We start from the raw sequence: 288,358 nt of genomic DNA, 5'->3' as shown, positions 1-288,358 counted from the left end.
CTAGGGTGAGCCGAAAGACAGAAAAGGGAAGCAGTATGCTCCCTCCCATATTTGGGCATACCAGGGGTTGTGACACAATACATACATACATACATACATACATACATACATACATACATACATACATGCTGGTCTTGTTGTATTCGGGTCTTTTCCCGTGTAAGATTGAGATTGTCTTGGCAACGTTTCAGCGAGGTCTCACTCGCCATCTTCAGGCTGGGTTTTGGGCTTAAAGTGTGATCGGAGCTGCCGTCTTTCTATAAATCTTGGTGTGTGTGTGTGGAGTGCTGGGTTTGTTTCAGTAAGTGGAATGATTGGTTGTGTGATTGTATCATGATTGGTAGATTGGTGCTGATTGGTGCTGGCTGTGTGTCTATATATATCTTCCTCCTCCATCCCCAATTTTAGGCATTTTAATTTTTGTTAAATTTGCTTTAGCACTTGTTTATCTCTTCCTTCACAACAGATACTTGTTAAGGTCTCCATTCCTGTGGATTCAATTCAGGTTTAGGCTTCTCACATACCCCACTCCCATTTCACTTTCTGCATCTTGACTTTTAGTTGTAGGAAAGACCCCATTTAAAAGGCCACGAAAAGTCTCAATCTTCTACTATAAACCAACCAAACCTAAGATCTAACATAAAAAAAGAGAACTGTTCTCCTTTTTCTTTAATGCACAAAAAGAAAATTGATTGTGATTTCACATCCCTATTTATTTAGCTGGTGTGGCTGCAAAACTCCAAGGGTAGTTTCTGTCATTTGAGTCAGATAATTCTTTATTTACTTGTTAGACTTCCTGAAATTCAAGGATATTCTCAGGAGTTTCGGATGCATCTATAAAAAATAATGCAGTAAAACTTCCATAGTATAACGGGGGGAAAAAAACAAAACCCAACTATTTCCCAATTACAGCAATTTTGTTGTTGTTGTTGTTGTTGTTGTTAGTTGCAAAGTCATGTCCAACCCATCACAACACAATGGACAACGTTCCTCCAGGCCTTCCTGTCCTCTATCATCCTCCGGAGTCCATTTAAGCTCACACCTACTGCTTCAGTGACTCCATCCAGCCACCTCATTCTCTCCCGTCCCTTTCTTTTGCTTAAATCTTTCCCAGCATTAGGCTCTTCTCCAGTGAGTCCTTCCTTCTTATTAGGTGGCCAAAGTATTTGAGTTTCATCTTCAGGATTGGCCTTCTAAAGAGCAATCAGGGTTGATCTTCTCTAGGACCACTAATTGATGTATCAGTCCAGTGTTTTAAACAAGCAGGAATTCTTTGTTGAAGTTAGTTAAGATCAGTATAGATACCACAATCTACTGAACACTGAGTTTCAGTTCATCCTTACAAAATTGCCAAATTTGACAAACTTGAGGCATAAGTAAAGATGTGTGATCAGATCAGGGGTGAAATCCAGCAGGTTCTGACAGCTTCTGGAGAACCGGTAGCGGAAATTTTGAGTAGTTTGGAGAACTGGCAAATAGTGGGGTGGGAATGGAGATTTTACAATATCCTTCCCCTGCCACACCCACCAAGCCACGCTCACCATGCCCACCAAGCCAACCTACAAAGCCATGCCCACAAGCCACACTACGCCCACTAAGTCACGCCCACAGAACCGGTAGTAAAAAAAATGAATTTCACCACTGGATCAGATGTGTTATAGAAACAAAAGGTATCCTGAGGTCTTTGCTTTATTTAAAAAACATTGCAACATTTGAGCTCTGTTACAGCAAAAGTACACATTGCAACCATTGCACGCGCACACCCAGCATCTCACTCTGAATCTTTCGCTGTCATCTACTCACCCAATTTTCAGTGTGTTCACATTTATTCCAGCCTGGATTTCTCAACCGTAGCAAAACATCACACAGGTTGCAATTAAAATGATACACAGTGCTGCTCAATGATCAGGCAAATATATCAGAATTCTGGAACAGATAATTAACTCAATCATAGTGGAATAAGCAATAAACGGAGGGTGCAGTAATATCTGATCCATCACAACTTGTCATCTCGTCAATCTCTCCACGTGTAATTTTCATGTGGTTTCCAGGAGCACAGGAAAGTTCTCCAACATTGAAAAAAGCTCAAAGGCAAAAGAATAGGATGCAATTAAAAAAAAAGAAAAGAATTGAAACGCTCCATGCAACTTTGCCCAGCTTTTTTTTTTTATAAAAAAGAAGTTGTAGTGAAATGTAGAACCTAAAAAAAAAATGCAATAGGAAGAGTAAAAGCCACTTTCATGACCAAGGACACAATTCAGCGGTCATTAAGAAGGAAGTTCAAGAGACCACAGGATTATTGTGGATCCTTTTTCCATTAGGTAAATTTCCCTTTGGAGAAAAAGGTTTTTTTTAAATAAAAAGGGTAGGGAAATGCTGTTGTTCGGTCTCCTGTATCAAAATGAAAAGTTACAATGAAAAACAAAAAAACAAAACACAGATTGAATGGTGTGGATTTAAAATTCTTCCATTTCCCTGACATGCTCCTCAAATTTACTGAACTATATGTAATACAGATGACACTACTAATGTTATGTGGTTTGCAGAGCCCACTGGAAATATGGATTTATAACTCCCCATTCATGTAAGAGGTTACCCTTTTGGAAACCAGTATAAAAACTACACAAGGAATATAGAAGTATCATTAGGGAGTAGTAAATATGCTGTTTTGGATGAAACAGATCTGTTTTGGGCAGGGGTGAAATCAGCTTACCTTTGCTACCAATTTGGTAGCAATGTGAGCATACCTCCACGCATGTGCAGGACCTTCCGTGTATGCGCAGAGCGCGCCTGCAAAGGTAAGCAAACAGCGATGGGTGAGGAAATCCACTGTGCCACACAATTTCGATTATGTAAATCATGCATCACAACTGATCACTGGAAAAACTGGTTCGCTCGAACCGGTAGCATCTTTTTTACTACTGGTTCAGGAGAATGGGTAGCATTTTTACTACTGGTTTGGGTGAACCAGTCCAAACCGGTAGCATTTCACCCCTGATTTGGGGGCTGGACCATATCTATGTTCCACATATTATTTCAATTCAGACTTTTAACTTCTGGAATGACCACTAAATTCCCCACATTTTGAAATGGTAAGATGTCCAGGGGAGAAATAGGCCTCTTCCCAAAATAATAAGTTGTGAAATTATCTAACCACCAGTGTACAAATATGTATGCCTCCAACTTATATCCAAGGTTTATGAGATACTGGATGGAGACACATAACCAAAGAATTCAACCAAGATTTTCTGAAACATCCACTCAATGAAGTTCAAACTTGATTAAAGTGGCCACATTTGTTTCCAGAAATAGTATACTCTAGATAGACCCACCAAGAAAATAACAGATTGCTACTGTACTTAATGTTACGTATGCTTGCTGCTAAATGCATCAAGAATGCACTATTGTGTTAGATAATGATCACTTTTTTTGCAGTTAGCCATCTAATTTTAAATAGTTACTTATCAGAAACAACAGACCAAATCACAGGGATATGACAAGGAACGGCAAATCTAAGCATCAATTCTACAACCTTATATATGCTGTCAACATTTTTACAGGATTCAATAACATCACCCACAAATCAAAGGAGTATTCCTTATCTCAGATTGCACTTTCTATCAGTAACATCCAACCACAATTTTAGATTGGAGAAACTTGCCAACCATTGTACAGAACAATTAACAGACTTCAAAAATGACAATATGCAGAAGCCACTGTAAGAATATTTCAGTTCTCCAAACTATTCTTCCTTGGATATCAAAGTGGCCATCCTTGAGCAAAGAATTACAAAACCCAATTTCATCACAAAACAACCGAGCTGGAATTCATTATAAGATAACTAATATCTTTAAAAAGATATTAGATGTGCATTGATGAGTTTGCTGCAGGAACATCTGTATTCTTTCCAAAACATGCTTTGGTGTGGTTATTGTGGGTCTAGTTCACAATCTCTCAAAAAATTGTGGGAATATGTATAAAGTTTGCAGCTCAGGACTATATATCACACATCTGATTAAATAAAGGGTGAGTCAACTCAGGGGTGCATTCTGGGCGGCTTTATTGCCGGTTCACTTGTGTGCGTGCTTTGCATGTATATGCGCCCTGGATGCACGCTGTGTGCGCATGCGCAGTTCAATTAAAATTGTTCTGCTCATGTGCAGAACTTAAAAACAAGATGGTGGCACCAATGGCACCGCCTGGGGGAACTGGTTCGGGGGCGTGGCGACCTAGGCCGCCATACCACTGCCAGTTCGGCCGAACCAGGCCAAACTGGTAGCAACCCACCTCTGGTTTAGCTACAGCTAATTAATAAATATTTTTGAGGTTCCCCAAGACTATTGCCTGTTTTTGCTGCATCCTCTCTGAAATTCCCCAGTAAAAGGATGTTTCAATAATTTTAGCCCCAAACCTTCCTCCCCACAATTTGGTTTTGTACTTGGCTCACAGGACTGAAAAAGGGAAGTAATCTTCGCTTAAAGCAATGAAGCTGATACATAGCATTTCTCTCTGGCTGTGGGCCTTATCCTAGAGCAGTTTCAGCCAATATTTCACTTTTAGCTTTTCCATGGGGTGGAGGTTGCCAACTCATACCATGACAAGTCATTTGTTCCTCTGACAGTTGCACAATAGACAAAACTAAGAAGTGAAGTGTGGCCAAAACTGGACAGCTTCCTCACACATCTCAACAGCCTACACAAAATACAATTCACTATGGAAATAGAAGCAAACAACCAACTTCCCTTTCTGGAGGTCCTAATCTACAAAACACCCAATGGTTCCCTAGGACACACCATCTACCAGAAAAATACACACACCAACCGATACTTAAACGCACAATCCCATCACCACCCTGCACAGATCAACTCTGTAGCCAAGACCCTCATCTCCAGAACCAAACGCCTAGCTGACAAAGACCACCTACCAGACATCTGGAAACCAGCCCTAGTCAACAAATGAGCCCCACCCACTACCCAGGCCGTTACAACATGAAACAATAATAGACACACAGCCAGCACCAATCAGCACCAATCTACCATCATGATACAGCCACACAACCAATTGTTCCATTTACTGAAACAAAGCCAGCACTCCACTCACTCCCAACAAGGTTTATAGAAAGACGGCAGCTCCGATCACGCTTTAAGCCCAAAACCCAGCCTGAAGATGGCGAGTGAGACCTCGCTGAAACGTTGCCAAGACAATCTCAATTTTACACAGGAAAAGACCCGAATACAACAAGACCAGCATACACACACACACACACACACACACACCCTGAATTGTCCCTGCTAAAGGTCAATAACTTTGTTATGGGAGGAGAGAGAGAAAGAGAGAAGGGGGTAGGATGGGATGGGGGAGAAATAATAAATTGGACAACATTTTGGGAGGGAGATATATTTTTTGGAGAAACTAAAGTCTCTTGTTGCATGGAGAAGACCCCTGGGCAGAAATATAAAAAAAGATATAAACTATATATATAAACTATATATATATATATATATATATATATATATATATATATATATATATATATATATATATATATATATATATATATATATATATATATATATATATATATATATATATATATATATATAAACTATATATATAAACTATATATATATATATATATATATATATATATATATATATATATATATATATATATATATATATATATATATATATATATATATATATATATATATATATGTTTGTGTTACAACCCCTGGTATGACCTAATAGTGGAAGGAGGAGAAGCCTGTGGCATAGTGGCTAAAACTCTTGCCTAGTGTATAATACAGCCCAGGTTCGAATCCCTGTAAGGGCATGGCTAGCTGATGAGAGCTAAATAGCTCGAAATGGATCTATACTAGTCTCCCTTTATTTTATCAGCACAAATACAACACACACACACACACACACACACATATATATATATATATATATATATATATATATATATATATATATATATATATATATATATATATATATATATATATAAAATATAAAAAATATGTTGAGACTCTAGAAAGAGTGCAGAGAAGAGCAACCAAGATGATTAGGAAACTGGAGGCTGAAACATATGATGAAGAGTTACAGGAACTGGGCATGGCTAGTATAGTGAAGAGAAAGACCAGGGAAGACATGATAGCAGCATTCCAATATTTGAGGGGCTGTCACAGAGAGGACTGGATCAAGCTATTTTCCAAAGCATCTGAAGGCCAGACCAGGAATAATGGATGGAAACTGAACAAGGAGAGATTCAACCTTGAAATAAGGAGAAATTTTCTGACTGTGAGAACAATCAACTAACGGAAGAGATTGCCCTCAGAAGTTGTGGGAGCTTCATCACTGGAGGCTTTCAAGGAATGACTGGACTTCCATCTGTCAGAAATGGTGTAGGGTCTCTTGCTTGGGTGGGGCGTTGTACTAGATGACCTACAAGGTCCCTTCCAACTCTGTTATTCTGTCAAAGAATCTGCTAAAGAAATAAAGAATTGTAGAAAACTTGGTTGCCCTTGTTTCTTCACTGCAGACATTCTGGTAATAATAGAGCAGATAGGGTTGTTTGTTTTCCATGGACTTGGACCAGTGTTGGACTTGTGGGGGTCTCCCATTCTTCTGACATAAATAAGCAGGGAATAAGTCCTGGGTCTGGCATTCTCCGAAAAGAAGGAAAGAACCTTTTGGAAATAATACATGGATGGGAACGGGAAGTGAGACATGTCTGCCGTGACTTTCCTTCTCTTTCTCAGAAGATTGCTCTGTTAGCTTTTAGAAAAGACATTTGCTTATCTCCCTTCTACAGAAAGAAGTCAATTTTTCAAGGTGATGCCTCCAGAAACATGTGTACGTGCCTGCTGAAAGCAGAGACACCCAGTGGGTTGTGCTTTGCGATTATGGAAATGCTTGCAAGTTAAGTTTACCAGGTTTACATGCAGGAGATTTTGGCTTCCATGAGGGCAACTGTGTCAGGGCTACATCAGAGCCCAGTTCAGAGCAGGAAGAGGAGTTGGAACCGGAATTATCTGAATGGGGATGGCTATCCCCCCATCCCCGAATGTTTGGAGAGTCCAGGGGCTGAGGATGAGGCCCTGAGGCTTTGGGGGAAGTAGTTGAATGGATGGAGAGCTGCCTGTCCTCACAGATTCAGGGGAGGATCGGCTGCTAATAGGCAGCAGATCCCCTCTATGAGGAACAGCCCCACTCAATCCAAGGGCACTGAGAGCATAGTGGAGGCAAACTCAAAGGAGGGTTGCGTGGCTGCTTGGAAGAAGGTCACCCACCCATCCTCACAAGGAACACCTGATGTGGGCTGCCTTAAGGAGAAGCCCGAGGGAGGTTATCTTTGCCAGGAATGTTTGTTTTGGCTTACACTCCCTCGGCTTTGACTCATGCTCTTGCCTGTGCCTTGAGGACTTGCCTTTGACATTTGTACCTGGACTCTGGACCCTGTGAGATTGCGTCCTCTTTTTGAACTTTCTTTGTTGTTTACTGGGTTTTGGGGACTGAGAGTGGCTGCCTTCACAGTAGTGTGGGGTTGAGCCTTTCCAGCAGTTGTAGGGCCTTTTGTTGTGGCCTTTAATCAGAGCAATAAAGCATTCTATTGATGCCTGCCTCTGCCTAGGTGGAGTCATAACAAATTGGCTGGAGGGATGGAGGAGAGCAGAAGCCTCCAGTCCCATTAAGCTCTGGACTTGTTAAAAGAAAAGTTCTCCAGTTTTGTTTCTGCTATGTCATACTGGTAGCAGCATTGGGAATCCATAACTCAACATTTTATTTAGTAGGAGGAAACCTTTGTATGACCATATTTTAAGAATCCGCCCTGACAACTGTTGCTTGGAGCAGTTGAAGGCCTGCTCTGAAGAGGTCTTCAGAGTGACCTATTGTGAAATGGTTGTGATAGTGTTGTGATACCTCTTCACAACAAATTCCTTATCTGAGGCAAGTGGTGCCTCTGCTTCCAACGGGGAAGCATTTGTGCAAGCTAAAGATAAAGCTTTTCCCCTGTCCATTTGTGTCTGATTTTAGGAGATGGTGCTCATCTCCATTTCCTAGCCGAGAGATTCAGCATTGTCTGAAGACCCTCTCTGTGATCATGTGGCCAGTATGACTATATGCCAAGGTGCACGGAACATTGTTACATTCGCACCAAGGTGGTATCTATTTATCTACTCACATTTGCATCAGTGGTGGGTTTCCATTTTTTTTACTAACAGTTCGCTTCCGTGCATGCGCAGAAGCGTCCAGGCAGGTGGGCGGAGCCTCCCGCCACTGCCAATCCAGGACGAACCAGCAGAAAACCACCTCTGATTTGCATACTTTGAACAGCTGGGTAAGCAGGAATGGGGCAAGTAACAAAAGCTCACCCCGTCGTGCGTTGCTCAGGTCTCAAACCCCGTCTGTCAGCTTTCCAGTTGACAAGCTCAACGTTTTTAACTGCTGAGCCATTGTGCCCTGTGAAAGGAAGCAACAAACAGCATGGGGCAGCAGTTCTTCCTTTCCCCTCAGCTGGTGGGTCTTCTGGAGCTGTCCTTGCTAGGCCAGTTTAAAGAAATAACAGGTAGTCCTCAAGTTATGACTGCAATGGAGCCTGCCCCTTACAATCATGTCACAATGGTAATAAATTGTTGATTTTCAATGTTTTTTTTGTGGTGGTCATTAAGCAAACATGAGGGTTATAAGTGCAAACATTGTGGTTTTTAAGCAAATCCACTGTTTTTTTATGGTATGTCATGTGACCGCAGGATGCTAGAGACACCCATAAAATGCAGAGGGTCCAAAAGTCAGAATTTCAGTTCCAGGTTTTTCAGATAGTCCATAACTTTTAATGGTTGCTAAGTGGCTAGTCATAAATTTGAGGGCTATCTGTAGTTCCCAAACATTTTCTTGAATCGGATAAGAGTCCTCCCATTTTGACTGGGTTTGGGTCAGTGGTGGATTCAAATTTTTTTACAACTGGTTCTGTATGCATGGCTTGGCTTGGTGGGCGTGGCTTGGTGGGTGTGGCTTCGCTTGGTGGGCATGGCTTGGTGGGCATGTCAGGGGAAAGGTTACTGCAAAATCTCCATTCCCTCCTGATCAGCCGAGACTTGGGAGGCAGAGAATAGATGGGGGCGGGGCCAGTCAGAGGTGGTATTTACTGGTTCTCCGAACTACTCAAAATTCTTGCTACCGGGTGTCCAGAACTGGTCAGAACCTGCAGAATACGAAATCTGGTTTGGGTCTTCAAAACAGATTCCATATTTAAGAGAAGGAAGCATGTTTTGATAGCCCTTTCATCAAATAGCTGAAATTCAAGTTGAAATCCATTTTTTGCAGCTCCTATTTGCAAACCTGGGAGGAAGAGAGTGGCCAGATGGTTCTCCAAAAGCCCATTTTGTCTTCTCAAATGGTGACAATTCTGGTTTCCGATTCTCTATAAGAACGAGGCTTCTCAAAAGGACGCTGGTTCTGCCTGGGCCCAGCTACTTAGCAGCCTCATCTGCTGCTTTAGTACACACAGTTATGCAATCAGCAAAACAAAAATATTATCCGAACAAAAGAACGAGCACATTAGCAAACTGATTACACACGCAGCAGCAGGCTTTGTCACAACGGGACATAAATGACTTTTTACATTAAGGTTCATTGCCAAAAACATTTCGGGGGAAAGAATGGCGTCATTTCCTGAAACTGCCCGTGTGGGCAGTCTGAGAGGGAGAGGGTGATGGAAAGGTATACAAACTTTCTGTAAATGTACATCACAGGAGACGAGCAGCAAGGGGTTTAAAGGAGCTCTTTAAAGGAGCTCTTTAAACCCAGGATGGAGAATAAAAAGAATAAGGGGGAAAAAACCTTGTTTTTCTAACAACCAAGTAACAGCATGTTACCTGCAGGGGGTACTGTTGTGCCATGGATGTTCTTATCCATTCCTTTCCCATCTAAACTCAATTTATCATAAGGTTTCTATGAGAGGGTGTGTTTTTTTTGCTATTGAAAAAAACCTTACCCCATACATTTTTAAGCTTATGGGGCAATCCTAATCAAATCCACTACAAGTCTACTTTTACTGTCTTCCCAAGGTCTCCGAGACTTAAAAAGGATGCTCTTACATGCTAAGTGCTTAAGAAGGAAAGAATAGTGTTGTATTAGCCCAGTGCATAGAGTGAAAGACATGGAAAATAAGCATCTACTGATTATTCCCAGTCTTGCATTTGCAATATTTTCAAATGTAGTTGTTGGATTGGGTAATGGATTAGTAATTAGACATGTCTGAGAAAATTAGTTTGGGTTGCATTCTGTCAAAACCTCATTCATCATCCTCTGCCTAAGACAACATATAATTTCCAAAAGAATCTAGTCTATGTTATATCGGAGATTTTTCTTTTCTTTTAAAAAGCACACCAATATATTTAGCTATTATGGAGTAATCAGATAAGATTTCTTGGAGGTGTTGGAAGAAATATCCATCTGGTTCAAGCTGGGAGAAAGACACTGGAAACATGGAGACTGATTGGAAAGATGGTTTAATGGTGAAGCAAAAGCACATGGGCTCTGGGCAGATGACCACATGGAGTTGAGAGTGAGGGCTATTTTTACCTCCTCTTGGGCTTTGAACTTGAGCTTCCTGTTCCTGTGCAAGAACATGTATTCTATTGGCTGTTGTCAGACTCACAGTGTGCCATGTACAAATCCGAGGAGTTTGTCTGAGCCAAGCTTGGTTGAAGTTTGGCTGATGCAATGCAATCTCCTTAGGAGATTGTGCAATGTAGTGAGCTCTGCTGCTAGTGGGTTAATCCGATTGTGTCCTGGAGAGTCATATCTTAATCCCTTTACCCTGGAGCTGAAGATCGTTTGTTTTGTAGATAGGCTTGCCCAATCTTTCTGAATGGGCACAAAAATCTGCTGGGAGACGGGGAGGGAAATTATCTACTTTCTGTCTTTTAAGAAAAACATGTTTCTCCATTCCTCCTTTAGGGAAATATAATATTTAGCCTTTTTAATATTTCTCAAAATATTTTGTTCTTCTAGGAGAGACGTAGGTGCTGACTTTCTACAGAGGGATGGAGGGAGTTGTGAAGCTCAAATAAATCTTGGTAAGACCTAGATGGCAGCAAAGAGTTAGAGAAAAAAAATGTTTCGCTCTTTGCTGCCATCTTGAGGCCTTTCAGATTTTCGCAGTCCAAATCTGGTAGCGCTAATTGATAGTCATAAGCAACAATCTATTTTCAAAAATCCCTCAGCAGGTGGGTATTTATAAAGGCTGCTGTGAATCACACACAGGAACTAGGTGATGTTCAAATTTCAGGCCAACTTGTTCACGTTCCAGTTCTATGAAACCATCAGCTCTATTTCAGCCAAATGAGATAAATAATCTAGGTTGCTATCCTTGGCTGTAGATTCATGAAGCTGTTTTTTGCTCCCCAGAGAGATAAAATACTGTGCGATGCTGCCCGTGTTTTTAAAATATCAGGGGAGTTATTGAAAATAACAGGTCCTAAAAACAAACTTGTTTGCTAATAAATAAAGATAATGCCTCTGAGAAACATTCCTAGACTAAAGTTTATGATTTATGTATAATTTGTAAAAAGCTATTTCACTAGATACGAGCAGGGATATCAGAAAACTAAAGCACCATTAAACAATTTAATAATGAAGAAATTTCTGTAAACATTCCCACTTAGAAACAAACAAACAACCCCTCCCTTTAAAAATATAAACTTTTACATCACCCAGACAACCAATTTGAACACACAGTTGCCAGGGGTGGGATTCAAAAAATTTAGCAACTAGTTCTATGCCCAGTTGCTGGATGGGTGTGGCCATGGTGGGTGTGGCCTACTTGGCCTTCTGCACCACGGTGTGGGGGGGGGGCGTTTTCACCTTCCCCAGGCTCTGGAGGTTTTCGTAGAGCCTCCGGGAAGGCGAAAACGCTCTCCCCCAGGCTCCGGAGGTCCTCTGGAGATCGGAAACAGGCCCATTTCTGGAATTTTGGAAGGCCCATTTTTCGCACTCCCAGAACCTCCGTGCGGGCTTTCACTTAACTTGCATCCAAAATGGACCACGTGGAGACTCCAGGGAGGAGCGGGTGGGGCCAGCCTGTCCTTATAACTACCTGTTCGGCAAACCATATGTAAAATTAGCATCCGCTTCGCCTGAACAAAATCCAAACCGCCTGAATCCCACCCCTGATTGTTGCACCTTGTCATTATAGAGTCTCTTTTAAACACAGAATCTTAAAAAAATGTAAAGAACTCTCATTCTTTTAAAAAGCACACCAAATATATTAGCTATTATGGAGTAATCAGCTCAGAATATTTTCTCTTAGGTGTTGGAAGAAATCTCCAGTTCCAAGCCAGAAGTAAGACACTGGAGACAAAATGGAGTCTTGAGGCTGATTGGAAAGAGGATCCATTTATTGATGAAGCAGAACCACCAAGCACGTGTGATTCTGGGTAGCTGACCACATGGAGTTGAGAGTTGGGGTGGTGGTGTTATACCTTCCCTTTGGCTTTGAATTTGAGCTTCCTGTTCCTGTGCAAGAACATGTATTCTATTGGCTGTTGTCAGACTCCCATGTACAAATCCTAGGAGTTTGTCTGAGCTACGTTTGGTTGAAGTTTGGGCTGATGCAATGAAGGGGCTTGCTGGGCAATTCCTATTGTGGCTGAGGGCTAATCCTACCTTTGTTCAGACCTTGCTGCAGGGAATTTGCTTATGATAGATATCTCTTTATCTCTTAAGTGCTGACATTTGCTGGGGGGTATGAAGAAAGGTGGGGGCTATTAAGAGTGGTTTCTGGCTCTTAAAAAGCCATGTTTCTCCATTTTTCATCCAGGGAAATATAATATTCTGCCCTTTTAATATTTCTTAACATATTTCATTCTTCTAGCAGAGGGGTGGGTGCTAACTTTTACACCTCCATCCACAAATGCTTTCCTTCCAGCAAGGAATAATTCATCAGTCTGGATGGTTAGGCCAAAAAACAACAACTAAAATATTTTTTTAAAAAAGACGTTATTTTTTTACCAGCTGCTTTCCTTTTACCATTTCTCCTTCTGTTTCTCTTTGTCATTCCTTTTCCTATCTCCAGTGAGTTGCTGTTAGATGTACTCTTGGCAGTGATTTGAACTGATGTCTTAAAGAAGAATTTGAAACTAGGTTTAGGACTGCATTGGGCACTACAGCCAGAGTTTGTCAGTCCCTATCTAGATGGTGATGTAGGGTTTTGTGAATGATGGATAGCTTCAAGAGTGCATGTTATTTTATTAAAAAAAACACCCTGATTTTTCTTTGGAAGAAACAAACATCTCTGGCTTTGGCTTCCTGATTCGGCCACTTGGGGCATGAAATGGGTTTTATAAATCACATTCCTGCTTCTCATTTACAAGGCCCAGTCCAATATTTCCCCTGCAGTAAAGCAAAATGTTCTGCTCTGTTTTGCCTTCAGCCCTTTTCCTGCATCCCAAGGGCTCTCCTAAGCTAAAAAATTATCCATCACTTTGGAAGCTATGCCAGACTTCCCACCTATAAGCATCAAATAATAAGACAGAACTGAATTCTTTCTTGGCAAGGGAGCTGAATCAGAAGTATGAAAAATATGCGGATGTTAGGGCTGATTAATGCCCACCCAAAGAGATTTCCTAGGCTTTTAGCCTTGGTGGTGTATGGCATTTGTTTTTGTTAAAGGGTTGGCCATGGTTTTATTAGAAATTGTGAAGATAAGTAAACAACACTGCATTTCTCTGACTTACAGCAAGGACTGAAGTGAGAAATGGGTGGTAAATTGCTCTTCAGGTTCCTTCCTCAGGGCTACATTTCAAAGGGCATGGCTGCAGGCTTGCATTCTTGGTATTTTGAGATGGTAGGTTAAATTGGTAGGTTGGTATTTTGAGATGGTAGGTTAAATGGCAAGAGAGAGAGAGAGAAAGAAAGAGAAAAATATCCCGGTTTAAATGAGAAAACGATGCACTCAAAAGAAACTGAGCAGCATTAATTAAATTGGGAGACAAGATGGCTTTAGGCCATCACTTATGCCCTTGTGGGATGGACCTCTTCCACTTTAGATGGTTGACACGATCTTTGAGTTCACCTCAAGGTGACGTTCACTGACTCTGATCTTATAATAGGGAGCGATGATCGGCCACTTTGATTAGTTTCAGTGCAGTGATGCCAGGGTGATGCCACCAGCCTTGTGGAAATGATGTTGTTCCAGAATGAAAATCAGGCTCTCTTAAAAGAAGTAGAAATGAGAAGAATCTGAGAATAAACCCTGAGAAAATGGTTCTGTGCATAAAAGTAAAAGTAAAGGTTCCCCTCGCACATATGTGCTAGTTGTTTCGGACTCTAGGGGGCAGTGCTCATCTCTGTTTCAAAGCCGAAGAGCCAGCACTGTTCGAAGACGTTTCATGTGGTCATGTGGCCGGCATGACTAAATGCCAAAGGCGCATGGAACGGTGTTACCTTGCCACCAAAGGCGCCCCCTATTTTTCTACTCGCATCTTTTACATGCTTTCAAACTGCTAGGTTGACAGAAGCTGGGACAAGTAACAGGAGCTCACTCCGTTATGTGATTCTGTGCATAGTAACAAACAAGATGAAGCCAGGCAAAACCAAAAGACAGCCTCAAAGGAATGAAGATGTGGAACAACCACCAAGAACTTAAAGAAAAAGTCACCCTCGAACCAGGAAACATGATAGAAATGATAGCAGAGGTGGTGAGTGATGGAGGGCTGCTGGTATAAGATAAAATATGTGGCTGCACAGACACTTCTAAGTGTTGGGTCTTTTCCCAACATTTCTAACATTCCCTGTTGTGTATTAATGGAATACCAGAATAACAGAGTTGGGACCTTGGAGGTCTTCTAGTCCAACCCTCTGCTCAAGCAGGAAACCCTACACCACTTCAGACAAATAGTTATACAATATCTTCTTAAAAACTTCCAGTGTTGGAACATTCACAACTTCTGGAGGCAAGTTGTTCCACTGATTAATTGTTCTAACTGTCAAGAAATTTCTCCTTAGCTCTAAATTGCTTCTCTCCTTGATTAGTTTCCACCCATTTCTTCTTGTCCTGTCCTCAGGTGCTAGAATAGCTTGACCTTTTTCTTTGTGGCAACCCCTGAGATATTGGAACACTGCTATCATGTCACTCCTAGTCCTTCTTTTCATTAAACTAGACATATGCGATTCCTGCAACTGTTCTTTAAATACTTTAGCCTTCAGTCCCCTAAATATTTTTGTTGCTTTTCTCTGTACTCTTTCTAAAGTCTCAACATCTTTTTTTATATTGTGGCGACCAAAACTGGAAGCAATCTTCCAATGTGGTTTTATCAAGGCATTATAAAATGGCAATAACACTTCATGTGATCTTAATTCTATCACTCTGTCAATGCAGCCTAGAACTGTATTGGCTTTTTTTTGGCAGCTGCAGCATAGTACTGGCTCATATTTAAGTGATTGTCCACTAGGACTCCAAGATCTTTCTTGCAGTTACTGCTGTTGAACCAGGTATCCCCTGTTCTATATCTGTGCATTTGGTTTTTCTTGCCTAAATGGAGTTTGCTCATTATGGATATTAGTGGATTTTCATTTTTAAAAAAAGCTAAGAGGTAAACGGAGTCTTTCTGCATGTTGTGGGTTTTTTTTTTTTTTGAGTTCTCCTCTATTGAAGAAGATCCCAAAGTCCAAATCTATAATAGGAATAATTTTGCAGGATCCAAATCAAATTGGTCACCAGGACCAGAGGTTTTGTCTTCTGAGCTTTTGGGTTCGTGCTGGAGCCCATTTTCAGGGAACTTCTCTCCAGCAGAGTGTTTGCTGTATGATTTGTATATGGTACCTGTTGTATGTGGCTTTTAAAGTGATGATTGGGGTGTGTTGATGACTGGCTTTTAAGTGATTAGCTGTTGTTTACTTGTGCTGCCCAGCTCTCACCTTCTAAACACTGTATTTTTCGGAAGACGCACCTTTTTCCCTCAAAAAAAGAGGGTGAAAATCTGAGTGCGTCTTATACGCTGAATACAGCATTTTTGGCCTACCGAAACCTGCCCCCTTTGCAAAAAAATGGACGTGCAGAGGCTTTGGGAGGCTTGCAAAGTGCTTCTGGGGGCTGGGGAAGGGCAAAAAGAGCAAAAATTGGGCTGTTTTTGCTCGTTTTTTGTCCCCACCCCAGCCTCCAAGAGCACTCTACAAGCTTCCCAAAGCCTCTACATGCCCCCTTTTTTCCTGCAAAAATGACCTGTTTTTCCACAAAAAAAAGGGCAGTTATTTGCTCATTTTTGTCCCCCCCCCAGCCTCCAAGAGCACTCTAAGAGACTCCCAAAGCTCTGCACCCCCCCCCCTTTTTTTTTTTTTGCAAAAATGAGGTGTACAGAGGGTTTGGGAGGCCTGCAGAGTGCAAAAACTTTTTTAAAAAAAATTAGCCTTTCAAAATCATGGTGCATCTTATAGTCCAAAAATATGGTACTTGATAGGCTGGTGGTAAATTAGCACTCCTGTTGACTGACGAATGTACTGCTTCAATCACTTTCCTGGCTGTTTTTGTGCTTGCTCATCCAACAATCTTAGTAGCTGCAAAGTGGAATGTATTTCTTTGTTCATTGCAGTGTCAGGCTACCAATGAATTTGGGTCTCCTTGAATTCATTTGTGAGAATGGATTTTGTGTCCTTCTGCAGGGAGTTGCTTTTCACAAGTTTCCGTTTCTAGCTTTTGTAAGCAGAGATTAGCTTTCAGAACAGAGAGCTGCTTTGCTCTGCTATTAGAAATGAAGGTGGGAGAGATTTTGCAGAGACTGGGAATGAGGATGGAAAGCTGTACATTTTAAAAATGCAAAACAACTGTATTTCCCTCCTGATCAGGCAATCGATTCCCCACTTCACCAACAAGTGGTCAGAAAAAAAAATCAAGGAATCCCTGCTCTGGATAACTTTAGAGGTAAACGGGATGAATGGATTTAGTAGCCCAGTTTCTGCAAACTATCTACCTCACTTTTCCCCTTCCAATACACCTGGCTAAAAAACCAAAAACAACCCACAGTAACAATATAACTTTCTTGGCAGTTGGTCCTATTGTTTTGTGAAGCCGCTTTGGAAATTTAGGCATAATGCAATGCGCTTTTGATCGAACAGTTCCTCTGCTCAGTTTACCCATCTCCTTCCATGCTTCCCAACCTGGAGCAACCTAAGCTGATGAACCGCAAATCCAGGGGTGGGTTCTGGCAAGCACTACTGCCGTTTTGCTCGTGGGCGTGCAGCGTACATGCACTTGTTGTGCACTGCGCGTGCATGTGCAGTGCAATAAAAATTGTTCTGCACATGCGCAGAAGTGAAAAGCAAGATGGCGGTGACTATGGCGGCGCCCGGAGAATTGGTTTGTGGGTGTGGCAGGCCTGGGTCACTGCCGGTTCCAGCGATCCAGGCCGCCAAATCACTACCAGTTCAGCCGAACTGCTCCGAACCAGTTGGAACCCACCACTGCACCAATCTTGAAAGCTTGCAAAGAAGTCTCCTTTCCAGCTTTCAAGGATGGTTCTTCAGCGGCTTGGGTTGTAGGAGAAGGCCTATGGTTACTCTACCTTCTCCAATACTGAAATCCTTTTTTTTGACTGTGATGAAAATAGGGAATCGGGACAAACCTAGGTCTCTTGAGATATTGTTCTCAGGGTTTTAGGACTCTAAACACCTTATTCCTATGTTTTAAGAAAATGAGCCTAATTGGGGCATCCTATTTTAGAGGCGGCTACTAGATTAGGAGAAGAACTCACTTCCACCCCTATTACTCGTTACTCCTGCTTTGTCATTAATTTCAACATTTTAATTTTCAGTGGCCAATTTTTTAAAGTATTTTTAATCTGTTAATTGTTTTATTTTGTTTTTTATGACATTGTAAGCCTCCCAGAGCCCCCTGATAGTGAGATGGGTGGCATATAAATTTGTAAATAATGTAAATAAATAATAATAAAATAAATTAATTGGGTAGCCCGTATTTACATTTATTAGGACTTTACAAATGCCAGAGGTAAGCTGTTCTGCATACATCCAAACTAGACTATATGTTTCTCTGGGTCATATAATATATGTCGCTATATGCACAATTTTTTATTTATTTATATTTATTTATTTATTTATTTATTTATTATTTATTTATTTATTCTGTTATGGTTATGTAGTGTATATTATAGGAGGTGACCCTTTGAGAGCTGTATGCAATGAAATTTCATTTTAATGTATGCCGATTAGTGTACATTCAAAGTGACAATCAATTCAATTCTGTTCTGTTCTGTTCCCTTCCATTCCATTCCGTTCCATTCCATTCTAATTTCTATTCTATTCCATTCCATTCCACTCTAGAAAATTCTAAAGAAGAGACATTTGTTCCTAAAAGTCACCTACCTGTAATTTTAAGTGCTGTACCCCAACTGTCTTGCAGGTATCTGAAAATGCAGATGATATTCCTGAGTGGGGATAAACAAGGAATGGCATGGCAGAAACCATGAAAGGAAATGAGATCTTCTCCTCCCCTTTGTAGTCTTCAGGAACATCTCTTTGTCTCAAGCCAGTCCTGTTTGCCTCAGTGCCATTTTGGGAGAGACAGGATTTACTTATTATAGTGCAGCAACAGAAGAAGAGAGAAGAGACGTTGAAACGAGCCTGCTCATTGTTCTGTGTGCAGGTTTCTTCCATCATTTAAGACCAAGGGAGACCATGGGAAAGCATCATTAGGACAAAAGGAAATTGCACACTATTTGGAGCAATTAAGCAGAAGGGATTGGTCCTGCAAAGGCGGAAAAGATAAAGCAATGGGCAGCTGAGCAGAGCAAGAATAAACTGAAAATCCCAAGGACAAAATATCTCTCAGTTTGAGGAGGTATAAAGACCCAATGAATGGCGCGGTGAAGATGGCTGGAATTCAGTTTAGCCATGGCACCAAAGAGGGCTGGAAGATGGTTGCAAAAAATTGCTAAGGACTGTTCATGTTTCTTAATTAGTTGCATTGCTGAATTAAGAAGATCAATGATAATCATTTTTAATATCTCACAACTCTCTATTTGCTTTTTTTTCCAAATTGAGACGCTAGATTAAGGAAGGGCTCCCTCCCCCCATATAATCCACTCATAGGAAGAGAATTTAGCTTTAGTTTAAAGTGTAGAGTTGTGGGTGTGGGTGGGTGTGCCTAATGCTGAGTACTTACTTAACTATGTAATCTTTATAGATGTTCGTAATATGAACTCCAGAAATAGGCATACGAACATGTAGACTTATCATGCTCTTCCCTCTCAGGTTAAGCAAAATTCTTCAAATTGCATAAAAAGGATGAAGAAATAGTAAACAAAATAATGAGAGAGAGAGAGAGAGAGAGAGAGAGAGAGAGAGAGGGAGAGGGAGGGAGAGAGAATGTAACTACAGGCTATGTCCACTGGCTATCTCTTCTCTTTCCTCTAAACCCTTTCCTTTTCCTTCATACATCTGTTTTATGATTCAGTATCATTCAGTAAGGTATTTTCTATATAACATGGCATTTGATTCATCAGGAGTTCTGCAATGTGCATTCATGGGATTCCCATTATTAGCCTATAGCAGCAGGCTTTGAATTGGGAGCATTGGGATTCAGATATCACATTTCTATGGTCATATTCCCACCATGTTTCCCCGAAAATAAGACAGGGCTTTATTTTCTTTTGACCCCTGAAATAAGCACTTGGCCTTATTTTCGGGGAGGACTTATTATTTTTGAGGTGCAGGAGGTGGCGAGTGTGGCCACCTCATGGCTGCTGCTATGTTGCAATATTTTTGGGGAGGGCTTATTTTAGCATATGCGCTCAAAAGCCTGATTGGGCTTATTATCCAGAGAGGTCTTATTTTCAGAGAAACAGGGTATGTCATATAAGTTAAGAACAGTACTAATTACTTTTGGCACATTTTTACCATAATGCTACAAGAGGCAACCACAGTCCAATTTTATTCTAAGCATGGTCACATTCCCCTCTGCAAGCTAAATTCTCCAGTCTAGGTCTATTGTGCAAGCCCAACACATTTTTGCCTACATTCAGCCAACTGGGGGGGGGGGGTACTTGCAGACACAGGTATTCACATTATGTATGCATTGCTATTCCAGATAGCAGGGGCCATTTGCAACTCACAGAAAATTTGTATCAGTTAATGAACCAAAAAGCACGGATGATACTTTCTCCCACCCCTGTTGGAATGGTGACCCCCTTGAAGTTCATTTCTGATTGGAGAAAGGAAATGTTCTCACTGAGGTTACTATAATCAACCTCTTTTAAGCTTAGCTTCCTTGGTGATTTGAAAGAAAATCAAAGGGAATTGTAAATGATCGTTAATATTAAACTTTCAGGCTATTGTCTGGAGAAGAGCCAGTGTGATGTGGGGACTTGGGAAACCCAGGTTAACATCCACTCTCCGCTGTGAGGCTTGCTGGGTGATACAGCTTTTATGGCTACCTTTCAGTATTGCTCACTGAGAAGCTGTTACAATTCCTGCGCCTATGCTGATTGCAGTCTCCCTGACTCTGGTGAGAACTTCAGAAATGTCACATACATGAATTAACTTCGTGGCTCTAATTAAAAGTTTTTAAAAGCACGCACACATGCGCACGCGCGCGCACACACACACACACACAGAAGAAGGAAAAATTACACAAAACTGACAATTCTCTAAAGACGAAAGCCTGCCTGAACATCCAAAAATCTCCCTATTTTGGAAGTCATCCTTTTAAAGTCACGACAAGCGATTCAAATGAAGTCTAAGGGAATTATACCAGGTACCATTGGGCCTTGCCACAAACCTGACTAATTATGCCCAATGTGGACCACTCTCATCAAACTGTCAGAACATAGCCGGGCCCCTTGCCTTACTCTTACTGAACTTTGAAGGACGCTGCACTGATTACCGTATTTTTCAGATTATTAGATGCATCTGACTATAAAATACACCTAAATTTAGAAGAGGAAAAAAAGGTTTATGGCCTCAGCGCGCCGCATTTTCAGCACTTTTGGGGAGCCTTTTTTCTACCCATTTTTGAGGCTTTTTTCGGCCTGTTTTTTGAGGCTTTTTTGGCCCATTTTTGAGGCTTTTTTCTGGCTGTTTTTGAGGCTTTCTTGAGGCTGTTTTTGAGGCTTTTTTCAGACCATTTTTTCCCAAAAAAAGGGCCAGAAAAAATACAGGCCAAAAAAAGCCTCAAAAACAGGCCACCCCCCCCCCCCCCCAAAATGGGGCATTCAGAGGCCAAAAAATGCCCAGCAGTTGGGTGCGGCTTTGGCAATATTCGGTCTATAACACGCACAGACATTTTCACCTCCTTTTGGGAGACAAAAAAGTGTGTCTTATAGTCCAAAAAATACAGTACATGTCATTTTTTCTTTGTCTCGTCTTTTCTCCTTGTTTATGCCTAGAAACATAGCATGAACTTTGTTTAAAACTCAGAGCAGACAAGACTTTTCCTCACAGATTCCTTAAGGTGCTTTCCTCAGGCCTTGAACTAGCATAATTTGTGGTACCCTGGCAGATACGCTCTAATCTATTGAAAGCTGCCAGCGGTCCTGCCCGCAAAGCAGAATAATTTGAGAGCAGTAATTGGTGGCTTCCATTAGAAAAGACTGTTAAAAGTGTGTGTAATGGTCATCCCGAAAAATACAGGTAGAATCCCACTTACGACCACAGTTGAGCCCAACATTTCTATTATGAAGTGAGAAATTTGTTAAGTGCAATGCTCCGTTGTACAACCTTTCTTGCCACAATTGTTAAATGAATCACTGCATTTGCTAAACGTCTGTGGAGATTCTCAGTCATCCAGGCCAAAGGTGCTTTTTTTCCAGGAGGCAACTGGACTTCCTTGTGTTTTTCTTTGAAGACATTTTCTTCAGCTCTGACAGGGTGGTGGGGAATGGAAGGATGTATATTCCTTGCTGACAGCTGGTCATTTGCATCCTTTATTTGTGTCCTTAGGGTCACCTGAGTAGTTCTCCTGATTCCTGTAGTCTGCAACTTTTTTGTCTGGAAATCCATTCCTACTCCCACACCATTCAAAGGGTGTTCATCCCAAATTGTATAGTTAAGTAAATGTCTTCAAAAGAAAAAAACAAGGAAGTCCAGTTGCCTCCTGAAAAATCACCTTTGGATCGCTGCATTTGTTAAATTAGTAACCGTTGTTAAGTGAATCTAGCTATCCTATTGACTTTGCTTATTGGAAAGTTGCAAAAGGTGATAGCATAACAATGCAACCGGTTCCAAGTGCCCAGATTTTGATCATGTGACTGTGGGGATAGTTGCAATAGTTGTAAGTATGAAAAAGGGTCATACATTCGTGCCACAGTAACTTTGAACAGTCACTGAACTAACTGTTGTAAGTTGAGGACTAACTGTATTAGAAGGCAATACAGAAGGAGCCACCAGAGGCTGATGCCTCTGCAAAAGCCAAGCGTCCAGTCTCTCCTGCAGCCGAAGCCACAATAGCTGTAGAGAACATTGCCCAATGACCAGGGGGAACAAGAGTTAGCCATTGCCTTACCAGATTCCCCCCCCCAACTTCCTGTTTAACCTACCACGTGGCCTCCCATTGGAACGATAAAGAGATCCAATTTTTAAAAGCTTTTCAAGATCAGTTAAAGGCAATTGGTGCTGATACATTATGCTATTATAATTGATTGGTTAGATTTATATCCCACTTTTCAGCTGCAATGATGAAATGCACATACAAGCTGGGCAAAGCTTCAGTTGCACCATTGTGGATGTCATCTTGACCTCTGTGGACAATCTTATAACCTTCCTTCTGGAAGTAGAGGTGATAGGGCATTCTTGCGGTTAATGAGGGTTAATGTCTCCTTAGGGTGGTAAAATGTACAATAATACTGAGGCTCACACAAAATACAAATCTAATTAACTGCTTAGCATGCATGTTGCCTAGCAACCAGGTTGCATCAAGGAAGTTTGATATTTGGCTTGTGGTTTTGTGTCATGTCAGATGTTCCTGAAATCTATCATGGATAGTTTGCTTCTGGATAATAAAATGGGATGTTTTTTGCTCAGCATTCCACCTATTTTGACACAATATTTATTTCAAAAATATTTCCATTGTTATACTTAAAGATCAAATAAAGCCTATCAACTTCTCAATTCATTGGAATCACTCGGCTTATTCAGACATTCTCATAACCGAGAATGTACTTAAAACTCCTGTTGAGATCAATGGGAGTTAAAATATTTAGTTATGGCTGGATTGTCCCTTTACTGTTTTAAGCCTTTTGAGCCGAGAATATTATTTTCGCTTTACTTTTAAATTTACTGCACTGTGATCCTATATAATTGATTTCATTGATAATCCAGCTGGATTTATCACCTGAGAACTGCAACTAGTAATCCATATTAAAATGGAGGATTTTGAGACTCGCTTGTGACACAGTGTAAATTACTTTGTGGAGTTCATTGGTGAGCATTAAATTCCTATAGTATCTCCAGAGTGTCAAGGGTTAAATAACAAGAGGTATTTGCTGGAGATTTATGGAGTAAGAAGTGGAATTTTATACCTCAGTGAATCTGAGGTTGCATTTTGACATCTCCCCAGGTGACAAGCCCATTATAGCCTATGCAGAGATTTACAGATAAAGGTATTAAACAATGCCACAATTTTTAAGCAGAGAAATAGAGCTGTACTTTGTGAAATACATTTAAAGAAGAGTTCAGGAAAAGGCAAAACTCCTTGAACAAAGAGAAATGGGGTTACGGAGGCTTATGTCAGTCAGAAAAGTAAATGTAGCTCAGGGAGTCTTTTAAAATCAAGACTGACAGTGAAATGTCACAGGACAAGCCATTCCGCACACTGTTTTCTTCTTGTCCTTTTCCCCCCACAACAGAAATTGCGCTTTTGTGATTGCCAAGGTCTTTCTGATAAGATTTGAAAAAGCGGAAAGGATCTCACTGATCTGCCGGGCACTTCCACTCAGGGGTGGGCTTCAAAAGTTTCAGCAACGGGTTTTCTATCCGGTTGCTGGGTGGGCGTGGGCATAATGGGTGTGGCCATGTCAGCCTACTGTACCATGCCGGAGAGGGGGAGGGGGGCTTTTAGCCTTCCCCAGGCTCCGGAGGCTTTCCTCAAGCCTCTGGGAGGGCAAAAGCTGGCTCCCTCCCGCGTGGGCCCTGCACTTATCTTGCATCCAAAATGGGCTGTGTGGAGACTCCTGGGAGGGACAGGGTGGGGTGGGAGGGGCCAGCCAGGGGTGGGATTTGGAGGTTCTCCGAACCGGCCATAATGTTAGTTACAGGTTCTCCCAAACCCAGGCGAACCCATAGCAGCCCATCCCTGCTTCCACTCAACACCTGACTGGAGTTGAAATTTGGAGGTGGCCAAATGGTAGGTAAGATTGATTTATTACAATGATTTATTTTTGTCCCAGTTAAAAGACAGTCCGAGTGACTTATTGTTCCCAAGTAGCTTCTTTCCGCTTGCTGATCGTTGATGCGCCTTGATCAGGGATGCGTTCCAGCTTCTGCTACTGCTAGTTTGCTCAGGGATGCTCCCTGTGTGTGTGTGTGCTTGATGTGTGCTATGCGGCATGTGCAGTACTGAAAAAAATGTGTTATTTTCCAGCAGTCCTAGTACATATGACCCACCCCCTTTTAGGAGAAGGTGGGCAGGAAGAGCTGCCTCAGGCCAGGGTGATGGATCTGAACAATATTTTGTTGATTGAGTTGCTGAGGTCACCTGGCTCTGCACAGGCAGGGTAGAAAGGTGATAGCTAGTTCGATGATTTGGGATTCATTTCACCTATGGACTGCAATGAAGTGGAATGGGTACTCTCTGCCACCTGGCTATTGGATCCATGCCACATTCCTCCAGGAACCTCATGGAGTGAACAGCAGCTACTTTAGTTCAGGCCTCCTTGAGGGAAGGAGACATCTGCATGGTTGTATTGCCCCTTCTTCAGAAGATTTGCCTGATCTACCATGTTTCCCCGAAAATACGACCTGTCCTGAAACTAAAGCCTTGCCACATTTTTCGTGTGGGCAAAAATATAAGCCCACCCCCCAAAATAAATCCCATGGTCAAAAATCCCCCTGGCCAGGTAGAGCACCGCTCACCGACATAGCGGTATCCTGAAGGCGCCAAGCCGCAGGAGCCAGGGGGGAGAAAGGCACTCACATTGCTTGGCGCCTTCGGGATACCACTAGGTTGGGGAGTGGCGTTCTGCCTGGCTGGAGCGGGAAGTTGCCAGGTGGCTGCTTCCTTGTGAACTGGCTCATGAAGAGGGGGTTGCGCAAGAGCCTGTTTTGCCCCCCACAGGCATGCCTCCTAGTCACAACATGTCTGGGTCCAGCTCTCCCTGCAGCAGCAGCCGCCGCGCTCTGAACATAATGTCTTCTCTGGTTCCAAACTCCAAAACTCGGCTGCTGAGTCTTCCAGCAGCAGCCGCTCTAGGAGTGCGCTCTATGGTTGTGGGCTGGCTTCTGGAAGACTCTCTGTCCAGAAGACTCTCTTACAGAGAGTTCCAGCAGCCAGCCCACAACCATAGAGTGCACTCCTAGAGTGGCCGCTGCTGGAAGACTTGGCAACCGAGTTTTGGAGTTTGGAACTGGAGAAGATGTTATGCTCAGAATCCGGCAGCTGCCCGGATATGTTGAGGTTAGAAGGCATGCCTGCTGGGGGTGGAACAGGCGCTTGCGCAACCCCCTTCTCCAGCTGAGCAGAGCTTCATGCACTGACCTAGGGGTTATCCCTAATGTGCCAATCCATGGGAGCTGGGGAGCGGGCAGAGTGCCACGTGGCTTGGTGCCTTAGGGATACCCCCTAGGTCAGTGAATGGCACTTTGCCCGGCTTGAGAGGGGGTTTGCCAGGTGGTTGCTTGTGAGCTTGGTCACCACATGGTTGCTTCGCCCTGAGGCTGTGCCTGGCTCTTCGGGAGCCAGTTCGCAAGGGAGCAGCTACCCGGCAACCCCTAACAATAAGCCCTCCCCTATAATAAGCCCAAGGCCATATTTTGTAAGTAAAAAGAATATTTTTATGTAAGTAAAATGTCATATTTTCAGGGAAACACGGTAGTTCTTTTGGGACAACTGTTGTGATGCTTTCAACCTCCTTTTTGAGGATGGTTATTGGGGTGGGAATTCAGTCACAGAGTATCCTGGAGAAAACAGACTATCTGAATCTTTTTCAATCAGGTTGCAGATATGGAGTTGGGGTGAAAATGACATGGTTTGCTTTGTGGGGAAACTTTAGTAGGTCTCCATCGGGGAAGTGTGCTGCTAGTATGAGCCATGGTGGCACAGTGGTTAGAGTGCAGTATTGCAGGCTACTTCTGCTGACTGCCAGCTGCCTGCAATTTGGCAGTTCAAATCTCACAAGGCTGGGGGCGGGACCATTCAGAGGTGGTATTTACTCATTCTCTGAACTACTCAAAATTTCTGCTACTGGTTCTCCAGAAGTGGTCAGAACCTGCTGAATACCAGCTCTGAAGTTATGGGGTGGCAGTGACAGCAATGCTGGTGGCTAACAGCAAAAGGAACAGAACTCCCCCAGATGTTTGTCTTGCGCCAATCTTGGCATCCTTTAAAAAAAATTCTTGAGGAACAATTCTTCCCCAAAATATTTGGATCCTAATGCTTATGACAGGTTACACAATGAAATGTTGGTATTTCTATGGCATTCTAATCTAGGAGGCCACACTATTTTTGTTGTGGTTTAATATTTATAGTTAGTATTGGTAGCATTTAGCATTGGATTGATTTTATATGAGTGGAAACTACTATGTGAGAGTTGGTGGAAAGTGGCCAGATCCTACATAAACCAATAAATAAACGGCTTCCCAAATGTATTGTCTATGTTTTTATTCTTACAATATTTTGGTCCACCTTAGGCTCAGTTTATTGGACATAATAAATCATTTTGTATCTGAAGAAACTGGAATTAACTTGGTCAAAAAGAACTCTGGACAGCATTTTTAAAAATACATACTCGAAGTCTTTATCTTATTTATATCCTGCCTTTATTATTTATAAATAATTAAAGGCAGTGAATATTCCTAATACTCCTTTCTCTTCCTATTTTCCCCACAACAAAAATCCAGTGAGGTGAATCAGGCTGAGAGAGAGTGACCAGCTCAAAGTCACCCAGTCGACTAGAACTCACAGTCTCCCAGTTTCCAGCCTCATACCTTATCCCAAACTGACTCTCAAGTGAGCCATGAACATGAATTAGTGTTCTGAAAATTTATATGGAGTTAGCAGAGATGGCTAAATTGACTGCTTTGATCAAAGAAAAAAAATACAAATTTCTACTTGGAAACCACTTCTGCACTTTGTGCTTGTGGGTGGAAAAAAAGCGAAACTTTCATTTTGGGTTTTACCGATTAGAATAGATTTGTTGTTATAGAAATGGCTAGTTTCTATTATTATGAAAAGGTAAAAATTTGGGGGTAGATCTTTATGCCTTATTTTACTGCACCAAAGGAGTTGGAAGTCAATGCCTTTTTTCTTTCTTTTTTCTTTTTCCCTTACTTTCCCCCATTATCCGCTTCCTTTTTCCTTTCCTAATTTCCCTAATATTTGCTTCTGTATCCCTTTGGTATGTCATATTATAAATTAATAAAACTATGTATTACAATTAGTGATCTGAACATTTATATTGATGAAGGAATTAAAAGACCCGGAAAACAAAAAAATTAATAGCGTTTGGTGAAATGTAACATTGTTGTCCTTTACCAAGATCCATGGAAAAATTATGGGAAATTTTGTCATTGAGTCATGTTGTATAATTTACACAAATGCATCTGAGCCTTCACAACTTCACTTCCCAGTCTGAAGCTGTGTTATTTATGGTGTGGAAAATGTGTCCAAGTTATTGGTAGTGACAACCTCTTTTGATCTTCAGTGATTCAGACATGGATTTAAGGTCAAAGGAGACCTTTGTCATTTCATATAGGTATTTGTTCACATATTCTACTATCCTTTTAGAGGGCAATGCACCACACATTGTGAGTAACTCTCAAGATCTAATTATTTCTGAAAAATATTTTACCTATAAAATCATTCCTTTTGGCAGCCTAAACATACAAATAAAAGTATTAGGTAGACTGTTCCTCTAACCAGGGGTGTCAAACTCAAGGCCTGCGGGCCAGATCGGGCCTGTGAGGTGCTTAAATCTGGCCTGCAGGGCCAGCCTGGAAATAGCAAAGGATTGGCCCATGGTGCCTCTGGCAGCCAAAATGGGGCACCCCCCCACATGGCCTTCCCATGTCCCGTTTTCGACTTGGACGGCCTCCTGCAGCACCCTGCTGGCCAAGATGGGTATGATGGGCATGCGGGCAGCCCCTCCACACCCCATTTTGGCTGGCAGGGTACTGCAGGAGGCATCTGTTCAGTCTCCTCCCCACCCACTCCTGGCCGACCCATGGAGGACAGCTACAATTGTTCTGTAGGGAAAATGAGGCGGACAGGAACTGAGGCAAGGCAGGTTGAAGCTAACACAAGCTTTATTAACAGTATAACATGGCAAAATGTAAGGCAAACCTCGACCTGGCAAACAGCAGCATTTGACAGCTGACAGCCCTTTTTATACCAGAGCTATCAGATGCTGAACCAATAGAATGGCTGCATTCTCCCGCTAGCTGGCTGCTCGCGTCTCAACCAATCAGGGGCCGGTAATGATAGTCAATGGCGTCGTAGCCTCGAGGACTTAACAATACTGCTGATCTGGCCCTCAAAGAAATCCAGTTTGACACCTCTGCTGACAACATCTAACCCATGTTGTAGAAGGAGAAAGGAAATGCCACAGATATCCAGGAACTATATTTTTATGAGTTGGGGGAAAACAAAATCTTTTTTTCCAGCTGTGGATAAATCTCCCAAATGAATCAGTGTTTTCAGACGAAACAGCAGCAGGTCCAGGAGGAATAGAAGAGGAACGATTATTAAGGGTTTAAGCCATTGCACAGAACAGAGATGATTTATTAAATAATTTGATATTTTGAACAGCATCCCCATAACAAATGTAATTGCATACTGAGTAGGAAATAATGTGCATTTATATTAACCCAATTTAGTCATTTGGGAAAACCCATGAATAATTTCCCCAGCTTTTGCAAATAAAGGTCCCACAAAATGTCAACTCATCCCATCTCATTCTCCCCTCCCTCTATCTCAATCTTTATTTGTTTTAATACTCTGGAGCCTTCAGGAACCTTCAGGAGGCTTCCTTGAAGGCTCTGGAGGGCGAAAAACGACCCTACGAACAAACCACAAGTCACTTCTGGTTTGTCCGTAGGGCCGTTTCTGGTTCTCTGGAGCCTTCAAGGGCCTTCCGGGGGCTTCCCTGAAGGCTCCGGAGGACAAAAAATGCCCCTGTGGACAAACCAGAAGTGACTTCCGGTTTGCTCGTAGGGTCATTTTTTGCCCTCCAGAGCCTTCAGGGAAGCCTCCAGAAGGCCCCTGAAGGCTCCGGAGGGCTAAAACCAGTCCTATGAGCAAACCGGAAGTCTGTTCCCTAACTTCTGGTTTGTCTGCAGGGCCAGTTTTTTGTGCTCCGGAGGCTTTAGGGAAGCTCCTGAAGTCTCCAGAGAGCTTCTGGGGGGGGGGGAGGCTGTTTTCGCCCTCCCCAGGCTCCTATAAAGCCTCTGGAGCCTGGGGAGGGTGAAAAAATGGCCTCAAAAAAAGGCTGAAGTTAGCTGGCCAGAGCACGCATGCGCACTGGCCAGCTGACAGGGCAAAGCCTCGTGTGCCCCGACAAATGACTCTGCATGCCATTTTTGGCATGTGTGCCATAGGTTCACTATCCCGGACCTAGAGTAAGATAATTTTTAGATAAATAAAACTGTTGGAAGAAATGTCCTTCTGGGATCAGTTCCAAGTGGGGAAAAAGACACAGGAAACATGGAGGCTGCTTGGAAAGAAGTTTAATGATGAACAGGATCACATGGCTTGAGCTCCTGAGCAGAAAAGTGGGATCACATGCTTCAAGATATTGAGTGAAGAAGAAAAAGGGCAGAGATGTTGAAAGCCACTGGTTTTATGCCCTCTCTGGGCTTAGAACTTGATCTTGTATAGTAATTGGCTGTCAGACTCCCTTGGGGCCATGCAGGGGCAACTTGAAGGCTGTGTTTTGAGTCCAAGTTTGGTTGAGTAGTGCTTCTTCCCAGGTGCAATGTGGTGAGATTGGTAGAGTGTTAGTCCTACCTTTATTATGTAGAGTAGACTGGATCAGGCCTTAATGGCTCATTCACAAGGGTGGGAGCGGCTGAGCTTTTGCCTCTCTTGAGTTTCTACTTCTCTTTTTAGGGGAAATATCCTGCCTTTTTAAATATTTCCCAAAATATTTCATTTCTCTAGGAGAGGAGGTGGGTTTTAACTTCCAACAAAACATAATTTTAAACCCCAAATTTTTAAATTATATTACTGTGCAAGCTGTTTTTCATGAGCAGTCAAATGGAAAATCTCCCTAAACAGCAGAAAGAATATTAAAAGTTCAGATATTTATAGTATAAGGATACAAAATAAAAGAAATGCTTAAAAGATATATTATAAGACAGTTTGGTGAGAATATGGAATTCCACAAAAATAATAATAAGTCCAGCAATTTCATCTTTAGCTTCACCCTCACATGCTTTTTTTTATTTTGGAGACAATGACTGTAAGAAAAGTGTAATTACATATGCAGATATGATGCATCCGGTCTTCAGAAATAGATCAAAATCACAGCAAGAATTCTTTGACAAAGGCTGAAATTTTCCCTACATTGTTGTAAATAAAAATACAAAGAAAGAAAGAAAAAAAGTGACAAATGACAAAATGTGAAACATTTATACAGAATCAATTAAGCCATATAAGACACACAGACCTCCCTCCCTCCCTATTTCTCTCTCTCTCTCTCTCTCTCTCTCTCCATTCCTCTGTTTGGGGATTAGTGTGGGTTAGACAGCATCACCAGATGGATTGGTAACTGGCTGACCAATCGCACTCAACGTGTAGTCCTCAATGGAACTGCATCTACATGGAGGTATGTATGTAGTGGAGTACTCCAAGGCTCTGATTTAGGCCCAGTACTCTTCAACATCTTCATCAATGATTTGGATGAGGGGATAAATGGGGAACTCATCAAATTTGCAGATGACATCAAGCTGGCAGGAATAGCCAACACTCCAGAAGACAGGCTAAAGATACAGAAGGATCTTGACAAACTTGAACATTGGGCACTATCTAAAATGAAATTCAATGGTGAAAAAAGTTAGGTTCCACATTTAGGCAAGAAAAATGAAATGCACAGGTATAGTTTAGGTGGTACCTTCCTCAATAGTAGTAACTGTGAGATGGATCTTGGAATCCTAGTTTTATTTATTTATTTATTTATTTAAACTTATTAGTCGCCCCCTCTCCCCACAGTCAATTCAATTTCAATTTCAATTCAATTCAATTTATTTGTGCTTCTAGACCGCCCCCTCTCCCAGAAGGGACTCGGGGCGGTGTACAGTCCATAGAGAATATCACAAAAATACAATAAAAAATTAAATATGTACAGTTTGGAGGAGGTTAAAATGCAATTAAAAGAACTGTACAAAGCTAAATAAATATAATTTTTTTAAAATCCCTAAAACAGACACAACAGATTAAAAAACCCTAAGATAACCAGATAATAATACATTTGCCAGGAGGGACAGTTGTAATTATGCCAGGCCTGCTAATCGGAACAGGTGAGTCTTCAATTTTTGCCGGAAGGAGCGGAGGTCAGAAGTGGTTCTAATGTCGGGGGGGAGGTCATTCCAGAGGGTTGGGCCCATCACAGAGAAGGCCCTACTCCTTGGTGTCGCCCGTTGGCATTGCCTAGTGGACGGCACCAGGAGAAGTCCCTCCCTGTGTGAGCGAATTGGCCGCAGGGATGTATGTGGGAGGATGCGATCCCGCAAGTAACTAGGTCCCGTGCCATGGAGCGCTTTAAAGATGGTAATCAGCACCTTGAAACGCACCCGAAAAACCACAGGTAGCCAGTGCAGCTCGCGCAGGAGAGGTGTTACATGGGAGTACCTCGTACTCCCCATCACAGCCCGCGCGGCTGCGTTCTGAACCAACTGCAGTCTCCGGGCGCATCCCAAGGGAAGCCCCATGTAGAGAGCGTTGCAGTAATCCAGGCGGGACGTCACCAGAGCATGAGTGACCGTGCGTAGGGCATCCCGGTCCAGTAGGGGGCGCAATTGGCGCACCAGGCGAACCTGGTGGAACGCCCCCCTCGCCACGGCTGCCACATGGTCATCCATTGACAGCCGGGCATCAAGGAGGACGCCCAAATTGCGCGCCCGTTCCACAGGGGGCAATTGTTCGCCCCCTATGGCCAGCGATGGAATCAGCTGGCTGAACCGAGGTGCCGGTAGCCACAGCCACTCGGTCTTGGAGGGGTTGAGTTTAAGTCTGTTGTCCCCCATCCAGACCCCGACGGCTTCCAAGCACCGGGACATCACTTCAACAGCCTCGTTGGGGTGGTTTGGGGTTGAAATATACAGCTGAGTATCATCAGCGTAGAGGTGATACTCAACCCCAAAACCACGGATGATCTCACCCAGCGGCTTCACATATGTGTTGAACAGGAGAGGCGAGAGGACCGACCCCTGTGGCACTCCACAAGTGAGTGGCCTCGGGGTCGACCTCTGTCCCCCTGTCAACACACATTGCCTCCGGTCGGAGAGGTAGGAGCCGAACCACCGCAAAACGGTACCTCCGACTCCTATCCCCTCCAACCGGCGCAATAGGATACCATGGTCGATGGTATCAAAAGCCGCCGAGAGGTCTAATAGGACCAGGATAGAGGAACAACCTCTATCTCTGGCCCTCCAGAGATCATCGACCAACGCGACCAAGGCTGTCTCTGTGCTGTGCCCGGGTCGGAAGCCGGACTGGCTTGAGTCTAGATACTCAGATTCGTCAAGGTGTTGTGGAAACTGCTGCGCCACCACATTCTCGACAACCTTCGCTAAAAACGGAAGGTTGGAGACTGGACGATAGTTAGCTAGCTCCATTGGGTCGAGTGCAGGCCTCTTAAGTAAGGGTCTCACCACCGCCTCCTTCAAGGCGGCTGGTAAGGATCCCTCACCCAATGAGGCATTCACCAGGCCCAGAAGCCAGCCTCGGGTCACCTCCCAAGATGCCAGTACCAACCAGGAGGGACACGGGTCCATTAAACATGTGGTGGGTCGCAGCCGTCCACGCAACCTATCCAAATCCTCGGGGGCAACAGAATCAAACTCCTCCCAGGATGGTCTCACAAGACTCGCTGTTGGCGGCCCGTCCGGTCCACTGAGGGGGGCCCATCCGCTCCGGATCTGAGCGACTTTATCCTGCAGATATTCCCCAAACTCCTCTGCTCTGCCCTGCAAGGGTGCCCCTTGCGTCCTCTGTGACAAGAGGGAGCGGGTCACCCTAAACAGGGCGGCAGGGCGGTTATCCGCGGACGCAATAAGAGCAGCGCAATATCTACGTTTGGCCGCCCTTAATGCCACAAGGTAGGTCCGTAAATAGGCTCTTACCTGTGTTCGATCAGATTCGGAGCGTGAGGACCTCCACCTGCTCTCTAGACGTCTCCTATGGCGCTTCATCACCCTCAGCTCCTCGGTATACCAAGGAGCCCGGGTGGGTCGCTGCCGCAGGAGAGGTCGCAAAGGCGCAACCCGGTCCAAGGCCCCAGCCGCCGCCCTATTCCAGGCGGCCGCTAGGTCCTCCGACCGAGCGCGGGTCAGGGCTACAGGTAATGGCCCAAGCTCCATCTGGAACCTATCCGGCTCCATCAGGTGCTTGGGGCGGTACCAGCTTGGACCATCTGGTCCTGCCTCCTCGCGGTGGGGGGTAGCGCCAGGGAAGTCCAGCCGGACACATGAGTGATCCGACCATGACAGGGGTGTAACAACAAAGTCCCCTATACCCAGATCACTCGTCCACTGCTCAGATACAAAAACAAGGTCCAATGTGTGGCCACCTTCGTGTGTGGGGCCCTGAATTAACTGGGTCAGGCCCATGGCTGTCATGGAAGCCATGAACTCCCGAGCCACCTCAGACGCTGCTCCCGTCGATGGCAGGTTGAAATCCCCCATAACCACAAGCCTGGGGATCTCAACCGCCGTCTCCGAGATCAGCTCGAGGAGCTCGGGCAGGGCCGCTGATGTATAGCGAGGAGCCAAGTATACAATCAGCAAACCCAACTGCCTCCCTGGGCCCCATTTCACACCAAGGGACTCACACCCGGATATCTGAGGAACAGTGAACTCCCTCGGCTCTAGACCTTCCCGTATAACTACCGCCACCCCACCACCCTTACCCAGGGCCCGAGGCTGATGGAATGCACGGAAACCTGGTGGGCACATTTCCACGAGGGGTAAACCACCCTCGTGGCCCAACCAGGTCTCCGTTATCCCTGCAAGGTCCAGCTCCCCCTCAGAGATCAGCTCATTAATGAGGGGGGGCTTGTTGGTTACGGACCTTGCATTGCAAAGCATCAGCCGTAGGCCCGGGCTCTGTAGTTCCTGGCCACCTAGGTTGCGGGGGTTGGTACAAACGACCGGGCGTAGCCAACAGCCACGGTCTCCCAACCGACCTTGTAATCTTCTTTTGTCCTCGCATCCCCCCCTCCCCGCGACCGTTGTAATCAAACAACCCTCTATTGGAATAACTTGTTCCCTCTCCCCCCCCACTCCGCTCACTTCCCTCCTGGACTCACCTGTTCATCTGGCACTGGCTTCCCTCCTGGCCTGGTTATCCCCCCCTCCCTTCCCAGAACCCCCTAAAAACAATATAAAACATTTAGCTAAAAAGCCCCTCAGCTTCCTCTTCTTCCACCTCTCGGGGTTCACAAACCCGTCATCAAGGCTGGCCCCTGAGAGAGCCAAGGGCCATACCTGCGAAAGAGGGGCCTCCCGCAGGTGGAGCAGATCAGACCTCGAATAAATTAAAACGTTGTAATAGTCCCAGTAGGGTAGGGGTGCAGATGATGCAAAGTTAGTAATTAATAGAGTCTCGGTGGAATGGAGGGTAGAAAGTTAATAAACAGAAGAGTCTCAATGGAGGGTAGGGGATATTCCAGTGTCCAGGTGGTACTTGGTACTTGGAGGCAGGGGGGGGGAGGGCAAGAAATGATTAAATATCCCAGGTGGTAGGGGGAAGGCAAAGGTAGCAAAAATAGTGGAGGGTAGATGAAAGTTCAGCTTAGTTGTTTCCAGGTGGATACAGCCCCCCCCCCGATGGATGGGGGGGCCTGGAGGGGTATGGGAGCAGCCAGGAATGATAAAATAACCCAGGAGTCCCTGGCTGCGGCTCCCTCTCTTCGTCTGCCGCCGCAGGCATCTCCCTTTGATCCTCCGACTGCCTCTGCCTCTGGCTGCTTCCCAGCCCTTCTCACCTATCAGCTGATTATTCCAATGTCCTGTTGCATCCCGTTGCTCCCCCTTAAGCCCTTTGATGTCTCTGGGTCTCTGGGGGCCTCCGGAGCCTCTCACCCCCTCTTCCTTACTCCTCTTCTGGCATTTCTGGCTTTTCGGCTTCTCCTTTCGGCGTTTTCGGCGCCAGCGCCGTCTGCGCAATCGCACCACGCCATCGCCATTGCTCTCTCCTTGCTGTTTACAGCCCTCCGAGCCTCTTTCCTCTCCGCTCTTCACCGACCACCCTGTCGGGCTAATATCAGCCTGAAACATGCCTGGGTGGTCGGGCTGTCCAACTCTCGACCCCCTTCGATGGTATGGGGGCCGGCAGCAGTCCCTACCCGGTCGGGAGCTCCATGGTGTTCCTGGAGCTCAGAGGACGACCGCCATTCGTAGGAAGCTCCTCCTCCTCCTAGGACTCGGGGCGACGTACACAAGCAACAGTTAGCACAGTGTCATACAGAGGAGGTAAAAAATAAATAAATAATTACAATAAATAACATTAATAGTTTAAAAACTAAAATTGACAATTAAAAATGACCTAGGGGTGGAAAAGTTGTCGAATTATGCCAGGCCGGCTAGCCGAAACAGGTGGGTCTTCAGTTTACTGCGGAAGGAGCGGAGATCGGTTGTTGTTCTAATGTCTGGGGGGAGGTCGTTCCAGAGGGTGGGGCCCGCCACAGAGAAGGACCTACTCCTGGGCACCGCCCTCTGACAATCTCTAGAGGATGGCACCCGGAGGAGACCCTCTCTGTGTGAGCGAATGGGTCGCAGGGATGTATGTGGCAGGACACGATCCCGCAGGTAACTAGGCTAGTGGACAACCATTTAAATATGAGCCAGCAGTGTGCAGCAGCTGCCAAAAAAGCCAACACAGTTCTAGGCTGCATAAACAGAGGGATAGAATCAAGATCACGTGAAGTGTTGATACCAATTTATAATGCCTTGGTAAGGCCACACTTGGAATACTGCATTCAATATTGGTCGCCACAATGTAAAAAAGATGTGGAGACTCTAGAAAGAGTGCAGAGAAGATCAACAAAGATGATTAGGGGACTGGACATATGAAGAACGGTTGCAGGAACTAGGTATGTCTAGTTTAATGAAAAGAAGAACTTGGGGTGACATGATAGCAGTGTTCCAATATCTCAGGGGTTGCCACAAAGAAGACGGAGTCCAAGTATTCTCCAAAGCACTTGAGGGCAGAAAAAGAATCAATGGGTGGAAACTAATCAAGGAGAGAAGCAATTTAGAACTGAGGAGAAATTTCCTGACAGTTAGAACAATTAATCAGTGGAACACCTTGCCTCCAGAAGTTGTGAATGCTCCAACACTGGAAGTCTTTAAGATGATGTTGGATAATCATTTGTCTGAAACGATATAGGGTTTCCTGCCTAGGCAGGGGTTTGGACTAGAAGACCTCCAATGTCCCCTTCCAACTCTGCTATTTTATTGTATTGTATAGTTTCTCTTCATCTTTCTCTCTATCTTATCCTACATTTGAGCATGTGTGATGGTTATGTAAAAAAAAACAGATGTACTGGAAAGAAATGCACAAAACATTTTAAAAACAAAATTTAAACTGCATTGAATAAAAACTCCATTTTTTTCTACTAGGAATCTTTCCAGAAAAAAGAAATAGAAATTATTACAATGTATTCACATGGCTCCTAAGAACATGGAGCAACACTAACCTAAATACTTGTAAATAATGAGTTCTAAAAAGGTAAAGCAGTTTGAATGTTGATAAATAATTTGATCTAATTACCAGTGTAATACAATGAAAAGTAATTTAAAACATAATATCACTTTTACTGATTAATATGACTTTTACTGATTGTATTTTATTTCCTTTTATAACATCATGGGCATTTATTTTAGATAACGATAAACACATTAGTTAGAGTTTAGAGTTTGTAGTAATTTATAATCATTTTTCATGAAGATATAATGATTTTAGTTTTATACATTCACTTAATTATTTAGTTAATGAAATAATTAATTCTAAATTCTATGAAAGGTTCAAAAAAATACTCCCACAAGAATTACGGAACCTTCACATGTTTTTCCTTTAATGCCATCATCTGCCAGCAATGCTCCTCTAGACTATTTTAAAGGACATACAGGAGTGAATTTTTACAACAGGATTAATGGAACCACGTTTGACATCAGGACTCAACACAAAGGAATAATAATAAATAATAACATCAAACTTTCCAACCTTTCCACTATTGTGGACCTCAAAATACTGTCTTGGAGAAAAGAAACTTTGCCAGCAGAACTGAGCAATCCATCAAAAAGTTTCCTGCTATCTCTGAACATAATGACTTTTTAACACATTACAATTGTTAATTGATGAGGAGCTTGTAATCTGTCACATGTAACCTGTATCAATCGAACCCCTCCTCCTGCTCTCCACCATTGCCCCATTCCAGTTTAAATGCTACATCAGTCTAGCTCAATGTTTTTTAACCTTGGCATCAGGGGTGGGTTCCGGCAGGCACTACTGCCGGTTCACTCGTGTATAAGATGCACATGTTTACTTTGCAATGCAATTAAAATTGTTCTGCACATGGGCAGAACTGAAAAACAAGATGGGGGCACCAATGGCGCTGCTCAGAGAACCGGTTTGGGGGCGTGGCAGGCCTGGGTCTCTGCCAGTTCCAATGACCCAGGCCGCCAAACCACTACTGGTTCGGCTGAACCGGTCCAAACTGGTAGGAACCCACCATTGCTTGGCATCCAAAAATATGTGGACTTCAACTCCCAGAAAGATGGCTGAGGAATCTGGGAAGTTGCAACCCACACATCGTCAAGCTGCTAAGGTTGAGAATCACTTGCTTAGTTGCTCCAGTGCATCTGGTGAAGTGACTTGTAACTCTTTTTTAAAAGGTTGTTGTTTTGAAAAGATGCTATCAGATTCCTTCTGATTTCAGGCTTAGTAAGACTGCGTGATTTTATTGACATTTCAGGTAGTTTTCTTAGCAATAGTAACAGCACTTATGTGCTGCTTTGCAGTGCTTTACAGCCCTCTCTAAGTGGCTTACAGAGTCAGCATATTGCCACCCAACAATCTGGGCCCTCATTTTACCCACCTCAGAAGGACGGAAGGCTGAGTCAACCTTGAACTGGTGAGAATTGAACGGCTGAATTGCTGGCAGTCAGCAATCAGCCGAATTAGCCTGAAATGCTGCATTCTAACCTCTGCACCACCACTTGAGCCTGGTGAGATTTGAACTGCCAAATTGCAGGCAGGCAGCAGGCAGCAGAAGTAGCCTGCAGTACTGCACTCTAACCATTGCGCTACCGTGGCTCATTAAGAAACATATTCTTTCGTCCATCCATCCATCCATCCATCCATCCATCCATCCAATTTATACAGCCATCCACCTTACATTGTGACTTTGAGATACTCCTTAATTAAAAAACTAAGAAGAAATAGTAAACAGCATACAATTAAAGCAGGAAAATCCATAAGGCAATTAAAATGCTGCTTTAAAAAAAATGCTTTTACTTAAAGCATAAAAAAATAGCCAGTCACTGTCCTCCTTTGGGATGTACTATTGTAGTCCATTTATAGCTGGCAAACATCATCCAAGTCCTAACTAGAGTAAGACCTTGCTTAGCTTTTTAAAAGCTGAGATGGGCTTGTTCTCTCTACGATGCAATGTGTATTTTACATGTCTATCCAGATGAACGTAACATCTAGATTTCATCTTTTTTTGAACACAGTTCAAGGTCAGATCACGTTCACGGACATCACTCATTGTCTCCGTTTAAACAGAAACGCTTTAGGAAGTTTTTCTCCTATAACAAGCTTGTGTGAGTCACTGAAAAGCAATCACAGTTAATTAGTGTCAATCCTAAATAAATCTAACGCAGATATCAACATGCACATGATGCAATTGGGCGGAGTTCATGTCACAATGATGTAATTGCGCTAGTTGTGTGTTGATGCACATTCCCTTATTTTAATATCATAGTGTCTTCTAATAGTCGTAAATAACCTATTTGAAGGACACATCTCATTGGGGGAAGTTGTGGCAGCCTTCTCTGCAGCCATTCAGCAAGCTCTCTGTGATGTCTTTTGTTCACGGCCCCTGTGTTCTAACCCAGCTCCCCAAACATGACAAGCTCACTGAAGTGAACTCAAAAGATTCCTTTATTAGGAGTGCCGGCAGCCACGGCAAACAGTTTCTCCCTCAATGCAGGCTAACATATCCGGCCGGTTGGAAGATAAATAGTTGTCTGCCACATCTATTCATCTCTGCCCCTGCCTTTTATCCCCAGAGCTAGGGCGGGGCTTCACTAGCAGCGGTGGCTCTTCCTTCCCCAGGATCAGCCCACAGATTTCCACTGCTCTCCTCTCCTCTGCTTTCTGTGCAGCTGCACATCAGGCATTGGACCCAGAAGTTCCTCCTCTTCCTCATTAGCCACCTCCAGACCTGGAGGCCATTGACTCTCCATCTGACAGCTGATGGATGGCCCAGGCTTCACCTCTGTCTCTCTCTCTGCCAGCTCTATTCCCTCTTCCTCCTCGGAGCTCTCAGGTTGCCTTGATGCTGATCCTGAACTCCCAAACCTCCTCCTCCTCTGATTCCGCTGCTGGAGGGGCTGGTGGCCGACAGACCTGTGTGAAGTGTTGTAGAAGCAGCGTTGTTTTGCAGTTGTTCAGAATCTGGCTATGAATCGCACAAGTCTCTCGCCCCAAATCCTGGAGGTACCATTTACAAAGAGTCCTAGGTATCTAATGGATGCAGTATTATAACTTAACACTTAAAGCAGCAAGAAACTTAAGCGGGGGAAATAATAAATTCAGCCCATCATTGTGTCCAAGGACAGGAGGAGATTGCTATGCTATCCACCTGCCCATGTATCTTTATATGCTTCCTGACAATATTCATTGAGTTAACGACAGCTGATGAATGATGGAATTTGATGCTGATGATTTCCTGTATCCAGCCTGCTATATATTACAAAGCTGAGCCAAGTTGCCTTCATGGAATGGGAAAGTAATTCTCCAGAGCAAGACACCGTAGCTGCTTCCTTGATATAAATTAATGGACAGTGTGGATTATTAACTTGATGTTGAGGATCTTTGGTGGCTTATAGTCGATAATAATGTGGGTAATGAAAATCATTAGCAATATTATTTCCTTGTTCGGTTTCTTCCAGTATCTCACCTAGTTTGTCAGCAAATTTGGGCACATCCGACTCTGTTATTTCAATTAAGTTATTAATAGTAACTTCAACCGTGAAGTGTATTTAGACTGGCTGAAGTTGCTCCACTCATCCATTGGATTGGGGGCAAAATAAAATATTAGCCAGCTGCCACTGAAGGTAGGAGATATAATTGCTGTCTTCATTGAAGAACAAGTTGGTTCCAGACTAAAAAATAGTCTTATGTTTTGGCATAGAGATATGCAATCAGAGTACTCAGGACCATAAATATTTTTTCCAAAAAACTTAAGACAAGGTTCTTAGCACTTCTCTGTTCTGAATTGCAACTTGTAATGACAAAGGGGGAAGGAAGGATGAATAAATACATGGGGAGGAGAGCATAGCTGGCTGGGGACTTCTGGGAGTTGAAGTTCACACATCTTCAAGTTGCCAAGGTTGAGAAACACTGCTGTGGACTATAGAAAGGATCCAGGCAGTTAGCATCAAATGTCTTCTTCCTTCTCACAGAACTGATGACTTCCACCTGCTTAATTGGCCATTGCCCTTCCTGGCTAATTTAATCAGCTGGTACAAGACTGACCTCATGCTGGACAGTTGCATTGATCCCAACTTGCTTAGCATTTACAATACTGTGTTTAGAAAATCTGTAAATGCATCTCTCTCTCTCCATTTAGCTTTTGACGGCATGATTTCATTAGGGCAGTTCTAGAACCAAATAATTCAATTTACATACTAATTGTGATTCAGTTAGATGATTATCCTTCCTGTATTACAATTTGGTGGCCATGTTGGGCAGTGGCTGGAGTCCTCAAGTCCTATGTACCTCTTGTAAGGATTCAGGCAGGAGCTAGCCTCCAAAGAGAAATTGAAATAAATCTAGTAGCAATATCAATAGCACTTACTTATGTATCATTTCACAGTGCTTTACAGCCCTCTCTAAGCGGTTTACAGAGACAGCATATTGCCCCCAACACTCTGGGTCCTCATTTTACACACCTCAGAAGGATGTAAAGCTGAGTCATCCTTGAACTGGTGAGAATTGAACCGCTGAATTGCTGGCAGTCGGCAATCAGCCGAATTAGCCTGAAATGCTGCATTCTAACCACTGCACCACCACGGCTCTTTGTACTTTGGATTGTGTCAGAGGTGGGATGCTCCTGGTTCAGCAGCAGCAGGAGGCTCCATCCATCAACCCGGATACGCTTCTGCGCAGAAATGTTGTGCACATGCGTGTGAGCATGAGCAAACCAGTAATAAGCCGGCTAGCAACCCACCACTGGATTGTGCCAGTCCAAATGGATGCCCCAGACATTCCCAACAGTGAATAACAAATATATAACTCACGAATATACATGTCCCAAGATAATGTTGCAGGATCCAATCTGGGTCAGTCACTAGGACCAGAGGTTTAGTCTCCCAAGCTTTCAGACCCATTCTTAGGGAACTTCTCTCTACTGGAATGTGTGCTTTGGGCTATTCTATGTGTAGGATTTTATGTGGTGCCTGGTTGTGTGTGGCTTTTAAACTGTTGATTGGGGTGTTGATGGCTGGCATTTAAATTGTTGGCTGTTGTTTCCTTGGGCTGCCAAGCCCTTGACTTCCTATTTCCAGAACTGTGAAAAGTCTTCCAGATAAGAGAGCATCTCAATATGGGCCTTCTTCTCCAGTTTTCAAAAGGGTGCATTATGCGTTGCTCGTGGTCTTCTCTAGTACAATGTCCCAATTATCTGGGAAGAAAGAATCAAAGAGTTGGAAGAGGTCATTGAGGTGAACCACCTGCTTAGAACAAAACCCCACAATGTAGCATCTCTAACGAAATGCCTTCTGAAATCTGAATAGAACTACCAAGAAAACAATGTGCATTTCCACCCTCCCTTCTCTTCCCTAGCTAGAAGGTAAGCTTGTCTTTTAATGCTCTTGCTCTGTCCCCTTTGATTTAATCCCAATAATTTGTGATGCTTCTTTCTGTGTCACATACCCCTCCAGACAATTAACGAGACCAGCAATTTGCCAGACCTGCAAATGAACAAGCCGGCCAGTCTGTTGTAAGAGGTCAGCATCTCTTCACTTAACTCTAGGGCAAGAAAGAAGTCAGTTAATTGGACCTGGTGTCCTTCCGTAGATTGTTCCAGCCAGAGGTCACGGATGTCTCAGGGTGAGACCAGGAGCTTGAGGCTTTTCGTTGACCCCTCCTCAACTCTGCAAATCACACTTTTTAGTTTGAACTACAATGTGTGTGCTATATTTTTCTTCTTCTTCTGCTGCTGCTAATATATCCAGCAAAGTAACTGCCCAACCTGAAGAATGCAGAAAGTTTCAGTATAAATCGGTGAGAATGAAGATGCTACCATGTTTCCCTGAAAATAAGACCTCCCCAGATAATAAGCCCAATCAGGCTTTTGAGTGAATGTGATAAAATAAGCCCTCCCTGAAAATATTGCAATACAGCAGCAGCCCTGAGGTGACCACACTGGTCACCTCCTGCACCTCAAAAATAATAAGATCTCTCTGAAAATAAGGAAAAGCGCTTATTTTGGGGTGGTGGTGGTCAAAAGAGAATAAGACCCTGTCTTATATTTGGGGAAACATGGAACTCAGGTATGGCTTTTTTTTTTTGCTTGCAGCACAATTAGAGCCCTGGTTATCTGAGGCTTGCATATGACCTTGCGGACAAATAAGTACAGGTAGTCCTCGATTTACCACAGTTCATTTAGTGACACAGCGGGCTGGTTCTTTGCTGTGTCCATGGCGACCCTGTGGGCCAGTTCTAAGCACCCCATGGGTCGGATCTGGCCCGTGAGCCTTGAGTTTGACCCTCCGTGTTATAAGATAAAGAGGCCTTCTCCCTTGTGTCTTGGCCACCCACCCTAGCTGACTCCCCCCCCAACCTTGTTAGCTGCCCAATATCTGATGTCGGAGGTGCATTGGGGCAGGAACTTCTGTTTCATCAAAGCTTCCAGAATTGTTTTTTTAAAAGTCCTTTGGGATATCTGAGTTAAAGCAAGATCTGATTTCCTTAGTGCTCTGATTCTTGTAGATAGCAGCTTTTTTAAAATTTATTTTGAGCTCTCTTGATAGGGATGTCTATGGAAGAGTGTGAAAGTAATCTCAAGGTCCCCTAATAAGTACACGAGGAAAGCGCAGCCTGAACTTCATCTGTGAAGGACCATAAAAGTCAACACAAATTTTGGAGTGAGCCTGGAAATGAACGCATGTCAGTGAAAGCTTAGTATCATCTGATCCTGGAATTTCCTCAACAGTCTGGGCTATCTATGACTTCTGAAGCATTTCCAAATCATGTTGTGTACCGAATATTGCCGTTTCCACTGATTTTCATTGCTTGCTTAATGAATGTCTTCTTGTTGCCTGAAGATCTTGGCTATGCAGTGAAGCACCTACAGTACATGCAGATGATAACAGATTCAATAATCTCTTCACTGATTTTGTGGTCTTGGTGACTCTGCTTCCTCCAGAGCCGTTTACTTCCATCTTCTCAAGTTGCTTTCCTGGGAATTACCTTGCCTTCATTTCTCAAACACAAAATCAAATCTAAGCGACATGGTTTGACTGCTTTTAGATCTATGTTCAAAAGAGTGTCACGGCTAAGCCTCAACCACCTTCATTTTCTTTTCCTTTGTTAAGCAGTCTATATTCATTTAAAGAATAAGCATATTTAATGTCTTGCAGGGCCTTAATGAATCTTTAATTTGGGGAGTGAAGACTTATCTTAACCTCAGATGCTTTTGAACTACAGATCCATCCACTTTTTACTGTCAGTCCTGGTGGCTCCGACTGGTGAAACCTGTCATTCAGTAACACCGGAGATGTCAGCCTGCCCCCACCTGCGTACTAAAGGGCCAAACGTCATTGACGCAGATGGAATAGGAAGATGACATTTTCAGTCCAATTAATTTCGGATGAAACCTGAATAATCTCCAAGGGCTACAATTGATTCATCCATTGTGCGGTATAGTTAGTGAAAATCCTTAGTGTGCCATGGAAGCCGACAGAAGGGGATTTGGGGTTTCTATTCCTGAAACATGTAGGGTTCTGCTCTAATAACACCTGGCGTTCTAATTAAGCTGAAAGTATTAGCAGCACCATTTTCACCCTGCTAAAATTAATGGCCCATTGCTAAAAGTTTTAATAGTACATTTCAACAATTTCATTATTTGCTTCCCATTCCGGTGCTTTGTTCCTGTATCCCCCAAAGCATTATTTTTTGGGGGCACATGGGTATTTGTACATGTAGGGATGTGCATACGCATATATATGTGCATGCAGATCTATGGATGAAATCTCAGCTGGAGGAGAGAAGAAACCCGGGCGTCTGTGACACATGCCAGAGGGGAATGTTTTTCAGGAAATATAAAAGAAAATCTGTGCCTTCAGTTAAGTATGGAAATATTGCTCTGTGTGAGGCAATTGTGCTTGACCCTAGGCAAATGGTAATGCAGTACAGTCATTGGGCTGTTTACTTCCCAAAATGCTTGGGGAAATGGCTGATGCTAAAGATTGCAAGTAGAAAATAGCAATTGCAATAGCACTTAGACTGATATAGTTTCAGTTTATTAAATTTATAAACCGCCCCCTCTCCCCGAGGGGACTCGGGGCGGTGTACAGACAGAAATAAAATAAACAATAAACAACAGAAATACAAAACCCCAGACAAACAAATTGAACAAAAAGTCTGTACAATAGTCATAAATTAACTAATAATTAAAACCAATTAAAATACCCCAGAATTTAAAAATTTAAAATACCGGCCAGGAAGGTCAGTATACTGCTTCATAATGCTTTACAGCCCTCCCTAAGCAGTCTACGGAGTCAGCATGTTGCCCCCAACAATTTGGATCCTCATTTTACCCACCTCAGAAGGATGGAAGGCAGAGTCAACCTTGAGCCTGGTGGGATTCGAACTGCCAAATTGCAGGCAGCCGGCAGTCAGCAGAAGTAGCAGTACTCTAACCACTGCGCCACTCTGACGCGAACCCATAAACTCCCACCAGTCCCTTTTAGCAAAGTCAATGAAAATCAGTAATGGGGTTTATCTAGAATAGGAATACCTAATATTGTTGTGAGACCCAGTTTGGTGTAGTGGTTAAGGCGTCAGGCTACAAAACGGGAGACTGTGAGTTCTAGTGTCACCTTAGGCGCAAAGCTAGCTGGGTGACCTTGGACCAGTGGCTGTAAGTGGCTGTAAATGTAAACATGTTGCCCAGCACCCAAAATTCAGTCATATGACTGCGGAGGGCCCCTGACCATCAGAACTTCAAATCTGGTTCATAAATAGCCCAAAGACACATCTCTTGTAGGAGGCGCAATGACTCATGGTTAAAGATGCTAAGTTTGTCAGCTGGCAAGTAGATAGCCAAGGTTCGAGACTTAAGTGCTGCACAACAAGGTGAGCTCCTGTTACTTGCCCTAGCTTCTGCCCACCTAGCAGTTCAAAAGCATGAAGATGCAAATAGATAAATAGATACCACATCTGGGGGAAGATTACAGCATTCCATACACTTCGGTGTATAGTCATGATGGGCACATGACCACAGAAATGTCTTTGGATAACACTGGCTCCTTAGGCTAGGAAACAGAGATGAGTACGCCAGGGGTAGGTTCCAGCTTCTTTTATTGCCAGTTCACTCAGGGATGTGCTTCATGGATCTGCGCGCTTGATGCTCGCTATGCGTGCATGCACAGTAGTGAAAAATTGCTTCTGTGCATGTGCAGAAGCAAGAAACAAGATGGCGGTGCCTACAGCACCACTAATAGAACCGGTTCGGGCATGTGGCCAGCCGAGTTATTACCTACTCGGCCAAACTGGTTCGAACTGGTAGGAACCCACCTCTGAAGTACCACCCCCCCCCCCCGAGTCATACACGACTGCACAGGAAAAACGTTTCCTTTTCCTTTTAGGTCTATTGCAACTTTGAATGGTTGCTAAGTATTGAACTTTGCAATATTGTGGTGCAACTTTGAATGGTTGCTAAGTGACCGATCATAAGTCGAAGTCTACCTGTACTTATCTCCCATAATATCCATCCAGTGTTATACCATAGAATGGAACGATGGGAACTGAAGTTCCATCCTCTAGAAAGCATCAGGAAAGGCTTTCTTAACAAACCTGCAGATCCTAAGATGTGCTTTCTCTTCGCATCTGCATCTTTCTGTTCAGAATGTTGGGTGGACCGAGAATCCCTTCTCATGTTGCAGATTCCAAGCTTCCCAAGTCATTGTATTGATTTCAGGTGGCAAGTTCCTAACCCACATAGGTTAAACCAGTGATGGCTAACCTTTTTCTAAAGGTGTGCCAAAACTGTATGTGCGTGTGCCATTGTGCGTGTGCCCCCTACCTGCGCATGTGCCCACAACCCCCCCACCACACATGTGCAAGTGACCCCCCACGTGTGTGTGGGGGAATTTTCACCCTCCCCAGGCTCCGGGGGCTTTTCTGAAGGGCCGGTGGGGGAGGGGAGGCCATTTTCACCCTCCCTAGGCTTCAGGAAAGCCTCCAGAGCCTGGAGAGGGTGGAAAACAGGCCCAACGGGAAGTTCATTCCCAAACTTCTAGCTGGGCCGTTAGGTCTGTTTTTTGCCCTTTCTAGCCTCCGGAGACTTTCCTGAAGCCTGGGGAGGGTAAAAACGACCTCCTCAGGCCCTCTGGAAGGCCGAAAACAGCTGGCCGGCATATGCATGCGTGCCGGAGATGAAAGCTGCCCAGGACTGCTGTGCCGGCAAATATGGCTCTGCGTGCCACCTGTGGCACTCGTGCCATAGGTTCGCCGTCACAGGGTTAAACTCCCTGTTACCTTATTTATTTCTCCATTTGCTTATTTATTTATTTGGAGAATAACTATATCTTCATCACCTTTTCTTGATGCGAGATTTTCATAGCATGAGGAAAAAAATCAGGCTGGGAAGAAAAGGTATATATTTTTCTTCTTGATGCATTGTATCGCGGTATATCAATCCTCTCTATTCATAACAGAAAGTTCAAAAAGTGTTCTTTTATGATAAGCTAACTTTATAATGCAGCTGAGAAAAAGCCCCGTTCCTCCTCCTCCTTTCCCAATGCAAAAGTAACAGGTTTATGAAATGTTTATAGGAAGCATTTGCAGCAGATGGCTTAGTGCCTGAGGAAGACAAACGGGGGCAAAACATTTATCTAAAACGATGATGGTTAATAAAGCATGAATTAAGAGGGATTTACACACTCGCTTGTGAAAGTGTTTTAAAGTGCTCTTCACATTCCCTGAGAGTCTCCAGCATTCCCTTTTGAATGAGGCTCTTAAAATGCTGCTACGGGTTGTTGCACCAAAGAGAGGGAACATCTGAGCTATTTAGAGTACTAAAGGTCCTCAGCTTTCCACATGCATTACTTTAGTTTAGACAGCGCATAAAAATAATGATCAGGATGACCAGAAGAAAAAAAAGCAAATCAGAACGGGTGAAGGTTTACTTGCATTTAAATCTACATTTAAAAAAAATGGTAAAGGATGTTATTATTGGCTAGACAGTGAAAGAAAAGGAAAGTTATTAAAGGAGAAGAAAACAGCAATGACGGGGAATAAGTGGGTTTTATTGTTAAAGATATAAAATTTCCCCAGCAGTTATGAGGTTTTTCTTTCCAATATTTAAACCCATAGAACTGGAGGTAGATATGAATGATTTTTGTATTTTCGTAGCATTGCAAAGTTCAATACTTAGCAACTTAATCTCCAGAACTGGAGATAAGTCTGTGTTTCCTCATTCCAGTAGTTTCTAAGAGACATTTCCAACCTGTGTTGCATCTAGCAGATAATAATGGCATGTTTGCTGAAAAGTGAACTCCATTGAGTTTAATGAGTTTGTGGCCATACGAAATGCCTTATAAAACTCGTTTCAAATGGCTGCTATAATTTGATGTAATATTGAATCTTAACATTATGACCATAAAGCATGCATTTTTAAAAAGGCAATGTTGTTGCTGGAAGAAAACAATTGATCCTAAGAACATAAGTAAATACAATGCACAAATGTGCTCCAAATTCCAAAATGTAAATCGAATTCTGTGAACCAACAGCTTTCGCCTCTAATCCCCCATTTTATGTATACATTTTGGAGACAAAGTTACCAGTTTACCATGCCAGCCCCAAAAGACAAGCAGATAAATAGAGCAAGGCTTATGTCTGCCAAATTTTTGTTGCTGTTAAATTAACCTGGTTCTTTGGCTGTTGTTTCATTCATCAGAACAGACGAACAGGAGTCAACCTTATGGGCACGTTTGCAATATTATGATATACGCAGAAAGGGACAGATTGCAATGCTGCATTCATCATTCCCCTCACTCTAACAGGCATTGAAAGGACAATAGGACTTCAGTTTACAGACACACCCCTAGGGCAGGATTTTCCACACTTGTCAACTTTAAGAAGTATATTGGCTAGGGAATTCTGGGAGTGGAGGTTACAGGTGGTATTCAGCCGGTTCGCTCCGGTTCGGGCGAACTGGTAGCAGCCGCTACGGGAGGCTCTGCCCACCCGCCCCGGTATAATGTGAGAGCACTGCGCATGCTGAGAAGGCAGTGTGCATGCTGAGAAGGCTGTGTGCATGCTCAGAAGGCAGTGTGCATGCACGCACCCACATTTGTGAACTGGTAGGGAAGGTAAGTGAATCCCACCCCTGGTTGAGGCCCATATGTCTTAAAGTTGCCAAGGTTGGGAAACCTTAGCACCGTGATGGTGAATCTATGGCATACATGCCACAGGTGGCATGCAGAGCCATATTTGCTGGCACGCCAGCCATCAGCTGATTTTTGACCTTCTGGAGGGCCAGAGGAGGCCATTTTCGCCTTCCCCAGGCTTCAGGAAAGCCTCCGAAGGCTGGGGTGGGTGAAAAACAGGCCCAACGGGCCAACTGGAAGTTCAGAAATGATCCATTTCTGGCTTCCGGAGAGCCTCCGGGAGGCTGGGGGAGGCCGTTTTGAATACAATATTCAAATATTGTATTAAATATTGGAAATATTGGACAATATTTGCATTTAGGCATTGCTTCAAACTAGCAGACAAGATCTATTTTAAGTGCTTTAGACAAATCATGTAGCCTCATTTGTTTATGCCTAAATTTATGCCATTGCTCTAATAATATTATTTCAGATTTAATGGACATTTGGGGAAAAAATGACACCCTCTTCAAGTCTGGCCCACAGGGTGCTTAGATTTGGCCTTTGGGGCTGCCCTGGAAACAGTGATGGACCAGTCTTTGTGCCTTTGCCAGTAAAAAATGGCGCTCAGGAGGACCACATGCAGACATCCCAGGCTCCATTTTTGGTCATGATGGCCTCCTGCAGCCTTCTGCTGGCAAAAAGGAAGCTCAGGGGGAGGATAGTGTGCAGCCCCCCTAGCTCCATTTTCATGGGCAGAGGGTTGCAGGAGGCCGTCGTAGCTGAAAATGGCACCCGAGAGCCCGTTTTCACTGGCAGAGTGCTTGGGCCACCACAGGCACCCCCTAACACGAGAGATGCCATGCTGGCCATGCCCTCTGACCATGCCCCCCCAAAGGTCAAACACAACCCTAATGCAGCCCTCAATGAAATTGAGTTTGACACCTCTCATCTGGAGTCTCAACATCTTTTTTATAGTATAGTGTAGTATAGACTCAATTAATAACTCCCTTGCTTAGCAACAAAAATTCTGATCCCACTTAAGTAGAGGATCACCTGTATTCAAAACTTAGAACTCTTCTTGATTGCCAAGGCTTCTGGGACATGTATAGGTTTCTACAACAACAACAACAACAACAAGACAAAACAAGGTGGTAATAAATACCTAAAATCAGAACAACCTCAAAACCAAAAGCAAGCATAGAGATCAGAGTTAAAACCCACAGAGAGCTGAGCAGTAAGCAGGTATTGGAAGTACATTGATACCAATTTGTCTTTTTTTTGGACTTGTTGCAAGGTGGGGGGCTGTGAGCATTTTGGGGGAGGAGGAAGTACTCTCTGGGTCAGAGGCTATTATTTTATAGGAGATTATTTCCATAGTTTTTGAAACAATCTCTATGGCCTTTCTCTTTACCTCTACTACTTATCGGGTTTGAATACCCTTGTAAGGGGAGGAGGTGGGGGAAAGAATTGTATTGTTTGAATATATAGAGAGATCAGGTGTTGATCAGTAAAAGTTGGCTGCTTGCCAGGAGCAGCAGGCTCTGGAAATGGTTCAGTGTCCTTTGGAGAGGGAAAAAAATAAATAAAGGTTTCATATTGCATCCTTGAAGAATTAGCTGTCACATAGGAGGAAAATGCATGACAAAATTACCACCAGTTGTCAAGAAAGGAGACATGTTTTCTCTCCAATTACATGAGAAATAATATGGTTTGTCAGCCTGGTTTTGTAAGGGTTATCTGCTCTAATAGCGTAGTACTATCATATTTACCTGAAATAAGACAATCCTAAATTTAAAATTATCTCCACACTCTGCCAAAGAAAAACAACAATTGCACACCTAAGCCACAATCTCATGCCGTCCCCAGACTTTTCATCTTGCCAGGTGAGGTTTGATACCTTCTGTTAAAACCAGTCTTGGAGAACACCTACTTTCCATTTATGTGTGCAAGTGACACACAGATATGGCTAGCTCTGTGTGCCTACATTGTGTATACATATACAGAGAAGTTGAAATTCAAAGAAGGCTAAGGCCAGGGTAAATTTACAGATCTGTAGAAAGAGATGCTTTGTAAAATAAAAAGAAACTTGGAAGACAACTAATTCATTTTGCAATGATACCTTCTTGCACATTAACAGAAAATATGTTAGATGAGAAAGATCCCTACATTTTGTAGTTGTTAGATTTTATTTATTTATTTATTTGGTTTGTCATCCATGTACAAGATAACAAGTATAAGTATACACATGGACATGAACAAAAGAAATGAGTACAAATAAACGGGGAAAATAGGACAGGGACGGTAGGCATGCTGCTGCACTTATGCACGCCCCCTTTACGGACCTCTTAGGAATGGGGTGAGGTCCATGGTAGATAGTTTAAGGTTGAAGCAGTAGGGGTTTGAAGATGTAACAACGGAGTCAGGTTGAGCATTCCAGGCATTGACCACTCTGTTGCTGAAGTCGTATTTTCTGCAATCGAGTTTGGAGCTGTTTACCTTGAGTTTGTATCTATTGTGTGCCCATATATTATTGTGGTTGAAGCTGAAGTAGTCGTTGACAGGTAGAACATTGTAGCAGACAATTTTGTGTACTATGCTTAGGTTGGACTGTAGGCAGCATAGTTCGAGGTTGTCCAAGCCCAAAATCTCGAGCAAAGGTTTTGTATGCCTTAGTTTGCAATACAATGTTACTGGAGAAGAAACTTGACAAAATTAGGTTAACAACTCTTAATGACTTTTTGGCAATGCTGTTATAGTGAGCTCTGGGGTTTAGATCGTTTGATTATTTTATTATTATTATTTGATTATTATTATGAAATCAAGTTTTACACCACAATCAAAACTTGGGAAAATATTTGGCATGGAGACTTCTGGGAGTGAAGACATAACCTTTATGTCTCTCTTGAGCCTCTAATCCCTCTGCCAATACAACTTCACTTGTTTTTTCCTCCTTTTTAAGAAATCTGAGCTGATTAAAGTTGTGATGGAAAAGGCAGGAAAAGATCAGCCAATTTTAGTGATTTGTGAAAGTAAACAATTCCTCCCCTATTTGAAGCTGTCTTAACACGTCAGAAAATGAAATGCCCAAAACTCAATGTCTCCAATTCTGGGAATGTCTTACACAATGGAAGAAAATGAAGATATCACAGTATATAACATGACAAAACAGAAACATCACAAAAACGTGTGCATGTGGGTATTGTGTGTGTGTGTGGCTACATACATGTAAGGAGGACAGTGAAGGTCTTTGAAGGTGTCTGGTGCAATATGGAAAGTGCTAAGAAGTCTCTCACTCCTGACATCTACAGAATATGTAGAAAGGTGCCTAAGATTTGATTGATGACCTTCCCTCAAGATCTGCTGACTCTCCCAGCTCTCCTCCAAGCTTATTGTAATTCCGCTGTTCCACAGGGCAAATACCACACATTAATGAGGCCTGATCAAAATGGATGGCATTTCAAAATGCCAGCGTGATTATGAAGTGACTTCCTAAAAAAGCTAGGCCTTGTCTTTTGATAGGTTCATTAGACCAAAGAGGGCACTAATTGTGCTTAATCTTTATGCAGCACATTATATCCTAGGGACCTCGTCAGCAACTAGAGTTCCTTCAGGATGGAATCAATGCTGAGGAAGGGCTCTATCGGCCTATATCTTGCTGCTGGATTTGAGATGATGGGTCAAAGATCACCCATAAATTGGGGTTGGTTCCATTTATGGAGTTTGATTTATGGCCTCCTTTTGAGTGTCGTCAAATTGCAGTGCTTGGGATTGAAGGCAGGTGCTATTTCATGCTTTGTTCTCAATAGAAGTTGAGGTTTAGACTTGACTGGCCCTTGTAGCTTATTTTTCTAACTGTTACATAGCCCATGCTTTATCACATTAGGCAATTGGATGAAGTATACAATATTTAACACAAAAAACAACTAGTGTTTGCCGAAAATAAAACAGGGTCTTATTTTCTTTTGACCACCATAATAAGGGCTTGGCCTTATTATCCGGGATGGGGGGTTAAGTCACTTCTGGTTTGCTCGGAGGGTGGTTTTAAGCGTTCCGAAGGCTTCAGGGAAGCCTCCGGACGGTCCCTGAAGCCTCCGGAGGGCCTCTAGGGGGGCGGGGGAGGCTCTTTTTGCCCTCCCCAGGCTCCTATAAAGCCTCTGGAGCCTGGGGAGGGCGAAAAAAGCATGTAAAAATGGGGGGGGGTCACGCGTTGTGCGCGCATGCGCACTGGGGAAGTTGCACATTGCATTATGGGTGCGGCACGCCCGCACATGACCCCCCTGCGCTCCCCCACTTGTGGCACGCGAGCCAAAAAAGGTTCGCCATCACTGCCCTATACCATTTCAGACAAATGGCTGCCTAAAACCATTTGGAGCAGCCAAACTTACAATAGTTCCTTCAACCACTTCTCACTGGATATACCTCATTTGAAGTTGCTCCAATTGGCTACCATCTTTTCCGAACTGTAGTGTCCAGAACTCTGAATGGGATGTTGTCAAGGGAGTACAGAGCAGGTCCTTCCCCTGATCTGCCTGCTAAGCCCTGGTTATGTATCTCTAGATAACATTTGCAACTTCATCTTACCGTTAGCCTTACTTTCTTCAAGAGTTGACTCAGAGCTTGCTCCTTTTGAAAGATACAAAGGTCGTTCCTAGAATCTTTCTTTCAGTTTCATTTTGGTGCTTTGATATTGTCCGTGTAGCTTTTCTCAGAGCTGGAGATCCAAAGTGGACTTTGTCTTTGGATAAGACTTCTATTGATGAAGAGACAATTGCTATTTTTGACCTGAACACTACCAGTTCGCCTGATCTGGGGCAAATTGACAGAAACCCACCTCTGATTCCCACCCCACTCTGTGGGAAGGATACTGTAAAATCTCCATTCCCTCCCGATCAACTGGGACTCGGGAGGCGGAGAATGGATGGGGGGCGGGGCCAGTCAGAGGTGGTATTTATCGGTTCTCTGAACTACTCAAAATTTCCGCTGTTGGTTCTCCAGAACGGGTCAGAACCTGCTGAATTCCACCTCTGGTACTGAGTCATGTTTACCTCAACCCCTTCCACCCTCCCTTTTCATTTTCTGTATGGTGTCCTTTTACATTTTAACTGTGGAGCCAGTACAACTTTTGTCTACGGAGATTCTCAGTTATCCAGGTCATAGTTGTCTCAAATGTGCACCACCTCCCCTCCCAAAAAAGCAACTGGACTGTTTTTTGGGGAAGAAGAAGAAGTTTCCCTTCTCATCCAAGAAGCTTCATCAGTTGTGATTAAGTACAACTTTTGTAGCCCCATGGTAGATCCACCAAAAACATAACTGCATAAAATGACTGACAGTCATTGGTGGTATCTCGTGCTTCGTTCTCTGCTCTGTAGCAGCCTATTGGTAGCAGCAATGAAGCAGAAAGCCCAATTCAAGCCGCCCAGGGGAATTTCATTTGATATGTTGTAGCAAAAAGGAAGAAGCTCCCTTTTCTCTTTAAAAAAAGTTCTGATGGAGATGAACTGGTCTTGGATCTGCTAAAACCATGCTCAGATCATGGCTATGCAGGACATCTTTGAAAAAAAAAATTGCATGATTTGCAAGATTTGTGACATACGACCATAAGGAAAGAGATGATACAGACCAGTTGCTGGGCACTCAAGCTAGCAATATTTATGGTGCTTAAGAGGAAATTTGACTCTAAATGAACGTGGCTCTTTCTTACATTATGTTCACGTGGACATAACACAAAGCCTCTCAAGTGCCCTTTTAGTGATGGTGTGGCTAGTAGATCGTGGCATTTTACTCCTGGCCTGATTTCAGAGGCATGGACTGTTTTCCCATTTGGAGTAACTCTGTGGACTCCTTGCTGCTTTGAGACTGCCATCTAAATGAATGTGTTACATTTGGGAAAGCGTTGGGAAAACTACCATTCAAAAGGAAACCCGAACAACCCAGTCTGAATAACTAATCAAAAAGCGCAGCTGTTTAAGGAAAAAAGCAATTACAAAATGGACAGTAACGTAAAGTTATCCCATCTGCCGTTTATTCCCATTTGCAGGAAACAAGAGTTCATGGTCTTTAGAGCCATTGTTTGATTTCAAAACAGACCTAAAAAAAAAATAGAACAGTGAGATCTCTTAGTATCATGTTGGTATTTATTTTAAAAAATTGAAAAAAAGGGCCACCTGGAAAATCCAGCTTTTAACCACAATCCCATTTCTTCAAGCCATCTCCCTAGGGATTTTATTAAACTTCTGCTCTTCCTTCTCCTTCCAAAACATTTAATTCAGTCCTTCAAATATTCATTTTTATCTATTGGAAGAAATGTCCATCTGGGTTCAGTTCCAAGTGGGGAGAAAGACACTGGAAATATGGTGACTGCTTGGAAAGATAGTTTTTAATGGTTGACAGGACCACATGGTTTGAGGTCCTGGGGGGGAAAGGGAAGAGATGCTGACAGTGCCCTGGTTTTATGCCCTCTCTGGGCTTTTGAATTTGAGCTTGTATTCTGATTGGTTGTCAGACTTCCATGGGGCTATGCAGGGGCAACTCTCTAGGCTGTCCTGAGTGCCAGACTTGGTTGAGCCTTGCTGGGTGATGATGTAATGAAAGGGCTTTGGGATCCCTATTATGGCTCAAAGGAGGAACTGTATTTTTCGGAGTATAAGACGCATCTTTTTCCCTCAAAAATAGGGTGAAAATCTGGGTGCGTTTTATACACTGAATACAGCATTTTTTTGCCTCCTGAAACTTCGCCCACTTCACCAAAATGGCGGTGCATAGCCTTTAGGAGGCTACCAGACTGCTCCTGGGGGCTGGGGAAGGCAGAAATGAATGAAAAATGGGCCATTTTTTGCTCATTTTTAGGGCCCCCGTGGCCCCCAGGAGCACTCTACAAGCCTGCCCTTTGACAAAAAATGGGCCCATTTTCTGCAGAGTGCAAAACCTTAAAAAAAAAAAAGCCTCTTCAAAATCTTGGTCCGTCTTATACTCCGGTGCATCTTATACCCTGAAAAATACGGCAGATCTTCGCTATGTTAAATAGACTGGATCAGGACTTAATGGCCCATTCACAAAGGTGGAGGCGGCTGAGTTTCTGCCTCCCTTTTAGGGAAAATATTCTGCCCTTTTAATATTTCCTAAAATATTTCATTTTTCTAGCAGAGGAGGGGGTGCAAGCTTCCTACAGTTATCTTTTTAAAAGATTAGTACGTTACTTTTTTTTCCCTCTTCCTCTTTCTGTTAGCCATAACCCTTTTACTGTATTTCTCAGAGAATAAAAGCTCTTCCATGGTACATTTGCATTTCATTTCACTGCATTTCAAAAAGGTTCCAAGAGAAGCAGAGAAATCGCCAGAGCGACTTCTCGTGCTTATTGTTACAAGCCACCAGTTCCAGAAGGTTTGCAGACACAAACAACAACATCAAACTCCCTCCCTTGTCATTTTTCAGATGCCATATATGCCAAGTGAGCCATGGAGCCCAGGATCCAGTCGCAGCTGGTGTGACATCCTGTAAGGGGAACTGTCACAAAGTTGGAGAGTTTGTCAAATGAGATCATGTGTTCGGCAGCGATGCTGCACTTGCCTTGTTGAGAAATCGGCTCCAGGTAAGGCCAGGTATCTGGTGACTGAAGCCCTCTGTTGAAGTCCTTGAGACCAAATGGAGTTCAGGGAGCATTAAAAATCAAGTGTGGGAAAATAAGGCAAGTTAAATGTTGGGAAGATTTGATCAGCTCACATGCGCTCAAAATTCAGCAGGGGTGGAATTTTTACTTTAATTTTTCTATTACCGTTTGGAAATAATATTTTTGATGACATGAGTTTTTTGAAGCCAAGTTGAGTTCTTCTAGAATTGGATGGGATTCAGGAGAGAATTAAAACACGGTTAATTTAACTTGCGTTTACTTTTGATAAAAATCACAATCATATCCCAGGGGTTGCCACAAAGAAGAGGGAGTCAAGCTATTCTCCAAGGCACCTGAGGGTAGAACAAGAAGCAATGGGTGGAAACTAATCAAGGAGAGAAGCAACTTAAAACTGAGGAGAAACTTCCTGACAGTTAGAACAATTAATCAGTGGAACAGCTTGCCTCCAGAAGTTGTGAATGCCCCAACACTGGAAGTCATTAAGAAGATGTTGGATAGCCACCTGTCTGAAACAGTATAGGGTTTCCTGCCTAGGCAGGGGGTTGGACTAGAAGACCTCCAAGGTCCCTTCCAACTCTGCTATTGTATTTGTATATACTGAGATTATTCTGCACTTACGTATTCCATAATGTTCTATAACATAAAAAATGACCATTTTTTGGAGATCTCTGGAGTCACATCTGAGGACATCAAGGGCTGCTTGGGACCTCAAGATTATGCTCTTGTGTTGTGAAGGTAATCAGGGAAAGGATTTGCTCATTCTTCCACTTTTAGTACCGTTTTCTACCTTTCATCTCAACATTGGTGTCACATCCGTGAATCTGCCATTCTTCAGGGGAAAGACATCCCAAAGGTGCTTTTTCAGGAGGCAACTGGACTTTTCTTGTTTTTTCTTTGAAGACATTTAGCTTCTCGTCCAAGAAGCTTCTTTGGCGCCGACTGGATGGTAGGGAATGGAAGGATTTATATTCCTTGCAGACAACTGGACATTTGCATCCTTTTAGAGATTGCGGTGCTTGGAGGTTTTTCTGTGTCCTGGGTCATCTTAGTGCAAACGTTCCTGTAGTCTGCATTTTTTTTCCTCTGGAAATCCGTTCATACTCCCACAACATTTGAAGGGCGTTCCTCCCAAAGTGCATGGCTAAAAGTCTACAGAGATTCTCAGTCATCCAGGTCATAGCTGTCCCAAAGGTCCTCTTTCAAGAGGCATCTGGACTTTTCTTATTTTTTCTTTGAAGACGTTTTGCTTCTCATTCAAGAAGCTTCCGCCCCCCACCATCCCAGTCAGAGCTGAAGAAGCTCCTTGGATGAGAAGTGAAAAGTCTTCAAAGAAAAAACAAGAAAAGTCCAGTTGCCTCCTGAAAAAGCACTTTTGGGACAACCATGACCTGGATGACTGAGAATCTCCATAGACTTTAAGTCTAAAAGATCTGGTCTCTCTTCTATGTGACAGCTATTCAGATTCTTGAAGGCAGCCATAATGTCCTCCCCCCTCAATGTTTTTTGTTTCCCTTCCCAGGCTAAACATGTCCATACTCCAATCATTCTTCGTTAGGCTTTTTGTCCCCAAGGCCTTTATCTCTTTTGAACATGCTCCTAGTCGTCACTACCTTTCCTAAAGTGCTGCACCCAGACCTGAATATAGTATTCTGGGTGTGAGTTAGCCAAAACACAATAGAAAGGAATGAGGATCACTTCTCTTGATCCTGACACTATACTTCTTTTGAAGCAGCCTAATATTACATTTGTTTTTTCTTTGCAGTTGCATCCCACTGCTGGCTCATTTCAACTTGGCCTCCACTAAAACACCCAAATCACCTAATATGTTCACTTAAATCTTATGTACAGGTTGTTTGCCACTTATGACCACATTTGAGACTGGAATTCCGGTTGTAAGTTGTGCCGGTGGGTCATTATAACCGATTTTTCGATCTTTTTATGGCAGCTGTTAAATGAATCACACTTGTGGTTAACTCACTCAATTATCTGCACGTGTGCATTTTTTTTGCCAGAAAATGGAAAATGAAGGATAAACCGGTTTCTGGAAATAAATGTCATAATTGTGGTCATGTGACTGCAAACCCCTGTAAATGTGGGTTTCAAATGCAATCATGTGACCACGGAGTTGGGGAAGGCTTGGCTGTTGAAATTTTGAATCTGGGTTGTAAGTAGCTCCATTGTAGCTTTGAATGGTTGCTAAGCGACTGGCCTTAAATCAAGGGATTACTAGAACTCACAGCTTTGACTTTTTCTACTCAAATGCAGCATTTGTTTTAGTTGAAATTCATTGTCCTGTATTCTTCCTATTGTTTCATTTTGTCAAAATCCTCTTGAATCTTGACATTATCCTCTAAGGCAGGGGTGTCAAACTCACATTGTCATGGTGTCGTCACGTGATGTATTGGGCTTCCCCCCCCCTTTGCTAAGCCGCGTGGGGACAGGGCCAGTGTGTGATGCATCCAGCACGCGGGCCGCGAGTTTGACACCCCTGCTTTAAGGTGTTTGTTATTATTTTTCATTTTTTTAAAAAGGAATGTTGTTTTAACAAATAGCAGGAATAAAAAAGAAAAGACAATTGAGGCAGGTACTTTTTTTTTGAACATTGTATTTTTAAAGTACAAAGATGCAATATATTTCTTTAAATGACTGGGGATAAAAAAAATGACTAGGTGGGGAAAAAAAGCATTCACAGATTAAATCCAGGACCTATCTTTGATTTGTTGTAATTCAGTTCAGATATAGGAATCTTTCATATTGCAAATAATAGGAACAAACTAAACGTGTACGGAAGTCAGAAAAGCTTTCTATGCACTCTGATAAAAATAGCAGAAATGGAAAAAAGAGACAAAATATTACACGGTCGTTTCAAGTGTTTCTCTGTTTGCCTTTGGGGCAGGGAGAATAGCATTTGCCAAGGCTCTCAAGTGCCACAGAGTTTGTGTTCTTTGTGGCCCTCTGTATCTCTTTGCATATCTATGCCAACTCGTAATATTTTCCAGTCTCAGGATCAAAGTAGCAGTTTAGGCATGGGTCATACAAGAGAGTCAGAACTTCATCATCTTCGTTCCCTTCACCTTCACCTAAAGGAAAAGCCAAAACAACAGATGATGTACGCAAGCTTTGCTTTATCTGCAACAAGAAAGAAAGAAAAAGAAAGAAAGAGAAAGAAAGAGAGGAAGGAAAGGAAGGAAGGAAAAAAAGGAGGAACCCAACTGTTTTTAAGTGAGACAACATGCTGTAGGAAATGATTCACAGCTGTACAAGTTGTCCTTGACTTATGACTGGCTGCTTAACAAACATTCAAAGTTACAACGGACCTCCCCACAGGTACTTACAACTTGGGTCTGAAGCTCCAATGGCCACCCTCTCCACAGTCATGTGTCTGCATTTTGGGCGCTTGGGAACTGCTCTGCATTTATGGCTATTTGCAGTGTCCAATAGTCATGTGACTGCATTTTATGACTGTTTTGCTTGAAAACTGGCATTTACTTCTGCTTTTCAGCAAAACCAGCCCAGAGCGAACCACATGCTTGCTTAATGAGCATGGCATTGGCTTGATGACAGGCTCCATTATGATTTTAAGTCAAGGACAACATGCACTCTGTACCAAAGGTCTATTGAATATAGCAGGTTTTCTCTTAGATGGGTCAGAGCAAATGCTCTGGGAAACTTACAAGCAAGTAGGAAATTGAAATATTAGAAGAGATTTCCTGACTAAAAGAAATGTCAGCCAGTGGAATTATTCTTCACGAAGTAGTATGTTTCGCTTCATTGGAAGAGTTTAAACAAAGATTAGATAGCCATCTGAGCTGAACTGGGCTGAGAGAGAGTGACTGGCTCAAAGTCACCCAGCTGGCTTCTGTGCCTAAGGCAGGACGAGAACTCATGGTCTCCTTATTTCTCTCTGGGGCTTTAGCCCACTAGGCCAATCTGTTATCAAACGTGGTGCCATTTGGTAAAAAGATCACTGGCTTTTTGTCATGCCATTGCTCACAGTTATACTTTCTTTACTTAAAAGACAAAAATAAATCCCTTAAAAAACTAAGATAAACCAATGCTGTCAGGTATTTTTCATATCAGAGAGTTCCAACTGTGCACTAGTTCCTGCTTTAATTTATTTGGATTGCATTTTAAACCCCAATTAATCTTGAAAGCTTGAGATGGTTTCCAGAGCTGAAAAGTCCAGTCAAGTAATGAAAACTTGTAAGCATAAACAGGTGGTAAAGGCTAATGTAAGCATCTTTCTGATACCTCATAAATTGGAAAGTCATGCCTCCTCCAAATATACAACAAAGAACAGCAACATTTTAAGTGGAATTGTCCATAAACCCACTACCCAATTTCTATTGGCTGATCAGGCTTTGGAGCCACTGTTGTCCTCCATCTACTCTTCTTGATCATCATCAACAATCAAAGGGAAGCAACTGACAGGTGGGCTGGGGATTAAAATTGGGAGCATAAAATTGGATACAACATGTGTAGAACTCCAGCACAGAGGTTGCTTTGCTATGTAAACTGTGTATGCATATTGGAGCCCCATCATATTTGTATATATTGACTATGTGCAATTAAGCAGTGGTGGGATTCTAATAATTTAACAAGTGGAAGGTTGGTCCCATCCCTGTCCTTTAGCTCTGCCCCACATGCAGGATGAGCCTTCTGCGATGGCCAACCTGACCCTGGGCAAACTGGTTGTTAAATTACTCCCCCCCCCCCCCCCTATCAAAGTGGATTCTGGGTGTTGCACTGCAATGGAGAAATGGGAAATGGAGGGAAGGAGGAGGAACAGGGGGAAGAAAGAGGGAAAACGGCTTTCTCCTTCCCTCGCTCCGGCCACTCTGTTTCCCGTTTCTCCATTGCAGCGCAGTGACCAGAATCCACTTTGATAGCGGATGGTGGTGATAATTTAACAACTGGTTTGACCGAACTGGCCATTAAGTCATTTTCAATTCTCAGTGACCACATAGTTGTCTTCCATGATGATCTATCCCTAGACTGTTCTTTGCCACTGGAACCAAGTCTGTCCATTTTGCTGCTGATCGTCCTCTTCTTTTCTTTCCTTCCATATTTCTCTCATGACTGACTTGCCCACGTAACCCTGCTTGCAACCAAACAACAGAAACAGGGATGGAGGAGGTTACGTATTGGAATGCAAGGAAGGCTTGGGAGGGAGAGAGCTGATACAGCCTGGGACAAAACCCCAGGGTCAAACACTGGGAACACCCTGAGCTGCTCAGAATATTCCCAAAACAAAATGAATACAATTGATTGTTGGAGAATGAATTGTGGGGAAGTCCAGGGGAGAAATGGGATTTTACCTATGCTCGTTTTTGCGCAAGAACTTTAGAACTGGCTTTGCTACTTCTGGGCCTATGTGGAATTATCAGTTAAGTTACACTTTTGGTAAAATAATGTCCCAGGGGTTTCTTTTGTTGCATTTACCAATGGGATGGTTGACACTTCCCCAGAATTAGAGCCTTTTCCAAAGAGCTGAATCTTTATATAATGTGTCCAAAATAGGATACTTAGAGCCTGGCCAATTGTGCCTTAGATGAGAACTCTGGATTGAGTTGTTCAATCATCCATTGGTTTGTCTTCTTAAATATAAATAAATATTTATTTCTTAGCCGCACCCTCTCCCGAAGGACTCGGGGCGGCGTACAATGAAACATATGAAATAAATATGTGGACAAAACAAACATATAACAGAGACATATACCGAGACACACACAAGGAGGAGGTCGGCTGATAAATAAAACAATTAAAATACAGTATTTAAAAACCCCTAGATAATTAAATATAATTAAAATACCCAATTAAAAAAAACCCGTTAGGAGCGATATGGTTAGATCAAAGTTGAGCCAGGCCAGCTGCTTGGAATAGGTGAGTCTTAAGCTTAATACGAAAGGAGCGGAGGTCAGAGGTATTCCTAATATCCGGAGGGAGGTCATTCCACAGGGCTGGGCCCGCCACAGAGAAGGCTCTACTCCTAGGCGCCGCCCCCCGACACTGTCTAGTGGACGGCACCTGGAGGAGGCCCTCTCTGTGCGAGCGAATTGGTCGCAGGGATGTATGGGGCAGAATACGATCCCGCAAGTAACTAGGTCCTGAGCCATGGAGCGCTTTAAAGATTGTTATCAAAACCTTGAAATGCACCCGATAGACCACAGGAAGCCAGTGCAGCTCGCGCAGGAACGGTGTCACATGGGAGTACCTAGTACTCCCCATAATTACCTGCGCGGCTGCGTTCTGGACCAACTGTAGACTCCGGGTGCATTTCAAGGGAAGCCCCATGTAGAGAGCGTTACAGTAGTCCAAGCGAGACGTCACCAGCGCATGAGTGACTGTGCGTAAGGCGTCCCGGTCCAGTAGGGGGCGCAATTGGCGCACCAGGCGAACCTGGTGGAACGCCCCCCTTGCCACGGCTGTCACATGGTCATCCATGGACAGCCAGGCATCCAGGAGGACGCCCAAATTGCGCGCCCGCTCCACGGGGGCAAGTTGAATGCCCCCAATGGCCAATAATGGAATTAATTGGCTGAACCGGGGAGCTGGTACCCACAGCCACTCCGTCTTGGAGGGGTTGAGCTTGAGTCGGTTGTCATCCATCCAGATCCGTACGGCTTCCACACACAGGGACATCACTTCGATGGCCTCGTTGGGGTGCTTCGGGGTGGAAAAGTACAGCTGAGTATCATCAGCGTACAGATGGTATCCCACCCCGAAACCACGGATGATCTCACCCAGCGGCTTCATATATGTGTTGAACAGGAGTGGCGAGAGGACCGACCCCTGTGGCACCCCACAAGTAAGGGGGCGTAGGGTCGACCTCTCTTCTCCTGCCAACACACGCTGCGTCCGGTCAGAAAGGTAGGAGCCGAACCACCGCAAAACGGTGCCCCGGATCCCCAACCCCTCCAGCCGGCGCAGCAGGATACCATGGTCGATGGTATCAAAAGCCGCCGAGAGGTCTAATAGGACCAGGATAGAGGAACAACCTCTATCTCTGGCCCTCCAGAGATCATCCACCAACGCGACCAGGCCGTCTCCGTGCTGTGACCGGGGCGGAAGCCGGACTGGCGCGGGTCTAGATAATCATTTTCCTCCAGATGTCGTGGAAACTGGTAGGCCACCACACTCTCTACAACCTTCGCCAAAAAGGGAAGGTTGGAGACAGGACGATAATTGGCCAGCTCCAAAGGGTCCAGGGAAGGCTTCTTGAGCAAGGGTCTCACCACCGCCTCTTTCAAGGCGGCCGGGAGAGACCCCTCGCTCAGTGAAACATTCACTAGGCCCAGGAGCCAGTCTCGTGTAACCTCCCAGGATGCCAGTACAAGCCAGGAGGGGCAATAAACATGTGGTGGGTCGCAGTCGTCCACGCAATCTGTCCAAATCCTCGATGGCAACCAAGTCAAACTCCTCCCAGATCGATTCCTCAAGACTCGCCATGGACGTCTCCATTGGATCACTGACAGGAACCCAATCTCTCCGGATTTGAGCGATTTTATCCTGCAGATATTTACCAAATTCCTCTGCCCTGCCCTGTAGGGGGGCCTCCCGCGGCCTCTGAAACAAGAGGGAGCGGGACACCTGAAACAGGCCGGCAGGGCGGTTCTCCGCGGATGCAATGAGAGTGGCACAATATTGGCGTTTGGCCACTCTCAATGCCACAAGGTACGTCCTTAAATGGGCTCGTGCCTGTGTTCGATGGGCTCGTGCCTGTGTTCTTGGCTGTCCATGGCACTTTCAGGAGTCTTCTCCAATGACAAAGTTCAAGGGAATCAGTAATGTCCCTAATCAGCTTCTTTAAAAATCCAACTTTCATTTCCATAGAGGGAGACGGGGGCATTTTACAGTCCTTGGGACACATTCAGTTTATGGGCAGTCCCAGTTCCGTCTGCTGCGCTGGCAACAGTGTGGGGAGGAAGGGTATTGGCAGTGTCAGGGGTGGGGCAGCTGTCGTGGGAGGCCAGTGCAGTGTCGACAGAGGGGGCAAGGGGTGTTGGGTGGAGGGTGTGCAACAGCAGCGTTGGGGGCAGGGCAGCAGAAGTGGCACTCCACAAGAGTCCCAATTTTTCATCTAGCCATAAAGTATCACAGGAAGAGCATGGCTCGCATGATTCTGATCTCATAGGTAGAGGTATAACATTTCATTTGAATATCTTTTCCAAGGTCTTCCTGGCTGATTACTGAGTGCTAGTCTGTGGTATCTATATCTATATATATCTATATATCTATATCTATATCTATATCTATCTAACATCCATCTATCTATCTATCTATCTATCTATCTATCTATCTATCTATCATCTATCTATCTATCTATCTATCTATCTATCTATCTATCTATCTATCTATCTATCATCTATCTATCTATAAAACTTTTCCTTTACTATTGATAGTTGATCCTAAAAGGCAGAAGTATTCAATTCTTCAATATCTTCATTGTCAATTCTAAGATTGTTTGTTCTACTTTTTGTCACGAGTTTGGTCTTCTTTATATTTAATTTTAGTCCCATTTCTTCACTGTTCTCTTCTTTATAATATTTGTATATATACTGTGTCCCAAAACATGCATGTGCAGCAGTGGTGGGTTTCAAAATTTTTTAGAACCTCTTCTGTAGGTGTGACCTGCTTTGTGGGAGTGGCTTGCCAGCCATGTGACCGGGTGGGAGTGACTTGCCAGCCATGTGACTGGGTGGGAGTGGCTTGGCAGTCATGTGACTGGGTGGGCGTGGCCAACTTGTAAAATGTGGTGAAACTCACTTAACAATGCTCTTGCTTAGCAACCAAAATGTTGGCTCAGGAACTGTGGCATTGAAGTGTGCAAGTCTTAAAGCTGTCAAGTTACAAGACTCTTGCACCCCTAACCCTTTAGAAAAAAAAAACCCAGGGGTGTTCAAACTTGACAGCTTTAAGACTTGTGGACTTCAACTCCCAGAATTCCTCCTCTCGCTCTTCATCTTGATGGTGTGCAGACGGGGGTGGGGTGGGGTGGAAAGAGAGCTGGAACCGGTTCTAAACGGCACTGTAGATTTGTGGAACCTCTTCTCTAGAAGAGGTTAAAACTGGCAGGAACCCATCCCTGATGTGCAGTTATAAAAATATTAAAATGAGAGCAGCAACGTGGCAATGTTAGCCACTGGATGAAGAGAAAGTGGATTAAAAAAAGGGAAGAAAAAGAGCCTTAGTAGAGAAGATAAAGAGCTTTCGTCCTTGGACCACATCTATCCGTTCCATTATTCAGTTCCCATCTGCAGCCAACCAGATGTTTCCAAAAATTCACAAGGTGGCAACCCTCTTGCATTCTTTTATCCCCATTAGTGGGGTGTTCATTAGTATATTGATGTTGCAGGTGGTGATTTCATTAAGCTATCATGGTTAAAGGCTCTTGATAGACCTATCTATACTTTTCAAGGACATTAGCTTTTTAAAAAGTGCTGTTGCTTTGTTATTAAATTACTCAATATCCTTTCTGCACTCTGCATTCAACAGCATATGGTCTAGTAAGGGCTCCCTGCTGAATTCTAATCTCCAAAACTTATCCAGGAATCAAGAGAAAATAAATGTGAGGAATGTATGTGTGTGTGTGTGTATGTATGTGTGTGTATATATACCACACACACACAGTATATGCTGGGTGATAATGTTCTCATCACTCTGCTCTAACATCTATTCTGCGCTGCATCATCAAGGCACTTAGAGAAACTTGACAAATTCTTCACTCACTTTGTGTCTAGCGGTTCTCAGCATTTTCTAATGGAACAAGTTTGTTAAAGCGATGGCAAAGAGCTATGGGCTTACTTGACAAGAGTCTTTTTATAGGATCTAAAAAATAATGTGAGTGATACCAAGCCACGATTCACAGTTGCGTGTGAACAGGTTTCTACATTTTCATCCTTTCCTTTTGGCGAATGCAGAGTAACCATATTGTATGCTTAGCTTCTTCAAAGTAATGGTTATGCTAACAGCAATGGGTTTACAATGTTTGAAAAGAATTATTAGTTGGGAACCTAAAAGCTATGGGGGCTGATAGATGAAGAATGCAAATGGTGCATAGATAGCCCTACACTATATATTCCATTGTTCCTTCCCTCTGGTCCTTTAAGGGGCTATGCTTTGTTTCATAACATATCTTTCATACCATCTCCATTTTTAAAAGAGGAGATTGAACCAATTTCAGTGGCTGAACTGCTAAAAGACACTACACTATATATGCGCTTGGGACATAAAGACTCTAAGACGGCATTGCAAAGTGGCAGGTGACCAGTAACTTTTCTGCTCACCTAGCTTTTTTGCAAGCCATACAACCAGACTAATATGGATTTTAGCTCTTGCATTTTCTGTTAAGTGTCTCTGTAAACCAAGCTCTACCGGTGAAAAGGAGGATTGATGTCGTTCTTAAATCATTGCTATTTTTGTAACAAAGATCAGCCACTTCCTTGGGAAAATTAAATGCAAAAATCCACTCAAAGAAGAATTATAAGATATTTGGAGGCTATAGTATAGGTGGTCCATATAGGAGTCTCTAAGTTTGTAAGAAGAGATCAGATGGCCATTTGTCTGAAATAGTATAGGGTCTCCTGCTTGAGCAGGAGAGTTTGACTAGAAGACCTCCAAGGTCCCTTCCAACTCTGTTACTCTATTGTAACGAGGCAGCTCAAGCTTGATTGGCTCCAAAACAGCATTCTTATTTGGGGTATGTCTATTCTAACTACCAATTTATTTATCTGTGAGATAGAAAGTGCTGATCACGATGGAGCTACTTAAAGCCTACAGTTTGGGTCTATATGCCTTTTGGAGAGTGCTAGAACAGTTTCTTCTCTATGATTAACTCATTGACACAGCTTTGTTTCTTAAAGAGAAATGTCTTATTTTGGGAGTGTTGTTAGGGAACATTGCACATTAAAATGCTATATAAGAAAGGCAAGTGATCTGATATTCTCCAGATGCTGTGAACATCAGTTCTCATCTGCCCCTGTCATACGGCCAATGGCAAGAGATTATTAGAACTATAATTCCAGCCATCTGGAGATACTCAATTGCCAGCCGTGATACATTAAGAGGGGGTGTTTATTTTATTCATTGATCAGAGAGAAATGGAGCATTTGTCAAAATTATGTATCAATCTGAACTGCCTTTTGAAAGCCCAAACTGATGTGATTGTTCTGGGTTTGCATGCAAATTCTAATTCCTAAATAAATATTTTACTTATTTTTAAATTGGATGTCTGAAGGCTAAACTCTTTGTAACACAAATTATATGTAATTATATTGCTTTGATAATTGGATGATATTATTGGCCAAATTCAGAGGTGGTATTCAGCAGGTTCTGATCAGTTCTGGAGAACCGGTAGTGGAAATTTTGAGTAGTTCAGAGAACCAATAAATACCACCTCTGGCTGGCCTTGCCCCTTCCTTGTAAGTAGACGACAACACATAAAACTGACTTTTCAGGGGTAGGAAAACTTCTCCTCTCACATTCCTCTAATGCACAATACTGAATTACCATATTTTTCAGAGTATAAGACGCACCCTTTTCCCTCAAAAAAGAGGGTGAAAATCTGGATGTGTCTTATACACTGATTAACGCATTCTTGGCCTACTGAAACCACGCCCCTTTGCAAAAATGGACATGCAGAGGGTTTGGGAGGCTTTCAAAGTGCTCTTGGGGGCTGGGGAGGGTAAAAATGAGCAAAACCCGGCCCTTTTTTATTGTTTTTGCCCCTCCAGCCCCCAGGAGCACTCTACAAGCCTCCCAAACCCTCTGCATGTCCCCCTTTATTTGCAAAAAACAAGTAATGCAGAGAGTTTGGGAGGCATGCAGAATGCAAAACCTTTTTAAAAAAATCTACCTGTTCAAAATCTTGGTGCGTCTTATACTCCGGTGCTTCTTATAGTCTAAAAAATACAGTAAGTATGGAGTTAATCCAAGGCTACTTTCCACCACATGTTTATTAATGTCTGAGAAATCTGTCACCGAGCATGAATCCACTAAGCCACCATTGTGTTACACTGTGTAATAAGGGCAACTGACAGACTTCCATTACTTTTGCTTGGGGGCTAATTGAATGGGTGCAAAGGATTTGCAGAATCAAGTCATCGTCACTGGGTGCTAAGAAGCACTAAATCCAAAAATGGTACCAACCATCTAACGATGCCGTTTGATACAGAGAGTTCTAATTCAACATATATTCAGGAAAGGATTGAGGGAACTGTAGCAGCCAAAGGAATAAACAGAATTATCTTACAAAGCCAGGCTGCATTTGGCTACTGCATTATAGGAGCAAATGGCAGGATAAGGAAATCGCTACTTACTCCATTGATGCAAGCTCAGGAGTATTAAAGTGGCCTTTGCTTCAGGAATATACCTGACTACATGGATTTGGGATTCTGTTTGAGAAAGACAGCTCCTTGGTATGAAATAAAACTAAAGAAACATGGCACACATTTGAAAAGGGGATTGGTTTTTAAAAAGAATGTTATTCATTCCTTCTCCCATGACTGCATTCATTTAAGGCCTAAAAAAAACCTATTTCGGAAGAAACAAATACTTCACAGTGAAAAAACTATAAAAGGGAGAAACCCCACCCCCCAGGTCTTTTGTATATTCACCATGAATTATGTTTCAAATAAAAGATACCAGAGAATTCTTTTACTAGCAATAAATGAAACTGGTTGTTTTAGGATTTCATTAGAGTAGCATATAAAAATCGACAGGGATATTCTGTCCAGTAGTAAATAATCATGGGTTTTTATGGCTGATTTTGTTATTTTCAAAGTTGTCTTTCTGTGATTCAGGAAGTACTACCCTTTCAGGTAACAACTGTTGTTCGAAGCACTGATTCTCCTAAGACTATAATCTATTTGTCTGTCTGTCTGTGTGCCCTTGGGGTGTGTGTTCTGTTACGACACAGCCTGTTGTGCCTTCAAATGGCGTCTACTGTATTGCTGTAAAATGGCTTCTACTGTACAGCACAGTGGAGTTCCCATGATAACGGCTTCAAGGTACTCCACAAGGCGGCTCCCTCTGGTAAGGGGGAAAATCCAACATTAGAAATTATGTTTGGTCAGGACATTTCCCCCCTATAGATAAATACCCAGACAACGCTGGGTTATCAGCTGGTCCCCAATAATTCTTGGAATTATTATTGCTCCAGGTAAAAATACGACCTTGTTGTTAGAAGACACAGGATTGCTTTGGACTAAAAGATCATAAGGTTTCATATAAAAATCTGCTCTTTGCTCCTCATCCCTCATATACAAGTAGTCCTCGAGTTACAACCATTTGTTTAGTGACCGCTCTAAGATACAATGGCACTTTTCAAGCTTATGACTGGTTTTCACACTTATGAACACCGTAGCATCTCCACAGTCACATGATCAAAATTTGGGTGCTTGACAACTGGCATGTATTTATGTATCATGTGATCACTATTTGTAACCTTCCCAGCTGGCTTCTGGCACGCAAAGTCAAGGGAGGGGGGGGGGATCCAGATCTGCTTAACCACCACATATTTCACTTAACAACTGCAGTGATTTGCTTAACGACGAATGGTAAACATGTCATAAAATGAAGCCTAATTCACTTAACAACTGTCTTGCTTAGCACCAGAAATTTTGGGCTCAGTTGCAGTAGTAAGTTGCTGTTTTTCTGCTGCATTATTCAGGGTGGAAGAAAGTCAATCAACTGTCAGAAATTCTCGCTGATTTATTTCTTGCATGCCTTTATTTTTTCATTTGTTGCTATTGTTTTTCTCGGGTTTTACGATGCTAACTCGCAGTGCTTGCATCAAAAAAAGAAAGAAAGAAAAAAAGAACCGCTTTACAATATGGAAGCCACCAAGAGTCTTTGAGACTATGGCAGGGCAGAACTCTAATCAATTAATAAATTCAGGAAATGCCTCTGGATGGAATTGCAGATTACTTTTTAATATGAAATAGTTGAATAGGATCTTCCATGCAATTTTCTTGGCTTTTAAGATTTCTGAGAATTGCAGCAGAGCTTCAGAAGAAATGGAATTTCCCTTAGATTGATATTAAAGGTTTTCTCAGTTCCTCATCTGAAATAATTATTTACTATATGTTTGAATAAAAAAATTACAGTGATAATTAAAGTGGCATGTTTAGCATCTTTAACATTATGTAGTCAGACCTCTGAAAGTAATGCCTGATCTTGACAGTTATTCTGCTGTCATAACATATTGTAAATTTACATCTTTCTGAAAAAACTCCCAGGTTTACATAGCATGATCTGTCTTAAGGAATCTGTGACTAAATTGTCTTCACTCCTACAATAATTAAAGTACAGTGAAATCTTGATTTTATGGAGTCATCTTCAGCAAACATCTGATTTAATGGAAAAAAAACGACTTTAGACTTTGGCTCCCCAGATATGGAACAGTCTGTTTTATGGCAAAGTGAAGCGTTCCGTGATTCTCTGGCGTTTAGTCATGCCAGACGCATGATCACGGAGACATCTTCAGACAGCGCTGGCTCTTCGGCTTTGAAACGGAGATGAGCACTGCCCCCTAGAGTTGGGAATGACTAGTACATACGGTATGTGCGAGAGGAACCTTTACCTTTGATGTGGACAACTGACATAAATAGCAAAACATACGTTTTTCATAAATATATTAATTGCATGTAAATTACATTAATTTTGTCAATTAAATAAATTGGGTTTAATGGACAATTAGATTTAATGGACAGCTCTTCCTCCACATACTTGCTGCTTGCAAGTACACGCTAAGTTCTCATAGGGAACCGTGAAAAAGATGGTGGGTTATAGGGTGGAAAAGGTGAGGAAGGAGAACATAAGTGGAATTTTTAGGCAAATGCCAACAATTTCAGATTTCATTCATGGCAGAATCGCTTCATGAACCTCTTTTCTAAGAAACAGACAGCACAGCTCTCTTTCTCATTAGATATAATATACAAGAACAGAACAATGTGGTGTTGATGGGCTTCTGTGTAGGAATGCTAAAAGAAGGTATTTGGGAAGGCACAACATATACTAATAGAAGACAAGATATGTAACTCGGGGATGAACTGTGGAGTCCTTCATGCTCTCTAGTTTTTTCCCCCCTGCAGGTGTTTCATTACCCAACTAGATAACATCATCAATGCTATAAGGAATGGGATTTCCTTAATTTCATAATACATGGACAGGTTTAACCATAATTTCAACTGGGAAACCTGAGCATCCTAGATCAAGCTAAATCCAAAAATGCTGGAATTCCTGGGAGCCTGGTACTCAGACAAATCATCCAACAATAGGCACATAGAGATAAAGAACATTTATGTAACATTCAAAAGAGACAATAGAAAAGTTAGAAAGGAAAAAGGCTAGAACCTCTCCGGCCAGCAATCAACACTCAGACAAACAGAGATTTACACCTGGATTAACACCAGACAATCAAGCAATAAATAACAGTCCTATTAAGGAACTATCAAAGGTAAAACATCACACCCACCAACACTGATAGGATAAGCTCCTATATATAAATAGAGAGCAAAGTTGTCTCCCTTTTAGCACTGAAGATGTTACCTAGCTGCATAATGAAATGTCTGCAAAGAAATAGCCAAGCTCAGAGAGCACTAAAGACTCCACAATTTGCATACTACCTGGCAAGTAGAGGAGTTAATGGCATGTTGTTGCAGTTTCTAGTATCCTTTTTATCTCACTTCAATACAATGGCAATTTTCTCACGCATTCTTACCTTGGGCACTTATGTTTGCTGAAGCTTTGATATATTCTGCCACCTGTTGGCTAGGAGGAATGATAGGAGGGCTGAAGACTTGTAGCCAATCCCTGAAAAACACAATTTAAGTCATCATATTTTTGAGGAAAACACAGATAAGCTTATGAATTATTCAATGCAGGTTGGCCCAACATAACAGGTCCTTCTCTCCTTCTTCTCCCCTATGACTTCTGCTTCTTCATATAGCTAGTTCCAACTTCGTAGGCCTATAAACATGATGTATATGTATATGTATTTGGCAGTACATCGTGTGTGTGTGTGTGTGTGTGTATTGCTTTTAGAGGTCACATTCCTAGAACATGGCCCAAATTATCCACTTTTTATAGCTTTCTCATCATGGGCAGGCAAGGGTGGCCTGCTGTAAATCTGATTTATATTTGGCAGACTAGCAATTGATAATCCTGTATTGTGAAATACTTCATAATCAATAAATTATATTAGACACACTGCATTACCTGTTGCAATATATGGAAGGATAGGTAGTGTCTTTAGGGTGAGATGCATCAATACACATTTGTGAGACTTATGAGTACTCCGTAAAAATGTCCTTAGCAGGGCAAATTTAAAATATCTGTAAACAAGTAAGACCTTTATGCATAGGTGTACACATGAATTCAAATTAACGCCAAGTGTGATATATAAAAAGTCAAAAGTCTACACAACAGCTCAGCTCATAAAATACAACACATATGAAAGGAATTACAATACGATGCCAAAGCATACGGCACTATAAAGTGTTTTTCTACCATTTGTTTCTAACTCATTAGGAAAAGGATGAAAGACAAATGATAGAAACTAAGGTACTATGATAGACATGGAGTAAAAATCTGACAGTAAGAGTTCAGGTCTTGTTCTGACCTAGGCTTCCTGATACAATAAAAAGCACACAATTAGATCCAAAAACCCTCTTTTTATTTCAAAGGCTGTGAATTATATTCATTCACAGTCGGTAATGAGTCCCAAATAGTATAGAGTTCTACAGGAGGCTGCCAAAGTCCTTTGGAATAAGGCTGATAAGCACCCACCTTTATCTTTGAAAACGCTGCCAAAGACTTAACTGGCAATTAGCTTGGCAGGGACACACGGAGCAGAGTCCAAACATATTTTCAGAAGGGAAACTGACCAGCATGAACCAAGTTGCTTCCTGCAAAGGCTCATGTGCCTTTGCTCCTCCTTTATGTCCTATGGGAGGGGTCAATCACCTCCAAACTTTACTCCTGAGTCGTCCCTTCTGTTTTAACTGTTCTTGCGTTCTGGCAGTTCTGCACATGTGCGCACTGGGAAGAAGGGGAGCCTGCTCCTCTGCCTCGCTGCTGTCCGACTGAAGGCTCCAAAGGCAGCAGATAACTCCCAGATGGCCCTGTCCCCCTCTCTGACTCCAACGCATAGCCCTTGTCCGAGCCTTCTCCAGACTCCAGGACTGGCCCATGTTCCTCCCCAACCTCCTCACTGTCCGACTCTGCTGTGAGCTCTGCAGACTACAACAAGTCTCAAAGGAGGAAACCCAACTGAGATGACTCAATCCTTGATACTTCTGGAAGAAGACTGTCCGAAGTTGTGATTAAAAAATCATTTGTCAAGAAAACCATCAAGCTGGAGCAGATTCAAATGATTGTTTTATTACTCCAAAGCTAGCAATGTCATTGGTCTCTTGGACCCGGAAGTGCCAAGAACAAGAATGAAGGTCACATAAATATTATGTAGCAAGACTGAACATTTGTACACCCCAGGAGAAGACTGTAAATAAAGAATGAATTGTTTTACAACCAATAAAGAAAAACATAACAACAAGTATGAGGTATCTCTATCTTGTAGGCATTTACTTCTAGATATTAGAAGAGGAGAGCTGTGCTAGCTGATGTCTTTTAATAAAATTCATTTGTTGGAAAGGTACAACTAGGCTCTTCTGACACCACTGGGGATTCAGCGTAGCAGCTTTGATGTGTAAGTGTAAACTCTAATGGTTATTCTAAAAACCTGACCCAGCATTTACAGTAGAAAGAGATAAGAAGCTATGGGAGTCCTGCCTCCTCTAAAGGTGTCTGATGATTGATTGGGACACACACAAACACAAAAACCTGTAAAAGCACAGGGAGAAGTGGCTTGATAACACTATCACACTCAACCTCTTAAGAAACCACCTAAGCAACCTTGAGAGCTTGCAAGCGTTTTTTTCAAATGAAACCTAAGTCATTCTCCTCTCCCTGTAAAACAGGAAAAACAATTGCCAGTTCATTACATGATGGTGGCATTGGAAGGAATTAGGAGTTCCCACTAATGGATCAATCCATCAATAAAAGAGCATTACAACATCTTCTCAGCACTTCGGGGCAGTGTTTGACCTGATCCATCTAGAAAGACAACTTGAAGAAAGTGGATATTTGAAAAAACAGTCACCTTTCCTGTAGAAATATATATATATAATTACTGACATTGGATTTGTAGAGCATACAGTATTGTTTAGAGCTGATTTGCCAAATAATGAGGCCGTGCTTTCAGAACTGAATCTTGGCTCATTAATTAAGAATCAGATTCTTAATCATAAAAATATATACAGACCTCTTTTGCCAACCTTGCAAAGAGGAAGCGTCAAGTGATGTATCAAGAAAGCATCAAGTTTCCCGTCTGCAACTATTTTTATTTTATGAAATATTTTACGTTATGAAACACCTTTCATTTCAAAATGTGGGAAAGGTAAAATGGGGTGAGGTAACAAAGGAAGAAGGCAGAATTTTCCCCAGATGGGTAAGGGGATTTATTTATTTATTAGATAGCTGCCCAACCTTTATAATTGCAGTTCCAGGTGATGTACATCAAATACAGCCTGTACTTCACACCACAAATAAAAAAATAACCATCCATAAAATCAGTGGCGGGACTTGAATAACTTAACAATTGATTCTCTGGCTGGGTAGGCGTGGCCAGTTGGTCTTGTGACTGGGTGGGTGATGTCACTCATCACACCCAGCCCCGCCTCCCAGTCACTTGCTTCAAAGGCAGAGGTAAGATTCAGCCGGTTGGGGCTAATCTCACCACTGGCTGGCACTGCCCCCGCCCATTTTTTGGCCTGTTTTCAGGGTGTTTTTTGGGGACTGTTTTCCAGCCCGTTTTCAGGCTGTTTTCCAGGACATTTTCGGGTCAAAAAATGGCCTGGAAAACAGGCTGAAAAATGAGCGGGACAGGGGCCAGCTAGTGGTGGGATTTGCTGGTTCACCGAACTGCGCAGGATCTTAACTACCAGTTCTCCTGAACTGGTGCGAACCAGCAGTAGCCCATCTCAGCATACAACTTTCATAATAAAAACAAAGGGAATAAATTAATGCACCATACTATTAGGCAAAAGTTTATCATTTTGGATTGTTGAAAGCTTTACATTCTCTAGAAAAATGATGTGTTTACCTCTGCAAGGGTGAAATCCTCCTGGTTCGGCCAAACCGATAGGGACAATTGTCCCTGGTTCCGTAGTAAAAAAAAGCTTCCGAGGATTGCACGCCCCAGCTGTGTGCTGCGCAATCGTTGGAAGCTTCCCCCCCCACTTTTTAAAGTATTTTTTTCCTGCGTATTAGCCCGAACCGGCAGGAAAAAAAAATGCTTTAAAAAGTGAAAAAAAGTTGGCCATGCCCACCCAGTCAAATGACTCCCCTCCACCAAGCCACACCCACAGAACCAGTGGGCAAAAAAAAAAAAGATTTCATCACTGGTTGTGTCGTTCAGTGTATCTATGGAGTCCTTGGAGCTCTTGAAGTTTAGTTGTTTTTCTTGCAGATTTCATTATCAAACGAGGTAGGATAATCAGTGTATATGTTCCCACCTGAATCTTACACCCTGCCACTATATTTGGACTGTCTCTGAGGTCTCTTTGCATAGCCTGCACCTTAGATTTTGTCTAGTGTGGTAGACACCTGTTTCTATGGATCTGGTGCCTATTCTTTGATGCTATGATCACTGCCTCAGTGCTATCTTTTAGTCCAGTCCTTTCCACCCAACAAATTAGTCCCAACAGAAAGTCCTCCCACATATAAATACTTCTGGAAGTCAAGCACAGTGGTAAAGCAACTAATCACTGAATAACTTGCTGTCATATATCCAATTCCTTATGAATCATTTTTTACAATAGAAGTGTATTTATGCTCCATCTCTCCCATTACAAAAAGGGGTGATTTATGTTCTAAATGCTTGCTAATGGTGGTTTTCTTCTTTATGTCAAAGTATCTGGATAAATGACACCATCTTGTTCTCATTTTCTAGTCTAGAGCCATTAAAGATAACTATTGCTCTAAACGTTACATTTACTTCTAAAATGAAATGTGAAATTTCCTTTAAAGCAGTGGTGAGGCAGAGGAAGAATACTGCAAAATCTCCATTCCCTCCCAACTCCTGGGGGAAGGATATTGAAAAATCTCCATTCCCAGCCCACTCTGGGGCCAGTGGGACATGGTATTTGACGGTTCTCCGAACTACTCAAAATGTCTGCTATTGGTTCTCCAGAACCTGTCAGAACCTGCTGAATTTCACCCCTGCTTTAAAGAGGATTAACACCTTCCATAATGGTAGCACTCAGAAGCTAGATGCTATCTGTGAGAATGGCATGGTGAGAGCAGCAGCTCCTGGCCAATAAGCTTAAAAAGAGAGAGGTAAATAATAAAAGTAAAATAATCTACTTCAAGAGTGAGGGCAGGGGAAGCTCTGCAAGAATAAAGGGAGCCAAGCTATCTGGTAGAAGAAAATCCAAAGAAGAAGACAAACTTCTTTGTACTCTTCCTGAGGTAGCTATATTGGTTTGATTGAAGCATTTAGATAAACTTGGATACCAGATGTGGTCTGCAATGGATCTGATATGGAATAAAGGTCATGTAGTTACATGAAGAAATGGTATGTCAAAGTTACTCAAAATGGACCCAACTAAATATATATTTGGATATAACCATTATATATCAAAATTAACAGGTATCCCCATGAGTATGTTACACAGAAGTAATAATAGAAAACACAGCAAATTTTATGGAAACTGAAATTATTACTAAATACATAGTCAAGAAAAGACATAATGCTAATAATAGGGGAATGTATAAATTAAAGCAGAGTTTCCCAATCTTGGCAAATTGAAGGCGAGTGGACTTCAAATCTCAAAATTCTCAGCAATGACTACGCAGGCTTTGGAATTCTGGGAGTTGAAGTCCATATACCTACAAATTGACCAGATTGGGAAATCCTGAATTAGCGAAACAGACAATAGTACTGGAGATAGGTCAACATAATTTTCTGAAAGGGCATTTTTTGTTCAGTGGCAACATCTGTCTTGAGCAACAAAGCAGATAATATAGGAGAAGAGCTATGCTAGCCCATGGTAGCCCAAAAGTTATGCCTTTTAATAAAAATTGATCATTGGAAAAGGTGTTACCAGACTCATTCTGTTTTTTAATAACATAAACAGAACTACGTATGAATATTGGAAGGGCAGCATCAGAATCAAACTTACACACGAAACAGAAGAAGGAAAAGTCCAATTTAATAACTCATAATTATTTGCTGCAAATTGTGGAACAGAACATGAATTATTTGTTATATATGTTAAACTTGGAAGTATAATAATTTTTTTAAAAAAAATATAGGTGGGCCAAGAAGATTTGAACTGGACAACATGCAGCCCCAATATAAAAGGGTCTAGGAGTAGATTTAGTATTCTTAGCATATATTTCACTATAGGAAGAGATATGAGACATTTCAAAAACCAAAGCGGAAAAAAATTCCCAAAATATTAAAATTCTATCATCATGGCCAAATCTGGTTGTAGATAGAAGATGAAAGACCTGAGCAATAAAAATGCATAATGATAGAATGCCACCTTACAGCCCCAAGCAAAGAAATGCAAGTTAAGTCAATTGTGAGTGTCAACAAATATAAGAAAATGTCAAGAAAAAAAATGATAGATTTCTTTTATAACATCAGAAAATTTACAAAACTATTTATAACAAAGTAGAAATTCTTAGGAGTAAATATGGGTGAGATAGAGGCAGATTAAGATGAAGATGAAAGGGCTATGGGCTTACAGAAATGCTTGCAAAACTTGTTTGCCTGTTTATCTATACATATCTATACACTAGCTCAGTGGTGGGCAACCTTTTTTTTCAACTGAGCCAAATCTCGCCAAAACCACGATTGAAATTTATTTTGAGAGCCACATTTTTAAAACCGAAAATACATAGGATGGTACACTGTTTTTAGTTTCAATAAACTCTGGCATTTGAAGCACGCAAGTCTTAAAGCTGTCAAGTTACAAGATCCTTGCATCCCTAACCCTTTAGGAAAAAAACCCCAAGGGGTCTTCAAACCTGACAGCTTGAAGACTTGTGGACTTCAACTCCCAGAATTCTGAGAATTGAAGTCCACCAAGGGCATCAATCATATTAGCCCAGGGATCTGCAAAATTGGCTCTTAAGACTGGTGGACTTCAACTCCCAGAATTCTGAGAATTGAAGTCCACCAGTCTTAAAACAGCCAACTTTGCAGACCTCTGTGTTAGCCCAAAGCCTGGCGCTGGGCGGGCCTTGCTCCCCCATTGGTGGAGCCCCAAGAAGCGAGGAGGGAGAAAAAGAAATGGAGGCTAAGGAGCTTCCCCCCGCCCCCTCCCAGCAAAAATCTAACTGGGGAGCCGGGCGGGCAGTAGCAAATTAGCCGATCACGGCACGTGGGCAGTAGCAAATTAACCGATCACGCGGCGTGATCGGCCAATTTGCTACTGCCCTCCCGGCTCCCCAGTTAGATTTTTGCTGGGAGGGGGCAGGGGGGGGAAGCTCCTTAGCCTCCGTTTCTTTTTCTGCCTCCTCGCTTCTCGTCCCCACCCGACTTCAGGATCCTCCCTAATCATTGTGGGTCGAAAAGAAAAAAGGGAAAGGGGCGCTTGTTTTGAAGTGCCCGAGAGGAGGGAGGGGAGCGGGCGCCCGGCACGCAGAAGAGCCGCATTAAAGTGTGTAAAGAGCCGCGTGTGGCTCGCGAGCCGCGGCTTGCCGACCACTGCACTAGCTGGATAGCTGTGCTCCGCTAGAAAATTTATCAGGCTTGATAAATCTACAGTTACAGTTTGAAAATTAATGAGTAGAAGAAAGGATCTGACGTCGTGATGATGTGCGATCTCAGAGCCCTGAGATCGCAGTAGATACTTTTGCCGCTGGATGGTCCATCTGGACCTAAACCATCCTGAAGAGATGGTGACAGGGAAGAGTACGTCTTGCTGATCTCAGGGACATCGCACCTAGTTAGTGAGCACCTAGAAGTCAAGAGGAACATAAGTGCCAAATTTCAAGTTTGTAGGCTTTACGGTTCTGGAGATTTCATGATGATGTGTGAGTGGTATTTTGCTTATATATAAAGGCAACATTAAAAATATGTTTTTCTGCCTGGATGGTCTCCTGGAGTGAGCCGAAGGACAGAAAGGGGAAGCAGTATGTTCCCTCCCATATTTGGGCATATCAGGGGTTGTGACACAATGCATACCTATTTCCCTGGCTTAGCTGATAAAGGAGGAGAGCCTGTGGCTTAGTGGCTAATACATCTGCCTAATATGTAATACAGCCCAGGTTCAAATCCCAGTAAGGGTATGGCTAGCTGATGAGAGCTAAATAGCTTGAAATATATCTATACTAGTCTCCCTTTATTTATTTATCAGCACAAATACAACACACACACACACACACACACACATTAGTGGTGGGTTTCAAAATTTTTAGAACCTCTTCTGTAGGTGTGGCCTGCTTTGTGGGAGTGGCTTGTTGGCCATGTGACTGGGTGGGAGTGGCTTGCCAGCCATGTGACCGAGGGGGTGGTGGCTTGGCATTCATGTGCTGAACGACTTGATCTTTGATTTGTGTACACAAACATAAAGTACAATCGGTGCAACTGTTAACTCTTTATACTGTATATAATCTCTGAAAATGTAAAAGAGAGAAAACATAGGACTCCTCAGTCTGTCCCAACCGCGTTTCAGCTTCTGCAGCTTCCCTCCACCCTCAAAATCCAGGGCCAATAAGTTATATTCCAATCCTACACAACAGAAACATCCCCCCTCCAAACACACACACACACACACACACACACACACACACTGTTTCCATTTCTTTGAAGGATTTTTCACCACCTGTCCCTGCATAAAGAGGCTCAAGGAAAGATAATCAATTTCTTATTGGATTTGGAAGTACTTAGAAGTAGCAAAAGTTCCCACTGCTTTCCACCTGCTTGGGTGCAGCTGGACCCATCACCAGGGAGACAGCCAGTGCAGGTGAGCCGCACGGTTGCTCTGATCACATGGGCACTCCACCAGCTCAGGTGCAGCCGCAACCGAGAAGTTTCTCTCACCAACCAACAATGCACACACAGCCAGCACCAATCAGCACCAATCTACCAATCATGATACAACCACACAACCAATCATTCCACTTACTGAAACAAAGCCAGCACCCCATCCCCTCCCACCAAGATTTACAGAAAGACGGCAGCTCTGTTCGCATTTTAAGCCAAAGACAACAGCCTGAAGATGGCGAGTGAGATCTAGCTGAAACATTGCTAAGACAATCTCAATCTTACACGGGAAAAGACCCGAATACAACAAAACCAGCATACATACACACATATATATATATTTGTGTTACAACCCCTGGTATGCCCAAATATGGGAGGGAGCTCACTACTCCCCCTTTCTGTCCTTCGGCTCATTACAGAAGACCATCCAGGCAGAAAACCATATTTTTATTTTTAATGTTGCCTTTGCTATGTTTGTGTTGTATTTGTGCTGATAAATAAATAAAGGGAGACTAGTATAGATCTATTTCAAGCTATTTATCATCAGCTAGCCATACCCTTACTGGGATTTGAACCTGGGCTGTATTACATATTAGGCAGGAGTCTTAGCCACTAAGCCACAGGCTAAATAGCTTGAAATAGATCTATACTAGTCTCCCTTTATTTATTTATCAGCATAAATACAACACAAACATAGCAAAGGCAACATTAAAAATAAAAATATGGTTTTCTGCCTGGATGGTCTTCTGTAATGAGCCGAAGGACAGAAAGGGTGAGTAGTGAGCTCCCTCCCATATTTGGGCATACAGGGGTTGTAACACAAATACATACATACATACATACATACATACATACATACATACATACATACATGCATGCACGCATGCACACACACACACACATATATAGTTGATTATAGATAGATAGATAGATAGATAGATAGATAATATAGAATCTACACAATTAGAAAACGAGGAAGGACCAGAATAGAACAGCAAATGTGTGGTGTAGACTCACCCTTTCTCACATCACTGTCATTCTGGTTTCTTACATGCCTATTGCAAAGTGCTCTGAAGAGTATTCCTTCAGTTTCTTCAATCCCGGGGTTCAAAACTTCTAGTTGCAGAACTTTCTGAGATGCCTCCCAGCCTCCCTATTCCATCTCACTTATACGGTATTATAAACGTTGCTTTAATTTTTTGGATTAAAATGGGCCTCTGAGCTTGCTTAGAAAACAACAACAACAACAACAACAACCGGGATCTCAACCAAGTGCTTTGTGAAACTGCTCAAAAAAATAACAAACATAAACAAAGGCAATAACAAGCACCAAGTATGAGGGAGCACTAGAACAGCAATATTGTGATAAATTAATGCCTTAGTTCAGTTTTTTATTCCTCCCATGGTAGCTATTTTGTGAATAGGCAATTCGCCATTCGTATTTATATTGGTGTCCACTATTGGAGGCATATCTGAAACTCTCAAGCTTCCAGATGTGCCTCTGAGCACACAAAGGCAAGGAAGGGTCTGCTCTACCATGTGATTGAGATATTGCCAGAGGTGGAATTCTGCTGGTTCGTCCCGGATCGGGTGAACCAGTAGTGGCGGCGGTGGGAAGTTTTGCCTACCTGCCCAGGCATCATCACAGACGCTCTGTCCATGCGCAGAAGTTTCTGCACATGCGCAGAAGCACTCAGCGCGAGCGTTCCCAGTTCCAAACCGGTCTCAAAAATAAGAGCATTTCATGCCTGGATAATGGTCCACCACCATAACTCACTGCCAGACTATGAATGGGATTAAAAATATGAGTGCTTGCCATTAGCAGTGAGGGAAAAGCAACGATTGGGTATAAATCTGAAGGAAGGTTCAGGTTGTCAGGAAGGGGAAGTCCTCTGGTGCTGAGTTCTCGTTTCCTCAAGGCTGAGGATAATGACAATTGATCAATACTATTAAGTTACACTGAATGGAAGGAGCTCAGCTGGGACAGTGTTTGTTAAGAATTATTTTAATGGATGATGTGGGGTGGAGGAAGTTCTTGCCAATTCTCTTTGCCAGAATTTGTTTATGTATATTTATTTGTTAAATTTATATGCCACCCATCCAGTGACGTGCGGTGAGGTTTATGGCTGGTGAGGCTGGTGACGTCATCAGGAAGGCAGGGAATGGGACCACGTGTGCTGGAGGCTGAGGCTGCCTCAGCCTCCAGCACACATGATCCCATTCCCTGCCTTCCTGCTCGCGCTCCGTGGTCCCCAACAGCAGCTGCTTTTCAGTGCTTTTCTGTGCATCTGGCGTTTAGGACATCCGGCTATCTACCTAAACGCCAGACGCACAGAAAAGCACTGAAAAGCACTTTGCGTCCAAGCCACTTCATCTTGATGATGTTGCTGCAGCTGCTGGGTGCGGCTGGATGGAGGTAGCCAAAGCGAAGTCTAGATGGTCCAGGCGGATGAAAGAGCGAGCGAGTGAGCGATGGAGGATTGGGCAGCCTGATCCTCGGTCGCTCGCCCGCCGGACTGCCTCGGCGCCACTCTGGCTACCTCCGTCCGTCCGTGCCTGGCAGCTGTGGCGACGTCATCAAGACGAAGTCCAGCGGAGGCAGAAATGTTGTCGGCGCTCCCGGACTTCGTCTTGATGACGAAGCCACGAAAGCAACTGGGGAATGATGAGAACCTTCCTGCCTCTGCTGGACTTCATGCACTCCTCATGACTGCAATATACATCCAGAAGCGGCTTTTGTGGCTAATGGGGCTTGGGCTTCCAGCCCAACAGCCCATGCCACTTCTGGACGTCTATTGCAGTCGTGAGGAGCGCGCAAAGTACAGCGGAAGCAGGAATGTTATTGGCGCTTCCAAGAACCCTCCTGCCTCCGCCGGTTGCCCAGCTGGCACCACCCCGCGCGTGCACCTCCTCCTCCTCCTCCTCCCTCCTCTTCCTCTTCACTCCCCAAAGGCTCGTCTCCTTACCGGAACTTAGCCGGAATCGTGTAAAAGGGATGGGAGGAAATATATATTATTATTATATATTATATATTATTTCATGATGAGAGGTGAGGCTCTGCCTCCCCTGCCTCCCCTGACCGCACGTCCCTGCACCCATCTCACCCTCCAAAGTGACTTCCACTCATGGCTAATACAGCGGCTGCAAACTGTTTTGAAATAGACATTGAAACTGGGATGTCGGAAACCAAATCAAGAGGCATTTCCCCCTAAAAGCAAACCACATATTTATCACATAATTTCTCATATTCCCTTCTTTAAAACAAAATCCAAAAAATAGCTTCTGAAGATGCATTCTTTGGTGTGTGTCCAACGTGAGCACCTTAATCTGTGTTCTCCATCATTTCCCATATTCAGATTGGGTTCCTTTAAGCTTTTACGGTCCCACGAGTGGAATAAGAAGAGTAAAGCATTTGAGACAAGCAATATAAAAGATGAAAACAAAACATATGGAAGGTTTAATGAATCCTCATCCAATCCTTCCCCCGCACACTTAAGTATTCAAAGGAAGATGATAACTTGGATGTTAGGTTAATCCCCACCCCCACCCCCCCACCCCAATTCTCCAATACTGTTAGCAGAATTTGGCTTAAACTTCTTGTCACCACTGCAGGAATAAAGCAATCTAGCATCATTTTCATGACTGCACAGAGAAAATTACAGAACACCATGGATAATGGCTCCTCTAGGAAATAGAGGAAGCGTTTTGCTCCACTAAATAACGCAATTTGTTGGGGGAATCCTATAATTAAGAAGGGAATTTGGGTTGGCTAATCCATGATTCTTCATGCTGCCTACTTATTACCTTATTCAACCCGATCTACTTTTTGAAACCTGTATGCAAAAGGTTTTGAATAAATGTTTGGAAAAAATATTAAAACCACATTCACGCGGCACTTCAGAGATTGACAAAGTTATGTTGTTAAAAGTCAGCACTGAATTGATGGTACACAATGGGCCAGTCAATGTATTGTGGAATAAGGGAATTTAGCTTCAATGAGACACAAGTAGAAATATATTTATTTTGAAATGTTTGTTGACAGAGTAGAGCATGTAACATTTCTAGGAAGAATAAGAACCTAAAGGAAAATGGCAGTTGCTACTACTCTAATGTTAATATTCCTTAGCTGATGGCATATATGAACTTAGCTGATCTCAAAAACTAAAAGGAGTTAGATCTAGTTAGTTAGTTAGCTTGGCTAGAAAGCCACCAGAGTATTGTAGGACCTTAGATAAGATCAAGTAGTTGAAAAATGCTTTGGAAGAAGGCAGCAGCAAATTTTCAAGTGGTCACCAAAAAAACAAGGACATATTTATGTAATCACCCAACAGCCCTTTGAGGTAGACCACACTAGGAAACAAAGTCATGTAGGCTAATACAACTTCTGGCACCTTTAGTGCTCTCAGAGGTTGTTTCTTTGCCTGTGAATGTTTCATTAACCTACTCAGAAACATTTTCATGCAAGTAGTATGATATTTCCTGCCTGCTTATCTATTACTACTTTTATTATAATGCTGTTGTAACAGCATTTTGCAAGTCCAAATATGCTTCCCTCTGCCTCCCTTTCTTTTTGAGAGGGTAAGAAAGTGTCTTGACACTATCTCAGCCTCATTTATCTGACTGTTTGTCTTAATAGCAGCTTTTCCTACTGTTCCTCGTGGTCATTCCTTCTACTCATTACATCACGGCTGTCAAACTCCCAGCTCGCAGGCTGTATGCGTCATGCGCTGGCCACGCCCACACCCAGTTTAGCAAAGGGGAAAAAAGTCCCGATATGTCAAATGATGTCGCCGTGACGACGTGAATTTGATACCCCTGCATCAGAGTCAAACGCATCTCAAAGAAACTTGACCCCCCCCCCACACCCTTTCTAGGTTATTCTCAACAACCTGTGCTTTCCACTGCTGTGTCAAATTCCTGAGTTGTCGGAAATCTGTAAGAGCATGACATTTGCTGCCCTGTCTCTGTGGATCTCTATTCTGCCTAGCAAAGAATGCTCTCCTGATTGCACACATGCAATGACTGATTGGCCAAGTGATTTGCAGAGATCTCTGCTGCATTCTCTTTTTCAGCTGATCGCCAGGTGGTGGAAGAAAGAAAAGTCAGCTCTTGACTTATGGACACAACTGGGACCAGAATTTCAGTCACTAAGTGATGCTGTCATTAAGTGAGTCATCACATGACCGGCTTCTGATTTTTACTAACATTTTGACCGTGGTTAAGTGAATCACATGGTTGTTACATGAATCGTGCAGTTGCTAAGCAATACTGCATTCTAACCACTGTGCCGCCTTGGCTCCTCAAATAAAATTAGAAAAACAAAAACACACGGCAAATCAGAGGTACAAAGGGAGGTGAGTCACAAGCAACACTTCTACTTAGGATTCCCAGAGAAAGGCACAGATGGAGCACTAAGGGCACGAGGGAAGCCAATCTACTTAGGAGAAAGAAGTCCAAAAACCAAACCCAGAAAAAAGCTAGGTAACATTGACAGAAGAGAGTCTTTGTAGTTCAGGGTTGAACTCTGGGGTCCTTGCTGCTCTCTGAGCTTGGTTGTTTTCTCGCAGATATTTATTACCTTACTAGGTAACATCTACTTCTAGCCAGAAATACCCGCAAGAAAACAATCAAGGACTCCAAAGCTATGTAAGCTACTTCTACACGATTGCCAAGAAAATGTGAGCACATCCATACCATCATACAATACAATACAATAAATAGCAGAGTTGGAAGGGGACCTTGGAGGTCTTATAATCCAACCCCCTGCCTAGGCAGGAAACCCTATACGGTTTCAGACAAATGGCTATCCAACATCTTCTTAAAGACTTCCAGTGTTGGGGCATTCACAACTTCTGGAGGCAAGCTGTTCCACTGATTAATTGCCCTCACTGTCAGGAAGTTTCTCCTCAGTTCTAAGTTGCTTCTCTCCTTGATTAGTTTCCACCCATTGCTTCTTGTTCTACCCTCAGGTGCCTTGGAGAATAGTTTGACTCCCTCTTCTTTGTGGTATCATACAGACTCAAGCGCAACTTGAAAGAATGATTACACTTTTGCCATATGATTACCATTCCCGTTGTCCCATCTGCTATCTGTTGGTTGTGACAGAAGTCAGCACCCAAAAGACAGCAGCTCCCATAGGCACTTGCCATGGGACAAAGATTTACAGAAGTTGTACTTGAGAAAAGCTCATGGAGATCAATAAGACTTACAGATAAGACCTCTGCTTAAAGCCCAGCCATGCAGAGTTACATCTAGGGTTGACTGACAGTGGGATCCTAGATGGTCCACTGGGTAGTATCAAAATAAAGCGCATAAGTTGTTTGTCCTTTGAAAAATAGGATACTTGGGCTGCTTTTAGAAAAGCCGTGCTGATTCAAGATAAGATTTGCTCTCCAGAAACAATCTTGGCATGCCCTGAGAAATATTGAGGCAGATAAAACTTTCTCTGGCTTGTTTTTTGTCCGTTGGTGCTTCTTCTGCTGATGGAGGGGATGTTCAAACTTCCACACAGACAATCTGGGGTGAATCAAGGGACAAACACCTGCTCTTTGTCAGCCAAGATAGAGGAAGGGGAAAACAACTTTAATTTTCTGCTTCACTACATAATGCCGCTGATGTGGAAATGCCTGTGTGGAGTTCATTGTGGAATTTGGGGGGGAAAAAATGTTTATGAAAAATCCAATAAGTTCTGTAAGAGCAAAAATAAATGCAAACCGCATCCTTTCCCTTTCCCCTATTACTGACAATCAGCGATCAGAATTAAGAATGCATGCGCGCAAAGATGTTGAATAAAACATTTCCATCAAATATTCCCTGCAGTGATGGGTTTCAAAATGCCAGTCAGCCTCCAGGTCAGCGTTTCTCAACCTTCTCAAGCTTTAAGGTGGGTGGATACTGGCTGGGGAATCCTAAGAATTGAAGTCCATCCACCTTAAAGTCACCAAGGTTGAGAAATATACTGACCTAAAGGTTCAACTGAGGGATCGATAATGAAAGGGGTACCGCAGGGAAGATCAGTGCCACATAACAGGCCATTATATAAATACAATGACATCCCAGTGAAGCTTTACTATGTAAAGCCCAGGTTACACGCTCCACAACCCAAATGATGGAAGAGACTGAGTTAGAGAAAGTACCATCAAGTCCCTTCTTGGGATGAGCCCAACCAGATGATTTAGTGAACCCTACAATCAAGGCAGGAAGTTCACCCCTCTTTTTGTTTTTTGCTTCCCCCCAGCAGGTTTCAATGAGATGCCATCTCATCATCCCCCACTGATTTTATCTAACTTCTTTTAAAGACACGTAATCAGCAGCAATAACACTTAGATTTATATGCCACTTCACAGTGCTTTACAGCCCCTCTCTAAGCAGAGTCAGCCTATTGCCCCCAACAACCTGGGTCCTCATTTTACCTACCTTGGAAGGATGGAAGGCTGAGTCAACCTTGAGCCTGGTGAGATTTGAACTACTAAATTGCAGGAAGCCGGCAGTCAGCAGAAATAGCCTGCAATACTGCATTCTAACCACTACGCCACTGCAGCTCTGTTAAGCATGTGCCGTCACTCCTGTACTGCAGGGATAGGCAATCCAAGGCCCATAGGTTGCATGCTGCTCCCAGTTTTATTCTGTGAGTCTCTGGAGCATCTGCACATTACAGGCAGTCCTTGAGTTACGACCATAGTAGAGGCTGCCCATTATGGCTGTAAAATCGGTTGGCCATTTGACAAACCTGGTTTTGTGACTTTTTTGCAATAGTTGTTAAGCAAATCACCGTGGTCGTTAAATGAATCCATGACTGTTAAACAAATGCCGTGGCATTAAGTGAACCAATGATTCACGATGGACACGTTTTTGCCAAAAAAACAGAAGTAGTTGCTAGGTTTTGGTAAAACCATCATAAAATGCGGTCATGTGACCAGAGGATGCTGCAAACGGCCGTATATGTGGCCATGTTGTTAAGCACCTGAAACAACTCGCCATAAGTCAAGGACTACCTGTACTCTGCAAGAATAACACCGATTTTTCAGCAGCATAATTTTACTATTTTGCCACACACGGGTAGCTTCAGATCATTTTCCCCAATGAAGAAATGAACAAGTGTAATGTCCACATGTTTGGTTTTAGGACTTATGCAGAGAAGAGATGACATATATGTCACATTGAAAATTCAAAAAGGCTCACAGGTTTTTAAGCACCACTGCATACCCCGCAGGGTATCCAAATGACAAGTGGTTTCCTGAAACCGGTGCCTTTTGTGCTTTCATGCTCTACTAAACCACTGGCATTAACTATAATCGTACATTGTTTCTCTCGCAGAGAAAACTAAGCGATCCACTTAAAGCATGGATGAGCAATCTGAAGCCTTAAGGTGCAAGGAGCCATTGGCCTAATTCCATGCTGTGTTCTGCAAACCACCAAGCCAAGCTTCTCTCAAGGGGAAACTGTCCAAACCTGCCATGAAAACGAAGGAAAAGGAGACTGGGTGGTTGATGATTTTTGACATTTATTTATTTTTTCTTCTGACATGTTCACTACCATGGTGAAGACTACACAGCGAACAGTGAACAGAACCACAGTGAAGGAAAAAAAAAAGAAATGTCAAAAAGGCAGAGGAAGGATGATCGCATAAAACTTTAGCTCCATTAATTTGAACCAAAACAAGACACATCCCAGAGAATATAAGCCCTACCATAACACCCCTCTCCCTGGTAATCCTACTTGATAATACTGGTAGTCCTCCATTTACAACAGTTTATTTAGTGAACATTTGACGTTACAATGGCACTGAAAAAATTGTTGTGGCCCGCCGCCGGGAGGCGGAGCTGGCAGCAGAATCAGACAGTGAGGAGGTTGGGGAGGAACAGGGGCCAGTCCTGAGGGCTGAGGAAAGCTCAGATAAGGGCTCTGCACTGGGGGCAGAGAAGGAGTTAGCCAGCAGTGAGGCAGAGGAACAGCTGGAGCCTGTTCCCAGTGTGCGCATGCACAGAGCTGCCAGAAGACAAGAACAATTAAGAAAGAGAGTTGACTTAGGAGTAAAGCCACACCTTGGAGGGGATTGGCCCCTCCCATAGGAAACAAAAGAGGAGCGAATGGGGAGGGGGCTTTTGCAGGAAACAATTCGTTCATATGGTTGTTTCAAGAGTGGAAAGTTCTGTCTGTGACTATAAGAGACTCTATGCCAAGTTTTGCCTTGCCCTGCATTTGGAACTAGTTATTTGGCAGCTCGCCAAACGAGATAAGGTTCGTATTTGATAAAGAACCCTCTGAAAGACTGGAGCCTTGTGGACTGTGAATGAAAGGAATTCACACTTGTGTAAATAAAAGGGGTTTTGCAGGGACCAAGACTCCGCTTCTGGCTTGTTAAGGAAGCCTGGCTCAGAACAAAAATGACATGATTGTTTTTCAAACTTACAGCCATTGCATCATCCCCATGGTCACATGATCAAAATTCAGAAGTGTGGCAAATCTCTTATATATTTTATGACAGTTGCACTGTCCTGGGGTGAAGTGGTCACCATTTACGACCTTCTGACAAGCAAAGTCAATATGGTAGCCAGATTCATTTAACAACCGTGCTACTAACTTGGCAACTGCAGTGATTCACTTAACAACTATGTCAAGAAAGGTCGTAAAATGGGGCAAACTTCACTTAAGAAATGTCTCATTTAGCAATATAAATTCTGGGCTCAATTATAGTGCTAAGTCGAGGACTACCTGTACTGATCTGAAGGCGCACATACCCTTTTAAGCAACCTTAACCAGAGAAACAGGAATTTTTCCTGTTGCGAGGAAAAGTTATGTATTTATTTATTACATTTATACGCCACCCGTCTCAATAGCGAAGTGACTCTGGGTGGCTTCTTGCGGGAGGAAAACATCTTCAGGAGCCTGTTTTGGAAGTGGATGCTTTGCTAATAAAGTCAAAGACTCCTTCAGAAATATTTTAACCAAGGTGAGCATAGTTTTACTGCATGACTGGTGAATAATCTTCATACTGTGTGTAGCTTAAAATTAAACACCAAAACACCCAAAGGTAGTTTTTTGCTATTAGTTTCAACCCTCTGTGTTAGTTATGGCAATGTTTGGTCTGGGAACAGTCATGGCATCCCTGCCCCCAAAGGAAATGGGTTTGGGTTTTTTTTTCCCTTGAATAACCGATAGATTATAAATTCTCTTTCAATTTATTAACCTTTCTTTTTCTCTAAAATTGTTACCTTGATGAGAATGAAAGCAGCTCCAGAGAATAAGGTAGATCTGCCTTATTCTATGAGGACTATGAATGAAGGATGCTATATTAATAATGAAAGTAGTCATTATTCACTAAAGTACTGATAACATGAGGTTAATATTCATAATCAAAACAGTAATGTCATATTCTACATTTAAATACAATGGTTCAGTTGTATTTAAAGGTCCATGATATGTATTTATAGTCCATGATAAAGGACTATAAAGCAGACCACTTGCTTGTATATTCTAAATATTGTATACTAACATCGATTAACTAGACACCCTGTATTACTTGAAAGAGGAGACCTAGCTGGTAAAAACAAGGTATTTTAAAGCAAATTTAACTATAGTACTTGATATTTGCTTTCTTCTTTTAAAAAAATCAGTTTTCTTATGTATCTGCTAACAGCCTCTGTAATGTTTGCAGAGCTATCTTGCCATCTTACTTTCTGTAAATACAAGGATTAAAGCTGCAATCCATTTCTTGGAAAAATCAATAGAAATGATATCAATATAGCTCAGTTACAGTTTTATTTCTAAGTCCAGCAAATTGCCAGAGGTATTAATTCTCCAGGATCTATAAAGAGATGTGCTGCTTGCAAGTGTCTTTGCATGACCAGTATTGCCCTTGCCATTGAGAAATCATACTGATCATGAAAACAAAATAAAATAAATATTAGTAAAATTAAATTCTATAGACACACTGGAGCTCCGCCACATCTCTGGAGAAGGATATTGATGTTTAAACTTTGCATATATTAACAATCTATATATCTGAAATCTAATATTAGAAATGAATGGTGGCGAAAGATTCAGGGATATTAATGTTAGGGCAAATTAAGATAAGCATAGAATTATAATTAACACATTATTGGGGAATACTATATTTTTTTCTATAAAAAATCATGGGAAAAGTGCAGATGGATGACCGTGATATGATTTCCTCAAAATCTGACTGAATAAAGTGTAATAATTCTCCAGTAAAAGTTCCACCTTGATGTAGCATCTGGGACCTATCGGAGCCTGGGTCCCAGAGGATTAGATTACATTAACAGAGTTAATGTAAAGGATCTTGTAGGGTCATCTAGTCCAACCTCCTGCCCAAGCATGAGACCCTACACCAGCGATGGCGAACCTTTTTTGGCTCGCGTGCCACAAGTGGGGGGAGCGTGGGGGGGGGGTCATGTGCGGGCGTGCCGCACCCATAATGCAACGCGCCCCCAGTGTGCATGCGTGCACAACGCGCCCATTTTTGCATGATTTTTTCGCTCTCCCCAGGCTCCAGAGGCTTTATAGGAGCCTGGGGAGGGCGAAAAGAGCCTCCCCCCCCGGAGGCTTCAGGGAACGTCCGGAGGCTTCCCTGAAGCCTTCGAAACACTTAAAACCACCCTCCGAGCAACCCGGAAGTGACTTCCGGGTTGCTCGGATGGTCGTTTTAAGCGCTCTGAAGGCTTCAGGGAAGCCTCAGGACGGTCCCTGAACAGGCACGAGACGTGCGTCTCCATCGCCCGGGCCCAGATCGCCTCTGCCGCGCGGCGCCTCAGGCTCGGCGTCCTTGCGCCCAGCCTTCACGTCGCTGCCGCCGCCGCCGCCGCCGCCACCGCTGCTAGGACAGGCTCGGCCGAAGGGAAGTCCGTCAGGCCTCGGCCGCGCCGCCCTCGCCTCCTCCTCCTCCTCCTCCTCCTCTAGCCGCGCCATCGCAAGGATTAAGGCGAAAGGGGGGGGCGGAGAAAGCGAAGGGGGCTTTGTTGTCCTCCTTCTCCTTCTCCTCCTTTCCCCCTCCGGCTCGAACGCGGTGCCGGGGCCCGGCAGGCAGCGAACGAGTCGGAGCCTGCCGACTGGAGGAAGAGGGTGAGAGGCGGGTCCTGTGAACAGCGGCAGCAGCGGCGGCAATAGTCGCAACTCGGCGGCGGGCCGCCCCGGCTGGGAGACAAAGGAGGGGAAAGGCGGCAGGCAGCCGAGTTGCGACCGCCGTTCACAGGACCCGCCTCTCACCCTCTTCCTCCAGTCGGCAGGCTCCGACTCGTTCAGGGCACTTGTGGCACGCGTGCCATAGGTTCGCCATCACGGCCCTACACCATTTCTTACAAATGGCACACAAGATGGAGCGAGGAACGACTGGAGGAGCAAGATGAGGCAGTCCCGGGTCCCTCAGGCCTGGGAAGGGTGGCCAGCGAAGGAGAGAGGGATGTAGAATGACCAAGTGAGGGGGGGAGAGGGCAGGCAGCAGAGCAGAGGAGTGATGGAGTTCTGGTGATGAGCAATTATCTCCCCCCCTCAATCCCTGAGCACGGAGAATGGAGAGGAGGTGGGATTATAGCAGGGTGACCCGACAACTTGGGAGGAGGGCACCCCGCCCCTCTTCACAAGGCTCACCTGGGGAATGAGATTTAAAGAGTCACCATTGGGAGGGGCGCTTATCAGGAACAAGCATTGCCTTTTTCCAGTCTCATGTGCTGTTACCGACGTCTGGATACTTTGCTGTGCTTTGCCCTGTTTGCCTTGCTTGCCTGGCCTGGCTCTGTGCAAGTTCTCAGCGATACAGTTATGCTCCAGGTTGTTCTGCAGTCTCAGTGAACTCTTCCTGTGCCAAGGACTCCCTGGAACCAAATTCCCTGGTCTGTGGCTGCTCTCACAATTGTGCTGCTCCTCTGAACTAAGAACTATTGGAGGTGCGTGTTTAGAGATTGGCTCCTGGAGTTGCATGAACAGTGGGACTTTGGGGGGAAAGTTGGAGCAATAAAGGGGAGTTAAGCCTTCGTTCCAGCTGTGCTGCTTCCATGCCCAGCTCCGGGTCATCATAAGTGTCAGGCCTGTAATTCTGTTCCTTTTAGGATCTTTGGCCTGCCACATAATTAAAACATATATATTATGCTGTTTCATTGGTATAGTAGTTGGGAGGGGGGAATAGAAAGGAGTAGGATTGTGGAATGTATTGTTATGGATTTCTTAGAAGCTCAAGGTCGTCTTTTGTCTCCACACCTCGACACCTGGCCGGAAGAAGAGGGGTGTACATGCCAGCGTGGAAGATGAAGATTGGACCATGTGATGAATTATGGGGTGTGGGGATAGATGATGAACTTTTAACTTGGGGAATTCACCGGATGTACCTTAGAGTTGAAATTTCAACAGCATAATGCCAACATGCCTGTCTTATTAAATTGGAGTTTTAAGGACTACTTTGCCTTGGACAATGATTTAATTCTGCATGATATTTGGAACGCTGACAATAAGTATGTATTATTTTGATCAAAAAGCCATGCATTCTAGAATTCACTACAGTTTTCTATACGAATATAGCATCATTCAGAAAGCTTATGACACTTCCAAAGTGAAAAATTATGGCGATATAATCTTCTGTGGATCACTTCATTAAATTTTAGATTGCTGATAGCAACCGATACTTTTAACAACTGCAGACATGATTTCATATGTTAAAGGTGAAAAGTTAAAATCTTCACCAGGTTGAGTTTTAGTGCTTCTGACCATACGGCTAAGTCCATGTACAGTGGAACCTCGGGTCACAAACGCTTCTGACCACGACCAAATCGGGTGCTGACCCAAAAAATCGCTAAATGTTTCACTCTGTTCACGAACACATCCTCAGGTGGCGATCAATCACAGCTGCAGTGATTTTCCATGCCGCAGCGATTTCCCCTTCCACGCCTTTTTGTGTGTGTGCACATACACAATCAGTCTTCCTTCCAGTCACCACCAAATTGGGTGCTGACTGAAGTCCTGGAACGGATTACGGTCATGACCGGAGATTCTACTGCAGTTTTCTTGGTAACATTCCACTAGGGGCTTTCTATTGACTGTTGTTCTAATTAATGACTACAATAAAGTTAAGTAACAGTACTACTACCTGTGTCTAGCTTTATTCCTTTATTTAACCTTCCCAGTCTAAGTCTTCAACCTTGGGATTAACCAGGTTGCTTAGCTTTTTAAATTTCAGTCAAGGTGAACTAAGTCTTCCCACTTGTGACGATCAAGCTTTGAAGGGAGATTGAAAATGAGCTCATATTGCGCAAAAACCATCTCTTAAATATTATTTCTGTAGCCCTAAGAGAAAGAAATGTATATATTGGAAATAAAGAAAGAAGACTAATTATTATAAACTAAGCTGCAAGCCTTGTATGTGACCAAAACATCCAGAACTAGATGTACACAATGAAAAATTCTCTTATGTTTAAACTGGTATGAAGTGGAATCAGAGACTGTTTGATCATAACTTTCTAATCCAGATAATTATGTAGTTCCATCCAATTCCTGATCAAAACTAATGGGATCAAGTTACGGAATAGATGATTAATGCACAACCGGAAAGTTGAAAATTAGAAAAAAAAAGATGTAGCTATTTGCATCAAGAGTAGTAAATTTGCATAAACAAATTAAGAAGGTATTACTACCAACTATGATTTCTTTTCTTTACAATTTTAAAATGCAGCAGACGTGTGTGATGTTTTGGAAGAGAGCAACAAATACTGTTTAAAATTATTTTAAGATAAAACCAGAGACCTTTGAGGATTTAAAAATGCAATGCAAGTATGACAATACATTACTCTTTACTCTTCTGTAGTGCTATTGTAGTGTTAAAATATCTTTAAATCAGCACAAACCAACACTTATCATTTCCTGCACATTTTTCACAGTAAGCTGCATTCTGACTATGAGTAATCTGTTAATCTGTTCCTTGCCTTACACTCCATCAAAGTGACAGATTCTTTCCATTCCTAATACATAATATCCTCATTTACTGTATTTGCCTCTTTCTTTTCTTTCTTTCCTCTTTCTTATTTCATTCTTTCTGTTTCTTTCATTTCTCTTTCTTCTCTCCCTCCATTCCTTCCTTCCCTTTCTTTTCCTCTCTTTCTCCCTTCCCTCCCCTCCCCTCCCCTGGAAATACAACATCACAATCCTTACTCTTGCAACTTCCCACAGCCGTTCAAATATCTAGACAACTGAATTCAAAGTGCAGTTACCTAGCGGAGATTTGCTGATGTGGCACTTTTTTAATCACTTACAACACAATCCCCAAACCACTTGTTCTAAAATCCTTCAGAATTCACAATGGGGCTGATTTGCACTTTGAAGGGCTTTGATAAGTGCAGCCTGAATAACTGGAGGCAGCATAACAATACTCAGTGGGACCACTCTAAATGCACACTGCCAGACTTTCCCAATTTGAAGAGATCACCTGCATGTATAACCACAGTGATCTGAGATGAACAGAGCTTGCTTATCATCTGAAATCAGCTCCGACACAATAAAAAACAGCTTTTAAAATTATTGTATATAAATACACCCATTAGCCAATAAGTGATGAATCCATAGGGGCTAATTAAACTGATAGGAGAATGACAATTAATATTTTTTTTCTTTTTCAAGACTTCTGAGTACCAGCATTTAGAGTGGGGCAGCCTTCACCGGGCAGCTTAGCTTAGCCCCCAACTTGCTGCCCACCGGCTGCCTGCAGTTTAGCAGTTGAAATCTCACCAGGCTCAAGGTTGACTCAGCCTTCCATCCAGTGGTAGGTTCCTACCGGTCCGGCCGCAATTCCGGCCTGCCACGTACCCAAACTAGTTGTCTGGGCGGCACCATAGGCGCTGCCATCTTGTTTTTTGCTTCTGTGCATACGCGCGGCCACGAGCGAACCGGCAGTAGTGACTGTCGGAACCCGCCCCTGCTTCCAAGGTGGGTAAAATGAGGACCCAAATTGTTGGGGACAATATGCTGACTCTAAACCGCTTACAGAGGACTGTAAAGCACTGTAAAGAGGTATACATGCCTAAGTGCTATTGCGATGCAATTTGGTTTCCAAAAGCAAATGGCTATTTCATCCTTTTGTAAATTCCATTTACTGTCAAGAATTTATTCCAGAATACCTCTAGGTCTCCGTTATAGATTTTGTAGGTAGAGTACATATTATGAGAAACAAGAGGGAAAACAATTATTGCGCAGGCTTAAGCCAGCTCATAAAATATTGATTTTGAATGAGGAATTCATTGCTATGTGTAAATACTAAAGTAAAATTAGGGTAGCAACTTATTATTTAAATCATACATTTAAATTTCACCTTTCTTTCTTCATGCATGGAACTCAAGCTCCATGTAATCCCTCCTCAGACGCTGATCAGACCTGGTCAGACTTTTTTCCTACAAATTAGAGAATCACAGGCCAAAAGTGAAACTCCATCTAGCAGGGCTCTCCCTTATGACTTTGTCCAACACTGTATTTTAATATCCAGTAAGCAGCAGAAATACCCGAGATTGCTATGATAAACTTCAATTGCTAACCTACGTCGCAGGCCCTTAGATCTACTTATGAGACCTGCCCATGATTTAGTGCTGACAGGAGGGAGCAGATGAGACTTTGCAATTTTATTACCCGAATACTTTTCTGTCTTTCTCTTCTGCGAGTGCTAACAACAGAAAAATGTTATTTATAAAATCCTTGAAAACAAATATATTTTAGGTCATAAAGGCACAATTCATAGCACAGTGTTGGAGGGGAGGAGGATCCGTATACCTGTCTGCTTGTGCAAGTAGCAATCCTTTTTTAAAAATGGTCACATACAATTCTCAGTGCCTTGTACTTATTTTTTACTGCAACACCTACACTGCAGATTGACAAACAGTAACTCGGTGAGGTTAGGGATTGCCAACAGCGATTCCTTAGATAATGAAATCAGAGGTTTTTTTTTATCACACTGAAATTTCCCCGAATCGTTGCAACCTGCATCCGAATAGCTCACCTATCTCACCCTTCGTACCCCCGTCACATTTCCTCTTATATCTCACCCCAACTTAAATCCTGTATCAGTCTAGCCACTCTGTGCATCTGATGAAGTGAGCTGCTTACAAAAGTGCATGCCTATTAATAAGAGGGCTTGACGGCTCTGGAAAGCTGAGGTTTGAGACCCTAGCGCTGTGCGAGATGAAGTGAGCTCCCATTACGTGCTCCAGCTCCTGCTCATCTAACAGTTCGAAAGCATGCAAATGCGGGTAGATAAATCAGTACCACTTTGGTGGTAAGGTTAGGGTGTTCTTGTGCCTTGGGGCATACTCATGCTGGAGACATGATTGCAGAAGCATCTACGGATAATGTGGCTCCCTTGGCTAAGAAACAGAGATGAGAACTGCCCACTAGAGTTGGACATGACTGGACAGGGAAAACCTTTACCTTTATGCCTATTAATAACATTTATTGATCAGAAAAGGTGCTCTGATGTTCCTGATCTTTTGTCATCCAAGATTAATATAGCTTTTCTCCTATGAGAATTACTTAGCTGTCACTTAACTTTCAACGATCGTCTGTGAATCCACATGTAGGGATATCAAAGTAAACACTGCTTCTTTCCTTTGTTTCTGTGATTCACACTTGAGTAAGTAGCAAGTTTCTATCTAGAGGAAGGTCTGGTTGTCACAAAATGACGAAGGGGAGGAGAAGTTTCCAGAGCTTGTACTGAGAGTGGTAGTCCAATTCATCCGGCTGAATGAAAGTGGGAGGGATGAGACTACAGTTGGCTCCCAGGCACAACTCTGCCAGACAATTATGGCAGAGGAGAGCTGCCAATCCTGCTGTTGTTCTCATGGTGTGAGAGCAAATTGGATGGGGCATTGCTTGATTGATGCTTGCCGTTATCTATTTGGAGAAACTCCCTTAAATGAGCATGGAAGGCCAGGAATAAATGCTACTCAGGAGAGCAACTGCTGTGCGTTGAATAATCTGTGAGGGCTGAAAAGGAAGATATCTTATAAATGATATGAAGGCTCCTTCTGTAGGAGCAGCAGGACTGGCACAGGAATGTGCAACCTGAAGCCAGTTCTCTAAATAACGAAATGAAATGATATTTCGGAGGCTTAGGAATTCAGCCAATCTTACCATGTTATTTAGAAAAACTCTTGCGGCTGTGCACGCAAACTTGGAAAATTGATCTATCTACTATAAAACATAGGAAGGATAACTAATACATGTACAATACATGAAATTATATGCCCCATACATCTAGGTGCAGTGTTCTTTTCTGCAAGGATGGAAGCAATTGACATCCAGAATTAAAGCATCTCAAAAATACTTGAGACAGCAGAGGTTCCTTATAAATCTACGCTTGGTATCCTCCTTAGTAACAATAAAAGAAATCAAGATGGACTCTACTATCCTAGAGAAACACCCTATCAATCCTTTTTGCAGGAGAGCGGAGCATTTCCTGGAATAATGCTGGACATGTGTTAGAAACAATGTGATAGTTTAGCTTAGAACAGGGGTGTCAAACTCAAGGCCCACTTGGGCAGATCTGGCCTGTGGGGCTGCCTTGGAAACAGTGAAGGACTGGCCCTGTGGTGCTTTTGCAGGCAAAAATGGAGCTTGGGAGGGCCACACACGGTTGCCCCAAGCTCTGTTTTTGCTGGCAGAGGGCTGCAGGAGGTCATCACAGCCGAAAACGAAGCTGGGGTGGGCTACGTACAAGAGTGCTAGCAAAACAAATTTCTAGTGAAAGTGGATTACAAACCCCCCCCCCCAAAGCCCTGACTGAGTCACCACAGGTGTCCCTAACACAAGTGATGTCAAGCTAGCCATGCCTCCTGGCCCCTTCAAGGTCAAACACAACCCCGATGCAGCCCTCAATGAAATTGAGTTTGACATCCCTGGCTTAGAACATGCTATGGTACATCCGTAAAACAACCAACAAGATACTAAGGTTGTAATGGAAGCCCACAAATCTTCAATGTGAGCCATATGGTCTCCAAAAAACCTGGCATTAAAACCAAAGACTTGGAATTTGGAGATTGATTCCGTTAGTATAGATCTATTTTGAGCTAATTAGCTCTCATCAGCTAGCCATACCCTTACTGGGATTTGAACCTGGGCTGTATTATATCTTAGGCAGGAGTCTTAGCCACTAAGCCATAGGCTCGCCTTCTTATCAGTTGAGCCAGGGAAATAGGTGTGTATTTGTGTTACAACCCCTGGTATGCCTAAATATGGGAGGAAGGTCACTACTCCCTCTTTCTGTCCTTTGGCTCATCACAGAAGACCATGCAGGCAGAAAATCATACAAATATATATATTTGAAAGACTGGTGACCTTTTTGTTGAGAAGTGAGGGTACTGTAACAAGAAAGGTGAAATAGGGTTGCAACAGCTCCCATTTTTATACAGTCATGTGAAGCTTTTGAATCCTATCTGGATGTCATCAATCTCAGTGCAGAATAATCCACCCTTATCAAAGGGAAGGCTCTCAATTCAATGGAGCAAAGACAGGCACGACAATGGAGGGCAACCAAAGATACCCTGCCTGATAAGCTACTGTATTTAATTCCTCTTCCACAGTAACTGCTGCTTCTATTTGGAAAAAAATATGGTGTAGTTGTTTCTTGTCCTTTGCCAAAAGAGATAGGAATGGGCATATCTTTTTCCACAAGAAACTAGGGCATTTTGTCATACGTGTTAATACTTGGCTATGCAGACAGAGACTTCCACAGAGTATAACTTGTATCTGAGCCCTGTGAAGGCAGCATGCAATTAATGGTGGAAACGTATTTGTGATACCTGCACTACAACAAAGTTTACTAGGTGATGGTTGCTGGAATAAGAAAGAGCATCCCTCTTCTTTTTTCTTGATGCAACAAAAACTTGACAGCATTGAAGCTGGTTGGGCCCAAGACTCTTCCTGCCATCCTCAGGAAGAATGGAAGCACTGGAATTAGGACTGATATTGTTAGCATCTTGGATGGCCACCAACATGGAGATATGTGGTGGAAGGGCTGAAGAAGGCCATTCAGGAGAGGAATTGGAGCCATAATCAGGGAAGCAACAGAGCCTTTAGTTACCTGAGGCTTTTTTAAACTATAAAACTGGATGGATTAGAAAGCTCTGATATTTCTTCTGGGCTGATAATGGTGCAGCAAAGTCCTGAGATCCTGTGTGGACAATGGAATCTGCCGCTTTTTAAATTTTTTATTTATTTTTTATTGTATAAAATACCAAAAAGGGAAAGAAAATAGGAAATGAAGGGAAGGAAAAGGAACGGGGAAAGGGGGTGTGAAATACAAGGGGGAAGAGAAAAAGAAAGAAAAGGGGGCATTGACTTCCAACTCTTCCTAGCACAGCACAAGAGAAAAACTCCAACTGCAACTTTTTGCTTTCACATATTAATATATAACTAGCCATTTCTACAACACCAAATCTGGGGTTATAGGAATCTGACACTTTTAAAGTTTATTCCCAGAAAGCAGTCTTACACAGATCCAACCTCTGTAATTGACATAAAGCAGGGGTGTCCAAACTTGGGAACTTTAAGACTTGTGGACTTCAACTCCCAGAATTCCCCAGCCACCCATGCTGGCTGGGGAATTCTGGGAGTTGAAGTCCACAAGTCTTAAAATTCCCAAGTTTGGACACCCCTGACATAAAGAATAACCCCGAGGAAGAACAAAAGTGAAAGAGCTGCAACCAAGCCAAGGGTCAGAAAAAAGGTACCCGACTCCAAGATCAGAAATGTAATTCGAGAAAGCGATTCAGACGTGATCGCCCCTAATTTTCATAAAGATAAAAGGGAGAGAATGGGAAGCATATTCAGACTTGCAACATTCTGCTACTTTAATCTTATGGTAAAAGTAGTATTAGCATTCATAACTTTGGTTTCCTAGTCTCATTCAACTTGAAGGACTAACATCTTCAGGCCCTTGTAGCAAATGCACCAAAATCAGTATTGCTATCCTGTCTGGGCAGATGAGGCGCTAGAGTGTGGTTGGCAGGGTTCCTATCCAGAGCATGTATACTTCTACATGAATGACAGAGGCACCTAAGAGCTGCATCACGATCAGAGTTTGATCCTGCTCTACCTTGACAGCTTGGCAGTTGGGTTCAGATTTTCTTGCAGAGAGCATAGGTGGATTCAAAGTGAGGGTAGGACAGGGGTGAAAATGGCTGTTTTGAAATTAAGAAACAAAATGGGGGGAAAAAAAACCAATTACGATACTGTTTCTGCTTTTGCCTTTCAGCTCCAATCCAGATGAGCCTTCGCAGGCAGTCGCTTCCGCCACAAACTATTTTTGTGTTGAATTATTTCTTTGTCAGTAAACATAAATTCAGCACAAAAATAAGTTTGGGAATGTATTAAGTATGCAGAAGCACAGAACTGGGATGTGTCGCTGACAAATTTACCTCCGGGGCAGGTGGCGAAGGAGCGTCACAGGGATGAAAGGGACACCACAAGCACATTTAAGAAGGGTGGGAGCTTTGAGTTATTACGGATGGTTACAGTGGAGTGAGACTTAAGCACAACTGCTCTGCTACTGTTGTGGCCTGCGGAGCTGGCAGCAGATTCGGACAGTGAGGAGGTTGGGGAGGAACATGGGCCAGCCCTGGAGTCTGGGGAAGGCTCTGATGAGGGCTCTGCGTCGGAGGCAGAGAGGGGGCCAGAGGCGTATGACAGTTATCAGCTGTTGTCAGAGTCAGACAGCAGTGAGGCAGATAAACAGTGGGAGCCTGTTCCCAGTGTGCACTTGTGCAGAGTTTCCAGATGGAGGGAACGACTAAAGAGCAGGGGTTGACTTGGGAGTAAGGCCAGATGATGAATGGCTCCTCCCAGAGGAAATAAAAGAGGAGCAAAAGGGGACTGGAGTTTGCAGGAGACAATTAGTTCGCTAATTGCTTAATGACTCTCCAAGACTCCTTGCCAAGTTCTGCAGATACTGGCCTGTCAGCTCTCCAAACCAGAAAAGGTGTGTGACTGTAAATCCTCCTTCCAAAGACTTTGCTAGTTGTGAATGAGCAGAATTCACTGTAAATTAATAAAAGGGTTTTTTGCCGGGACAAGAAGTTTGTTTCATGTTCTTGGGAAGCCTCGGTCAAAACAGCTACTAGCTATGCAAGACGAAGATGCCTTGCAGACTCCCAGATGTCTCCGTATAGTCTCTCTCACGTTTGTTACGGAAGATCTGGAAGGTTTTAAAATAATAATTCTACAACTGTCTTACATCTTTTACAATAACCACATTGTGGCATTGGCTGGATGACGATATAAAAGGTGTCAGTGGAGGAAAAGTAAGATATTGTTTTATTACCAATAGCGGCAGCCAAAAAAACCCTGCGCTGCCCTTTTTGCTAACTTTGATTCATGTGTTTATCAGCCTATTAGCTACATACAAATTGCAATAAGAGACCCGCATAGGGGAAAGCAGACACTCGGCAAGATCCCAGCATATTCTCATTTCATCTCAGTCCAACAGGCAATAATGAAGCCTATCAGTTACGAGCTGTCAGGACTTGGATGTGCTTCTCTGCAGTTTCATATTCCCATGCATTTAACCAAGTGTCAATTAGCTGTTTTCTTCTTATTTTTTTAAAAAACACACATGAAAAGCTGAGCACAAGGAAACCATTCATTATAGGAATTATGTTTTAATGCTTCAGCAATTCATAAAACACCTGAAGCTGACTCCCAATAACTGGCATTTTATAACGCTTGCCTTCTCTCTCGCAGACGGCTGCTGAAAGCTTTCTCTTATTGCGTGCTACAGATTGCCATCCATTTATTCTTAATGGATGACTAGTGAACAAGGGCTTTAAAGAACACAAACAGACTAAATCAATGGATAAGAGTCAATATAACAATATCTTAGAGTGGCATAATCAGATCTGTGGAAAGTACTGTCCAGTAATACAATGAAAAAAGCCCTATATTTTGCAGAATTATGGGCATTCATGCTCACATTTGTTTAGGGCCTCAATTGCTGGAGCTGGTTCTACTTTTATGGCGTCCCTATCAGGGAGTTTGAAGCTGTGTTCGGATTTCATTTAGGGAGATCAGGAAGGAGATTAGACAACCCAGATAAATCTTCAGTACGCTTACGGTTAAAGAAATCTAAGTGGGATGGAATGCAACTTAGGATGTTTTCACATGGTTACTCTACTTTCAGAGTGAGTTTTTGGAGAGGTGGAGAACTGAGCTTAGTACTTTTTTGGGTGGCTAAGGACCATTCATGGTGAGGTATTGATGGAAACGTACAGGGGTGTTTTCTCCACCTCCACAAAATTGGGTTTTTTTTGCAATTTGGAAATGTTCTGATGATGTTAGTATAATGATGCTGGTTTGAGGTCTTAATATACCATACTTACCACATGGCCGCTCATGCTGGCTCTAGATTTTCAAATGATATGAAGCTGCTTTGAGGGCTCATTTCAGCTGTTTTTGATCGCAAAATGAGGGAAACCCATGCTGCTGGTTTGAAACAACTGAGATTGGAATTGGCTCTAGGAGCTGCCAAAATAGAGTCCAAAATTTTCCTGGTGCCTTGAGGTGGTGGTTGTGGTGGATTGTCCAATTGTGTGCTATGTTATCTTCATTGTAATGATATAGTAAAATCAGCGATTGTGGGGAAGACAAGCAAGTGTTGCATATGACATTCTGGGAATAAAAGATGATGTTCTCACTATTGCACCCATGGGCAAATAAGTGTGCTGAACTGCACCTATCTGTAGTATTAGTGATGGGATAGCTTCTTTGTTTCACAGGTAAGGATAAGAGATAAAGCATCATCTTCCTATAGAGAGCCACTCAAAAGTGTGTATTGCTGTATGCTCTTCCTTCACCTCCTCATTTCCAATTTTATTTATATATTAATTTTGAAGAGAAAAATAATAATCGTAATGCTTATAACATACTACCCTAAATTGCAACTAGTAGTGATGGAATATCTACTTTTTCCTCCTTTTTCTCTGTATGCATTCCTCCCAAAGTACGGTATCTAAATAACAGAACATTAATTTAATAATATTATATAACTATCACTATACTGCAATAATGTATTGTATCAAGATTTATACTAACACAACAAAAAGAAAAAAAAGGGTATTGCTCACTTTTACAAGCACAGTGGGATGGGAGGGTGCTGGCAAAGAATTATTGCGAAATATTTTGGAGTCACAAACTATTGACTGCATTTCACCCAGAAATCTCTCAGGAAATTCTAGTGTACTTTTTGTTACGCTCGCCTTATAACGAAGACTTTTGAACGTCTGCACTCTGCAACTGAAAGCTAACACAGAAGGATTGAGGCATGGCCCATTTCTAGTTGTGTCAGATAAGTTTTCAAATTCTATTTGAAACACAACTGTTGAAGAGCCTACTTCCCAGGGAAATGTTAATAAGGATTGGGGGGTAGTTTTAGATTTAAAACTAGCTGTTAACCCTGCATTGCCAGGGTATTTGTTTTTCCCAATCCTGTATTAGACATTCACTAATGTCCAGACCAAATGTAATTTCTAACATTGGAAATTACCGAGGGAGCCCCTCCTGTGGAGCACTGTGAAGCCATTTCCATGGCAACTCCACTGTGTTGTACAGTAGAAGCCATTTTAAGGCACAATAGTATCTTAACAGAACACCACCACCCCCGGAGTATTAGGGGTGTCTTATCCCCTCTCTTTTTCCAGAGAGTAAGTCATCTGTGTACCAAGTTTGGCTGAAATTGCTCGCAGTGTTCGAGAGTTATGCTGGAACATACATACATATATACACACACACAGAGCCATTTTTATATCTATTGGTTGGCTTAAAAACTTATTTTGAAGCTATACTTCTTTCGCCCGCATCATGTTTATACTCCTGACAGCAAACTGATAAGGAAGTAGCGTACAAAACCTGTTTTGAAGACTTTTATTCAGAAAGTCTAATCCATAGAGAAGAAATGGGGAAAGTCACTTGGACCTTGCTCTGGGGACACTAGAACTGATTTTTGCTCAACATCCTTTGGGGGAATGAGGAACCCTTGTTTACACTAAACATTGTGTTTTTCATCTCCCTTGCTAAGATGGGGAAAATGGAGAATCTGAATTCTCTAACAGGGCTACAGGAATATGTTGCTGAATTCCATTAAATTGTATATATATCAACATGGAAATCATGTCGTTCTTATTTTTTTATAAGATCATGAGGAGAGAATTCAGAGTCAACACACACCTGTAGGACAGCAAACAGCTCCCTGGGGTATCCCAGATTTTTTGCACCATTGGATTTTAATTTTTTGTTCAAAATGTTCTTTTTAATTTAAAAAGCAACAAGGAAAGAGACGTGTATCTGCTGCAAAGCAAAGCACCTGCCTCCATCATCAACTTTACACTCCTAGGTGAATAACTGCTGTCCAGTACTCTGTTTGGAAATTTATTTATTATTACTTATTCAACGGGTAAGCTGCCTGAAGGACCCAAGTAACTTTACATCAATGTACAATGTATTAAAAGAATAGAAAACACACACACACAAACACAAACACACACACACAACTTATATTGTGGAAAAGAAACATAAAAATCAAGGGATACAATCCCAGTATCAGTGTGGGATCACAAATTATCCTGGCCCAGGTCCTGCTAAAAGAACCATGTTTTAAGGGTTTTCCTATATGCAGACTTTGGAGCAGATGTGACATCTCCCCCCCCCCCCAAAAGTAAGCTTCTGAGGTCTGACAAGCTGACGTAATTTTCACAATGGATGAAATTTAAATGGTGAGTGATGTTGTTCACTGTACTAGAGCTCGAGGATGGGCACCTATAACTAGAGTAAGTCAGTTCCATAAATAACCAGGCCCTGAACGATGAAGGATTTTATAGACAATGATCAGCATCGTGAATTCTACTCAGAAGCTAAAATGCGCCACTGTAGGTGGGGAGGGGAAGGGAGGAGGAAATGTAAGCTTGGGTGATAGGGATAATAGGAAGCTCTCCAAATAACCTTATCTTAGCCATTTTATAATTGCACCAACAACAGACCCTCCAAATTCCAAAGAGGCCAGTAGAATGTGCCCACCAGTGTCAAGAGGCTGCCTACTATTGTATTAGGCTATCTTGAGTGTGAATCACAAAAAACAAAATACAGTGCAATGCTGTAACACTTTTCGTCCAGCAATATGGTTAATACAACGGATATTGATTTTGCAACTCAAAATGAATAAATAAGCAAAACGTATAGTAACAAGCAGCTGCATTCCCCCCCCCCCCTTTATGGACAAAGATAGACTGTCTTGCTTGCAAAGGACATGCGTGATTGGATGTGACAGGTGAAAAATAATGGAAATATCAGTGTTTAATAATATAGATGTTACTTGGGGGGGGGAATCAAGAAAATTACTGAGGCTGTCAACATATATGTTAAAGACACTCAAGAACGAAGTGAAGCTAAATGTTCCATTGCACAAATGTTCACTTTAGGGTGAAGTGATTGACCTTCTCTCTGGTCTCTTTCTAGTCATAAATGGGAATGATTGAGTTTACTGGGATTTACTCACAGGTACAGAGAGTCATGTTGCTGCAAACCAATGGAAATGATGGACTTGTATTATTTCAAGAAAATTATTGTAATTTTTTTTTGCTGTCAGATTCATGCGCACAGCATGTTTCAGTTGTGGGCAGTGGTGGGATCCTGCCAGTTTAACAACTGGTTTGGTGATCGCGTGTTTCGCTGTGCGCGCGGGCCCAGTTTAACCAAAACTTACCTTCCACGTTACTTCTTGGGGAGTAACACAGCTGAGGTGCGGCAGGTGTGGCAATCAGCTGTGCCGTGCTAATCAGCTGAGAGGATATAGGTAAGTAAAGCGCAAGGGCAGGTGGGCTGATTGTCAGAACTACCGATTTGCCTGAACCGGTCCGAACCGTCTGAATCCCACCCTTAATTGTGGGATATTTTTAACCTTTAAAGGCCTATATGACACAGAGTCAAGTCATTTGTGGGACCGCCTTTTTCTATGGACATGTATCTATCCCATCAGGACAGAAAAGGTGGCCATACTCCTTCTCCCTTCCCTTAAATATTGCCATCAGACGGGAGCCAGGAAGCATGCCTCTCTAATGGCAGCCCCCGCCCTATGGAATCCTCTGCCCACTGAAGTTCAGCAGGCGTTTCATAAACCTTCAATGACCTAAAAATCACCATCCTGCCAGCTGATGAAGGAAGATGCACAGTCATCCTGAACACAGATGACTACAAGGCTAAGGTGAACAGTCTTCTGAAGGACACTGCCATGTATGAAACACTGAAGAGAGATCCCACCAGCAGTTACAAGAAAAAGGTCATTGATTTCTTGCAACAATCAGAGCTGAAGAAGCTTGGATGATAAGCAAAACGTCTTCAAAGAAGTACAAGAATGACCAGCTGCCTCTTGAAAAAAACATCTTTGGCAGAACCATGACCTGGATCAGTGGTGGGTTCCTATTGGTTCGGACCGGTTCAATCGAACCGGTAGTGGTTTGGTGGCCTGGGTCGCTGGAAGCAGCAGTGACCGAGGCTTGCCACGCCCTCGAGCCGGGTCCCCGTGGGGCGCCATAGGCGCCACCATCTTGTTTTTGAGTTCTGCGCATGCGCAGAACAATTTTAATTGCACAAATTTAATTTTCCCCCATTTTTTTAACATTTTGCGCATGCACAGACCTATTTATGGTCAACTGCACACACACACAAAGTGCGTGCGGGCAGAATTGCGCACACGTGTGGAGCGTGCATCAGGCATGTGCACACAAAATTGCGTGCACACCGAACGGGCAACAACCCACCCCTGACCTGGATGACTGAGAATCTCCATAGGCACTTTGAACACTCAGTTTTTCCCCCCAAGTGCTGGGATAAAATTAGATAACTACACATTAAAAGTTTGTCTTGGTGCCAGATTTTTGTTGCTTTTAATGTTTTAAAGTATTTAGCTTAATAATTTGATATGGTTTTCTTTGTTGTTTTAACTTTTAATTGGGAGTTGGTTATAAAATGGATGGCTATAAAAATCTTTTACACAACCAACAAATACATAAATTCTGCTTTTTCTGATCTGTAGTAGCTTATCTGATCTAAATGGTATAGTGAAGGAGAAGGTTTATTCCTTTCTAGTTTCTAGAAAGAAATTTCTGCTAACCTTAAAAAAAAACCCCACCTTCTCCACATTTTTATTCTAAATTAATTACATTTAGAAGCACTGCAATTCCTAAAGTTGGGAGGAGGGCTCTCTCAATCATTACAATAATTTAAGATTGCAGAAACCTTCTACTTCAAAGTTATCGAGAGAGTGACTTCTCCTAATTATTAGAGACAATTCTCATTTACTATCCCCTTTATCCTTTTATTTCCTTTTGATGCAAGAGCGAGGCTGATGAATAATGAATAATGTGTAACAGAACTAATTTTGACTAAGTAGGAAGTAAGTCCCTTGGAAATTTACTGAATTCTGTGAAGTAGTCAATAAATCCAGATAAAATCAAAGTACCGCCATGAATGTTGCTCACTTAGTTTCGCACTGGAAAAATAGTTCTACACTTCTTAACGTTGTGCTGTCAACTGGGTATGATCAGTGAAGTTGTGTGATCTTGTTCCTCTAATTAATCCTAAAATAAGCCTTTCTTGAACATGCTTTGAACATGCTTTATTCATTTCTTTAAAAAGTATTTATTTGAGCTATTTTGGAGTTAACTTCTCTCCCTCACACCCTTAGGTTGATGAACATGTGCCTTTGAAGCAAGCCAGGTCCAGAACAGATAACAGAGCCTCTCCTGGAACTCTACTATAATCTTCTATATACTATATAAAAATGGCTCTGTGTGTGTATGTTCCAGCATAACTCTGGAACGCCTAGAGCAATTTCAACCAAACTTGGTACACAGAGGACTTACTCTCTGGAGACAAATACTTGGGTGGGGTGGATTAAGGCACCCCTAACGCCCCTCAGGGTGTATGTTCTGTTAAAATGCAACCTGTTGTGCCTTTAAATGGATTCTACTGTACTGCCACAAAAAGGCTTCTATTGTACAGCTCAGTGGAGTTGCCATGGTAACAGCTTCACATTACTCCACAAGGGGGTTCCCTCTGGTAAGGGGGAATACCCGGGCAATCGGCTAGTAAACTATAAGAACAGAACCTTGAAAGTCTGCCATAATTTCTCCTCTGCCCTAACCCTCTTATACCGCCCAAACTTTCTTATGCCTTCTTTTTCTGAGATGTCTTGCATTCCTTCATTAAGGTCCTCTGTCTACTTCTCTACAATACGCGATGGCATGTATTTGCAATGTAGAGCCACCCTCCGAAATATGGGGTACCTCTACTGCATATACAGTATATGCACATTCCAAAATGTGGCATTGACTTGGCATAACCCAAGGTAGTCCTTGGGTTATGCCAAGTCAATGAAGAAATTGGCAGGGAAAGTTGCAAGTTGCTCTTGCTGCTTGTCCTCGTACAGATCATTGCTATGAAATAAGAGATCTCTCTACCTGCCTGTCTCCATGACTGAGACTCCCACCCTTTCCTGCTTAATGACCAGAGTAGTCCTGGTGTTATGATGACAGCTGGGACTATTGGGATAGCCATTGCAAAGTGATGTGGTCTCATGACATTACACTTTATGACCACATCATTAGTAATGATAATTTTGACAGTCCTGATTGCTATCATAATCCCAGGAGAACCTGCTGCTGGATATTACTTTTATGTACTCCTTCATGGTATGGACCCAAATTACCTAAAGAAGGAGCTAGTCTCTTTACAATATGCAGAGAACATTTAAGAATCTATTAGTGAATATTATTATTTAGGTTGCAGAACAGTTTTTTCCTTGCAGCATAAACTCAAGTTCTATTCCTATCAGCCCTTAAGTCCAGGCAAGAAGCATAAACATAATCTATGAGTACTAACACTATTGTAAGATTATAGCAACAAGGCTTAACAGTTTGAAACTTAGTTGTTTAATTTTACTTTCTAGCAAATTAGGGAGGATCCTTTCTGAGATGCTTCCTTTTTCAAATACGGTCTGGGAGAAGGACAGAATAATAGAGTTGGAATGGACATTGGAGGCCTTCTATTTTAACCTGCTGCTCAAGTGGGATATCCTATGCCATTTCAGACAAATGGTTGTCCATTCTCTCCTTGAAAACTTCCAGTGTTGGAGCATTCACAACTTCTGGAGGCAAGCTGTTCCAATGATTAATTGTTCTGACTGTTGGGAGATTTCTCTTAAATTCTAGGTTGGTTCTCTCCTTGATTAGTTTCCACCCATTACTTCTTGTCCTGCCTTTAGGTGCCCGGCGAATAGGTTGATCTCTTCTTTGTCACAGCCCTTAGATATTGAAACCCTGCTTTTTGTCACCCTTAGTACTTCTTTTCACTAGACTAGACATACCCAATTCCTGCATACTTCTTATGTTTTAGCCTCCAGTCCCCTAATCACCTCTGTTACCTTACGCATGACAGTTGACTAATCTGTGGCTCTTCCTCCTGTCTTCCACTGTCATTCCTGTATACCATTATAATTTGCAAGTGGTCTACATGGTTTCCTCTATCTTGAAAACTGATGATCTACTCAGCATGTGGAATACTGGCTGTTGACTTTAATAAAGGACTGATTGACTGACTCCTTAGTATGTTTTAGTCTTAGAGGTTCTGAAGACTATGAGGATGGAGAATAATAATAATAGCTTCTGCCTTAAAACATGTGGCTCCTATTTCAAAAAAAATAAATGCTATTATCATTTAAGACTCTGAATAAATAGTTTTGTGTTGCTCTAGATCAGTGGTGTCAAGCTCAAGGCCTGAGAGCCCTCAGGGTACTTAGATCTGGCCCGTGGGGCCGGCCTGGAAATAGCAAAGGATTGCCCCGCAGTGGTTCTGCCAGTGAAAACGGAGCTCCATTTTCACTGGCAGAGGGTTGCAGGAGGCTTAGGAGCCCATTTCGCTGGCAGAGCACTCGGGCCACCACAGGTACCCCCGACACGAGTGATGTTGAGTTGCCCATGCCCACCCTGATCAGTCCCCCCCCTCCTGAGGTCAAACACAACCCTAATGCAGCCCTCAATGAAATTGAGTTGACACTCCTCGTGTAGGGTTTTGCAACTGCAAAAGCAGGATGAACTCAAATTCTCAAGAATACTAATCTCGCTTCTGATGTTGTCAAGAGATGACTCCATCAAACAACTGATCCAAAAATAAATTTTCCTCAGCCCATGTTCAACAGTTCATTTAATAATATAGGAATGAGATGGATATGTTCTAATGCAGTACCATAAGTAAACTGAGCAGTAAAGATCTGAAGAGTTTAAGTTAAGTTTAAGTTTATTAGATTTATAGACCGCCCCCTCTCCCCAAAGGGACTTTAAGAAGTCTGTGCGGTAGCAAGCCTTCTTGTGCTGCTTTTTAATGTGGTGCAGCTATAAAAAAGCAACTGCAAACAACTTGCCTGACAAATCCAAGGGACATCTGGATATCCCTATTAACAGTAATAGGGTCAACTACTCATGGCTATGTTTACTTGCCTCTAACCATCAGCTTTTGCCCCACACCTATGTAGGCGATACATTCAGCTGCAAGGAAAACAGTGAAAATGTTCAGTTATGTAATGTTTGCTGTTGAGGTCTCTTGTAAACTTCTAGTCTAATTCAATATTGAATTACACTAGCAGAAATGGAAGTTGGCATGATATATAAATCCTTTTCGGTCCCCTCCCTCCTAATTAAAATGATTCTAGCAAACAGATTTTGACCTCATTTTGAGGCTATTAATGTATTTATAATGGGAAGTGTTGCTATAACACTATACACTATAACAGGTTATCATATTGAAACACAAATGGCACAGACTTTTTGTCATAAATATAAAATGGATGCTTGTCAATGATTAATAAATGCATATCAGGCAGCTTTTGTTCCTGTTTCATATTTTAATGACAGGTTTTTGCCTTTGTTTGCCTTGTATCCAGCTGAAATTCAGGGTGTATTAGTCTTATTTAAACAGATTGTGCACTTTCCCATAATACCTGGGTTAGGTAACATTTGCTAACTTCCTAAATCAAAAGAATGCAACAATTTGAACTGTTGAACAAAAGCAGGGTATACATTTAACAAATATATTTTAAAACTTATTGTAAACTGCCCAGAGTCACGTAGCTGAGATGGACAGTGTAAAATTGTGATGAGTGAATGAATAAATAAATAAAACTTTATTTTGTCTTATTCCTGTAAATAAAATATTATTTACACAACAGGAGATTTCTAAAATAGAATAGTGTTTCCTTTGACAGAGTGACAAAATCTTCCTGATTACATCTACTTATCTACCAATCCCATCAGATCTGGCAAAAGGGACATACAACAGGTGTGGTTTGAAAGGCAGTTCCATTTGATGGGACCTTGGAGAGGAGTCTTTTTGGCTGGGACATCTGCCCTCTGGAACACCAGCCTATCCGAAAGAAGGTTAGCTCCAGCCCTTGTGACTTTCAAGAGAGCTCTTCAAACTTGGTTACCTGGGGATCCTCCTAATAAGAACATCCTCTGTTTGCCTTCCCTCTTGTGATGTTTAACTGGACTTATAGAATTATACACACATACACGCACATAATTTTGTTTTTAAAAATAAAATGTGTGTTTGTGTCTGTGTAAAATATTTTTAAAAAGAAAATTTAAGAAGCTAACACAAATTAATGTAGGAAAAAAGGAAAGAAAAAGATTTTTTTAAGTCTTAATAGGGCAAGAAAGAAAAAAGTAAAAGAAAAACAATTCCAAGTAAACAAAAAGTACAATTTTAAGTTTACCTCTTACTCTATGGTTACAACACATCTTATTCTATAATCCAATCATCAAAATCATAAATTATAAATTTGATGAATTCATTGCATACATACGTACGTACGTACATACATACATACATACATACATACATACATACATACATACTGTACATACATACAGGCTTGGACTGTATACCGGAGGCACATTAGGCAATTGAACCATTTCCACATGAGCTGCCTCCGTAGAATTCTGAGGATCCGGTGGCACGACAAGGTGCTAGACACAGAAGTCCTCTCCAGTACAGGCCTGTCATCAGTTCACACCAGTGGTGGGTTCCGGATCCCGTTGCAACAGGTATGGTGCAATGGGGCTTGCCGTCCCCCACATGCACACAAGTAAGCACACGCGCAGATGCACGCATGCGTCCTTACCTCTGCGATGCTGACGCTGCTTGGCGGAGCATTGCGTAGGCACCGTACGCTCCATGCATGTGTATGGAAGCGCCAAAGATCTCAGATACAGGTAAGGAGCTTGAGCGGGCGGGTTGGCCCTCCGGAGCATCATACCACAACGGTATCCGGTGTTCCCGGCAGGCACCGGTATGGCCGTACCGGGATGTACTGCCTGCAACCCACCACTGGTTCACACCCTGCTGATGGAAGCCCAGACATGCTGGGCAGGCCATGTTGCAAGGATAAGGGGTAAATTTATTTTAAGGGCAAGCATGCTTAACTTTGGAAATTTTTTTTTTTTTTACAGTTAACAAGATAGCAAGGAGAGCGGCAAGTACAAAGGCCTAATGCCACAGTGATTCTGATTAGGCAAGGTTACAATTTCTCTGAGAACCCTGAGGACAATTAGAGCAGCGTCTCTCAACCTTAGCAACTTTGAGGTGCGTGGACTTCAACTCCCAGAATTCCCAACCAGCATGCTTCTGGAGAATTCTGGAGGTTGAAATCCATGCATCTTAAAAGTTGCCGAGGTTGAGAAACATTGAATTAGAGCATGGAAGAAGAATGAAAATAATTTGACTTTTTAATCCCTCCATCCCACCCCCGTAGACTCTTTTATATAATGATATGTGACATTAACATGGCTTCTTTTAGCAAGCTACATTGGTGGTCAGAATTATTTCTCTGAAACTAACCCGTGTTGGACATTGTCAGCCTTAAAGACACCGAAATAAAAAACCGCTGGCTTTTGGTCATAAGAAGTAATGTACTGCTATTCCAGAAAGTTTTAACTTTTTGCTCCTGACTTAAATCTCCTGTTTGAAACTCTCCAAAATGGGCAAAGTTGAGAAACAGAAGGATCAGAGAAAAGGAAATAGGTTGAGGCAGGATCACATTCACATTCCTCCTGGAAGAGAAATCCAGAAGACCAAAAGAGTAACTCAGTAACATCAGTAACCATACTGAGTAACTCTTCTACAAGATTAGAAATCTAGCATGTATCCATCTTGCTTAAATTTAGTTGGACAGAGAACTTCCATAGTAACTGTCTCTACTTCATTCCACTTGTCTTTCTGACACCATGAAGAGACAGAGTGTATTGTGTAGTTTATAATCTGGAGCACCTCTGGCTCATTTTATTGTCCATACGGCTTCCACTAAATATTGCCTTTTTCAGTATTACAAATTGGTACGTTCATATTATTATCCTTCTGGAAGCAAGCATACTTTATTATTCTGACAGGGTTTTTAGAATGTCAAGATTTTTAGCTGCTGCTTTGGAATACAATTGGGTGCTATCTGTTTTATCAATTTGCTTTTAATGGCATTTTAATTAAGCTTTTAATTCAGATTTTTATTAATATGTTTACTATTTCATTTTTATGGCAAGTGTTGAGGCTGGTGAGGTGGGAATGATTACTTTAGCTTGAGAGAGAGAGATGTTATGCAAACCTTAGCTTAGCTCTCCTCCAAGACCATCAAACCCGCCAGGTATCTGTTAATTTGGAAGGATAAAGGAAAAGAAGTCTGGAGTTTAAATTCTGTAAACTGGACCCATATGTCTGTGACTCCTTTGTTCTACAATGGACAAATGTCCACTGTGTTTTGCACTCATTCTAAACTACACTTCTAATCTTGCCAAGCAATGTCTAGGGATCAGCTAAGAGCTGAATTTAAGGTGAAGTGTCTGGAGACCTACAATTTACTGCTGTAGCCTAGTAGAATCCAATGTATCTTAGAATAATAACTTGTGCTCAGACATATGATCTAGAGGGAGAGTCTTTGTTTTCTCTCTCCCTTCTCTTTGTAGAAGAAGGAGAAACGCATCACATTATCCAGTTGTATGCTGTCCCCTTCCTTGAGGAAATATAAGTTGCAGCCTGCGATGTAGCCAGCTAGCTGGGCATTTCACTATGTGTTTAAAATGAAGCATCCTCTTCTATGTGATTTAAACAGATTTCAGGACCTATGTTTCTTCACAGCCCACCTTGTTGTGATTCTAGTCCTCCGACCAGCAAACTGTCTGAATTGTTGCATCTCCTCTCTTCCCAACAGGAGCCTTGTAAAGCAGTTTCCTTGAATTTTTTTTTCAATGACTTAGTACATGTCAAGAGCCTAGAGGCCATTTTAGTAGCAATTGATTTATTTTTTCAGATATCCTATTTCATGGATGAGAATCTCTCTCTCTCCCTCTTGTTTTGTTTATTCATTCTTCCTTTCCTCCCAGCTATTATTTATTTTCCCATTTTGTTTTGTTAAGTAAATAAATAAATACCCATTTCATTTGCTGCCATGGCTTCCCGTGCATCCTGAGATGTCTTGTCTTTCCATTCAATACATAATCCACAGCCACAATTTACTCAATAATCTGACAAGGCCTATCTATGATAGATTTTTTAAAAAGCCCTATGTTTTACCTACTGCGTATAATGTTCAACATGTCCTCTGCTGGATTGCAAAATGGAGAGGATAGATCTCGTGTTAAAGGAAGAGCCTTGCTGCTTTGCAAACTAAAAGCAATGCAATTGGTCTGACTTTTACCTGTGCCCAAGCTCACTTATAATGACTCATTTCCTACTTCCACTAAGACATTACTAGAGCTCACCCAGAGGTGGTATTCAGCCAGTTCTGACTGGTTCTGCTGAACCAGTAGTGGAAATTTTTAGTAGTTCGGAGTACTGGCAAATACCACCTCTGGCTGGCTCTGTCCCCATATAGTCACTGCCTCCTGAGTCCCAGCTAATTGGCTGGGTCTTCTTCTGTTGCCCTGCACAGGAGAACGGAGCTGGAAAGCAGGTTAGTGGGGTGGGAGGGAATGCGGATTTTACAGTATCCTTCCCCTGGAATGGAGTGGAAATTGAGATTTTACAGTATCCGTGTACTGGGATGGGGTGTGAAGGGAATGGAAATTTTACAGTATCCTTCCCCCAGGAGTAGGGAGGGAATGGGGATTCTGCAGTATCCTTCCCTTGCCATGCCCACCAAGCCGTGCCACGCCCACCAAGCCGTGCCACGCCCACCAAGCCACGCCACGCCCACAGAACCCGTAGTCAAAAACCTCCTAGTTTCTTCACAAACTCCAAGCTGAACAGAGCCTTCTTAAGAAAGAGAATGGGACAGCATAAAAGCTACGGCTTGCAAAGTTGCTTTTATGTAGTTCCTAGAGACTGCCATTATGTTAACCTATTTCGTTTGATCAATGCATCAAGTGATCCACCAATCTTTTTGGTATCCATTTCATATCTACTTATTTGGAAGGTGGGAGAAAGAGAGACAACGAGAAGGAGGGCACATGTGTGTATGTGGTTTCCTTTGCAATAGGCAATTGACTTATGTATGTGTGATATCATTCTTGTCTGCAATAAAGTTTCAAACCTTATCCCGGTATCTGCTGTCAAAACAAGCTGGGAGCCAAGCTAAGGGTTAATTGCCGGAGACTTATGTTTAATTGCCAAACCTGACTTATTGTTAGCTGCCTTGGGTACAGGTTATTACTTCAGAAAATATATTAAGAAATAAATCAATTAATCAATTACATCTTATATAGAGGAATCTTCCTTAACTTGGCATTCTCTAGATAAGTACTTCCAGTGCTTTCTGTGGATGATGGAACTGCACCTGGAAAGCACCAGGTTTGGAAAAGAGATTAAATGAAATAGCATAAAAGATGTCATAACTCATAGGGGAAAAGGAACAGATTGTGCAATTGAGTTAAGGAAATAAGATAGCAATGATAATCATGTAGTATCAAGAAAAGTTACCATGGATGAGAAGAAGACATCAACTTGGAAATGTATTTCTATATTGCAGGATTAGAATTAATGGAAACATTTATGGGGACTAATTCATTTTATGTGCACAGCAATGAAGTGGGGTAAATTCTGCAAAATTAGAGGTAAGGCCCAAATTAACTTCATGGTAGGGCCATTTAAATCAAGGTTTCTTATGACTTTTTTGCCTTCAATATCATACTGACTTTATAGGCTGAGCAAGCAGAAAGAAAGGCAACAGCCAAAGGAGTTATGCCTGCTTTAATTATGATTAAGCATATGATCCCTGACAATTATTCATCTATTGGTTAAATTCTATTGACTCCTCTAAAAAACATTCCTTTGATTTAGGAAAGGAAATGGGGGAGGGGGGCACTGCATCTTTCCCAAGTTTAAACTGCACCTGATTACTCTTCCAGGTGTTATTTGTATATCTGATCAATTCAGTTATAGCAGGGATCCCAACCCCTGGGCCATGGACCAGTCCTGGTAGGTGGTCAATTAGGAACTGGGCTTCACAGCTGGAGGTGAGTGGCAGGTGAGCGAGCGAGTGAAGTTTCATTTGTATTTGCAGCTGCTCCTCAGCGCTAGCGTCACCTCCTCAGATCCACCTCAGTTCATCAGGCATTAGATTGTCATGGGACCATGAAACCTACTACAAACTGCACTTGCAAAGGATCCAGGTTGCACACTCCCCCCTCCCCCCCCCCAGTCCATGAAAAATTGTCTTTCACAAAACTGATCCCTGGCGCCAAAAAGGTTGGGGACCGCTGATTTATAATACATCTTGTTAAGCTTTTTCTTTAAAGAAAGGCACTGTTCAGCCCATGTTTGTAACTTTGCTTTGGATATCATTAGAAATAAGTGGCTGCTATTAAATTCTGTAGTTTCTGAATGCAATGCTAATGTTACATATCATTTAAAAATCTCCACTGTCTCTTCCAAAGTTGGAAATCCTATTCTCATGCTGTTTTTCCTAAGTAGGCATATTTCATAATGATTGAGATGTTCCGATGTCTCTTGCTAATTTATATAAATTCTACTGAATTCCTAGATGCTATTTTACCTGATTTTCCTGAATTAGGTTTATTTTTGTAGGAGGTATAGTATTTATTAAGCAATCAAATTTTGGTTTCTTTCTTAAAGGAAGCAATTTGGTAAGTTTACATGTGAAAGAATACTTCCAAATCATAGACTAGAGAAATGGTTCATGTTTTCTTCTTTACTTTTGTTTTGTTTTTGCTTTTTGTTATAATTTTTGCATGTTATCCACTCTCCAACAATTAGTTGATATTTTTAAAAGTTCAACAAGATGGACAATCTTTCTTAGGCTGTATATTGCACCTTACTACATCTACCAGGCTTTTTAAAAATAATGATGTAGGTTGATCTCACAATCACATATTTATATTTATAGCACCTTTTTGGCAGGTTGGCAAATTCATTGAGGAAATAGGAAGTGATGTATTTAATAGATTGCTTGTGCATCTCAGAATGAAATTAAGACTTTAAAGTGTGTGGATCTTGATGTTTGTATTTTCATTGAGATAAGTTTTAATTTTTAATAATTTTTTTAAACAAATAAGAATCTATAAATTAAATGGAAGAAAATGCGTTATTACTAAGTAAATATTTGGTCGATTGCTTTTTGCTAGTGAGGGACAATCCCTTGTCTATAGCAGCTTCTGAAGGATATATAAGTGATAAGAGGTTATTGTTGTGGCCCAGCAGAAGCCGTTGGAGCTGCCACCAGACTCCAACAGCGAGGGTCCGTATGAGTCGGCTCTGGAGGATGTGGAGGACCCTGGGCAGGGTTCTGACTCTGAGCAGGGATCAGAGAGGTTGGTCGGCCACCAGGAGGCGCCTGAGGCATGGAGCAGTGGTGAAAGCCAAAGGGAGGGTGCTCCTGATGTCATGCCTTGGAGCAGTGGGGAGGAGTCACGGGACAGCGAGTCAGACATCAGCAGGGAGTTCTTGAATGCTCGTTACCGGTGCGCAAATCGGTGTCAGGAGCAATTGCACAGTTACCAGAGGTAATTGCGCTCAGCTGATGATAATTAGACTCCTCTCCAGACTATAAAAGGACTGCTTGTAGACACGCCCTTTTGCAGAAGTCAACGCAGGAACTATTGTGGAAGTACAGTCTTGTGAGCGTGGCAGGCTGGATAGCTGCTATTGCATTTCAGTGCCGGAGGTTTCTGAAAGTCTAGTCGTGTTGGATTGCTGCCAAGGATCTGTCTGTCTGTACAATAAACCCCGTGAAGTATCTTTGGCTCGGAGTGTGTCTGTGTTGGCAGGGGAAGAGTGGGGTCAGAACAGGTTATCAATAGGGGAAGAGATAATTTTGGGGGATGGATTTTGGGATAATGGACTTTGGGCAAAATGGCCATGGGTTATAGGAGAAAACAGGCATGGAAAAAAGGGAACATTTGGCATGGAAGGAAAAAAACAAAAGAAATAAAAGTAGGATGAATTCTGAGAGAGTCTTATATGAAAAAGTGTTAGAAATTGTTACCCATGAGAATGAATGTAAATGGATGTATGTCAAGTGCAAGGCACCAGATCCATTCAGGTTCATATAGAGTTCAAGTTAAGTAATTTACTATATTCTGCCTATTTTACAGGAATTTCCCCTGCCTTCTCTTGGCAGCAGATTAATAAGGCTCTCTGGAGCTTGGGATGGGGGCCAGTCCTGGACCTTTTGTGGCTGCCCAAAGTTGAATTAGAAGACCTTCAAGGCCCCTTCCAACCCTGCTTTTCTGCTTTTCCTCTTCCTTGCCTGGCTGAGTGTTTTCCAACAATATAAGAATGCTTATTGTTAGAGAAAGCACACAATTAATTAATTGGCTTGAATTATGGAATATGAAGTTGAAAATTGGTTACTGTATGCGTTAAGAAAGGTTTATACCGTGTTTCCCCGAAAATATGACATGTTTTGAAAATAAGGCCATCCCCCAAAAATAAGTCCAGGGGGGCCGCGAAGGTGCTTGCGTTGCTTGGCGCCTTCAGGATACCGCTAGGTCGTGGGCCGGCTGCCGGAACCATAGAGTGTAAATCCCAGAGTGGACACTGCCGGAAGACTCGGCAGCTGACTTCCGGGGTTTGGAAGCCGCAGAAAAAGCCATCTGGGATGGCAGTGGCGGCAGTGCCCTGGCCCTGCAGGGAGAGCTGGGCCAGGACATGGTGAGGCTGGGAGGTGCGTGAGTGGGGAGCGGAAAAGCTGTTTGCGCAACCACCCTCTCCAGGTGTGCAGAGTGCCATTCACTGACCTAGGGGTATTCCAAAGGCGACAAGTTGCGGGAGCCGGGGGGAAGGGAACAGTCGCTCATGCGGCTTAGGGATACCCCTAGGTCAGTGAATGGTGCTGTGCCTTGCTGGAAAGGGGGTTTCCAGGCGGTTGGTCGTGAGTGTGGTCATCTCATGGCTGCTGCGTTGTGCTGCTGTGACAGCGCAACACAGCCGTTCGCCCCTGAGGCTGTACCCGGCTCTTCGGGAGCCCGCTCGCAAGAGAGCAGCTACCCGGTAACCCCAAAACAATAAGCCCTCCCCCGATAATAAGGCCCAACCCATATTTGCGGGGTCAAAAGAAAATAAGACCCTGTCTTATTTTCGGGAAAACACTGTAATAAAACAAAGCAAGCGTGAGAATAAATGGATCAACACTGAGTAAACAAGGACAAGATTCTTTTGGTTGTTTTACGTCCTTCTGGACAATAAGGAACACTTGCCGTGACAATAGATGCATTTTGGAGTTTTCCCCCTAGCAGAGTCAATGTGCTTTCCTCCTGTCCATCTGATGTGGCAGAAATATGTGCTGATATGCTTTGCACTGCCTGCATTGGTAAGTCATATTGTGTTTCAGTAATAAGGCTAACAACTTGTGCTGTCCACCCACACATAAAGCTGGACAGCTTAAGGAAAGTGATTGATGGACTCCCTGCTGGTAGGAAAATCAACTAACAATTGCTCTCCCTATGGAGAGAAAAATGGTTACAACAGTTGTCAAAATGCAGATCTCAGCTACCTCATCTACACTGGCTCATTTGTGGGCACATCTGTGTGATAAAATAGGCCATGCAGCCCTGCTTGTCTGGGTAGAATCTTCATGGATCAAGTACTGTACCAAAAAAATGTACAACCCATTGTGGAGGGGATCGATCACTTGTGTATTTTGTCCAATAAAGCAGGTAACTATATAGTTGCTCATATCTCTTAAAACACTTTGAATGGAAGGAGTGACACACCTGATCCATAGAGGAAAGATGGGTAGGCCAAAGAGAAGTAGGGCAAGGGGTTCTTTGATGCTACTACACCTCCCATCCCAGCCCCATCTGTCAGGAACTGCAGCTTTCTTGCATTGGGAGAGCTAAAGATCACCCTCAACTTTCTCTTCTCATGCAGGGTTTGCAGGGCAATGTGGGGTTGGAGAGAAACAAGTAAGATACTTGTTGGCAAAAGACCTAATTTCTTCTCATTTCCTTCTCTTCCCTGCTTCCTGGAAGGCCAGAGAAGTACAAGAGTAAGAGTGGCTCTTTAGATGACCATCCCATGTGGTTAGGCTGCCCTCGTATGGTTCAGATACATGCATATATAAAAAGAGGTAGATATCCACTGTCCAGTCATGTCCGACACTTGGAGGCGGTGCTCATCTCTGTTTCCTAGGCAAAGGAATCAGTGTTGTTCAAAGATGCTTCCATTATCATGTGGCCAGCATGGCTATAATGCCAAAGGCGTATGGAACACTGTTACCTTCCTACTGAAGTGGTACTTATTTAGAATAGAATAACAAAGTTGGAAGGGACCTTGGAGGTCTTCTAGTCCAAACCCCTGCTTAGGCAGGAAAGCCTACACCAGATAAATGGTTATCCAACATCTTCTTAAAAACTTCCAGTGTTGGAGCATTCACAACTTTTGGAAGCAAGCTGTTCCACTGATTAATTGTTCTGTCAGGAAATGTCTCCCTCTTCTTTGTGGCAGCCCCTGAGATATCAGAACACTGCTATCATGTCTCCCCTGGTCCTTCTTTTTATTAAACTAGACATATCCAGTTCCTGCAACCGTTCTTCATATGTTTTACCCTCCAGTCCCCTAATCATCTTTATTCCTTTTCTCTGCACTCTTTCTAAAGCTTCAACATCTATTTTACATTGTGGCAACCAAAACTGAATGCAGTATTCCAAGTGTGGCCTTACCAAAGCATTATAAAGTGGTATTAACACTTCACGTGATCTTGATTCTATCCCTCTGTTGATGCAGCTTAGAACTGTGTTGGCTTTTTTGGCAGCTGCTGCACACTGCTGGCTCATATTTAAATGGTTGTCCACTAGGATTCCAAGATCCTTCTCACAGTTACTACTATTGAGCAAGGTACCACCTATACTATACCTGTGCATTTTGTTTTTCTTGCCTAAATGTAGAACCTAACTTTTTTCACCATTGAATTTCATTTTATTAGATAGTGCCCAATGTTCAAGTTTGTCAAGATCCTTCTGTATCTTAAGCCTATCTTCTGGAGTGTTGGCTATTCCTGTCAGCTTGGTGTCATCTGCAAATTTGATGAGTTCCCCATTCATGCCCTCGTCCAAATCATTGATGAAGATGTTGAAGAGTTTTGGGCCTAAAACAGAGCCTTGAGGTACTCCACTGCTTACTTCCCTCCATGTAGATGCAATTTATCTACTTGCATTTGCATGCTTTTGAATTGCTAGATTGGCATGAACTGGGGAAAGAACAGGAGCCCATCCCGTCATGTGGTACTTGAATCTCGAACTGCCAATTTTTTGGTGAATAAGCCCAGTGTCTTAACCTCTAGGTCACCATGATCCTATAGCATAATACACTGGTGTCCCAAAGGTGCTTTTTTTTCAAGAGGCAACTGGACTTTCGGGTGTTTTTTTTTAAAGATGTTTCGCTTCTCATCCAAGAAGTTCTTCAGCTTCTGCCTTCAAAGAAAAACCAGAAAGGCCAGTTCCCTCTTGAAAAAAAGCCCCTTTGGGACAACCATGACCTTCATGACTGAGAATCTGCATAGACAATACACTGGTGTGTATTTTCAGGGGTCTAGTGGTTTTCCAGAGGACCACTGGACATGAATCAAAAAAGTTGTGTGTCATGCATCAGATTCTTTAGTACCACTGGAGGTGGAATGGATTGATTTGTAGGGAAGAGTGGGTAGAGAGCCATTTGTCCTACTTTCCTTCCCCTCAACAAATCTATGATTCTACAAATCATCTGCATGGAATCAGATAACTTTTGGCTAAAGATCAAGTTCTTCCCTTTTCTTGCCATTCTTCCAAACACCAAAGGTCAGTAAAGTGCTGCACATCTAGATTTCTGAACTTGCAGGAAAATTTGGGAGGCGATGGTGGGGTGGATGAAGCAAGAATTTCTTATTGGAGTTTGGTGGTTGAGTTAAAGAGAGAGTCCTTTTCCTTGACATCAATACCTTCTAGTTAGCTATTCCTAGAATTTAAGAAAGAAACTGTCACAGATAAAATAATTCTACTAGTGCTTAAAAATGCAAAAGTGACTACTGGAGAGAAAGAACTTTTCAGTTATGATCTCTAATGCTTCTGGTATGTTTGGATTCTTATAACAAAACTAGAAGAAATTAAATCACTTCCCTATTGTTGCTAACACTGTGCTTAATTAAAAGAAAATGCTAGCATTTTGTACATTAGCCTGAAGAAAAAGCTAGAAGATTGGAGCAATGAGTAGCCATATCTCAGGTGATGAGAGAAGAAGGAAGTTCATCAATTTAAACAAAGGAGGTTTTTGTATCAAGAGCCGTAAGAGGAAGACCATCAAAAAGAAGCAATGCCAATGACTAAGAATGTCCATAAGTAGATTTAGAAGCTATTCTGCAGTAGGGAAATATAGAAAGATTTAAGAATCTGACAGATCAAAAAAGGGTTGTGAGACTTCAGGGAAAGAAAAACGTACTATGGAACAGGACATGATAGTGGACTTTCAAGGGGAAATAAAATGAAAAGAAATGAAATGAAAAGTAGAACTTTTATAAACTTCACAGACTTTGTTGCCTAATGTATAGTGTGTGAAAAATAGACGCAATATGTCTAAATTTCTATTACAAAAAGGTAACTTTGATTTAATTATGTATGGAAAGCTGGGTCAATCAAAGGAAGGCTCTTTAAAAAAAACAAGGTGTATTTACTGTCATCTACTCAGGGATACAGAAATCAATTCAGTTGCTGGAATTCTCATAAGCCCACTCTTATCTTCTTAATAATAATATCTTCTTAATCGTAACAGATGCTATGAGAATCATGCTTGGAAAGAACTAATTTTAGTTTTAGGCAGCTGCCCATAAGCTTTATACTATGACATAGCAAAAACTGAGGTCCAGCCAGCACCAAAGTCCACTGAACGTGCTGCTGTCTTCATCAATGCACTGTAAGCTTATCCTCCCCAGTTCACATCAGATTAAATTTAAAAAAATCGTAGAACAATTTAATACAAATTTGGAAAAAATCTTGCAGCAAAGATAAACAAAGAAAAAGAATTTTCTTAATTCTAAAGTCTTTGTACAAAGTGCTTTTGGGTCCTAAGCCAGGTTTTCCTTGAGCTAGCTTTTTAAAACAGTTTTCTAATACCCATAGGAATTATTTTGTCAAGAAATTATTTGAAGATCTGTCTTTTAGGTAATCTAGAAAAGGGGGCACAATGCCCTTGCCCTATAGAAGAAAGTCTGAGTTATGAGAGTGTCCCGCAGAGGTAGATATTCCACCTTAGTCTGTGCTTCTTATGAAAACAATCTCTCTACTTAAGAAATCATCTTCAGTTCAGATAAGATGGGGAAAAAAACAATGTTTTTTTTTCATTTTTTGCCTCTTTTGTAAGGGGAGCATTACTGAATTCTTGAAACTACTTTCAAGACATAGGAATACAAAAAGATAGTAAAGCACTGTTCTAGGTTCAAGACAGCCACTTCTGAATTCCAGGACTTGTGATGATAAATGCTTTCCAATTTATTTGTTTCCAGTCTGTGGACACTGCTGTTGTTTGTGGTTGCTAAAAATGAATGCACTGGTCCAAATACACTCAACTGCTGAGCCACATATCAGCAATCATTTCCATTCCTCAGGTTTCTACTTACGCGTGAGTGTAAGTGTGGTCAAGGCTGGAAATACACATTTCCTTTTAAGATGGAGAAACTGGCAGTAAGATTTAAGAGTACACAAAAGAAAAGTTACACTGACTGGTTCTCCCCGTATTCTCAACACATCGGTTTTGCCTGGGCTGTAAACAGCAACTTACCTTGGGTTGGACTGAGAAAGAGGATTCATTTCTTTCTGATAGTGACTTCCTTGATTAACAGGCTGCAAAAGATACAAGAAATAAGGAGTCAAACAATGATTTCGCCTTTGTTCTTTTAATGTACAGAAATCTGAACTGTAACTAATTATTTACAAAGTATATTATGTATATTTAATTCTTACAAAAAGCTTTTAAAAAATCTTTCTTAGTTCCAAAAATTCCCCAAAGATGTTGGTGGAAATATGGAAGGTGTCAGGCCTATTTGCCTATGGATCTCAGGCCTGTCACACTTTCTATTATTCTACTATGTATTTTCTATTGTGGGAAAATGGGAGGGGGGATTGTATGGAGCTAGTTGATATGCAGCCATAATAAAATTCTTTCTAGGAAGCCAAGGTCATCCTTTGTCTTTGCACCTCTGCACCTGACTGGAACTGGATGGGTGGAAGCTGCCAGCATGGAAGTGGAAGATTGGACCATGTGATGGAATTGTTGGGTGTGGGGGCAAGATCTTGAACTTTCAACTGGGTGGGAAAACTGGGAAGCCTTCAGATTTGGGTTTTCCCAGATGTGCCAACATGGCTCTCTTAATAAATTGGAACTTTAAGCAATTCTTTGCCTTGGACTCTGATTTAATTTTGGATACTATTTGGAACCCTGACATTAGGATAGCAAGGCACAGGACTGTGTAATATAAATTCACATAGTCAATAAGATAATATATTTTTATATTGAATGAATCTGTGACATGAGGTTGTGATGGGTAAAAGCATCTCCTTGCATACAGGTTTCGCTCTCCAAAACCTCAGAAATACTTCAAATCAGTTCAATGCTCAATTGTCCTTCATACAGCTGATTCAGAAATATGGAGATTCTCCATGTGTCAGTTAGTGCAATTTAGCTGATCAACAGGAGAAAATAAAAATATCACTCAAACAGCACTTACCCCCTTCTATGCTTTGTTTAGTTGTTTAGTGAGTTGTAATAAATAATAGTGCTGAGTGCACTTGTTAAAAGGATTTAAATGCCATGCCATTATGCTTCATGTCCCAAATTTAACAGAACAGTGAATAGTGAAAGATAGCATTTTCCCCATAGAGGTTCAGCATCGCTCTGGCTGAACCTCTGTGAGAAAGGAGGAGAGCCCCAGGGAGAAAATTCCTAGCATATCCCAGACATGTACTCCTGAGCTTCCAGCTGTATGTGTATACCAGCAAAATACTTTAAAAATATCTAGTCCCTTGGACTGCAAGGAGATCAAAATGGTCAGTCCTAGAGATCAACCCTGACTGCTCTTTAGAAGGCCAGATCCTGAAGATGAAACTCAAATACTTTGGCCACCTAATGAGAAGAAAGGACTCACTGGAGAAGATCCTAATGCTGGGAACGATTTGGGGGCAAAAGAAGAAGGGGACGGCAGAGAATGAGGTGGCTGGATGGAGTCACTGAAGCAGTTGGCATGAGCTTAAATGGAGTCCAGAGGATGGTAGAGGACAGGGGAACATTGTCCATGGGGTCGCAATGGGTCGGACACAACTTCACAACTAACAACAACAACAACACATTTTTAGTATCCACTGAAAAAGGCTTTTTGAAAGGCAGGTACAAAACAATTTTATTTGCTGCTTGATTATGTCTGTTATGTCTACAGGTACCATAGAATCCTTTGCAAACATTTTACTGTGCTGCTGATCTTATATCAATATTAGAATCTGTTTTATTTCCCCATGCCTGGTAAAAATTGTTTTCTCTGTCACTCCGATCTCTGATTTCTATATATAAAAACTGCTTTCTGATCGAAGGGACTTTAAACTCCTGGATGTTGCCATATTCTCTTATGCTGCTAGTAAACAAAGCTGACCTATCTCCATCATTTACTACAGGGGTGTCCAAACTTGGGAACTTTAAGACTTGTGGACTTCAACTCCCAGAATTCCGGGAGTTGAAGTCCACAAGTCTTAAAGTTCCCAAGTTTGGACACCCCTGCCTTACTATAACTGGCCTAAATTTTGAACACTATTAAATACATATACAAGATACCTGTTACATCATTCTGTTTTACTTTAATCCACTCCTGTCTTAGATTTTTAGCCTTTTGCCTTAATTTCAGACAAATAATATTCAGGGTTTTTTTGGGGGGGAGGGGGAGGGAGGAGGTCTTAGAAACATAGTTTCCAATGGTAAAATAGTGACAGTAACATTTTGTATTATTCTTTTAGTTTGTGTTTTATGTTTGGTCCTCCTCTTTTACTTTTAAACAGTTTGCTATTTGTTTCATTCTATACTGGTCTTTGACCAAGATTTAAGTATTTTAAAACAAATCCTACTCTGAAGAAAATGGCTTATCTCCAATGTGTTTGAAACATCACTGTTTTGTATGTGGAAAATCAGACTTGAAATGCTTCTAGATGCATCACAGCTGGAAATAAATTGATTAGCTCCTGAAAGTGTAAGGAGATTACTTCATTCTCTTCTTTCCTCAATTCCCTTCCTTCTTTGCAAATTCCAGAGTTGGATTTGATGCAAAAGAGTCACTTTAAAAAAGTATATTATACTTGACAGCTAAGCAGACTAATATGAAATTCTCAAAGCTGTTATATCTTTTGGAGCATCTGCTAAACAATTTATATTTCAGTAATATTTCCTGACACACCTAGTTACTACATTTCATTTTTTGGTAAACTATCTTTGACTGCAGAGTACAGCTTTAGTGCATTGTTGTTATTAATGTATGTAAGCATCTGCTCCTGCCTGCTTGCCTATAGGAATTCTGAACCTTTGTAGCTTGAGAGAAAATCCCTCTCTTCCATCCAATTTTATTAAAGCTACAACAAAACTAGAAGGACATCAGATAATCATGCCACAGTAGCATATGGTCGAAGCCAGGCTAGTACAGGAGGAAGGTCAAAGTAACTCTGTACATAAATATGAATATTTATATTAAAATGTGAATATTCATATCAAAAATATACAAAGTGTACATTCTAAACAAGAAAGATAAATGATAGACAAAGAACAGCCTTCTGGTGGTGCTGTTGCCATAGATTAGATCTAGGGATAAAGAGGTTATCTCAAATTCAGCCAACATCTAGAACAAAAGCATTGCTTTCTTGTGAGAAGTTGTCTGTAATCTACAAAGCAAAAATTAGCAAAGCTCTGATGAGTAAGTAAGATTGGAAGAAAGTTGGATTAATTAGGACAAGTCTAGATTGTATCATTTCTCACAAGAAAAGTTATGCATAATATACACCTTTCTCCCTGAAAGCGAGGGGAATTAAAATTAAAAAATCAGTTTTTTAAAAATACAAGTTTTGGAATATAAACATCGCAGAATATTGAAAGAAGAAATGAAGTTGGTCACAGCAGTTTGGTTTCACTCACTATAGGAATGTTCTTATGCAGGGCCTAATTTTTTATCAGCCCTGGAGCTGTAGATGGTAGCATACTTCTGGAAATCGAAAGCAGACCAAGTGAATACATGCCTTGTTTAATGTCAAATCCAAGTTCTAATGACAGAGTGGAAGAACTTGACATATATATTCCTATAGGAGTTTAAGAGACCTTAGTTAACGTAGTTTAAGAGACCTTCGGGCACATAAACGACTTCTGAATTTATAACAGGTATCACACACTGAAGGACTTATGACATTCAGTTTAAATATGTTGTTCAAAGTTTCATGGGAACCTCACATATTTTTTAAATGGATCAATGGTTTGAACAATCATGTATTTGGGGCATTTATAATATGCACACTCCCAGAGGAACCATCTATTGTGCTTTCATAATTGGCTTTTTAAAAATAATCAGGAGAATCCAACAATCACAGAAATAACCAAAAACTCCATGTAAAATCCATTAGAAATGTGAATATGATCAGTGCTGCAATAAAAGCCTTCCTCCTGCCTCTGTGTTCATAACTGAAGGGATTCTGAGTCAGCAGCGCCATTCTCTGAAAGCAGCCCTATTGTATAAATTGACAACAACAACCATTTTAGCCTAGCTACTCTGAAGGAGAATAAAGGGAGACAAGCAAGTCGTTAGTCGTGGCAGATGACTTTCATTAGACAGCAGATGACTTTTTCACTAGACAAACAGCTGACACAAGCTGGACAGGGCAGCTTAAGGGAGCCTGACTTTCAGTTGGGCTTTTTCCAATAGCCTTGAAAACAAATCAAGAACTTCAGTTGTCAAGAATATCAACGACATTGCATGGGGCTTATAATCCCCCCCCCCAAAAAAAAACTACAGGAAAATGCCTCAAAAGTATATACTACGAGCATCAGAATAGCTAGAGCCAAAATCTACTGAGTGATTACCTCAACAGAAATAATTCATTGTCTGAAAACATTTATTTTTGAATATTGGTTTCAAACTATAACCCGGGGATGGGGACTCTAATGCAGATTTCTTCACTGGTTCAGATTTTCAAACAAGAGAAGCAACTAGAAAATATTGTTGCCTAGCTACTTTTGATAATGCTTTTTAATGACCAGCTCACTGTATTTCAGAATAAATAAACAAAAGAGATATGTTAGTTAGGCTGCAATTACTATAGCAAATATAAAAATGGTATGATTGAAAAAGCTGATAGGCTGTTTGGTGTAGGGGTTAAGGCATCATGCTAGAAACCAGGAGACTATGAGTTCTAGCTCTGCCTTAGGCATGAAGCCAGATGGGTGACCTTGGGCCAATCTCTTTTTCTCATCTCCTGGAAGGAGACAATGGCAAACCCCTTCTGAAAAACCTTGCCAAGAATACTGCAGGAATTTTTCCACACAGTGACCGAGAATTGGATAGGAAATAATTAAAGAAAAGAAGAAGAAGAATATTGTTACAATAATCTGTTCTTTCTCCCGTCTTCATTTTTTGTAATAAATCTCTTATTTGTATTCCCCCCCCTCCATTTCTTTTAACCAACCATACATCCTTTTCATTCTTCTGATTAGCACACTTGCACACAGTCCCTATGGCACTCTGTGTCACAATTATTTTACTCTTTTCTGGGCACCTTCTATACATCACATCTAGTTGATATTCATTTTGCTGCAGGATTAATATATCTTTTAATATTTTTTTTTCATACATGACTCGTACTTTCTCTTCCTGCAATTATTCTACCATCCCTCTCAATTTTCCTCACTTTACTTTTGCACAGATTTTTTTTTGCCAACAACCCCTCTGGACAGTATCAGAATATCCTTATATTTTTCATCAATTCTCTAAATCTTTCACCATAAGCAATGAAATCAATCAAGCTTTTAGACTGATATTAATCCCTTTGCCATATATACCTTTCAATAGACATGCTTAAACAATATATTTTGGGGAAAAACAACAGATTTTTCTCCAAGCAAACAATCGTTATTGCCACTGATTCAAGTCTTCAAATTCTCTATACTTCCTTGTACAGTTTCCACTCATCCATTCATATTACCTGTTTTACTAATTTTTCTCCTAAATCCCATTCATTCAGAATATCAACAGTGAGATGGACAGCATATAAATTTAATAAAAATAAATAAATAATCTCCTGTTCCCCAACTCTGCATTCACAGAGCAACTAAGTAGGAATTCTATGGATGCCTACTTTCAAATTCACCCACAAGAGAGAAGATGAAAGCAAGTCACACAGTACTTTCTGATATTTATCAGATTCTTGGTTCATGTTCTATAATCAGGTTACTTTGATGATTTCAAGATCTGGAATCTTCATTAGAAAGCGAATACTTCCCTTTAGTTCTGAGAATATTCTTCCTCCCCAATCAATGATGCAGAATGGACAAAATGTATGCCCTTCCAATATTCACAATAGCATTATTGCAATATTCGAGGGATATCAGAGAGAAAAGAGAGTCAACGTATTCTCCAAAGCACCTGAGGGCAAGACAAGAAGCAAAGGATGGAAGCTTATCAAAGGGAGGTCTAACCTAGAATTAAGGAGAAATGTTTTGTCAGTGAGAACAATTAATCAGTGGAACAGCTTGCCTTCAGAAGTGGTGGGGTGCTCCATCACTTAGAGGTTTTTAAGAAGAGATTGGACAGCCATTTGTCTGGAATGGTATATAGTCTCCTACTTGAGCAGGGGGTTGTACTAGAAGATTCCTAAGACCTCTTCCAACTCTGTTGTTCTGTAATTCTGCCCTGATATGAAGGAATGAAGAGAGTGCTGAAGTGTTGATTCTGAGCGTCTGAATCTTTACCCATTTCAGGAATGTGCTCATAATTACCAGGAGAAGGATCCAATGAGGTGTATATAGAGTGATATAATTTATTTATTAGCAAATAAATAAAGCCACATCAAAGAAGAAATGTTTAGGAAACACCAGGAATGGTTTGAGTATCTCCGGCTCTACACCAAGAAATTGAATTTTAGAAAAAAAAAACCAATAAAAGTCTGTCCTGGAGGAGAAGAATAAACCTCATAGGGTAGCGATGGCAAACCTTTTTTGGCTCGCGTGCCATAAGGGAGGGGGGGAGCGCAGAGGGGTCATGCTCAGGCATGCCACACCCATAATGCAATGCACAAACCCCCCCAGTGCACATGCGCGCATGAGAGATGCTCCCCCCCATTTTTTGCATGCTTTTTTCTCCCTCCCCAGGCTCCAGAGGCTTTATAGGAGCATGGGGAGGGAGAAAACAGCCTCCCCCGCCCCCCCACCCGGAGGCCATCCAGAGGCTTCAGGGAGCTTCAGGAGGCTTCCCTGAAGCCTCCGGAGGGCAAAAAATGACGCCTCCTGAAGGTCCCTGAAGCCTTCCCTTCCCTGACTTCCAGTTTGCTCGTAGGGTCATTTTTAGTCCACCTGAAGGTCCCTGAAGCCTCTGGAGGGCTTAAACTGACCCTATGAGCAAACCGGAAGTTCGTTCCCGAACTTCCGGTTTGCCCATAGGGCCAGTTTTCTGCACTCCGGAGGCTTCAGGGAAGTTCCTGAAGTCTCCGGAGGGCCTCCGCGGGGTGGGGGAGGCTCTTTTCGCCCTCCCCAGGCTCCTATAAAGCCTCTGGAGCCTCCCCAGGCAAAAAATGGCTTTAAAAAAGGCTGACCTGAGCTGGGCAGCGCATGCATGCATGCTGGCCAGCTGACAGGGCAATGCCTTGTGTGCCCTGACAAATGGCTCCATGTGCCATGCGTGCCATAGGTTCGCCAACCCGGCCATAGGGAAACTTGACCATTGTTTTTTCAGCCACCCAAGGAAAGGAATTCTTCCCCAATGGTCTTGGTAGAACCCCAATTAATCCAGACAATCACCTTTTTATGCAGGTATGGGAACAGCATTTCAGAGATTTATGTGTAGATTCCAACATAAAACTGAACAAAGATGCTCCCCACTTTCTCCTTTTGAAGTCACTGTGTAGTGATTTTTGTCCTAGCTGAAATAATTAAAATGACCTTAGCTTGATGGATACATCTTTGTTCACCTTCATCAATCCAATAGGACATATTGTCAAGGATTGGGGATAATAAGAGAGATCTGACTAATTATAGACCTACCAGCCTTTGGAGTATAATAAGCAAACGATGTGCTAAACACTTAAATTGAAGGCTCCAAGACTAGCTAGAGCTTAAAGGTGTAACAGGAGACAAACAAGTGAGATTTAAAGAGGCCTCAGTGTCCAGTGATATTCTTGTACCACTTAATGAACAACCAGAATCATGAGGTGAAGTCTGCCAAAGGCTTTCTTTGATTTAACATTTACTTTATGTTCACAATGATATTGTGGAAAAAGCTAAAAAAAAAAAATGACATCCGTTATAGGAGCCTTCTTTTCCGAATTCAGAAGCTGTACTTCCATGCCTCTTTAAGGTCAAATGCAATCCAGAACTGTTGCTCTGAGAAATGGTAAATATATGGAGAGAAGTGAGGCAAGGATGTATTTTGACCCTACATTGTTTAAATTTTACATTAACTCCATATTAAAAAAAAAAAGCTAAACAAGATTTTCATGCTCCCCAAATTGTAAGATGTAATATTCTGCTATTTTTGCTCAGAGATGATGCAACCAGACATCATCTCATATATGCTCACTGTGCTCAGAAGAACAATAAGACCTATAATTCTGCACTTTAAGAAGAACTAGCTGGTTACAAATCCCCCCCCCCCCAAAAGTAAGTAGAGTAGAGTAGAGTAGAGTAGGGTAGGGTAGGATAGAGCAAGGTAGCTAGAATAGAGTAGGTCCATCTTTTTAAATATCTTACTGCGGTGTTTTATTCCATGAAGATTTGAAAAACACATGATGAGTATATTACCCAGTTGGCACGAGCATCTTCACTGGATGCTAGAAGCTTCTTTTATTTATCTTTTTTTTTATTTTAGTGAAAAGAGAAGAATTCATGGCAGCAGCTTTAATGCTTTTTGATGTCAAATTTTGGCTCCAAATATTATATGGTGCCCATGTGGGAATTTAGACAAAGGAGAGCTAGTGCAAACCACGTTCTTGAAGTCCATTCTTTCTGCCCCTAAGGACATATCTAATACATCATTCAGGCTGAAGATTAGGATGCCTAGCATTCAAGTGAGCCTTGGAAGCAGATATAGTTATTGGTTTAAGACCAGGTTTCCCAAGAGGTTTATTACTCTTAGTTCTGGCAGATGTTCAACTATTGAGTTTGAAAACAACAAATGAACTAAAATAAATGCCATGTAGATTTTTGGTAGAGTTCTTTAGATCTACTGGATATTCTAAATTTATGTAAGCTGAGTGTTCTTGCCTATGTGAGTCTGGGAGATTAAAATAATACAATACTCTGTACAAAGTATAATGAGTATAAAAGTATAATTTTACACAAAGTATAAAGTGTGTTATTATACAATACTTTGAACAGGGATCTCTATGTCCTTTCTGTACCAATACACAGGCAGAAGGATGAGTTATAATTTCCAATCTGAAACATTCTATTACATGTAGAGTAGTTCTATGTACAAACAATGAAAATAAGATAATACAATACAATAGTAGAGTTGGAAGGGACCTTGGAGGTCTTACTTTACTTTACTTTATTCAATTTCTGGACCGCCCTTCTCTCAGAAGAGACTCGGGGCGGTGTACAGTCATATTAAAACAATTGAACAATAAATAGACTCTTCTAGTCCAACCCCCTGCCTAGGCAGGAAACCCTATACCGTTTCAGACAAATAGCTATCCAACATCTTCTTAAAGACTTCCAGTGTTTGGGGCATTCACAACTTCTGGAGGCAAGCTGTTCCACTGATTAATTGTTCTAACTGTCAGGAAATTTCTCCTCAGTTCTAAGTTGCTTCTCTCCTTGATTAGTTTCCATCCATTGCTTCTTGTTCTACCCTCAGGTGCCTTGGAGAATAGTTTGACTCCCTCTTCTTTGTGGCAACCCCTGAGATATTGGAACAATGCTATCATGTCTCCCCTAGTCCTTCTTTCTCTTAAGCTAAACATACCCAGTTCCTGCAACCGTTCTTCATATGTTTTAGTCTCCAGTCCCCTAATCATCTTTGTTGCTCTTCTCTGCACTCTTTCTAGAGTCCCCACATCTTTTTTACATCGTGGCGACCAGAACTGAATGTAGTATTCCAAGTGTGGCCTTACCAAGGTATTATAAAGTGGTATTAACACTTCACGTGATCTTGATTCTATCCCTCTGTTGATGCAGCCTAGGACTGTGTTGGCTTTGTTGGCAGCTGCTGCACACTGCTGGCTCATATTTAAATGGTTGTCCACTAGGACTCCAAGATCCCTTTCACAGTTACTACTACTGAGCAAGGTACTGTACCTGTGCATTCCATTTTTGTTGCCTAAATGTAGAACCTTACTCTTTTCACCATTGAATTTCATAGCAGGTAATGATGATGCAAACATGAACGAAGTACTGTTTTATCAATGTGGTTTTGTAAACTTGCTGACTGTATATTGTAAATGAAGGTTCTCTCTCTTTTTTTTTATACTACTAGATTATTGCTTGTTGTGGTTCTTTGGAAACATCATGATTTCAGCTCTGAACTCCCATTTGAGGCCCTGCATGGTCTGTGCAAAATATTGAGATTGGCTTTTGGAAAATTTTTATATAGGAATCTGTGGTTTAGCCTTAAAACAAGCAACTGTAGAAAAATGACAGACGACTATTAAATTTGACTGATTTCTAGAGAAAAAAACCTGAACAGATAAAGACATAGAATATAAAATGATCTATAAACTGAAAACTCTAGTGCATTGAAATGAATGGAAAAGAAAATGAACCTTGTCTTGTATTATAGCACCATATTAAACTTTCAAACCAGCTTAACATCTTAGATGTTACTGTTTTGTTTTCCTTTCTTACAAATACTTGCTAGAGTGTTCATCAATATACAGTTGAAACTCGGAAAATTAGAATATCATGCAAAAGTTCATTTATTTTAGTAATGCAACTTAAAAGGTGAAACTAATATATGAGATAGACTCATTACATGCAAAGCAAGATAGTTCAAGCTGTGATTTGTCATAATTGTGATGATTATGGCTTACAGCTCATCAAAACCCCAAATCCACAATCTCAGAAATTAGAATATTGTGAAAAGGTGCAATATTCTAGGCTAAAAGTGTCCCACTCTAATCAGCTAATTAAGCCATAACACCTGCAAAGGGTTCCTGAGCCTTTAAATTGTCTCTCAGTCTGGTTCAGTAGGAATCACAATCATGGGAAAGACTGCTGACCTGACAGTTGTGCAGAAAACCATCATTGACACCCTCCATAAGGAGGGAAAGCCTCAAAAGGTAATTGCAAAAGAAGTTGGATTTTCCCAAAGTGCTGCATCAAAGCACATTAATAGAAAGTTATGTGGAAGGGAAAAGTGTGGAAGAAAAAGGTGCACAAGCAGCAGGGATGACCGCAGCCTGGAGAAGATTGTCAGGAAAAGGCCATTCAAAAGTGTTGGGGACTTTCACAAGGAGTGGACTGAGGCTGGAGTCAGTGCATCAAGAGCCACCACACACAGACGGATCCTGGACATGGGCTTCAAATGTCGTATTCCTCTTGTCAAGCTGCTCCTGAACAACAAACAATGTCAGAAGCGTCTTACCTGGGCTAAAGAAAAACAGACCTGGTCTGTTGCTCAGTGGTCCAAAGTCCTCTTTTCTGATGAGAGCAACTTTTGCATCTCATTTGGAAACCAAGGACCCAGAGTATGGAGGAAGAATGGAGAGGCACACACTGCAAGATGCTTGAAGTCCAGTGTGAAGTTTCCACAGTTTGTGTTGATTTGGGGAGCCATGTCATCTGCTGGTGTTGGTCCACTGTGATTCATTAAGTCCAGGTCAACGCAGCCATCTACCAGGAGATTTTGGAGCACTTCATGCTTCCTTCCGCAGACGAACTTTATGGGGATGCTGACTTCATTTTCCGGCAGGACTTGGCACCTGCCCACATTGCCAAAAGCACCAAAACCTGGTTCAATGACCGTGGGATTACTGTGCTTGATTGGCCAGCAAACTCGCGTGACCTGAACCCCATAGAGAATCTATGGGGCATTGCCAAGAGAGAGATGAGAGACATGAGACTGAATAATACAGAAGAGCTGAAGGCTGCTATTGAAGCATCCTGGTCTTCCATAACACCTCAGCAGTGCCACAGGCTGATAGCTTCTGTGCCACGCCGCATTGAGGCAGTAATTGCTGCAAAAGGGGCCCAAACCGAGTACTGAGTGCATATTTTTCAGAGGTCCGATATTGTTCTATGTACAATCCTTGTTTTATTGATTGCATGTAACATTCTAATTTTCTGAGATGGTGGATTGGGGTTTTTCATGAGCTGTACGCCATAATCATCACAATTATGACAAATCCCTTTCTGGGAGAGGGGCGGTCTAAAAATCTAAGAAATAAATAAAATAAATAAATCACGGCTTGAACTATCTTGCTTTGTATGTAATGAGTCTATCTCATATATTAGTTTCACCTTTTAAGTTGCATTACTGAAATAAATGAACTTTTGCACGATATTCTAATTTTTCTGTGTTTCACCTATAAACCTACTGCAAGTGTGCATCGCTTAGCAATTATGGTATTTATATCTTTTCAATCCTTGTAATGCTTTTTTAAAAAGTATGCCAAACAATGACAATCCTTTAAATGAGTCCAGTATAATTGGAGACTTACCGTACTTTTCGGAGTATAAGACACACTCGCCCCCCCCCCCTAAAAGAGGGTTGAAATGTTGGTGCATCTTATACACTGAATACCGCTATTTTTGGCCTCCCGAAACCCCGCCCTGCGTATCCGTTTTTGCCAAAAACAGACCCCGTTTTTCACAAAAATGGGACACACGGAAGGTTTGGGACAGAGGTGGTATTATGCTGGTTCACCCCGGTTCGGGTGAACCGGTAGTGGCAGTGGCAGAGAGCTCTGTCCACCCGCCCAGACATCATCACGGGTGCTCTGCACATGCGTAGAAAGTTCTGTACATGCGCAGAAGCGCTGCACATGAGCGCCCCCGGTTCCGAACCAGTAGCAAAAATAACAGGATTTCATGCCTGGTTTAGGATGCCTGAAGAATGCTCCTAGGGGCTGGGGACAACAAAAATGGCATGCCTGGGGAGTTTGGGAGGCCAAAACAGGCCTGTTTCCTCCCAAAATGGGGTGTGCAGCCGGTTTGGGAGGCTTGCAGAGAGGTCTTGGGAGCTGGAGAGGAAATACCGGACGTGTGGAGGCCAAAAACTTTTTTTCCCCTTATTTTTCTCTGAAATCTTGGTGCATCTTATACTCTGGTGCAAAAAATACAGTCCGAGAAACACGGTAGCTAGGGCACAAAAAGAAAGGTACAATTCAAACTTACTGCTGGGAGACATGAATTCCAGGTGTTCGTGTCGTCACTGCTCGTGCTGATGCTAATATTACAATTGTTGATCTGAGAGGCGCTCAACCCGTGTGACGGTTCATTAGGTTCCAATTCTTCATTCTGCTGCCTTTTCATGCTGGCCAACATCTGCATTTCAGACATGGTCATGTTGCTTGGCTGGTAGTCTTTCCAATTGTATTCCTATGGATTACATGAAATTAAACATGGGAATTGTACAGATGTGTCTGAAGATTTGCTTCTGGCGAGAGGGGGGGGCAGCATACGAGTTTTAATAAATAAATAAAAATAAAGAGCACACGTAGACATAAAATATATTTTCTATAGAGATAGTCCTTGACCTACAACCATTTGATCACTGATCACAGCACTGACACTTACGACTGTTTTTCACACATATGACTCTTGCAGTCTCTCCATGGTCATGAGTTCATAATTCATATCCTTGGCAAATGGCATATATTTATGACCGGTTGCAGTGTCCCAGGATCATATAATCGTCTTTTGCCACCTTCTGACAAGCAAAGTCAACCGGGAAGCCAGATTCACGTAACCACCATGTACTAATTATAACAGTTGTAATGATTCCCTTAACCACTGTGGCATGAAAGGTCGTAAAATGGGGCAAAACTCACTTAATAACCGTCTTGCTTAGGAACAGAAATGTTGGGTGGTTGCAAGTCAAGGATTACCTGTAATAGGTGAGCATGTATAATTTGAAAGACAAGATATTAAAGGATACATTTGATCCAAACTGTGGACAGTAATTTTATTTGTCTTAACAGAAAGGAAACTGGGGGAAAAAAAGTATAGTTATGTGCAACACTCTGCGTTTCAAAGGCGTAGCTCTCTCTTCTATGGTTTTGTGGAAGTGAAAAAAGCATTAAAAACTGTGATTAGTACTATATAAAAGGAGAGGAAAATTAAAGCTAATTTAAGTAAGCTATCCTATGAACACGGAAAGAATCAGTAATTATAATCCAATGAATTCCACTGAACTAGAGCATCTGTTACAAGGTGGATCTACATAATTTTCATACTAATTTCAGTACTTGGTTATTATTTCTATGGGATAGCGAAGAGAGGTCCCACAGCTTAGATAAAGATGTATTTTATGCATAATGCATAATGCCTGGGATATGGCTGGAAAAGGCTTCCATCTGAGATCATAAAAGAAACCTCCTCCCCCCACTAACAGCAGACATTATTGGTTTATATATGCCAGACCCAATGGTTTAACTCAAAAATTATTAATATTCATAAACTGGTGCTAATTTATTTATTTATTAAGCATTCTAATCTGCTTCACTGCAGAGGCTATAGGCTCTGGGTAATGCACAAAGCATTAAGAAGCCCTTAAAAACAAAACAAAAAAATACCACCTTGATAAGCATATGGAAAACTAGATTGCTGGTTGAAATCTTAATCTTTGATCAAAATCCCGCTGGAAGAGGATGATTTTAAAATGCTTTTAAACATTTTAAAGCATATGGGCTATGCATTCTCCTGAGATAAAATGTTCCACAGTTCAAAGGCGGCTATGAGAAAAGTCTGTTGGACACTTTTAGTTCATTTGCAGGTGCCACTTTCTGCAAGCCTTCCATTGTTGATTGAATGGGATGGGATGGGTTGGGACATTAGCTAGGCAGTCTCTGATCTAATTCTATGATATAGGGACTTTACAGCTAATATCCAGCACAGAGCTGAGCCTAAAAGACAAGCTAGTGCAGTGACTGCAAAATGTGCATAACACAATTTAAAATAAGGTTTCCTGGGTAGGTCTAACTGCTGCCTTCGATAATAGTTGCAGTTTCTGAGTTTGCTTCAAGGATAACCCCTTTGCTATAGGACAACTGCAGGGTGTGATCCACCAATAAGATGTGAAGGTTTCTCAACCCCAGTAGGGCTGTAACATGGTATACTGAACAAAGCCTCCTGGCTATGGCCTCCATCTGCTGTTTAAACAGTTGTTGTGGCTTCAGGTGGATCCTGAGGTCCCAAATCAACCCCCTTCAAGGGTGTGCACGTTGTCTGGAGTAATCAATGGGCCTAAATGTCTATGGAGATTCTCAATCATCCAGGTCATGGTTGTCTCAAAGGTGCTTTAAAAGGTAAAGGTTCCCCTCGCACATATGTGCTAGTCATTCCCGACTCTAGGGGGCGGTGCTCATCTCCATTTCAAAGCCAGCGCTGTCTGAAGATGTCTCTGTGGTCATGTGGCTGGCACAACTAAATGCTGAAGGCGCAGGGACCGCTGTTACCTTCCCACCAAAGGTGGTTTTTTATGTGCTTTCGAACTGCTCGATTGGCAGAGGCTGGGACAAGTAACAGGAGCTCACTCCCTTACGCGGCACTAGGGATTCGAACCGCCGACCTTTCTGATCGACAAGCTCAGCATCTTAGCCGCTGAGCCACTGTGTCCCTCAAAGATGCTTTACAAAAGGCAATTGGACTTTCTTGGATTTTTTCTTTGAAAATATTTCGCTTCGAAGAAGCTTCAGGACTGAAGAAGCGTCGTGGATGAGAAGTGAAACATTTTCAAGGAAAAAAGAATCCAAGAAAGTCCAATTGCCTTTTGTAAAGCAGTTTTGAGACATCGGGCCTAAATTTAATAGATGAACAGCATTTCCATCTTGTTACTTTTGTGTATAGCCCTCAGGCAATGAATATAAAAGAATAGAATAGAATAATAGAATAGAATAACAGAGTCGGAAGGGTCCTTGGAGGTCTTCTAGTCTAACCTCTGTTTAGGCAGGAAACCCTAAACCACTTCAGACAAATGGTTATCCAACATCTTCTTAAAAACTTTGTTGGAGCATTCACAACTTCTGGAGGCAAGCTGTTCCACTGATTAATTGTTCTAGCTGTCAGGAACTTTCCCCTTAGTTCTAAGTTGCTTCTGCCCCTGATTAGTTTCTACCCATTGCTTCTTGTCCTGCCCTCAGGTGCTTTGGAGAATAGCTTGATTCCCTCTTCTTTGTGGCAGCCCCTGAAATATTGGAACCCTGCTAACAATGGTTCAAAGCTTTCACAGAATTACTGGTCCAACCTGGGCTGGTGATGTACAATGAAATATCATCACTATACTCAACCCAAATCAATAGATGAACCTTCCCAGCAGTTCCTTAAAGATGTTGAATAACCCAAAATAACGTTCATTCTCTCTTGCCAAAGACTGAGTGATGAGCCATGTCTTCACAGCTCTTCTGGATAAGAACAGAGTGTGGGTCATCTGGATACTGGGGGTAACCAAGATTATATTATCTATCCCCCTTCTTCCCATCTTTGAACTTAGTTAAAGGGACTCTGGGATAAATGTTTCTTCCTTGGTTGGATACTGTTGTTAAGGGTCTGACAATTATTTTAAAGCTGTCTTTCTTAAAGCTTGCAACTCTATCGGAAAGACATAGCGGGGGCGGGTGGGTGTCTGTGCTTCAAAGCCAGGAGTTACCTGTACAAATGAAGAAAAAAACCCCAGTCTTCCAAATTTATTAGTACCGCACTAATAGCACTTAGGTCCTGTACTGTTTACGCTGCTATTTAAATGAGAATATAGCAATTGTTGTTTTGGAACTTTTAAAAAAGGGCAGTTTCCTTTTAAGAAAATGTTATTTTATCTTCAAAAATATCATTTTTTTAAAAAAGTAGGTTTGTACCAGGCCATTCTCAGTTTTCAGTGACATGCTTTTGGCATTTCAAATAGATCATTTAAAGAAGCTATTTGAATAAAAGCCTTCTTTGTTTCCCCTCCTGCACCACAAAGCAGGCCATTCTGCACATGAATAGCAACACTGTTTGATCTGTATAGATTTAGAGTCAATAATGGGGTTGCTTTATACCTTTAAAAAGGAATAGGCTGAATGAAGGAGAGGGCGCGGGGGACAATGGCAAATAATTTAAGAAATTCCCCAAGTGTGCTCTGTTCTTTAGGAAACCAAATGAGAGCTCATATGGCGAGCCCTTTTGTTCAAAAATAACAACGTGCACTCCACATGTTTAACCACAATATTGAAACTGAAAATAATACAATGAAAACAGCACATTGGAACGAATAGAGAAATGTGCCCATTATAGGTTGGCTGATATTTCCTCTAATGAAATTAGTGCCTAAAAAGTCATTGTGTCATGGATTTGTAAAGCCAAGCAAATGGATTTGACTCCAAAGATCTGCAGATTTCTCTAATGCAGTAATTCTGTTTTGATTTGCATGAATTCTCTCCCCCCCAAATCTTCAGAAATTGAGTGTCCTGGAAAAGGGCTCACCTTTACAAAATCTGAACTTCTGATCGTCAGTTTCTATAAAACATGGACTCATCCTTTGACTAGTTAAATCTGTAATGGTCTATCAGTTCTGATATTACTGTATTCCTTCTCCTCAAGGCCTTTCATATATTGTTGAGGAGGTAAGACCTGTCAATCAAATGAAGCACTAGGGTATCTGCCTTGTCACGGGCAGGTCTGCTCTCCAAGTTGACATTCTCCTGACATTGGAAACATTTTTAAGGCAGGCATTCCATACTTTATAAACATAGGTATAGACAGAGATCTATCATTGTTTCCTAAACTCTCAAAGATGCCCAAAGTAATCTAATCCCATGTCACAGAAGAAAACAACCTACACCCCTTTTCTGCTACCAAATATGTACAGCAATTCAGATCTAAGAACATTACAAGCAGAGACCAAACATAAATAGTGTGTGGTTTGCTGTTTCACCTCATCTTTTCACAGGAAACAATTCACTTTTAAGCCCAAGGATGGAGAATTGATATTCAGCTAATGCATAGGCTTGATATGAAAATCAATAATGAATATATGGAAGAAAATAGGAAGGAAGGAAGTCAAAAATACAAAAAGTATTATTCCAGCAATTGTGGTATTATCCATTAGCCTTATATTACTTAGTTCCATTGTAGTTATGGCTAAATCCTATTTCTGAATGAGTATTTGTTCCTTTTTTAAAAATAATACACCTGTAAAAGATTTTTTTAAAGTTCCCAGATCTAAACCCTTTTTTTGAACATTTTTCTTATTTTAATGGCAGCATCTAGCTGATCTCATATGCATTAGGACTATGAAGGTAATTAGGTAGGGTTAAGACTTAATTATGGGAGGGGGGCATGATGGTTCAGTGGTTAAAGACATTGACATTTCAGCTGGAAACCTGACAGACTGGGTTTGAGATCTGGTGAGCTCCCATTACCTGTGCCAGCTCCTACCCACTTAGGTGTTTGAAAACATACAAATGCGAGTAGATAATAGGTACCATTTCAGCGGGAAGGTAACAGCGTTCTGTGCACTTCAGCATGTAATCATGTTGGCCACATGACAACGGAAGTGTCTCCGTACAACAATGGCTCCCTTGATTAGGAAAAGGAGATGAGCACCGCACCCTAGAATTGGACACAACTGGCAGAGAAACCAAAGATGATTAGGGGGCTGGTGGCTAAAACATACAAAGAACGGTTGCTGGAATTGTGCAGTTTAATGAAAAGAAGGACTAAGAGTGACATGATAGCAGTGTTCCAATATCTAAGGAGTTGCCACAAAGAAGAGGGAGTCAAACAATTCTCCAAATGACGTGAGGGCAGGACAGGAAATGATGGATGGAAACTAATCAAGGAGAGAAGCAACCTAAAACTAAGGAGAAATTTCCTGACAGTTGGAATAATTAATCAGTGGGATATCTTGTCTCCAGATGTTGTGGATGCTGCAACATTGGAAATTTTAAAGAAGCAACTGGACAATCATTTGTCTCAAATGGTATAGGGTTTCCTGCCTGAGCATGGGGTTGGATTTGAAAGCTTCCAAGGTCCTTTCCAACTCTGTTTTCTGTTATTCTATTCTTTAAGACTTGGTTACTACTAGGATGGGTGATAATTAGGTATTTTTGGGGCTGTTGGCTACTTGGGAAACTATAAAAACATTTTTATTGTTGCTAAGAAAATTATATGGTTATATCCACAAAATTCCATTTGAAATGCGATTTTTTTAAAAAAAAACCACACTGGAAATATAAAGATTGCTCCTTGGTTTAGTCTTAAAAGTTACCTTGATACACCATGAATGATAGCTTTGAGAGCCCTCTTAAGAAACCCATTTTTTTTATTTTTATGTTGCGAGATAACATAAATAATATCAAGTAAAAATGGCAGTGTGATGTAGATACCATACATCACTAGGATTCAAATAACTTTAAACCAGCTCAAGGCGATGTCTGTTCTTTTGGAGGACGGAATTTGGGCAGATCTTTTAACATTTTTAATGGTTGTGTGAAAGTATACAGAGAAAATGTGAACAGGGAAATGGAATGCGGAGGCCTTAGCTAGAAGAAACAACAACTTCTTTTCCAGAAGAATAGAATAGCCCCACCCAAGATTTGAACTGTAATCTAATAATATTTTTAAGGAAATGTCTTCAATTTCTGAAATGGACAATTTGTTAGAAATGGTACCTAGAAACAAATTTTCTGATCATTTTTTAAAATTTATTTTTCTGGTTGATATTTGCATTGATTGTGACAGCCAAATAGAAATGGGCAATTAAAAAAAAATAGTTAAACTGAAATCATTTTAATTTTTTTAATGGGGCATTCAATGCAAAATGTAAGTCCCATGTAGCATCCACGATTCTTCTGAATGCAATATTTTAGCTGACAATTAAAAGCTTATTTTCTCTCTCTCTTTTCTTATGATAAGAAACATTTTATTAAGCTCTTAAACATTCAACTCATAGAGAAAACCTGTTATCAAAGATATTTTTTCCAGTTTAGAGATGCACAGAATGATATTTGCATTCTCCCATGTTCAAACAATTTATTCAGATTTCTTTAAATGTAGTTGCATGTGCAGGAAAGTTTAATTATCCAGCTATCTACTTGGTTGCAATGTTACCCAGAGGATTGCACTTCTTTCTTAATTAAAAATATTTGAACTTAATAATAGAGGACTCTATTAAAACATGAATAAAACATTGCAAATATACAAGTCCTTAGGTTTTACTAAGTAGTGAGCAAGTAAGAGTTGTTTGAGCATTTTTGCCAGTCATAATGCAGGAGAGGATTAGGAAGGAGTTTTTTTCTTTTGAAGGTCTCCGTGCATATGAGCTTTGATGCAAAAGCCAATGATGGAAATCTCTCTCTCTCTTTCCCACTCCCTCTCTCCCCATACATACTGTTCATACTTTCCTCTAGTACTAAAAGAGGAGGGAAATAGTAGAGGAGATACAATAATGCTTGTAAACTGCAACTGTTTGGTCAATCCTCCAAGCAAGTGGGAACGTTTATGAATTAAAGAATTCTATTTTTCCCCCGTCTTTTTTTTAAAAAAAGAATGTTAATATACTAATAATTACTAACAGGTTCATTATTGAATTATGTTAAAAAGAGAAATTTGTTTTGGCTTAAAATATGTGGCTTTCAAACTACTTTAATCCAATCCATTGTAATCATTTGAAACTTTAGCAGATCAAGATATATTTGGAGAGGTTCAGTCCATCTTTCTCAAAAGAGATTCCTAACCAAGAGTCAACTGCTTCATTGGAGCTTTCCTTAGATACTGATTGCTTCAAAAAAAAGTACTAGAGGTCATTCTAGTTCCACAATTGGCCCTTATCTGGTCAATTAGTTGCTTGTAGAATCAAAACTTCAGTGCCTTGATTTCTCAGCACCAAAGATATGGATGGAATGTACATATAGCCAGATTATTATTGTTATATTTGTATATTTTTATGTGTTTTAATTGTAAGCCGCCCCGAGTCCTTCTGGAGAGGGTGCGGCTAATCAAATAAAATTTGATTGATTGATTGATAGAAATGGACCAGGAAAGTCAGGAGCTATTGTAATGATACTCTATGTTCTAGGCAGGAAAATATCATAAAAATCTGATCCTTTGTATTATCCTAAGTTTTGAAGTTCCTGGTCATTGCAGACTCATTAACCTATCACTTGAGAAAGGGAAATCTAGATATCAGATAAGAAAAAATGTAAAATATTGAATTACTGTAAGTTGTTCATGGCAGCTATAAGACATATATCAATGAATCAGAATAGAGCTGGAAGGGATCTTGGAGGTTTTCTAGTCCAACCTCCCTCCTGAAACAGGAGACCTTATACCATTTCAAACAAGTGACTGTCCATTCTCTTCTTAAAAACTTCCAGTGATGAAGCACCTATAACTTCTGGAGGCAAGCTGTTCCACTGATCAATTGTCCTCACTGTTAGGAAATTTCTCCTTAATTTCAGTTTGCTTCTCTCCTTGATTAGTTTCCATCCATTGTTTCTTTTCTTGCCTTCTGGTGCTTTGGAAAATAAGTTGACCCCCTCTTCTTTGTGGCAGTATTCATGACTGCTATCATGTCACCCCTAGTCCTTCTTTTCTCTAGATTGGCCAAACACAATTCCTGCAACCGTTCTTCATATGCTTTTGTTTCCAAGTGCTTAATCAGCTTAGTTGTGCTTTCCAAAGTGCATGCTTTCCAAAGTCTCAACCTATTTCTTGTAATGCGGTGACCAAAACCAGAAGCAGTATTCCAGGTGTGGCCTTTCTAAGGATTTATATAAAGTGGTACTAATACTTCACCTGATTTTGATTCTGTGTCTCTGTTTATACAAACAAGGATTGTATCAGCTGTTTTGGCTGCTATATGGTCGGTAATAAAACCAGGAGAATAAGAATTAAATTGATGGACATGAATACAATCCAGAGGTGGTATTCAGACAGTTCTCTCTGGTTCAGGCGAACTGGTAGCGGCGGCTGCAGGAGGCTCCGCCCACCCACCCTGACATAATGCGCGAGCACTGCGCATGTGCAGAAGGTGTGCGCATGTGCAGACAAGGTGCGTGCGCACGCTCACATTTGCAAACCAGTAGGGAAGGTAAGTGAATCCCATCTCTGATACAATCCCCCACCCAAACAGCTTGGGGATTTGGACTATGACATTTTCAGTTATCCTTCAATCACTTTGTTTTCTATTTTTTTGGGGGGGGGATGGGGATGGCTGCAACAATGTTCTGGTGCAGAGAGGAATGATCTTCATCCACAGATTACTATTGAAGTCTGTCAATTTTCCTTTCCTTTATACTGACTTGGTAATGTACTGACTTCAGCAGTTTGTTCTTAAAATTACAATAATCTTGCCTTTTACCCTGTGTAGACGTTTGAACCGTTGCTTGATAATGAAACTTAATTCTCTCTCTTTCCTTCCCACCCCCCAAAGAAATCCAGTTTGATAGTGATTGGAAAAGAAATTAAATACGGACTTAAAAAAATCAGGACAAAAAAGCTGAAGCTCAACCAGACCTTGGGGATTATCCATGCCAGTTAAGTGCTTTCCCTACTTGAGAAGTCTAAGCAGCTGTCCATCATAACATACGATAGAAAGGCTTGTGAAAGCTGCTGCGAAAAGGGCGTGCTTGGCACACTTCTTCTGGTCTTTCCTCTTTCTTTTGCTCAAAAGAGAAAACATTCAAACAAAGGTTTAAACATTTCACGTAAAAGACAACCATCTATAGGGCTGGTATTTTGCTCACATATTTGTATAGATTATTAACGAGCAGAATTTGCTTGGAAAATGCTATTCAGCCCTGAAAGCCTCATAAGAAAAAAAAAAAACGGTATGAGCCAACGGTTGAATTAACTTGCCTATTTTTTTAATGCGTGTGATTGCTAGATTTGCATTGTAGCGGACAGTCACTTATTTCCAGTCTCTACTGGCTGAGGTGAAAAACACGCAATATGCTTGCAGGGCAGACAGTCCCAAGTGCTACAAACACAAAAACCAAATTTGCTTTTTCAGAGAGGCAATCAACCTGTCAAATTCCATGCCTACTACTATTCTAACAATTGGGAAAAAATTCTTCTTATGTGGAATTCAGTCAGAGAGCAAATAGCTTTGCAAAATCTCTTCCAAGGGAACATTACTATGGCATGGAATTATTGACCTGATATCCTAGCTCCACAGGATTTTAGATTGGGGCTAGAAGTAAATGTTGATCTCTAAGCATTTCAATTAAAAAGAAAAAATAAATGAAATAGATCGAGTGTATGAGGAGAAATGTCCTACATCACACTAAAGTGCAGTCTTTCCCAACGTTTATATTATATTAACCTAATAGCCAGAGGGAATCTATAAGCAGGATACAAGTGTGGAAACATCTTTTATCATAAAAATGGAACAAAATTCTTCAGTGTCTGCAATTGCTCCAAGAAATTTCTTTTCCTCCAGTTGCTAGAAACTTTCAGTAGATTATTTAAAACTGATTAATAAGAATTCATTAATTTTTCTACCCTCTTCTTTCACTCATTAATTTAAGAAATGCCAAATTACAATTGAACAGATTGGAAATGAGTTGTTTTTGCAGAAAATGTTTCATTATCCCAAACAAAACTTTGTCAGCCTCTGACAAATCCTGGCATACAGACAGACAAACCATGGCAGATAAGTAAGTTTTAAGTTTGATTTTCATTAAAAAAAGTTTTGATATTTGCCTCTCTTTGCTATTAAAAACATATTTTCTATCCATGGTCTACTTACTTACATTTATCCTCCAGCCAGATTTAGTGTGCCCGGGAGACTATGTACTTACATTGTTAACTATTCTTGATCCTAATTAGTAGTCCTATTTTGCCATGAATGTATCTTGTCTTTTTTTTAAAAAAAAAACCATATAATTAATTAAACTTTGTATCATGGATCAATCTGGCAGCTTTCCTCCTCTTCCATATGATTGATCTTTGCTTCATCCCATGGTAACACTTTCTAAAATGCTAATGTTATTAACAGATGCAAAGATGCAAAAGCTTAAATATCCTTTTTATTCCAACAAGATTTATAAAAATACTTACAGGAATTTGGACTATTGGATTTGAGTCCTCCTGCTGGATTTCTTTTAGGGATTTTCTACTTATGGAACTTCTTAACGCACTGTTGGAGAAACATTTTGAGACCCTAGATATTTCCTTGCAGGGTTCAGACAGGTTTCTGATCGGGGATAAACAAGAAGTGGGCAACAAGCTTCTTTGAATGTTATTTGCTTTTTCCATTATCACAACAGCATCTTCAGTATACTGGGGTGATATTTCTTCTTCAGTCTTTTTTATACAGAAGTTGTATGTCCTGCTTTCAGGACTCTTGGTTGCCATTTTGGGAAGAATCTCCTTGGATATTGCTGGCTGAGGTAATCCTGATGTGATATAGTTATTTGGAAGATTCTGAGTCTCTTGCACGAGGTCCATGTAACTATCATCCTAGAATAGGGAAACAAGGCAAGATGAATTATGTTAAACACTGCTCATTGTCATACGTTTTCCATCTTCCCCAGAATATTAGAAAAAACCATATCCCTTCTTCTCTTGGCTAAGAGGTAACTTTTACACTGATATTGTCTGGAAGAAAAAAAAAAGGATATTTATGAAAAATAAAGCAAGCACAACTAATATTTTTATTATGAACATCTAGCCTGAAAACAATTATCTGAAGGTCTGTTTCTATCTTATTTCAGCCTTATTTCTATTGCAGGAATTATTCCACTATTTATTTGTTGATTGGAAAATTCAAATCTCAAAATAAAAACTGCTGTTATGCTAAAACAAAAACTGCTCTGTGACTGAAACATTCTGAATAATGAAGAAAAGTATTTCTAGTTAACTAAAGGATATTAAAAAAGCAAAATTTTCAGAATAGGAAAAGTCTTCGAAGAAATCTTTTCTATTTCCAATTATTTAGATTATCATCTCAGTTTAATAAACTCTGATATAACAAATCCTTTGATTGTGCTGGAAGCTTCTTCTTAGAAGGTGAAAACCAAACTAGGAAGCTTTTAGTAAACTATGTATAATGTCGTCTACTTTACTTTTTTGCACCTCAGTGAATAATCCAATCCTTCTCATTCGTAAACCATGTTTTATTACCATGTTTCCCCGAAAATAAGACAGGGTCTTATTTTCTTTTGATCCCCAAAATAAGCACTTGGCCATATTTTTGGGGAGGTCTTATTATTTTTGAGGTGCAGGGGGCGGCAAGCGTGGGCACCTCGTGGCTGCTGCTGTGTTGCAATATTTTACGGGAGGGCTTATTTTCGGGGGAGGGCTTATTTTAGTGCATGCACTCAAAAGCGTGATTGGGTTTATTATCCAGGGAGGTCTTATTTTGGTGGAAACAGGGTATTATATGTGAAGCGGGCCATTAGTTTTGGTCAACACAACATGGTTAAAGCCAGCATTCTTTAATGTGGTATTGAATTCAACCAATTATTCTTTTCCTCTAACCTAGACAACCATAATTGACAGAATGCCTTTTCCAAATTTGGAATAATTCAGAGAAAAAAGGAAAGTATTTTTTCATTAAATTGAATTTCATAGCTGCCCAGTGTTGCTTCTAAACAAGACGGACAGCAAATACATTTAATAAATAAACAAAAATTTCCTACTTTATTTGCCAAACTCTGAAGAGATTTAGGATTGACAAAATACTTCATTTACAGGTGGAACTCGAAAAATTAGAATATCGTGCAAAAGTTCATTTATTTCAGTAATGCAACTTAAAAGGTGAAACTAATATATATGAGATAGACTCATTACATGCAAAGCAAGATAGTTCAAGCCGTGATTTGTCATAATTGTGATGATTATGGTGTACAGCTCATGAAAACCCCAAATCCACAATCTCAGAAAAATAGAATATTACATGCAATCAATAAAACAAGGATTGTACATAGAACAATATCGGACCTCTGAAAAGTATAAGCATGCATATGTACTCAGTACTTGGTTTGGGCCCCTTTTGCAGCAATTACTGCCTCAGTGCGTTGTGGCATGGAAGCTATCAGCCTGTGGCACTGCTGAGGTATTATGGAAGACCAGGATTCTCTATGGGGTTCAGGTCAGGCAAGTTTGCTGGCCAATCAAGCACAGTAATCCCACGGTCATTGAACCAGGTTTTGGTGCTTTTGGCAGTGTGGGCAGGTGCCAAGTCCTGCTGGAAAATGAAGTCAGCAACCCCATAAAGCTCATAAAAATAATTATTATGATTATGTGCTGTCAAGCTATTTTATAAACTCCTAGTAAGTAGACAGATTTTCTTCATGATATTGTTTCACTAATTCTTTCTTCCAACAGTATATTCATCTACCTTGCTAGTGGCCATCCTCTTCTTCTTTTTCTATCCACCTTTCCTTTTCTTTGCCAGCAAGTTGAATCCTCATATAATGTGTCCAAAGTAAAATAATTTAAGCCTGCTCATCTGTGTTTTGAATGAGAACTGTAGGTTGATTTGTTCAATGATTCATCAGTTTGTTTTCATGGCTGTCCATGGTACACTTAGAAGTCTTCACCAATGTCAGAGTTCAAACACATCAATATTCTTCCTGTCCTGTTTCTTTAAAGTCCACCATCCACTTCCATAGAGTATCATGGCTTGCAAAACCTCTTTGTAGGTGGAGACACAGCATGGATTTGAATATATTTCCAAGATGTTCACAAATTCCTCTACCCAGTTCTAGTCTGTGGCATATTTCTTGACTATGTTCCTTTTCAGTGGATGGTTAATTCTAAAAGGAAGAAACTATCTACTGTTTCAATACCTTCATTGTTAATTCTTAGGCTGGTTGTTCTATCTGCTATTGATAGTTTGGTCACCTTTACATTTAATTTTAGTTCCCTTTTTATCTCTGTTTTCCCCCCTCAACATTTAATATTAGAACTTGCAGATTCTTTGCATTTTTGGTATCAGGGTAGCATCATCTGCATAGTGGGTTGTTGAAGTTTCTTCCTTCAATTTTAAAATCATGTTCATCTTCTTCCTACACAACTTCCTCTAATATACATTGCTCATATGTAACTAAGTTTATTTTCTAGATTGCTTTCTCTTTCCAAAAGTTCAAATTCCAATATGATACTCTTTTCTTCAGGTTTTGTTCCACAAAACAGCCCTTTGAATTAAGATGGACTAAGAGACTGTGACTGGGCCAAAGCTTTCCAATTTACCTTCCAAATCTAATTGTGGATTAGGGTCTTGGTTGCCCTGAACCCAACCCCCTGGCCTAACCACTACAAAATAATAACTTTTCTAATTGACAATTCAACTTTCTTCTGAAGACTTTTTTTTCTAGCTCTATCACACACACACACACATATCACTTTTTAACACATATCCATACATGAGGAGGAATCCCAGGGGTATTGCCTGTGGGAATACAGCAAAATACAGCAAGCCTTTAAACCCATCACATTACCTCTCCATTGCTCTCATTTCCATAGAAGTCATCTTCCATTTGAGCTCCTCGCCACTCCTTGCTAATTTCTTCCTTCAAATCCAAAGAAAAAGTGCAATCTTCTGAAGAAAGACTCAAGGGCTTTCCATGTGGCGCTGATCTAGGTTTTGAGGAGTAGGTGAAAATATCCTCAGGGATTTCAGTTGCTTCTTTGCTTTCATATGTCTGGTCGTCACTTGGGGCAGAGCCTGAAACATCATGGGATGTTTCATAGGCTATCGGCAGAGGACTGCTGGATTCCAATTGAGAGTTTTCTTTCTCAGGAAATATCCATTCATCTGCAGACACAAAAAGTTGAACAATGCGTATAATGATGTCTGTATGTCTCTTCAGGAAAAAGCAACAATTCATACTGCAGGTAAAAACAGTAAAAAGAACAATTTTTTTTTTTAAAAAAATATAGTAATTAATGTGTTGGACAAGGAGTGGGGACCTCCAGGTTCAAATCCACTATTAACTATGGCATTCACTAGGAGGCCTTGGAGCAATCAGTAAGTTGAATGTATGTTACAGTTTTCTTATTCATTTATTCTTCATTCATTCATTCATTCATTCATTCATTCATTCATTCACTCACTCATTCATTCACTCACCCACACAGACACCCACAAGACATGTAAGACCGCTCAACTCAAACAATATGACTTTGGCTGAAGTATAGCATAAAATCAAACAATAAATCAAGCACACTCCCACCATTTAACATTAAACATCTACAATATATAGACATAAAAAAGCGCAATATAAAAAGGGTTGTTTTGGTGGGGAATAGAAATTGCCATATGAGCAGCCTTAGATTCCTGGGTGAAAAAAGCCAGAGAAATAAATCTACTAAGAAAGTAAGTAATAATTGTAACTTCTCAGAATAGATCAAAATGAAGTCTTACACAGACCTTTAATTCATCTGTCTTGAACTATTTGGAACAGTTCTGCTGAACAAGGTTCTGGTTCCATGGACATATTGGGGACTTCAGTACATAGGATGGTGAGAAATCATAGGGCCTATCAATAAGGAATCCTTCTTCACAGTGGTACCAGTCACAGTGGTACCATTGCATTCTCCACTTTACTGATCCTATCTTCAGTGTTATAATTTTTAACCTCTTTTCTGAAAAGATTTCCGGATAAATTATTTATAGCTAGACACACATATTTTAATTTCAATATACAAATGATTTTGGAGAAATATTAGGCATGACATCCTCTCTTAATGCAGCATTTTGGTGTTTATTTTGATAGATCACGGCAAGATTGCTGATCCCAATGTTTCAGGTGTTTTCAGATAATTAATTATTGTAATTAATTATCTACTGCTGACGTTCCTTCACTTTTGTTCCTCCACTTTCTACAGGCAGTGTGTCTTCCAGTTTATTGCAAGAGCCTAGGCTCTTTATGTTATAAATCTTTTAAAGATGTAGTCACATAACTACTTTGCATCCTAAAACACTAATCGATGTAGGAGTGCTAGAAAAAACATCCCTAATGAGCAATATTGTTCTCCATTTTATTCTGGATAAAGTACAAAGATGTACCTGGTTATACTACAGTGTGTATCAATACAGTGTCATGTAAACAACAAGCAGCAAAATAGTTCCTACAATGTGTATCTTGTGAAGGCTTCCCTAAATCCATGTTAGGGGTTTCATTGTTACAATAATAAGAAAAAAAAATTCTTAGAAATGATTCAAGCTTGTTCCTATCTGTTTAATCATATCCCTTCATCTACACATCCCCACTGTATTCTGTTTCTTAGTTATGCTGGAATGTGACTGAAATAATTATCATCACATTTCTTAAAAAGTGAATGTTACCCTTCTTCTCCAAAGAGGATTACCTAAATATTCCGTCTTTTATTTTCAGCTCATGTTTAATTTATACTTGAATCTCAACTCTATAGCTCTGGGCTGGGGGAACATGAATATATCCATTTTACCAGTTTTCCCTGTGATCAGGCAACACTAATCTTTTTATTTTAGAACAAACAAAAAGCCACTGATATGGATTTAAATAATGGCTGCCAGATCAGCCAGCAGCAATTTTTTTTAACCCTTTCATTACTAAATTATGTTTTGTTGTTTGAAATGATGCTAGGGAAAATGATAACATGATTAAGGGAAATGTGAAACAACATCAAAATCTGCTCAAATGTACATCATTCAATTATTTTCATTGAAGGTAACACCAATATGCCTTGGTTGCTAGAACCTGGAACACCTTCAGAAACCAATAATATCACCAACTTGATTTTTTTATAAGTCTCAAGTTTAGTCTATTTCATTATTAACATCAGACAAATATGAAAAGTATAGAATTGTTATCTATCTATCATCTATCTATCTATCTATCTATCTATCTATCTATCTATCTATCTATCTATCATCTCTATCTATCTATCTATCTATCATCTATCTATCTATCATCTATCTATCTATCTATCTATCTATCTATCTATCTATCTATCTATCTATCATCATCATCTATCTATCTATCTAAACAAAAAAGATAAGAGTCCCTGTAAATTTTATTCTGCTAATCGTTGCCAGCTATAGGGGGCAGTATTCAATTCCATTTCAAGGCCATTTTTTCAGCGTTGTCCAAAGATGTTTCTGCGATCATGTGGCCAGCATGACATCATGGAGTGCTGTTACCCTCCCACCAAACAGTACCTGTTTATCTACTCGCATTTGCACGCTTTTGAACGGCTAGGTTGGCAGGAGCTGGGGTGAGGACGGGAGCTCACCCTATCACATGGTACTCAGGTCTAGAACCTGCACTAACAGTTTTCCAGCTTATAAGCCCAGCATCTTAACCGCTGAGCCATCGCCACCAATGTACACATATATATGTAATATAACTATTTTCAATTTCTGGTTGAAATTTTGTTGTTCTCTTGCTTCTGACTCTTCATGACCTGATTGCCGTTATCTTGGTAGGATTTCCAGTAACTATTTTTATAAATTCCTTTTATGTTTTCTTCATCAGTGATCCAGCCACACTTTTTTATTGTCATTTGTTTTTCCATGCATCAAAGTCTTTTCCCAAGATTCTTGCTTCATCCTGGGTGCCCATAATATATAAGCTAGAGCTTCAGTATTAGAGCTTCCAGTGAGCATTAAGATTTCTCTTTGTCCAACATTGAAAATTTGTTCCTTTTGCCATCCAAAGTATTCTCAACAGTCTTCTCTAGGAACAGCATTTAGCCACACAAATTTTCCACATTTAGATGGATGGTTCTGCTTTCATGTTAATATACTACATCTTTGAAAATTTTGGCCGAGACAATAGGTACCTTTGTCATTGTGATATTTCTGCTCTTTAATATTTTATTTAGATTTGCCAAAGTCTGTCTCTCGAGTAGGATCATGTCTATTCCTTTGTGCAGAGAAAAGGGGATTGTGGAACGGGGTTCCCTTTTTAATATGCTTTCTAGGTTTGTTCTAATTTACAGAGAGCTAATTTTCACTATGCAAACAAGATGCTTTTTTGGCCTCATGACATTGATCAGAGTATTGGAACTAGGCAAACACTGAGCCAAACACAAGGGCAATTTAGGAAGGGTGATAACAACACTTTTGGCAATTTATGATGTTGCCCATCCAATAGAAAGTGAAGAAACCCCTTCCTAAATTGAACTTGTGATTGGCTCTGTGTTTGCCTGGGGAGCTAGATACTTTTGGAGAACCAGATAAACATTTGAATTTGACTGAAATACAAACAAGTGGAAAAAGAATCTAGCGAATATTATTGCGGAATTGTATTTCACACCAATTATTGCACAGTTCAGAATTCATGTAAATTGTGGCCATTGTAGCATTGATACTTGCTTACAAATGAAAGAGACGTGCGTTCTAGAGCAAACAAAATCTTATTAGCTCTGAGTAACAAGAAATGCTGAAATTCTTCTATGGGGAGTCAGGGGAGGATATCAAATGTTTCCATATCAATTGTAATGAATAATTTTGTGTAACTTCTTAGGAAAATATGTAAATTACTGTGTAATCATGGTAGTGCAGCAAACATGATAAATACAAGAATGATCACCTAAATGTCTAATTACTTCCACTGCAGAGTCAGATTTATGCTGGAGCCGCTAATTGCAGCCTCACAATTTAATGAAGGTTTTAACATGACATAAAAAAGCTGACAAATGATATACAATATTCATTTGTTTTATTTATTTCTTCGCCACCAATTTCCCTTTTGTAATGACATTGCGCACCTGCTAGAGAAGATATGTTTATACATTTTCTATGCTGCCAGATTAAAGAATTTCTGTTCGTAACTGGAACAAATCTAACATAAAGCAGCGCATATTATTTTAGGATTATAGATCAATTCACGACGGAGACAAATACATATTCTGCACTTCCCTTGCATTACTCTGTATCTCCACAATTCCCTCCACATCTTTTATGTTAATAGACACAAGGATATTTGTTTTCTTTTTGCAATATTTCAGCATTTATTTCAACTGCGTTTATCTGGGGCTAGAATCTTTAGAATACCATATATTCTCTAGGAAGGAGTCAAAAGCTAGTTAAAAAGGAACTAAACGGTTTGATCTTTTCCCCACTTCCTCCTACCCTTTTTGTATATTTGACTCAATATTTGTTATAGTCAACTTCGACTATAAGTTATTACTTATCTCAGCATTGGGTTGTACGATCAAATTTTGATTCACCTCACTATTTTTCCATCTGGTTTGCCTGATTTCTGTGATGGGATAGTGTAATTCTTAGTTAATAAGCTCAACATATTAATTGGAGTGACAAATGAGCAATGATTACATTCAACCTCTGTTGAGGGAGCAGCATAATTGGTAGTTTTCTTGAGTCTTGACTTTGGATGGGGTGGTGTTGAGGTAATGATTTCACCTCAGGGAACCCCAAGAGGAACTTATTTACAAAAACTGAAAAACAGAAATCCCTTTCCTCTGTTTTATTCACCCAAAGAGTTGAAAATATCTTTTAAAAGTTTGTGTTTAATCACTACTACTGAATCTTTTATAACCTTGAAGCTGAACTACTATGAACTCTCAACTTTGGATTATACTCGTCACCCAATGAAATAAGTATGTTTGAGGGCAATAGATTATCATTATACTGTATATTGTAAAATAAACAGTAAATGAAACTCCATATGGTGTAATGGTTAAGGGCTTTATATGGCAACAGGGAGATCCAGGTCCACTTTTGGCCATGAATGCTTGCTGGCCTAAACCCAGTGGTGGGATCCGGCCAGTTTAACAACCGGTTCAGTAATTGTGTGTTTTGCGCGCGTGCGCAGTTTTACCAAAACTTACCTTCCACGTTACTTCTTGGAGATTAACACAGCTGAGGCACGGCAATCCGCTCTGCTGCACTAATCAGCTGGGAGGATATAGGTAAGTAAAGTGCAAGGGCGCGCGGGTGGTTCCACCTGATCGTCGGAGTGAGCCGGTTCGTTCTCAGCTGATTGTCGGAGCTACTGGTTCACCTGAACTGGTCCAAACTGGCGGAATCCCACCCCTACCTAAACCCTTTCTGTAAGCTCAACCTACTTCATGGGGTTGTTGCAAAGGAAAAATAAAAGTGAGTGGGAAGGCTATGGATGGAGCCTGGAGCTTCTGAATAAAATAAGGGATGTAAGTATAATATAAGAGAAGATTATAAAAATTGTTGATGGCATACAACAGGGGTGTCCAAACTTGGGAACTTTAAGACTTGTGGACTTCAACTGGCTGGCTGGGGAATTCTGGGAGTTGAAGTCCACAAATCTTAAAGTTCCCAAGTTTGGACACCCCTGGCATACAAGATATAGAGACATATATGCTACAATGGTCCTACTTATTATTTCCACTTTTCACTTTCTTGCTCACCTTGTTATAGAATAGAATAGAATAGAATATTTATTTCTAAGCCGCACCCTCTCCCGAAGGACTCGGGGCGGCGTACAATAAAACAAATAAAATACAAAGTACAATACAATACAATACAAATCTGGACAGGACATACATATAACAAGGACGTATATAAGACGTATACAAGGAGGAGGTAGGCTGATAGCTAAAAAACAATTAAACAATTAACAATTAAAACAGTTAAAAAGTCACAATATTTAAAAACCCCAATAAATAAAAAACCCGTCAGTTATGAATAACTGACAGTTTTTTCTAGTATATTTTTTATTCCTTTGATTGAGTTAGATTATTCCAAGAGTGGTCAGAATGACTATTAGTTAGCCAGTATCAAATTTAACCGAAGTCCAGGAGAACAACTGTTCATTAAGCAACTGTTTCAATATCCAGAATATAAACTGCAGAGCAAACTTGGGCTTTTAATTTTTTTAAAAATATAATTTGCTCCACAGAAATACTGAATACAGTAATATTTAAAAACTGGAATTGGCAATTAGATTTGTTGAAAGTGTCACTCTTCTGTTCACTAGTTTTTTTTTGTATATATAAAGGCTTACAAGACCAATTTCTTCTTAGTTTTTTTCTTCTTTGTTCTAAAAGCATAATAAATTCTTTATCTATATGCACTTTGTGTAATTCTGCAAATCCTGATTAATGCTCAGAAGAAAATTCCATTCTGAAAGTTTTGATTTTCATAATCCCTGTAATATTCCCTGAAACATAAAAGATCTTACACTGAAAGAGCTGTGATATTAAAGAACATAGAATTTACACTGCACTGCTGACTCTTTGTTGGGCCATTGTTGCAAATTTTCTCAATGGAACAGATAGGAAAGTGCCTAGAAGAAAAAAGTTAGAAAAATACCGTGTTTCCCCAAAAATACAACATGTCCTGAAACTAAAGCCTTGTCACATTTTTTTGGGGGGGGGAATATAACCCCCCCAAAAAATAACCCCCCTGGACAAACCCCCCTCTAGCCAGGCAGAGCACCGCTTACCGACCTAGCGGTATCCCGAAGGCACCAAGTCGCAGGAGCCGGGGGGGGGGGGTAGCAGAAGAAAGGCACTCACGTTGCTTGGCACCTTCGGGATACCGTTAGGTTGGGGAGTGGCGTTCTGCCTGGCTGGAGGGGGGAGTTGCTGGGCGGCTGCTCCCTTGCGAGTGGGCTCCCAAAGAGCCGGGCACAGCCTCAGGGGCGAAGCAGCCATGAGGTGACCATGCTCACGAGCAGCCACTCGGCAAACCCCCCTTCCAGCTGGGCAGAGCATCATTCACTGACCTAGGGAGTATCCCAAAGACGCCAAGCCATGTGGCGCTCTGCCCGCCCCCCAGCTCCCGCAGCTTGGCACGTTCTGGATACCCCCTAGGTCAGTGCATGGAGTTCTGCCCAGCTGGAGAGGGGGTTGCGCGAGTGCCTGCTCCACCCCCAGCTCGCATACCTCCCAGGCTCACCATTCCCTGGGCCAGCTGTCCTTGCAGCTACCGCCAAGCTTCAAGCAAAACTTCTTCTCCAAACTCTGGAACTTGGCTTCAGATTATTCCTGCAGCGGCCGCTCTAGGAGTGTTTTCTATGGTTATGGGCAGGCTGCCGGACAAAGTCTTCCAAAAATGTGGCAAGGCCTTAGTTTCAGGACAGGTCGTATTTTCGGGGAAACATGGTAGTTACCAAACACACAACAATGAATTTAAATAAATCAAGTGATATGCCTGTATATGTAAACCTAGGATCAATTACAAAGTGATATGGATACATACATGATGAAGACTTTTGCAATAATTCCTAAATATAATATAGTTTTTTAACGGTTCTTAGCTCTGGAAATATTCTGAAATCAAATCATGAAGCTCACTGGCTGACATGATATGGCTTCTGTCAACTCAGCCTGACTCACAAGAATATTGGAAAACAATTTAGTAATAAAAGAAAATATCCTCTCCACAAGTATCTGTTTCCACTGCAATGTCTTATTGCCATCTCCAATATACCACTTGACAGCCTTCCTAATTTTAAAATCAGGTCACTCACCTGTTGAAAACTCAGTTGTTCAAGCAGTAAAGCAGAGAAAAGTGTTATTAAATTTACTATATAGTTTCTTGAAACAATTAATAAAGAACAATTTAAAAATGTTAACACTGTCAGTTTTATAACTATTGCACCAGCATCTTACCCTTGTCCAGGGAAACTTGATTTGTGTTACAGATGTTTTGTATATTTTTTGCATCTAAAGCCGTATCGAGAGATGATGGAGACTGTTCAGTCATTATTGTATCGTGTGCTGGTTCTGTTCTGTTCTCCAAAATTGGCATTTGGCATGACCTTTTTGTCCTAATGCCTGATTTTGTGATCTTAAAAAAAAGACATTTTCTAATGTTATATCAATTCGGTATAAAGTACATTAAGAAAAAGAGACAGAAAAAACTGAATTGGAAGTTTAATTAAATTTGGACAGTGGTATCCAAGTGACATTTTATCTAGATATAAGCTTATGCTATTGAGTCCCAGTAAGTATTTTTTCAAAATAAACTATACTTCTATAATTTTTTTAAAAATAACAGCTAGATAAATAATAAATTAGGAAATTTAAATTTATATTACAAATATTATATTTCATTATCATGTATAGCAAAAAGAAGAAAATGTGAGGCTCAGCAGGACAAGGCAGGACTGTGTTGTCTTACTATACAAACTATAGTTCTAGTCCCATGAGCACTTATAGAATAGAATAGAATAGAATAAAGAGAGTTGGAAGGGACCTTGGAGGTCTTCTAGTCCAACCCCCTGCCTAGGCAGGAAACCCTATACCGTTTCAGACAAATGGCTATCCAACATCTTCTTAAAGACTTCCAGTGTTGGGGCATTCACAACTTCTGGAGGCAAGCTGTTCCACTGATTAATTGCTCTAACTGTCAGGAAATTTCTCCTTAGTTCTAAGTTGCTTCTCTCCTTGATTAGTTTCCACCCATTGCTTCCTCTCCTACGCTCAAGTGCTTTGGAGAACTTGCACAACTTAATACAGGCAGTCCTTGACTTATAACAGTTTATTCAGTGACCTTTCAAAGTTGCAATGGCACTGAAAAAAGTGACTAATGACCAATTTCACGCTTACGACCGTTGCAGCATCCCAATGGTCACATGACCAAAATTCAGATGCTTAGCAACTGGCTCACATTTCTGATGGTTGCAACGTTCTGACAAGCAAAGTCAATGGGGAAGCCAGATGCATTTAACACCCATGTTACTAACTTAACAACTGGAGTGATTCTCTTTAACAACGGTGGCAAGAAAAATTGTAAAATAGCGGCAAAACCTACTTAACCAATGTTTCACTTAGCAACAGAAATGTTGGGCTCAATTGTGGTCATAACTCGAAGACTATCTATAGGATGTTTTCTGCAATAAGATTTAAAATGTTACGTTTTAGGTACTTGTCAGAGCAAGAACTTACGCTTCTGCTCTACCAATTGTTTGGTAGGTTAGGGAAGAACATGGTGAATTGGATGATGTGATAGGAGAACTAAAGCTTCTCCCCAACTAGTGATATTTTGCAAAGGGGAAATAACAATCTCAATCCCCTATGAAATAGTACCACTGAGAAGAGGTGGGGGAATGGGAAATATAAAGCTTCCGCCCACAACAACATCAATGCTGACATCAGCCAGAGCATAGAACAACTCAAAGATGTAGTGTTAGATTAGAAGACATAGGACAAACACTAAAAAATGTGAAATCGGAATGAATGTTGCTTTTATTAGTATTAAAAACCATAGTACTTTGTACTTTAAATACAATTGTTTTCAGTAAAAAATATAAAGTGTGTGTCTGTGTCTACACATATGCAAACACATTTTTGCTTAGTGCTTAGCACTATCAACACCCAGCAATAACTTCATTTTTTTCCAAAGGTTGATGGATCTTAATAGAAAGCATTACATTACAAGCACATGTTGCAATCCCTGTTGCACTTTTACATGGGTTATGTAATGGGAAATTGGAACTGTGCATTTTAAATTTGATCAGAAAAAAACATTGAAGGTTTGAATTCCTTTTTTCATTTCACTGCTGTCAAAATTGCCAACTGATATGCTTGGGAGGCTGGAAGGTAAACACAGAAATAAGAATATTCATGAAATGTTTATGCAGTAGTATGTGGGAAACACCTTGGGAGACAGGGCGAAGAGATACTGCCTTGGGTATGGTCAGATAAGTAACAGCATATCCCACAGCTTAGTGGGCAGGGCAAAAGGCTTCAAAAGGTCTGTCCCTAATTTCTCGGATGTAAAGATGATGGAGTGAGAATTACACTTGTACACCTGCAAGATTCTGTTAATGTATCTTTACAATAAGTAGATTTAATTTATCTGGTTGTGTTTTATCTGGCCTATCTGGTAAGGTTAACATCTACAGTGAGCCAAATATTTCTTACATAATGAATTCTCACTGTGAAAATTTGACAAGGTAACAGAATGTTATAAAGACAATAGAAGGCAAAAGTAGTTGAGTCCTGTATCGGGACCTTTTCCGCTTCGCTAAACTGGGTGTGGCCAGCACGTAATGCATCTGGCCTATGGGCCAGGAGTTTGACAGCCCTGCACTAGTCCAAGCATGGTCTAAGACAGGGGTCTCCAAACTTGGTAACTTTTAGATTTGTGTACTTCAACTCCCAGAATTCTCTGGGTCTAAGAGGAAATACAGGCCTCAGCTGATCCTTTCTATACAACTCTGCCATGCTTCTCCTATCAGCTGCTGCCAATCAACCAGCTGTTTTCTTTTGCCTTTGTTGCATTTACCACTGAAAGCTATTAATCTGGACACTCAATGCTACCTCAGGATTCGGGCCAATGCCTCCAAATACCAGTTGCAGGGATACTATCACAGGACAGGTGCAGTGAGTAAGGAGGAAGATCTTGAAGGAAACATGGAAGTTCGGTTATCAAGGCAAAGCATGCGTAAAGCCCATAACAGAGAGAAAGTAATAGCCAGCTCCCTAATTCAGTGAAGTATAAGGAGGATGAGATTATAACACAATCAGACTGGCAAGATTTTGTAAGGACAGTCAATAGTAATAAAAGTAGTTTACGCTTCCTGTGGAGTTGATTTCTTGGGCTACCTAGCAGAAATGACAGGTATATCTTTAACTCCTGCTTTCAAGCACCCAGAGGCATCTGATTCACAAAGATAACAACATTTTGAAGAAGTAAGATAGGCTTCAGCCTCATTTACCTGGGCCATTCCTATACTCTTTTCTGGGGCTCCAATGACAAAGAGCATTAAATTACAGCTGCCCAGGATTTTCATTTTCTAAAAACACTGATGGGACTCATTTGGGACCAGAGGCATTAAAAAAAAAAAAAAGAAACGCTGGTGTTTTGTTTTGCAATATGCGAGCCTCTATTGTTCTTGATCAGATGTTTTAAGATGTATGGAGCCCAGTACATGCAGAAAGCAACATCTGGGGACACACTAGCATCTTTGGATGTGGTACTGAGGACCCCAAACTTTATTACACTACCAATTATGATAGATGGCCAAATCACAGACTAAAGATGGGTACCTTGCAGAGATTAGGCATCACAAAGCAGCCTGCCACTTTTTTCGAGAGATAGAAGAGTGGCATCAATTTTGTTTGTTTTTTCTATTTTAATTTTGTTTTCTGGGTAAGAATGGGAGTCTATAGGAAGGAAACTGCTCCCATTCCCCTCATTAATCCCTTATATATTCTGAACTTTTTTTCTGGTTTAGGAAAGCAATTGAGGGTGGGAATGGGAAGGGTTTTTTATAAGCTTTCTGTCCATACAGGTGGTTCTTGACTTAACAACGATTCACTTAGTGACCATATGAAGTTACAGTGGAATGGAAAAAAAAGACTTACAACTAGTGCTCGCACATCCAACCACAACAGTGTCCCCATGATCACATGATCAACAGCATCCCCATGGTCATGTGATCCCAGCCATCTTATGGCAAGCAAAAGCAATGGGGGAAGCTGCATTTGCTTAACAACTACCAGAGTCCCTTTACATTTGCAATTATTCCCTTAACAACCATTGCAAAAAGATTGTAAAATTGGGCACGACTCAATTAATCACCTCTTTGTTTAACAACAGAATTTCGGGTCCCAATTGTGATTGTAGGTTGAGGACTATGTGTATTTTAGGTCTCAATTTTTTGGGGGGTGGGGGGAAACACAGAATTGCCACCAAAACATTTGCTCTTAAGAATCTTACCTCCCCAGATGCTCTTGTTGTGAGTCTTCGGCCTGAGAGAGGTGGTGGTCCAAGGACTTTAGATCCAAATGCAATGTGGGATATATCTTGACTCTTACTGTTACGTATAGTAGCTGATGCTCGGGTTGTTGGAGGTTCTACTAAATAACAAAATAGGTAACTGTAATTTCAAGTTAGATACTTTGAACAATGATAACAAGTAGATAATACATTTTTAACAAATTAAAGCACAAGTACTACCGCAAATATTCATTCTAGCTAGACATTGCAAATAGAAAACGTACCAATGATCTCTAGCTTACACAATATTCACAATATGTATTATCCAATACGATTTCCAAATTATTTTATGTGGAATGCTAATATGCAAAATTGATTGTAAGATGAATGGCCGTACATATTTGTATAATAAATATGTAAGTAGCTAATCTTGAAAACATTCTCTCGTAGTTTATATTTGATGGCAATTTGTGCAACATGGATGATGTCACCTCAATATAATAGCAAAGAAGCCATTGATAAGTTTATCACCCAAAAATTTGTACGGTAAGTAGAAAAAGTGGTCTTGCCTAAAGAATATGTATCTACCTAGTCTATTCAGAACTCATTTCTCTGGTAATTCTCTTTATTGATCGATATACATTCCTATATATTTTCAGTTATTAAATATACAGTTTGATAGTATTAGGTTTCTAAATCATTCATTTTGCATTTTTTCCTAAAAAAAATTCTATTTGGTTTAGTTTCGGTTAAATAAGATTATACTTGTCATGTCACACCTTTCTATTATGCTGAGAGTCATGTCCTATTTAGTCAAAACCATTTGCCTAGTTTTTCTTTAAAATAAAAGGGGTTGCAAGCTGTAATACAGGATCTCCTCTTTGCTGCAAGTCTCCATAATATAGCAGTCTATTCAGGGCTAGGCACCTGTTGATTCACAGTGATTTGGGAGAACTTCTAGCTAAGGTTCTGTGCAGTTCAGAGAACCCCCAAATCCCACTCCTGGCTGGCCTTGACCACCCCTCCCTGCCCCTCCCAGGAGTCCCCACGTGGCCCGTTTTGGATGCAAGTAAGTGGAGGGCACGCACGGGGGCTTGGGGAGGGCAAAAACCGGGCCTAACGGAGGTATGGGAATGCTGGAAACAGGCCCGTTTTGCACTAACCTCCCCCTGGAGTGGATATGGAATGGAAATTTTACAATATCCTTCCCCTGCCACGCCCACCAAGCCACGCCCACCAAGCCATGCCGCATCCACCAAGCCACGTCCACAGAACCGCTAATAACAATTTTTGAATCCCATCACTGAGTGGAACGTGGTATTCAAAAAGGTTTCAAAATAACCAGCAGTAGCCAGCTCCATCATCTTAATAATTACATTCAAAAAGAAATTTAAAAGAAATTACTAAGTTCCCAGAAAATAAGATAGAAAACTAGAAGCATCTTTCCCTGGGTAAGGAAATTAGTGAGAAGCTGAAAGCCAGGTTTTTGCACAATATATTTTTTTACCAACCCTTCTCATGTTCTTTATTGTGTGTAAAGAGTGCTGTTGTGATTGTGTAAGTACCAGGAACTAGAGTTGGGGAATGATTATGCTATAGCAGCATAAATTTGGAAGACATTTTGCTTCATTAAATCACGTTTGTTTTCATTCTGAATCTAGTGAAAATGGGAAGTATCAATAGATATAAATATTTTGTAACAACTATATTTAGGTAAAAAATGGGGGAAATGGTAAAAAAAAAGGTAAATGAAAACCAGCTTGGTCTAATGGTTAAGGCATCAGGCTAGAAAACAGATGACTGTGAGTTGGGTGACCTTGGGTGGGTCCCTTGCCCCTCCCCCAAGTCATTCTTATTTATTTATTTAATTTTATTCTATTTGGTTTGTCAAACATGTATAACGTAAAAGGTATAAGTATAAACATGGACATCAGCACATGAAATGAGTACAAATAAATCGGGACAGTAGGACAGGGAGGGTAGGCATGCTGGTGCGCTTATGCATGCCCCCTACAGACCTCTTAGGAATGGGGTGAGGTCCATGGTAGACAGTTTAAGGTTGAAGCAGTGGGGGGTTGAGGATGTAACAACGGAGTCAGGTTGAGCATTCCAGGCATTGACCACTCTGTTGCTGAAGTCGTATTTTCTGCAATCGAGTTTGGAGCAATTTATCTTGAGTCTGTATCTATTGTTTGCTCGTGTATTATTGAAGTTGAAGCTGAAGTTGTTGTTGACAGGTAGGACATTGTAGCAGTCAATTTTTGTACAATGTTACGTCAGACCGTAGGCGGCGTAGTTCCAGGTTGTCCAAGCCCAAGATTTCGAGCCTGGTGGCTAAGGGATTCTGTTGTGAGCAGAGGGCTTCACAGCATTGTTGTGGAGGAAATAGGTTGTTATGGAGAATTTCACAGGGTTGTTGTGGAGAAAATAGGAGGAAGGAGCATTAGATGCGTTTGGCACCTTATGTTATATATTAAAACCTCTTTTAAAATGTGGGCTCTTGAGTTTAACTGGAGTATTAAAATGGAAAAGATGAAAAATGGAATTTCAAAATAAATTGAAGCTTAAAATTATCAAAGCGCTCATTTCTAGAAAGGTCTGGTTTGGGGTTTCTGAAAGAAAGTGAATGCCATAAGAATTCATCTCTTATTCATACTACTAGATTAAAAATAAAGATTAAACTCTAAAGCTCAAGGCATTCATTTTCTTTAGTTAACAAGAATTTTCAAAGTGACAGAGCTCAGGGATATAGCCACTAATTATTCTACCACTTTACCAACCAAACCTAAAGTTGTGCTAATTTGAATGCTGTTAAAAAAGGATTTGCTTTGTTTTGCTTTAACATTCTCATATTTTGGGCTTCTGGTGTGAATCATGACTGATTGAAGATGTCTATGCAACTGAGCAGAGATGATTGATGTGCAAAATGTAAGACTGGCAAGTACACCAGTCCCTCGCATTTCTCCAGAGAAAGCAAAATCAGAAGATTGCTCAGGAGTGCTCTGAATAGCAGCTTCTCATGGGAGACTGTAAATTAATGGTATCCTGTGGGTTTGAGTGCCAGGAGCCAAGGGAGATGACATCTTTGTTCTCGACAGGGACAGAGCCTTTCATAAGGTCACTAAGCCAGTCAAACTCTTGTTTTAATCCAATCACTTTTGAAAATGTTCAATTTAAGCACTATATTATTAGAGACCTTCAAAACAGTGATTTCATTTTAACACTTGGTGAGTTTTACTTTCTTCAGATGTAAGAAATTTTAAGTAGATAAATGTGAAATGGAACTAATTTCACATTTAGAAAGATGCTCGAAGAAAATCTTTCTTTTTCTGCATTTTGTGAACTTCTCTTTTTTTCTAGTTTTTATATTCATTTCCCACAAAAGGCCATATATCCTCTAATATGCCATTGTTCTAAAATTTCTTCATTTTTTCATCTTTAAAAAACATCCTATCAAGGTATTATTCTACTTGTTCCAGGAATTGTTTTTGCCAAATATGCATAATTTGTCAAAATTCACTCATTTTTCCCCCTTACCTTGATCTTTGATACACTGATTTTCTGACCCACGGGAATTTTTTTCAGAGGCATTTTCTTAGGATACTAGGGACCATAAGTGAGCCCATAGTGGCCCATGTAACATAGATTTAAGGCAAATTGTAGCCAGACTGGAAATTAGACGTATTTGTAGGAGCAAGGTTTACTGTGGAAAGCTGTTTCTATAGTATTATTTTACCACTATTCTTCATGCCTCATGTTTATTCAAAACTCATAAGCTCATCATTTCTAACAAGTGAGGAAGCTTTGGAAATCCCTAGGGGATAGACAAGTATAATGAGTGAACTGGGTAAGCAGGGATATGATTTGCAGTAAATTGACAATAGAGAATTAAAAATAAGAAAAACCTTAAACTTAAGGGCTGAAGTGGACTGAGATGTATTTTTAGAGGTCATATCAATGCAAATTGTATTTTGCATAAGGAAGCAAGGTAATTTACACATAAAAACACCTATCTGTCCTTAATAATGTGATAGCAAAAACCCGAGGATGCTGCTCCTGTGGAAACAAAAGCATTTGGGCAAGGACTATTAGGGTTGTTGTTTTTTACAATAAATTGCCAATTTTGATATGCGTTTAGTGGACCACTGCATATTGCTCTTTGCAAGATGAACTCTTCAATTTAAGCTACCAGACTTGACTCCGTGTTCAATTAAACCATGGTCCCCTTATTGGAAGAAGGAAAAGCTTCCTACATTCTTACATTGACTAACAGTCAGGACTTAATCTGGCCTGGGAATTGAAGGAATTAATAATGTAAAATGTTAGTCAATTTACACTTATAATGATTAGGTGGATACATGTGGATTTTATTAATTTTGTTGAAAGCATTCAGAGCAATGAATTCTCTTTGATAGAAACCAAATTACATTTGAAATTCAGGGAAATTAGTTGTAAGCAATGAATTAGGAACTTTCAGTCAAGAAAGGAGAAACAAAAATGTATTGAGATAGAAGGCTTACCATGGCCATAATCTATGGCTTTATGATGGTCAATGCATTTCCTTTGTCGTTATAAATAATAATACAATTGAAAATAGCAAGATACATGGAAAAATGTACAGTAATACCTAAGGATTTGTGGACCCTTCTGAATTTTCAATCTCTCCATAAATATGACCAAAGCCAGGATAGATCATAGATCATGCTTAAATCATATTTACGTAGCAATATTGCACTGCCATGGCCATTGTAGAGTGCTGTTGTGCAGGGCAGCTAAAAGACCAGAGATGGGGTGGGGAGATATAAAGGTGAGGCAGACCAAAAGGGGGCAGGCCCTTATCTGACTGAGCTCAGGGTTGGGAAGCAACAAGCCAAGGTAACAAGTGCTTCAATGACCCTCAAAAAGGATGCAAATGATCAGCTGTTTGCAAGGAATATAAATCCTTTCATTTCCCACCATCCAGTCAGAGCTGAAGAAGCTTCTTGGATGAGAAGTGAAATGCCTTCCAGGAAAAGGCAAGACAGTTGCCTCCTGAAAAAGCACATGACCTGGATGACTGAGAATCTCTATAGATAATTTCTTTAGATTGATTTTATTTATACTTACCTTGTAGTGAGCACTTAAGACAACTATAATTTTTCAAAATTCAGACTATAAAAGTTGAAACTACTATTAAAACTAGCAATAAATATTATAGACTCTAAGACCAGACAATATGCATCTTCCTTGAAGAGGATGGATGGGTTAAACACTGTTCTTGTTTTTTGACTAATTCATAGTATATGGGTTTCTACAGAAGCTATGTGAAAACAAACATGGCATGTTATGGTTTAATACTATGTGTGACTATAGGTAATGTCACCTGAATAAAAGTCCTTGGCCCAAGAAGATATAATAAAGAAACATTAATCAGAGTACCTAATTCTGGTGAATTTAAAGGTCGGCCTCTACATTTTTGCTCTGTTTGGCGCAGCTTCTTCATGTTCAGCAGCTGTGTGACTTGCGGCACATCTGCATTTAACTGACAGGCTCGAGGAATCGTATCTCTTGGCCCATCAGCTGTAACAGAAGATTAATACAATCTGAGTGAACTATAGCAAAGACTTCACCTTCTCATTCTATCTGAACAAAGAATCAAAACTAATAACAGCATCAGTGTGCAGTGGAGATTCTAGTTCTCTGTTTTAGTTCCTGTATTTATATAATGAGAAGAACTTTTCAGCAGTCTTCAAGGATCAGAAAGCAAAGAAAAAAAGTCCACACATCTATTCAATTTCAGTATCTTTTAAAGCCATGATTTCTTCTATATGAGACTCATTATTTATAGATTAGAAATTAGCAATACCAGACATCTTTACTTTACCTGAACAGAAGGGTTTAGCTGTTAAATGATGTGCCATAGCTCCCAACATCAAAAAGGACACAGAGACCATTATATCTCCATCTTAATTCTTTTTTTGCCAATAAAAACATTTTGATGTTAATTTTTTAAAAAAATCAGTGAGGTTCATGTGAAGAACCTGATTTACTAACTAAGTTTTGGGATGAATCCGTAGAGATGACGGTGAGAGGAAAGTTTCTAGCTAAAGGGAAATAATTTGTGTGTGTATATAACTATATCTATTTCTACAGTATATCTCTATGTCTGTCTGTCTGTCTGTCTGTCTGTCTGTCTGTCTGTCTGTCTATCATCTATCTATCTATATCTATCTATCTATCTATCTATCTATCTATCTATCTATCTATCTATCATCTATCTATCTATCTATCTATCTATCTATCTATCTATCTATCTATCTATCTATCTATCTATCTATCTATCTCATGATTGCATATGAAATTATAATTGCATAATTTTCCAGAACAACTTCCTTCCATGCCTGAAGAGAAGTTTTTGATCAGTGTGTGCTGCCTGCTGTCAACCCTGAAGTGAACCTGGCTGAGGCAATCCTGGAGGCTTCAGGGTTGCCACAAAGCAGAAGAAGGGACAGGGAGGGGGAAAATAGCTAGATGGGATTTTGTAGCCAAAACAAATGAGTTTTCCTGTGAGAACCAAGGACATTCTAAGAGGTGGCTGCCTAGAGGAGGAGTGAAGTAACCAAGCAACAAGCCAGCACCTTGGTTGGATAGTGTGACCTGTGACTTGGGGGAAAGGGGAAACTTTTCTTTTTAATTAGGTGAAAGCCACAGTAACTTTTAGAGTCTTTAGAACTTTCACGAGTTGTGCCAATATGATGTATCCAATACTTGCAACGCTGACACCCGCTCTAACATATACCAGTGAAACATGAACACTAACGTCACAATCGTACAAAAACTATGGGTAGCACAAAAGCCATGGAACGATACATGCTCGACATTACAAGACAAGATAGAAAGACCTGAACATGGCTTAGAGAACAAACAAAAGTGTTCAATATGCTCAAGAAAGTAAAAGAATTGAAATGGAAATGGTCTGGCACAAAGAAATGATGGTAGGTGGACCAAGGCAGTCATAGAATGGATCCCACTTGATAATTGCTTCAAAGCCTGTCTAATATAGCTAACTGTAAGAGAGTAAACAGGATAAAACTGTTGTGGAGGGAACAAGCTGTAGGAGCATAAATAAATAAGGCTACACAAAATTTCAAATTCAAGGCAATTTGATCAAATCATCCTTTCAACCTGAAACTTTCAATTTATTCACGGCACCAAATCAAATCAGACTCTTCTGAATCCATGTTGAGATTAAATGGACTTTTATACCCGCAAACTTTTTAATCAAGTCAAATAAATTATCTGACCTGATGATTCAAACTGAAAATTCAAATAAATTCAACTCACAGAAATGCAAATCCAAATCTGATCTTTAATAATTCACATACTCCAAGTGTTAATATGATTATACTGATACATTAAACTATTTTCCCTTTTTGACAGAATCAAAATTACAGTTCAGCAATACATTTTAGAGGGCAATGCCCTTGGCTTTGGGAGGTTGCATTGGCTATGAAGTCACATACTGTGCACTGTGGGAACAGATAATTAATTTCTACCTTGTTAGAATGGTTGGTCAAGACAATGATCTTCATCTTTTCAGTTGCATAAACCTACAACTAGTAACCAGCTGTGTGTCCTTTCCAGAAATCCTAATTGTATATGCATGATTGCTTTTAGCCCCCTCTTAAAATAATTTATGTGTGCAGATAAGAATTAATTAGATTTCAGGGTAGTAGAATTTCACAATTAAAAATACTTAGCAATTAGCTGGCCTTACAATTTAGATTGTGCAGATTGTTCTGTGATCTCTAATGCAGTTATGCTATCCATGAAATTCCTCTTGTAAGTAAGTTCAGAGAGGTCAATATATTTGAGTACTCAAATACTTCGGCCTAGTTTTCATCCGTTCTATGTTGATACTATGCTATTCCATTTATTAATGTGAAAAACATCCATTGCAGTTCCTTTTAATATCAGAACAAACCTTTGTTCAACACACCTTTGGCACTAAAATTATATGAAGTCTTTGTTCTTTGCTCACTGAATCTAACCCGCACAATTAAACAATTGCAATCTGCTTCCTCTACAAAGAATATTTTTAAGCATATAGGGGTTTGTCCTGACCCTGCAAAACCAGTCTGCTAGATATTCATGATATTTAACAAGCTCAGAGGAATGCTGATTAGCAGTAATGGAGAAGGACATTATTGTAAAGAATAAAGAATTGGTTCATGTTATTGTACACAACCAGTGACATTAGGAAAAAAAAAACAAGAGAGAACCTCCAAATGGAAAAAGGGGGAAGATTCTAGGAGAAGTACCTAAGGAGTCTGCCAATCATTTTGTATCAGAAAGCAAATCAATGTCCTAGTATAATAAGAAATGAAAAAGCTAAAACAAAATGTGAGGATACAGCTCAGTCTCCAGAAAAATATTCAAAGAGCTTTACAGTAAGAAATTGACTTATCCATTAGATTCTCAATTCTTTGTCTCACCCCTCAGCCTCATTGCTCTAATCCTGATTAAAATGAGGTGAAAGTTTCTAACGTTTGGGTGAAATAATTAGCCTCCATTGCTTTATGAAGGAGACAAATTTCTGTTCATTGCTTTTGTAAAAATAACTAGGCACAATTATGCTTTCCTCTGCAACTCCTCTTCTGTATGAATGTTCAAGACAAGCTGGGGTTTTTTCCACTAAAACTAAAACATGCCTCCCTAGTTTATATACATATTTCTCCTGGTTCTCCAAAGAGATGAAATTGTATCTTTACCACTTTGTTTCCTGGAGAAAATAGGTATCAGTTCACAATTCCTGGTCTGGGGGAGAGGCAGTATGGGTACTGTACTGAAAAGAAAACTGAGATACTGCTTTCAATAGCTGAAGACGATTTCATAAAGTGTCTCAGGTAATGGTGCTGGAAGATAAGAGAGAAATACAACTCCTAAAGTGGTCCCAGTCCTTATAGAGCATGGGCTCGAGGTGAAATAATAACAGCTGTCAAGATGCTCTTTTAAGAGGAAGCATGCAAAAGAGAAGCCGAACATCCATACTTCCCATAGCGTCTCTTTACAGCGACACATATAAGAAGCAGATCACAAAGTCCCACAAATAGATAAAAAGGTTCTCTGCAATTTGGAGGACTGGTGGAAAAAATGGAGGTGGACGGATGGATGCCAAACCTTGCTTAATGGGGCCTGAGATGCTATCCTAAGGAAGCATTCTTGCATAAATCCCAATAAAATAGGAAGTGTTATATTAAAGCAAGGTCATGCTATAGCATTTGATGAGTCTTAGATAATTAGCGATTGATGCGAATAAAGAAAATGTCAGACCAATGCATAACAGTGAATTCTGCTGTATGCAAAAATATGTATTAAACTGTTAATCTCTACAGCAACTCTAGAGCAAGAGCAAGTTAAATAATACTGGCTCAGCGAAACTTCAATTACAGCTGCCTTGTTCCCTTCCATTTTGAAGGGCCATAGAACTTGGAATGGCTTTTTTGTTATTTTTTATACATTGTGTTTGTAATCAACCCAATAATGAAAGTCCTCTGGGAAGATGACTAACTTACTGTCTTAACATAACATCGATTAGGAAGTCACATTGCTAAGATTTTTTTAAAAAGGAATTTCAATGAAATCTAAGGCAAAACATCTGTCTCAGGTATCAGACTGTCAAAGGTAGAAAGTCTCATAACTCTAATGGTTTGTGACTGATCTGCCAGACAGTCCTTACCTAATCTAACAATAAGAAACATCTAGAATTCTATGTCCCATATAGCACATCATCTGCATGATTGGGAGCCACCCAAAGTTTGGTATAAGATAGGCTGATATATACAGTAAATGTTTTAAATACATAAATAAAAATAAATGAATACAAAGGAAATGCCAACGTCAAGGTCAGGCAGGCTGACTAGAAAGCAATGCCACCTAATTCGATCTCATTGAAGAGCTGTGGTGGCACAGTGGTTAGAGTGCAGTACTGCAGGTTGCTTTTGCTGACTGCCAGCTGCCTGCAATTTGGCAGTTCGAATCTCACCAGCTGAAGGTTGACTACAGCCTTCCATCCTTCCAAGGTGGGTAAAATGAGGACCCAGATTGTTGGGGGCAATAGGCTGACTGTAAACAGCTTAGAGAGGACTATAAAGCACTGTGAATAGGTATATAAGTCTAAGTGTTAATATTATTTTGTTGTCATTCTTGTGCAGACCCTTCAATAAACACTTCAATATCACAGATTATTCCAGACTGACACATAATCGATTAAGCAGGTAAGGCTGGCAAAATGTGGGCTGAGCAAAAGCTACAGTTCTGCAAAACAAATTGCCAATCCTTGAAAACCACAGCCATACATCAACAACAGTTGATCTCCGTTACAGAGCAGGACTAAAAAAATGAAAGGTTGTTTTTTTAAAAAAAAAGTTTAGTTTGCCAACCTCAAATCAAATCACTACCACTATCATTCTCTTGTCTGTTCCATTTCCACCAAAAGGAACAAAAATAGACGAAGAGTAGTTGAAAGACTGTAAAACTTTTGAGCACAAGTAATTGATAAGGGTGAAATATTCAAGAAGGAAAAGTTACAGGGTCAGTGACTTGGAGTTGGGTTAATCAAAAGAGTTGCCCCAAAATCTAGTCTCATAGACCCAACTTTTCCCTGAAAATGATCTTGTGCAATCCAGAATATAATGCAATAAACAGGGAGTAATCACAAATAGCTCTGGGTGAACCACACAAGACAACATAAAAAGGATAAAAGAAGCAAAGCCAACCACAAGCTAGAAAAGACATTTGTATTATATAACACAACAAAAAGAAGCTGTTTAATTATTCTTTCCCAGAACCTTTTATTACTTCCTTTTGTAATAATAATAATAATAAATTTGGATTTATTAGCCGCTCCCTTTCCGAGTAGGACTCGGGGCGGCGTACAATGGAGCATAAAACATAAAAGATAAATAACAGCACAAAAACGTACATACATACACAACACACATACATACATACACGGAGGAGGAAACAAATTACATCATTAGACAGTTAAAAATCAGCTTTAAAATACCCCAATTGTAAAAACCCAATATGCAGTTAAGAATTAATATTTAAGAACAATTTAAAAAACAGTTAGGAGGAATGAGAAAATTACGATTGCGATTGAGCCAGGCCAGATAATTGAAAGAGGTGGGTCTTCAGCTGTACACGGAAGGAGCGGAGATCGGAAGTAATCCTGATGTCACGGGGGAGGTCATTCCACAGGGCTGGGCCCATCACAGAGAAGGCTCTGCTCCTGGGTGTCGCCCCCCGGCACTGTTTGGCGGACGGCACCCGGAGAAGTCCCTCTCTGTGTGAGCGAATTGGTCGTAGGGATGTGTGGGGCAGGATGCGATCCTGCATATAACTAGGCCCTGTGCCATGAAGCGCTTTAAAGATCATAATCAAAACCTTGAAACGCACTCGGTAGACCACAGGAAGCCAGTGCAGCTCGCGCAGGAGAGGTGTTACAGGGGAGAATCTAGTCCTCCCCATAATCACCCGCGCGGCCGCGTTCTGGACCAACTGTAGTCTCCGAGTGCATCTCAAGGGAAGCCCCATGTAGAGAGCATTGCAGTAATCCAGGCGAGACGTCACTAGCGCATGGGTGACTGTGCGTAGGGCATCCCGGTCCAATAAGGGGCGCAATTGGCGCATCAGGCGGACCTGATGGAACGCCCCCCTTGCCACGGCTGTTACATGGTTATCCATGGACAGCCGGGCATCCAGGAGGACGCCCAAATTGCGCACCTGTTCCATGGGGGCTAGTTGGACGCCCCCGATGGCCAGAGATGGAAGTACCTGGTTGAACCGGGAGGCCGGAAGCCACAGCCACTCCGTCTTGGAAGGGTTGAGTTTTAGTCGGTTGCCATCCATCCAGACCCGTACGGCCTCCAGACACCGGGACATCATTTCGACGGCCTCATTGGGGTGGTTCGGAGTGGAAATGTATAGCTGAGTATCATCAGCATACAGATGATATCCCACCCCAAAACCACGGATGATCTCGCCCAGCGGTTTCATATATGTGTTGAACAGGAGAGGCGAGAGCACCGATCCCTGTGGCACTCCACATGTGAGTGGCCTCCGGGTCGAACTCTGCTCCCCTGTCAACACACGTTGCGTCCGATCAGAGAGGTAGGAGCCAAACCACCGTAAAACGGTGCCCCTGACTCCCAGCCCCTCTAGCCGGTGCAACAGGATACCATGGTCGATGGTATCGAACGCCGCCGAGAGATCTAATAGGACCAGGATAGAGGAACAACCCCTATCTCTGGCCCTCCAGAGATCATCAACCAATGCGACCAAGGCCGTCTCCGTGCTGTGCCCGGGTCGGAAGCCGGACTGGCGCGGGTCTAGATAATCATTTTCCTCCAGGTGACGTGGGAACTGCTGTGCTACCACACTCTCTACAACCTTCGCTAAAAAAGGAAGGTTGGAGACTGGACGATAATTGACTAGGTCCGTTGGGTCCAGGGAAGGCTTCTTGAGCAGGGGCCTCACCACCGCCTCTTTTAAGGCGGCCGGTAGAGACCCCTCACCCAACGAGGCGTTCACCAGGCCCAGGAGCCAGTCGCGCGTAACCTCCCAGGATGCCAGTACAAGCCAGGAGGGACACGGGTCCAATAAACATGTGGTGGGTCGCAGACGTCCACGCAACCTGTCCAAATCCTCGATGGCAACCGAGTCAAACTCCTCCCAAAGCGGTCCCTCAAGACTCGCAACGGGCGTCTCTACTGAACCACTGAAAGGGGTCCATCCCATCCGAATTTGAGCGACTTTGTCCTGTAGATAATTCCCAAACTCCTCTGCTCTGCCCTGTAGTGGGGCTTCCCGTGGTCTCTCAAACAAGAGGGAACGGGTCACCCGAAACAGGGCGGCAGGGCAGTTATCTGCAGACGCAATAAGAGCGGCGCAATGTTGACGTTTGGCCGCTCTTAATGCCACGAGGTACGTCTTCAAATAGGCTCGTGCCTGTGCTCGGTCAAGTTCGGAACGGGAGGATCTCCAACGACTCTCTAGGCGTCTCTTGTGGCGTTTCATCACCCTTAGCTCCTCGGTAAACCAAGGTGCCAGGGTGGTTCGTCGCCGCAGGAGAGGCCGCAAAGGCGCCACCCGGTCTAGGGCCCCGGTAGTCGCACTATTCCATGCGTCTACCAGGTCCTCCACTCGGGGGCGGGTCAGGTCCACAGGGGGTGGCCCAAGTTCCGTCTGGAACCTATCCGGTTCCATCAGGCGCTTGGGGCGGAACCATCTAATACTTTCCAGTTCCGCCTCCTCGCGGCGGGGGGTAGCACCAGGGAAGTCCAGCCGGAGAAGTGAGTGATCCGACCATGACAGGGGAATAGTGTCTAGATCCCCTATTCCCAGATCACTCGTCCACTGGCCAGAGACAAAAACAAGGTCCAGGGTGTGGCCTCCCTCGTGAGTAGGGCCCTGAATTAACTGGGTCAGGTCCATGGCTGTCATGGAAGCCATGAACTCCCGAACCCCCTCAGACACTTCTCCCATCGACGGCAGATTAAAATCCCCCATCACTAAAAGTTTGGGGGTCTCAACCGCCACCGATGAGATCAGCTCAAGGAGTTCGGGCAGGGCCGCTGAAGTATAGCGAGGAGCCAGGTATACTATCAGCAGGCCCAACTGCCTCCCTGGGCCCCATCTCACGACGAGGGACTCACACCCGGATGTCTGCGGCACGGTGAACTCTCTCGGCTCTAAGTCTTCCCGGATAATCACTGCTACCCCACCGCCCCTTCCCTGGGCCCGAGGCTGGTGAAATGCTCGATAACCTGGAGGGCACATTTCCACAAGGGGTAGACCTCCCTCGTGGCCCAACCAGGTCTCGGTTATTCCGGCGAGGTCCGGCTCCCCCTCCAAAATTAGATCGTGGATGAGGGGGAGCCGGACCTCGCCGGAATAGAGCACATTTGAAGACTGAAGTCTCCAGTCTGGGTAGAAAACAATGAAGTAGGAAAGAATCAGCTGGATGATGTACAACTCACATTTTGATAAGCAGAGCTGAAGGATGGAAAAATGGTTTTTATTGTTTAGTCTAGGAGATGGTGTACAAATAAAGTTCAAATAAAATATGCAGCTGATAAATAATAGGAATTCATGAATACACTTTATTAGGAAGATACTTAATGTGCTGTTTATCATCAACTCTCTTTTCCTTCCTCAAAAGTCCAATTTCCATAATGGCCAGATTTTACAAGGGAAGTCTCTGCTCTTTCATTTTAGAAGCTGTCTTGAGAAAATGACAGATCTCAGTTTAAAAAAAAAACCCTTTGATAATTGAATAACAAGCTTTCTTTCAAAGTGCTTAATGAAACACTTACCTGAAGGTAGATTATTAGCAGTTTGTATGCTAATTTAAAGTTGAAACAGTATCTACCGTGCAGTTTTAATAAAAGTGCTGCTTTATAAAAATGTAAATGCTGAACCACATTTGTAATCACATTTAGAAAAGGTCACTTACTATCCAAAGAGTCAGAAACGTGCATAGTATGTCTTATGTACCCATCAATTGCCAGGAAACCATCTAAAACTCTTTGGATAATGCATCACAGAGATCAGAAAGATAAGCATGGAATCAGGAAGCACATCTTAGCCATCTGGAAACCCAGGAAGCCAAGCTTAACGTACCGTCGTCATCTGTGGGGTTCAGGGGGTTTGACTTCAGTGTGAAGATTTTTCGCAGTTTACAGTTGGCTGAAACAATAATGCCATCCAAAGACTGAAAAACAGCGCCTTTGAATATCTCACTGGTAAATGTCACCAGGTCAATGCACAAATTGCACCACTAAGGAGAGGGGGGGAAAAGTTTAGAGATATATTTGTAAAAATTAATTTTCAATAAAATACACTGTTAAAAACCAATTGTATTTATTGCTTGGCTTATATCCCCCCCCCCCCCCCCGGCCTCGTCTGCCTCTAAATAGCCCAACGGCATAGAGCTAGTAGCATAACGGATTTGAATTCATGCAAGCAAAAAAAAAAACAGACAATAAGTCATAATTTTGAAAACTCTCTCAAAATTTCCTGAACAATTGAAAAAAAAATAGGTTCTTCGGTGCTGACATTTTTAATGGAGAATAGACAATCTGTGACTGTTGGGGTCACTGTTTTAGAGATATTTCCATACATAAACAGAAAGACCACATGGGCAAAAAATAGAGGGAGCAGTAGCGGCTTTTTATTGGCTTCCCCACTGACTTTCCCTGAGGGAAGCTGAAAGGGGGTGTAGGAAAAGACAATCACATGACTGTGGCTGACCACAGCAGCAGTGAAGAGGAATTGAAGTGGCCACAACATTGCCAAATTTCAATCCCTTGGGAGTCATGGGTCCTGGATTTTGTCCACATTTTAAAAATTATTCCATCTGAGGTAGATTGGTTCAAAAAGGTAGAAATTCCACACAGTGAAATGTTATTTTAATTATTGGTTTGCCAACTCCTCCAATGAAGTTTTAAAGAACCATTTGAGTTCACTAATAATAATTCCCCAGATTACATAAACCTCTGTGTGCCATTGTGTTCTGTTGAAACTCCACTTATTTGACAGAAGAGGCTAATTTTTTTAATCGTTTTTTAATAACTGACAAGGCCTAAAAGGATTGATTATCGCTTATGCCATGACTCCTGAATGATCCCAATAGATTAGGGGTGAAACCCAGCAGGTTCTGACAGGTTCTGGAGAACAGGTAGTGGAAATTTTGAGTAGTTCAGAGAACTGGCAAATACCACCTCTGGCTGGTCCCCCGAGTGGGGTGGAAATGGAGATTTTGCAGTATCCTTCCCCTGCCACGCCCACAAGCCACACCCACAGAATCAGTAGTAAAAACATTCGAATTTCACCACTGCAATAGATACAGAGATGTTATCAGTTGTTCCCAATTTTCTTAGTCTTTGACTCAGAGAAAATACAAGGACATCAGTGCTCTCAATGGCTAAAATGGCTATAGGGATGGTCTGAATGCATCTTTCCAGAATCTGCCAAAATGATGAGGTTAAACCAGTAATAAAAAAAATATGAACACATGTATGAACACAATATAATTCTTGGATTATCTCTTTTTTTCTATATAACATTTCTCCTCAGGATGTAATTAAAACCAATTCTCCTTCGAGGTAAGACTGACTCTTGGTGATATGAATACATATATGTAGTTTTCTTCACACCATTTAACAAGTGGCTCTTCAATATCTAGATTTTGGGATTTTCTTTTTAAAATTTCTTTTTAAAATTTCTCAGTATCACCTACAATTTTAGTTTTTTCCTGGAGGTTTCCAACCCACAAGATTTAGTTGCACTTTGCTTCTAAGGAAGGGAACTACTGTTTTAAGGTAGATTTAGTTTTAGGTGAGTTTTAGATATTAGTCACACCGTGATAGTACTAGCAGCAATACTTAGACTTATACACCGCTCCATAGTGCTTTACAGCACTTTCTAAGCGGTTTACAGTCATATTGCCCCCAACAATCTGGATCCTCATTTTACTGACCTCGGAAGGATGGAAGGCTGAGTCAACCTTGAGCCGATCAGAATCGAACTGCTGGCAGTCGACAGAATTAGCCTGCAATACTGCATTCTAACCCACTGCACCACCACCTTTTATGAAGGGTGCATTACGATAATAAAAATGTTTTGCCATTTGGCTATACCCTCCCCACATGTACTGACTTGTTTATGAATTGATACCTTGGCCAGTATCAGATATCGTGTTTACCCTCTCATGAATGTGTCTCTATAAAGTTAAGTGTTAAAAGTGCACAGGGAGAGGAAATTGTACTTTGTAGCCAATGATTATTTTTCTTCTTCCTTCCTTGAGCTAAAGTGGAAGACCATCACCAGAATTTGAAGGCCCTAATTTAGATCTTTTGGCATTGCACAGTTTCCCCCAGAATCTTAAGCAACATTCCCAAATTGGAACATTGGACATGGCAGTTGTGCACCTCCATATGGTGATCCAGCTTTATTTGTGCGAACCAGAATTCTGTAAATGATCTGCAGATAAGATGCTGGCTTGTCCAGACTGAGTAGAAAGAAGTCTTCAGAACTGATAGCTTGTATGGGCAAGCCAGGTTTAATGTCAGATCTCAGTCCTATTCCGTTTGGACAAAAACCACAGTGAATCTAAGTTCTCATAGGGACCTGGCATGGCATGTATAAAGACAAAAAGCAATGGAATAAGGAATCCATTTGATATTAAACTGATATCTGGCACACTCACTAGGACCAACAAGAAGTTCATTTCTTATATTCATAGGAAGGTCACATGTATTCTTTTCAGGTAGTCACACTTTCACATATGTTGAAAATCCGAACTTCTAGTATGCAGTTATATTTTTAAAAGCTGGTTTCTGTAGCCAATCAACATACATTATAAGCTGCGGGGATCAAAACTGAAACAATTAATTTAATGTGCTTCAGAAGTACATTCCAATGTATCTTAGAGAAGTAAAATATAACTTACGGTATTTACACTGTATGATGTTTTACTCCACTGGGGATGTTTGCCCCCCATTATTAGTTTAACGAAACAAAAGAGTTCCAGTAGCAAAAATCAATACATTTCTTGGAGCATTTTGTTTATTTGTTCCTTTCACCTTCCCTTTGGTTTTCAGAAACAGAACTGTTAGGAGCATGGAAATTAATCTTCCTAGATCATTATTTATTATTGCCGTTACTTTAAACCTCAACAGATTTCACTGGCTGGGACCAAAATATATCAAAGGCAAGGATTAAGGTGCTTGATTTTGATTTTGAAGAACAAAAAGGAAACTGTTGTGAGTGAAATGAAGAGGACCTGCTTATATTATACAGTAACATATAACTCTAAAAGATAGGATTAATTCAGAACACATTCTGCAGTAAAAATTAAACCCACATAGCGAAATTAATTCCTGACTTTTGACTGTAGAAAAGATTTTAAAATTAGACATTTCATTAATTTGATAACATTTCTAAGGGATGCATAAAACATACCAATTTCAATTTTTTAAAAAACAAAGAACGATTCTTATTCCTGGAAGAAAACGTTGCATATGTACATAGTCTGGGGGATTATATGACACACACATTCATATTTGATTTGCGTTTAAGGATATCTTAAAACATGGACACTATCAACAAGGGATATAATTATTAATGACATAATGCACCCAAGAGAAACTGACCAGAGTCGAAGTGAAATTATAAGCCTGTTATGGTCCTGTGATGTTTCACTCAGTAACTGTGCTGTTTAGCAACTGAATTGCTGGTCCCAACTGCAGTCACTAAGTAAGTACTACCTCTTTTTACTACAGATTGCATGAATGAAATGAAATGCGTGTTTTCCAGGATATCTTAAACTGAAACTTATTTCCCTATATACATGAATCTAAGAATTCTCTGTTGTTTTCCTTACCCTCCTCCCCCCAATTTTAGACATAAATCTGGAATCATTCTTAGAAACACACTAATTCTATCTGGAACTAATTGCCAGTGATGTAATTGCAGAGATAAGGAAATCATCTTATAATACAGGATCTTGTCTCCTAATTCTCCTAATCTTGGACATACCATGTTTGCTGTTTTTTATTTAATTTCTATCATATCTTTTTACTCAAATTGAACAGTTAAGGTGCTACACGTATAGAATTAATAACATAACATTATTGGAATGCTTGGCATGAAATTATGTTTTGGTTCTCATCCACTAAATAGGAATGGGAAGAACAAACAGCACCTGGAAATTATCAGCATGATTCATGATTGATCTCGTGTTCCACCAATCTACTTAATCTCCATGTCACAGAAGTGTCTAATGATGATCCAGTTTGTACTACACTGTGCAATTAATTCTGAAGAAATATGTGAAATTAACCAGAAAAACAATTTCTTGTAATCATGATATGCTGGATCACTGGTAGGAAATAGAAAGTAGAAGAGAATCATACGTGACAGTAATCATTTGAACAAGGAAGGAAATATACTTACAATTTTGCGCTTGATCATAAAGAGAGGGATTTTTGCATGCAGAGGGGTTACAGACAATTCTTTGTGGATCGTTGATAAATACAATCTTCTTTTAATATTTCCCAAATCAGTTATCCTGCAAGAGAAAAAAAAGGTGAGTACAGAGATGATAGAAATTGATCTCCATCAATTCAAAAAACCTTTCTCTCTCAGCAGTCACAGAAAACCATCATTCACATGTAAAAAGCTTTATATCAAGAACAGCAAATGGAGAAGTTAAATATTATCCTTCTACAAGATAAGTAATGAGATTTCTCTCTCAAATTCATAGTCGCTTCAAGCTGAATACATAAAATCACTTTACATGTTAATTTTATTTCAACGCTACACACTCTTCACTTGATTTCCATAGCATTTCAAACTTACGAAAGAATTCAATTTACATGAATTGAGAAACCACAAGTCTTCAATAATCATGCCCCCCGCCCCCCCAGCTCCCTTCAGCTTGTATAATCTTGGAAAATGCTATCACATCTCCAAAAAGGAAAACCGTTGTATGTTTTCATTTTCTAAAAAATGTATCTGTAATATCATATGGGCTTTGTTTAAAAATAGATGCAAAACATTAACATGCCAGTTTCTTCTTCTGATCGTCTACCTCCAAATATCAAACCCACATGCTTACTGCTATTTAAGCTGTTCTCCAATGATGCCTGAGACAGTATAACTGAACATCACTGGCAGGTTAGAGTCACAAACAGTTTGGTCTCCTATATGCTGTTTCCCATTTCCAAAATTTTCATACTAGCTAAGTTTCTAATTTCATAGTTGAAAAGTTTTTTTTTTTTCAAGAAGTTTTATTGGTTTTTTTAAAACATTTATGCGGAAAAGGGTAAGTGGAATGGTTACAAATTTTGGCAGTTGCAAGTGTGGCAGACGCCCCCTCCCTCCAGACTCCTAGGTTACATCAAAATATCAAACCTTAATACATAATCATAAAAAATCAGCATATTAATTCTAGAAAAAATAATTTTCAATCAGTTTATATAGTTATAATACATAGTCTAGTTATAAATTCATTATTACTTTCGGTCTGTTTATAACATTGTGGTTTTCTTATTTATTTTTGTGATCTGAGCTTTCTTGGTGTTGCCCCTTCACCCCCCGCTGGCAGAGCTCCGGCCCCTCCCGTGTCCTGTATGACCGTTGTAGTGTCTTCTGTTTTTTCTAGGTTCGCTTTATTTTTTTCCATAAAGGCCTGTGCCTCTATGGGTGTGTTGATTCTGATTCTTGTCTCCTCCCAGAATATCAGCATACCTTCAGGCATCAACCATCTAAACCACACCCCCTTCTGGTATAATTTATTCGCCAATTGCGAATAGCTTTTCCTTTTTTCCCTAATTTTTTTGGGAATCTGCTTCAGAATGGTTATCTCCCTGTCGTGGTATGTCAGTGTTTGCCCCCTTTGTACACCCAGAATTTCATCTCTTGTGGTTTTCCTAAGGAATTTAATATGAACCTCCCTGGGTACATTATGTGTTCTGGCATATGCTGAATTCACTCTATAGGCTAGGTCTATCTCCCATTCCATCTGCTGTTTATCTTTGTGTATGTATTCAGCTAAAATATTAGTCATAATGTCCCTTATATTTTCCCCATCTGCTTCTATTACATTTTGAAATCTAAGATAAAAGGACATTCTCTCAAACTCTGTTTTCATTTGTTGGATGTCGAGCTCTTTGTTCCCCTTCTGTAAAGCCTCTACCCCCCCTTTCGCCTCCGCCACCCCACCCTCCACAAGGTCCAGTCTCTGTGAGTTCTTAAAGATTTGGGCTTGATTCTCTTTAATTTCATCTTTCATTTCCCTTAACTGTTTCTTAATTTCCTCCTGGCCCTGTAAAATTTGTTGAAGCATTTGTTGAAAGTCTATCTCTGTAGTCTTGGGTTGCATCAGTTCTGTTATCTTTGACTGTGTAGCTGGACTAGACGTTGCAGACGTTGGGGCAGAAGTAGCAAAGCCAGGCTTTCCAGGAGGTGGTCTTTTTGGAGACATGGTTTATGAAGCAAGGAGATCAGTCAGAGTAGAAACTGGGCAGCTGGAGAAGTAGAGCAGGCAGGCGAATTCAGAAGGCAGAGGATCCAAACAGGTGGGAGTTTCTTTAGTCACTCTAGCGATAGATGAAAGTTTTTTCTCCAAAGAGTTCAGAAAATAACAATCCACAAGAGATTCCTCTGGGTGACTCGGAGACAAAGACCGGAAGCCTGAATTTTAAAGGTGGAGTCAGGTTTCACAGTTCATGAAGACAACGGAAGTGTGCCATCTTGCCCTGCCAGCTTTGGGCTCAGAGGCATAATAAAATTTTAAAAGTTCAGAAAGTTCTCAGTTCACCCATAAGTTCTGGAGCTAGGTCCAATGAAAGTCACTTTTATGGGGGTGAGGCATCATTAGTTGGCTCTCCCCCTCCTCTTTCCCCTGGGGGTGAAAGCAAAATCTTCTCAAGCCGCTTGTCCAAGGGAGGGGGGGAAATCCCCCTCCCTCTAGCCGCACCTCTAGCAAGGATCCGAAAGTTTAACTTTTTAAAAGTGCTGAAAAGTCCATCAATTCAAAAGAGAGGGAATGAAGAAAGGAAGCCTCTCACCATACTGCCGCTGCTTCGTTCAAGAGTGCGTTCTCCGATCGGCATGGAGCGAGACGCACGCGCGCCCTCCAAAACTGCTCCCCGATGCCTAGAACGAAGCGGAGAAGCCCCCGCCAGCCGACGCCAGGACCCTCCGCGAGCCATTCCCTCGGCAGAACGCCTCTCCGGGGCGTCCTGTGCCCCCCCAGAAGCGGGGAAAGCCCACCGGGAGAGCAGGAGCAGGCAAAGGCTTGCCTGTCGCCGTAGCCGCCGGAACCGGAAGTCCCATAGTTGAAAAGTTTTGTTCTACCAGAATGTAAAGTTTTAAACCTATAAGCTTATTCAGTTCCCTTTTCCATCAGGCTAGCAATTCCTATTGCTTGCTTCTCCCTTTCTGATAAACAATTTTAGACAAGTCCTCAAAATCAGAATATTTCCCTTTATTTTGGATATACATGCTAAAAGGGTTGTTTCTTAGTCTGAATGTCCCCAGTTGACAGGTGGCAATGTTCTTGGGACAGCTTACGGGAAAAATAGAAAAAAAATAGTTAGGAAAATAATCCTTTAAACGCATGGCACAACGTAGGAGAACAAACCCATCAGGACAAGATTCAGCAGTCCATCTTCATTTGAAAGACAAAGGTCACTCTTTTGAAGACAGCAAAGTTCACATTCTGGACAGAGAAGACCGCTGGTTTAAAAGAGGGGTCAAAGAGGCCATCTACGTTAAGACTGAACAGCCATCTCTGAACAGAAGGGAGGGATACGGCACCACCTATCCCTTATTTACAACATAATCCTTTCAGCAGTTCCAAGAAAGTTGTACATCCATTTGCATTGCTCAGTTGACCCTGAGGATACAAATAAACCTTCAAGTCGCCTCAATCACTCTCAGAATGAATGCTAACAATTAGATGACTGCAAGGAATATAAATCCTTCCATTTTCCACCATTCAGTCAGAACTGAAGAAGCTATTTGGATGAGAAGCGAAATGTCTTCAGGGAAAAACAAAGCTCAGTTGCCTTTTGAAAAAGCATCTTTGGGACAGCCATGACTATGGCTCACTCAACCATGACTGAGAATCTCCATAGACAATCCTTTAAATAGGAGTGGTAGCCAATGAAGACTAAACATGCTCAGATGCAATGGAATGTTGAGGGGGAGAAAAACAAAATGAAGCAACTCAATGGAATAATTAGAATTAGTTTTATGAAAAAGAATGTACCGTATTTATCGGCGTATAACACGCACAGGCGTATAACACGCACCTTCATTTTAAGAGGGAAATTTCAGGAAAAAAATTTAAATTTCAAATAAAGAACTTTGAAGCAAAATAAGGGTAGCTCAGAACTTTTTTTATTAATATTATTACCACTTATAAGGTAAATAATGTAAAAGGACAGTAAAAGCAACTGTTTTAACAAAGAAACTTGGATATTCTGTTTTTACAAAAGTTTACTCAGAAATCGCTATCTGGAAAACCAAGAAACTCTTCATCTTCACTGCTATCTTCAAAATCGCAATGAACACTGCTGCTTTCACTGCTACTATCTTCATAAATCAGCTCATCTTCTTCACCATCCGAAGCTCATACCTCTTCATGAATCTTTGGCACCATGATGCTGTTCCTTTGAAATCATGTATTTGCAACTCTTTGCTGATTTTCACTGCTTGAATAATGATCATTTTTGTTGATAAAGCAATACCAGCTTTTCTATGATTAAGTACAAATTCCTTCACCTGTTCTTCTAATTTTGGCCATTTAGCAATACCGCTGCGAAAATTGCATTTTGTTTTTGATAATGTCTTGAGTTTTTCTTCCATTTTTCGCCACTCTTGTATTGTGCATTCTGTTGGTGGCTCTCCAAAATGCCTTGCTGCAGCCCTATTTCCATGTTGCTTGGCATATTCCACAACCTTCAATTTGAAAGCAGCTGTATATGCTCCACGCTTTTGTTTTAAATCCATTAGGGATACCAGTAGTAGGGAAATACCGTAAGTACGGTTATGAATGCAGTTTTTTTCAGCGTCAGAGTGTCAGGATGAGTCACACTGCAGTGGTATACCTGACGGGTACAAGTTCTCCTACCTCAGACAGCAAACTCTTGCGAGTCTGCAAACTCTCGCAGTGCAGAGCGTTACCGTGGTTATGCTCCGACGGCCGCGAGAATTAGACGTGAGGAAGGTGCGGGTTGCCTGGGCTTGCCGTTGCCTACTGATTGCCGTTACTCACACTCCTCACGCTGCTACTGATCCACTCGCTGCTGTGCGGTATGTACATTATATCGGCGGTGTATATGGTGTATACGGTACTTGTTAATACTGTAAAAACATGGCTTCTTAACATTATATCGGCGTATAACACGCATACATCATTTGCCCCCTATTTTTCAGGGGGAAAAGTGCATGTTATACGCCGATAAATACGGTATATCACCTTCTAGCAGGAGACTTAAAAGAGATTTGATCGTATAAGAAAAATGTGCCAATGAATCAATTCTTTTAAGGGACGAGAATAAGAAACTACCACACATTATTCATTCACAAGTTAAAACAAGCCAGTGTGGTCCAGTAGTTAAGGCACCAGGCTGGAAAATGGAAAACTTGTGAATTCAAGTCCAATCTTAGCCATGAATGCTGGCTGGGTGACTTTGGGCCAACTCACTTCACAGGGTTGTTGTGGGAAAAATAGCAGGAGGAAGGTGTGTTGGATATGTTCACTACCTTCAGTTATTTGTAAAAAAATAATAAAGGCAGGATATAAATGAATACATGTTTACATTCTGCTATGGTGCATGCCTAGTGAGGTTCATAAAATACAGAAAACAAATACAGAATGTAAACAGTTGAAGACATATCTTACAATTAACATTTAAAAGCCCAGCAAAAGAGATGCATTTTTACAACAAATATAGATGGGCCTTTTCCAGAGCTTTCTTTTGATACCCTCTTATCAGCTCTACTGGCAGGAAGATTTTATGGGTGTCCTTATTTGCACAAATTTTGGCCTTGTGTATCAAGGGAGGTAGAGACTCTTCCTCATGTCCTCAGATCCTTTTTTGATGCTACAAGATGTTCTTTGATCTCCTGAAACAAAATCATTTCCAAATATGAGTGCCAACACTAATCAATCGTATTACTTTTTAAGGGATGCTAACCCCACACTCATATATCTTCAAGTACAAAACTTTCAATTAGATATGTTGTTTTATTATGCTATTGTTTTCTTTTCTTTTCTCAACAATGAGCTGTTGCATCAAACTATTTCTTATTTTTACTGTAAAGTTGGTCAAAGACTGTGATAAAGGAATTTGATTTGATAGAGATTAGTTAGCTGCTGAAACAAATGGGGAGCAAATGCAATTCTTGAGATAATGCACTCCATAATTTGTGGACAATATGAAAGTGCTGCCCAATTTGCAAAAAAGACAGGCATCTAACATGGAGATATATGCCAATGTTTATTTCAAGGCTTTATATGGTGACCAGTGCATTACAATACAATACAATTATATATAATAAACAGAGAATTACAATTAAAAACAACAACAACAAAAACCACAGCAAATATGCAAAATTGGGGCACACCAACATGTACTATACAGGTAGTCCTCAACTTACAAGCATTTGTTTAGTGGCCATTTGAAGTTACAATCACAGTGGAAAAAAAGTGACATGATCATTTTTCAGGCTTACAACTATGCAGCATACCCATGGTCATATGATCAAAATTCAGATGCTTGGCAACTGGTTCATATTTATGATGGTTGCAGTGTCCCTGGGTCATGTGATCACTTTTTGCAACTTCTGACAAAGTTAATGGAGAAGCCAGATTCACTTAATAAGTGTGACACTAACTTAAGAACTGTAGATTCACTTAAAAACTGACAAGGTCATAAACCCTAACAACTGTCTTACTTAGCAACAGAATGTCGCCCTCAATTGTGCTTGTAAGTCAAGGACTACCTGTACTGGCAGGACAGTGTATCTAACATCCAGACCCCAATTTCTTATTCAAACGATCACTTCTTGGTAAGACCATTGAACAGTCCAGAATGATACCAACATCAATGATATCAGAAGCTGCCTGGCAGGGTCTCACTTCAGTTTTTGGATTAGGTCATTCATTAAGGCAATCAAAGCAGCTTCAATACCATATGCCAGCTGAAATCTCAAAGGGAATGGATTCACATAATCACACCATTGAGATGTACCTGGAGCTCCAAGACTAGTAGCTAATTTTTTTTTCCAGGAACGAAATCTGATTTTACAGTTTTCCTGAATCTTCATCAAAGGTCTTATTACATCTAGGAAGGCCTAGGGAGCCTCGTTTCTTTTGCAATGAAAAATGTCCATCTCTGTTAACCTGGTGGACTTGGTGTGTCCACATCCTTTTATCTCCTTTATATATTCTGAAAACGTCATTAACTTTTTTGTTGTCCTCATTGTCTTTATAAAACTTTCCTTTCTTCCCATATCTATTTTAGACTCCTTTTTCCATGATCATTTCATCCCATGAAATCTTACCTATCGCTGCTCTAAATACTTGCTTAACTGCAAGTTTCATATATGCAGTAGTGGGATTCAACCAGTTCGCACCACTTAGGGAGAGCCGGTTGTTAACTTTTTGAGCAGTTTGGTGAACTGGTTGTTGGAAGAAATCATTAGGGCAGAGAACCGGTTGTTAAATTATTTGAATCCCACCATTGTGATATTAGATATATAAATTAGGAACCCCAACATTATATAACCACATATCATTTTCATGCTTATACTTTTTAACTGAGTCTTTCCTACTGGGTTAATATCAAGTCGACGACAGCTCAATGCCTTGAGATTTCTTCTACCCTTTGAAGAGAATGTTGTCAGTAACGCAAGAATTACTGGAAGGAATTGGTTTGGCGAAGCTCGTTTCTCAATAGAAACTGACAGTAATTAATGCTTCCAATCACTACTACTCTATGTTTCTTTGGAAGATCTGTAGCTTCCTTCTGAAAAGGCTGAATCTGTACAGGAATTTGGAGATAACCTTAATGAAGATATGTAAATGTCCTTAGGGATAGGAAAGTGTGAAAAGAACCTTGTCCTGTTTGGTATAAATAGGGGCAAAGGAAAACTCTGTCATTACACCCTATAATAGGGGTGTCAAACTCGCGGCCTGTGGGCCATGCCCCCCCCCCATTTAGCAAAGGGGGAAAAGTCACAATACATCAGGTGATGACGTGACGCCATTAGTTTGACACCCGCGCCCTATAACAATGGTGTAGCATTCCTGTGATGTTTGCAGGGTCTGTTTACTGAACTGGCCTGCCTCTCAGGGCTAATACATTCGTATCTTCTGTTTGGTTAGGTGGGTGATAGCAGACAACTGCATTATTGATCTTGCGAACTGCCTGTGGCATCAGGAAAATTATCCATCCAGGAAATGCTCAGCTCCATCCAGTTGCCCAGACTCTACCCCAAATTAAGGGATTACAGGGTAGTAAAAAGGGAGTTATTTAAGACAGCTGCATTCTACAGTTATCAGGTTCATTCACTTGGATTTCTGAGCAGGTATAGGTATTTCTGACATAGGATCTGTTTCCCTTCTATTGCTTAATTTATTCCTTGTGAATAAATTATATCCTTCAATTGCTTTATTTTAATCAAGGGAGACATATGACCAGATTTATTAAATCATATTTGTCTCTCTGAACTTGGAGCTTATGTTAATCTTCTCATGAAGACAATGCCAAAACTGTTCCATTTTTTTCAATGCTTGGCTAAGTAGGCCCATTTTACCAACATACCCACATGTTTTGCCTAGATATACTTTATCAGTCTTTGTGATGCACAGGCCACACCGAACAAGCATTGGATCATCACTGGCTCCAGATGATTACTTAAACTATGGCTACCCCCCCTCCCCCCAATAACCCCAAAACGAATTTCTTCTATCAATTCCATTTACAATATTTTTCCTTTTCTGGTTTTCTTCCAGGGAGTAGAAGGGAAGGATGGAAGGATGGATAAAAACACCTGAGTCTAAGATGCCCTACATAAATCTTCAAATCCCATGATAGCACAGTTGCAGCTGTTTTGTTTTTTATTTGCAATGCCATTTGTTTCTAAAAGCGGTGCTTAAAAGTTTGTGAGCCCTTTTGAACGTTCAATATTTTTGCATTCACACAAGGAAACTTTTGTAGAGAACAGATCGCATTTTATGTCACATTTATACAGAAATATTGAACATCTGAACAAGTTCAACAAATTTTAAGCATAGTTGTATATGGGTTAAAAGTAAGAAGTAAATTTTAGTGGACTTGTTACTAACTTAAAAGTTTTGTCAAACTTCTAGACCTTACTCCTGGCAAACTCTAAATTTCATAAGCCAGAAGGTCTGATCGGAACTCATTTATTTGCTTCTTTCTCAATCAGAACTTTTTTTTTCTAGCCAGACACTGCTTGAAACATTTTATCTACAGATGCTAACTATTCTGTCTCCCATCCCAAAGTGCTGTAAGTCTTCGAAGATAGACCAGACTAGAAAACCAAAATCGTGATTGCTAATACTACTTTTATTATAAGTCTGAATGAACCTTCCCACTTCCTTCACTGTTATCAGAAGTAGGAATGGTCTCATTTGAAATGCTTACTTGGGTTACATTTCCATGTTTCTTTTACCTGTTGTCTTGGCTGTGTTCCTTTCTCTGTTCTTCAGTATTACTTCTTCTGTCCCTTACAGTTGTTTTGTTTCCTTCCCCTTAAGATTGTACCATTTTTACAAGGGTTTTTGTGTACCAGGGGTACAAAACATCTTCAACATTTCTTGCTTCAAGTATTCATATTCATTTACTCGCCTTCTCCTCCTTCTGGAGAGTTAGTACTTCTAGCAATTTGTTGTATAGTATCCTATTTTTCTTCTTTTTTACTTCTAGCAATTTGTTGTATAGTATCCTATTTTTCTTCTTTTTTATTGGGAGAGGTGAAGGGTTTTTTTTGAATATCCAATACTTGTATTTGTCAGGGTTCCAAGTAATACACCCATAATGAACAAAACTCGAGGCAGATAGATTCCTCAAAGAGTAGTTTTAGTGGATATATCATATTGGCACAAGCTGGTGAAAACCGACTCTAAAGATTCCCGAAGTTTTCACCTAATTAAAAGAAAAAGGTTTTCTCCCTTTCCCAAACAATCAGTCACATGGTCCAATCAAAGTGATGTCTGGTTGCCTGGTAACTTCATTCCTCCTCTCTCTGACCACCTGTGGGAATGTCCTTGGTTCCCAGGAGAAAGCATTTTGTTTTGGCTACAAAACCCCAGCTATCTCTATTCCCCACTCCCTATCCCTCAACTCCAGTGTGGCCACACTGAAGCTTCAAAATGGCCTGGGTCAGGTCAGATTCAGGGTTGACAGTATTCTTTTTTGAAGGACCACTACAATTATGGTTTCTGCAAAGATGTGATAAGTTGTTTTCACACAGGATCACACATATGCCACAAAATGGTGAATCATAACTGCAGGTTCCTGGTCATCTTTTCCTTTTTTTTCTTAAGGACATGAATGATGTTCTTTTTGAGTGACAGTGGTACAAAAAATCTTTGACGTCTCTTGTTTCAAGTATTGAAGTTTTGGATTTCATTAGAAACTTTTTGAACATGGTTTCCGGTTCCGGCGGCTGACGGCGACGGGCAACTTGTTGCTCGCTCCGGCTCCCCGGTGGGCTTCCCCACTTCTTGGAGGGCACAGGACACCCCGCAGAGGCGTCCTGCCGGAGGGGCGGCACCGCGGGGGATCCCTGGATCAGCGGCGGCCGGCGGGAGGTCCCCCGCCTCGCCCAAGGCACCGGGGAGCAGATCGGAGGACGCGTGGGCGTCTTCGCTGAGAGGCTGTTCGGAGAAAAAGAAAACTGAAGGATGCAGCGGCGGAGCGGTGAGGCGTAGACTCCCTTCATCCCCATTACTAATTTAAAAACTCGTCAGTTGTGCAAACCTTTTCTTTGGTTTGACTTGAAGAGGCGCGGCTGGAGGGGAGGGGGATTTCCCCCCCCCTCGGGCAAGCGGCCGGAAACAAGTGTGCTCTCAGCCCCAAGGGAAGGAGGAGGGGGAGAGCCAAACCAAAGATGCCTCACCCTAACTAAGTGGATTTTCGGACTTAAACCTATAAAATAATGAGATCTGGAAGCTTTGGGATTTTTGAACTTTGAAAACTTTATTTGCTGCCTCGAAACCCAAAGCTGGCAGGGCAAGATGGCACACTTCCGTTGTCTTTATGAAATGTGAAACTTGACTCCACCTTCCAAACTTCAGGCTTCCGGTCTTTGTCTCCGTGCTACTTGGATAATTCTCTTGTTGATTGCTTGCCTTTGAACTCCTTGGAGTGAAAAACTTTTGCTCATCTACCAGGCTGATTAGAAAATTCCCCTCTGCCTGAACTCTCTGTCTCCTGGACTCTCTTGGCTGTTCTACTCTTCTGACTGATCCTTCTTTATACTGACTGGACTCTTTATTTCATAAACAATGGCATCTAAAAGACCACCTCCTGGAAAGTCAGGATTTGCTGCCTCTGCCCCAACATCTGCAACCTCCAGTCCTAGCACACAATCAATGTTAACAGCCTTCAAGCAACCTACATCTACGGACTTGGAGTTTCATCAAATGTTTCAACAAATTCTACAGGGACAAGAGGAAATAAAGAGACAACTGAAGGAGATGAAAGAAGAAATTAAAGAGAACCAGGATAAAATTAATAAGAACTCACAGAGACTGGATCTTTTGGAGGATGGGGCAGCTGAGATGAGGGGGGGGGATAGAGGGTGTGCAAAAGGGAAACAAAGAACTCGACACCCAACAAATGAAAATAGAGTTTGAGAGAATGTCTTTTTATCTTAGATTCCAAAATGTGATGGAGACAGATGATGAAAACATAAGGGACATCATGACAAACATTTTGGCTGAGTATATTCAGAAGTAGAAACAACAGATGGGGTGGGAAATAGACCTGGCTTATAGAGTAAACTCAGCTTATGCTAGAACACACAATGTTCCCAGGGAGGTACACATTAAATTTCTTAGGAAAAGTACAAGAGATGAAATCCTGAATGCACAAAGGGGGCAAGCCTTGACATATAAAGATAAGGAGATAACCATCCTGAAACAGATCCCCAAGAAAGTGAGGGAAAAAAGAAAACAATATTCGCGATTGGCGAATAAATTATACCAGAAGGGGGTGTGGTTTAGATGGTTGATGCCTGAAGGTATGCTAATATTCTGGGAGGAGACAAGAGTTAGGATTAATACACCCATAGAGACGCAGGCCTTTATGGAGAAAAATAAACTGCTCCTAGAAAAACCAGATGATTCTTCAATAGACATACAAGACACGGGAGGGGCCGGAGCTCTGCCAGCGGGGGGAGATGGGGCGACAACAAGAAAGCTCAGATCACACAAATGAATAAGAAAAGTCATTTGATATAAACTGATCGAAATTACCAATTGAATCTACCACACTGACTACATGTTATTACTTAATATTGAATTTTATGCAAATGTATACTATGAGTTTGGAGGGGGGGTGCATCTACGGTATTTCGCAGCTGCCAAAATTTGTAACTTTTCCCTTACCTTTTCCCTTTGTAAAAATTTAAAAAAAAACAATAAAACTTTGTTTATTAAAAAAAAAGAAACTTTTTGAACATATTCAACACTTTGAGATTAGCTGAAGACTTTGGTTTTTTTCTCTCTTTTTTCCAAGACCTCAGGTTACCAAATATATATTTTTCACCTAAACTAGAAATTTATTGGGCTCTCCCCCTTCCAATTCCCATTTAAAATGCTAACAGCTGTCCTGTCCTATTAACTCACTCAAGCTTATTCTATAAACCATCATTCTTCTCTTTGATTACTCCTCTCTTTCTGTTCAGTTTTTATTTTCTGTCCTCTCAAAATACTAGAATTACTATAAAAGTTTGGATTTCATTAGAAACTTTAGGAGCATATTTAAGATTCTGAGATTGTATAGTACCATAGACACTTAAAGACCTATTCATAAAATACTATCCCTGTGGACTAGGCTAGTCACACAATAACAATACTCCCTGCCATCTTTTCGGGCCCAAAAGTTAGTGACTATCAGTAGTCTCTGAAGTGAGGCGTCGGAGTAGTCACATATGGGTATTATCACAGCCCTTTTGCCCTGGAGGCTGAGGTAAATCTTTTAAAAAAAAAAAAAAGTTTTATTGGTTTTTTAGAAAATAATATAGGAAAAGGGTAAAGGAAAGGTTACAAATTTTGGCAGTTGCAATGTGCGGCAGGAGTCCCCTCCCTCCATACCCATAGAATACAATTACAAAAAATTCAATACTAAATAACAATATATAGTCAGCATGTAAATTCAGTTAATAGTTTCAATCAATTTATATCAAGTGGATTTTCTTACTCATTTTTGTGATCTGAGTTTTCTTGGTATTGCCCCTTCTCCCCCCGCCAGCAGAGCTCCGGCCCCTCCCGTGTCCTGCATGTCTGTTGTAGGATCATCTGATTTATCTAGGAGTACTTTATTTTTTTCCATAAAGGCCTGCGCCTCTATGGGTGTATTAATTCTAACTCTTGTGTCCTCCCAGAATATTAGTATACCTTCCGGCATCAACCATCTGAACCACACCCCCTTCTGGTATAGTTTCTTCGCCAATTGCGAATAGCTTTTTCTTTTCTCCCTCACTTTCTTGGGGATCTGTTTCAGGATGGTTATTTCCCTATCTTGGTATTTCAAAGCTTGCCCCCTTTGTGCACTCAGAATTTTATCTCTTGTGATTTTTCTGAGAAATTTAATGTGTACCTCCCTGGGTACGTTGTGTGTTCTGGCATAAGCTGAGTTCACTCTATAAACCAAATCTAATTCCCACCCCATCTGTTGTTTCTCTTTCTGAATGTATTCAGCCAAAATACTTGTCATAATGTCCCTTATATCTTCATCATCTGTCTCCACCACATTTTGAAATCTAAGGTAAAAGGACATTCTCTCAAATTCTATTTTCATCTGTTGGGTGTCGAGTTCTTTGTTCCCCTTCTGCACCCCTTCCATCCCCTCCCTCATCTCAGCCGTCCCACCCTCCAAAAGATCCAGTCTCTGTGAGTTTTTGTTAATCTGGTCCTGGTTCTCTTTAATTTCTTCTTTCATCTCTTTTAGTTGTCTTTTAATCTCCTCTTGTCCCTGTAAAATTTGTTGAAACATTTGTTGGAATTCAGTCTCAGTGGTTTTGGGCTGCATCAGAGATGTTATCGTTGACTGTGTACTTGGACTGGATGTTGTAGATGTCGGGGCAGAGACAGCAAAGCCAGGCTTCCCAGGAGGTGGTTTTTTACGTGACATTATAGAGTTCAGTCAGTACAGAGAATGATCAGTCAGAAAGGTAGAACCGCCAAGAGAGTTCAGGAGACAGAAGGTCCAGGCAGAAAAGGATTTTTCTAGTCACACTGGCAATAGAGTAAAGTTTTTCAATCCAGGGAGTCCAAAAAGTCACAAACAGCAAGAGATTTATCTGAGTAGCACGGAGACAAAGACCGGATGCCTGAAGTTTTATAGGTGGAGTCAGTTTTCACTGTTTATGAAGACAACGGAAGTGTGCCATCTTGCCCTGCCAGCTTCGGGCTTAGGAGGCATAACAAAAGTTTCAAAGTTTCCAAAGTTTCCAGATCCCCCTCCCTCCAGCCGCGCTTCTCAAAGCCAAGCCGAAAGGAGATTTTAAATAGCTGGCAATTACTTCCGCATATACAAAGGGAATGGAGAGTGGATTCCGCCTCACCGCACCGCAGCCGCGTCCTTCTGAATGTTTATTTTTCCCGTTGCCTCGCAGCGAAGACGCCGGAATGCCTCCCCATCATGCTCCCCAGTGCCTGGGGCGATGCGGGCCCCCCGGCCGCCGCCGACTCAGAGGATCCCCCGCGGTGCCACCCCTCCGGCAGGAGCCTCTACGGGGCGTCCTGTGCCCCCCAAGGAGGGGCCCACCGGGAAAGCGCGGGGCGAGCAGAGCCTGCCCGTCGCCGTCAGCAGCAGGAACCAGAAGAGGCTGAGGTAAATCTTGAGGCCACATCTCCGTACCTCCTCTGACCCCCCAGATTAACCTCAGCCTTCGGCCCAGAAGGAGTATTTTACCTGACTGTCCCTCACTTCGAAGACTTAGGAATTTTTGTTTTGCAGAATTTTTTCTTCCCTTTACCTTTTTTTCCTTGCTGCTGGTTTGCTGCACCCCTCCTCTACTGTGCTCAGCGCGGCTAGCGCAGAGCCTTGCCGCTTGCTAGCGTGCGCTTCCCAAGCGGCCGGACGGTCACATAAAAGGGGAAGAAGCCTCAGCGCCGCGTGAGCGCTTGAAACGGCTGCCCAGCTTCCAGGAGACTGGCGAAGACCTTCGGAGGACCGGGGATTCGGCAGGGATCGCCCAAACGCTCCCCAGCTACAAGGAGATTGGGCCGCAGATCGGTGGCCGCCAGCTTGCCCGCCATCATGAGCATGTGGGTGAGCACATGACCGGCGTTCCTCCTACGGATGGTGAGAGCTCTCAGAAAGCACCGCCAAAGCCGGAAGAGGCTTCGAAGGGCCTAAACTCTGCTGGTAATCTGGGGACGGCCGTGGATCGGTGCCTGCCGGCAATTCCTAGACAAGGGGTCACTCTTCAGAGAACCAGCAAGGAAGGTACTCACGACGGACGCGATTCTGTTCGACTGGGGAGCTCACCTGGAGGCCCAGATAGCCCAGGGCCGCTGGACTCCAACTGACCTGCGCAACAACATCAACTGGTTGGAGCTCAGGGCCATCCATCTGGCTCTACACCACTTCAGGACTACGGTGACCGACCATCATGTCCTGGTTCTGACGGACAAGGTGGCAGCCAAGGCCCACGTGTACAGACAGGGAGGCACCCACTCCAAGGCCCTGCGCGACGAGGCCCTCCGATTGGGGAACTGGGCAGAGAGGAATCTCCGATCTATCAGAGCAGAACACATCTCGGGGAGAGAGAACCAGCAGGTGGACTGGCTCAGCAGGGAGACAGTCGACAACGGAGAATGGCAGCTCCACCTCGACATCTTCCTACAGATCTGCGAGAGGTTCGGACGCCCGACTGTGGACCTCTTCGCAACTTCAGTGAACGCCCAGCTGCCAACTTTCGTGTCGAGGTTCCGGTCCAGAGGTGCCATGGACACAGATGCTCTTCATTGCAGATGGCCGACCGGTCTCCTCTACGCCTTTCCTCCCCTTCCCCCTCATTCCCAGGGTCCTGAGGAAGTTAGTGGCAGAGAGAGCAGAGATGGTTCTAGTGGCTCCCTTCTGGCCACGCCGTCCCTGGCTAGCAGACCTGGTGGAGCTGTCTTCAGCCCCCCACTGGAAGCTCCCACTAGGGGAGGTGTCCCTTCACCAGGGTTCTCTGGACCATCTGGACCCAGAGTGGCTTCATCTGACCGCCTGGCGATTGAGCGGGAACAACTGAGAGGGGCACAGTTCTCCGTGGAGGTCATTAAGACCATCGAAGCATCCAGGAGGCAGTCCACCACTCGTATTTACAACGCCTCCTGGGCGGCTTTCGCGGACTGGTGCCAAACAAGAAGCCTTGTCCCGGCTTCGGCTTCTGTGCCCCAGGTGCTGGACTTCCTACAGGAAGGCCTGGAAAAGGGTCTGGCCCCCACCACCCTCAGGAGACAAGTCTCTGCCCTCTCCACGGTCCTGGAGGTGGTGGTGGACTCCCCGCCTTTGTCTCAACATCCGGTCCTAAGGCGTTTCCTTAAGGGAGCGGCGAATCTGTTTCAAAAATCAGAATCTGTCCATTGTTTCCCTACCTGGGACTTACCCACGGTCCTCCAGTCACGTAACGGAGGCACCCTTCGAACCCTTGAGGGAGGTTTCCCTTCAATTCCTGACCCTTATGGTCATTTTCCTGGTTGCCATCACCTCAGCCAGGAGGGTTTCCGAGCACAACGCTCTGTCCAGCAGGGCGGACCTATGCTCCTTCCTGGAGAACCGGGTCGTCCTCAAACTGGACCCCGCGTTTATGCCCAAGATCAACTCCCCATTCCACAGAGGACTAGAGATAGTTCTGCCGGATTTCTGCCCACAGTCTTCCAGGGATAGAGAAGATCTTGGCACCGGCTGGATGTTAGAAGATCCCTTCAGGCGTTCAGAGGCCCTCTTCGTCTCCCTTCAGCATTCCACCCGAGGAGCCAAGGTTTCCCCGGCAACCATTAGCAGGTGGATCAGAGCGGCCATTTCCAAAGCCTACAAGGCACAAGGTCTCCAGGTTCCAGGGGGCATCGTCGCGCACTCCACTAGGAGTGCAGCCACCTCAGCAGCTTGGGCCACTCAGGCTCCCATCGAGGAGATCTGCAGGGCTGCCGCTTGGTCTTCTCCATCGCCTTTCATCAGGCATTACCAGCTAGACGCGGACACCTCCGCAGATGCGGTCTTTGGGAGGAGGGTTCTTCAGGGAGTCCTGGACTCTCTGGGTGCTCAGGCCCATTGATCCCTCCCAAGGACATCTAGCTTTGGTATGTCCCATATGTGACTCCTCCCACGCCTCACTTCGGAGACTGTCAGTTGGTCTCACCTGAACTGCATGTCTCGAAGATGTTAGGGCGCCCTGCACCAGGGGCTGAGTTAGCTCAGCGGTCAGGGATCTGGCAGGAAGGATGTGTGTTGCTTATCTGTCCCTTCCTTTCCAGGTTCTTTGCTACGACCATCGGTTAATCTGGGAGGTCAGAGGAGGTACGGAGGTGTGGCCTCAAGATTTACCTCAGCCTCCAGGGCAAAAGGGCTGTGATAATACCCATATGTGACTACTCCCACGTCCTCTTCGAATCATGCAGTTCCGGTAAGACCAACTGATATTAGCTTCTATTTACTTTTACTTTCCTGATAGTAGGCAGATTTTTAAACAATGCTCCAGAATAGAGTTGTATATATTGTTATTTTCTCAGATAAATGTTAAATAAAATCCAAGGTTATGTTTGGAAGAAAAGCACATTATTATCATTTATTGCATTTATGTAAAATTAAAATGTTGAAAAAACTTAACACTGAAATTAGCTGAGAAATTTGAAGTAATTCCAGGATTACATTAGTAATACTTTATGGTTCCATGAGAGCTAACAGTTCCATATTCAATCTGGGAGAAAAAAGCAAATACATTTTGAGTCTTTTAAAGTTCTCTTTTGAACAGATTATCCCAATGCCAGATTCCCCAAGTTTAGACTATTTTGTACATTCAGTTTTATGAAAAGATAATCTGTTTAGCCTAGCTTTAGAAAACTCTGCCAGATGATACAGAACCAAATATGTAATCCGCAAAACAGCTTTTAATTTGTCCAATATGGATAAAGCCCTGTAATGAATATAAATGTGCACAATGTTTAACTAATGAACCTTTTCCAGAAGCAGCTTATTTATAACTAAGATTTAACTATTTATGTTTCTAATTAATTTTGTTGGCTTGTCTTCTTAATTTATTGGCAGGTGTCCATTCCATTTTGCTCTTTGTGTCTATAAGGTGACCTGTCGCAGATGAACAATCTGTACACTGACTGTAAGACTGGCATAAAGTTCCACTGAATGTCATACTTACTCACGCAAGTAAAATAATACACTTTTATAAATGTATTCAAAAATATACTTAGAATCCTGACATATATTAGACATACTGTAAGTTTAATTTGGCAGTAGGTGTTTTATCTATACAGGCAGTCCTCGACTTACGACCACAATTGAGCCTAATTTCCATTGGTAAGCAAGGCATTGTCAAGTGAGTTTTCTCCCATTTTGTGATCCTTTTTTGCCACTGATGTTGAACAAAGCACAGTAGTTGTTAACTGAATCATGCGGTCATTAAGCAAATCACGCTTCCCCCATTGACTTTGCTTGTCAGAAGTCTGATGGGAAGATTACAAATAGTGATCATATGACCCCAGGGCAGGGCAACTGTCATAAATACATGCCATTTGCCAAGGGCCCAAATGTTGATCATGTGACCATGGGGATACTGCAATGGTCATAAATGTGAAAACTGAACATATGCCACTTTTTTCATTACTGTTGTAACTTTAAATGATCACTAAGCGAAAGGTGGTAAGCCTTGTGTTTCTGTCGTACTGTTTATACTTCGGTAATGAAGCAAAATGTGATCCTCAAAATTTCATATAAAATAAATAGGTAGGTCTTTTAAAGTGCCACAAAATTCTCTCAGGATTTCAGACAAGGCTTGCGGCTAAAAGGCAGGGAGGGCACTGGCATATCTCTTAGGGGCAGAGACACACATTAGTCTCTTTGTCTTGGAAAAAGTTTACCTTCTCTCTTTTTTTTTTTTACCCTCCATGGTCTAATTAGTCTTCCTAGTCCATTGAAACTATTGCAAGCCAAAATGGGCCATGCTTCAGTTTGCCTCCTGCTTCGTTTAAACCAGGAATCATCAAGTGGTTTAGTTAGGCTAGGAAAATAATAAAAAAAAATCACTCCAGACAGGCAGTAGACACTCTTGCTCATTACCACTCAGTCAAAAGAAGTTTATGAAGAGCAGCTACAGCCTCCAGGCAGGAGGTGAGAATTGCTTGGCTGGAAAAATTGTGTAGTGGTGTTAGTGGAGGATGGGGAGAAATAAATGAGTGAAAGGATGAGACAGAATATTCTTTCACTGTTCACTGGATACAGGTGGTCTCCGACTTACAATGGCATTGAAAAAAGTGACATGACCATTTTTCACACTTAGCAACTGTTGCAGCATCCCCCGCGCTCACATGATCAAAATTCAGGAGCTCGGCAACTGGTTCCTATTTATGATGGTTGCAGTGTCCCAGGATCATGTGATCGCTTTTTGAGACCACCTGAGAAGCAAAATCAATTGGAAACCAGATTCACTTAACAGATGTGTTACTAACTTGACAATTTGATTCACTTATCAAGCGTGATAAGAAAAGTCGTAAAATGGGGCAAAACTCACTTAACAAATGTCTCGCTTACCAACAGAAATTTGGGGCTTAATTGTGGTCGTTAAGTCAACCCATATTCTTTCTGTGTGTTTCGACCCATAGAATCCCACTGTTCTCCTGATTTCTATGCTCTTCCTGAAGTTTTCCTTAGGCAAGAGTCTCAGGCAGGGGTATTCTTACTGATTCTGGGCTGTGAACAAGTAAAATCTTCAAACTGGAGAGGATGGATGGACAACTGTTAAAAGAAATGAAAGGCAAGGCCTCTGACAAGTTCTGCAGCTTGTGGCTCTAGTGCAGTGGTTCCTAACGTGGGGCCTACGCCGCACAGGGGGGCAATTTGATTTTTAATGGGGGCAATTTGAACCTTGTTTAAACCAAGTTAATGGTCTTTTAGGCTTCCTCTGCATTGAGTAGAGTTCACTTTTTGAGTAAAGTAAGAATTATATTTCACCGGGGGGGGGGGGGGAGGTTCAGGATTTTAGAGATGCTTAGGTGGAGCATGGCCAAAAAAAGATTGGGAACCACTGCTCTAGTGGGAAGGTGTGGAAAGGCATTTCATGTGGCTTGGAAATAACCTTTAGAAATAAAGGAAGAACAGTCTCTTCCCACATCTCCTTACCGTGTTTTTCCAAAAAGAAGGCCGGGTCATATTTTCTTCTGACCCCCGAAAAAATGGCTAGGCCTTATTTTGGGAGGGTTCTAATTAGTGACTCACCTTGTGGAGGTGGCACCAACAGCCCCGACCAGTAGGAGCCCGCTGCTGGCCCGCTTCTTCTGCTACTGCTTGCTGCCACTCGCACGCAATGCCACGGCCTCCGTTTTGCCTTTAGATGCCTGCTGGACGTTTTTGCCTTTAGATGCCTGCCGGAACTTTTTGCCTTCAGATGCCTGCCGGAATGTATCTGCAGCTGATTTATTATTGGCTGCAGATGCCTTCTGGAAAGCCCTCAGCATCCAATAAGATTGGCTGCAGATGCCTTCCGGCAGGCATCTAAAGGCAAGACAGAGGCCAGGACGATGAGTATGAGTGGTGGCAAGCAGCTGCAGAAGAAGGCAATGCAGGTGCGGGGGTGTGTGAGGCCTGGTATGTAGGACAGCTCCACCCCCCATCCCCATCCTAGCTTATTTTTTACCTGTGTGCCTTACCCCACCCCCTGCACCCAGGGGCGGGCATGGTCTAAATTAGGGCTAATTTTGTGGGTAGGTCTTAATTTGATTGCATGCACTCAAAAATGTGATAGGGCTTCTTTTCAAGGTCGCTCGTCTTTTTGGAGAAACACGTTAGTTGTGTCTGCTTATAACTATTTGTTGGCTTTGCTTGTATATTGCCACAAAGCAGTGACATTTCATAGTGAACAAGAAACATTGAACTCATCCTTTCACTCATTTACTTCCCTCTTCAAGCACCAAGACCATACAAACACGCACCCATGTTGTGTAAACAGACGAGCAGATAAAACAGCCACCATAAACATAAATTAATAAGTGATTAAGTTGTTAAGTTAAAATCAATTAAAAAGCAGAAAAATTGCATGATGGTATAGAACAGAAGTCCCTAACTTTTCCAGTTTGGTGGATCGCCCGAAATGGAAGGGGGGGGGGAGTTATTTTGCATGCCACATATGCATGCATTTTTTTTACAAATGGCAGCTTTGTGCGCACTCGCCTACCACTTCTGCAGCCTGGTTCTGAACGGGTTGTGAACCAGCACTAGGCCACAAACTGGGGTCTTAGGGACCCCTCATATAGAGGAAAGAATAGAAATGGTATCAACAAATCGTGCGTTCTGACTGAGCAAATGGTTTCTGAGAAATTTTAGTTTTCAGCAGCTTCTTAAGAGATCTTCTTAAGGTGGAGCTATCCCAAAGAGTGGACACCACTACCCAAAAGCAGGGCCACCAAATCTTACTCTTCCTCACCCCTCCAAAGTAGTTACTACCAGAAGCATCTTTCAAAAGAAGTAAATTGAATGGGCCCTTTCAGATTGGACTATGAGTCAACTAGAATGCCAACCGTTAGCCATCCAGACCTCTGTCCCTCCATCTACATTGGGTATGAATTGTCACTGGTTGATTTGGGACAGTTATTCCTCTGGCAGCTTTGTAGAACATCTCAAAAGTCAATTAAAACATTTTTCAGTTTAATATTCAGTAGCTTCTTTGATATTCAAAAACAAACACATACTTAATTAAGTGTAGAAGTTGAATTTTCTATTTGTTTGACATGAAAACATCTAGAAACTGAGTGGGCTTGGGTCATGGGCTATTTTTCTAAGCATGTAATTACAATTTTCACCCTTTCCAAACAGCAATTGCTTTGTATAATTACATATCCAAATTGAGTTCACACATTTACAAAAATCATTTGCTGTGATTATTTTTTCAAGCCCTCTTTTTGCAAATTTTCATGTTCTAACCTGACATACTAACATGCTGACAAACCATCTTGATTGCAGTTTTGTTTTCACAACAGTTTGGTACTAAAATGACAGAGTAGAGAGCAGTAAAAAGCAAATGGCACCAATGAGTTTCTAATAATTGCAAAGTTACTCTCAGTAATGGTTTGTTACAGCCTTACTTTGTGAACATTTTTTGCCAGTTAATAAGGATAAAGGAAGGCAGCATATTTGTTAAAGTTAGTATTTCCATTTAAACACATAAGAGTCTTTCTGCTGGATCAGGCCAACAATACTTCTAATCTAGCATTTCTGCCACTTGGTACCGCAAAATCAGCAGGATGATGATGGTCCTTGAGTCCAGAAGCCACCTCCAACTCAAGATATAATAAACAGTAATTAAAACTAGTTAATTAACTAGTGTTAACAGTTAAATAATAAACAGTCAATTAACATTAGTGGATTGACCAAACAGCCATTGTATATGCCCAGTCCCTTTTTGAAAGTATTTAAATTGGAGGCTCCTGTTATACCTGATGAAGCAAATTCCATAGCAACAATAAAATAAGTATTTCTTTTGAATAATATTGATTGATTGATTATTTGATTGATTAGTTAAATTTATTTGCCATCTATTTTGCCATGGGGCTACTCTGGGCAGCTTACAACAATAAAAGCAGAGAAGTGAAAAGAAGTGTAAACGTAACAGTACCAAAGAAGTGGAACAATAGAATAAACAATGAAAAAAACAAACCACAAGGATAATACAGCATATTAGAATAAAAGATGGGTGGGTGAGGAAGCAAGGAGCGAGGGGGGTTTGCTATCAGTCTAGTAGAAACCACCTCCAATTTATCAACTTAAGTTTTAATGGATGATCTTGAATTTCAATACCACAAAGAACAAAATGTTCTTTGTAGTCACATTTTAAAATAATATATGTTTATATCTCTACTGTATCTTTCATCTTTTACTCTAGTTACAAAAAGCTGTACTTTTTCTTCTCCGGGGGAAGCTGCTTTAATTGGTTTTGTCTCTTTTCCACCACATCCATCAAGCATGCATGCAGAACCATGCATCTACTCTAAGTGTGGGTTTCACATTGATTTTATATAAAGTTGTTACTATATGTTCCCTCCCCCCAATACCCTTCCTAGTTGTTCATAACAAGGCATTGTGGCATAGCATGACAAGACATAACAAAGCAACACACTACATGGTGGCGCAATGGTTAGAACACAGTACTGCAGGCTACTTCTGCTGACTGCTGGCTGCCAGCAATTTGGCAGTTCAATCATGACCAGCTCAAGGTTGACTTAGCCTCCAATCCTTCTGAGGTAAAATGATGATCCAGACAGTTGGAGGCAACATGCTAAGTCTGTAAAACACTTAAGTCACGCTTAAGTCTAAGGGCTATTGCTATTTGCCTTTAAAAGAAGAAACAAAACAGAAGCTTGTTATTATATGGGAATTTTCATGGAGCTATCCACCATGAAAGAACATTTTCCAGGGTATCTAAAAGGTTACATTTTACCATATTTACAATATGAATTTATTGCAGATGTTTCATAATCAGCATCATCACTATTCATTACAGATCCTACTGTTCCTTTACCCATCAGTTACTACCAGTTCAATTCCTCAATATATAGTATATATGTGTAAATGTTGGATTTATTTGTTGATCTGGGATCAATTTGCATAATATTACATTTTCTTACACTCATGGGGCTACTTTTGACATTTAGGAACACATTTACTCAGTTAAAAAAGATTTTTTGGGGGGAGTTCGTCACAAATTCTTCTTCATTTCATTGATCTCAACAGTTTGGCATTACAGCAAACGTGGTCACCAAACCGCCCATCCTGAACTCTGGACTCCTCCAGCATTGATCCTGGGGACCTTTATTTTAAGTTGCAAACTCTCCAGTTATTCCTACTCTTCACTTTCTACATTTTATTCTTCAGCAAGTTACTAATTCCTAACCCTACCCGTTGCTTTATTTCATGGCTGCTAAGTTTGTTTGAGAGACCTTTTGTGAAGAATTCTGTCAGAGTTTTCTTTGAAAACTCAGGAATATGATGCCTATCAAAGCGCTCATCTACCCGTCTATTGACACAAAGAAATCTAGGTCAGCGAGACAAGACTTTCCCTTGTAGGAGCCAATTTGTGGAAGCCAAACATTAATACTTTCTGCCTCACTTTGATATTAAGGTTACATGACAAGGACACTGTCATTCCCATCTCAGGGAAAATGTATCACACCCTGACAGTACTAAAAAGAAGAAGTTAAATAGCATCAAAACTCAGCCCTACTTATTAGTGGAAGAGTATATAGAATATAGAGTGTATATATAAAGCTCTCCATGAACTAATTAGGAGATTATCATTTACAAGCACTTGGCAAAACTGCAGAAAGGAATAACCAAAATGATGACAGAAATTGAACAACTCCCTGTGAAGAAATATGACTGTATCTGTAGCTTTGTAACTTGGAAAGAAGGGGAGTAAAATGGAGCATGAGAGAGAAAATAAAGCCGTTTTAAGATGGAGCCAGCCTGCTCCATTTACACAAAAATTGCTGGTTGCCCAAATAATGTCAATAATAGGCAGCCCAACAGTTATCTTCCATCCGTTTCTCCACTCCTGGTCATCCAGAGGTTTACTGTCAGGGAATTTACTCTGGTTGTATTTCTGCTCCTTCTATTCTAGGGCCAGCATTATGTCACATACATTCCCATTGAAGTGGTACCTATTTATCTACTTGCATTTGCATGCTTTAGTACTTCTAGATTGGCAGGAGCTGGGCAGAGGATGGAGCTCACCCCGTTGTGGGTCTCGAACCTGAGCTGTCAGCTTTCCAGCTGACAAGCCCAGCATCTTAACCGCTGAGCTATGACACTACCAGATTGCAAATATGAATTACACTAAAACAGCATAAACTAATGCTATTAACTGGCCACATGATGCTGAATGATCTGTCTGTCTGGGTTGATACTCACAAATTTGAGTAAGTGTTTACAACATTAAATAATTAATGAAGCGGTTGTTAATTGAAACCATGATTATCTTTATGATCTTACTTTAGCTTTCCTTTATTTTCCCATCTGCAAAGTGTCATAAATTTGGACACTAGCCACAAATATAATTTTTCATCACCATTAAGTGAATGGTCACTCTCTGAGGCAGTCACTAAACAAGGACTTTCTTGTTTTTCTTTGAAGACTTTTCGCTTCTCATCCAAGAAGCTTCTTCAGCTTCCCACCATCCAGTCAGGCCTGAAGAAGCTTCTTGGATCAGAAGGAGATATTAGTGGCTACAAATAGTGGCCGTTTCACTTCCAGTACTAGAAGTAACTTGCTTCTGAAATCTGAATAATGGTTGGTAGTCCATGTATAGAAAAATACTATTGCTCTCTTCACTCCTTATGCCTGTATGTGTCACTATTTTACTATGAAAAAAGCTTCAAGTTTTCTATAATAAATTAGAAATAAATGGCTAACTCCTAAATTGAAACATACTGTGTTTAAAATAGGTTCCTTATTTCAGTCCACATGCCATAAATAATCTATTGTTTATGCAAAAGTACATAACCTGAAGACTCAGAACTGCATATGCCTTCTGAAAGCTTTAGATGCAGCCCCAAGAGATTTTCAAAAGGTTTTATATTTTTATTTTTCACCACACAGAGGACAATTGTTTAAAATTTAATATGTGACTGATGAATAATCATTATTAACAATATTTAACATTAATCAAATCAAAATAAATTAGCTCTTAGTTTAGCTTTTTCCAGGCCTCACTAATTTTAAGAATTTAACCTTTCAAGGACCAGGTACAGTCCTACACACACACACACACACCGCAAAGCCTGCCATACATGCAAGTTTTATCATAATATGAACATTTTGTTCTCCAAAATATTCCTTACTACCAGGTAAATATGATCAACTGAAAAACTACTGATCCAGTTAAAAGCGAATATAGGTAGTTCTTGTTCAGTGACCACCATTGGGACTTGGACTTAAGTGAAGCGGTTGTTAATTGAAACCAGTATTGTCTTTATGATCTTACTTTAGCTTTCCTTTATTTTCCCACCTGCAAAGTGTCATAAATTTGGACACTAGCCACAAATATAATTTTTCATCACCATTAAGTGAATGGTCACTCTCTGAGGCAGTCGCTAAACAAGAACTACCCAAAAGTGCTTTTTCAAGAGGCAACTGGACTTTCTTGTTTTTCTTTGACGACTTTTCACTTCTCATCCAAGAAGCTTCTTCAGCTTCACACCATCCAGTCAGGCCTGAAGAAGCTTCTTGGATGAGAAGCGAAACATCTTCAAAGAAACGGCAATGATGTTGGGAACAACATGTTTGTTTCTTTGCTGGGTGTCCTTGCCTTAAACTTCGGATTGTGTCTCTTCAGCTGTTGCCTTGCCTTGCCTTTGCCTGTGGATTTGCCTTTGCCTTGGGAACTTTCTTTTGCCTAGTGGACTGGAATTGCCCTTGCCTTGAGGACTATTGTTGGCTTCATTTGAGTAGCCTGTGTGGAACTCATTGGGGTTGAGCTGCTGCCGACACAAGAAATTGATGGAGAGTACCAATTCAGGCTGGGAAGCTGTTAGGGATGTAACCCTAGGCTTGGCTTGGCAATGTATACAAGCTATGATTACTTTACTGTTACTTTAAATGCTTAAGAGATGTAATTGAATTGTAACTGAATTACTGAACCGTGTATGACTTGGACTGTTAACCGGACTCTGAATACCTCTATATTTCTACATAGTAAACTACTATATTTTTATACTATTCAGTGTCTCTGTATGCTGGTTTGTGAGTGTTATTCCATATCACTCTCATTACGCTTCTCTGCATACTTGCTCTTCTAACCGGGAGCTAAATTACTTAACAGAAGCCTTAATAAAGACTCCTTACATCGTGTGTGTGTGTGTGTGTGTGTGTGTGTACATACGTACGTACGTACGTACGTACGTACGTACATACGTACATACATGAGTGAGACAGCACAGATATATCAAAACATTCGGAAACATTCAGAAACTAAACAAGAAGCCTGGAGAACAAACCACTACCAGCATCTGAGCTACAGATATTTTCCACCATTTCAAATGATATAAGAAAAATAGAAAACAGACTGCTAATAAATGTATACTCCCTATACTTCTCCATGATTTGAAGTACTTGCTCTCACCCTATAAATATCTTACTTGACAATCTTTGCTTTTAAATGTATTATCTGATTCTTTAAAAAAAAAATCCTATGAACATCCATCCAAGATTTTTTTCCCCTTTCTGCTCCTTTCTCTGAAAATATTTACTCTTTCTTCATATATTAGTTTACAATGTTATCTTCATTCATTCATATGAACAAATCATGATCATATACTGGTTACCTATTTTTGTGTTCAATCTACCTTCATTCACCTCTTTTGTATTCTCCCTGTTTCTTTTAATCTTACCTACATTATTATTCTGTTTTCCCAATTACACAGCTAGTTTCTGCTACAAATTCAAGGTATTTATTGCAGCCATAATTTTTTTAACTTAAGTAACAGAAAGCATACTGTAGACTTAAACCATTCTATATAGAAAATGGAGACATAGAAGCTTGCTTTTCCAAAAGTTCAAAGAACCAGGGCAGAAATTCAGGGAGGATCCAAAAATAATTAGGTTGAAACTAAAATCAGCCAAGTAATCTAGATTATCCATCACAGTATACAGACAGAGTCATTGGAAGTGGCAGGTGACAGAATATTGTTTGCTACAAAAAGCCAGGCAAGTCATCTTTTTAATAGACCTGTCTACAAGCTTGACTAATTTGATAAGTCATGTTTCTATTTTTTTTTAAGTGGGTGGTTAGATTTTCTTTGCTCTTTCTTTTATAATTTGCAACATATTGCTGGGTTTAATACTATGCCAAACTTGGGCTCCGGATCAGCTGAATCACCCGTGTCTCCAAATACTTTTTCCACCAAGGCAGGTTGACTCTTAGCTAAGCTCTTCAGCTTCAGAATCTGAATGATTCTGGCCGATCTCCAACTATCTTATGTATTTGTTTATTTATTTATTTATTTATTTATTATTTTGATACACATTATACAAATAATTTTTTATCACTCTCATTTTTTTTTGCAGCATTTTCTTTTTTCTCATTGTCAGGCGCCAGAAAAAACAAGGAAGACATGTTGTGATTCTTCCAAGCAAGTTTCTTTACTATTCCTCACCTACTGTATAGACAGAATCTTGCCAAACTAAAGCATGCTATCAACCGCATAAGACATATACGCTGGGAACTATTAGGGAGGCCCCATCTTCAACCTGTTTTTCACTCACAGGAACTATCTGAAGTGAAATATCTCTTGCTCCTCTGGAATGTATTTCCTTCATTCCGAGAATCTGGACTACATTCTATCACACATTCTTTTCCACTTCAACTTTCTATCAAACATCTTTTTTCATACTTCATAAATCTTTTCACACTGTTTAAAGCAGCTTTCAAATCTTATTTCTTAATAACTATTTCCATTTTTATGGCATTCAATAAAACATGTTTGTACTTTTTCTTAGTTGTTACATTTTAACAGTGATTTCTTCCACATTTTTTCTTTTTCCATGTTCATGTCATTTACCTCACAAGCACAACCAAAACCCAATTTTATGCTCAGGTTATTCTATGCAAGCCAGGATTTCTAAACCTGAGAGTGCCCTACAGGCCAACATATTGTTGCCTGTATCTTACCAAGTAGGAGGAATATGAACCATTCTGCATAATGTCTATTCTTTCTACATTGCCAGATAAAATGATGTTAGATCACCATCTTTAAAGTTATCCTTTCATAAACCTCCAACTACAGGAATTTAGTTTCAATTTCTTTACACATCCTGTAACTGACATAATTCACAGGAATATCTGCTGCTGGTGTATCTTTATCAAAATATTTCTAATGCAATCTGTTTATTGTCCAGTTTTAAAAGGTTAACAGTATTCATGGCAATATTTGCTGTTAGTGTTTCTTTTACCAAAATGTTTCAAACAATGTATTTGATCTGTAGTTTTTAAAAGGTTAACATTTATTCTGAAAATTTGAAGTTAGTTGACATGTTAACTTTTATCTGGTGTATATACATTTATATCTATGTGTTGTATTTGTGCTGATAAATAAATAAAGGGAGACTAGTATAGATCTATTTCATATATCTATGTGTACACTTATATTTGGTACATGTGTGCAGATAGATGATACATCATACAGACAATGACCGAATAAAATTTCACTCATTTATGTAACTGTGGAGAGCTATAGGCTACAACTCAAACCCTTGTGATTACTCTTAGCAACCTACAGATAGATTTTCTCTAGGACATTTGTCCTGTTCGTTTTCCTTCCATCTACCCCAGGATTAGATTTCAGCAGAGAGATAAGTTTGTGTATGTTATGCCAAAATATGATAATTTGAGCCTCATCTTTTCTGCTGAAGGTTGGTTGAAGTACCTGTTGTCATTAATTTGGGCTTTATATTTAATCTTACCCACGTTTTTCATTGTGCATCTTATTTTTCATTACTAGAATTTCCCAGCATCTTCTAAGTAGGGAATGCCTTTTAAGATATCTTGGATGCTGATATCTCCGTTGTTCAGATTTCAGTGTAACTACTTCAATGTTATTTTTGATCTTCTTTGAAGCAGTTATTATCTGTTCTCTGGTGTCCTTTAGCATACCAAGTCGAGGTTAGAAACTTCTTTCTGAATTCAGAGACCTTTTAGAAGACTTTCCTTGGTTTATTTTAATGCCTGCTTCTATCTTCAATGTCTTTACAGATGTTACTGTAATACACTTCTTGTCTCTTATAAAAAAAACTTTCAGAAATTCTTTGTTAAGTTGTTATGTGAGATCTTTGTCTTTCTTCTCTTTGGCTTCTCGTCTCTTTTTGGTGATTTTCACTCTTCTGACACCCAGTTTGCCTTTACCTCTGTTTCCTGATCTTTGTCAGTGTCTTTTCACATCCATCCTTAACAACCTCTTTAAGTTCATCCTATAGTATCGTACTTCAGGTCCCCTATCAATGAGGTGAGGACTTCAAAGTAATTCCAAAGGTACTCAAGTTCATATTCTACAGACTGGTTGTCTTTCTTCTCTCACCTTATCTTAACTTGGAGCATGAATATGAGCCTTTGTGATCTATTCCATAGTCAGCCCTGGCCACATTGTCACTGTTATAACAGAGTTCTTCCACCTCTTTGTGTCAATAATATAATTGACCTGATTCCTGCGCATCTGGTGATCTCCATGTATAGAGGTGTCATGTTGATGTTTTCAAGTGTGTATTAGTAATTAAGGAACCCTCCTAGGCACACTGCCATAATGAGGCAGTATAACAGGCCTTGAGGAAAGCAAACTCTGTACACGCATAATATATCATGGTTTTGTATTATTCCCAAACTCTAGCAACTAAGCAAGCCCTGTCTTTCTGTTACTGCAGTAACTACTGTTATAACAAATGAATACATTATTTATTTTAAGCTAGACCTGTATGCTTTATTTATGATGGTACTCTTGCATGGTAAAAAAAAAACCTAAAACTCAGACCTATGAGAATTACAGATGCTTTCTTGTTGTTGATCAAAATCCACCACATAACAGAATGCAAAAATATATGTTTATTTGAAAAGAAATGCAAAAAAGAACAAATGCTATATAAAAGAACCACATATTTTTTGCATAATAATAAAGCAAAGTGTACAGCACAAGCTTGGAAGATTTTTATGGTTTTATCAAATGAAAGGAGGGAGGCGGAACATACACATCAGAGTAGTTATACAATTCATATACAGAAATGTATTTATCACAATGAAGGTACTAGCTAAGATATAAAAATTAATTTCATCAGTGCTGCCAAATACTGTCCTCCTCAGCAGATTTATATCCCAGAAAGAAACCACATGTAACCTCAACTTAAGTTGAGCAACTTAATGTGTTTAATTATTTTCCCAAATAATCAGCAGCTGTACTGCTGCTGACTGATGCATATTAAAGAATATTTAATATGTCATATGTCTAAGCAGTTGGAGAGAGTCAGCCTAATATAGGAATTAAGGTGCTGAACTTGTATGAGGAAGTGTTAGTCCACCCTAAGCCATGGGAAAACTCTGGGTGATGCTGGGCCAGTCACTCTCTCTCAGGATTTATCCACCCCACAAAGGGGATGTTGTAGGATAAACAGGCGATCTAGAGTATGGGATTGAAAAAGCAGAATATAAATCTAACAAATTAATAAGTAATGGAAAATTGTGACTTTCTCTTATTAAATACAGAGACACATATTGGAATGATGTCATTGCTCCTGGATTATATCATTCAGATTAAAGGGGTAAAATTTGCACATTTGAATTCTTCCCATGAAAGAATCCCGCCCCCCCCTTCCCGCCCTGCCCAGGCAACGGCCTGAAGATGGCGAGTGAGATCTCGCTGAAACGTTGCCAAGACAATTTCAATCTTACATGGGAAAAGACCCAAATACAACAAAACCAGCATACCTACACCCGTGAAAATCTACGAAAACAAATATATATCTAATTCTACATCATTATATTTTCTTTCATTTATCATATTATGCTGTCCTTACTTTTTTGCTGATTGCTAACATTTTTTATGCTATGGATGAAAGATGTCAGCCCTTCCATGTTAACCAGTTCAGGGATGGCGACTAGATGAACTAATTCTACTTAATTGTAGAAATATAGCTAATAAGGCTCTCACACTAAAATGGATTATACTATGTAAATACAGAAATGCTCCACCATCTTGTGGGGTATTACTCAAGCTTGATTTGAGCAGCAGGACATAATGGAATATGAAAGGCTTAAACAAGTTTCTTATGAGAATGTTTATATATGTGTGGAGATTCAGAGACTGTGGACATAGCTTATATATTATTTGAATGCCAACTGTATAAGAAAGAGAGCTTGATATCTTGGGTTGCACTTCAGAGAAATGGCTGTTGGGATTCTTACATTAAAATATCATATTTTATTTGCGGTCAAAAACCAAATATTACATATAGCAGAGCCCTTCATCTGAACAGAACAGTACAAGTGAGAACTGCATATATGGATCGGATATGGGCTAAATTGTAGGGTGATAGAGAAATATTATGAAATATATTTTGTTATACATAATATATATTGTATCAATCAAAGAGAATATTTGTAGTTTAAGACTGAAATGAGGAGTCCTTGGTGCTCTCTGAGATTAGTTGTTTTCTTGCAGATATTTCATTATCAAACTAGGTAACATCATCAGTGCTACAAGGAGTGGGGTTTTATTTTTATATGCTAGTGGCTTGCCCTGTCAGTGTTGGTGGGAGTGGTTTTGGTGATTCCTTGATTAGGCTATTGTTTACCGTTAGCTTGTATGTCTGGTGCTAGTTCCTTGATGGGATATTGTTTACTTCTTGATTGTTGATTGAGTGTCAATCTCTGTCTTTCTTATTGTTCATTTGTATTTCGTATTTGGATAGATTCTTATGGCTAATCACTAAGGTCTTATTATTATTATAGGCTTCATCAAAAATTCTAAAAAAACATAATCACAGCTGTCATCTGTCATTTCATTATGATGTAAATGACACATCAAGAGAAAAAAAAACAAATTTCAATTTGTCTATACAAGACTTATAATTATAATACTATTAATTCCTATAAAAGAAATTATATAAACTCTTGTACAATGGTGCAGAAATCTCTTGAATACTATGTGGGTGGGGAAATTAATATTAAATACTATTTCCACCAATTCTGTTATTAGAATTGTAACTTAATATTAAAATACCTACTTCTACAAATAGGGTTTATTGCATTATTATCTAATGTATCGTGTTTCTGTGTAACTGACATAGAAATCATTGATTTTTATAGAATATGAAGTTCTTTAATGACTGCTAAAGGCAGAGGATTCAGGGAATACTTATTATATTTATTTATAGGAACACCACAAAACTCTGTAGATACAATAACATGCCGTTAGCCAAGTAGTTCATTAAGAAATCAATGCAGAACTTTATAAAAATGTCTATAATGCTTTTAGGGCATCATTAACAATACGATAGATGAGATAAACATCTGGTTCAGAGTTCAATAAGCAAAGGGCTAGCTAGGAACCTTTAGGAGTCAATCCTTAGATAATAAAGTCACTTTGGCTCTTTAAAAAATGTATATGCCCAATGCAAGGCAGATTTGAAGAGATACAGTGCAAAGTTGGAAGAGTTCGGAGTTTTCTGAAGTAAGAAAGTCTACATCACAAAGCTAAAAATATATCTTCAAAACAAAGAACACTTTATAAGAAGACTTGGGCCAGACATTCCCTCTCAGCCCAACTCACCTTACAGGGTTGTTATTGTGGAGAAGAGAGGAGGAGGAAGGAGTATTAGCTATGAGCGCTGCCTTAAGTTACTTATAAAATAATAAAGGCAGGATAACTATCTAATTAATAAATAAAAAGCCATATAGCAATAACACATAGACTTATATGCCGCTTCACAGTGGTTTACAGTCCTCTCTGGATGATTTACAGAGTCAGCATATTGCCCCCAACAATCTGGGTCCTCATTTTACCCACCTCGGAAGGATAGAAGTCTGAGTCAACCTTGAGTCACGATTGAACTGATGACCGTCAGCAGAGTTAGCCTGCAATACTGCATTTTAACCACTGCACCACCATACAGTATGTTCCATTCCATGATATAATCCAATATCTAAACTAGTGATTTACAAACATTGCATTTTATCACACACTGCAGAAGCCTTAAGCAAGAATATTCAAATGTCGTTACTATTTTGAAGTGATTTAGTTTGCAAACACAGGTAGTCCTTGGCTTACAACCATTCATTTAATGACCTTTCAAAGTTACGATGGCATGGAAAAAAGTGATTTATGTCCAGTTTTCACACTTATGACCACTGCAGCATCTCCACTGTCACTTGATCAGACTTTAGGTGCTTGGCAACCAACATATATGTACGGTGGTTGCGGAGTTCCAGGCTCCTGGGATTGTCATTTGCAACCTTTTTAGGGAGACTCTGACAATTCAATGGGGGAAGTCAAATTCTGTTAACGACCACAGGATTCACTTAACCACCACAACAAAGAAGGGCATAATATTGGGTGTGATTCATTTAACAATCACCTTGCTTAATAACAGGAATTCTAGTCTCCATCGTGGCTTTAAATCGAGGATTGCTTTTTAAGAGCTTCTAATATATAAGCCTTGGAACATGAAACTAGGGGGATTTCTGGTGCACTTCAACCAGAAAATACATAAATAAGTAACTTGTAGCAGACAGAAGTCCTTGGAGATGTTCATGAAGTCAAGCTCACAACTGAATTTACATTTTCTTTTTACAATGCAGAATTAGCAATAGCACTTGGACTTATATACCGCTTCACAGTGCTTTACAGCCCTCTCTAAGTGGTTTACAGAGTCAGCATGTTGCTCCCAACAATTTGGGTCCTCATTTTACCAACCTTGGAAGGATGGAAGGCTGAGTCAACCTTGAGCCTGGTGAGATTTGAACTGCCAAATTGCAGGCAGCCGGTGATCAGCAGAAGTAGCCTGCAGTACTGCACTCTAACCACTGCGGCAATTTAAATAATTAAATTATTTTAATGATGGAATGGGGTAATAGTTAAGATGCTGGACCAGAGCAAGGTGACCTGAGGTTCTAATCCTCCTTTAGGCAAGGAAAACAGCTGGATACCTTGGCCAATCACTCTTTCTCAGTTGTATTCATCATCAGACTCAGAACAGAACAGAACAGAACAACAGAGTTGGAAGCAGGGGTGAGATTCTACCAGTTCGGGTAAACCGGTAGCTCCGAAGATCAGCTGAGAGCGAACTGGTTCACTCCAATGTTCAGGTGGACCCACCTGCCCCTGTGCTATACCGACCTATATTCCCTTTTTTTAGCCCAGTTGACAGGCGCAGCAGAGCGGATTGCTGTGCCTCAGCTGTTTTACTCACCAGGGCTGCAGTAGAAGGTAAGCCTTTTAGCTTTGTTTAAAATCACTGCACACGAGCAAAGGGCCCGTTTGGTGCGTGCGCGAGCGAAGCGAGCACGCGTGTGCAAAGCACGTGCTCAGCAAACCGGTTGTTAGACCAGTTGAATCACACCAGTGGTTGGAAGGGACTTTGTAGGTCATCTAGTCCAGCCCCCCACCCAAGCAGGAGACCCTACACCATTTCTGACAGGTGGCAGTCTAGTCTCTTCTTGGAAGCTTCCAATGATGAGGCTCTGTGACAAGCTTGCTGAAAAGCAAAATTCTTCTTTGCTTCATGCATGTATCACTTTTCTATGTGAATTGCAGCAAGTACGGGACAAAGTACAGGACGTTCCAACCAAGCCAGACAAATGCTAGGAACAACCTGTGAATTCTTTTCAGCTATTTCCTGTATGGCAATGATATGCTGGGACAAGATCATGGTCTACACTATATAGAAATAAATGAGATTTAAGAACACAAAACACTTGAGTGTAGGTGCACAAGATTAAAAGCACCCAAATGCGATCTTTAACATTTTATCAATAATGGATTATACTTTTTCTTTTATAACAACACTTTATAACTACATTATTTCAGCATTACAAAATCCTTTCGTATCAGTTTACTTGGTGGCAGAAATACGTGGTTATTTTTATGGTTTATGTTCAGTATTCTAAGCAGACATAAGGGAAGAAAAAAAAAGAGGGAGAAATATAACCCATTAAATGTTACTGTAGAGTCTCCGGGTTTCTATAGAAGCAGTTGAAGATATTTATTTAAAATGCATCTCACTGCCTTTTCTTGAAAAAGCTCAAGGCTAATAAAACGAATAAACCGTCAAACTCCTAATCTAAAAACAAGGTTTATATAGCAATAAAAAAAACATAACACCGAAACATGATTTTACTTGGGTTTTTCACCATCCAAATTGTAGAGGAAGGAACGTGACCATAAGTTACCTTAAGATATGATGGACGACCTTTAAAATAGATAGATAGATAGATAGATAGATAGATAGATAGATAGATAGATAGATAGATAGATGATAGATGATAGATAGATAGGGCTGAAGACTTTTAAGCCCCCCCATTTCCTGAACTAGGAGGAGGAGGAGGATACAACCAAACTTGCAAGAGTCTGTTATGCTAGCCAATCTCAATAAAAATAATTGTAGTCAACTGTGGAATTCATTTCCTGGTCCGGTGGGGATGACATAAATCCCTAGTGGGGATGACATAATCTACAGGGCCACCAATTATGACCACAATTGAGCCCAAATTTTTTGTTGCTAAGATAGCGGTTAAATGAGCCTTTTCCCATTTTTTGCCCTTTCTTGCCACAGTTATTAAGTGAACCACTACAGTTGTCAACTTAGGAACATGGTTGTTAAGTGAATCTGGCTTCCCTATTGACTTTGCTTATCAGAAGTCTGCAGAAGGTGATCACACGGCCCTGGGACACTGCAACCGTCGTAAATATGAGCCCGTTTCCAAACGTCTAAATTTTGATCTTGCGGCCATAGGGATGCTGCAATGGTTACAAATGTGAGAAATGTTCATGTCACTTTTTTCAGTGCTGCCCTAACCCCTAACAGTCACTAAATGAATGGTTGTAAGTCAAAGACTACCATGGCGGTGTAGTGGCTAGAATGCAATATTGCAAGGCTAATTCTGCCGACTGCCAGGAGTTTGATCCTGATTGGCTTAAGGTTGTCTCAACCTTCCATCCTTCTGAGGTGGGTAAAATGAGGACCCAGATAGTTGGGGGCAATCTGTTGACTTTGTAAACTGCTTAAAAAGGGCTGTAAAAGCACTGTGAAGTGATATATAAGTCTAAGTGCTATTGCTCCTGCGTTGGCACTGGGTTTTCCAGGCACTTTCAAACCAAAACAACTGAATAAATAAATCAAGGCTGAAGAAGAATAAATTTATCTCACCCCTTTAAAGTGTCAAAAGTAATTATTTAAAGTCTGTTCCTAAAATCAGGAACTTCACCTTATTACTATTTATAATAATAATAAATTTATTAACATGCAGTATTTTCATTATTACAAATATGCTTAAATCTTCTAAAAGATATAAAATGCTTAAAATCATCTTAAAACAACCAAATAAGCTTAATTATTCTATATCAGTTTGATTATGTATTACTCTTTAACCTAAAAGCTGTTACATATAATTAACAGCAGCCAGGATTAACTCATTTGCTTACTATCTACAGAGCATCAAACATAATAATAAAATTCAATATTATCTTACAGTAACTCGGCCGAGAAATCTTGTCCCAGTGGTACGTAAATTTGAAGAACCAAAAATTGCTGGATCAGTCCAACTACAGAAAAATAAAAGAAATAAATTAAGAATAACATGAATATTCATGTATTACTTTCATATTTGTCAAAATGTATCTATTATTAAAAAAAATAGAATTTAATTATTTTTGAAATATGTTCTTAAAAACAAATTGTGCTCCGAGTAGAACTAGAACAAAACATGGAATCTAATTATTTTATTTAGTTTTCCACTGTGTTGACAAGAGTGCATATTCAAAATATATTCTACAAGGACACAAAATTAATTAATGTCTTAACATTGTGACACAAATTCTTGCAAAAATGCGTAATAATTGAGCCTACAGATGACCAACATACACTTTAGTTGAACCACTTAAAGCAATTAATACCCCAGCAGAATTGAGTTTAGAAAAACTGTGGACAAGTAAGGGTTTAATTTAATCCGAATGTTCGAAATGAAATGGGTAATTTAAATTGGGAATTTAACAGCAAAGGTTCTTGTAAAATCAAAACCCACTCAAAAGTGAAAATGGCTTTCAGGAACAAAACCTGAATAAAATCTGAATGTATTGCCCTTGAGGCTGCTTTAACACTCGTATGAAATCTAAATAGAAACTGCCAATCCTGAAAGAAAATCCTCTTAATTTTCTAAGACCACCTCATTGTAAACTTTAATGGAATTGACGCTCTAGATACTTATCTGCCTGCCTGCCTGCCTGCTTTGGTTAATCAATGGGTCAAGTAAGTCTCCCAAAAGATCTTCTATTTACCACTTTCGCGAATCAAAGGAATTAGGGAACTATAGCATAGCACAGTGATGGTGAACCTTTTAGGCACGGAGTGCCCAAACTGCGCGTGCACATCAGTGGTGGGATTCAAAAAAATGTTACTACTGGTTCTGTGGGCGTGGCGTGGCTTGGTGGGTGGCTTGGTGGGTGTGGCAGGGGAAGGATACAGTAAAATCTCAATTCCCAGCCCACTCCAGTGGAAGATTACTGCAAAATCCCATTTCCTCCCAATCAGCTGGGACTTGGGAGGCAGAGAATAGATGGGGACGGGGCCAGTCAGAGGTGGAATTTACCGGTTCTCCGAACTACTCAAAATTTCCGCTACCGGTTCTCCAGAACTGGTCAGAACATGCTGAATAACACCTCTGGCGTTCATGCCCAAACTGAACATGTGCATGTGTGGACATGCACGCATGCCTGTACGGACATGCATGCATGCACAGACGTGCAAACATGCTTGCATGGACATGTGCACACGTGCAGCAGAGATCCGAAGACCAGCTGGCCGGTGGGAGGTGGGAGATCCCAACACCAGCAGGGCGGCAAGAGGTAAGATCATTTTCTTTTGTTAGCTTCTGTTCGCAGGGAAACAGAAGCTCATGAAAGAAAAACCATGGAGATCTGACCGGGGCAACGGTGCGCATGCCAGCAGAGAGGGCTCTGCGTGCCACCTCTGGCACACGTGTCATAGGTTCACCATCACACTATAGAATTTCAATTTATTCAGTTTGAATTAACAATATTTAGTATGAGAACAGCAACGGAAAAAAAATAGTTCTAATCACCAGGTTAAACAACTACAGGTAGTCCTTGACTTACGACCACAATCGAGCCCAACATTTCAGTTACTAAGTGAAACATTTGTTGAGTGAGTTTTGTTCCATTTTACGACTTTTCTTGCCACATTTGTTAAGTGAATCACTACAGTTATTAAGTTACTGTCTGGATCACATCACCCCAGGACATTGCAACCATCATAAATATGAGTCAGTTGTCAAGCATCTGAATTTTGATCATTTGACCATAGGAATGCTGCAACGATTGTAAGTGTGAAAAATAATAATAATACGTTACTTTTTTCAGTGCCGTTGTAACTTTGAACTGTCACTAAATGAACTGTTGTAAGTTGAGGACGACCTCTATTTTTATGGCAGCGACCATGTTAGAGCCTTCTCTAAAGAACGGCAGCCAGACTTGACCATGATTTTAAATACCATATTTTTCGGAGTATAAGATGCACATTTTTCCCCAAAAAAGAGCCTGAAAATCTGGGTGCATGTTATACACTGAATACAGTATTTTATGCCTCCCGAAACCCCGCCCCTTCATCAAAATGGCCGTGCATAGCCTTTAGGAGGCTTTCAGAGTGTTCCTGGGGGCCGGGGAGGGCAGAAATGAGTGAAAAACGGGCCTTTTTTTGCTCAATTTTGCCCCCCCCCCAGCCCCCAGGAGCACTCTGGAAGCCTCCTAAAGGCTATGCATGCAATTTTTTGGACAAAAAACGGGCCCGTTTTTTGCTCATTTGGGGGGGGGGGCATCCCTAGGAGCACTTTATAAGTCTCCTAAAGACTATTCATGCTTTTTTTAAAAAAAAATGGGCCCGTTTTTGTGAAAAACAGGCTGTTTTTGAGAGAAAAACTTTGAATTTGCCTCTTCAAAACCTTGGTGCATCTTATACTCTGGTGCATCTTATACTCCGAAAAATACGGTATCTCTCTATATTTGTATAATTATTTCTAAATGAATTTAAATGGCCCTTGGCAAAATGCAATCAGACATAGGGTTAGGGTTATTTTAAAAGACTGTTCAGTACGGTGAAAAAAAAGACTATTTACTGAAAACTATTGTATGTGAAGTTACATATTGACTTACTGTTGCAACTAAAATAGTGCTGTCATAGCCACCAATGATATGACTATCAGACAGAAAGAGTTCTTCCATCTGAATTCTTAGAATTCTCTCAGTTTACTTTTTAATCTGGATTTCAGCCCCATTCTTGCAGTCCCATGAAGGATTTTCTTTCCATGCAAGGAGGGGAAACCCTTTCCGGGGGCTGTAGGAACATTTCAGAGGATAGGGGATGCTTGCTGGGAAGACTTTAGCTCTGTACAGAGCTTAAACCAATCAGACAGGCAGCCCTTTCGCTCTCAAAGAGCTGCCTGCTGCAAGGATTTCAAGCAGAGCTGAAATCCTTTGGCAGATAGGTCTTATGTTTAACAACCTGGGAGACTGATTAATGACTGCAACTGGGAGTGCTGGGATTGGAGTTGTTGAGGGAAGCATGTGGGCCTCTTGCTCAATGACCGCTTTGTTCAACAACTGAGATCCCAGTCCCAATTATGGTTGTTAAGCAAGGAGTACCTGTACAGGAAGGGATATGTCATTCATAAACGCAGATCACGTGCATCCCTAAACTATCCTCTTTCGAAATGCCCCACTTTTCTTCTAAAGCAAATAATTTACTGTTTGTTTGGGAATGCAGCTCAATGTTTTGTTCAGAAAAGTACCCAACTAGCCAAGAAAGACAAAAATAAATGGTTAGGAAGAAGCCTGGGAGCTAAAGTCCTAATTAGGAACTGAAGTCCTAATAGCAAACAAATGTTTTGTGACCGGTCATGCCCCTTATGAAACCAATCTTGCAAGGAAGCAAAAGTCTCCCAGGGCAGCCATTTTTCTGAGAATGCTATATTGTGCCTTTAACAAAAACTTAACACAATGAGTTTGAAGCAGCTTTTAAAATTTCTTTCTACCACTTTTGCTTGTTCTCCAACCTTTCTCGTGTTTTTGTACAACCTGGTTTAAGTAAGTGGCCAGCACTTACAGGGTATCAGAGGCTTGTCTGGATTCTAATGGTGAATTAGTGAAGCTGTACCTATGAGTATATACACTTCAAGGCCTTATTTTCCACTTGTAATTCAAGGGAATTTATCCCAGAATGGGAAATGCTGGGAACAGATGCTTCATTTGCATTTGGCTGCAAGTAGGATAGTGGATTTATCTAAGAAATTGTAGGACTCAAGAAATATTTCTTGTTACACTGTGTGGGGAGGAAGTCCTAACAATATATAATTCTTTTGAAGTTTTTTTTTTAAGACACTGCAGTTCCAAACTACATTGAAGAATTTTTTTTTGTCAAAGGCTAGAATATACTGCACACCTTGCAGGAATGCTGCGTTTCAATATTATTCATTTTGAAAATATATGCAAATTTTGGTAGGCATTATGGAAAGGTTCCGTCATATAACTCAAAAGATCCTCAACAGTGAATTTTAGTCAATGCCTTTTGACACAATGACAGGTTTGTAATCAACATAAAAGGCAGAAAAATAAAGGAAAGCCTTTTGAAGATCCAATGGTAGGAGAAAAAAAATATTAATATATCAGCTGAAATAACCAAAAGCCATTTTAAGGTAAGTACAATTAGATTAACATCCACCAAGAAGTGGCAGACAGTAGTGATCACTGGAAAGAAATGGAAAAAGGCTTCTATAAATGTTTTTAGATCTGAGAAATTACAAGCTAAATGCAGCAGTAATCAAAACTGAATAAGTCTGTGTCTCTGTAGTGGGATAGTAAATTAGCCTTGGGATTGTTTTGCATTTGAGAAAACCTTGTCATAAATAAGGCACAAAAAGTCAGAAAGCATGTAAATCAGGTCACTGCACAGTAATGAAAAACAATATGGTGTTGGTGATTAGATATAAGCAACTTGTTTAATAGAGAACTATTAGAATCTACATCTATTTACAATGTAACTTAAACATCTTTCCCTTTTTGGTTTACTGATGGTTCACTGATTAAGCGTAAAAGGAGATTGAAGAAAGATTTAAATTTGATACAGAAGCTGAAGAAAAAGCTTTGCTACAGAAAACATTTTGGTAGTTGTGTAGTAAGAATACCCTTTTAAAGGATGGCCTAATCCTTATAATTTATGGAGAAGTCTTTCTGCACAATGGTTGCTAAATGTCAAGCCTTAAACTATATTATTGTTTTGTTATGAAAATTTCTTCTCTTCTTGTATTTGGAAGGGCAGTATATGAACCTTCGGCTTCAGTAGTGTTTGAGGTTTTAACAAAAGAACAATTGTTTGCTTTCTAATGTTTTTATGGCCTTGGAGAACTTCAAGTCTTCAGCATATACATACTGATTTAGCAGCAGGCTTCCATCATTTATGGATATAAAAGGTAGGTAATGCTTGATAGATTATATGACAAATGGAAATACCAAGGGTAGCTCCCAAAGAGTTTAGTTATTGCATCTAATTGAGAATGCAAGTTTATGAAATGTTACGTAGTATTAGAATATCCCTACAAATGAAGCGAGCCGGAGTCATCTAACAGGTATAAAATATTTTTTGCTTCTTGTTGATGAAAATAATAGATGCTGTTGGGTGAAATTGAAAGAATATTCATCACATTTAACTACATCTTTGGGATGATATTACTTCATTGTTTGCCTTACCAACTTAACAATCCCTGGAAAAGTATTCAAAGAAAAAAAATGAAAAACTCTTTGACAATAAAAAATGATATATATTAGAGTTGTACCAATTCAAAACTTAAAAATTCCACAGAAACTGGAAATTGCCAAACCACCCCTAAGATTCAGGGAAGACTCAACATGGTCTAGAAAGACTCACCCTATTTGGTTTTACTTTAGTGCTGAAGAAATACAACTAAAACTGTAGCTAGCCAACTATTATTCAGCTTATCCAATGCTAACTTAATTAACAGCTAGGGCTGTGCTTAGCACTAGAAACAGCTGCTTCACAAACCCCTTGGTGTAATCAAAATATCTTTCCAATAAGCATTTGACACAACAACGACCTTTGGAATGATTGTGTAGCTACCTTCCACTTTGTGTGCGTGAACAGTCAATTCATTTATGTGATACAATAGCAGAGTTGGAAGTGACCTTGAAGGTCTTCTAGTCCAACCACCTGCCTAGGCAGGAAACCCTATACCGTTTCAGACAAATGGCTATCCAACATCTTCTTAAAGACTTCCAGTGTTGGGGCATTCACAACTTCTGGAGGCAGGTTGTCCCATTGATTAATTGTTCTAACTGTCAGGAAATTTCTCCTCAGTTCTAAATTGCTTCTCTCCTTGATTAGTTTCAACCCATTGCTTCTTGTTCTACCATCAGGTGCCTTGGAGAATAGTTTGATTCCCTCTTCTTTGTGGCAACCCCTGAGATATTGGAACACTGCTATCATGTCTCCCCTAGTCCTTCTTTTCATTAAACTAGACATATCCAGTTCCTGCAACTGTTCTTCATATGTTTTAGTCTCCAGTCCCCTAATCATCTTTGTTGCTCTTCTCTGCACTCTTTCTAGAGTCTCCACATCTTTTCTACATCGTGGTGACCAAAACTGAATGCAGTATTCCAAGTGTGGCCTTACCAAGGCATTAAAGTGGTATTAACACCTCACGTGATCTTGATTCTATCCCTCTGTTTATGCAGCCTAGAACTGTGTTGGCTTTTTTGGCAGCTTCTGCACACTGCTGGTTCATATGTAAATGGTTGTCCACTAGGACTCCAAGATCCCTTTCACAGTTACTACTATTGAACAAGGTACCACCTATACTGTACCTGTGCATTTTTTTTGTTGCCTAAATGTAGAACCTTACTCTTTTCACCATTGAATTTGGTGAAACATACAACTGGGGAATAGCCTCATGAGTCTTCGGAAGGGCAAGGCTGCTTTGAACCTTCATACAGGGATGTTTGGTTCCCATTAATATACTTTGCACACCACTTGCTCTGAAAACATCATACAATCTAATATGTTTTATGGCATTGTATAATATTTTTACACTTACGAGTTTGCTTAGTTTCTTTCGGAAGCTGCATCTTGTTGGTTTGACCGCTTCCTTCCAGCAGAAAAACAAAACCTTTCACTTCCTTATCATATTCCTAACAAACCAACAAAAATGTCGTCATCATCACATGATTAAAAATTAGAATAAGAGACAGAAATAAGAGAAAATGGGAATATTAGTGTATACGCTTTTATATAATAAAATAAGAACAATGATAAGAGTAAATATGAAATAATCGAATAATGACAGATTGCAACTTTAGATAAGTATGTATTAGCATTAGAAATATGTAAGTTGGTTGAAAGTAATAACTATGACTAATGCTATGTTTTACTTGTATTAGAATGTATGACACCCAGGTGCCACACTGTTCACGCATTGATATGTTTGTAAAAAAACCCTTTTTTAAAAAAGTGTGTCATCATGAAATATCTCACGCAGATGAGTAAATACCATAATCTGCAAGATTTTTTAGTCACAATGCCTATTTGCTTATTGCAGAAATGATTAACCACACTCATACTTTGTAACTTTTAAGGTCAGCAATGTTTGGTTTAGGTCAGGAATTGCCACTACTCTTATATGGTATTTTATATGTCTAATACAAGTGGAAAGCTGGAGTATCAAAATGGAATCGATGGTAAGACTGTACTCTGATGTCAGGAGATAATATATGTTAAATTCACTATCCAGTATAGCATACTTTTGAAAATGCAAACAGGATCAAGTGAAAATAACACTTTCTTGTGAAAAATGGCTTTGCAGTTAGGATATCAGGGCCATCTTCTGCTTACTATGTCAAAACATCATCCTTCATTTCACTAACTTTTACCATGTTCATTTTATTGGTTTTTCTGTCTTGACAGCAACCTGCCATATTAAAACAGTTGCTTGCTTCACCATTTTATCCACACAAGAAAAGCCTGAACAGTTTCATGCAATTAGTTTAAGTAAATGAAACTAAAACTTAATATTTAGGGGTAAATAATCTATTTAAGATGCTGACCATGTAGGTTTCATGACAACATCAATAATTACTTTCCTTCCATCCTTCTCCTTTGTATCTCTTATTTTGTGAAACATACCTGATATCTCGAAAACGTACCGTGTTTCCCGAAAAATAAAACAGTGTCTTATTTTCTTTTGACCCCCAAAATAAGCGTTTTGCCTTATTTTCGGGGAGGTCTTATTATTTTTGAGGTGCAGGAGGTGGCAAGCGTGGTCACCTCATGGCTGCTACTGCGTTGTAATATTTTCGGGGGGGTGGGGGTATTTTGGGGGAGGGCTTATTTTAGCGCATGCGCTCAAAAGCCCAATTGGGCTTATTATCCGGCAAGGTTTTATTTTCAGGGAAACAGGGTACCCCCAAACTTGTGCTTTTTATTTAGTCCTAATAAATATATTTCCTAACTAGGATGTTCATTTTTTTAATAGACTAAAAGAGTTTTATTATGTAGAAAACCTAAAGACACAAATAAATATCCTTATCTTGTAATGCTGCACAGTGTCATATAATGTATATGAGATGGGTGGCTATATAAATTTATCAAATAAAAATAAATAAATATTTCCCCCCCCCCGGCCAAAATATATTCAAAACTTACAGAAACAAAAACTATGGAGATCTTAAATACACAAAAACCTAGCACATTTTATCTACATGTAGGCATCAGAGTAATTCCTGTTCTCAGTTATTCTGCTCTGATAAAAAGAATGATATTTTTACTCAAAATTTTCATGTTTTTTAAAGAAAAAAAATAAGCCCTATACTTTATAATCAAACTTTTACCATTTCTTTCCAAAACATACTTTCCCTATTACTGAAGGATTGCCAGAAATTTTCCATTTGGTCCCAGTGTTCTTGCCTTGAGCACTGAAGATTTCAACAAATGGGCCACCCTGCAATTAAAAAAAGAATCTGTCCCATTGTCATAAGAAATCAACAAGTGTAATACTTCATGCATAAGTACACATATTCCATATTCATTCTTACAATCAATACGAAGTGTCATTATAAGCTAATTTCATCTGGATGCTCAACTGGCAACAGAAACTAGAAGTACATTTCAATAGTTTATACTAGCACAGTAGATGTAGTCTTTTCTGGAGAAAAGAGATCATGTTGCAGTAACTTTCCTCGTACTGTAATGTAGTTGGCTTTGGAAAGTGTGCAAAAACTTCATCTAGTCAGAATTAATTGGGGCTCTCTAAATAGAACATATTATTTTAAGGTGCTGTGGTTGCCTATAAATCTATAAACCTAAAGTGCTGCATGATAAAAGACCTGGTTATTGGCAGAACTGCCTATACCCCACTGTATCCATCCATCCCATCAGATCTAACAGTGTCCCATGCGCCAGGTCCCTTCTGTGAAACAGTGCCATCCAGTGGGCAAAGATATGAAAAAGAAAAGAAAGCAAAATAATGACTTATAAACAATATTGAAAGACCGAATGATACGGGACATAAGGACAATAAGAGGTACATAATGTTGGGAAGATTATTTGAAAGTTTTAATGGTCAAACTGTGAAAAGAAAGAAAGACCGAGAAATAGGGAGAGAGAAAGAGAGGAAGGAAGGAAGAAAAAGAAGGAAGGGAGAAAGGGAGAGAGAAAAAGAAAGAAAGAAAAAGAAAGGTAAAGAAGGAAAAAATAGTGCATACAAGACAAGTAAGAAAAAAAGAATAAAAATAATATGGCAACGGTAATGTAATGAAAGGTGATACTGAAATTGCTTGTGACAGAAAAGATTTATGTTACAGAGTGCCATAGAAATGTGAAATTATGCTAATAGGGAGCATTAAAAAGACGCTTGGTAGTATGATGAACTGAAAGAGTCTGCAGATGAGAAAAATATGTATACAGAATGGCAACAGCAAAAATGAGGACGAGAAAAAGATATACCATGTATGCAAAGAGAAAAAGATAACTGCAGAGAATTTATTGAGAGGAATGGTTACACTTAAGAGTGAGAAAATCACAGAATTTTGATGGAAATAATAAAGAGTTTGGGAAGTGAAAAGGGTTGAACAAGGAGCATCCAAGAGAATGAACAAAATCAAAAATTAAAATGATGAAATCACTGGTGATGATATTGAAGTGAGGGAATGTTGGAAGCAATATTTTAGAGGTTAGCATGGCACTGATATACATCAAAGACTGGAACTGAAATGAATGCTGTAAATGTTAGTATCCAAGAAAAAAGAAGATGAAAGTCATAAGACGTGAGAATATTGAAAAGTAATAAGGCTGCAGGGGTGGATAATATAATGTTAAATATGGATATGATTTGCTTATAGAGTAGCAGTGTGACTGGTTTAACATTTGTATGAAGTCTGACAGCTGGAGGAATTATTGTTCCTCAATGTAAAAAGAAAAATAGTAGAAGTAAATGAAAAAAAATACAGATTTATATGGTGCCCAATTGGTAGTGTGACTTGGGTAACTAATCTGTCATTCAATTCAATATACCAAAAAAGATGAAAACATGAAAGAAAAAGGCATAGTCACACTCAGGCCACTCTGCGCAATTAAACCTTTAAAAAAAAAAGGTTCCTCTAATGCCCAGCCCAAAGCACAAGGAAATAATAAATCTTCAAGAGCATTATTTGATAAGTAGTTGTTATGGGAATAAATGGAATGCTTATTTTGGGTTTGTGAAGGGAATAAGACTAGGATTTCTGATGACCACTTGATTGTTTAATCTAATTATGTTTAATGTTTAAGGAACTGTAGGGACATTAGAGCTGTGTTGTTGGAGCTGTGAATGCAAATTATGCTTTATTGTTGGACGAGAGCCGCAATAACTTGCAGCGAATGTTGGAAAGATTGTATGCAGCGTGGAATATGAATCTAAAAATTAAGTTAACAAAGAGGGTGGAGAGTGGCTGATAAATGAACGTGGTTTGAATATAAACTTGAGTGATCAATATGAAAGACATTTGTTGGTGTGGGTCAGGCATGCAGACAAAATGATTGAGCAACAAATGGTAAAAAATGATATGTGAAGGATGAGTTTCTTCAAAGCAAGGAGAACAAAAAACCTGTGGAGGGTGGCATACAATTGATGAGACCCCCAAAGAGAAAGAAGTGAGCATTTTAAAGAGGAAAGTGTATGAAGCTGTGGTAGAAGCAAGGAAGGTTGGTAGGAATAGAGACATATAGCAGTAAAGCAAACCGTGTTGGTATAAATTAGATTCCACTCTATTTCCTTTCTTCTTATCTCATGTGTTTACGATTTCCTTCTCATTTTCCATGCTGTGAAGAAACTACTTATCTTGAAAGGGAGTAGCAATGAAAGGTATAATATGTATTGAATAAACTACCTTAGTATGGAGACTTCGTGACTTTTGTTGCTGTTTTGCTGGACGTTATTATATGCACATCTGAATAAAGGTGTGATCATTATTTGGGACTGACAACTGTATGTTAGGATTATTTTTTACAATATAAATTGTTATAGAGGCATTAATTATGATGTGCAAAGCTCACTCATTTGGGAATAGACTGTTCCAGAAAAGTCCCAAATATTCTTTTCTCCTTCTGGATATTCTTAGTGGGGTTCTTCAATTTACAGATGTAAATCATTTGAAAAGTAAACTGAGATATCCTGGGATAATTGAAACCCTGAAATAAACTGTGTTGTTCAGAATGCCATATCCAGAACACATTGCACATTTTAAAATCCTACAGAATACAGCATTTCTGAGTTGATTATATTGTTCTAAACTTTGTTGGTTTTTAACAATATTAATTCTTTTTTTTTAAAACAAAGTTTTATTGGTTTTTTTTATATTTTACAAAGGGGAAAGGTAAGGGAAAAGTTACAAATTTTGGCAGCTGCGAAATACGGTAGATGCACCCCCCCTCCAAACTCATAGTATACATTTGCATAAAATTCAATATTAAGTAATAACATGTAGTCAGTGTGGTAAATTCAATTGGTAATTTCGATCAGTTTATATCAGATGGCTTTTCTTACTCATTTGTGTGATCTGAGCTTTCTTGTTGTCGCCCCATCTCCCCCCGCTGGCAGAGCTCCGGCCCCTCCCGTGTCTTGTATGTTTGTTGAAGAGTCATCTGGTTTTTCTAGGAGCAGTTTATTTTTCTCCATAAAGGCCTGCGCCTCTATGGGTGTATTAATCCTAACTCTTGTCTCCTCCCAGAATATTAACATACCTTCAGGCATCAACCATCTAAACCACACCCCCTTCTGGTATAATTTATTCGCCAATTGCGAATAGTGCTTTCTTTTTTCCCTCACTTTCTTGGGGATCTGTTTCAGGATGGTTATCTCCTTATCTTTATATGTCAAGGCTTGCCCCCTTTGTGCATTCAGGATTTCATCTCTTGTACTTTTCCTAAGAAATTTAATGTGTACCTCCCTGGGAACATTGTGTGTTCTAGCATAAGCTGAGTTTACTCTATAAGCCAGGTCTATTTCCCACCCCATCTGTTGTTTCTCCTTCTGAATATACTCAGCCAAAATGTTTGTCATGATGTCCCTTATGTTTTCATCATCTGTCTCCATCATGTTTTGAAATCTAAGATAAAAAGACATTCTCTCAAACTCTATTTTCATTTGTTGGGTGTCGAGTTCTTTGTTTCCCTTCTGCACACCCTCTATCCCCCCCCCCTCATCTCAGCCGCCCCATCCTCCAAAAGATCCAGTCTCTGTGAGTTCTTATTAATTTTATCCTGGTTCTCTTTAATTTCTTCTTTCATCTCCTTCAGTTGTCTCTTTATTTCCTCTTGTCCCTGTAGAATTTGTTGAAACATTTGATGAAACTCCAGGTCCGTAGATTTAGGTTGCTTGAAGGCTGTTAACGTTGATTGTATGCTAGGACTGGAGGTTGCAGATGTTGGGGCAGAGGCAGCAAAGCCTGGCTTTCCAGGAGGTGGTCTTTTAGATGCCATTGTTTATGAAGTAAAGAGTCCAGTCAGTATAAGGAAGGATCAGTCAGAGGGGTAGAACAGCCAAGAGAGTCCAGGAGACAGAGTCCAGGCAGAGGGGGATTTTCTAATCACCCTGGCAGATGAGCAAAAGTTTTTCACTCCAAGGAGCTCAAAGGCAAACAATCAACAAGAGAGTTATCCAGGTGGCACGGAGACAAAGAGCGGAAGCCTGAAGTTTGGAAGGTGGAGTCAAGTTCACATTTCATAAAGACAACGGAAGTGTGCCATCTTGCCCTGCCACCTTCAGGTTTCGAGGCAACAAATAAAGTTTTCAAAGTTCAAAAATCCCAAAGCTTCCAGGTCTCATTATTTTATAGGTTTAAGTCCGAAAATCCACTTAGTTAGGGTGTGGCATCTTTGGTTTGGCTCTCCCCCTCCTCCTTCCCTTGGGGCTGAGAGCACACTTGTTTCCAGCCGCTTATCCGAGGGGGGGGGAAATCCCCCTCCCCTCCATCCGCGCCTCTCCAAATCAAACCGAAAAAAAAGTTTGCACAACTGACGAGTTTTTAAATTAGTAATGGGGATGGAGGGAGTCTACGCCTCACCACTCCGCCGCCGCATCCTTCAGTTTTCTTTTTCTCCGCACAGCCTCTCAGCGAAGATGCCCACGCGTCCTCCGATCTGCTCCCCGGTGCCTTGGACGAGGCGGGGGACCTCCTGCCGGCCGCCGCCGATTCAGGGATCCCCCGTGGTGCCGCACCTCCGGCAGGACGCCTCTGCGGGGCGTCCTGTGCCCCCCAAGAAGTGGGGAAGCCCACCGGGGAGCCGGAGCGAGCAACAAGTTGCCCGTCGCCGTCAGCCGCCGGAACCGGACGTCAACTATATTAATTCTTAAATTGTATGTAGAAAATTGGGTATTTAGCATTACAATTTATGAAACCAACGCTTTGCATTGAGTTTTGAAAAAAAAAAGGGAATGAATACATTTGGCACTTACTATTTAATCACTATATAACTTCTCATGTTGAGGAAAAATAACTTGGAATAATATGTTCTATATATCAAGTCCCAGTAACTGTAGCTTTTTAGATGAACTGAATATTCTTCAGTGTAAACTCATTACCATAATCTAATCTGAAAGCTATCAACTATGATCAATCCCACTTAATAAAAAAAGCTAGGATAAACCAGTCCTGCTATTTCTTTCACTCTAATATATAGGAATGGGATTCAATCTGAAATACAAATAAGATCACAACCACTGCCAATTATCAGTGTCAGATTGAATTTTACCTGCAATTCATATGGTAGGAGATTGAAGTATTTTAGAACCCACTTCAAATTCACATAAAGTGACAAAAAGAGATAAAATATCTCCTCAAAACAACCTGTGTACTCTAAAGATTTTAGAGTTCTGTGCAGAAATTCCTTTGCAACAACTTTGATATGGGAAAAGATTTATTTATTTATTTATTTATTTAGCTATTAAATATATAAATTCCCTAAATGTTTGTATTCTGCAAAGTTGGAAGGGACAATTTAGGTCACTGAGTCCATCCCTCAAGCCAAAATTAAAGTCCAAATTAAAGAATTTCCCATTCTTGCACTGCCATCCCCAATGTCTATCCAGCCACATCAGTTATCTATCATACCTGGGTGTGACATTTTCTGGACTCTCCAGAAAATATTTCTATTAGCTTTTACCAATTACAATCCAACTTGAAAATGTGTTGCCAAATCTACATCCACAAATTTTATAATTCAGGCAGAGAATAATACATTGGAAAAAATATTATTTGTTTTTTTGGTAGTAATTTTATTTAAAAATGCAATTAAAAAGATAAAACTAATATAAACTAAAACAGAAAAGAATGACAAGAAAAGAAATCAAAAGTACAGAAAAAAAGGAAACTCTTCTGGTTTGTTATTTGTATACCCTTCCTGATCAGCTGATGTCCAGTGCGGCATCTTTTTCCATGTTATTCTTGTGGTCTGTCATTTTTAAATCCACTTTCAGATCACTTGCAGTCTTGTCCAGTAAAGTTTGTTGCTCTTCCATAACATTTTGAAAACACTTGTATAGGTAGACACTTCTAAAATTAACTTCTGAGCCTATTATTCAAACATATCCTTTCATATGCTGAATGTTAAAATATTTTCTTCTATTCTGTAAGTCAAATTTAAGTGTTTATCTCCTTTAATAGTTATCTTTAGTTCCTTCTGGTTTCCTCCAGTGTCCAATGTTCAAAGTCTCATTCTGTTTCTTTAAGAAATCTCCTGGTAGACGGCTGCTTTGACCCGGGTCTTAATGAAGCACAGTGGTCCAAAGTCTTGTTGCTCAGTGGTCCAAAGTCCTCTTTTCTGATGAGAGCAACTTTTACATCTCATTTGGAAACCAAGGACCCAGAATATGGAGGAAGAATGGAAAGGCCAATCAAGCACAGTAATTCCACGGTCATTGAACCAGTTCTTGGTGCTTTTGGCAAAAGTTGCTCTCATCAGAAAAGAGGACTTTGGACCACTGAGCAACAAGACTTTGGACCATTGTGCTTCATTAAGACCAGGGTCAAAGCAGCCGTCTACCAGGAGATTTTGGAGCACTTCATGCTTCCTTCCGCAGACGAGCTTTATGGGGATGCTGACTTCATTTTCAAGCAGGACTTGGCACCTGCCCACACTGCCAAAAGCACCAAAACCTGGTTCAATGACCGTGGGATTACTGTGCTTGATTGGCCAGCAAACTCGCCTGACCTGAACCCCATAGAGAATCTATGGGGCATTGCCAAGAGAAAGTTGAGGGACATGAGACTGAATAATACAGAAGAGCTGAAGACTGTGATTGAAGCATCCTGATCTTCCATAACACCTCAGCAGTGCCACAGTTTAGTTCAGTTTCAGTTTATTAAATTTATAAACCGCCCCCTCTCCCCGAGGGGACTCGGGGCAGTGTACAGACAGAAATAAAATATACAATAAACAACAAAAATATAAAACCCCAGACAAACAAATTAAGCACAAGTCTGTACAATAGTCATAAATTAACTAATGATTAAAACCAATTAAAACCAATTAAAATACCCCAGAATTTAAAAATTTAAAATACCGGCCAGGAAGGTCGGAATTAGATCATGATTGTAATTGCGATTGGGCCAGGCCAGCTAATTGGAACAGGTGGGTCTTGAGTTTCTTACGGAAGGAGCGGAGATCAGCAGTAATTCTAATATCGGGGGGGAGGTCGTTCTAGAGGGTTGGGCCCATCACAGAGAAGGCCCTACTCCTGGGCACCACCCACCGGCATTGCTTAGCGGATGGTACCCGGAGGAGTCCCTCTCTGTGAGAGCGAATTGGTCGCAGGGATGTGTGGGGTAGGATGCGATCCCGCAAATAACTAGGTCCTGAGCCATGGAGCGCTTTAAAGGTGATAATCAACACCTTGAAACGCACCCGAAAAGCCACAGGTAGCCAGTGCAGCTCGCGCAGGAGCGGTGTTATACGGGAGTACCTAGTACTCCCCATAATTGTCCGCGCGGCTGCATTCTGGACCAGCTGCAGCCTTCGGGTGCATCTCAAGGGGAGCCCCATGTAGAGAGCATTGCAGTAATCAAGGCGGGACGTCACGGGGGCATGAGTGACTGTGCGAAGGGCATCCCGCTCCAGTAGGGGGCGCAATTGGCGCACCAGGCGAACCTGGTGGAACGCCTCCCTAGCCACGGCCGTCACATGGTCGTCCAGCGACATCCAGGTATCTAGGAGGACGCCCAAATTGCGTGCCCTATCCACGGGGGGCAGTTGTTCACCCCCAATGGCCAGAGATGGGACCCACTGGCTGAAGCGGGGCGCCGGTAACCACAGCCACTCAGTCTTGGAAGGGTTGAGCTTGAGTCTGTTGTCTCCCATCCAGACCCGGACGGCTTCCAGACACCGGGACATCACCTCGACGGCTTCGTTGGGGTGATTCGGGGTAGAGATGTATAGCTGAGTATCATCGGCATACAGATGATACTCAACCCCGAATCCTCGAATGATCTCGCCCAGCGGTTTCATGTATGTGTTGAACAGGAGAGGTGAGAGGACTGACCCCTGCGGCACCCGCACTTGAGTGGCCTCAAGGTCGACCTCTGCTCCCCTACCAACACACATTGCATCCGACCGGAGAGGAAGGAGGAGAACCACCGAAGTACGGTGCCCCTCACCCCCATCCCCTCCAGCCAACGCAATAGGATACCATGGTCGATGGTATCGAAAGCCGCTGAGAGATCTAATAGGACTAGTATGGAGGAGCAACCCCCATCCTTCGCCCTCCAGAGATCATCCACCAACGCGACCAAAGCCGTCTCCGTGCTGTGACCGGGCCGGAAGCCGGACTGGCGCGGGTCTAGATAGTCAATTTCCTCCAGGTGTCGAGGGAACTGTTGCGCCACCACACTCTCAACAACCTTTGCTAAGAAGGGAAGGTTGGAGACGGGACGATAATTGGCTAACTCTATTGGGTCCAGAGAAGGCTTCTTAAGCAGGGGCCTCACCACCGCCTCTTTCAAGACGGCCGGCAGGGACCCCTCACTCAACGAAACGTTCACTATTCTCTGGAGCCAGCCTCGTGTGACCTTCCAGGCTGCCAGTATAAGCCAGGAGGGACACGGGTCCAATAAACATGTGGTGGCCCGCAGTCGCCCACGTAACCTGTCGATATCCTCGGCGGCAACAGAGTCAAACTCCTCCCAGAATGGTCCCTCAAGACTCGCCTCCGACGTCTTCCCTGGATCACTAAGGGAGACCCATTCACTCCGGATCTGAGCGATTTTGTCCTGCAGATATTCCCCAAATTCCTCTGCTCTACCCTGCAGGGGGGCTTCCCGCGGCCTTTGTGAAAGGAGGGAGCGGGTCACCCGAAACAGGGCGGCAGGGCAGTTTTCTGCGGACGCAATAAGAGTGGCGTAGTATCGACGCTTAGCCACCCTTAGTGCCACAAGGTAGGTCCGTAAGTAGGCTCTTACCTGTGTTCGGTCAGATTCGGAGCGGGAGGATCTCCATCTGCTCTCTAGGCGTCTCTTGTGGTGCTTCATCACCCTTAGCTCCTCGGTGAACCAAGGGGCCAGGGTGGTTCGCTGCCACCGGAGAGGCCGTAAAGGCGCAACCCGGTCCAAGGCCCCGGCCGCCGCATTGTTCCATGCGGCCACCAGGTCCTCCATCCGGGAGCGGGTCAGGGCTACAGGAAGTGGCCCAAGCTCCGTCTGGAACCTATCAGGTTCCATCAGTCGCCTGGGGCGGAACCATCTAGGACCTTCTGGTTCCGCCTCCCCGCGATGGGGGGTAGCACCAGGGAAGTCGAGCCGAAGAAGCGAGTGATCTGACCATGACAGGGGTGCAATAACCAAATCCCCTATTCCCAGATCACTCTTCCACTGACCAGAGATAAAAATAAGGTCCAGCGTGTGGCCTCCCTCGTGTGTGGGGCCCTGAATTACTTGGGTCAGGTCCATGGCTGTCATGGAAGCCATGAACTCCCGAGCTGCCTCGGATGACTCGCCCGCCGACGGCAGGTTGAAGTCCCCCATAACTAATAGTTTGGGGGTTTCAACCGCCATCCCTGCAATCATCTCGAGGAGCTCTGGCAGGGTCGCTGATATATAGCGAGGAGCCAAGTATACAATCAGCAGGCCCAACTGACTCCCTGGGCCCCATCTCACACCAAGAGACTCACACCCGGATATCTGTGGTACAGTGAATTCTCTCGGTTCCAGACCTTCCCGTACAATTACCGATACCCCGCCACCCCTACCCCGGGCACGAGGCTGATGGAATGCACGGTATCCTGGTGGGCACATTTCCATGAGGGGTAAACCCCCCTCGTGGCCCAACCAGGTTCACAGGCTGATAGCTTCCATGCCACGCTGCATTGAGGCAGTAATTGCTGCAAAAGGGGCCCATACCAAGTACTGAGTACATATGCATACTTATACTTTTCAGAGGTCCGATATTGTTCTATGTACAATCCTTGTTTTATTGATTGCATGTAATATTCTAATTTTCTGAGATGGTGGATTTGGGGTTTTCATGAGCTGTACGCATTAATCATCACAATTATGACAAATCACGGCTTGAACTATCTTGCTTTGCATGTAATGAGTCTTATCTCATATATTAGTTTCACCTTTTAAGTTGCATTACTGAAGTAAAGGAACGTTTGCATGATATTCTAATTTTTCGAGTTTCACCTGTAATACCTTCAAAGACACACTTTCTTTTATCCTTATTACACTGATAGAAAATGGCCGACTCATTGCCATACATTGGATTTTGTGGTCAAGTAGATTTTGAATCTACCATTCTATTCGCTACCTCATGGTAGTTACCATCATCATCATCTTTAATTCTTCTAAGACAAGAGGAAGAAATAATGTCTTATGAATATGCAGTTTATGTGCAATGTGTTCTAACAGTGTTAAGCATATCGTTTTTATTAAATGAATAGTTGCAAAGTAATAGGAATTCTGCCTGGAATGTACTGTCAAAAATTTTATATCTGCAGTTGTCATCCATAATGTTAATTACTTCCTGATTGTAATCTTGTCTTTTTTTCAAGTTTTTGGATCACATCAGAAAAGTAGAAAAGATTGACAGTGGCAAACTCTAATTATGAGCCGTTAAAAATTTGGGGACATCTATTCAACTTTTCAAAGAAGAGACAAATTTATATATCTAAGCAATTTTGTCCTCAACATTACATGCTATCTTTTTTCATTTCTTTTTAAGTAAGGACAAAACAAGAGAAATATTTCTCCCTTACCTGATATTCATTTTTGAACATTTTAGCAACTGATCAAATGATTTCAGTGCATCAGCAAGCAATTTGATTCTTCTAAAAGGAGAAAAATATATGTCAGATTTCACGCATGGTTAAATTAAAAACAAAAAAGGAATATATTTCAAGTGTTGATTAGTACTACTACTATTTAATATAAAGTAAAAGGTTTTTTTTTTAAAAAATGAACCTGCTGTGTTCTGGTTCTTTTTGTTAATACGTTCAACTGGTTTTGTATATAGTCCATCTCCTATCACTCAATATATTAGTACTAAATGATTTACACTATAACGTTAAATAGCAATATATGTGATGTTTGTTGTATACGTAAATGGTAACTTCTAAGATACATTAAAAACAGAACATGACTGAAAAGTACTAAATCACTTTAATTAAATCCTATTAAAGAATGTTATGAACATTTGAACAGAAGTATTTTTACAGGGTTCCTGCTTCTTTAATTCTAGTCAAACATACTTCTTTCTACCACTTACTACACCATTTATTTATGGAAAAATACACTTTCAGGATCAGAATACATAAGCATTCATTTTACAAAGAAGGTGATTTAGAGAAGAAGCCAAGGAACTTCAAAGAATTTGTGACTATCACATTATCTCATTTGATTCCCAAACAAAATATCTTTCTTTCTCTAGGGAGGGGGTTGGAGAAGATCAAGCCTGAATGCAAATTCCTTAATGGCACTACTTCACTTCCAGATATAAAATACTTGTGCATATGTAGAGCAATATGCAACCTATCTACTCCTTATCATAATCTTTGCCTGGAAGTTAAATATAGGAAAATTCATTATATTCACGTGAAAGCTACAACTTGATTTATATTTATTAATGCACACTTATAAATTCATAAAAATATAGCTTGAAGTGATGACCGGAATGCATGAATACATTACCACAAAAGGCTACAAAAAGCCATACCCCATAGCCAATCCTGTATCTTTTATGAGTATTTCTTTCTTTTGCAATCAAACTCAACCACATTACATATTTGAAATCCTACTATACATGTGCTGTGTCTGGCTCCACCTACATTGTAGCTTTCACTGTCTCCAAAATATGGTAACTTTGGTCACAAATGTTTGCCTGAACTGAAATACCATGTTTTCATGAAAATAAGACCGGGTCTTCTATTATTTTTTCCTCCAAAAGACGCATTGGGGATTATTTTCCAGTTAGGTCTTATTTTTCAGGAAAATACGGTACTAAATGCATCTGGCTGGCTGACAACCTTAACTGGGGCTTATTTTGGGGGTAGGGCTTATGTTATGAGAACCCTGAAAAATCATGCTTATTTTCTAGATGGGTCTTATTTTTGTACAAACTGGGTACTCAGTATAAAAAAACCAACAAAACCAGAACAAATTAACAAAAATCCAGATTATACCTATCAAACATGAGTAGAAAAAAAAAATCCAAGACTAGCTTTTTAATTAATAATTATCTTGTAATGATTCTGTTTTAGAACTATTTTAGATTCAGATTGGACTAGTCCACATTAACTCAAAATGTTAATATAGTCAAGTCATCTGAAGAATATGAAGGAACGGGACTGGGAAGGACACCCAGAAAGGATGAGGATGGCTACCTATACAGTGGTAAAACTTGTTATTATGATGGACGGACGGACGGACGGAAGATTTCTCATGCTCCTTGTCAGCTTTCTACAAGGAAATTCAATAAGGAAGCTGGCAGGAAGTCGGAGGTCATTCTCACGCTTTTATATCTCTATTTATGTATGGAAATATGTCAGAAACGATGTCTTAAAGGTGTGGAGGTTGTCTAGTACAGGTAATTCTTAACTTACGACCACAACTGAGCTCAAAATGTCCATTGCTAAGCAAGACACTTGTTACGGGAATTTTGCCCCTTTTTACAACCTTTCTTGCCACAGTGGTTAAATCAATCACTGTAGTTGTTAAGTAACCGTTGTAACATGTTTGTTAAGTGAATCTGGCATCTCCATTGACTTTCCTTGTCAGAAGGTTGCAAAAGGTGATCATGTGACCCCAGAACAATCTAACCATCAAAAATACATGCTAGTTGCCATCACATGACCACAGGGATGCTTCAATGGTGGTAAATGTGAAAATTGTTGATTCCACTTTTTTCAATGCCATTGTAACGTTGAACAGTCACTAAAAAAATGCTTGTAAGTTATGAATTTCCTGCAAGCCAATAAATGGCAGAATCATATCTATGAAAATTATGGAAACCCAGTGAACGTCAACATTATGGAAATATATGCATGTGGAACAAATGTCAGCCTTTTGCACTGAGCAGTGGCATCGTCCAGAATCCCTGCCCATTCTCAAGGATGACCAGGACTCACTCACTCACTCCTTCCTTCCTTCCTTCCTTCCTTCCTTCCTTCCTTCCTTCTTTCCTTCCTTCCCTTCACTCTAAAGGTCACGATAACTTAAGTTTTAGTACAATAAAGATAGCCATCCTCATCTTTTCTGAGTATCACTGCCTTCTCGACAAAAAGTGTAATGCTTATTTTTTTTTAATCCTGCCACTGCCTTTATTATTTTTTTATAAATAACTCAAGGTGGTGAGCATACCTAATACACCTTTCTTCTCTTATTTTCCCTACAACAACATTGTGAGATGAGTTGGTCTCCGAGAGAGCGACTGGTCCAAAGTTACCCAGCCGGCTTTCATGTCTAAAGTGGGACTAGAACTCATGGTCCTCTGGTTTCCATCCTGTTGCCTTAACCACTAGACCAAACTGGCTCTCTTGATATGATAGCTTATGTTAAAAGTAAAAAAAAAAAATCCTTTGATGATGTTACCTGGCTTTCCATTTCGGAAACATTATAGAACCCATAAATTAAAAACTTAATATACAGATAGGTTGGATTATGAATCATGTCTGGGAGTAGAAATCTGAATTTCAGAAAATAAAAAGGTCTTTCAATGGGACACGGCTTTAAACACTGTCCCGTTAATTTTATATTAACTACAGTTTGGCAGATTCTATATTCCCAGTTAGGCTCATTCGCTATATTAAAAGTACATGCTTTTTAGGGCAATAAAATTGTATGCTTTTTTCAGCCTTGGTTGAAAAATGAGCAAATGGCTGCTTTATAGCATCCTATAAAGATGTCAAAATTTATTGATTTGAAAAATATGCTAAAAACAAGAAGCATTTAAAATTCAAGGTGACATAACTTCACCATGTTCTTATGGATCAGAAGCACTTTTTACCAAAATAAAAGTCCTGAAATGTTAGTAAATGTTCGAAATATTAGGGAGTCTGCAAATCAATTTTGTATACATGTTTATACAACTATATAGTAATAAATATAAACATGTATATGCTTTAATGAAAAAAAAATCAGCACCAGCTTTAATCAAGTACTTGAGAGGGAACAGCTTTGTTTATTTATTCATAGGATTTACAGAGCTGCCCAAAACAATATGATTCTGACAGTGTTCAACAACAACAACAAAAGACAATAAACCATGTACATAGACACAAAAAATCGAATGTTAAAAAAAATGCAGTACATAAAATGGCAACCAAACATGTTAACTAAACAACTAAAATCACTAGGACCCAAATGCTTGGAGAAAAAGCTAGGTCTGACGGGCTCAAAGTTAACTCAACCTTCCATCCTTCCGAGGTTGGTAGTTGGGGGCAATATGCTGACATTATAAACTGCTTAGAAAGTGTACTATGGGGTGATATATATGTTTGCTATTGCTATTCCTATACTACAGTGGTCCCCAACTTTCTGACACCAGGGACCAATTTAGGAAGAAAAATTGTCTTCCAGGGATGGGGGGTGGGTGGGCAAGCTAAATCCTGCGCATGCGCAGATGAAACTTCATCGCTTGCTTGCTTGCTTGCTGCAGGCAGCTTGGTTCCTAATAGGCCATGGACTGGTACTGGTACCGGTCCATGGCATGGAAGTGGAAATTCCTGCTGTACTGTATATGGAGGAACTAGAACCAGAATTCTAAACTGTGACTGTTGTTAAATGACATGTCATCCAGTCCTTCACAACCTCCAGACTCTGGGACAGACTCTTGACATCTTCAATTTGATGGCTGGAATGTACAACTGGGTATTATTAGAATATTAATGGTTCATCCTGTATTGATGAATGGTTCTAGCATAAAAATAGCTCTAACAATGTTGTCCATTTCTTCAGCATTATGTCAACTCTGAAGCAAACCTGGCTGAAGCCATCTTGTGCTGCCTCATAGTTACCAAGAAGCCTGAGAGAGGGAAGGGAGGGGGGAATTATATAACCCAGCTAACAGTCAAAATAAAGTTTTTTCTGTGGGAACCAAGGTCATTGTAACAGGTGGCGGATGAAGGGGGAGAGGATCCTCCCAGCTGTATTTATTGGACAATGTGACTGATGACACCTAGGAGGGGGGAAGTTTTACTCCTTTTAATTAGGTGAAAACCACAGGAACTTTCAGAGTTGGTTTTCACCGGCTGTGCCGATACCATATATCCAAAAGACATGTTCTTTGAGGAATCTACTTGCCTCAGAGCTCTGTTTTCAATGGGTGCGTTACTCGGAATGCTGACACACTGATGGGCTTCAACTCATCCCAGATAACACACAAGACTTCTGGCTCAATCACCTCCTTCAGAGGAAAGGATGACGCCCCCATAGGACTTGCCCAGCTGGAATCCAATTCCAAGCAAGTCTGAATGATTTTATCCATCACAGACAGAAAACAGTCCTCACAGCTACCATAAAGATGCTCTAACTATCTCTCCTCATCTAGCACCTAGATCAACCTGAACAGGGCCGGTGGCTGGTACCCGGAGGATACAATAAATGCAGTGAAATAGAACTTTTTAATTTGCAAGCTACAAGCAAATTACTTGTTACTTGGGGCTAAAAGAACTCTAGAAATTAATATGGCTTTTCTTCTAAATAATTCATTTAAAAATACATAAACTTAAATCTTACGCTTTAGTCTTGCAAAAAACCGAAAAAACCCTTACATTAAAATTTTATAGCAAGGCCTTTTCTTGAAATATAATCAAAGCTAGTGATTTCTGAAGTAAATTTAAGCAGTTTGCAGCCTTGGTATTAATAGGATTAAAATAGAATGTTTTTCTGTGCACATGGTATATTAATCATGCTATAGAAACAAATAAGGAAGTACATATTCTCCAACATGACATAGGTTATAAATACCTCTCTTTATTGCTGGAAGCACAGATAATCCCAGTTAGTATGATGGCATGGCTGAGAGATTTGAGATTACATGGCAGATGAAGACTACAGGGTAACAAATTGCTATGGAAAGTTTTAAGTAACTGCTGAAATACAGTGGCCTTCTAGATTTTTGCCACACAGATATACTATGCATAATTATTGTGATATATAATACAAGCATAACATTTATTGTTCCTATTATTCCACTTCTCCTGTAACTACAAATTTTCAATGAGAAAACAAAATTGTCTATTTTTTCTTATGTAATAATTTATAGCAAATATTTTAAAACATTACAAATAATAAAACTTGCATTTTGCATTCACACTTTTTATAGACCATGAATCTGTGATAAGCACAATTTAATTCACACTAAATGGGTAATACTGAAATTACACCAATTACCTCAGCTTCTTCTTACTTTTAAAGCTTAAGATTGAATAATGCATTTTAAAATTAAGCATAAATATGTGTGCATGTGTGTATGTATGTACTGTGTTTCCCCGAAAATAAGACATGCCCGGCTAATAAGCCCAATCTGACTTTTCATTGCATGTGCCATAATAAGCCCTCCCCCGAAAAGAAGCCCACCCCAACTATTTAAGCGCATGCACAACCGGTCCCCGCCATTACCATTGTACCACCTACCGGTACAGCTTGCGGGGCAAAAAGAGGGCCAGCTGCAAAAACAGCAGCAGGCGAAGCAAAGTGCTTCCACAACCCACCCTTCTCTCCCGCGCAAAAAGTGCCCGCCGCAAAAACAGCAGCAGGCCAGCAATGCGATCACCTTCTGCCGCCTGTTCCTTCTCATGCAAAAAAACATTGCCCACCTCGGCCCAATGGTAAAGGCAGCCTGCCTGGTTCTCTTCCCCACCGCCCCTTTAGCGAGGGGTGGCAGGTGGGGGGGAGAAGCGAGGTGCGCCTCTTACCTTTTTAGGTACATTGCATTCCTCGCCCTTTCGTCCAGTGAATCCCCTTGTAAAAAAAAACTCATGAGTTCAACTCGCGAGGTTTTTTTTACAAGGGGCTTCACTGGATGAAAGGGAGAGGAACGCAACAGACCTGGAAAGGTAAGAGGTGTGCCTCACGGCCCAACATCGCCCACTTCGGCCCAATGGTAAAGGCAGCTTGCCTGGTTCCCTTCCCCGCCGTCCCTTTAGCGAGGGGTGGCAGGTGGGGAGGGAGAAGCGAGACACGCATCCTTGCACTATCAGAGACTGACAGCTCTACTGCATTCCTCACCCTTTCGTCCATTGAAGCCCGTTGTAAAAAAAAAGCTCGCGAGTTGAACTCGTGAGGTTTTTTTTACAAGGCGATTCACTGGATGAAAGGGCGAGGAACGCAATGGACCTGGAAAGGTAAGAGGAGCGTCTCGCTTCTCCTCCCCCCCACCTGCCACCCTTCGCTAAAGGGGTGGTGGGGAAGGGAACCAGGCAGGCTGTCTTTTACCATTGGGGCAAGGTGGCCGGTGTTGGGCTACGAGGCACACCTCTTACCTTTCCAGGTCCATCACGTTCCTTGCCATTGTGTCGAGGGTAGCCCCTGGTAAAAAAAACAAAACCCTTCTCGCGACTTCAAGAAGTTTGATTGAACTGGCAAGAAGGGTTTTTTTTTTTTTACCAGTGGCTTCCGTGAACACAATGGCGAGGAACGCGATGGAGCTGGAAAGGTAAAAGGTGTGCCTTGCTTCTCACCTGCCCCAGAAAATAATAAGCCCTCTCCCTATAATAAGTCCAAGGCCATATTTCATGGGGCAAAAGAAAATAAGACTCTGTCTCATTTTCGGGGAAACACGGTATATGTATATGTAAGTATGTGTGTGTATATATGTATGTACCGTGTTTCCCCGAAAATACGACCTATCCTGAAACTAATGCCTTGCCACATTTTTCGCGTGGGCAAAAATATAAACCCACCCCCGAAAATAAATCCCCTGGACAATCCCCCTCCGGCCAGGCAGAGCACCTCTCACCGACCTAGTGGTATCCCGAAGGCGCCAAGCCACGGGAGCCGGGGGGGGAAGGCGCTCACGTTGCTTGCCACCTTCAGGATACTGCTAGGTTGGGGAGTGGCGTTCTGCCTGGCCAGAGGGGGGAGTTGCCAGGCGGCTGCTCCCTTGCGAGCGGGCTCCCAAAGAGCCGGGCACAGCCTCAGGGTCGAATCAGCCATGAGGTGACTACGCTCATGAGCAGCCGGCCGGCAAATCCCCCCTCCAGCCGGGCAGAGTGCATTCACTGACCTAGGGGGTATCACTAAGGCACCAAGCCACGTGACAGAGAGTCTTCTAGACAGAGAGTCTTCCAGCAGTCGGCCCATCATAGAGAGCACTCCTAGAGCGGCCAATGCTGGAAGACTCGGCAGTGGAGTTTTGGAGTTTGGAAGTTATGCTCAGAGTGTGGCGGTGGCGGGCGGCGGCAGCCAGCGGCAATGCCCTGGGAGAGCTGCGCAAGGGCTTGGTGAGGCTGGGGGCGGAACAGGGGCTCGTGCAACCCCCCTCTTCAGCCGGGCAGAGCTCCAAGCACTGACCTGGGGGGTATCCCGAATGTGCCAAGCCACGGGAGCTGGGGGGCGAGCAGAGCGCCACGTGGCTTGGCGCCTTAGTGATACCTCTAGGTCAGTGAATGGCGATCTGCCCAGCTGGAGAGGGGATTTGCCGGGCGGCTGCTCGTGAGCGTGGGTACATCATGGCTGCTTCGCCCCTGAGGCTGTGCCCGGCTCTTTGGGAGTCCACTCGCAAGGGAGCAGCCACCCAGCTACCCCAAAACAATAAGCCCTCCCTGATAATAAGCCCAAGACCATATTTCGTGGGCAAAAGAAAATAAAACCCTGTTGTATTTTCGGGGAAACACGGTATGTATGTATATCCTGATAAAACTCAATAATTTTCTTAATGTAGATATTTTTATTAAGCTACATGTCAACTTAGTGTATGTACAATTATAAGGATATGAAATGCAATAAACAGCCAACTTTGAACTCTTAAAATCCACAAATTCTAGTACTTTTAACCGCAGTTATGCAGAAAGTGTTACTGTTCAGTTTCATTATTAACAGTATATATTTACATCCAATAAAGCAATGACAACTTTATGTCACAGCAATAGTACAGTAGAAATGAAGTTGACAATTTTATAGCACATCAATATGTCATAATGTGGGAAAGATAATATGCGGTGTATAAACTAGGTTTTAATATGGCAATTCCACTGCTTTTTAATGTAAAATAGCTGAATAAAGACATCAGTACACAATGGGGAGTAGGGAAATAATAATTTCTGCAGTTATTTTAGCTAAGATTGGTATTTTAGGTAACTTAGAAGAAATTTGACTGAAGTAAACACAACTTTTCTCGGGGAAAAATGTATTATAAAAGTTTGACAAGACAAAAGTAATTGAACTTTGTTGTTGGCTTTGCCTATTTGATTGTACTTGGTTTGGTTTGGACACAGCATAATATATAAATCCAGTGCAATCGTATATGCTATTACTTGTACATGCCCCTGTATTTTATGAGGCATCCTTGGTAAGGCCACACTTGGAATACTGCATTCAGTTCTGGTCGCCACGATGTAAAAAAGATGTGGAGACTCTAGAAAGAGTGCAGAGAAGAGCAACAAAGATGATTAGGGGACTGGAGACTAAAACATATGAGGAACGGTTGCAGGAACTGGGTATGTTTAGCTTAAGAGAAAGAAGGACTAGGGGAGACATGATAGCAGTGTTCCAATATCTCAGGGGTTGCCACAAAGAAGAGGGAGTCAAGCTATTCTCCAAGGCACCTGAGGGTAGAACAAGAAGCAATGGGTGGAAACTAATCAAGGAGAGAAGCAACTTAGAACTGAGGAGAAACTTCCTGACAGTTAGAACAATTAATCAGTGGAACAGCTTGCCTCCAGAAGTTGTGAATGCCCCAACACTGGAAGTCTTTAAGAAGATGTTGGATAGCCATTTGTCTGGAACGGTATAGAGTTTCCTGCCTAGGCAGGGGGTTGGACTAGAAGACCTCCAAGGTCCCTTCCAACTCTACTATTGTATTGTATTGTATTGTATCCTCTCATATAACTGTACCTACATATCTACCTATTTGCTCACCAGGGAATAATCCAAGAGAACAAAATAGAATTTGTATAATAGCACTTATATGATGAGTTTAACTGTGGAAAGATCCACTGTATGCGAATTAGAGGTACATATTTTGAAATTATTGAGAATAAATGGTCCATGCAAGGCCAGTACTTCCTCCCTCTTTAAGAGGCCTAACTTCCTTTTGAACCTGAGAATAACTTATTGCTACTTCTAAATTTATATTCAGTTTAATCAGTGAAAGCCTTGTGCTCAAAGCCTGAAAAAAGCCTTGAAAGCTTTGTGCACGAAGCTTGTTTAAATGAATAGTAAAGAGTTGCTATACTTGGGAGACCAGAAGCATTTCTTCTCAATAAATACCAAATGTGCATAATCTTAATGTATTTCTATGTACACCCACAACTAAGCAGGTGTTTGAATAAATAAATTATACATTATACCATAAATTGGAATTGCCCATACTGTACATTCTAAGGCCATGAAGGCAAACCTATGGCACGTGGGCCACAGGTGGCACACGGAGCCATATCTGCTGGCACATGAGCCGTCAGCTCCAGCACGCAAGCGCATGCCGGCCAGCTGATTATCGGCCTTCCGGAGGGCTGGAGGAGGCCATTTTCTCCCTTCCCAGGCCTCAGGAAAGACTCTGGAGCTTGGGGAGGGCGGAAAATGGGCCCAATAGGCTAACGGAACTTCTGGTTGGCCCGTTGGGCCTGTTTTTCGCCCTCCCCGGGCTCTGGAGGCTTTCCTGGCACCTGGGGAGGGCAAAATTGGCCTCCCCCCAGCCCCTGGAGGAAATACCAAGCTCAGCTTGGAGGTGAGTAATGCGGGATGTATGTGTGTGTCGGGGGGTTGTGCGCGCGTGCACTTGGGGGGGGGGCGCTTTGCATTATGGGTTCCAGCACGCACGCATGCTATTGTGCGCGCACCCTCGCATTTTTGGTACTCAACAACAAAAAGGTTAGCCATCACTGTTCTAAGGTTTACTTAGGGTAATTAGTACTACTGCGCTTTTAAAAATTTAATTAGCTTGATCAACAAATATTGGTAGGTAACTGTTCTTCTCTCCCTGTCTTTATAAAAACTTCAATGTTGATTTATTGAATTGCTACTATGTCAGAGAAAGACAAGATTTTAGAGTTTTTCTTTCTTTCTGGTCAATAAGAAACATTGCTGGAAGCTAAACCTTATTGAACTCAATTAAATCCAATTAATTTCAAGATAAAATGTGCAAGATCAGGTGACAAGGCTGTCATGCATGTTTTGCTTCAAGAAAGCCTTAATTCCAGTAAAAAAGGCACTGGGTCATGCTGGAAGGTTACAAAGCATTCAGTAAGAGTTCTTCAATTTCAATGAAGATGCTGAGCAGCCCATACCGCTGCATAATCTACACTGACTTTTCTCCCTGACAGTGTGTGAATAATCTATATTGCTCTTCCTGGAAGGATGAAAGTTGTCCTAAAATGAAAATGATGATCAGTCTTGTTCACATAATAGTTTTACTTCCCTTCCCCGCTCCAAATGGCTTGTGCCATAAAATGCAATTGACGCATAAAACACGGAAGTCAGCAACTAGTAATAAGACCACTTTTTTTAAAAAAAGAATCCTTAGGTCAGATTTGCAAGACTGTAATGTAACACAGGTAGTCCTTGATGTATGACTACAACTGAGGCCAACATTTCTGTTGCTAAGTGAGACAGTTGTAAAATGAATTTTGCCCCATTTTAGGACCTTTCTTGACAGTTTTTAAATGGATTATTGCAATTTTTAAGTTAGTAGCACTTTGTGTTGTCTGTGTTGTGAATCTGGCTTTCCCATTGACTTAGTTTGTGAGAAGGTTGCAAAAGGTGATCAATAACATGACCCCATAACACCGCAACTGTCATAAATGAGTTAGTTGCCAAGCGTCTGAATTTTGATCACATAATTATGAGCATGGTGCAACAGTCATAAGTATGAAAAATAGTCCTAAATCGTTTTTTTAAAGGGCTGCTATAACTTTGAAACAGTCACTGAATGGTTGTAAGTTGAGGACTGCTTGTATTTAGTCCTGACCAGCAAAGAGAAATAACGTTAAGGTTCCTGTGTGTGTATGTCTTACATATATCAGTAAACCATTAGGTGCATAAAGCAAGCCATATTTCTACATTTGTAAAATTACCAGATTCTTTTAACTTCTCCAAGCTTTTTATTGATTATATTCCTGGTTCCCTAAATATCCCTGTGAATGCCACTGGAAATAAATCTTCCTAACTGAGCCCAAATTACTAAAATGTAAAATTTGTAAGATATAAAATTACTCTACTAAGGTGTAAATGCAAAAATGAAACATTCTATTTTTAAAAAACTTTATATCAGAATAGTATTAACTTTATATTCCAAAGTAATCAAAAACTGATAAAGACTTTTCAATCAGACAAACCAATTAAATTTACCTGTCATATAAGATTAGAAGGCTTTGATTAAATAAAGTATGTAAGGCACAGAAACCACGTCCTATGTCCAAAAATGGTTAGTGTCTAATCTTTTATTAACCATGAATAGTTAAATGTTCATATATAAACCAAGCAAATAAAACATATGATTGCCTTTTAGAAGATATGTTCCACACTGGGAGCAGTTGCTTAACAAAATTTGGGACTGTCTTGGAATGAGAAATCCCAACATGACACTCACAGGAAACTATCCTGCAAATCCTTCTAGCTCAGTGTATATGGGGATTCTCAGTCATCGAGCTCATGGTCATCCCAAAGGTGTTTTTTCAAGAGGTAACTGGACTTTTCTTTGAAGACGTTTCACTTCTCATCCAAGAAGGTTCTTCAGCTTCCCACCATCCAGTCAGAACTGAAGAAGCTTCTTGGATGAGAAGCAAAACATTTTCAAAGAAAAACCAGAAAGTCCAGTTGCCTCTTGAAAAAGCACCTTTGAGACTTCTAGCTCGGTGTTTTTCAAACCTGGCAAGAATTGTGGACTTCAACTCCCAGAATTCCCTAGATACCTTGCTTCTCCCAGCTTGCTGGCTGGGGAATTCTGGGAGCTGAAGTCCAGAAGTTTTAAAGTTGCCAAGTTTGAGAAACACTGGTGTCTAGCTATTTATGATTGCAGATTTTCCATTGGTTGGTGGTTCTGACTATTTCTCCAAAGTATTAATTTTGAAGTATAAATTAGGTGGTTTTTTGGGGGGATGGTAAAGGAGGATATTATCAATCATTTTTCAGCAGAGCCATCTAGTTCTATATAATCACCAAGGTTCAATTAGTTTGGCTGAGAAGTTGGCACTCCAGAGTGATTTCTGAAATAGCCTTTTCTCAGTTCTCAAGGGAGGGTTGGGTTTTGGGGTTTTTTTGCCTTTTATTTCATTAACGCTTACTAGTCTTTGTAACTACTGTAGTAGGTTCGGCTTGATCGGTTGCAAAGTAGGCCATTTTCGTCTCGTTCTGGATGATTTGGGGCTGTTAAAAGCCGCAAACCAACGCGTTAAAAAAAAAAAACCAACAGGCTCATTTCATTGTAAAGCACCTGTCGTTTTCTAGCGTTGAATTTTATTTCCTAAGGGCCTCTCCCAGCGTTTACACTACTATCTCTTTATTTCAGTGCAAATAAGTCTAGCGCGCATTGGATCTTAAAAAGCCTCCTCGGCGCTTTCCAATTGCCCCACCGCCTCAAACTAGGCTGGCTTCATCCCTCCATCTCAGGCGGCTGCGCCCTGGGGAAGCGCCCCGGCTGTTTCCCTAAAGTGTACCGGCAGCGAGAAAAACCCCAAGGCGCCTTTTCTGGAGCCAAGAAGACCTCTTCGAGCTTTACCTCCTTTTCATCCGATTAAAAAAAACAAAAAACCGCTGCTTTTCCACTGCAGCGACTTCTTCCTATTTGACTGCGCTGCCGAGCAGGTAAGCGTGTCCAAAGTTGCGCCCTGGAGGAGAGACAAGAGAAGCGACCCAGAGGGCCTTACCTGCGCGGCCGCGAGGGAAGAAGGCATGAAAGAGGCCAAGGCCGTGGGGGAAACTTGGCCTTGTTTAATCAGCCTAACTGGCCTCAAGGCCTCCCCCGCAGGTAGGAGGACCAGAGTCCGGCGGAGACGTGCGCGCCCATCCGCCCGCGCTCCCCAAAGATACCCTCGGGGTCAAGATGGCGGGAGCCGCTTGGAAAAGGCCTGGAGCAAGCGAGGGAAGGAATCCGCGGCGACCTTCTTCCCGCTGCGCGGCTTCGACATCTGCCGCCCGAGCGCCGCCAAGTCCCGCCAGGAGACGCGCGAGAAGCCGGGAAGAGCCGCTTGCCTTGTGTTTGGGCTGCCATGGTGACACTGCCCTGCAAGCGGCGAGGGAGAAAAAACTGTGCCTCTGCTTCGGAGGCTCCTGAGTATTTCTGGTTGCGGGGAAAGGCCCGCAGAATTTGTTAAGAGTTGCAGGCCAAGGAGAGGGCACCTGTTGGGGAAAGCTGCTCTTTGCCCTCCCCCAAATAGGTAGGATAAATAGATGGATAGGATAGCATAGGATAGCAGCATAGGATAGGATAGGATAGGATAGGATAGGACAGGACAGGACAGGACAGGACAAGATAGATAGATGATAGATAGATAGATAGATAGATAGATAGATAGATAGATAGATAGATAGATAGATAGATAGATAGATAGATAGATGATAGATAGATAGATGATAGATAGATAGATAGATAGATAGATAGATGATAGATAGATGATAGATAGATGATAGATAGATAGATGATAGATAAATAGATAGAAAGGTAGGTAGGTAGGTAGGTAGATAGCATATGTAGATAGGTAGGTAGATATATAGGATAGGTAAGGTGGATAAGATTGATAATATAAAATAGATTGATAAAATAGATTAGATAGATGCTCTTTATATACAGGTAGTCCTCGACTTATTACCACAGTTGAGGCCAAAATTTCTGTTGCTAAGCGAACCATTTGTTAAGTGGTTTATAATTTATAATTATAATTGGATCTTACCAATTATAAGTTAAACATCTCTAAATAAACTCTAAAGAACCCTGGGAATAAAGTCACCCAGCTTCTTTGGATAAATATATCATGAAGAAAATTCACTAAATATGTATTCGTCTCCTAGGCTATCATTGGCTAAGAATTTATATCATACAGGCAGTCCCTGGGTTAAGAATGAGTTCTCTTCATATGTCTACCTTTAACACAGATTTGTATGTAGCCCTCAACTTAGGCCATATAAAATGTCTATCCCAAACATTTTCAAAACATTAAGACGGTGACAACAATGATTTTTTTTTACTAATTTATAATTGCAAGAATGATGGTGAAAATGCGTGCAAATGCTAATTCTTTAATGCTGAAAATGCTAGAGTTTGCCAGTTTTTTCCCTCCAGAGAATCCCAGCAATTCTGCCATTCTGGAGGAAAAATCCCTAGTGAAGGCAAATGTTCTGAAAGGCTCAGATGCTGGCATTCAGTAGCATTTTTACCAGATATGATAAAGTGCGAGAGAATTTCTCTTCTCTGCATGGAGGGGAGGGAAAACCCCTTGGTGCGCAGGGGGAACGGACTTCAAATCCAATATCTTGCAATCTTTCCTGCCAACTTTCCCATTAACCTTTTGGGGAAACAAATAGAGAAAATTGCAAATGGCGAGCACATGATTGATTACAGGGCACTTGGTGACCAGTCGTAAATGTGAACAGGTGGTCAAGTGCTCAAAATGTGGTCATGTGACCAGAGGGGTGTCTGGCATGATATTTGACAACAGCCCAGATGTGCCTTACAAAGCACTGTTCTGGGACTGTTATGATTTCAAATGGTCATTAAATGACTGGTAATAAGCCAAGGATATCTGTACATGAGTAAATGAAATACATTCATGATTTTTTTATGTTCTCATATTGAAGGGAATGGATAAAACTCAACTTTTTCTTATATCTGAGTAAATGCAGTTTAAAGCTCCTTCAAACTGTCTTTGAACTGATATGGGATTATCAATGACTGAGAAGTTGAGAATGTTGATAATAGACCCAAAGCCTTCACAGAATATCCATGTATTATAGTTAGACTAATATTGAAAAATATTTAAAAATAAGATGTATAAATAATAAACTATATAGGCCAGAGGCATATCTTCTTTTTCCAGGTTTAAATTGATACAATGGTAATAACATTTGATAGTTTAAAATATTCTGTTCCATTCTAGACTCTGAATTTGATTACCTCAAACTAAAATATGGTTATATATTCTTAACTACAGGGCCAGCTGTTACAATTCTGAAATTCGTGCATTCATAGGAACAATTCTGATCTGTCAAAATAGGACTCTAATCATGTCTGTTGTCAAAAAAGATCTGACAGAGAGATAAGCAATATCAAACTTGCTTTTGTTCAGAATTACAAATGAGCTTGGATTCGGCATTTTCCCTTAGATGTTTTTTTTTTCCAAAATAGAAATATGTTTTTAGTTTAACCTCTCTCAGTGATGTGCAAATGTTTTGTGGTTGCTTCAAAAACGTTTTTGAAGAAAACAAGAAAAGGTCACAGAGAAAAAAAAACTTAGAAGCCACATTTTCATTAAAGGAAATCTTTCCAAGTAATGACTAGATTTCCTGTTGCCAAAGTTACATTTCATATCGGTGTATTGTATAGTTTAGAAGATAAGAATAGCTCAACTAGATCAGACAAGGCCTATCTCGTACAGCATCCTATTTCTCACAATGCCAAATAAATATCAGCAGAAAACCCATAAGCTAGGCTCACTTTTCTTCCAATTCCTGTGATATAATCTATATACGACTAAAACTCTCATTGTGTTTATAATAATAAAACTCTCATTGTGTTTATGCTTGTACCCTCAAGTTAGCCCAAACAGTGAATTACACTGCAATATTTTTTGATTCAAGTTACATAAAATCTGTTAACTTAAAAAAATGTGTAAATTTTTTTTGAGAGGGAGTATTTCTGTGGAACTGAAATTTCCATGATGTTCAGTTTTGTTTAAAAAGGTGTAGTTGGTTCAGTATGCCCACAGTCATGTAATCATAATTTCCGATACTCCCTGCTAGCTTCTTACAAGCCAAATCAGTGGAGAAGCTGTCAGGAAGTTGGAAGTTTCTCCCATTCCCACTGCATTTTTGTCTGCCCATGGTCTTCTTGTTTATCTGTTTAGATAAGACCTATTATTGAAGATAGGGATGCAGTGGCTCAGTGGCCCTGAGCTTGTGAATCAGAAATGTCGGCAATTCGGCAGTTTAAATCCCTAGTGCCATGTAACTAAGTGAGCTGTTACTTGTCCCAGCTTCTGCCAATGTAGCAGTTTGAAAGCACATAAAAATGCAAGTAGAAAAATAGGGACCACCTTTGGTGGGAAGGTAACAGTGCTCCGTGTGCCTTCAGCATTTAGTCATGCCGGCCACATGACTACGGAGACGTCTTTGGACAGCACTGGTTTGTCGGCTTTGAAACAGAGATGAACACTGCCCCCTAGAGTTGGGAACGACTAGCACATATGGGCGAGGGGAATCTTTACCTTTATTTTTGAAGTTCATTTGCCACTGCAATTATTTTTCTATTTCACACGGCCATCCAACATTGGGGTAAAAAAGAGTCATCCTAAAAGTTAATGTTCATTCTGGTCACAGATCATACTATGGTACCTTCTCTCAAAGGGGAACCCAACACAGTCACAGGATTGTTTAGTTCTTTTTAAATAAAGTAACCATAAGTACTTGGACAACAAGCAAACAAAAGAAAAGTTCCCTCAAAACTTCAGTATTGTTTATGTTTGGGGAAAGAAGAAAACATTTAAAATTACTTGGTAAGTTGCATATTAAGGCAGCTTGCAGCTTCAGTTACATTATATTTACAAAGGAGCTGAGTCTACTGAATACATACTAGTTTAGGCTATAATCCATTATTTGCTCGCCTGATGATAAACTCCACTGAAAACAATGAATTTAGTAATAAATTAGAGTAGAAATCACCCCAGTGTTTGACCTCCCTGGGAGAAAAGAGCTAATCTAGAGCTGAAAATAATACACATATTTAATTCTTACCTTAGAAAAACAAGCACATTTCCCTCTTGGTGCAGAGGAAGTTTATGAAAAAGTCTATTTATGTCAATGTTTCTCAGTATTGGCAAATTTAAGGTGTGTGGACTGTTGAATCTGCAGGAGGGTTACTAAATGTTGCTTGATTGCTAATGTAAAGGTTTAGCTCTGTTACAGTTACTCTGAAAGCAGTGGTGGGTTCCGGATCCCGGTGCAACTGGTACGGTGCAACGGGGCTCGGTGTCCACCACATGAACATGTGCAGCATGCACGCACGCAGTGTGCGCATGCGTCTACCCTCCAGCGATGCCTCCACGAGCCTCTGCAACGATCCAGCTGCTCGGCAGATCATCGCACAGGCACCATACGTGCCGTGCGCGGAAGCGCCAAAGAGTTCAAATACAGGTAAGGACGACGGGCAGGTGGGTGGGCCGTCCGGAGCACCATACCGGAATGGTACCCAATGCTCAGGGCAGCTACCGGTATGCCCATATAGGTGCGTACTGCCTGCAACCCACCACTGTCTGAAAGATATTTGTTCTCTTTGGGTATGAATTGGCTTGTTTATTAATTATTTGAATAATTTCATGTCATTTTCCTGCCATCTTTTACCTATGCATATTGTTTTATACATTAGAAATAAAGTACATATTCATAATCATATAAAGCTTGATGTCATTTTCATGAAAAATGTAATGTCCTTGGGAGAAATATCCAGCAGCCAGTGGAATCTCCAAAGAAACCCAGGATCAGGAAGGAGGCGAAAAAACTGTGTGATGTTTTGGAGGTTTGTTTGTTTGTTTGTATTTCATGGTTTTAAACCATCCACCTCCTTCAAAGAGAGGCTCTTACGAAAGCCAGTCTGATTAGCCACCTTAAGTACCGCTGCCATAGTTTGACATTTGGAAAATATGGCACCCTGGAGAAGATGGCTAGTTATGCAATAAGTACCAATAAAGGAGAATATTTGCACCCAGGTGAGCAGAGATTAACTCCAAGATTAACATCAGACCAACAATCAAGTAAACAATATCCCAATCAAAGAATCTCTAAGACCACTCCCAACAACGTTAATAGGACAAGGCATTAGAATATAAACTTGAGAGTAAGCCCCATTCCTTACTAGTACTGATTATGTTACCTAGTTAGGGTAATGGAATGTCTGCAAGAAAACAACCAAGCTCAGAGATCACCAAGGATGCAATGTAATGAGTTTCCCATAACATTAACTTTATCCCCCCCCCCCCCTCTGGCAAGTAGCTCATTTAATCAATTATGATTTCTTTGAATTAACTAGAATTAACTGGGTCTCAAAAACCAGTATTCACACAAACCTCCCCAAGTTTCCCTTCTGGTCCTTATGTCCAATAGCACTGGCCATTTTTCCTCTATCAATCAGAAGGCAGCAAAATTGGACCTGTTTCTATTTTCTCCTCTGTACACAACTACCTAATCTGGTTGCTACACCTGGGCCCATTTCTCACCATTGCTTCATTCCCAGATTTCTGGAATTAAAGGTTCCACTCTTAAAATATATTTGCTTTTTTCAGAATGTGTGGTTGGCGTTGAAAGAGGAGGTATTTGTTTGGGAAAATCTAGGGAGATAAACCCGCAAAATAAATTGAAAGGAGAAAAATGTTTCACTGCATTGTAGAAAACAACATTTTTTCTCAAGCCAGACTAAACTGAAAATGGCTTTTGCTCCTTTAATGTAACATTCAAGACCCAAAATAATTAAAAGTCCACCAGACTTTTAGACAGAAGTTCAGCAAAATTAGGTGCAAAGGCCTAGGATGAACAAATCCATCACATAAGAAATTACTATAAACAGAGAAGATCACGTGTTCACCAAAGGTCAGTGCAATGCACCAAAGCCAATAGATTAATGCATGAATAACCTAAGTAATGAAATGCAGAATGGGCCGAAATCTGAAAGTCATCCACTAAATGTAGGCACACAAGCCAACATTGCTTCAAACGCAGGATGTTAAGAAGGAACAGAGGACAAGGTTACCGAAGAAAAGAGCAGACTTCTCACAGCTTAGTCTTTATAGAATCAATAGCTTTAAAAGCCAACATAAAAGTTCCATTGACATTCAATTAAGATCCAATTACTAGGTTTGAATTCGTTATCCCCCGAGGCCCCTAAACCAACTAAAATGCCTGCAGTAGTTGATTGTTCAAGACGAGAGTGAAATAGCCAGCCTAATATTCCATTTTGCGTAGCATAGTGTACATAGTTGTTTACATGATTGGGATGCAGCCCTTCCGATCCTGAAAATAGGAATTGCACAAAATTATTCACCTGCTTTTACACAATCTTTCAGCTTACATGACAAAAGAAGCGGGGTTCCCTGTTGTCCACAGATTATATTAGGGCTGCTAAAGTAATGGAGATCCTGCAATACGAGGACAGAAGAAACGAAAATAGTACACGTCTTACCATTTCTAGGGCTGCAATTATAAAGCAAAAGCTGGACACAGAATAGCAGAGTTATTACCATATGCTGTCTGGGGAATTCTGGGAGTTGAAGTCCACGCATCTTAAAGTTGCCAAGGTTGGGCAACCTTGACTTAGAGCAGGGGTGTCAACTCAATTTCATCGAGGGCCGGATCAGGATTGTATTTGACTTCGAGGGGAAGGGGGGGCATGGCCAGCTCGATATCACTCATGTTGGGAGCGCCTGTTGGGAGCACTTGAACACTCTGCCAGTGAAAATGGGATCCCAAGCTCTGTTTTTGGCTGTGACGGCCTCCTGCAACCCTCTGCCAGTGAAAACGGAACTTGAGAGGGCTGCATGCAGCCCCCACGAGCTCCATTTTCAGTGGCAGAGGCATTGTGGGCCAGTCATTCACTGTTTCCAGAGCAGCCCTGTGGGCCAGATCCAAACACCTCATGGGCTGGATCCAGCTGCAGGCCTTTGAGTTTGACACCCCTGACCTAGAGCCTTTCTTCTCTTTGCTGGTACTCAACATGGCCAGCAGAAGCACGGAGAATGACATGCTGATCCCTCTACAATTTAATTTCAAACCACAACAGTTGGGGCACAGTGTGGGATGTAGTTTAGTGCCTTTGAGAGTACTGGAAGAAGAAAGGACATACAGTATTTTCCTACTGCTTACATAACAGAACCAATTACCTCTGTAATGCAATAAGGGTTGTGAGGAAGACAATAATGGCTGCTAAGAAAAAGGAGCTTTTAATTTAGCTGCCAAACCTAAGGATAGGTAGCCCCTACAGAGCAGTAAGCTATGATGAACTGTCAGTTTGGCTGGCTGTTCTCATTATTATCACATATAGTAACGAAAGACTCCTAAGGGAAACAATTGCGCAAAACGGCTTCATCTTTTCAGCTAATGGCAAAAATAAGTTCTATTCCCCTCTTTCAGAAAGTTCAAATGATTTAGTGTTCCCCCCCCCAAGTCCAAAAAAATGTCTCCTTTGTATGGATAATGCTAGGCACTTCATATAGGTTGATCTACCAGTGCTTTAAGGCAGCCTGCCTAGATTAGCATCTTCCAGTTGTGTTGGACTACAATTCTCATCCTATTCACATGCTGCAAATAATGGGAGCTGTACATTTGAAGGATGCCAATTGGAGACAGTTGCTCAAGATTCTGCTTTGGTGCTTAGAAAATAAGGGAGAAAAATTTGCCCTGTTAGAATCAGGAAAAGTGAGGAGTGAAAGATGAAGGGAAGTCAGGGGGAAAAAAAATCATAGCAGACAAATAAACCCTAAGGTGGAAGGCCCAAGATCTCCAATTTTTCTTTTTAATTTTGCATTTATTCAGCCACTAAATCACAGTGATAGACAGAACCAATGCCTATGATGTGCTGTGCAATTTTGGGTCACTCTACCCCAGGGTTGCCAAATTCAATTTCATTGAGGGCCACATCAGGGCTGTGGTTGACCTCAGGTGGGTGGGTGAGTGGGCATGTCCAACTGGGTGGGAATGGCCAGCTTGATGCTACTCACTGGGTGTGGCTAACTGGATGGGCATGGCTGACTGGATGGGCATGGCCAGCTTGATGCCACTCCCCAAAATGCTGGCATGTTTCCCCTTCGCAATGGGTAGACCGGGCCAAAGCACGCTGGCCCGATGTTGCCTCTTTGCATTGGGTAGATCGGGCCAAAGCCGCATTGGGTAGATTGGGCTGAAGCCGCATTGGGTAGACCAAGCCAAAGCGATGTGGACCCGCCCCTTACATTTTCCAAGGTGGCCCAGCAGGCTGGATCCGACCACACTGTGGGCTGGATCCGGCTTGCAGACCTTGAGTTTGACACCCCTGCTCTACCTCAAAATGGATATTCAGAACTGAAACCCTACAGAAAACTGCTGCCATGATGATACTGTCATCTTTCCCCTTTAAGAAAGTTTGCAACATTTGGATTGGAAAAAGATGAGGAAAGAGAGAGAGAGTCTAGGCATTCTGGAAATTATAGAAAAGTCAGAGCCAATGAACTTTATTTTGGTCATTAACCAGAGTTTTGTAATCTAACAATACAGGTAGTCCACCACTATCTTTTCTTTAGGAACTGTTCAAATTTATAATACCACTGGGAAAACTTAAGATTCTCCACACAGTTAGGGCTGTCATAGCATCCCCATTGTCATATGTTCAAAATCCAGTTGCTTGTCAACCAGCATGTATTTATGTATTTATTTATTGCAGTGTCCTGGGGTCATGTGATCACCATTCACAACCTTCCCAGCCAGCTTGCTCTAAGTCAATGTGGTAAGCTGAATTTGCTTAACAACTGCAAGTGCAGTGGTTTGCTTAACAATAACGGCAAAAAAGGTCATAAAATAAACTCATAACCAATGATCCACTTAACAATTGCCTTGCTTACTTAGCAACAGAAATTCTGGTCTGGTCATAAGTCAAGGACTACCTATGCTTAAGGTGACTATATCCTAACTGCAAAGGTCTGGGCCATCATAAGATGAGTAGCCAAGAATCTGCTATCTAGTACCTATTTCCTTATATGCTTATGACTATAACTTTGTTGCTTGTATCTCAAGATTTATAATAACTGTTTTATTTAGTATCCTAGTATGATTTGTGTTGATTGCTTATTTAGTATCCTGTGAATATCACTAAGTGTTGTATCTTATAATTTATGATGAATGTATTGTATGACAATTAGGATCATGATTTGTCACTTGTTGCTTGTATGTACACAGAGAGCTTATGCACCAGAGACAAATTCCTTGTGTGTCCAATCACACTTGTCCAATAAAGAATTCTTTCTTTCTTTCTTTCTTTCTTTCTTTCTTTCTTTCTTTCTTTCTTTCTTTCTTTCTTTCTTTCTTTCTTTCTTTCTTTCTCTCTCTCTCTCTCTCTCTCTCTCTCTCTCTCTCTCTCTCTCTCTCTTTCTTTCTCTTTCTTTCCATCCATCTACCCATCCATCCATCCATCCATCCATCTTCTAGACTTGGTTATGGTGAATTGTTCACTTCAGACTTTTTGTTGGGGTTATAGCCAAGAGTCCTAAGGTCAAGATTTATCCCCTCTTTGTCTCAAGGAGACAAAATCAAGAAGTGTGTTATTGTTCTTTATCAATGAAAACTAATTAAGTGGGGGACACCATAGTTAAGAATGAGATGCTTGAGAGAGAATGAAGGAGTGATTGCATGCTTTCAATGCAGTTATTGTATTGAAAGCATGGGACCAGATATTGGCCTAACAAGTAATTGTCATTTGTAAACAGTAGATGCCATTAGCTGATCACAAATGGGAAATAATTGTGACTATGGAAAATTGCCAGATGTATGTAGTTACATATACGAACACTGTCAAAAGAAAAAGAAGTATTATAGTAGCCCTAAATTATGGAGCTCTGACATTTTGCAGGTAACTCACTGTGACATAATAAGTAAAACATTACCATTCTACTTTTACCATGTTGCTGCTAATTAGCAAGCGAAATGCAAAAGTCCTAATTCCTCCTGGCTCTTGTTCCACTAAAACCCAAATGAAAATGTACATCAGGAGAAGGGAGATAATTTGTATTCTAATTAAATGTTCATCCAAAGAGCGGAATTGAGAATGATGAAAAAGATTTTGAGAGCGTTCAAAGTCAAAGAAAAGGAATGCTACCAAATAGAGGAGGAGAATGCATTTCAAGTCGTATAAGGCCTGACGGCTCTATTAAAAGCCACTCTAATCTGGATTTTCCTCCTCCTAGTGCTTTCCAGATGTGAGGGCCAGTGGTGGGATTCAAATTTTGTACTACCAGTTATGTGGGTGTGGCTTGGTGGGTGTGGTGTGGCTTGGTGGGCGTGGCTTGGTGGGCATGGCAGGGGAAGGATACTGTAAAATCTCCATTCCCTCCCCACTCTAGGGGAAGGTTACTGCAAAATCCACATTCGCTCCCGATCAACTGGGACTTGGGAGACAGAATAGATGGGGGTGGGGCCAGTCAGAGGTGGTATTTATCAGTTCTCCCAACTACTCAAAATTTCCACTACTGGTTGTCCAGAACTGGTCAGAACCTGCTGAATACCACCTCTAGTGTGGGTCATGATAGCTTGAGGCTGCTAGGACTGTTCCTCTACCTGGAGAACACCAGATTGTAGAAGATTGTTCTACTTGGAGAGTGCCATTGCTAGTGAAAACAATATTTTTCAATTGTGTTTATATGCTGACTTGGGAGGATCCATTGTTCAGTAGCATAGCAACAGCACTTAGACTTGTATATCACTTCACGGTGCTTTACAGCCCTCTCTAAGTGATTTACAGAGTCAGCATATCACCTCCATCAATCTGGGCCCTCATTTTATTGACCTCAGAAGGATGGAAGGCTGAGTCAACCTTGAGCCTGGTGAGATTCGAACTGCCAAATTGCAGACAGCCTGCAAACAGCAGAAGTAGCCTGCATTCTAACCACGGTGCCACCACAGCTCTTAGTAAGAGCCGCATAGTAAGCATAACTTACTTTGCACCAATGCTCCATATCCAGGGTGCATGAAAAAAGATATTTTATTGTGCAGACACAGCTTCTGCCTTTACTTTTTAATCCCACCTGGTTGACCTCTCATATTGCTAGTCCAAAGAGATCACTGAAATCAGGACTCAAAAAGACTTTTGCCGTGCTACATCTGATTGAGAACCAGTTTGGTGCAGTGGTTATGGCAAGTCTAATCTGAGGCACAAAGCCATCCGTGTGACTTTGGGTATATCACTCTCTTTTGGCCTTTGGAAGGAGACAATAGCAAACAGGAGTCCTATCAACAGTTAGATGGGCGGCATATTCAATTTTTCAATTCAATTTATTTGTGCTTCTAGACCGCCCCCTCTCCCAGAAGGGACTCGGGGCGGTGTACAGTCCATAGAGAATATCACAAAAATACAATAAAAAATTAAATATGTACAGTTTGGAGGAGGTTAAAATGCAATTAAAAGAACTGTACAAAGCTGAATAAATATAATTTTTTAAAATCCCTAAAACAGACACAACAGATTAAAAAACCCTAAAATAACCAGATAATAATACATAATAATACATTTGCCAGGAGGGACAGTTGTAATTATGCCAGGCCTGCTAATCGGATAATATAATTTAATACATAATTAAAAAAAAATACTGGCAAAAATCTTACCATGAATGACTTCTCCAGGTAGTGTCTATGAGTCAGAAACTGGCTCCGGCAGGAAAAAAAAAAGGATTGCAAAAATGAGTCAAAAGTTGCAGTAACAGCTTTGTTTTAATTTCTGCTTCGGTGGGGCAGTTTTTAGACTCAGTATATATAGGTGCATAAGTGTATACACATGCATACACACTCAATCACAGACAAAGAATGTCACTGTGTGACACTGGTGCCATCACATTGACAGTCCAGGAAGTGCTGGATAACAGAAGATGCCTCTATGCAAAGATACTGGTGTTATTCTAAACGTATCAGCCTTTTTCAAGGTTAAACAAAGTTGGGAGAAATTCCTCAGCCACCTCATGATTGATTGATTGATTATGTGCCATCAAGTCACTGTCACCTCTTAGAAATTACAAGGATTTTTTTTTTTCAGGTTGATCTGTCCCTCACCTGGTCCTTCACCTCTTCCAAGGGTGCAATCATCCCACATACATTTTTTTTAAAAAGCCCTTTATGTGCAATACAAGTACCATTGCCCTTCAATAGAGAGAGAGAAAAGGACGGTGACCAGCCATGCTTTGATTATGGACAATGTTTGGCTATCAACATTTTAAAAATCCACTTCCAGAGATATTCCTGGCAAAGTCATTTCACATTTCTGGTTGCAAGGACTTAGACTGGATGGGTGAATTTAAATGAATGGTTTGATTGAACAAAATGAATATTGTTTTTTCCCCCAGTCCACTATTGTTCCAGTCAGTGACGATAAAATGGAGCATCAGTGGACTGATGCTTTAAAAACCCAGCAGAAAAATAAGTCGGGGAGGGAGAGAAAAATAGTAATTAAAACAGCAACAGTTCAGCCGGGCTTTGAACAAGTAAAGGTCGGCATGTCAAGTAAGTGTTATATCCATTATCCATTGAAGCACCAGTGGTAACAGCAACTGCAGCAGAGATGAGAGAGCAACGGGGTGATGACCACTGACCCAGGTGAGGGGGTGTTCTTGCTCAGTAAGATACCAATTAAAATGCGGGGCTTTGCCTGGAAGAAAGTAGAGCACAGCAGACAAATTGGACAGCAACCCTTGAGCTGGCACAAGCTGGGAAACATGACTTTCAATTTGGAGCAGGAAAACATAGAGAGGGTTTGAATTATTAGAGGGCTAGCGGTGAGCAGAAGATATCCCTGCTCTCAAAAAATAGATGATGGTTGATATTCATGATGTGGAAACTTGCCAGTGTGGATATTGCCCTGGAGTACGGGTGCTAAACTTGCCGGGTCACATTGCCGTCACGTGACGTATCATGACATTTTCTACCTTCATGGAGCTGGGATGGGCGTGGCCTGTGTGGGACGCATCCATCCCATGGGCCGCCAGTTTGATACCCCTTCCCTAGAGCCTTTGTTAATTTTGCATGTTGGCTAACAAAAGCTTAGCCTGTTCAGGTTGTGATCCTGTCTCAGCTTCCCACACCTTTCTTGACACAACAGTGAATTCAGGAGTTTGTGTCCTTAGGTCAGTATTTCCCAACCTTGGCCATTTTAAGATGGGTCAACTTCAACTCCCAGGACACCCCACCCAGCATTGCTAGCTGGAGTATTCTGGGAGTTGAAGTCCTCATGTCTTAAAATGGCTAAGCTTGGGGAACACTGCCTTAGATAACACATTACATAACTTGGCTGGAGACATGCCTTGTATTGGGCTTCCAGTCAACTTTGGGAAAGAGAATGCTGGTCTAAAGAAATCATTGCCCTAATTTAGCATGGCTTTTCTTGCACTCTTTCAAACTGGGGGCTGGGCAGGTGTCACTGATTGCATTTGGTCAAAGTTGGCATCAGTGGTGGGATTCAAATAATTTAACAACCGATTCTCTGCCCTAATGATCAGCTGGGTAGGCGGGGCTCAGTGGTCATGTGACCGGGTGGGCATGATCAACTCAACGTCACTCACGTCGATGGGCGCTTTGCCTTAGCAGTTACAATGTAATAAGGGTTAACCAGAGAGGCAATTTCTGTAAGCCGGGCAATAAAGATTAGGCTGGAAACAACACCAGAATGTTTCCTTCCTGCCTTCCTTACAGGATTAGCCCCGTAAAGTTGAAAAAAACAAAAGGAGATTTCTTCCAACAGCTAGTTCTCTGAACTGCTTAGAAAGTTAACAACCGGTTCTCCCAAATAGGTGCGAACTGGCTGAATCCCACCAGTGATTCTCATGCAACTTTGCTGGGATTAGTAATTACAGCATTTTAGACAGTGGATCTCTGGTTGCCATTGAGTCATTGGAAATTATTTTTCTGTCCTTTAAAAATTGGATGATTCTAGCCACAAACTTTTATTTTCCAGAATCCCTCACACAATCTTTCCAAAGTGAAGACACTTCACTAAGTGATGGCAGGAGATGAAATATCAGCAACGGACCCAAGTTCCTTTGGAATGGCGTTTCCTTTTGAGAGGCCTCCAAACCTACATATCTACAGAATTCATTACAGGTTTTCAAATGATCAAAAGGGTTGGAATAACAGCTAAAACCCCTGCTTTCTTTTCTATAACAGTTTTTCACTCAAATGGTAGCCAGCTTGAGAAATATATCTCAGGGAATGTGGTTTTTAAAGGTGTGGGGAAAGACTGTTTGATGCATTCTAAAGCTTTGACAAGTCTTTTAAGTGTATTTTTCCAGCCAGAAAAAAAAAAAAGACTTGCAGGAGGGAGCAAGATTTGTGATTGCTAAGATCCCAGTCTTAACTATAAAGCAGATATTGATGACTCCATCCTATGTTGCCCTGACATCAGTGATATGTCACTTGGCAGAAATATTTCCCAATGGCTTAGTTGGCAACAGAAGTTCTGGTTTGCACCTCTACTATTTCACCTTTTCTTTTGGAGGTTTTATCATAGTCAGGGATAGATCCAGTATTTTGTTTGTATTTTATCTCTGCCAAAGCAAGATTCGGTAGTAATAGTCCTGATCTAAAATTTGAAGGTTAGGGCACTTTTTTCCCTTTCTGCTCCCATTAGAAATTCTAAATAAACTTCTCTGTGCCACATTCATTATCCCTCATTAGCACTCTCATTAGTACTATAATTATTTGGGGGCTTTTTTTCGTGTGTGCCCATGAATTCAACTGCCAAATAAAGATAATAGCAAGAACAAAAATATTACAGACTACGAATGAGGCAGTGGCTTGACCTTTGCATGCTCCAATGACCCAAGCTTAGAAATTGAATAAAAAGGGAGACCTTTGCCAAATGACACATGCTGAGTTTAAGCAACACATGCTTGGATGAATAGGTAAATAACAAAAGCTAAATAACAAAATAGGAATAAATGCAGTCCCAGCAGAGGTGGAAATTGGAGAAAGGAGGTTACAATTACTATTAATCAACAGCTTTAATGTGGTGTATATGTGTTGTGCTTTGCTTTAAATGGTGATTAGATGGATCAAGTCCTGAAAAAGGCTAAAAGAAAAAAAAACAAATCTCCAAGTATCGATATTACAGAATAACAGACCTGGAAGGGACCTTGGAGGTCTTCTAGTCCAACCCCATGCTCAAGTAGGAAACCCCATACCATTTCAAATAAATGGTTGTCCAATCTCTTATTAAAAAATCTCCAGTATTGGAGCACCCACAACTTCTGGAGGCAAGTTGCTCCACCGATTAATTGCAACTGTCAGGAAATTTCTCCTTAATTCTAGGTTGCTTCTCTCCTTGCTCAGTTTCCATCCATTGCTTCTTGACCTCCATTCAAGTGCATTGGTGCTTGGATATTGGAACACTGCTATTATATCATCCCTAATCCTTCTTTTCATTAAACTAGATATACCCAATTTTTGCAACCGTTCTTCATTTGTTTTAGATTCCAGCTCCCTAATTATCTTTGTTGCTCTTCTTTGCACTCTTTCTGGAGACTCAATATCTTTTTATGGTGACCAAAACTGGATGTAATATTCCAAGGTCTGTTCTTCAGATCTTTGTGTGATCTAAAAATGATGCAGAATGTGGGGTGTGCTTAAAAACACTTCACTTTTATCCATAATACAACAATCTGAGAATTCCTTTGTCTCCTATTGTTCTTTTGTACATTTCTTGCCATTCATGTTTGATAAAAGGCAAAAAAATGAACGTGCAAAGGAGGCTGGGGAAGGAAAGCAGATTCTTGTACATTTTGCTTTTCTCTTGTTGGCATAGGGCAACATGTTGGCTCCAGCCTTATTGGAATGAACATGAGCAAGGATGTGTGAATATATGAGATAGAGGAGTACCATTTTATAAAACCTTAGCAAGAGCACACCTGGAATACAGCATCCAGTTTTGGTCACCACATTACACAAAAGATGTTGAAACTTTGGAAAAAATGCAGAGAAGAGCAACTAGGATGATGAAAGGCCTGGAGACAAAAACATATGAAGAACGGTTGCAGGAATTGGGTCTAGAGAAAATAAGGATTAGGGGTGATACGATAACAGTTATTCCAATATTTAAGGGACTGCCACAAAGAAGAGAGGGGTCTGCTTATTTTCCAAAGCAGCAGAAAGCAAGACAAGAAACAATGGATGGAAACCAATGAAGGAGAGAAGCAGGACTCTGATTGACTGATTAAAGGCATTCCTTGAGATCTCAATCATTCATTTTCTTCTGGTAGACTTGTGATCAGAGAAAAGCCAGGAAGTGCTGTACACCACTACAAGGAATTGAGGAGGAACAAGTGTTAGGAAACTCAAACCTATCAATCGATATTCCTTTTTAAAGGCATTGTGCATTGATTTCATCTATTTTATTATGGACATCCTTCATTAACCTCTGAAGATACTGGTGCCTAGCAACCAACATCTTAGCCCAGAAGGGAAAATACCCCATGCAGCTCTTCTCACTGAGCTGGGAACTTTGTATGCGGTTGTATCCACCATGGGGTAAAGCTGCATTTCTCTAAGCTATCTCAGATTAATTTTAATGTGTTTCTTCCCACTGAGCTTTTTTTATCTATCAATTATTCAAGACAAGTCATGCTCAAGCTATGTGCATCTGATTTTTCATTTCTGCCTTATAAGAAATACTAGACGGTACTTTGCTCCTTGAGGATGACAAGCAAGGATGACTCAACTGAGGAAAAAAATAAGAATTATACATGGCTGCAAGGAGAGGTTAATGGATTCTTGGGAAAGTCAGAAGATCAAATATCTCTTTGCTTAAGAAATTAAATATGGAACACCAAGAGAAGAAAGTACAGCACAACAACCCAGAGGAAACTTCTTTAGCAACTGCTTCTGCTCTCTGCATAGCATTTTGATGTCCTCCAGAGCAGATATTTTAACATTACATTGACCTGGAATGAAACTTCAGCCATTGTTTTATTAATGAGTTGAATTAAACATTCATTCGTTCCAACTTCACAATCCCTCCAGAGTTTCATCGGTCAGTCTCAAGAAACCACATACAAGAATATATATATATATATATAAAACCAGCATTCGTTTCGTTCATTACTTTTCCTTACCATTCTCATCCCGTTCAGTGCAAAAAATAAAAAATAAATAAAAAGGCCTAAAAATCAAGAGAACATTTCAGAGAAATTTTCGTGGGGTAGCACTTACCTTGGATGTGTAGTGAGGGATGTACTTCAGGGGTGGACTTCAAAAATTTTAGCAAGGGGTTCTCTGCCAGGTTGCTGAATAGGAGTGGCCATGGTGGGCGTGGCCTAGTTGGCCTTCTGCACCATGGTGGGCGGGGGAGGGGGTTGCCCTCCCCTGGCTCCCTAGGCTTTTCTCGAGCCTCTGGGAGGGTGAAAACGGCCACCACTGGGCCTGAAGCCATGCAGTATTTTCATGAACTTCTCAAAACAGGTTTATATTAAAAACATGGAACTTTGCCCCCTTTGTAGATAAGATTTGTCCGTAAATCAGATGTTCTTAATCCAAAGATTTCTTAGAATTATAGAGTGATGTCCTTAGAATATCAGATGAACTATAATTGTCTGATGTTTTATGAACAGCTGGTCAGTTCCTCAAGTCAAAAAGCTGCATTTCAGTAAAGATTGGTTTGATATATTTATCTCAGGACAGTCCCAGTTATATTATTATTCTACAGATATATGTGAAATTATTGCTATGCCTGAGAAGGAATGGAAAGTTTCCCTTCCACCTTCGATTGAAGGTGCGGACCGTCGCCCCTCCTTGTTAGCATATCTCAGATAAGAAATAAAAAACCCGATAACATTTTCTAATGAAAACAAACTTTAATATAAAAATAAAATAAAACAAATCTATCTAATTGTTACATTTTGGCAAGAGCAATTGTCGCCCACCTTCATGGCAGACAAACAGAAGATCAAAAGACTCTGGAATGTGTGAGCAGGCGCAGTATATCACTTGCTGATAAGGCCTATGACCTGCGCAGTAACTCTTCAGCTCGGCTAGCAAACAATTAACGCAGTGACAATGCCATTACTGTGTTTCATATTAAGCCACAATTACGACCAGCAAAACATCAACGTATCATAGATTAAAAAGAATAAAGGAAAAGAGGGAGAAAAAATTATTTTAAAAAATCTAACATTAAAACACTGTCCTAACATGAAACTGATGGTGATGGTGATGTTAACTGCTCAATTGATCCTTGGTGGTTTTATGGACCAGCTCTTTCCATGTTTTCCAATCTCGTACAACTTCTTTGATTTGTTTCATGCTCTGGCGGTTGACAACACTGATGGAGACCAGCCATTTGGTGGTCTTATTTCTTTTCACCACTGATCATTCTGGGCATAACTGCCTTTTCCATTGAATTTGATTGCATGACACAGCCAAAACAAGTAAGGCGGAATTTGGTGATTTTTTTTCCTTCCAGCGATATGTCTGGTTTTATATGCTCCAGTACTTGCTTGTTTGTCATCTTGGCTATCCAGAAGCCTTTTTCAACACTACAACTTGAATGGTTCAATTTTCCTCCTGTCTAGTTTTTTCATAGTCCAACAAAACTTTAGTGATCTATAAATACACTTAAAGCCTTGCAGATGACTTAAATTTGCATGATCAATTTAAAAAAAAATCAAATCAAATCCATATTCAGTGTTTTCTAATCCAGTATTCTGTTCAGTCACCCTCAAGTCTTCCTAGACTGCCTCATCATGGCAAAGAGAGGGGTGAGCATACCTGAGAGGGATAAGTTAAGAATGCTGAGAAGGTATGGCAAGGATATATATGGTGCTTTAAGGTGGGCGGTCATATAAATCTTTAAAATAAAGAAATACATACACTTCCCAGCAATGTTAATGAAGATCTTCCCCGCTAAAGCTAGCTGGCTCATATATTAGGTAAGCAGTGATATAAAAAGATGCTGGAAGCAGCTGATTACATTAGTGACAACAGCAAACGCCTCGTTTCATACCGTGTGGGAGAAGGTAACAGCAGATCACATTTGGATAAAAACAGGATCATCTGAAACAGCTTAGGTCAGGGGTGGGTTTCAGCTGCTTCGGATCAGTTTGGGCGAACTGGATGTTAATTTTAATCTGGTTCACTGAACCGGTAGTTACAAAGACCGGCTGTCTGCGCCCACCCTGCCCCTCCCCTCCCCTCCCAGGAGTCTCCACATGGCCCACTTGTTAGGGATGTAACCCTAGTCTTGGCTTGGCAATGTATATAAGCCATGATTGTAACAAATGTATCTGTTACTTTAAATGCTAAAGAGATGTAATTGGATGCTAATTGCTTTAAGCAGCCATATAAGGAGGAAGGAACTATTACGGTTTCCTCCCCGGATAGCTACTGATGGTTCCTGACTGTTCCTGTATGAGCTTTGTATTGGAGAGAAGACCGTGTATTGGATGGTGGCTAATCTGTAACTAAGTTACCTGTCTACATGGTGAATTGTGAGTTGAGCAACTGTAACTTCAATGAGGTGTAAATAGACTGTATATACTTCAAGACTGCTTATAGTCTGTTTGGAGACTATTTATCCTATTTTTGTTACACAAGTAAAGCTATTCTATGTTTTACCTTTGGTGGCTGTGAGTGACTATACAGCGGCTTATTCATTATTACATTCCGCTGCAGAACTCTAGCCTCCTAACGGGGATAGACTTAACACCACCCATCATGCCAGGTAAGTGCAGGGCATGAGTGGAGGCTCTGGGAGGGAGAAAAATTGACCTATCAGAAATACTGGAAGTCCAGAAACGGGTTTGTTTCTGGCCTCCAAAGGGCCTCCGGAGCCCAGGGAAGGAAGTTTTCACCCTCCCGGAGGCTCAAGGAAAGCCTCCAAAGCCTGGGGAGGGTGAAAATTCCCACCACCACCATGGTGCAGGAAGCCGACTGAGCCATACTCCCATGGCCATGCCTACCCAGCAACCGGGCAGAGAACCGGTGGCTAAAAAAATTAATCCCACCCCTGGCTTAGGTCCTATATGGAAAGGGAGATGCCAGGTGTTCAATCTTGTTTTTGAGAAGCCAGAGGAGCAAAATGCATTATTGCTGATGCATGCTAAATAATTGAGAAAGGTGAAAAAAAGTGATCACTAAGAAGTCAGTGTTTCAAGGTAGAAAGACCTTCAATGCCAGCTTCAATGGAATGAGCTTAGAAAAAGGGGGACCCCAGAACATGTCATCTCAAATGTCCTCATTTGAACTCGATGTACAGAACATGAAGCCATAGTTCACGCAGAATACAGTGAAACAGGCAGGCTCCAGTTCATCCAAGGGGTGACATGGGGTGATAAATTCTCTTCTTATTTATTCACTTTAAGAAACAATAGGTCTTAGAACAATCAATCCAAAATTTTCACTAGAGGCACACACGGCCAGGCTCAAGCATATTTTAGATATACGTGTATAAAGACTAAGCTTTCTGCTGTAATCAATAATTATGTTCCGAAAAGTGTAAAGGAAGAGAACCAACATCAAGGTGGATCAATTCAATTGCAGCAACAATGAGTACATTGCTGGGAGATCTGAAGGACCAAGTTGGAAGCAAAGTCTTGTAGGAAAAATCTGGTCATTAAGAGTTGACACCTTGATGGATTCTGTCCTATCCTATCCTATCCTATCCTATCCTATCCTATCCTATCCTATCCTATCCTATCCTATCCTACCCTACCCTACCCTACCCTACCCTACCCTACCCTATCCTCTATTCACCTAACCTTAACCTTAACCTAACCTAACCAGAAATATTTTCTATGTCACTAATTAAACTGGAAAGGAGATGCTGGGAATGAAACCAGTGTGTTTCTTACATTCAGTTTCTGTATTTGTTTAAGCATAACATCTAGAGACAGTTTCAATTGATATTCTAGCGCAGTTGTTAATGTCTAGGACTAGATCAAGATTAGCTAATTGATGACAGGTGATGCTACCTCATTCCAATGCATTTACTTTGATGTACAATGTATATATATTAAAATGTATATTAATGATGTACCTTGGGGATCTGTGGTTTGGGCAGACATGCTGATGATATGGCAGGGGACCATGCCCACATAGGGAAGGCTAGACACAGTTAAATGACATGGATTGTAGAAATGCTGACATGGTAAATGACTTACCTGTCCTTTGTGTCATATATAACTCAAACAAATTGTGATTTGACTCTCCCAGAAATGTGTTTATATTTAATTAATAGCATGATTTGTCTGAAAGATAACGTGTACAAGTACAGTTGCAAGCATTACACATTTATTTAATATCCCTGAGGCATTTTAAACCAAGAGTGCCCAATGTTAATATATTTTAATTTTTCTCCCATTACAATAAAGCCATTTCTATAAGCAGTGTTTCACTTGTATTAAAATTACAGAAGTCTCAACTAGTGAAATCCCTTTTATTCTAGGGCAGTTTTATCAGACTGAGCAAATGTGTGGACTTCAACTCCCAGAATTCCCCATGCTGGCTGGAGAATTCCAAAAGTTGAAATCCACACATCTTAAAGTTACCAACTTTAAAAAAAAACACTATTCTTGTCTATCAAATTTTTAACAGCAAACATCCTGACGACTATAAATTGGCAGCAAAGTAGTCAAGTCTGCATCTGTTTGCTGCCATCAAGTGCTCAGCTGGATTATCTGCAGCCCAAATCCTTACAGTTCTTCAGTTGGTCTGAAAATGAGTAACTTTTTTAAAAAGGTGTGGGAAGAGGTCTGGTAAAAAAAGGTGTGGGAAGAGGTCTGGTTTTTAAAAAAGGTGTGGGAAGAGGTCTGGTTCTCCCTCCCAAACAGGGAGAAAGACACTGGAAATAAAATGGAGGCTGGCAACAAGGAAAGAAGATCTCTGTTTATATGGTTTTCAGAAACTTCAGTGGCAGCAGCATGTTTCTGGGGTGGCTGACAAAATGGCTGAGTGAGTGGATGGATTTTTATAGGGTTCTGGATTTTGGTGATTGAGATGCTCCAGGGGGTTGTGCAAAGTAGTGAGACATATGTCTTTTACTATTTCAGTGGTGGCAGGTTAACCCTATTATGTCCCAAAGGTTATGTTCTGTCCTTAGAATTTGGGTGGGGGAATCTAAATTCTTAATCCCATCAGGTCCAGCTGTGGCTGAAGATGTTTTGTTTATGAATAGATTGGCCCAGTCTTCCTGGGCAGAAAATCTGCATTCCTAAAGCTAGCCTCCTCAAGCTTCTTAGCTTGAAGCTGTTTTCCTATGGCAGGAAGACTGAGGCTGCTTTCTGCCTTTGTTAAGATTTTTCTCCATTTCTCCTTTTGGGGAAATATAATATTCTGCCTCTTTTAATATTCCTCAAAATATTTATTCTCTGGGAGGGTGGGGGGGCTTTCCACAGAGGTATATATAATTTAGCAATTTAATGAACAAAAGCCATCATTCTATGTTGTAAAGAAAAACAAAATATGTTTTTATGGATAATTATTATATTAACACAACACAACAAAAACAGCCTCAGAAAAAAAAGCAAAGATGCCCAAGGAGCTACAAAGTACTCATTGTTTTATCTAACAATGGGCTTGTTACTTTAAAGCCTTTTTAAAAAAAGAATTAAACAAAGATGAATGAAATAAAAGTGAAATAAAAGCCCACATTTAAAACACTTAAAATCTATTGAATTTAAACAAAAAAATTAACCATTAAAGGCTTGCTTGCAAATGCACACACTTTTAAAAAAAAGCTGACCCAAAGGTTTGGTCCCTCAGTTTATTGCAAAGTTTTGGGGCAGTGACCGAGAAGGGTTGACCTCTGTTGCAAGAAAAACAACTGGCCTATATTATTTCAGAGAATGGACTGGAACTGATGGCAGATGAAGGATTGAACAGCCATTTAGGGGTACTCATTTAAGGCACCAAGTTAGAAACCAGGAAACTGAGTTCTAGTCCCACATTACATATGACAGCTTGACTGGGTGACTTTGGGCCAGTGACTTTCTCTCAGGCTAATCCACCTCACAGGGTTGACGTTGTGGGGAACCTTAGGTATGCTTAGAATAGAATAGAATAGAATAGAATAGAATAGAATAGAATAGAATAACAGAGTTGCAAGAAACCTTGGAGGTCTTCTAGTCCAACCTCCTGCTTAGGTAGGAAACCCTACACCACTTCAGACAAATGGTTATCCAATCACGTCTTAAAAACTTCCAATGTTTTAGCATTCACAACTTCTGGAGGCAAGTTGTTCCACTGATTAATTGTTCTAACTGTCAGGAAATTTCTCCTCAGTTCTAAATTGCTTCTCTCCTCAATTAGTTTCCATCCATTGCTTCTTGTTCTACCCTCAGGTGCCTTGGAGAATAGTTTGACTCCCTCTTCTTCGTGGCAACCCCTGAGATATTGGAACAATGCTATCATGTCTCCCCTAGTCCTTATTTTCATTAAAGTAGACACACCCAGTCCCAGCAACTGATCTTCATATGTTTTAGCCTCCAGACCCCTAATTATTTTTGTTGCTCTTCTCTGCACTTTCTAGAGTCTCCACATTTTTTTACATCACGGTTTGCTGCCTTGAGTTCTTATAAAAATAAAGGTGTGATATATATAAAATAAAATAAATAAAAAGAGTGTTCTCTCTGGTAGCCTGGACCTAAGCTGCAAATGGCTTGAAAGATAATATTTAAATATAATCCAGAAATACATTGGCAGCTTTCCACAAAGGTGTGGTAGCTCCTTGAGTCACTTTATGTGGCAACACACATAAATCCCCTCTTGGAGGAGGAAGAGGAGGAAGCAAAGCGAGTCATCAAGAAACAGTGGTCAAAATGGCTCTGGCCATCACAAGCTCCATAGATAGGTTGCTTAAAGACAGAGAGGCTGCTGATCAGACCTTTGGAGAATTCAAGCCACAACGATTGCTCATCTTTACGGACTGGAGTCAGAGAAAGATAGTGGCCAAGCTAAGCCTTGGATAATGCCATATGCAGCAACCCTCTGGGTCTAATGGATCTTATGTATTAAATCTGAAGTCTGCTAATGTGAGATATGTTAAATGGAGGAATTCTGCAATTTTCCCTCCAAAGGTGATAAAAGGCCACCACCTCCATCTTTTTTCATTAAATTTATATGCCGTTTTTTCCTTCAGGAATTCACAATAACATACCTAGAATTGTTTCACTAAAAGAAGCATTCTCATCTTACAAATTCCCATATCTCCATTCAGATTAAGAGATTTACCATTTCTCCCAAATTGTGACATTCTGAGTCCTGTTAATATTCAATCAGTTTTTAATCTTTTTTAATAAATCAAAGTGATTGCCTCTTACTAACTACAAGCCAAGGCTATCACAGGCAATCCTCACTTTACAGTGAGCATTGGAACTGGCAAATCTATCGCTAAACAACACAATCATAAACTGCAACTTTGTTGTGGCTTGCCAGTGGCCAAGCAGCAGAGTCCTGGAGGCTGGGGAAGGCTCGGACGAGAGCTCTGTGTCAGAGGCAGAGATGGGGCAAGTAGTTCTCAGCTGCCTTTGGAGCTAGACAGCAGTGAGGCAGAGGAACAGCTGGAGCCTGTTCTCATTTTGCATATGCGCAGAGCAACTAGAAGAAAAAAACAGTTAAGAATTCAGGAGCCATAGTGGACAGTGAATGGTCCCTCCCATAGGAAATAAAAGAGGAGTGAAAGGGGAGTGGGCTTTTACAATACAATAGTAGAATTGGAAGGGACCTTGGAGGTCTTCTAGTCCAACCCCCTGCCTAGGCAGGAAACCCTATACTGTTTCAGACAAATGGCTATCCAACATCTTCTTAAAGATTTCCAGTATTGGGGCATTCACAACTTCTGGAGGCAAGCTGTTCCACTGATCAATTGTTCTAACTGTCAGGAAATTTCTCATCAGTTCTAAGTTGCTTCTCTCCTTGATTAGTTTCCACCCATTGCTTCTTGTTCTACCCTCAGGTGCCTTGGAGAATAGCTTGACTCCCTCTTCTTTGTGGCAACCCCTGAGATATTGGAACACTGCTATCATGTCTCCCCTAGTCCTTCTTTCTCTTAAGCTAAACATACCCAGTTCCTGCAACCGTTTCTCATATGCTTTAGTCTCCAGTCCCCTAATCATCTTTGTTGCTCTTCTCTGCACTCTTTCTAGAGTCTCCACATCTTTTTTACATCGTGGCGACCAAAACTGAATGCAGTATTCCAAGTGTGGCCTTACCAAGGAATTATAAAGTGGTATTAACACTTCACGTGATCTTGATTCTATCCCTCTGTTGATGCAGCCTAGGACTGTGTTGGCTTTTTTGGCAGCTGCCGCACACTGCTGGCTCATATTTAAATGGTTGTCCACTAGGACTCCAAGATCCCTTTCACAGTTACTACTACTGAGCAAGGTACCACCTATACTGTACCTGTGCATTCCATTTTTGTTGCCTAAATGTAGAACCTTACTCTTTTCACCATTGAATTTCATTTTGCAGGAAACCATTCATTTGTTAGTTCATTTCAGGAGTGTAAAGATCTGTCCGTAAATCTCAGAGACTCTGTGCTCAGTCTTTCCTTGCACAGCACCTCATTTACAAAATATTTACATGGCAGCTTTCCAAGCTAAATAAGGTCTGTGGTTATAACTTCACCTTTGAAAGGCTATTTACTTTAGGCCTTTGCTGAATGTGAAGAGAGGAATAAAAGGGGTTTTGTCAGGACCAGGAATCTGTTTCATGCTTTTTGGGAAAGCCTAGGTCAGAACAAACTTTTCTAAGTCTACGGCTGTATAGGTTGTTGGAGAGCTATAATTCATCTATGGGGATTCTCATCTATAATTCACTATTATTTCCTTCATTATTTTATGAGGAGTAATCCACAATAATAGTAAAGTTTGGGAAAGTTCCTACAAAAAATGTTAACTGTAGACTTTTTTTTTTTTTTGCCTTCTATTCCATCATAACTGATTCTCGGAGACCTGCTTGGACAAGTCCCTGAAATTTTCTTGGCAATTTTTTTTAGAAGTGGTTTGCCATTGCCACTTTTCTAGGGTTGAGAGAAAGTGATTGGCCTAAGGACACCCAGCTGGCTTCATGCCCAAAGAAAGACTAGAACTCATGGTCTCCTGGTTTCTAGTCTGATGCTACAACTACTACACCCAAACTTCCTCTCAAACTTCCTATGAGTGGTTGCAAATGCAGCAGTTTATAAAAGCAGTTGAGAGGTACCGTATTTTTTAGAGTATAAGGCACACTGGAGTATAAGATGCACCAAGGTTTTGAAGAGGCAAGTTAAAACAAAAAGTAGGTAGGTACGTAGGTAGAGGGATAGAGAGGGAGAGAAAGAGAGAGAAATACAGTAGGTAGGTAGGGAGAGAGAGAGAGAGTAGTTAGGTAGGTAGGTAGATAAAGGGAGAGAGAGAGAGAGAGAGAGAGAGAGAGAGAGAGACAGAGAGAGACAGAGAGAGACAGAGAGAGACAGAGACAGAGACAGAGAGACAGAGAGAGGGAGAGGGAGATATACAGTAGATAGGTATGGAGAGAGAGTGTAGGTAAGTAGGTAGGTAGAGAGATAGAGAGAAATAGAAAGAGAGAGAGAGAGAGAGAGAGAAATAGAGTAGATAGGTAGGGAGAGAGAGAGTAGGTAGGTACATAGGTAGATAGAGGGGGGGAGAGATACAGTAGATAGGTAGGGGGAGAGAAAGAGAGAATAGGTAGGCAGGTAGATGTTTCCAGGTATTTATCCATGGGCTGGAGAAGGAAATCGCTGACAATCTGCAGCACCTAACACTTTGTTTCTGCTGGCACAGCACTTGATCATGTAATTCTCATCAATTAGTTAAAGAGCTTTCCAAAAGGAAAAAAAAAAGTTTTTGCACTCTGCAAACCTCCCAAAAATGCAAAAACTGGCCCATTTTTTTCAAAAAAGGCATGAATAGCCTAGGGGGGCTTGCAGAGTGTTTTGGGTGTGTGTGTGCAAAAACAAGGACAAAACAGCCTGTTTTTCGTGAAAACGGGCCCGTTTTTCATCAAAAAATTGGCATGCATAGCCTTATGGAGGCAGGTAGAGTGGTGCTGGGGGCTGGGGGTGGGGACAAAAATGGCCCATGTTTTGCTTATTTCTGCCCTCCCCAGATCACAGGAGCTCTCTGAAAGCCTCCATAAAGGTATGCACGGCCATTTTGGTGAAGGGGCAGGGCTTTGAGAGGCAAAAAAATGCTGTATTCGGTGTATAAGACGCACCCAGATTTTCAGCCTCTTTTTTGAGGGAAAAAGGTGCGTCTTATACTCCGAAAAATACAGTAAATAAATTTAATGTGGTCCTGGTGCAAATGTCAGAGAGGACTCCCTGGGTCACTTGATTGGGACAGTTCTCCAAATTTTCCCACCCACAAGCTCTGCAATGTTATTACCACACCCTTCACACAACAGATCCCAGAGTCTGCTTTTTGATGACCGTGTTGTTTTTTGATTGTCACTAATTACACTGAAGAATGACATGTCTTGAAGCCAGAGGTCCTATCAATGCAGACAGTTAATCAAATAAGATTGGTATAAGGAAGAGACAGCCTGGCACATTGTTAGTGATTGAAAGAATGCGGGAAGAATTAATAATGTGACTATAGAGTGAGAATGGTTGCTTCTCCTTCAAAGCATCATTAAGTCTAAACAATTGGAGGGATTGAACAATGTTCAGGAAGACATGCAAAAAAGACTGTGACCTCATCTTGACTTATGATTCGAGTAGACATGTTCGAATAAACTCACAAGGCAGAAGATGTTATGTCAGTTGCAGGGCCATAGTTGACCACAACAAGAGAACTGAATATAAAAAAGTCCCATCAAGGTAGACCAGACCCAGATACTGATTTCAATAGATCTATAATTTTTTCAGTCTACATCTATAATTTTTTGTGATAAGGTGTAATAACAGAATCGTGAAAGCCTGACTGTACTTTATCTCTTTTTCTTTTTATATACCAATGAATCAGAGAGGGGTTTGCCTGATTCAATCATGTTTTCCAGAACCTAAGGCAGTAATGGCTAACCTTTTTTTCCTTGCATGCCAAAATTGCGTGCGCATGCACGACAGCGTGTGTGTGCGTGCCCACAATCATAATGTAATGCGTCCCATCCCCTGTCCATGTACACATGACCCCCCCCAACACTCCCTCTGCCGCCCCCGTGCATGTATGCGACCTCCTGCGGCCCATTTTGGGCCTAGCAGGCTTCCCTGAAGATCCCTGAAACAAAAAAAGGGTGCGGGGGGGGGGAATGTGTGGCTGAGAACCAAAAATCCGCTGGCTGGCGGGAGGGCCATGCGCATGTGTGGTGGAGCTGAGCTGGGCGATGGCTCACATGCCCACAGAGAGGGCTCTGTGTACTACCTGTGGCACGTGTGCCACAAGTTCGCCATCACGGACCTAAGGTATATTTCATCCCTCTTTGCTAATATAATGGTTCTTGCCAAATTTCCCTTGAGGTCATCTCCCTGATTCATCACTCAAGCTCAGCCACTGCCATATTGAAACAGAACTAAGAAAACTTTTTCTAGAATTTCTGGATATTTATGGTTCTAGCTTGTTACATGAGGACCCCAGCTCCTTCAAACAGCCTTTGAAGACCCCACAGAATCTGCCAAGAGGATTCATTGGCAAGCAAATATCAGCCAATAACAATGATGAAGTTTTCTATAGAATTCAGAATCCCATATCTAGAAAATATAATTCTTCTATAATACCGTATAAGATGATCCCCTGTTTTTTTAAATAATTTGGGGGGGGGGCTAAAAAGTCCTCTTATACACCGGGTATAAGAGGACTTTTTAGCCCCCCCCCCAAATTATTTAAAAAAACAGGGGCTCATCTTATACGCTGCGTATAAGAAAGGCCATACCAAAAAACCAAAACAAAAAAAAGGCAATGCCGCCAAGCAAAAAGCCACGCCACCACCAGTGTAGACGTCGGCCTTTCAATCGATAACCTTGGCGCTCCTCGCCTGGGCACATGGATGAATGAGTGCTGGGATGGCTTAATAAGGTCTGGCTGGTGGTCTGGAGGAGGAAGGTGCTGAGCTCAAACTATGAAAGCCCAGCAGCACGGAGGCCTTCAGCCGGCTTGCGGGCACCTGAAAGTAGGGGGTCGTCTTATACGCCCAGTCGCCTTATACGGTGGAATATACGGTACATGAGAAGGAAAAAATGGGTTGAAAAATATGGGTGCCCTTTCAGCTGATGTCACAGTGCAATCTTTGACGGGCTTACAAAGGGTCACACTGCTTGGGTATACACTTATACGAGGGCTGTCAAACTGGATTTCTTCGAGGGCTTAATCAGTATTGTAGTTCTCTGCGGGCTGGACGGGGGGTGGAGGGGATGGACGCCTCCTGCAACTCCCCCATCCCATTTTGGCCTGCAAAGTGGTTGCAGGAGGCCATCTAGGTCAAAAATGGGGCGTTTTGGCTGCCAGAGGCACAGAGAGCTAATCCGTTGCTATTTCCAGACCGGCCAGATTTGAGCACCCCATGGGCTGGATCCAGCCCATGAGCCTTGGGTTTGACACCCCTGACTTATACCATGCCATAATAGCTAGATTATTTCTTTGTTTATGCACATTCCCAGTATTAATAAGAATGGGGCAGTTTATAATTTATATTCAATTAATCAAAGTGTACTACTGGCCTCCCCTATCTTTGTTTTAGATGAATGACATTTCTAATTAAAATTCGAGGCAAAATTTGAAGTTCCTGCATGGGAAGAAAACATCATTTAAATATTCTTCCTAGGGAATGTAAATGATTAAACGCCATGCAACTAAAGGGTGAATACTCCAAGACAATAAAGGTAATAAAACGATTGCTGAGATTAAAAGAAAACAAACCCCACTCGCATGCTCAAGTAAAAAGCTTGAACAGACAATGACTGAACTAGCAAGGGAATTTTGGGATTGTGACAAACATCACAACAAAATATCATTTGTTAAAAGAACAGAACAAAGATGAGTAAGTAGCATTTACAAAATTAATACTGTGCCGAAATCTCTTTTCAGATTTTCAAACTATCTCCACTTGAGAATTTTCTACATCATTCTCAACTGCCTTTGATGGTTTTTGATGAACTTATAGTATTTTATGACTGGGGTCAGATGGTGCAAGGTGCCAATGTTGCTGTTATTGTTTTGTTGGTTTGTCTTGCCTATCTCTCCTTTTCTTTGCTGCCTCCATGCCTGTAGTCCTCATCTTGATGCAGTGGTCAGAGTGCAGTACTGCAGGCTACTTCTGCTGACTGCTAGCTGCAGTTTGACAGATCAAACCTCACCGGCTCATGGTTGACTCAGCCTTCCATCCTTCTCAGGTGGGTAAAATGAGGACCCCAGATTGTTGGGGGCAATATGCTGACTCTGTAAACTGCTTAGAGAGGTCTGTAAAAGCACTATGAAGTGGTATATAAGTCTAAGGGCTATTGCTACCTGAACTAATCTCAAGGGAGAAATTTATTAAATTAATTGATTTTAGGAGGTTAGGAGATGTCTGGAAGACAATGGTACAACGAGAAACAAGAAACCTGCACACATACCTTAACTATTCCATAACTATGGTAAGATCCGGTACACCTTCTTGTCATAATTTCACTGGAATGTTGTTCTCCTTTGGAAAAAAAATATGTTTGAATATCTTTCTTCTTCCACCAAATTCACTGAGAATGATGGAAAAAATACAGTAATTGTTGGCACAGAATTAAATATAGAAGAAATGGACTGGGAAAGTTCCCTAGATGTCACAATAGTAGAACATGGAGCCATAGACTATAATGCATTGCCTTGCATGAATTTCCAAGCTTCAGATTATGAATGCTGTCATGGTCACAAATTATCTTTTTTTTTTCCAGTGCCATTGTACTATTAAAAGCCACTAAATAAATGGCTGTAAGCCAAGGACTATCTGTACTTACAAGGTCATGTGTTTGCCATTTGTACTTTTTTTTAGCGTGCTTCCTACAAGCAAAGTCAGTGGGAAAGCCAGCAGCAATTTGCAAATGGCTACCACGTGATGTCACACTTAAGAATGGTGCAGGATTCTTTTCATGATGGCAATTGGAAGTGCTGTAATTTCTGTCGCTAAATAGCAGAGTCACGAGATATTGCACTTTACAACTGCCCCAATCAGTGGTGGAAGTTCTAGTCCCAATTACTGTCATTATGTAAGGACTACCTATAATAGAGTTAACAGCCAATCCCTTAACTATTTAGATATACCATTCACATTCTAAGGACATAGACATATAAATACATATGCATATAGCAATGACAACATCTTTACAAAATGTGCTTTCCGATATTACTATATAAACCTGTTCTGTGCCCCTCACTGACATGCACACATCAGTGTGATTTATGGAGTGTTTCAGTTGTCTTTCCCCCCAGTAGTTCTTTTCACCTGGCTTTATAACTGTCCCAGCCGAAGACAGCCAGGAGGAAGCCCAGATTAATTCCCCAGGCAATGGCCAATTACTCCACAACACAAATACTCAAACAATAAGTCCAGTAAAGAAACATAACCCCCCCCCAGACAAAACTTAAAGTACATCCATTAACTCATGAGTTATAGTAATTCAGAGTCTCAAATGAGCACACAGCCACAACCGACACACATTGCTTCCAGCAATGCTTTCCTCTGCCTGTTGTGCTAAATAGCTCCTGGTGCAGCCCATCAACAGGAGCCGGGCCTTTTCTGGCAGACTTCCGCTTTTCTGCCCTGTGTGCTGTGAGCTTCTTTACAGCAGACAGCTCCTCCCCCTCTTCTTCGCTGGCCTGCAAGCTGTCCTTAGCTGAAGCCTGTTCTGTCGGCAGTTCAGGATCAGTAATTACTGACCTGCCAGGAATGATCTAATTCCCTTTCGAGCTGGGCTCTGAGGAAGCATCGGAGGGGTTGTCCAAAGGAGACATCACAAAACCTCATACTTTCCTACTTGTGTTACAGAACTTTATGTAATTCAAATTGTCTTATTTCCTAGTAACCTATCACCTACTATTATTTCCTAGTAACCTATCACAAAAGCCTATCGATACCTATATTCCTATAGCCTCACCCAATGACATAAATAATAATGACTACCTCAGCTACTGTTACTTTTATTTTGTAAAATTGTTCATTGTGACTTAACACATTCAAATCCAATTCAACACACATTCTATTATACATAAAAATTACCAATGGGAAAACTGTTTTAAAAGCAAAACACAAAGCTAATGCCTTTCAAATCATTTGGAAGTAGAGATAGGGGAGAAATTAATATGAACTCATCTAGTTTTGTGTTTGGAACTAAAATGCAAATTAAAAATCAGCCATCCTATAAAATTCATGCCTCTCCAAATTTGGCAGTTCACTTTTCCAATAGAAAATGTGTTAAATTTCACATCGTGGAAATTTAATAACATAAATGCATTTTGTTAGCGAAAACTGCCTGTAGTAATGTATATTAGATTAGACAAAATTTCATATGCAAGTTGTGAATGTTTATGCAAATGTTTTCCCCATAAATCTTAACATGACGAAGAAAAAAAGGTGAACTGAATTTAAGACTCAACAGATAAGGGACTGAGAAAAACCAAAACTAACAGATTTATCCATCCTTACTTGAACTCACGCAGAACAAAACAAAACAATTTCCCTAAAACTTACCAAAGATGAGTCAATTTTATCTACTTAGCTGTGGTTCCAAAGTCAGGGTAATCCTATAGAAAAGCATTTTAAATGCCTGCATATTCATTTTTTGTAAAATAGTTCGGTTTGAGTTTAATTAAATATATAACCTTAGTCTTTATGGCTTATAAACCATGGCTCTGTATGTCTTAGTTTTATATGAACATAGCAAACTGCACATTATGTATCAAACCATATAGTAAAGATAAATCTAGTTTTATCTGTTGTACAAAATCAGCTATTTTCTCATTAATTCTTAGGAACCTAATTAGTGGCCCAATATTGACTGGGTTTACACATGAATTATAATACCACCTATTCTGTTGGGTTTTATGTGTTCTGTAAATCAAGTCGATGTGATCTGTAACTCTTGATACATGGCTCGAACCCAGTCATTTATGGTTAATTGAGTACCTAGGCTTTGATGCTGGGAAAAGTGGAAGGAAAGAGAAAAAGACAACCAGCAGCAATATCGATGGACAAAGTTATAGTGGCGACAGTGCTTCATTATAAATACCAGGTTGGGGACAGATCATCTTGCAAAAACTATATGTTGCCACTAATAGCTGATACTGATGGTGGCACAGAATGAATGAATGAATGAATGAATGAATGAATGAATGAATGAATGAATGAATCATGGTTAATGCAGGACCTAGATTCTAATGCTAGTAAAGATGGAAGGAAAGAGAAGAAGAGGACAACCAGCAGCAAAGTTGATTCTAAGAGATTAGAATGCTTGAAAAGAAGGTTGCCTTCCATGTTTTTTAATGAAACAACAAGACGTCCCACAAGGACAGCCTAAACTACTTCCTCAGCTGGCATAACCTCAAGATCAGCAAAGCAGGCAGCTGCACTCTCTTAATATTTCTCATCCTTTTGCTTCTCACTCACTTGAAACTGGAATTTGGGGGGTCAAGGTGTCCAAAAAAGACATGCAATTATGTGATTCATGCAAATACAAATGTCTTGGCTTTCTCAACGTTCTTTCAGATATATTATTTAAAACCTTAACTAATTTTTTTAACCCATCTCTTGTATTAAGTGGGCCATTTTTTTTCTTTAATTGGCTTGGTAAATTAATTGCTTTGTTACACGAATGAATTTTTTTTTTGTGCTAAGGCCAGCATTCTACACCTGTAAAAAAGCTCACAATTCATGGATTTCTACTTTGTAAGTCTTAACTTCTGCCAAGCAATAACTTGAAAACTGCTCAGTAAGCATTGGAGGGAAAGCGAAATATTCACCATTTCTGCCAAGAAAACTTTCCTTTTATGCTTTAGAGTTGCAAAATTCATTGGGGAGGGGGGGGGGTGAGCATGAAGTCTTACCTGGGAAACTTTTCTGACCTAGGATAATATTCATAGCAAAGGAAACTTTTTTTTAAATGGAAATGAATTCTTCATCTGGAAACATGGGTTTTCTTTTTAACAATTAGTTGCAGAG

General features: G+C 41.1%; 1 protein-coding gene across 3 annotated transcripts; it reads right to left on the bottom strand.

Moving 5' to 3' along the window:
* Positions 1 to 59,445: 59,445 nt before the first annotated feature.
* Positions 59,446 to 254,532, bottom strand: CFAP20DC (CFAP20 domain containing). Of its 3 annotated transcripts, none has more exons than XM_081932690.1 (16): positions 254,197 to 254,532; positions 240,934 to 241,005; positions 230,062 to 230,151; positions 228,253 to 228,346; positions 221,608 to 221,680; positions 184,354 to 184,468; positions 180,019 to 180,175; positions 170,773 to 170,913; positions 165,355 to 165,494; positions 161,298 to 161,475; positions 153,194 to 153,510; positions 149,808 to 150,209; positions 138,945 to 139,148; positions 126,168 to 126,229; positions 72,564 to 72,655; positions 59,446 to 59,922 (listed from the first exon to the last, which is right to left on the bottom strand). In XM_081932690.1, the coding sequence occupies exons 2-16, from the start codon at positions 240,952 to 240,954 to the stop codon at positions 59,816 to 59,818; spliced, it is 2,193 nt and encodes a 730-aa protein (XP_081788816.1). In that variant the 5' UTR covers positions 240,955 to 241,005; positions 254,197 to 254,532; the 3' UTR covers positions 59,446 to 59,815. The 3 variants fall into 3 exon arrangements, with proteins under 3 accessions (XP_081788816.1, XP_081788817.1, XP_081788818.1); XM_081932691.1 differs by having other exon boundaries at positions 165,355 to 165,491; XM_081932692.1 differs by lacking the exon at positions 170,773 to 170,913 and having other exon boundaries at positions 165,355 to 165,491.
* Positions 254,533 to 288,358: the final 33,826 nt, after the last annotated feature.

Source organism: Natrix helvetica (genome assembly GCF_964273705.1).
Source record: "Natrix helvetica genome assembly, chromosome: 1".
NCBI lineage: Eukaryota > Metazoa > Chordata > Lepidosauria > Squamata > Natricidae > Natrix > Natrix helvetica.
This window is presented reverse-complemented; position numbering and strand designations above follow the sequence as displayed.

Coding starts and splice junctions, on each gene's coding strand:
- CFAP20DC (XM_081932690.1), bottom strand. CDS start 240,954: ATGTTCAAAAATGAATATCAG. Junction 230,152..240,933: donor TGTTCAAAAATGAATATCAG/GTAAGGGAGAAA, acceptor TTTTAATTGCAG/GGTGGCCCATTTGTTGAAAT. Junction 153,511..161,297: donor TCAAGTTTCCCTGGACAAGG/GTAAGATGCTGG, acceptor TTGTGTCTGCAG/ATGAATGGATATTTCCTGAG.